Below are 281,422 nucleotides of genomic sequence, written 5' to 3' on the forward strand. Positions count from 1 at the left end.
ACTTGATGTAATTGGAAGGACAAAACAGTCTAATAATTTCTTGGAACACTACTTTGTAGTTCTAGTTTAAGTAACGTTGCCATTTTTAACCTTAATACCACCAAAACTAGGCTTAGAGTGCATTTAAAAAAAAAAAAAAACAACTTTTAATGCAAATTTTATCCAAACTTTGCAAAAGTGAATCAATTTTTACTCGGTTTGTGCTTTGTGTAATATGCATTTGATTTCAGCTTCCCATTATCTTTTGAATGATAAGCAGCCCGCCAAAAGGCATTCAGTCCTGTCACCTGTCCCAAGTGCAATTTTTGGCTACTCAACCCCCTCTGAACCACCCAAACACATGAAAACAAAAACACAAGAGTATTTGAACTCAGACATGTGCGCTTTATTGGACTGATTTCTGCATGGCGTCTACACAAACCTCTGTCCACCTTTTAGACAAGGCAGACACTTTTACACAACACACTGACCAAGTATCCTTAAGGCTGAAAGTACAAAAACAATTCAGATTACATAATTTACATTTTAATAGGCAATACTACAGAGCAGTCGGGCATTAGGACCCAGAGGACAAGACCTTCATAGAGGCAAATAAGATTGTGAACAAAACATCTGGAATGACCGTGAACGACAAGGTTGCTCCCCACGCGGTTTGGGAACGTGTCCGGAGCCCATCGGCCCATGTGTTCTGGGGGCAGGTGGGGCCAGCTGTTCGGGTTCATAGCAGTGTGTGGAGGTGGTTTTTAAAAGGGGGAGACGGGAGTGGATGGGTGAAGGGGTGACAGTCAGTTTAGAAGCATTTCCTGTGCACAATGCTGGGGCCGGATTCATCATATTCCTGCTTGGAGATCCACATTTGCTGGAAGGTGGACAGGGAGGCCAGGATAGAGCCTCCAATCCAGACAGAGTACTTCCTTTCTGGGGGAGCGATGATCTGGAGAGGAGATGAAATATTAGGTTGATGGAGCAGGTGATACCATTTCTTTCAGCAGTAATCAGTTGATTTTAAATTGAATTCATCCCTGGAATTGCCAAATGATTCTAGTAAAAGGTGTAGAATCTACTAAAAAAAAGGTAGACATCACAAGGTGAAACTACATTTTGTGCTTTGGAGATGTAGACGATTAAGGGTTACAGAGAATTTACTTTTAAAATGGTTGTAAATGTACAACCCTGCAGCTGTTTTCATTCACACATGTTTAAGTAAAATTTTACGTTAAACTTCACATCTAGAACACTGTGGGAATTTATGTTGGTCTGTTATGACGATTACCTTGATCTTCATGGTGGTGGGGGCCAGGGCGGTGATCTCCTTCTGCATGCGGTCAGCAATTCCTGGGTACATGGTGGTACCTCCTGACAGTACTGTATTGGCGTACAGGTCTTTACGGATGTCCACGTCGCACTTCATGATGCTGTTGAAGGTGGTCTCGTGAATTCCACAGGATTCCATACCTATAAAGCAGTTCATTAGTCACAATATTTTACACGTGGTATATAGCCTTAATCCTCATGGAGGCAAAAATCATGTGTACATTTTCTTTGCACCATGAAATTTTGAACTCCAACTATTCCAAACATCTTTTATATTGAACAATAAGTCTATAGCAATTATAGCGACAGGCCTAGTCACTGGTAAAAAGTAAAATTTTTGCATTTTTCAATTCAGGAAAGCAATGGCATTTTGAATACCAAATGAAACTACACCAGTTATTCAATTAGTATTCAGAATATGCACTTCCATAATTTTCTCCCAACATTGCTAATGGACAATGATTGACTGTCACTTGCAACCAATTTGAAGACATGAAAAACACAATGTAATGTTTTGCTCTAGTAAATCCTTCAAATGTACTTACCAAGGAAGGAGGGTTGGAACAGGGACTCTGGGCACCTGAACCTCTCGTTGCCGATCGTGATGACCTGGCCATCAGGCAGCTCATAGCTCTTCTCCAGAGAGGAAGAGGAGGCTGCTGTGTTCATCTCCTGCTCAAAGTCCAGAGCCACATAGCACAGCTTCTCCTTAATGTCACGCACAATCTCACGCTCAGCTGGAAAAGATCACAGGTTAGTTTAGCAGATTGCCCTCTTAACTTGCTCTAGGAGAAAATGTTTTACACTTGACAAAGTATCAGCATCCATACATCTAGTGAGTGCTACCCACATCTGGTTATAGATCGTTACATTTAATGGAATAACTAAACAATTTTACTCTTGTCACTTGTAGACAAACTTGTACTTTTACAATGACAGAAGTTTTACATTTGTGTTTCCTGCACTGCTGCTTCAGATCATTTCATTTGTTGATTCTTTAAATAATGCCCAAAATCAGATTCTCTCCCCTCCCCCCTTCAAAGTTCAGCCCAGATATACAATTTGATGTTGCCACCTGAAAGCATTTGGGAAAACACTGCCCAAGATTAACTTTTTGGACCACTATGGCAACCCCTAGTAGAAACAGATACCATCAAAACACCATGTACACAGTTTAGTAGCGTTTAGGTCAGCTTTAAAAGCCACAGCACCACTTCCCCAGCACACCCAGCCCTGTGTACCTGTGGTGGTGAAGCTGTAGCCCCTCTCAGTTAGGATCTTCATGAGGTAGTCTGTGAGGTCCCGGCCTGCCAGGTCCAAACGAAGGATGGCGTGGGGCAGAGCGTAGCCCTCGTAGATGGGCACAGTGTGGGTGACGCCATCCCCGGAGTCCATGACGATGCCCGTGGTGCGACCAGAGGCATACAGTGATAGCACGGCCTGGATGGCAACGTACATCGCTGGGGTGTTGAATGTCTCAAACATGATCTGCAATGGAATATAAGGATTTACTATACAACTTTTCTGGTGAAGGATCTGGCACTTGTATGTAGGCCAATCACAATTACTATATTGGATATATGAAAGCTGGAGCAAACTTTCCATGTACTAGCGGGGAATTTGTTATTGCTAGAATACAAGGTTTGAATAAACAACTTCTACGACACTGGCAGAACAAACACTACATTTTGTGGTTAACCACAAATTTAAAATAATCCTGTGTTAGGTTTATCGTGTCAGTGGCATAAATTAGGTTCATTAGTCAGCATTTATGCAATGCTCTTCAAAATTTGATATTGTGACAGGCCTACCTGCATGTTGGAATGTTTTACTTTATCTGAAATGATCAGGCACCACCCACAAGTGCAAGTTCAAAGGTCAAATTTGTGGAATGGAGTCCATTTACAGTAGGTCCTAGTAAAGTATCAAAAATATAGATACCTGCTCAATTGAGTGTTTTGGAAAACAAACAAAAAAAAACTACAACCAACCTTTCCCCTTGATTGTGGGATTACACTGACAAGACCATGGGGCAATATAAAATACTATGATCTAATGAAAATCACATTTTATTGTCCAAGATTAACATTTGATGCCATACTGTAAAACATTCCATGCAAATCACCTCTTACTCAAGTGACTGACCAACCAACATGCAATGCCACTTAAAACTAAACTTTTGAAAAATTTAGTCAGTCAAGTCAAAGCCAATGGATTTGAGCAAAATTTCCCTTGCCCCAGTACAGACATTGTACAAGTGTCTGAGGTCAAAACAAGTCCACTGTACCATTTGCATTTGATTGCAAAGCATTTCATTGTCCGATAAGTGCGCTGTTGGCATGCTAGTTAGACCAGAGCTGTTTTGCGTCACAGTAAAGTAGAGCACTTTACACAACTCTCATTGTGGTGAATTAAAATGCTAGGAATGCATAAGGCAAGTGAGGAATAACTTTGGACCACTGCAAACTGTTTAAAATGGACTAGTTCAGTTTGGGGCATTAAAGGCGCTGTGCAAGAGTTTTACCATGTTAAAGCTACAAAATGTGCCCCACTAAAGCCTACTGTAAGACGACTCTTTGTTAAAATCTGACACTGTCCTGCACTGCTCCTCATGCAGTTAGAGTAATTAAGTCAGGTTTGACTAGTTCACACAGACCACTCCATGCCAACACGCACACATGAGATCCAGGAACCTGAGAGCGCCCCCAGGAGGTGAAAGATGATCTTAGAAAGAGGAAACCTGGAGGTCAAGGGGCAGGAGGAGAGACAGGCTCAGAAAGGCAGAAAAGACATCACAGCACACCAGGAAAACTGAAAATGGTCTAGTCAGACACAACTTGCATTTCCGATTGAACGACACTGAGAGGCTTTCAACTGCGCTGTGAGAAAATCTGCTTATAGACAGAATGGAGGCAAAGTGAAGTAGATCATAATCATTAGCTATTAAAATAAAACTGGTGCAAATATTAATACTCAATCTGGAATGGCAAAATGACAAACGAGTAGTAATTTCCTAGCCTCCATTGTATTTTAACATACTAGCATTTGTGGTAAAGTTTTGGATGCAATGAAGCCCTCTTACAGGGTCAACATTTCAGCATTGTCAACTTAGAAAGTACAATTTTGTATGCCAACCACCATTAACACAATACTCTAAAAAATCTTTTCTAACCAGGCTCTGATATCGCTTACATCATTTGCAAAAAACACTTTGTTTTCAATTATAAATGATCAAATTGTGAAACCACTTTGTTCCACTTCACTTTTGAAAGCACTTGTTATTCTCAAAAACAGAAAATTGCCAAATCTAGACCCAAGTTTGTAAAGAAATTATGGTCCCTCTGCAGTAAACAAATGTAACAAGCCTGGTTACCTGGGTCATCTTCTCCCTGTTGGCCTTGGGGTTGAGAGGCGCTTCGGTGAGCAGGACTGGGTGCTCTTCAGGGGCCACTCGGAGCTCGTTGTAGAAGGTGTGATGCCAGATCTTTTCCATGTCATCCCAGTTGGTAACAATGCCATGTTCAATGGGGTACTTGAGGGTCAGGATGCCCCTCTTGCTCTGGGCCTCGTCTCCCACATAGCTGTCCTTCTGGCCCATACCCACCATCACACCCTGTGCAGAGGAGGAGTTTTTAAAAGGTTCAACAATGGAAGTATATTCAAAGATGTGACACTGGCCATTATCGGTAGCCTATTCCCTCATAGCCAAAGATTTATCCACAACAGTTTTAATGAGGTTTTTGTACTGCTGGCAAATACAAGTCCAAATAGTAAAATAATTAATTTGGCCAAAGTAAGTCCAATAGTCAGAAAAGAAAGTTCAGCAGATAGCACAATGCACATGTGCACCCTGTACCTGATGCCTGGGGCGCCCCACAATGGAGGGGAACACAGCGCGTGGAGCGTCGTCTCCGGCAAAGCCAGCTTTGCACATTCCAGAGCCATTGTCAACGACGAGGGCGGCGATTTCGTCCTCCATTTTCTAGGAAACAAAAAGTTACAATAAAATCTTTAGTTGATGTGAAACCCTGTCATACATGAGGTCGGACGCTGGATGTCGCAATGGCGCAGTTTCCAGTTACATGCCAGGCCAAGGAGACAAAAGGCTTTTCTGCCTGGCTCTGGCCATGGCCATATAAGGCAAAAGTGAGCAGGGCTGAGGCACCGCGACAGCCCGGTCCGGGAACAGCGCAGCCTCCAATGACAGCGCGCACAGCCACTCCCTTCACCCGAGCATCAGTGCTCCTCCAGCAGCCACAGCAGCACAACGCTAGGCTCACACGTAGCTTCTCCGCTCATAAATGAGTCATCTCCCAGCAGTGTTTCATTACTTCACACCCTGAGCCGTTATCCATGCTTAAGCCGCTCCCGGTGCGGTGCCAAAGCGCGGTTGTAACCTGGAAGGTCAGACTTTTTAACGCAGACGGATTACACTAATGAAGTGATGACACGAGAGCCACTGCCTGGTACACGCCTCATAGAGCATGTCACCGCCACAGCCATTTCAACAAGGACACAGCCTACTTTTAGGTTATAGTAGTAATACGCAACTCGAGATCACATTCAAAGTTACCGAGGAGTGTACATACCATTCAAATAACACAGCAATTCAAATAAACTGTACATCTGCTGACATTTGCAGAACTTTTCATTGACTAAACTGAATGAATGACGCCCTACAAGTGTCCCAGCCTCTCAGAACTAACGCCACAACTCGATTAAAAAACAGCTCATCCTCCACATATCCGAGCGCAAACGCACGCACAATCCCGCTGCGTGTGTGTGCGGTGCCTTACCTCTGTGTGTGGGTTAGGGCTGCAGGAGAGCTGAGGAAGCTTTACTCCGGTGGTGTTTCTGTGTCCGTGCGGGACTGTGATGGGGAGACAACGGGCACACAGGTTTTATACGGCCTCGTCCTGCAGCCCCTCTCCATATAAGGCAAACTTTGGCCAGGGCGCTCACGGATTGGTCCAGACAGCTCCGGTGGGCGTGGCGGATGCAGATAACGGTGAGACAGGCGCAGGGAGTGATGGAGACTGTATGGTTCATATAGGACAAATGAAATAGCAGATGCTTTTTGGAGTTATAATACTAACTCAACTAAGCTATCCACTGTTTTTATGTTTTTATTTTTTTTTTAATTATAAGTCTTTTTGATTTGGCTGAAACCAATTTGCATATGTAGCCTTTAGCCTATGGAGACAACATCCTTATCCAGTTAAATGCTGTGTCTTATATTTATGTAGGCTGCAATTACTCATAATTTAGCTATTTCCAAAAAAAGTATGAAAATATATTGCAATTACAGTTATAGCTGCAAAATTAATAATTTCATAAAGGCTATTTTGAAATGTGTGAATTTTTTACTGAATATTTGTATGATAAAAGTTCTACCAAAAATGTGACCTGTAACTTGGCATAATGCACTTATAAGTAATGACATACTGCGGAACATTCCAGACAAACCAATCACATCTCCATGGAGACAAGAAGATGGCAAAATGCAACAGAAAAATTGTATAGTGCACCTTTAATTTTATTAGGTTTATTAGGTCATTAAACAATCTCTTATATCAATAATGAATAACACTGAGCTCTAAAACAGAATACAAAAAAGTCTGTGTAATTCCTCAGTCATTCAGGTATAATCCATAGTAAAAGAAAAATTCAAATCTGTCCATGAGGTTGAGAATGGATGAGTAGCGAAACGTCTTCACTCCTACAACTTTTTGTCCAGTTGACTAATTGGAAATGTATGTGTGTGTGTTTTTTTTTTTTTTTTTAACTACAATTCAAGATACTACTAAGATATTTTCTTTTTCTTTTTTTTCTTTCTTTTTTTTTTTTTTTTACAGTTTAAACATTGATTGAACAAAATAAAGGTGTTGGCATCTATTTTTATTTGTCCAGTCATAAGTATTGTGCAGTGTAGTCAAGTTTTAGCCCGTGTTAACATTATGGTTTCAAGGTAACAGTTATACCTTTATGTATGTCATATCAGCTGCCCATGTCCAACCAGGAAGTAAATTGATAAACTTCACCAATATTGAAAGACTACAAAAAAATTGACAATATATTTTTTTAGTAATATCTTAAATATAATTATGTTAACTATGTTTTTAGTGAAATGAGTAGTCTAATCTGTCATGTGCCCTTTAATACAATTTTTATCAGTTGTTTTTGCAGCCTCTTTGCAGCCCCTTAAAAAAGGTGATATAATCAATATTATAATGTTACGACAGGCGCATGAACCCAAACGTGTAGTCGACCAGTTATAAAGGAATTTTTGGATTTCATTGTGTTGTTTCATGTTTGGAAAAGTGCTTGGATTTGGAAAAAGTGCTTGAAAATGGTTGAAATGGTTTGAGGCATGTCCAGGCACAATGAGAGCTCTAGGGCGGTGTACTGATTAGGTTGTCACAATACTAACATTTCAAACTCAATTCAATACTACAGAATAGACTCGATTCTCAATACCAATTCTGATACCACAATGATATTAAAACACACACTTTCTTTAGACAATAGAATGTGATTTTCAACATGAAATCATAGTACTTTCTGTTATTTCACGCAGTGTTCTTATATCTGTGCAATCCCTCAGTTGTCCAGGTTGATTGGATATTTTTTCCTTACTGAGGGTCTAAAGTCAGGGGATGTTCTGGGACAGTTATCCATTTGCTTGTTTTCTAATGAATTTGGTTTAATCTGCCTGTCTGTTATTGATCAATGTCTGTTTCACGGTTGGGTTTTCTAAATTTCTATTAGTTAAATAATTTATCCCTTTATCCCCTGAGAGGAAATTGTTGTTGTGATTTTGGGGTTTACAAAAATGAATTGAATAGTAGTACATGGGTGTATATGATTCTATAGCCTAATTTTTTTCACTGGTTCACTTTGTGGTGGATTGGTACAGGCCGCAAGTGACTCAGCTGTCCAAAGTGAACCGTAAAGCCCAGTTTGATTGGACTGAAGCGGATCCTGGAGGTTAGTAACTCCCTGCGGGGTCTGGGGCCGGTAAGCAGATGATTGGACAAGAGAGAACACAGTCAGGTGAAAACAACACAGGAAAAGGCAGACATAAACACAAAATAATAATCTCTCACCAAAAGCATGTCTTCATTATAAAGAAGCTATTTTTATTTGTTTAAAGTTTTTTTTGGATACACCATATTATACCTGTGAGAATATTTGTTTTCTGCATTTGACCCATCCTTCAGTGCCGCTGGGCCACCTGTCAGGCGCAGTGGGACCCATCTCCAGATTTTGAGCTAGTCTTGGTCGGGATTACCTCAGCTGGAGGATTTGACCTATGGTGCCTGTTTTGGGTTGATGAGGGAAACCAGAGGGCCTAAAATAAACTCAGACAAACTTTATTGCTCTTTATTACTCAGTTACATTTACTTGAGTAACTTTTTTAAGAAATTGTACTTTTCAGAGTGCTTTTCTAGTAACATACTTTTACTCCTACTTGAGTACTATTTTTACTGAAGTAACAGTACTCTTACGTGAGTAAAAGTTGCTGACTCTCATTTGTCCTGGAGGAGAGCCCCCTCCTGCTTATTTACATGGAAATGTTGTTCCTTTGACAGAATTTGGGCATATTAATGACACTTACCCTTTACCCCATTGCCCCAGTATAGATAGGCCTATATTGCATAAGGAGCTCTTGAAGTCAAAATAAGTCTGCTGCATGTAGTCTACATCTATAAAATATTTTATTGTGTGAGAATCAGGAAATGGATGCTAATTGTTGTTTGCTTTTCACATTCTTAAGACTCAATCAGATAATAATAATATTGTAGCCACAGATGCAATAGGGCAGACTGATAGAAGCAATCTATCTATCCCTCCGACCACCACCAATCATTCACACACCACTTTTATACTAGGCAATGTGGGTGAAGTGTCTTGTCTAAGGACAACTTTGTCCAAGTGGGAACCAACCCTCTAACCTTTGGTTATGGGACCATTTCTCTAACCATTGAGGCATTGAGGTACAGTGTCTTTAACCTCCTCACCGTTTATGGGACTTGGATGTATGACATTTTACTATAACTGCATCACCATAGGCCCTTATTTATATATATATTTATTTCAGAATGTTTATGTTTTTTTAGTATATAAAACCCATAAAATAGACATTATTCATCTTGCCTTTTATTTCAGTAAATTTCTGCTGTTTTGAATGCTCTGCACAGGGAACTCCATGGACCCATCCCATTCAAATATGATGGAAATAAATTGTGTATAGTGGGACTCCTGTTGGGCAACCAGGGACTTCCTCACGAGGAGTGTCCAGACATGGTGAGCACTGTGTGTGTGAGCAGTTTGCTCATTGTAGATAACTTCAGCACCTCGTTCTGGGCTTGTGGACCAGTGCACACTGGGCAGCCCCTGTTTTATGCGTCAAGTATAATGTATCCTAATCCCTATTGTCACTACGTTGTCCTGTTTCTGTTTTCAAATGTGTAAGGTTTAGTCCAACACACAGAGCTTTCAGTCCCTGATCCCAAACTGTTAATGGAAATCATACACTTGGAAAATGCCTCATGTTCTAATGTTGATGATTTCTTGAACTCTGTGACTTCGATAGTTCTGAATGATGTGGACTCTATTGTCCTGATGAGGAGTTAAAGATAAGCAGCACGTTCCATGGAGGAATGATGACTCGGTCAGGGCACAGAAAAGGGAGTGCCGGAGGGCGAAGTGGGAATGGCGCAAGTCAAAGCTCCAAGTTCATTATGAGATTTACAGAGAAAAGATGCACATGTACAACCACAGTTTATGTAGAAGAAGGGAGAGGTATATTTCTGACATTATTGAAAGTTGGAGTAACAACTCTCATGTTTACAACACTAAACAGGCTAACAAAGCTTTGAAAACTGTGCTTATCAAGCCTCTCTTAAAGAAGAGCAGTCTTGATGCCACGATATTGAACAACTACCGACCCATCTCAAATCTGCCGTTTTTAGACAAAGTCCTTGAAAAAGTTACTTACCAACAGCTTATTAACTTTCTTCAAATGAACAACTACTTTGATGATTTCCAGTCAGGTTTTAGACCCCACCACAGCACTGAGACTGCTCTTATCAGGGTGATAAATGACATCCACCTGAACACTGATGCAGGCAAAGTCTCAGTCTTGATCCTGTTAGATCTGAGTGCTGCTTTTGACACTGTGGATCATGGGATCCTCTTACAGAGACTAGAGGACTGGGTGGGCATCTCTGGTACGGCACTAAAATGGTTCAAGTCCGGCGTAGAAGATAGGGAGTACTTTGTTGAAATTGAAAATTGGAGTGCCCCAGAGGGCAATTTTGAGACTCCAGATGCAGTAATAATGTGTCCTACCACAATGATGCAGATGACACTCAGATCTATGTCTCACTGCAGCAGGGGAATATGGACCAGTGGTTCACTCTGCCACTGCATCCAACAGATCAATGTGTGGATGCAAAACAACTTTCTCCAGCTAAAGTGAGACAAGACTGAGTCTTTGTCCCATATAGTCTTTGTCCCACAGAAACTAAGAAAAAGTGTTAGCAGCCACCTCCAGTCTCTCCCTCTAAAACCTTCAAATCAGGCTAGAAATGTAGATGGACTCAGACTTGAACTTTAACAGCCACCATTGCACCATCTAAAAACATTGCAAAAATCAAAGGTATACTGTCCAAACCAGACTTGGAGAGACTTATCCAGGTATTTGTCTCCAATAGGTTAGACTAGTGTACCAGCCTGCTCACTGGCCTCTCCAAACGAGCATTGAGACAGCTGCAGTACATCCAGAACACTGCTGCTCGGGTCCTGACCAGAACCAGGAATTACTTCACACATGTGTCCTGTGCTCAGGTCTCTGGCTCCTGTGGCTCAGAGAATAGACTTTAAAGCAGCTCTGATTGTGTATAAGTCTCTCCATGGCCTAGCACCAAAGTACATCTCTGACATGCCAGTGCCATATGAACCATCTGAAGATGTGAGACAGGCTTCAACTTTGACAATGTTTAAATCCAGGCTCCAGATGGTTCTGTTGAGCTGTGCAGATGACTGAAAGTTTTATTCTGCACACTTTTTAAATGTTCATTTTATGATGATTATTTGTGATTATTTATATTTTGATTTGTGTGATTTTAATGTCTTTCTTATTCTGTAAATCACTTTAAATTACTTTGTGTATGAATTGTGCTATAAAAATAAACTTGTCTTGCCTTGCCTTTATGTAGAATCGACCACAGCATACTGTCCTCACTATTCCCTAGTGAGGGTTTGTAGCACTCCTTTCCATCACCACTGCGGCTGCACACAGCTCTATGAGCTCATAAACAGGTGTAAACAAGTGTAGAGAGCTCAAAGACAAGGGAACGGGTTTGGTGAAAATCGCACCAAGACTCCTACACCTCTATTTGGCTGTGGACCGGAGCACGGTCAGTGTCCTGACCAGCAGAGTTCAGCTACGTGCAGAAGTGCATAGGGGTCATTCCCGGGGAAATGATGCAACAGTTGTTAATGTTTAACTCCACCGTGTATCCTTATATATGTGGTAATATTGGAAGTGCTCCAATGTGTTTTTAATCCCCACACACCTAAACTAGATTAATTTGGATTTGCCAATCTTCATTGAATTAAAGGTAAAAGGTAGATGCTAACTTGAAAACTACCACTACATGACATCACAAGGTGGAACAGAGCATTTTGAGCTTTGGAGACATTGACAGACTAATAAACTGGGATTGCTCATATGTGAATGAAACAAAAAACAACTCGAAGTATGTTTTTGTTGAAGTAACAATGTTCTAACACGGTTTAAAGCTCACAACAGTCAACTGTGTGTAATGTAGGACTTTTAAACTAGTCAAGACTTTGAAGAGGCTATTTACGTTCTCCTTTTATTCATATTATCCAGAGAAAGTGTGCAGAACCAGACATGACATAACACTAATCAGGTCGTGGTGGTGCGTTCACAGTGCGCCGGTAAATCTCCTTTCTGTCGTCACGGGTGCTGTAGTTTGCATATGGGAGTGCCATTTACCTCTGCTGACCTGATAAGGCGTGAGGTTAGGAAAGCATACCTATATTTGGCAGTGTTTGGAGCACGATGTGAAATTGTAAAGAGGATGAGTAACAAAGAGCAGTGGTTTCTTATCAAAGTTCTATGATTGTGCAATGAGAAGCTCAAGCAAGGGACATCATCATCTCCCAAAATATGTATTATTATTATTGTTGTTGTTGTTGTTGTTGTTGTTGTTGTTGTTGTATTAATAATAATAATAGACACAAACATAGAGCGATGCAAGAAACACAAATGTTCAATCATTTCATATGGTCAACATAAAGCTTTTTAGACTTACTCGAATAGGAGTAAAAGTATACTGCTAGAAAAGTACTCTGAAAAGTACAATTTCTTTAAAATGCTACTCAAGTAAATGTGATTAAATGTAACTGAGTACTATTTTGATTTCAATAAGTAATCTCTTATCGCAGTATTAAGATAGTTATTACTGAAAAAACTAAACAAAAACAAAACAACTTGCAGTGTGGAATGTTTTTTTTGTTTTTGTTTTTTTTTTTAAAACAATTTCAAATTCATTAAAACTGCTTTACTCTTAATGGTCCTAGATCATGCAAAACTGACTCTTTGTGAGCTGTTAAAATGTTTTCACCTTATCAGAAACATACCCCGAGTTGTCTTTTGTTTTATGAGATAGAAAGTTCCAGCTGAAATTATCCAAATGATTCTACTGAAGGTATATGGCATTTGAAAACACAGTGGAGCACTTCCTGTATTACCACATGACATCACAAGGTGGAGTGTTTTCTATACCTGAGTGTAAATTCTTCTGGTTAAGATAGATTCCCTATATATTGCAAATGCTTATAATTGAGACAACTGTCTAAAGGATAAGTATTTTGTTGGAAATAACGGACAGAGAAACTACTGACAGAGACACCAGTTTTATCTATTCAGATACTTTGTTTGCTATGAATCATGGGAACATAAGTCCCTGACACCAGCCCAGACAGTAAATATCGTCATCAAAAGAGCAAGTGAAGCATTAAAACCCACACTGTTTCTGTCATGATGCAGTATCATAGTAGCAGAAAAGGCTAAGTGGGCACAGTTAAAAGTCAAACTAAAACATGACTCACAGTTTAAAATCAGGCACAGGCCTTTAATGTCATACTGTGGAACATTCCAGGTAAAGCAGTAGTGTGTCTAAACCTGTCAAAACAGAGATAAACCTAGATTAAAACATTTATAAACAAGGTTGAAACTAAACTATTTAGAAATAAAACAGACACAAGATAGGAACAAGCAGGCCTAAAACATGTCCACACTAAACCAGGTCTACCCAGGACTGAATGTTTAGCCTAAACTAAGGCCAGGATTAAAAGAAGGTCTTACCTGGCACAAATTTTCAAATCATGCTGATATAAAAATTGAAATACAATCACAACTTAACCTGGGTTGCCAGTGACTTGACCTGTGATGATTGGATAATCCTGTTGGCAACCAAAACACCAAATTATAACAACCACTTTTTCTACATATACTATTAAAGGTTAGGGTTATTTCTCCTGCTGCAGAATAGATGTTAACTAGTCTAAGGCTGACTTGGGTACAATGCATTTAAGTCAATAATAATAATTTAAAGCTGTGTTTCCTGGGTTACTTCCTAACTATTTACCAATCCACCCATCTAACCCTTCACCAACCCACCACCCACCTAACCCTTCACCAACCCAGCACCCACCCAACTCTTCACCAACCCAGCACCCACCTAACTCTTCACCAACCCAGCACCCACCTAACTCTTCACAAACCCACCACCCATTTAACTCTTCACAAACCCACCACCCACCTAACCTACCACTTGGTTTAGTTCTAGTCTAGTTTTGGTTTACAGCTGATTTAGTTTGATGCTTGAAGCCTGGTTTAGTCCTGGTTTAGTTCTAGTTTAGTCTTGGTTTAGAGCTGATTTAGTATCATGTTAGGACTCTGGTTTAGTCTTGTATTAGACCAGGTGGTTTAGTCCTGGTTTACTTTTAGTCTAGTCTTGGATTACAGCTGATTTGGTCTAATGTTAGGACTATTGGAGTTTGGACTTTTGGTTTAGTCCTGGTTTAGTCTTGGTATAGTTTTGTTTCAGTCCTGGTTTAGTCCTGATAAATCTTCAGTTTAGTCTTGGTTTACAGTTGATTAAATCTTATGTTAGGATCCTGGTTTAGTCCTGGTTTAGTCCTAGTTTAGTCCTGTTACATTCCAGCGTAGTCTTTGTTTTCAACTGATGTAGTCTCATGTTAGAACCCTGGTTTAGTTCTAGTTTAGTCTTGGTTTAGAGGTGATTTAGTCATGTTCAGACCCTAGTGTTGGTTTAGTACTAGTTTAGTCCTGGTTTGGTTCTAGTCTAGTCTTGGTTTAAAGCCAAGCATAGCATAGGATCAGATGGGGGGGGGGGGGACATGTTCTGGAGCAGCTTGGGACAGGGGACATGGGACAGTCCCACCTCTGGGCCGGAACAGAGACTAGTCCTGCCTCTGCACAAACATACCAAGTATAGTCCCGGGCTTCCCTTTAACAGCTCCTTTGGATGACGTCCATATAAGGAGACAGAGGAGCAGGTCACATGGGGGGAAGAATGCAGCGGCCGGATCACGTGATCAGACCAGGAAGTGAACGCTCGTCCCTTTTTAAGGCCTGTCTGTGAGAGAGGGAGAGGAGGAGACAGGACTAACTATGTGTACTGAAGTAAAAGTATTAAAAGTCAAACAAAGTCCAAAATTATTCATATCATTTTTTTGTTTTTAAATCTGTTCTGGCTGGGAAAAAAAAAATGGTTTAGTTCTAGTCTAGTCTTTGAATTCAACATTTTTTCCCAAAGTAATAAATCTGTCCTGGCTGAAAAAAAATGAGGCAACAAAGTCAATAAGAACTGTTGGACATTACTATCTAGTGAGAAATTTGTATTTATTTACTTTTTTGTAAAATGATACATTCAATTTTCTCAACAATCTCTGGCACAAACTTTATTTTTGATCAAAAAATAAATTGTTGAAAGTAAAAACATGTGAAATGACTGACACGTTTTTACTTTCATCACTAAAAATTGGGAGTAAACTGGGACTAAACCAGGACTAGGCCAGAACCAAAATAAGTCTCAGTACTGAACATGGCTTAAACCAGAACCAAAGCATTGTGCACCCTAAAAGGCAAATTTATTAAGCTTAGTTTTTAGTAATGTATTTGCTGTAGTACTACCATTGACTACAATTATAGTACTAGTATTTACTGTAATTTTCTCCTTGGTTGTAACGCCCACTACTACTATTACTACTAATTTTACTACTACTACAACAACTACAAATATTTAGAGGGTTGCACATCTTCATTTAATGAAAATATCAGGGCAAATATTCACATAGTTTTTTGACATGATACCTTCCGTAGAGCGTTTAGAAGCCATACCTGCACAATAGACTGTATACAGTAGTTACTTTAAGCCCAATTAAGAGTTTTTACTATTACTACTATTTCCACCAACACTGCAACGGCAAATACTGTCTACAAATTCTAAAATACTACCATAATTTAACTACTAGACTAACTACTAACTACTAATTTCCTGTACACTATTAATAACACCAGTACTCATACCACTGCCACCATAGCCAAATTTGTGCTACTACTTGTACTATGTTCAACCCTAAAGTACATTCTCTTCAAGCAATATTCTGATGCCTCCTACTTTTAGCAGTATATTTAATCTTACTTTACCAGCAGCTATGATAACGTGTTTAAAGTATTCAGAATACTTGGATACCTTACTCAACTCTTGCTAAACCAACTTTGTCATGTTTTACTCAGCAGGTTTGACCCCATGACTAATCTATGTACACACACACACACACACACACACACATGCACGCACTCACATACACACCCCCACGCACCCCCTCATACACACAGACACTCACACACACACCCCCACACACACAGACACTAACACACACACGTACACACACACACACGCAGACACACACTCCCAGTCCAGAGGAAGTCAGGCTTTGGCTCACCATACGACCAAATATGGACAAAGGCAGCAGGTACTCTTGCTTTTGCACTCATCTCTTACCAGCAGAGGAGAGTAGTACTTTTACTTCTAGTTGAGTAATATATTTGAAAGTGTAACTCTTATTTGGGTTAAAGTTTTGGTTACTCCTCCTACTGTGAGTAATTCTACAAGTGAGAAAAGCTTCATGTTGACAATATGAAATGATTTGAGCATTTGTGTTTCCTTCAGATATGATTTAATTTCTTATTGTGTTTTGTCCTTCCAGTTACATTCAATTCAAAGAACTTTATTTTTCCATTAGTGATCTTCATTTGTGTTCTATCTTACCACATCTGCTTATTCACTCCATGCAGTGCTAGACACTAATGTGACAACTGGTTTTCTCCAAATTTATCATCTTTGGCTTATAACAGAAAGAGTCATATTTTAATAACTTATTCTGTAAACAATGGAATTTTACCATATCATATATGCATGATTCATTTATTCATTAGTTTAGTTTTGTTTAGTGTGCAATGTATGTTGTAGTGACCAATATATATTTGCTGGTTATGGTTTTAGCTTTGCTTGTTTTTATGGGACACAACTGAATAAATTTATACTCACTAAGCAGCACATCACATTTGTCCATTTTGTAGGTAAAAACAGAAAAGAAAACCTTTTTTTAAGTTGCGGTACCTAATTTTGATCTTCTAAAACAGTACAATTTGCTTTCCCCCACAGGGCCTGGGAATAGTACAAGGAGAACTCTGTTCTGTATGCATCCATCATGGTTAGAGAGTTATAGAGGTGGGTAGAGTAGCCAAAGATTTTACTCAAATAAGAGTAATGCAACCAAAAAAGTATATGGAAAAACTACTACTCAAGTAAGAGTAACTCAAAAAGTAACCGTTGGGATGTAAAATTAAGTGAATGTAATTAGAAGAAAAAAAACATTAAATGCACAAAATCTGGTATTTTCAAAGGACAGACACAAAAATGAGACAAAGTGAATAATATCTGAAGGAGCAGTGCAAGAAACACAAATGTTCAAAACATTTCATATTGTCAACATAAAGCTTTTGTCACTTGACAAACTTAGCGTAAGGAAAACTTTTACTCAAGACTACTGTCACTTTTATTCATTCATTTATTTCGAGCACATTAATGAACACAAGAAGTAAGTATACATGTACACTTAATGTGTGTTTCACTTTTCTTTTCTTTTTTTCTTATTATGCTGGTCACTGTCAATAAATTAGATGTACAGTGTTACTATAAGTGACTATTAGAAAAACACAGCAACAATGGTAGGAACAAGAATTCCAAAAATGGTAAAGGACAGCACATTGCAACAATGAAGAAACAGTAAGCATTAACTATTAGCAAGCTTATCAACGTATTGGCTTATTGATAGTGCCTATCTTAAGTTTTAAATGTGTAGCACCCATACCTGTTTATGAGTGAATATGTATGTGTTCGTGTAGCACACATACCCAGGCCCATACACATGTAGTGTACGTGTGGCTGTTTATGAGCAGAAGCTTGATCAGTCAATCAGTGAGGCACTTATGATCAAAATTACATAGTAGTCCATTACCCTCCACTCGTACTACTGCTGTACTTTTTATTTGTACCTTTGTTTAAACTGCTGAAGGGAAGTACTACTTTTAATTTCCTCTTTAAGTCTCTTTAAGACTCTCCACACCTGGCTGGGTGACAGGTGCGTCGGAGGAGAAGCACTTGGTCTGAAAGGTTAACAAAACTCCCATACACTGTCTCACTCTTGATTCACTTTTATTCACACAACGTTTCGGTCCGTCTGACCTTCCTCATGCATACCTGATGAAGGTCAGCTCTTCTTTGAGTTTGTGGTATTTCTATAGTTTCTCTAGAGAAAAATTGTATCAATATTGAGTATCATCTCTATTTGCAGACTCACATCTCCCATCACCACTGGTATTCCCCAAGGTTCAGTGCTCATCCACCTTCTCTTCATCCTCTACATGCTTCCCCTCGGCCACATCATCCGTCACCATGGACTCCATTTTCACTGCTACATTGATCATACTCAGGTTTACATCTCTCCCAAATCCATCACCCCAATCATTCTTTCCACCATCACAAACTGTTTGTCTGACATCAAAATAGATGGATCACAATATCTTCAAATTTAACAACAATAAAACAGAACTTCTCATCACTGGAGCTCCCCCTTCATCAGTGGCCACGGCGTTTCCCCCTCCCCCTCCGTATGCAACCTCAGCATCATCGTGGACCCCATACTCTCAGAGCTCAGATCAGCCACATCACCAAAACATAGCAATATATCCAGAACTCCGCCACCCGCCTCCTCACCCACACCTGCTCCAGAAAACACATCACCCATGTCCTCAAACCACTTCACTGGCTCCTCCCACTGGACCCTCCCTATCTCACTGACCTCCTCCATCAGCTCTGTCCCACCTGCCACCTCAAATCAGCCAACACCAACCTCGTCACTCACCTCATCAGGACAAAGTGCTAAACCTTGGGGGACTGAACCTTGGCCCCTGTCGCCCACACCCCATCAAGAACTCGGACTCATTACAGCACAAATCGTCACAAAAAAACTCACCTATTCAATCTCATTATTTTCACGGTCGTTTTCTACTGTTTTCTTATTTTAGATAGTTTGTAAATTATTTTTGAGTGTCCAAAAAGTGTTATATAAGTCCAATGTATTATTCTTTAGTACTGAAATACTTTTAAATTTTAGTATCGTAACAGCACAAACCAAAAGGCAGGTTTTATTTGTTTTAATCATTAGTCATTCCTCTATTATGTGCCATGTTAAAAGCCCTTCTAGGGACAAGTGCATGAATTACCTTGGGCTATGAGCACTGTGATGCATGCACTCGACTGCTGCTGTACAGTTAGTCAATGTTTTTGTATCTGTCCCTATTCAACAGAGGTGGGTAGAGTAGCCAAAAACTGTACTCAAGTAAGAGTAACGTTACGTCAAAATAATATTAGTCAAGTAGAGGTACAAAGTAGTGGTCCAAAAAAATTACTCAAGTGAGAGTAACTTAAAGAGAGGCGTAACATCTGATTTATAATTTGAAGTCAATGTAATTTGAAGGACAAAACACAAAACAAGTGTTCAAATCATTTCATAATGTCAACATCAAGCTTTTGTCACTTAGACTTATTTAGACTTATTTACAGTAGACAGAGTAACCAAAACCTTTACTCAAGAGTGCTGTCAAATATATGAATAACAGAGTGATAGTAATAACAGAAAAGTACTCTAAAAATAGAATTTCTTTATAAAGGTACTCAAAAAAATGTAACAACCTACTTACAGAATCTACTGAACTATAAAATCAGCATTATTGTGAAAAGACACCTTTACAAATGTTTCCTGTCTAGCCAAGACTGTGTGCATTAACTATTTTTTACAGAAATAGTCTGGATGTATTTTATTTTATTTTTTAAGTATATCTTAATTTTGTGCATGCCCTTATTTGTATTTGTATTTATTCAGTGTGTTTTATGTTGCACTTTATCACCGAAGTAAGTTCCTAGTTTGTGAACTGTGTTCACAGATGATGGCAATAAAAGGATTCTGATTCTGATTCTGATTCTGGAACCGGACTAACTCAGAAACACCGTGGATATGTGCAGAATCAACAACCACACACACACACACACATATATATATATATATATATATATATATATATATATATATATATATATATATATATATATATATATATATATATATAAACATTAGAGATTTGGCCTGTAACATGTAGCACAGCATGAATATGCAAGGCTCAGTGTACAAATTGTTTTCCAAATGCCTTAATTAAATTAATAATTAATGTTTTCAATTTCAGTAAAATAAACACAGCAGAAAAACTTTGAAGGTTTACCTTTACCTATTTTAATATAATCTGGTCACATTCAGCGAGCCGGATTAACAAGCCCAAAGGGCCGTGTGTGGCCCCAAGGCCACAGTTTGCCCATGTCTGGTATAATTCAAGGCATCACCCTCCAGATACAAGCCTCAGATAATGGTGATTGGGCTCCCCCTTCCTGCTCTGTGTGGGACAACATGTCCTACACACCTCTTCTCCTTCTTCCCTGACCGCGTTCTCCTTCATGTATTCTATAATGGCAGTGTTCACATGTGGTCACTTCCACGAGTCTGGCACCAAGCCGGACATGCACTATGTCGGAGTGGTCTTTGAGCGACTGCAGCCACGTGTTATACCCCCTACAGTGGTTGAAGAGCAGGGAGAAGTCTCCCGATCAGCCGCCACCACCTTTGTGTGGTGCAGGTGTAGGACTGTTCTGAACGTGGTGGCCATGTTCTTGTTCTGAAGAAAGCTCTCACAGGAGCTCAGGTTAGAGTGTGGTGTACCCATGCTGACCATTGGGCTTCTGGTTAAACACTGATGAGCCCAGAACAGTGTCATTGAGTTACACATGATTATTTTTATAACACAATAACACTACGTCTCATACTATAGAGGTGTCCATTCAGTCTAGATAAACAGGAGCACACAGCAAACACACCTCTGTATCGACCGCCGAGGGACATCTGCAAGTGTAACCAAGAAAAAACAATTTAACAGTAGTATCTAACAAACTTGTGATTCTTAGACAAACTATTTTCACATTCCATAGCCCTGACACCATCCCAGAAGAGAAGCAGGGTTGGGCCTGGATAGTTCTTGGATGAGAGACTGCTGGGAATACCAGGTGACACACTGGGGGTAGCATACGATTTAGTTTAGTGCATACTGTTGTTGTGCCCTCAGGCGAGACACTTCTCCCACACTGCCCAGTATGAATGTGGTGTGTGAGTTTTGATAGTGATTAGAGGGGTCAATGACACAGACTGGCAGCCTCACTTCTATCAGTCTGCCCAAGGGAAGCATCTTTGTGAGTGTGGAGTGAATGAATAATACAATGTAAAGTGTCTTTGCCATATAAATACAATGGATTATTATTTCCAAAACTGGTTGGCTGACGTAGTAATATATATTACGTCACAAGGGGAAGGTCATGACGTTGCAAAGTGATCCAATGAAAAATACTTGTTCAAAGTCAAGTTCTTAACAGCAGCTGGTGCCACAATGCATCTAACGGCTTCTCCATGACTTTGCAGTTTGCAGAGATTTACAACAGGAAGACGTTTTAAATAATAAGAAAACTAAATCACCTAAAACTGATTAAATAGTGATGATCCATCCACAGTCATCCTCTTATCCGGGGCCAAGTTACAGGGGCAGCAGACTAAGCATGGACTCCCAGAATTCCCTCAGTCTAGACACTTGCTCCAGCTTTTACCGGAGGGTCCTGAGTCGTTCCCAGGCCAGTTGAGAGTCGAAGTCCCTCCAGCATGTTCTATGTCTTCCCTAGGGCCTCCTCCCTGTGGGAGACGCCCGCAACACTTCCCCAGGGGGGCCTCTGGAACAGAGGCCCAAGCCACCTCAGCTGGCTCCTCTCAAAGTGTAGGAGCAGCAGCTCTACTCTGAGCTCCTCTCATGTGACTGAGCTCATCACCCTATCTTTAAGGAAGCCTTTTGGTCATTACCCATGACCATGTGTGAGGAACGTAGAACAAAACCAGGACTAAACCAGGGACCATATGTAACTTTAAAAACATGCATTCTTACTGTGAGCAGGCAAGCAGGTGACAGACCATGCACCAGAAGTTTTATAGTACAGCTGTAAGGAGTGCCCTATGTTCTTGTTTTCAGTATGTTTGAAAGTGTGTGAATCTTCTGATAACAGGTTCAGGTCATTTCAAGCTTCACTCCATTATCCAGATGTTGTATTAGTTTGGTCCTTGACCCAACTGGGAAGATAGATAAGTAACAGCTGTAGCAGTTTGTTATGGACTGAACCATGGGCACTGCGGGCAGAGCAATAGAAACCTAGGCCTTTCACATCTCCCTTCACATCTCCCTTCCTTCACATTTCCTCTCTGAAGAGCAGGAAACTGCTCCTGAGTGTAGACTCTACTTTGATTTTCAACCAGTATGCTGCTGGGAAATACTACGGTGCCCTGAGGTATAGCCACATGTGCCTTGGAAAAAACATTTCAGTATAATTTCAGTTATATAGTAATTCACAGATAAGCTAGTTTATTTATATACATGACATATGGTCACAAAGGTGAGAGCCCACTGCTCTCTACTTCGTTCTGTTTTTTCAGTTTCTCTTAAACAGTGTTACATTTAGAATTCAGCAACATCACGTCACAATTTTAGCAGAATTAAAAATAAATCTGCTGCTTACTAGCACAATCTGCTGCTATCCATAAGCGGGCCAGCAGAGTGGAGCACTGCTGTGATTGTACCATAAAGAGGCAGGTAGAAATCAGCACCACAGTTTTCAAATGTCAGTTCCCTTCACTCATGTCATTTTAAAAAGATAATTTTATATATTTTGATATGAAATGTAATTGAGTTTTGATATAACTATGTAGTTTTGGTTTATGGCGTTTATCTGCCCTCAAACCATGGTAGGGGTACACGGATATATAAAAATATAAAACACCTTTTAACACATTAATTTACAGTTTATTAAATGATAACACACTGTACAGAGAAAAGGAGATGCACAGGAGAAGCGCAGGAATAGCAGAGGAGTAGCACAGGTGTAGGAGAGGTTACGCTGTCCAGCTTTTGTTTATTTCCACCAGCTCCATGCCGTCACAGTAGGAGCGCGGCCGTGACACCCTCACCTACACGGGGAGACACCAAAGAATCATGTACAATTAAGTTGCACTTTATTGTCCCTATAGGAACATTTATTTTCTGAATTGGACCCATCCTTCAATGCCACTCCATGGGGTAACCTGTCAGGAGCAGGACCCATCTCCAGATCTTGAGCTACTCTTGGTCAGGACTACCTTAGTTGAGGGATTTGATCTATTGTGCATATTTTGGGTTGATGGGGGAAAGGGGAAACTCACCAAGACACCGAGAGAACATGCAAACTCCACACTTGCTGTGAGTCTGTTAGACCCTCAGCCACGTGCTGCATAAGTGCTCTGAAGTTTATGACAGAGGAGGGAATACTGTCTCCCCCTGGTGGCTGAATAGGGTCACTACATTGAGCAAAAACGATAAAACGCCAACAAAACAAGTCGTTTAACTCTTCCAATCCAAATCACATGGAGCAGACAGAGTTTGGAGCAGAAAGTTGGACTGTTTTTTTGTATTGAATTACACTGATTAAAAAGGCTTTCTGTATTGATTTTTATGAACATTTAATGTTGTTTCTGAAAGGAAAAAAAAAAAATATATTTGAAAATCAATCAATCATTGAGGAAAAACTAAATCTCCCCATATCACCCACTAAATACCTAATCTCATGATAAACATGTCATATTTACACTACCAGTCAAAAGTTTATTGTTTGTTTACTATTGCCCACAGAAGGCATCAAGATGTATGGCAGTCCTGCATTCAACAAATGTGGCCAGTTTAGACAGAAACAGAGTGTGAATCTACAATACAATCAAAACACTTAGAGCAGGGGCGCCAAACTCATTTTCACCGAGGGCCACATCAGCAAAATGGCCACCATCAAGGGCCAGATGTAACTGTAAGGCAGTGTAAATGTCACTAAATGTAACCAGATATCATGTAAAATAAATGTAACTACTTTTCAACTTGTTAAATAACTCTTTCTGTATTTATTACTTATTCAAGTTGCAAATATTACATGTCAGATTATCAGGGGATACACAGTTACACAGACATTTTTAAAAGTGCGTATCGGGGCACACCTGCTCACAGACCTTCAGCACTGCTTCAAAAACAGCCTTTTAATAATGGTAAAGTTTGTTGTTTTTCTTGAAGGCTGACTTTTGCATACTTGGCTCCGTGTTTGGCGTCAAAATTCAGACGTAGATTGTACTCTTTCATAACCGACCCGCCTCATAACACAAAACACATACAGGTTTTTCTCCTTGAAGCACAAACTTGTATTCACCTTCACCTTTCTTGAAACTGCCTTAAATTCCTACAATTTTCCTCTTCCTGAACATTTTGGGATCATTATTTGCAAATATTTCTCATTTCCACTTATTGGGAAAATCTAATTGGTTTATGGTTAATGCACACATTAAAGCAGCATAGATTTATTTTAAAATGATAGTCATGCCTTTTAATTTACCTACATAAAATGACGTGGTGGGCCGCATTTGGCCCCCGGGCCTTGAGTTTGACACACATGACTTAGAGAGTGGAATATGGACCTGTACAACAACCATCTTAGTCATCTTTATCCTCATAATGCTTCCAGGTGTTTTAATCTATTGGTGTGTGCAATTTGTCATTTGTGGTATTACTTGTGGAGAAATAGAGGGGTTGAGTAAAGTTGCCCATTACTTTCCATTCAAGTTTTCCACTTCGTGAATATGGTGACTATTTAGTGTTGCCAAGCAAGTCTGACCGTGAGAATATAATTCAACTAATTACTGTTTATATTTTTAATTCAGATTCCTCACAGTAATAAAAGCCAAAGTTAAATCTGTCAACTTCGGGACAGCTTCTTCAGAACTGAAGAAGTGGCTTGGATGAGCAGCGAAACATCTCCTACAACTTTCTGTCCAGTTAACAGGTTTAACTTTGGCTTTTACTATGGATCAGACCTGGACTACTGAGGGATTACACACTATCCACCCTTTGTTTTATCGACAAAGCTGCAAAACCTTGCCTTTATCTCAGTGAGCTTCATGATGAAGTCTGTAAAAATGATTTTCACTTCTCAGCTGTGCCTTGTCAGGGTCAAGAAATGCCAAGTGTCCAAAGCAGTGATGAAAGCAAATGGTGGCCATTTTTACAAATCTAAAAAAAAGTTTTAAGTTATTTTGAGTTTATTTTTGTTTACTACATTCCATATGTGTCATTCATAGTTTTGATGCCTTCAGTGAGAATCTACAATGTAAATAAAAAACATAAATGAAAAAGCGTGTCGAAACTTTTGACTGGTAATGTATAACATGCAGTATAATAGGGAATCATTTAGCAGACCAGAGCTACACTCACCACTGGGGCCTGCTGCCTGGAGAGCTGCTGCAGCAAGGGGAAAGGGCTCCACTGGATGGGCTCCACGGGCCAGCTGCACACAGACAGGTCACTAGCCTTCCCTGAGTCTACCACACCATCAGCCAGGCTCAGGTCACTGCCCCTCCAACCATACTGGGAACTGCACCAGAGAAGCAGTGTGAGCTTACACCCACTGTACACACTATGTTCTAATTTATGTTATAATGTTGTTTCCTCATCAAAAACATACTCGGAATTGTGTCTTTGTGTCTTGTTTCATTCACACATGTTTAAGACAAATCCTGCATATTTAGACTGAACACAAACAAACAAAACAAACAGAAAACACTCTGTTCTGCCTTATGATGTCTTGTGGCAATACAGTGCACAATAGCACAGTACTCCGCTGTGTTTTTAAACTCCATACACCTTCACTAAAATCATTTGGATAAAAGTAGCTGAAACTACTGCTACATGGTGGCATCACAAAGTGAAGCACAGCATTTTGACCTTTGCAGATTTAAATAAACTAATAATAAAAGGGTTTATCAAACATGTGTGAATGAAACAAAAACATAATTCCAGGTATGTTTTTCATGAAGCAACAACATTCTAACATGGATTTAAGATTAGATTAGATTCTAACATGGATTAGAATCTATTTTGCATAATACAGAGCTTTAATTTATTTATTTTTACATTTATTAAAACAAATTCTTAATCTTAATACACTTGACATTTCAAACCGCATAAAAAGACACCTGGCATCAACATAAACAAATAGCAGTACTTTGTATTTACACTCTGCATCTATCTTATATTTAAATAAGAAATTACAGATGACCATTTCCTCAAGTATATTTCTCTTAAGTTTCAGAATTTAAGTAATGTCCTCCATACAGTTCACAGATTTTACCATTGTTCCAGTGTTGGGGGATACGGTTGGAGCCAGTTAGTGGTGATAACTTTATGTGCAATCAGAACAAGGACTCTGAACATACATTTTGTCCTCAACCACATAGGACCTTTAATACTGGGATTCCGTAAGTTGTTTATAAATTGGTCAATTGTGCCCAGGATGATAAGGATTTATATGTGCCAGAGCCGACAGGAGAAGGCATGGAATGAGTTATTTGGGGATTTGGGAGTGAATTGTGAATGTAATCTGTCTTTTTACAGATAAGGCAGTGAATTAGAAATATAATAATATAATATAATATATAAATATTGTGATTATGTGAACTTCTGTGATTTTGTAATTTTGAAGAATTGTTTGCCATTAATAACAACAACAGCAACAACAACAACTAAAAACAGCCTGGACTATATTGGGCTACCAAAATTAGACTTTGTTGCATATTGTATTATCATAAACTCATAAAAGAGAGACTAAACTGGTCAAAATGACTGGTTAAAGAATATAGGCAATAAGTGACATTTATATTCCACAAATTGAAAGTTTAAATATTCAAATGAAATAATAATATGTGGCACCATAATCTTAACAGCTCTATGACACACTGCTTGAAGTGCACTTTGGGTGTTAAGCAGTTTAAATATGGCTACAAATAGTAGCTGAAAGGTAACTGGGTAAGACATACTTTTATGTTGAAAGCACTTCGAGGGCTGAAATGATCAGATGAGGGTGCATACCTCACTCTTGCCGGCAGAGGGCAATAGTCACCTGATACAATTATTCTCAGTGAAAATAAAAGCCAATGAGCCGAAATGGGGCTTTACAACCCACTCTAAACATGATTGTGCTGCTCATACTAGGTTGTTTGGAAATTTGAAAAATACTATTAAATACACTTTACTATTGAATTAATTATGTTAAGGTAGAATTTTGTCTGTTGTCTGTTAATATATTATAAAATATTTACTCCTCATTTTAAGTTTACTAAGTGTATATTTTCAATGTCCAGTTGCATACAATTGTAGTAATGTATAATCCTCCTGCATAAATGATAAAAGTCCAGTGTTCCTGCTCTAGACAAGGCCTATTGAAATATCCATAGCAACTGAATGAGTCTTAGACAACAAAATAAGCCAAACGCAAGCTAAGCAAGTTTCAAGACAGCCTTTTTGGATTCTGACCTGTGTGGGTAGATAGTACGGATGTGAGTCCCCGGGCTGGGGCAGGTGGAGGGCAGGGACAGGCTGTCGTCATGGTAACAGCAAGGCCTCTCCAGTGCCCTTAAGTGGAGGATCTCGGTGGAGCGGGTGAAGGCGGGGTTATCCAGGGAGTCCGCTGACCCCGCCCGTGAACGCAGCCAGAAGTGCCCGGACAGCTCGTCAAAGTGGTTAAACCTGCGGTAACTTACCAACACACTAATTAATCATCTACACGAACAGTCAAAAGTTTGGACAGAAGACTTTAAATATATGACGTAAGATATATGAAATTATTAGCCACTCTTTGCTTTATCGACAGTACTGCAAACACTTGGCCTTATCCCAATGACCTTCTTGATGAATTCAAATTAAATGGTTTTCACTTCACAGCTGTGCCTTGCCAGGGTCAAGAAACGTTAAAGTGCAAAGCAGTGGTCGAAGCAAAGGCTGGCCACGTATAAAAATGTAGAATCTAAAAGAGGTTTTGAGTTATTTTGAGCCCATCTTTTGTTTACTACATTCCACATGTGTCCATTCATAATTTTGACAACTTTATTGAGAATGTACAATGCCAATAACTATGGAACTAAAAAATAAAAAATAAATTGAAAAGTGTGTACAAACTTTTAACTGGTGTATTTCACTAATCACAACCATGTAATAAACCATTGACTTTATAAAGATGATATGACAGGGGCTTCTGACCTTACCTGCTTCTGGTCTGGTCCACTTTGGCCTGAATGAGGAGAGCTCTGTACCTCCTCACTACCATCCCCACCACCACAGCCACCAGTGCCAGCAGCAGCAGCAGCACACCCAGGCAGGAGAGGGCCAGGCGGGCTCGGGTCATCCGCACCTCACATCTCGGTCCCATGAACCAGAAGTCCTGCCCCGCCACACACCTGACCAGAGACCACGGCACATTTGAATACTGTAATGATCTGATATTTTGTGTTCAGCACCTTTTGTTCTTCTTGTAACTGTTTATGCCAACAAGTTGATGTGAAGGCTGTATTTGTCAGTTAGTCTTTAAACATTTGAAATACTTCTTTGTATTGGGATTTCATGTTTGGTTACTATGGTTTATGCTTGGAAACCTCATGACAAACTATTATACAATACGGGCAATACAGTCTTCAAATATGTCCAGTGAAGGTGTATGGGCTGCGTGATATGGCAAAAATATAATGTATAATGTTTTTTGTGAAATTGAAAGTACTACATAGTTATTCCACAAATTACATTTTCACATTTTTTCTCTTATTGATCAATCATGTCTTTTTTGTATCAAGTTTTTTTTTTAAACTAAAATTTTAGTATTCATTTTCTGAACATGAACATAAAAACTAATGCTACATTTGTGCCATTAAACACAAAAAACAGTCACATTAAACTCTACTCCAAACCATTTTTACTGTCCTGTCGACCAAAATTCCAAGATGATCATTGGAGATTAAAAATAAGAAAAATAAGGGTTATTAATACAATTAGATTTACTTCCAAAACAAGTATATACAATTCCATATGCTTCCATTAAAATATTTTTCTGCTAAATGCTTAAAGTGAGTATTACACATCTATGGGGGATGTATTGTTAACACATCACATATTTAGATAACCATGTATCCTTACAGTTTTGAAAATGCTATATTCACCGAAAACAACGTATTCAAATGTTTGATTTATTTCAGTTTTGTTTTTCGCACATCCCGCTAATGAAACTACTGTACATCGCATCAGGTTTGTGAAGTTGTAGTGTATTATTTTGTGTCATGCTTTTGTATATTTTTAAAATATGGCTCTGTGGGGTTATTGGTTTGCGGACTTGCGGGCTAAGCTTTGGACTGGATCATACAGCTAACCATTTGAATAAGGCCCAGGAGAGATCACTAGATTACTCAAACATGCATGGATAACATAAAACCTTTTCAGGCATGTTTTTGAGGAGGGAACATTATAACATGCTAGAAAGGTCCAAAAATTCAATTTGGCATAATGCTAGTTCATGCAGTACATGAGAGGTGTGTTGCATACCGGCACAGTGGGGGCTGGCCTGGGTGGTGTGTGCACAGGCCGTGGTGCTGGCAGTAGTCGGAGTGGCACAGAGACGTACAGCTGAAGTTGGAGGTGAGAGAATCAAACACACATGTGAATCCTGAGGGACACTGCAGCAGCCAGCCACACACCTCCTGGACACCTGCAGAACACACACAAGACTGCACTGAGCCCATCCATACATTTTCTTCCGCTTATCTGGGGCCGGGTTGTGGGGGCAGCAGTCTAAGCAGGGACTCCCAGACTTACCCTCACCCCAGACACGTCCACCAGCCCCTCTGGTGGGACCCCAAGAAGTTCCCAGTCTAGCCGAGAGATAAAGTCCCTCCAGTGCTGCACTGAGCAAAGTGTTATATTCAGCTAAATAATTAAAAGGCCACTGACAAGACTGAAAATAGCAAGCTGGTTGAGTAAGTACCATAAAGTTTTAGTAATCATTTTAGCGCTATTACTATACTGTAAATTGTTGATTGCCAAACTTGCCTATCGCTGTCCCCAGATATGAGATAGACATGAACTGTTACAAAAAACATTGGACATGATGGCCAAGTCATTTGTTTACATGGCATTTTGCACCTGTAGCCAATCATTAATCAGTGCTAGTGCAGCCTTTGCAGCTGAGTGAATTCTGGAGGTTCTGAGCTTTCACACAAGACATAGCCTGTCCATATACTGAGAAAATCTTGGCCCCACTATCTACAATTTTATTCACTGGCAACCCAGTTTTAAACCAGTAAGAGAGCGCAGACTACAAACTCTACATGACAGATGGAAAGTTTAAAAAGCAGTAAATCAAGCTTTGTCTGAAAGTATTGATATTTTTGTGTGGAAATGAGTAGCAGCACAATGCAGGCTTTTGTTTCAGTTAAATTCAAATGAAGTTATATTGTATTTCTCAAAGTAACTGGGTTAGGCAAGTTAGCAGCTTTAGTGTGGATTGTGGAAGTCCCCTGTACATAAATGAGAGCCATGCTGTGGGTGATTAAAGATAAACTCTGGCCCATCATGTGGAATGTGAGAAAATGTCAACAAAACATGTCTTGCAGAGTTTCTAGGGCTGAGAATAAAACCAAAATTATTCCACAAAACAGAACTTATTCTGCATATTAAAAGGTGCACTATGTTACTTTTCTGGTGGAGCTAGTTATTTGTCTCCAAAAAATTACAACTTTGCTTGGAATGTACCACAGTATGACATTAAAGTAAATCTTTAGCCAATTTCAAGTGTTTTTATTCTTTAAAAATGCATCCTTACTTTGAACAGGCTTGCCTCTTCACAGATCTAACCTGTAAAGCAGTGGTTCAGGCCCTTTTATAAAACACTGACCTCCAAGTGTGATGTTAGCAATTCTAGCGGATCTGAAGCTTCGGCCATCCCTCACAGCCTGCCTCAGCCCGGTTCTGTCCAGCAGAGAGGAGGCTCCTGTTTGGGGCAGCCACTGTAGAGCTCCCCTGGTGTTGAACTCCAGCAGGCACTGCACGGCTGCACCACTGTCACAGCACATAGATCAGCATGGTGTTCATACATGGTCCTCCAAATATACAGAGCTCTACATAGGCCTGTCACCATAAATTAGTCACTTTTTAGCACTTTTGGGACTTACATTGAGACACCATATTTTTACTTCTACTTCAGTAATATTTGACGGAGTAACAGTACTCTTAAGTCACAAAAACTGACAATATAAAATGATTTGAAAATTGCTCCTTCAAATAGGATTTAGTTTTTATCATTATTGTGGTCTAGAATAGCTACAAAAATAGATTTTGTGCATTATTTAATGTTTTGCCTTTCTCATTCCACCAGCTTCAAATTAAATACAGATATGTTTTTTTTTCTCATGGCTGAGGTTGATGTCGATTGTTTAGAATCCAGAAAAATCAATGGCTGATAAAATCTGCCAATATTTTTAGGGCGATATGGAGGGCTGATTTTGTTCAGTGTAGTTATGTTTTGTAACGTTACCTCTTTACACTCATGTGTTCAAATAAAGCTTTATTCTTTAGGCAGCAGGTCAGCCAAAATAAAATATCAACATACACTGGAGATTTTAGTCTGATAGCCTCTAAAAATTCCAACTGATATATTAGCTGTTCTCTAATTATAAATCAGATTATACATCCACAAACTTACAATAAACCTGTTTATATATATTAGCAAAGAGGCCCTTGCTTAACTAAAACCTACATGCTAAAGAGGAGGTATTTTACTTCTATGGGGTATTAACTATAACATATTTAGATCATCATGTTACATTTTTTGAAAATTCTGTATTTGCAGAAACATATTAACTTTTTTTAGCATTAAAAGTTTGTTTTGTTTTAGACAGTCCCCCCTCCCCTTCAACCAGAGTACTATCACAACACAAAGAAGGTAGATTCTGCAATCGCATCAGATTTGTGAAGTTGTAGTGAATTGTTTTGTATCATGCTTTTGTATATTTATAGAAAATAGCAGTGGATGACATAGGCTTGTTGGCTGAGCATTGGACTGAAACCCTCTTTACTGCTGATCGGGAAGAGGGTTTGAACAGTGCTCAGGAGAGATCGCTAGATTACTCAAACATGCATGGATGACATATAAAACCTTTTCAGGCATGTTATTTGATGAGGGAACAACGTTATAACAGGGTAGAGAAAAAAAAAGTCAATTTTGCTTAAATACACCCTTTTTAACAGAAACCTGTTCAAGTTTTCAGTGACCACACATCTCCCAAAGAGGAGAAAAAGGAGGAGAAAATAACTGCACAAGTTACCCACATCTCTATAGAGTCTATATAGATCAGGAGTACAGTATTGACCCTTATGCTAACTGATTCAGAGCTGTAGCTAACCTGCTCCACACTCCAAGCAGCTCCTGGAACCCTGGGGCCCTCTGGAGATATGGCTCCAACTGACAGAAAACAGTAGAACATTACAAATGTTCTTTTCCATATGCCCTATAACCTTTCTTGGATTTACCCAGAGAGTTGTGTCCTCCTCCAAACCTTCAGTTAAATTAGGATGTGATTCTTCTACTGCGATCTGCAATAGCAACTCAATGGACTCCACTAAACAAAACACATTTACAAGGATGAAATACAAGACAAAAGGTGAAAATGACAAGAAAACAAGAAAAACAACAATACACATATAAATACATCAAGAACTGTTTCATTTCATACTCAGTTTAAATTGATGTGAAGTGTCACAATACTTAAATGTCAAATTTTGACAAGATTTCGATACTAAGGAAAGGAATAGACTCAGTGCTCAATACCTATTCCAATACAACAATGACAATAAAAGCACAATTTCTTTAGACAATAGAATGTCATTTGCAAAATACAATAATAGTACTTTCTTTTATATTACAAAAAGTATTACAAAAAGAAAGTATTCAGATCCCCTTAAATTTTTCACTCTTACTTCACTCACTGTTATATTGCAGCCATTTGCTAAAATCATTTAAGCTAATTTTTTCCCTCATTAATGCACACACAGCAACCCATATTGGCAAAGAAACACTAAATTGTTGAAATTTTTTGCAGCATTATTAAAAAAGAAAACTGAAATATCACACGGCCATAAGTATTCAGGCCCTTTTTTCAGTATTTAGTAGAAACACCCTTTTGAGCTAATACAGCCATGAATCTTTTTAAGAATGATGCAACAAGTTTGCTACCTGGATTAGGGGATCCTCGGCCATTCCTCCTTGCAGATCCTCTCCAGTTCTTTCAGGTTGGATGGTGAACGTTGATGGACAGTCATTTTCAGGTCTCTCCAGAGATGCTCAATGGAGTTTAAGTCAGGGCTGAGGCTGGACCATTCAAGAACATTCACAGAGTTATCCTGAAGCCACACCTTCTTTATTTTAGCTGTGTGCTTAGGGTCATTTTCTTGTTGGAAGGTGAACCTTTGGCCCAGTCTAAGGTCCTGAGCACTCTGGAGAAGGTTTTCGTCCAAGATATCCCTGTACATGGCTGCATTCATCTTTCCTTTGATTGCAACCAGTCATCCTGTCCCTGCAGCTGAAAAACACCCCACAGCATGATCCTGCCACCACCATGCTTCACTGTTGGAGATGATGAGCAGTGCCTGTTTTTCTCCACACATACCACTTAGGATTAAGGACAAAAAATTCTATCTTGGTCTCATCAGACCAGAGAATCTTATTGCTCACCAACTTGGAGTCCAGGTGTCTTTCACGTGTCTTGCACTGAGGGGAGGGCCACTCTTCCATAAAGTCCTGACTGGTGGAGGGCTGCAGTGATGGTTGACTTTCTAGAACTTTCTCGCATTTCCCAACTGCATCTCTAGAGCTCAGCCACAGAGGGGTTCTTCTTTACCTCTCGCACCAAGGCTCTTCTCCCCCGATTGCTCAGTTTGCCTGGATGGCCAGCTCTAGGAAGGGTTCTGGTTGTCCCAAACCTCTTCCATTTAAGGATTATGGAGGCCACTGAGCTCTTAGGAAACTCAAGTGCAGCAGAATTGTATTATTATTTTTTTCCCACAATACTTTCTCTGAGTTCTTCAGGTAGTTCCTTTGACCTCATGATTCTCATTTGCTCTGACCTGCACTGTGAGCTGTAAGGTCTTATATAGACAGGTGTGTGGCCTTTCTAATCAAGTCTAATCAGTTTAATCAAACACAGATGGACTCCAATGAAGGTGTAGAACCATCTCAAGGATGATCACAAGAAATGGACAGCACCCGAGTTAAATATATGAGGGTCACAGCAAAGCGTCTGAATACTTCTGGCCATGTGATATTTCAGTTATTCTTTTTATGATAAATCTTCACAAATTTCAACAATTTTGTGTTTCTGTCAATATGGGGTGCTATTTCTACATTAATGAGGAAAAAAATGAACTGAAATGATTTTAGCAAATGGCTGCAACATAACAAAGAGTGAAAAATTTAAGGGGGTCTGAATACTTTCCATACCCACTGTATATTTCTATGCTGTCTTATACACGCTTTGGTACAGCTCAATAGCATCTAAAGTTATTTAGGAAAGGTTCATTTCCGTCCTTTGAATGTGGCTTTTCAAATATCGATCCCTGCTCAAATGAGTATCTACTTTTGATACTTGTTTTAATTCAATTAGTAGCAGATTTTCAATACTTTTGACAACCCTACTTTGAAGTACACAGGTGTATGAATGAACAAATGTGGAATAACTGATAGTTTCATGTATGTTTATCAAATGCACAGTCCCTAACAAATAAAAACTGGACAGACTTTAAAAAACAAACAGCAGTACCTCTTATGATCGCTGGCTCATCTGGGACTATGAAGAACTTGGGTATGTGCTGGACTGTGGAGCTTACGATTCCTGCAGAGCTTAAATAGGTCTGTGTGAAAGCGGCGACACGGTTGACAGGTTCAGGGGTCCAGGAGGTCATATACTGTGGCACTACTGTGGTTGAAGCCCTTTTCTGTTTTTCTTCTTTTTTTCTAGCAAGCGTTGATGTATATGAAATTTGATAGTTACTGGTACTTACTGATAACTTGTGAGGGTTTTGCGTTTCTTGTAATATTGTTGATGCTGTGTCCCTCCTAAGTGTTGTATATCTAGAAGATACCGTTTTTGGTAATATTTCATCATTTATTGCTGTATTTTTGAATGTTTGTTGTACAAATATTGTATTGAGAGGTGGAGTTGACAAGTCTGTAGCTGATCTGACATTGTAATGCATTGTACTGCTGTGCTGATTAGCTAGAGTTCCTGGTGACAGAGTTGACATTGACTCAGTAGACATATGTTTAAGTTCAGTGCTTGTTGTGAGAGGTTGTGGGGAATAAGAATTTGTGGGGAACAGATCATTTCTTTCTGTTGTTTTTGCCTCGTCTTTGCCACTTTCTCCAAATTCTGGATGAGTGGTTGAATTTAAAGAGTTAGTCCAAGATGTTGACGTAGTGTGTTTTTCGATGTCCAAATCTGGCACAAGGCTAGTGGATGACGTTCCTAGAGAGGTCGTTTGTGTTTTTTCAGTGCTTTCAGTACTTTCCTGTGTGGAGTGCAAAGGGTTAAAGTTCATGGATGTACTCAGACCCGTTTCTTGATGGCTAACATGTTGCGTGCTCGGAGTTACGTCTTTAAATTCCGCATCACTTTTTGTTGTAATATGTGTCATCTCAGTTGACCCAATTGCTATTTTTTTTTCCACCGAACTGCTAGTTCTGGCCAAGTATTCAAAATGGCTGTGGCTAGTTTTGATTAGCTCTTTATAATGTGTTCTCAAACTTTTAGCGGCCAGTGTACCAACACTTTGCCAATTTTCAGTCAAATTATGAATTTTATTTTGTGGTAACTCGGTTGACTGTGGTACGATACTTGACGTAGGTAAACTAGTTGTGTAGAATCCAGTGCTTATAGATGTTTCGCTGTTAGTTGTTGCTTCATTTGATCCCGAGAAAGTTTGTAAATTTGCATTTTGAGATGTCATAAAATCCAAACTTCGAACTGAATGTTGTGTGTTAAAATAGTCCAGTGTACCAGGACTATCAGTGCGCCGTGTCGCTCCAGATGTATCCGGTCCATTGTTCCATTCTTCCCCAGGAAATATAGAAGCTTCCCTGCCAGTGCTTCCAGAGATGGAGGGGGAGGTGGTGGTGGGCTGTATCAGCCCAGAGTTGCGGGTTGAATTCCCTGAAAGATCCGCACTCTCAGAAAAAGGACTATGATCAGTGGTGGTGTCTGGAGAAGAGGTGAAGATGTTGGGGTGTGAGTCTGGGTTGGTGTAGGTCTCTGTGGAGCTTTTCTCGTCCTCCTGAACTGGAAAATAAAGAGGAGCAGTGGCAGGGCCAGTGTTAACACCTCTGCCATGAAATCAGACTTTCCAAAAACAGTCATGACACAGACAAATCAAAATGTTGTTTTTCCATTAAGGATAGAGAGTAGCCAACTGACTGTCCAACCTTTTAAGGGCATTTATTTCTCACATAAAAATAAGAAACTTTTGTTTTTAGTTACAAAAATAAATTCAGCAACCAGCCTTCATATGTTTAAAACATGGATTTGATGCAAACAACTCAAAACATTACAACAGGAAACCCATCTCCAGATCTTGAGCTAGTCTTGGTCAGGGACCAGAGTGCCCGGGATAAGCCAACCCAGACACGGAAACAATCATACAAACTCTAAAGTCCCGAAAGGGAACAAATCAGGAGTCTTCTTGCAGTGAAGTGTGAACACTAGCCACTGTGCCTCCTGTCCAAAACATTTTCAATCTATTGTTTCATTATACAACAAGCACAGACAAGTGTGCGCCTCAGGCCTAAAGCAGCTTAGACCGGCTCTGTGCTATGCTGTGTGCAACGTATCAATTATACAATAATATGTAACCAATTAGTTGGAATCAACTTGTAATATTGTTAAAACCTCTCCAAAACAAGGCATGTGTGAGAGTGTTGTTATCACTGGTGCATTATGAAATCGAAGGGGTAAAAATAGAAATTATGATTTAGCTAAAATTAAATGTATCACATTTCTGTTTCATTATAATACCTCTCAAGCAAGTTAGTTATCTGTTGGGATTTTTTTCTTAAAGAGACATGTAAAATTGATAAGCTTTTAACTATGTTATAAATAAATTTCTACTCACTTGTGATTATTCAGAAGATAATTCAAGCTTGTCATACATGTAAGGTAGTCATTTTTCAACAGTAAAAACAAGTAAATGGCTGTCCTTTGCTTGCTACAGTGAAATACCACTATCAGCTCTGCAGTTTTGAACAGGATGTCAGTGGATCCATTTTTATTATTAACCTGTTTTAGATCAATACAAAGAACAAACAAAAACATTATAATGTTGTCACAAAGCAAAAATTTCAAACTTGATTTCGACACTAAAGAAATGACTCAAGACCGATTCCAATACCGCTTTCTTTAGACAACAGAATGCAATTTTCAGCATTAGATTGTAGTAGTTTTTTATATTACCATGTGGTTTTATATCTGTGTAATCCCTCAGTCGTTCAAGGAGGTTCCATGGTGGGCTTATACTAGGCTGGTCTTATACTTGTTTTGATAAAGCTCAAAGTCATTCAGAGCTGTTCAGAAAGGTTCATTTATGTCCTCTGCTCAAATTTAGTGTGTATACTAGTTTTAGTATTGATCAGTATCTGATTTTCAATACTTTGCTGGCTAGACGACTACTAAGAAAATCTCTTCCATTTTGACTAAACACTGATGACGGCTCAGACTTGTGACTGTAAACATGTGCATCTCATAAACCACTAGAGGAGAGGAGAAGTTCCTCACCATTGTAGAAGAGCTGGAAAGCATTTGAGGAATGCCCTGCACCGGTCCAAGTGAGATTGGCTTTGTTTTGGTCACATCCAGAAAGCAGGGCAATGTCCCCCACAGCCAGTGTCCACTCCTTTGTGCCCCAAACGCACAACAGGGACATGTTTGACGCCCTCTCCAGCCACACTAACTTTAGTAGTACTGTATGACGTGCTGGGATCTCCAAAGTCCGAGTGCAAACCACAAGTGTCCTCTTGGTTTGGTCTGTCCCCTGCTTTGGATTGAAAGTCAAATGTCCCATAGGCTTCTGGGACAAGTCCATGTGTCCATTGCATATTTCAGAGAGTAGGACCAGTGATGTATCTGCAAAAGAGAGTTATAATGGCAGAAACATCAAGATGTATTAATAAAACTTGTTTAAAAGCTACAGGTCCACAGTAACACAATTAATCTGCAGTTTTAAATTTAATTTTGCACATTAATATTGTGAGGTTCAAAATGAAAATGTATCTTAAAAATATAAACTTTAAGTCATATGGCTACGTCGGAATATTGTTTTTTAACTTTATAAGAAGACTACAGAATAAATGGTATAAAATAAACAACAATTTTCACATTAATTTTAAAAGATTCATTGAAAGATTGTATATATTTGACCCCTTGTCTTTTTCCTCACTAAAATTAGATTAGAGTAATGCTGTTCTTTTTTTCTGAAGTCATTTTGTTAGAAACCAGGTGTCAAATTTACCCAAACATGGAAAACTCTGATGTAGCCCATCAGGATATGACTACTATTTTGATTTATAATGCAATGGCTATAGTTTAATGCACAATTTTAGGCCTATTGTGTTTTTCTCTCTAAAATGAGACAAGAGTAGTGCCAGTTTTTATTTTTATTTATTTTATCTTAGGCCTAGAAGTAGGTCAACGTCATATTCCCCATAAAACAAACACTTGATGTAGCCAGAATTTGGATTTACAGTGTAGTGGCTATAGTTTAAGGCACAATTTAACTTCTTAAACCCTTCAATTATATAATTATATTTCTGTCTTATTCAGTAACTTACCTGTGAGGAGGAGAAGCAGCAGTAGACAGTCTTTGAGCTGCACCATGTCCAGTCCTGAGACATTTCAGAGACAAACACGGACAAACACTACCAAATCCGCACAGAGGTCACACGGCAGTCTCTCGGTTCACCTGCAGACTGTGGACGGTCCTGGCAGCTCACAAACTTTCTCCTCGCTCTGTCACATCACTTCCTCGGGGCAGACCCTGGAGCAGTGAAGAGCCCAAATGAGATGTGTTTGCCCCCAGTGTCTGCTCCAGCCCCCTGACAGAGGAGGGCTGGAGGCTTGAGGAGCAGAGGACAGTGATATAGAGCCTCCGGGGCCCAGTTAAAAGTCTCTCCAGAGAAGAGAGGAGGAATAACACCACCCAGGTCAGTTTGAATGAATGTTAAATCCACACGGTGGAAGTGAATACATAAGGTAGACATGTTGGCTACTTAGAGCCAGAACCTCCAAATGTAGCCTGTCCATCTCCCAGAATCAGAGCAGAGCAAGTCAATGAGCTACACAAGTGAGCTTAATGTCTTTATTTAGGCTATTGTGTGTCTTTAGTTTTTGTTATAGACTACTATTGATATTTTTGTTTATGATTAAAATAGGAAACCGGGGGTGAAAAGTAACTTGGAGACACAAGCATCAGCCCAAAAAGTCCTCCTCTTTAAGTCACAAGTGAGTGAGCAAGTAAGAAAGAAACATTATGTTTGAAGAGAAACATAAAGTTCCCTGAAGTTATTAGGACACGAAAAATGAAGCATGATGAACCAGTGAGGTCTCACCGACAGTTACAGCACAAAAAAGCCTCAAAATACTGCCATCTACTGGGGATTTTAAGGCATTACAAAGAATGTTTATTTTAAGGTTTTTTATCAGTGTGTACATGAACTTTTGTCAAGTATATCAGTAACAAGGACATTAATAAAATGCACTATGCTGACATATATTCCGTAATTCTTGATTTTTCAGCATTTACAAACCGAGGCCTTGGCCACGTGACTTCCTTGTTACTGAACCACATTTATTTTGAGATTTTGAACATTTGGAACAATCACTTTAGCTGGAGCCACACTTTGAAACTTTGCTTCATTTTTTGCATCACTACCTAAATCTAAGTTTGTGCTGCCTTCAGTGGCCACTGGAATTTCCCATCACAAAACACCTGGCTGCAGGGGTGAAGTTTAAAGTGTGTATACCTGTTAGACCAATGCCATTGTTTGTCATACTCCCGAACCCTCCTCCCCCCTCACTCCCTTTAGTCTTTAGTTATTCTTTTAACTTAAAGCAGTCCGTGTCGCGCCCTACGCACGAGAAAGAACACACCCTGGACTTGGTGCTGTCTTTTGGTCTTGATGTAAACATGATTGAGATTTCCGAAACACACTTTTCTGACCACTTTATTGTACTGTTCTCTGTGGCGTTGTCTCGGTGCGTAGTTAGTCCGTGCGCACCAGCACGTCGGGAGCGTACATTGAACTCCACGATTGCCTCTTTATTTTCTGGCGCTTTCAGTGCATATGGAATTATGAATAGTGACAACCTGGAAGATGTATCGCCGGATCATCTACTCTCCTCTTTCACTGATATTTGTACAGAGGTTTTGGACTCACTGGCTCCATTCAGGCTTAAACGTGTAAAGCCTAAATCACAGCCGTGGTTTAATGATACCACACGTGAACTTAGGTGCACATGCCGACGCGCTGAGAGGAAATGGAAAAAGGATGGACTACAGGTCTCCCAGCAAATACTGAGAGACAGTCTTACAGAATATCAGCGGGCTGTTAAAACTGCTAAATGTAGCTTTATGTCCAACCTTGTGTCGTCCAACTGCCACAGACCGCAAATGCTTTTTAACACTTTGAAATCTCTTGTAAATCCTTGTAACACAAATATTGTAGTGCCATCACCAACGCTTTGTGAACGATTCTTGTCATTTTTCACTGATAAAGTCTCAGTGCTTAGGTCAACACTGACACCTGTTGTGGTTCCTGAAGCTCCAACAGTTTGTAATTCGGTCTTTGAGCATTTTGATCCAGTATTTTTTTGTAATTTGAAGAAAATTGTCCAACAGGTAAAACCTTCCTCTTGTCCTCTAGACACTATTCCAAGTCGTCTTTTCAAAAATGTTTTTGATTCTATTGGACCTTTTATGGTTAATATTGTAAATTCATCTTTGTTGTCAGGTTGTTTCCCAACTTCTCTGAAACATGCTGTTGTCCAGCCTCTCATCAAAAAGTCAAATCTTGACTCAAATGTTCTGTCTAACTTTAGACCGATTTCTAAGTTGCCCTTTATGTCCAAAGTTTTAGAGAAGGTTGTGTATGATCAGCTGCAGGCCTATCTCAGTTCTAATGAAATTGGTGAAAAATTCCAATCTGGTTTTAAATCACAGCACAGTACCGAAACTGCCCTCTTAAGAGTTTTTAATGACCTGCTTTTAACAGTGGACTCAGGACAGTCTGCTGTTCTTTTGCTTTTAGACTTATCGGCAGCCTTTGACACGGTGGACCACAGCATTCTTTTAGCCCGCTTAGAGTCATGTGTGGGCATGAAGGGTACTGTTCTCAGATGGTTCCAATCATATCTGTCTAATAGGAGCTTTTCTGTTAACTTAGGATCGTATTCTTCTTCTGTGTCACCCTTAAATTATGGTGTACCCCAGGGTTCTACATTAGCGCAATATTTTGCTTTATATATGCTTCCCCTGAGTGCTGTTTTTAAAAAAACACTAAGTGTCTTTTCATTGTTTTGCAGATGACATTCAAATTTATCTGCCTATGACGGCGGCCGATAGTCAGACCACAATTAAAACACTGCAGGACTGTCTCAGGGATGTACAAAATTGGATGAGCAGTAACTTTTTAAACTTAAACCAAAGTAAAACTGAGATTGTGGTTTTTGGTCAAACCAAGCTACTCGCTGGACATAACAGTGTGATTGGGCCACTGTCCTCCTTCTGTCGTCCTTCAGTGAGGAATCTAGGAGTGATTGTGGACTCCATGTTCAAGCTCGATAAACATATCAGCTCAGTTATAAGAACTAGCTTTTGTCAGCTCCGGACTCTGGCTAAACTTAAGCCTTATTTGCCTCTGGCTGATTTTGAAAAAGCTATACATGCTTTTATCACATCACGCCTGGATTATTGTAACGCTTTGTATGTAGGTCTGGACCAGGGCTCTATACAACGTCTGCAAACGGTTCAGAATGCTGCAGCTCGGCTTCTGACCAAAACTAAGAGATGGGAGCACATTACGCCTGTTCTGTGCTCTTTACATTGGCTCCCTATTGCTTTTCGGGCGAAATTCAAAGTGTTATTGATTGTTTTTAAATGTCTTAAATTTATGGGCCCAGCCTATCTTAGGGAGCTGCTGCAGCCTTATACTCCTCCCAGAGCTCTGAGGTCAGCTGACCAGCTTCTGCTTGCTGTGCCTAAAGCTCGGCTCAAAACTAGGGGTGACAGGGCCTTTTCTGTGGCAGCGCCAAACTGTGGAACTGTCTCCCTTTGTCTGTCCGATCATCTGAGTCTGTTACTCAATTTAAGTCTCGGCTCAAAACTTATTTTTTCTCCCTGGCTTTTAATACTGTCTAGATAGATAGACCTGTTTATGATGCTTTCTAAACTGGAAAATTTTGAGGCCCTGATAATGGGTGATAAAAGTATTAACTGGCTGGAGAAAGAGTCTGAAACTTTGAAAGACTTATGCAATGGCCTAACTCTTACACAATTAATTTCTAATCCAACTAGACCTGACCCTACAAATTTGAATAAAGGCACACTCATTGATGTAATCTTAACAAACAAACCCCATAATTATGAGGCAAATGGTGTTTTTCCACTTGATTTTAGTGACCATTGTCCAATTGGATGTATCCGAAATACAAAAATGAAAAAGACACATTCATGTGTAAAGGTCAGAAGATCATATAAACATTTCAATGAGCAGGCCTTCATCTCTGACCTATATTACAGTGAGATCGGGTTAACATCAGCATTCCTTGACCCTGATATGGCCTTGAACTTTTTTATTAATACATTTAATGAAATTGTCGACCGGCATGCGCCTAAAAGAAAAATTAGAATGAAAAATTGTAATAATCCCTGGTTCAATTCAGAAACTGCACATTTAATTAGAGAAAGAAATGCTGCCTGGAAAACCGCGCACACAACTAGGTCTGAGTTGGATTGGGCATGTTTTCATCACAAGAGAAATAAATGTCTATCAGCAATTAGAAAGGCAAAAACATTGTACTTCATGTCTGCATTGATAGAGAGCCACGGAAATCCAACTAAGTTCTGGAGGACAATCAGATCCCTCTCTGAACCTAACAATTATACTTTACCAACTGATATTTTATTAGATTCCGGTGTTATAAATTCTAAAGAGGAAATATGTGATGCTTTCAATAGACATTTTATCTCTGCATGTGATATGTTGAACAATGATGGTCCTTCTGATCTTGATTATGTTGAATCTGAACCTCGGACAGATAACCACATTTTTTCTTTAAGACCTTTCAGTTACATGGAGGTCTTAAATGCTCTCCGCTCCATAGACCCAAAGAAGTCCACAGGAGCTGACGATCTCGATCCAAAACTTCTTTTATTAGCTGCCCCATATTTAATTCAACCTCTTTTACACATTTTTAATTTGTCAATTCAAATGGCAATTATACCGGAATTATGGAAAACAGCACATGTTTTGCCTTTACATAAAGGTGGGACAACTAAAAATGTAAATAATTTCCGGCCAATATCTAAATTACCTTGTCTTGCAAAAGTTTTAGAAAAGTTCGTTTCAAATCAAGTTACAGGTTATTTAAATAATTTCTCCATTTTGAAGTCTTATCAATCGGGTTTCAGAAAAGGGCATAGTGCTGTCACAGCAACCACAAAAGTTTTAAATGAGATTTTCTCAGCCCTTGATGATAAACAAGATTGTGTAGCTCTGTTTATTGATTTAACTAAAGCGTTCGATTCAGTGGATCATGGAGTCCTCCTGAACCGTCTGAAGCAGATTGGATTTGACAATGCTACATGTAACTGGTTCCAAAATTATCTTTCAAACAGAACCCAGGCAGTAGTAGCTGATGGTTTTAAATCAGATTTTTTAACTTTAAGTAAAGGAGTGCCCCAAGGCTCAATTTTGGGCCCCCTACTTTTTACTATTTTTATTAATTCTATTGGTCACAATTTAAAAGAAAGCCACATACATTTATATGCAGATGATGCTGTTTTGTATGCAACTGCTCCTTCTGCTGATCAGGCACTTTAAAACTGCAGCAAGATTTTAATGAAATCCAAAACTCCCTCATAAATCTTAAGCTGTTTTTGAATGTAAGTAAAACTAAGTATATGATTTTTTCTAAAAAAACATTTCAGTAACATGCAAGCTACAAACCTTTACACACTAAATGGTACATCCATTGAAAGAGTCAAAACTTATAAATATCTTGGGTTTTGGCTTGATGAAGACTTGTCCTTTAAAAAACATATCTCAGAATTATGTAACAGTTTAAAATGTAAATTATCATTTTATTACAGAAACAAATATTGTATCCCAATGAGTTACAGAAAAGAAATAGTGCAAGCAACCTTCCTATCTGTACTGGATTATGGGGATGTGGTGTATATGCAGACTTCAGCCTCTGCTTTGAAACCACTGGATCCACTATTTCACTCCGCCCTTCGCTTTGTTACAGGTGATGGATTTGAAACTCATCACTGTACGCTCTATGAAAAAGTGGGTTGGCCATCACTGTCTGTTAGAAGAGAACAGCACTGCATTAAGTTTATCTATAAGGGATTACTTCAAAAACTGCCAGAATACCTCACCTGCTTGTTAATTATTGATACCGGAACATTTAACACCAGATCACATGACTGCATAAGGCTAAGGACGAGCCACACCAGAACTGAGATGGGAAAGAGGGCTTTTGGCTGTTTTGGGTCACAGAAATGGAATATGCTCCAAGGAAAAGCAAAACTGGACACGTTGGTGACACAATTGCAATTTAATGAGCTGATAACAAACTTTTATACACACACCTGCACTTGTTATTGATGTTTTTTATGGACTTATTTGTTTTGATTGTTTTTTCAGTTTGTGTTGTATTTTAAACAGGGCACCCATGAAAAAGAGCCCAAGTGCTCTCATTGGGTCCCCCTGTATAAATAAAGATAAATAAATAAATAAATAAATAAATAGAATGTCTTGTATTTTATGCGCTTTTGTATAATGTTATGATACCTCATTGTGTTTTATGCGTTTAGTTATTTTATGTGAAGCGCTTTGGTCAGCTGAGGTTGTTTTTAAATGTGCTATATAATTAAACTTGAATTGAATTGAATTAGTCCACAGGTACTGCCCAGTTTAGCAGCTTTATTTAAAATGTGGTTGTGGGTCTTTAGCCCCACTTTAAATGCTTATGACCCTCACCTTTTTTCAAATTTAAATGTAGTTGGCACCATGTCTACGCTGTTGCCATGTGAACATTTTAAAGTGAAAAAATCTTTGTGTCCGTGGTGCCTCCTAAGTCCTCCAATTATAGCCTCAAGTCTGACTTTTAAATCCACACACTAGTATACATAAAAGTGACATTTTGAAGCTTCTGACCACGTTCTATCTTCAGGTACTTAATGCTGTGTATAAGTCTGCATATTTAACCTGTTCCCCCTCCAAACACCTTCATGTTTCTTACAAGCCCTTCTCCGAAAAGAATAGTAAGTGACATTAAACTGACTTTGTTAATTGGCACAGCGACAGTAGCATTAGCAGACTTGATAACTGGTTTCAAATTATAAGGAGGATGTATGGTGTCAAGTTGCCCAAAAGGATAACAAAAAAAAGAAAAAAACACATTTACATTAGTAATTTTATTTTTATGAATAATCAATCTGCATTTTAGAGCACATGAAGAGGTCCACACACAGCGGTTTGATTTTGATTATAGACGGCACACATCACTACATAAATCATTAGCAAGAGTCAAAGCAACAAAAATCAAGTGTAGTAGCATGAGAGACACAGGGACATTTAGGTCTCAAAGAGGATATTTTGTTGGATAAACTGAAACCTTCTTCTAAAAAAAAAACCCTCTAAAAGATTAAATTATTTTTTCCCCCTTCATTTCATCTAATAGATCACCATAAACTTTCTCAGAATGTTTGATTTGAGCTGGTCAAATTCTAAAGGTGCACTATGTAGCTTTTCTGATGGAGTGTCCACCACTTTCCTTTCTCCATGGAGATGTTTATGTCTGTGGAGAAAAGGAGGTGACGTGATCAGTTCAAGTTACAGGTCATGTCTGTGAAGAGGTGAGCCTGGTCACAGTGAGAATGCATCAAGAGATTTGAAAAGACCTGTAACTGAATAAATGCAGACCCTCTATTAGAAAAGTTACATAGTTTCCATGGAGGCAAGCAGGTGGATGCTCCACAAGGAAAGTTACATAGTGCGCCTTTAATAATCATTACGTCCCTACCAAACATTAAACATTTGATTGCAATGTGATCCCTGTTTATGTGTGTGGAGTGGGTTTGTACTCATTGCAGCGTGACCCAGTCAGATGCTGGTCGCAAGTTAGCGTGTAGTGCACCTCTACCCCTCCCTTCCTGCTGTTGCAGACGATGGGGCGGGTGCCCTGGGTGAGAGGGTGTAGACAGGAAATCAGGCGGTCGTCAGGTCCTAGGTCCTCATCCCACAACTCGATCTTCATGTCCGCGTGAGTGTCCACCTGCACAACACAAGCTTCTGTTAAGACAGACTGTGCAACGCTGCACACGATCAGTCGTGGATATGACAAAAGTTTATCTGAGTGAATATCAGTCTCCAGATTCTGTGTGGTAACCTCTCCGTAATTGTGCAGGTTGGATGAGCGTTGCCAACTGTTCCGTAAAATATAAAATTGTTCCGTAATTAGAAAGCCAAACCGTGTCCGTATTCAAGTGACACGGAACAAGATTTTGAAGTCTAAAAGAATGACATGATCACATTTTTTAGACAGCAAAAACTGTCTATGGTGCCTATAAATGCCAGTTGTTTTATATTTTTGTGTTTGAAAAGTAGGATTCTCTTAAGAGGGCACATTATAAATATATCCAGGAGAACTGGTTGAGACAGACAAGTCAGACTCAGGTCCATGGGCCAAATTGGCCCTCGATATAAATATATTTAGCCCGGAAGATCATATCAAATATGTATTAGAGCTGGCCCGCCGGCAGCTGCACCAGTATAGCGCATGCACTTCTAATAGTACGAATCCCAGAATGCTTTTCAAAGGTGTTGGTGCCGGCCCCCCACCACTTCTGTTGACACTCATTAGCATCTGCTACCTGTCGCCTCACTCAAATTCAATCCACCCATTCTGAAAAACATGCAGATATTTTGTTTGGTCCACTACTTAGTCACAGTTTGTAATTTTGGCCCTTTGTGAATTTGAGTTTGACACCCCTGGGTTGAGGGGAAAACGAGCTACAGGATTACCAAAATATGTCAATAAACAACAAAATATTTACAAAATTTTTACAAGAACATTATTTTACCTAATGATGTTTCATTTTATAACTATGCCAACTCAAATTTCTATTTAATTGTAATATATTAAGCTGCCTCTATACATGAAGACCTTTGATATTACAATATCCCAATGTTACAGATAGGGTTTCCTCCCTAGTACATATACATAAGTGTAGAGATACTCACCATGCCCAGATCGTAGCGTTCATTCCATGCTGGGTTATTGGACTTGATGACTCGAGTCTGGCGGTAGTGCGGTCCATACCACATCTTGACATAACTAGTTCAAGAGAAAGGAGCATGAACTAACAGTGTTTGTTATGAGCTCTTTGAGTTTGTCTTACCTGTCAGTTTTACCAATGAAGTCTCCTTTAAGTCCCCAGGCCCGGACTATAGTCACTGTGAGCAGACCACTCCACGCCCTTTTGGGACAACAGTTCACTCCACACGGTTCCTCGTCTTTTTTACTGATGCCGTTTTCCTTTAAACAGAAGTCAATATAGATTTTTTTTTTAATTTTGTTGATGAATATATCTCTTTCAGGGTGTGTGCTGTAAAAATGTTTGTTACTTTATGTTTAAGAAAGTTTCAGAGCATACAAAAGAAGAGCAAACACTGAGCAAGGTTACATGTACATTCAGCAGATCAATATTTCTCTCTCTCTGTTGTAAGCGGAGGTTGAAAGTCATGATTTCCATTGTTCTGATTTGTCTGATAATTTGTATCTAAAGACCAATTGGGGGCACATCCTTTTTCAGGCTGCAATTTGTAATTGCCTTTTCTTCAACAAGTGTGATCTTAAATGGATTTACATCAGATTTACTTAGACCTTCTGGGGGTATACTAAGAAATAAAGTGAAAAAAGAAAGACCAAATCGAGTGTGTTTGAAGGTCTTTCATAAAGCCTGTTTGGTCTCTATGAAAAACGACATGGTCTCTTCCAATCTCCTGGCCAGAGTTGGTGCAAAAAGCTTATAATCAATGTTAAGAATACTAATATACTGAGCAGCAGTATCCCATAGTATGGTCTCCATGCATGCCTCTTACTCTTTGTTGTATCTAACTTCATCAGTAAATTAAAATATCCTGTGCACATCAAATGTATATATGATATATAGATACATTTGTAACACTGAAATGTTTTCCAATATCTTTTCTGCATCTGTTACATGTAATCTTGTGCCCTCAAACAAACCAAAACCGCAAGGAATTAGATAACATTTGTACTACATGGCCTGAAAAAGTATAAAAGACATAACTAAGACCATTTTGTTTCTATCACAACTCCTACCTTCAGGTAGTCTACAATGGCGGCGTTCACATGTGGTCTCTTCTTTAAGTCTGGCACCAGGTCGGACATGAGTCGGAGCGAGTACTCCATTATGTCGGGGTGGTCTTTGAGCGACTGTAGCCACGCGTTGTACCTCTGCGAGTTGTTGAAGAGCAGGGAGAAGTCTCCGTCCCAGCCCGTGCCCCCCACCACCTCTGTGTGGTGCAGGTGCAGGCCCGTGCTGAACGAGGTGGCCACATCCTTGTTCTGGAACAGGTTCTGGCAGCTCTTGTACTCTGCAGTCCCAATTGCATTGTGCTTGCCCAGGCCCAGGCTCAGGTTTATGCCCAGAGAGAGACAGCTATGTGCCTGTGCAGACCAGAGTGAGGTTTACTGTTATGGTAATATGCTTTAATCATGCCTAACAGGACAGCACAATAAGGAACTGCGCCCTCTGCTGGCAGTGGTGTCAAACATGTTACAGATAGTGTTTATATTTCATTAGCATTGTCAATTTGCTTTTCCAGAGTTAATGTGACATATTATGCATGGTTGACATCTAAAGAACTTGTACTTAAGGATGTTGGTTCATTAAGCCCTCGTAATGGAAATTAATTGTTTGCTATTGACCCATCAGCCACTGACGTGAACGATGTCTGTGCTTTTTTCCTCATCTGGATATGACAGAAGTTTGATTCGCTTCTTCCACTGCTGTGTTTATAGTGCCTCACATCTCAAGATGGTGTGAGCCCAGTTAGGTCAGGACTAACTGAGATGGAGGGTTTTACCAAATGATGCATGTTTTGCATATTAGGGGAGGAAACACACCCAAACAGGAGAGAAACTCTGCACAGAAAATGCTGGGCAGTTCAGAAGTCGAACCCAGAACTTTCTAGTAAAATATGTTCTGTAGCCATTTAGCCAGTGCACTGTAGCTGCAGTTTTCAAAGTCAGTGGAATTGTTTCTTTTTTAAGTCGTTTTTAATCAATATTTTTATAGGTCAAAATGAAAAAATTATAACATAATGATCTATGGGTGTTGTAGATTATAACTACAGCAGACAAAGCATAATATGTCTTCTTGAAAGTTAAAGTGCCCTGTCGTCTGAGCTCTCCACTGCACTCACACGGTGATGAATGGGAATCATGATTGGTTCATGGTTCATGATTTGTCTAAGGCTTTAATTTGTTAACGTTTGAGTGTAGAGATGTATCGACATCAACTCGTGAGCTTCAGAATTGTAATCGAATTGAAACATGAAACACCCATAGGTTTCCACCCCTAATTGCTCTGATACTTTAACAGAATGTAAAAGTACCTCAGAAGAGGAAAAGCCGTTGAGGGAGGACAAACAGGTTCGCACAGCCGTCACACGTCGGAATCGTCCACCCAAATATGCCTGTAAAAATAAAGACTATGAAGTATGACCATGACCAATGAAACTGTGAGAAGCACATCTTCAACATTGTTATGGTAATAGTTCTATGTAGGCAATTGGAATAAAAACTCCCAGTTCTCTGTTTTTAATCCAAATGACTGTAGCTGATCTGGAAGAGAGAGTGTGGACCTTTAGACCACTGGCCTGCTCCTACCCCATGCAGCTTAACCTTCAGAACCGACCTTCTGAAGGCATCAGCACAACAGCACGGGCCCACTTCAACTAGAAACATCCTGCCCCCTCTTGTATGCCCCTAACAAATCCTACAACTATTAACAGGAAATATGAGAGAACAAGTGCCACATTGTGCTTAAATGTTTCAGTAGAGAGCAGTTCACAATCACGCCTCTGGGCAGGAAAAATGTAGTGACCTGTTGGATGTAGTGTGTGCCATAGGTGCTGATAAGGCGTCTGTACTGGGCCTTGGTGAAGGAGTTGAATGAGGAGGGCAGCAGGGACACGTCCTTTCGAAACTCAGAGCTCAGAGGAGGAGTACTGGACACCCGGTATCTGCACACACACATACAAGGAGGGTTTTCATGCTTTTTGGGCACATTACATTGACTTAGATGTAGGTGGGGCCTAGAGGGGGTATCCTACCTGTAGTGCGTACAAGAGGAGCAGTGGATACTAAAAGTAAACTTATCTTCTTTAGCTCTTGTTGATACAAAGTTGTATGCATCAGAGCGTGTCCCTCCCACCTCCAAGTCTCCATAGTCTTCCTGCTTCAGCCCCACCTGTCACAGAGGAGAGCGGTCATGTCAAAGACCATTTTCAGTCTATATGACTCTGAGTCTCACATCTTACCTTCCAGTCACTGCTGTCTTGGTAAGTCATGGTACTGACCACTTTACTGCACACAGATCAAAAAGTTAAATGAACACAGTTACAGAGTTGCCCCTTGGCTCAGCCTCTGGGTACTCCTCCTGACTTTAGGGTTACTGATGGGTTACCTCTCTCATGGTTCGGCTTACTAGTGGGTTACCTCTCTTGAGATTAGAGTTACTGGCGGCTTACCTCTCTCAGGGTTAGAGTTAGTGCTTGGGTAAATTTACATTAGAATTACACTTGTCTTACCTGACTGAAGACTCCATAGTCTGCTTGATAGAGGATTGGCACTGAGTAATAGCTCGGAAATCTACTGCAGCGAGTGGCAGCTGTAAATGAGGAGAACATTTTTAACATCTAAGTGACCTTGGTGAGGGAAGTCTGGGTGTCCCTGCTTAGACTGCTGACCCAGCGACCTGACCCCGGATAAAACAGAAGAAGATGGATGGGGCCCCCTTGTGGATGTGGGGTCCTCTGAATTTGGTCAGTTGTTTATAGAAACGTGTGATTGTATGATAGCGCTGTCGTCCTTTTAGACGGCCAATGGTCATAGTCAACTGAAATGTTTAGTTATGTGATTACAAGTATATATGGACTACAGCAGAAAGGAGAAAACATGGAGTAGTGGGTTAGCTGGAGTTTTGGGAGTGACTGCACAGTGTAATCTGCCTTTTCACTTTATGATGGTGTTTAATAGTTGTTGTTTTTTCTGCATACATATTTGTATTTGCACAATATCCTGATCATTTCATTGTCAGTGTATTGATGCATGGAGCATGTCATCAGTTTTCTTTAGTGTTCTTCAGCTCTAATGCCTGGTCGCCTGCTTTAAAACAGTAAAGGGGACTTTTCTTATAGACCTGTAGTACATTGTACTGTTGTCACAATACTAAAATTTCAAACTCTGTTTCGATACTAAGGCGTTGACTCAATACAGATTCCAATAGTCTTTCTTTAGACAACAGAATGTGATCTTCAACATTAAATCATAGTGCGTTCTTTTATATTACCATGTGACCTTATATCTGTGTAAAGTGCCCTCAGTCGTCCAGGCAAGTTCCATACTGGCCCATGGGTATATTCTAGTCCATGTGGTCTTATACTTATTCTGATCCAGCTCAAGATCATTCTAATGCTGTTCAGGAAACATTTCCATCCTGTGACAGACTTTTATAGTATCATTACTTGTCAATATTATCACTGTCTAGTTTTAGTATTGATTAGTACCTGATTTTTGATACTTTTAAAAAACATAATTTACTGTACATTAGTGACTAGTCCTTCAACCTTGCTATAGTGAGTTATTCACCATTTTAGCTATTTTTTTTATTTGGTCTATAGAATGTTATGGTTTCATATCTGAAACTCTATTTGTTTAATGAGTTGTGGTTGCTTCTCTCACCTTCTGCAGTTGGTTTCCGTGGAGAGGGTTTTTGATCAGATTACAGGTGCCATTTGGGGCCATGTAGGTGGTGATGTCGACCAGGTAAGCCCCTTTCCTCTTCAGGGTGACGATGTCGTAGCCCTCGCCCATCAGATTGTGTCCCGGGACAAAGGGAGCATTCTTGCACACTTCACCTCTGCTGATGTCGTTAGAGCCGTGAGCCAGAGACAGGAGCCCCGCAAGGAGGGAGAGAGCCAGGGGGACATACGCCATGGCCTGGGATGCACACACACACATCTACAGAAAAGTTTTTTGTATGTGTACAAATGTGTGTTCTCTTGCAGCCTCCTGGTGCATGCACTCACCTGTGGTCCTGTGGAGCAGGCTGCTGGACAGAGGGTTAGGAGCCACAGGGTTAGGAGCCACAGGGTTAGGAGCCACAGGGTTAGGAGCCAGAGGTACTGCAGGAGAGCAGTAACAGTGTTTTTATACCAGAGGACAGGACATCAAAAATTCAAGGAGGAAGTACTTCTCGGAAAAAATATTTGAAAAAAATTTGAAATTCAATTTTAAACTGGAGAGACCAGTTTCAGTGTGAACAGACCTTCCAGAAAAAGGGTGGAGGTGGGTGTATGGTTTTTAGAGATCATTTAGTTAATCACAGGTTGTCATTTGGGGTGTTTTCATCTTTTGAAAATCTTTCTTTTAAAATGGAGTTAAACGATCTCCCTCCATACTCCATACTGATGGAGAGGTTTGTATATGACTGAGATGCTTTCAGTCATATGCACAAACTTTGATGGTTTAGTCAGGGGATTTTACAGGTGATTTTGATGTATATGTGGATAATGTGTTTGAGAGAAATGCTAAAGAGGTCAGCTGTCCTTGAAACATTAGGTCAGACTCAGCATCGTTAAAGATGAGTAGAAAGGAGGAATGATGAGACTATCAGGGCACAGAAAAGGGACTGCTGAGCGGGAATGGCCAAATGGCCGGGAAAGTCAAAGCTCCATGTTCGTTATGAGATTTACAGAGAAAAGGTATACATGTACAACCACAGTTTATGTAGAACAAGCACTTCCCAAGAGCTTTCAAAAGCTCTTGGGAAGTGTGGTGAGTAGTCTTGATGTCACAATACTGAACAATTATCAACCCACATCAAATCTGCTGTTTTAACCATGGAAAAGTTATTAACCAACAGCTTATTAATTTTCTCCAAATGCACATTTCCTTTGATGTTTTCCAGTCAGGTTTTAGACCCCACCACAGCACTGAGACTGCTCTTATCAGGGTGACAAATGACATCCACCTGAACACTGATGCAGGCAAAGTCTCAGTCTTGATCCTGTTAGACCTGAGTGCTGCTTTTGACACTGTGGATCATGGGATCCTCTTACAGAGACTAGAGGACTGGGTGGGCATCTCTGGTACAATACTAAACTGGTAAAAAATCTTGTCTAGAAGAGTACTTTGTTGAAACTTGAAAATGTGTCTCAGATAAAATGTCCCTGACCCTTGTTGGTCAATCTGTATATCTGCCATTAGGCCATTTAACACACAGCAATAATGTGTCTCACCACAGTGATGCAGATGACACTCAGATCTATGTCTCACTGCAGCAGGTGACTATGGACCAGTGGATTCACTCTGCCACTGCATCCAACAGATCAGTGTGTGGATGCAAAACAACTTTCTCCAGCTAAACTCAGACAAGACAGAAGTCATAGTCTTTGTCCCACAGAAACAAAGAGAATGTGTCAGCAGTCACCTCCAGTCTCTCGAAAATCTTCAAATCAGGCCAGAAATCTAATTGTAATAATGGACTCAGACTTGAACTTTAACAGCCACATCAAATCACATCTGGAGCTTTTGCGATCTAAAAAATATTGCAAAAATCAAAGGTATACTGTCAAAACCAGACTTAGAGAGACTTATCCATGCATTTGTCTCCAGTAGGTTAGACTACTGTAACGTCCTGCTCACTGGCATCTTCAAACGAGCCTTAAGACAACTGCAGTACATCCAGAACGCTGCTACTCGGGTCCTGACTAGAACCAGGAAGTACGAGCACATAAGTCCTGTGCTCAGGTCCCTGCACAAAAGGCAAATTTTATTTTATTTCCTTGGTTTCTTGATTTAGTCAGTTAAATTTTTATTGTATTGTATTATTAGTATTGTTTGACTAGTAAAGGAAAGCATAGTTTTAATTTAACTAAACATCTTGATTCTAGATGTAAAATATAACACTACAAAACAAAGTTAACAGGTTGGAGAGGAGTTTCACTTGTTTTGGTTTTATTAAAATAATAAGAGTGACCAGTGCTATACAAAATGATCTCCAGCCTCCAGCTGAGCCCTGGTACAAGCGTCTTACCACAGCTTCAAAAAGACTTCAGGAGCCCTGTCGTCATCTCACATCCAAAAGACTTCAGGCCCGTCCTTCTCATCTCACTTCTAGGTCACATCATGCATCAGCTGACGTCTCACATCCTACTTGGGAATGTGCTGTTAACAGAGACAAACTGTCATTTGGATACATATAAGTAATTTCATGGTCCTTATGTCAATTTGTGCCTTAGATTTTATTTTGCAACTGATACGAGTACAATAGTTCAGTTTCCTCACTTGTACTTGTGCATGATTTAATGTGCGACACTTTGCTGTGCAGTATGTGTTTTTAGCATAAGGACTGGGAGCAGTTTGCAGGTCTTTCAGAATGGAAAGTCCTGATGGATGTACAAATGAGAGTTACACTGTATTGGATATTGTTCTGTATTGGATATTGTCTTATGTTCCCATGGAAACTGTCACTGATGGGTGGGTTGACGACATATGTTTGGGGATTTTGTAGTGATTGGAATGTTTATTGTTCATTTTGTGTGTCTGTGTGCCCATGGATTGTTGATAAATTATACATTTCCCCATAAGGAGACAACAAAGGCTAATCAGTCATTTTCAGGGCCCCTGTGCTCTCAGTGTAAATAGTGTGTGTGTTTGTGGAACAAAATGTGAGACAACAGGAAATTAACCCCTGCTGTAGTCCAGCTTCCAGCTTTTTACAATTATCACATTATATACAATGCAAATTTTAAGACATCTTAGGTTTTGACCTTATCCTCAGAAATGATTACAGGTCAATAATAATAATAATAATAATACATTTTATTTGTTAGGCGCCTTTCAAGGCTCTCAAGGTCGCCGTACACATATACACACATACACAATACAAATAAAACAATGTAAAATGATTAAAAATACATTTAAAAACAAATATAGATTAAAAGACAGTGCAGTTATGGTCAGAGTGGTCAGGATGAGAAGGCCTTTCTAAACAGATAAGTTTTGAGTTTAGATTTGAAGTGTGGGAGTGAGTGTGTGTTGCGGAGGTCATGGGGGAGGGAGTTCCAGAGCTGGGGAGCAGAGCAGCTGAAGGCTCTGCTCCCCATAGTGACAAGACGGGCAGGAGGGACAGTGAGGTGCAGGGAAGAGGAGGAGCGGAGGGAGCGGGCGGGTGTGGAGATGTGAATGAGGTCAGACAGGTATGGAGGGGTCAGGTTGTGGAGAGCTTTGTATATGAGGAGTATGATTTTGTAGTGTATGCGGTGCGTGATGGGGAGCCAGTGGAGCTGTTGCAGGACAGGTGTGATGTGGTGATGGGAGGGTGTGTGTGTGATAATGCGGGCAGCTGAGTTTTGGACCAGTTGGAGTTTATGGAGTCATTTCTGTGGGAGTCCGAACAAAAGAGAATTGCAATAATCAATACGAGAAGTGACCAGGCTATGGATGAGGATGGCGGTGGTGTGTGGGGTGAGTGAGGGACGGAGGCGGTGGATGTTTCTGATGTGGAAATAGGCGGACCGGGTGATGTTGTTGATATGGGAGGTGAAGGAAAGTGTGCTGTCGAGGATGACACCCAGACTCTTTACCTGAGGGGAGGGGGAGATAGAGGAGCCATCAATAGATATGGAAAAAGGATTTATTTTGCTAAGGGTGGATTTGGTGCTGACAAGTAAGAGTTCTGTTTTATTGCCGTTAAGTTTGAGGAAGTTTGAGGTGAACCAGGTTTGTATTTCTGTGAGGCAGTCTGTCAGGGAAGAGGGTGGAAGTGTAGAGTTGGGTTTACTGGAAATGTAGAGCTGGGTGTCATCCGCGTAACAGTGAAAGTGAATGTGGTGTTTTCTAAAGATGGAACCAAGGGGGAGAAGATAGATTAGAAAGAGCAGAGGACCAAGGACAGAACCCTGAGGAACACCTGATGTGACAGGGAAGGGGTGTGAGGTGAATGACTTGAGCTGAATAAACTGAGAGCGATCTGAGAGGTAGGAGTGGAACCAGGAGAGGGGAGTACCAGTCAAGTCCTTGTGCCCTCTGCTACCACCCTGTCTCCTTAGACATCTGAACCGATTTACTTAATTTTTTTCCATACAGATGAAACCAGCGCAAAGACGTCAAGAGGTTCACTTTTGTTCTCTACATCAATTTGCAGATTCATACAATGAATGGGCAAACAATAAACGAGTAAATAACAAAGCAAATAAGTACATGCTCCAAGGCCCCTAAAAGCCCTTAGAGGTGAAGGTGTGTTAGTGTGAGGGAGGGTTTTCAGGTAAGTGCTAACGCCTGTTACTGTAAGTGATGTGCTGCTTACGCCCAAATCCAATTATTCATAAATGTCAACACATTTTTAAAAAGTTGCACTATTGCTCCAGTCTGATCTCACTGATTTGCCTGGAATGTTCTATAGTATGGCATTAAATATTTATATCATGAATTTATGCAATTGCAGGTGTTGTGTCCCTTAGATTTCACTTGGAAAAACATGTATTCTTCCTGTGAGTGAGGTCACCTCTCCATAGATCTGACCTGTATTTAGCATCGATACTTGCTCAAATGAGTATCTTGTTTCTAAACTAGTTTTAGTATCTATTAGTACCTGATTTGATGCTTTTGGTAACCCTTATCTAAAGAGGATCAAATTGATGTTGTAGTGAAAAAAATATGTTAATATTTTATCTGTTTATAAGAAAAGTTGTAAAAAAAAAAAAAGTTTATTTGAAGGAAGAGTGTGAGTGACATTAGTTTAAAACAGTTTCAGGACACACGTGTTGCTCAATGGAAAAACATAGAAAGCTAATGCTTTACAAGCCAACAATAACAAGAAATGTACAATATTGTAGTCTTACTAGTTCAGTTGGTGCAGCCTTATTAACGTGTTAAATTATTGTCATTAAACTTTCACCTGTAACAGTGATGATAAATGATGTAATTAAACTGTGACAGGTGTGGCCTGATTACACTGACCACACCTGTCCTGGTTTAGTCCTGGTTTAGTCCTGGTTTAGTCCTGGTTTAGTCCTGGTTTAGTCCTAGTTTAGTCCTGGTTTGTCCTGGTTTGGTCCTGGTTTGGTCCTGGTTTGGTCTTGGTTTGGTCTTGATTTGGTCTTAGTTTGGTCCTGGTTTGGTCCTGGTTTGGTCCTGGTTTGGTCCTGGTTTGGTCCTGGTTTAGTCTTTGTTTTGTCCTTGTTTAGTCCTGGTTTAGTCCTGGTTTGGTCTTGGTTTGGTCTTAGTTTGGTCCCGGTTTAGTCCTGGTTTGGTCCTGGTTTAGTCCTGGTTTAGTCCTGGTTTAGTCCAGGTTCCATACTATATACTAGTCTGTCTGGTCTTATACTTGTTCTGATTCAGCTCAAGATCATTCTGAAAGCTGTTCAGCAATGTTTTTTTTTATGTCCTGTCAATGTGACTTCTTTAGTATCGATACTTGCTCAAATGAGTATCTTGTTTCTAAACTAGTTTTAGTATCTATTAGTACCTGATTTGATGCTTTTGGTAACCCTAATCTAAAGAGGATCAAATTGATGTTGTAGTGAAAAAAATATGTTAATATTTTATCTGTTTACAAGAAAAGTGGTAAAATATATATATATATATATATATATATATATATATATATATATATATATATATATATATATATATATATATATATATATATATATATATATATATATATATATATATATATATATATATATATATATATATATATATATATATATATATATATATATATATATATTTGAAGGAAGAGTGTGAGTGACATTAGTTTAAAACAGTTTCAGGACACACGTGTTGCTCAATGGAAAAACATAGAAAGCTAATGCTTTACACGCCAACAATAACAAGAAATGTACAATATTGTAGTCTTACTAGTTCAGTTGGTGCAGCCTTATTAACGTGTTAATTATGTCGTTAAACTTTCACCTGTAACAATGATGATAAATGATGTAATTAAACTGTGACAGGTGTGGCCTGATTACACTGACCACACCTGTCCTGGTTTAGTCCTGGTTTGGTCCTAGTTTAGTCCTGGTTTGGTCTTGTTTTGTCTCCAATATTACATTTTGTACATAGATGTAAATAGTGTGTGATTTTGTGAGATGATCTATTTATTTATTTTGTTTAACACTGACACTTTATTCTTATTGCACAAATGTTATTCTTATTTAAATGACTTTTATTTTTATTCTTAATTCTATCCTGTGGTTGTGGCATCAGTTAACTAAGAGAATTTCCCTTCGGGGATCAATAAAAGTGATTCTGATTCTGATTTTGGTTTTGGTTTAGTCCTGGTTTAGTCCTGGTTTAGTCCTGGTTTAGTCCAGGTTCCATACTATATACTAGTCTGTCTGGTCTTATACTTGTTCTGATTCAGCTCAAGATCATTCTGAAAGCTGTTCAGCAATGTTTTTTTTATGTCCTGTCAATGCGACTTCTTTAGTATCGATACTTGCTCAAATGAGTATCTTGTTTCTAAACTAGTTTTAGTATCTATTAGTACCTGATTTGATGCTTTTGGTAACCCTAATCTAAAGAGGATCAAATTGATGTTGTAGTGAAAAAAATATGTTAATATTTTATCTGTTTATAAGAAAAGTGGTAAAAAAATATATATATATTTGAAGGAAGAGTGTGAGTGACATTAGTTTAAAACAGTTTCAGGACACACGTGTTGCTCAATGGAAAAACATAGAAAGCTAATGCTTTACAAGCCAACAATAACAAGAAATGTACAATATTGTAGTCTTACTAGTTCAGTTGGTGCAGCCTTATTAACGTGTTAATTATGTCATTAAACTTTCATCTGTAACAGTGATGATAAATGATGTAATTAAACTGTGACATGTGTGGCCTGATTACACTGACCACACCTGTCCTGGTTTAGTCCTGGTTTAGTCCTGGTTTAGTCCTGGTTTGTCCTGGTTTGTCCTGGTTTGGCCCTGGTTTGGTCCTGGTTTGGTCTTGGTTTGGTCTTGATTTGGTCTTAGTTTGGTCCTGGTTTAGTCCTGGTTTGGTCCTGGATTGGTCCTGGTTTGGTCCTGGTTTGGTCCTTGTTTTGTCCTTGTTTAGTCCTGGTTTGGTCTTGGTTTGGTCTTAGTTTGGTCCTGGTTTAGTCCTGGTTTGGTACTGGTTTGGTCCTGGTTTAGTCTTGGTTTGGTCCTGGTTTAGTCCTGGTTTATTCCTGGTTTGATCTTGGTTTAGACCTGGTTTGGGCCTTGTTTAGTCCTGGTTTAGTCCTGGTTTAGTCCTTGTTTGGTCCTGGTTTAGTCCTGATTTAGTCCTGGTTTAGTCCTGGTTTGGTCTTGTTTTGGTCTTGGTTTAGTCCTGGTTTGGTCTTGGTTAGGTCCTGGTTTAGTCCTGGTTTAGTCATGGTTTGGTCCTGGTTTGGTCCTGGTTTTGTCCTGGTTTAGTCCTGGTTTGATCGCGATTTAGTCATGGTTTGGTCCTGGCTTAGTCCTGGCTTAGTCCTCATTTAGTCCTGGTTTTGTGTTGGTTTAGTCCTGGTTTAGTCCTGGTTGGGTCTTGGTTAGGTCCTGGTTTAGTTCTGGTTTGGTCCTGGTTTAGTCCTGATTTAGTCCTGGTTTGGTCCTGGTTTGGTCCTGATTTGGTCCTGGTTTAATCCTGGTTTGGTCCTGGTTTGGTCCTTTGTTTGGTCCTGGTTTGGTCCTGGTTTAGTCATGGTTTAGTCTTGGTTTAGTCATGGTTTAGTCTTGCTTTAGTCCTGGTTTAGTCCTGGTTTAGTCCTGGTTTGGTCTTATTTTGATCCTGGTTTAGTCCTGGTTTAGTCCTAGTTTAGTCCTGTTTTTTTTTCCTGGTTAAGTCCTGGTTTTGTCCTAGTTTAGTCCTGGTTTAGTCCTAGTTTGGTCCTGGTTTGGTCCTGGTTTAGTCCTGGTTTGGTCTTGGTTTGGCCCTGGTTTAGTCCTGGTTTGGTCCTGGTTTAGACCTGGTTTGGTCCTGGTTTAGACCTGGTTTAATCCTGGTTTGGGCCTGGTTTGGTCCTGGTTTGGTCCTGGTTTGGTCCTGGTTTAGTCCTGGTTTAGTCCTGGTTTGGTCTTGGTTTGGTCGTGGTTTAGTCCTGGTTTAGTCCTTGTTTGGTCCTTGTTTGGTCCTGGTTTAGTCCTGGTTTGGTCTTGTTTTGGTCCTGGTTTAGTCCTTGTTTGGTCCTGGTTTAGTCCTGGTTTAGTCCTGGTTTAGTCCTGGTTTAGTCCTGGTTTGGTCCTGGTTTAGTCCTGGTTTGGTCCTGCTTTAGTCCTGCTTTAGTCCTGGTTTAGTCCTGGTTTAGTTCTGATTTAGTCCTGCTTTAGTCCTGGTTTAGTCCTGGTTTGGTCTTGGTTTGGTCTTAGTTTGGTCCTGGTTTAGTCCTGGTTTGGTCCTGGTTTTGTCCTGGTTTAGTCCTGGTTTAATCCTGGTTTGGGCCTGGTTTAGTCCTGGTTTGGTCCTTGTTTGGTCCTGGTTTAGTCCTGGTTTAGTCCTGGTTTAGTCCTGGTTTAGTCCTTGTTTGGTCCTGGTTTAGTGCTGGTTTGGTCTTGGTTTGGTCGTGGTTTAGTCCTGGTTTATTCTTTTTTTGGTCCTTGTTTGGTCCTGGTTTAGTCCTGGTTTGGTCTTGTTTTGGTCCTGGTTTAGTCCTTGTTTGGTCCTGGCTTAGTCCTGGTTTGGTCCTGGTTTAGTCCTGGTTTAGCCCTGGTTTGGTCCTTGTTTGGTCCTGGTTTAGTCCTGGTTTAGTCCTGGTTTGGTCCTGGTTTAGTCCTGGTTTAGTCCTGGTTTGGTCCTTGTTTGGTCCTGGTTTAGTCCTGGTTTAGTCCTGGTTTGGTCCTGCTTTAGTCCTGCTTTAGTCCTGCTTTAGTCCTGGTTTAGTCCTGGTTTAGTTCTGGTTTAGTCCTGGTTTAGTCCTGGTTTAGTCCTTGTTTGGTCTTGGTTTGGTCTTAGTTTCGTCCTGGTTTAGTCCTGGTTTGGTCCTGGTTTAGTCCTGGTTTAGTCATGGTTTGGTCCTGGTTTGGTCCTGGTTTTGTCCTGGTTTAGTCCTGGTTTGGTCGTGGTTTAGTCATGGTTTGGTACTGGCTTAGTCCTCGTTTAGTCCTGGTTTTGTGTTGGTTTAGTCCTGGTTTAGTCCTGGTTTGGTCTTGGTTAGGTCCTGGTTTAGTCCTGGTTTGGTCCTGGTTTAGTCCTGGTTTAGTCCTGGTTTGGTCCTGGTTTGGTCCTGATTTGGTCCTGGTTTAGTCCTGGTTTGGTCCTGGTTTGGTCCTTTGTTTGGTCCTGGTTTGGTCCTGGTTTAGTCATGGTTTAGTCTTGGTTTAGTCATGGTTTAGTCTTGGTTTAGTCCTGGTTTAGTCCTGGTTTAGTCCTGGTTTGGTCTTATTTTGATCCTGGTTTAGTCCTGGTTTAGTCCTAGTTTAGTCCTGTTTTTTTTCCTGGTTAAGTCCTGGTTTTGTCCTAGTTTAGTCCTGGTTTAGTCCTGGTTTGGTCCTGGTTAGGTCCTGGTTTAGTCCTGGTTTAGTCCTGGTTTGGTCTTGGTTTAGTCCTGGTTTAGTCCTGGTTTGGTCCTGGTTAGGTCCTGGTTTAGTCCTGGTTTATTCCTGGTTTGGTCCTGTTTTGGTCCTGGTTTAGTCCTGGATTAGTCCTTGTTTGGTCATGTTTTAGTCATGGGTTGGTCCTGGTTTAGTCCTGGTTTGGTCCTGGTTTATTCCTGGTTTAGGCATGGTTTGGTCCTGGTTTAGTCCTGGTTTTGTCCTGGTTTAGTCCTGGTTTGGTCTTGGTTAGGTCCTGGTTTAGTCCTGGTTTGGTCCTGGTTTAGTCCTGATTTAGTCCTGGTTTAGTCCTGTTTTGGTCCTGGTTTAGTCCTGGTTTAGTCCTTGTTTGGTCGTGTTTTTGTCATGGGTTGGTCCTGGTTTAGTCCTGGTTTGGTCCTGGTTTAGTCCTGGTTTGGTCTTGGTTAGGTCCTGGTTTAGTCCTGGTTTGGTCCTGGTTCAGTCATGGTTTGGTCATGGTTTGGTCCTGGTTTGGTCCTGGTTTAGTCCTGGTTTAGTCCTGGTTTGGTCCTGGTTTAGTCCTGGTTTGGTCCTGGTGTGGTCCTGGTTTAGTCCTGGTTTAGTCCTGGTTTTGTTCTAGTTTAGTCCTGGTTTAGTCCTGGTTTGGTCTTGGTTTGGTCCTGGTTTAGTCCTGGTTTAGTCCTGGTTTAGTCATCGTTTGGTCCTTGTGTGGTCCTGGTTTAGTCCTGGTTTAGTTATGGTTTAGTTCTGGTTTAGTCCTGGTTTGGTCTTGGTTTAGTCCTAATTTGGTCCTAGTTTTGTCTTGGTTTGGTCCTGGTTTAGTCCTGGTTTAGTCCTGGTTTAGTCATGGTTTGGTCCTGGTTTGGTCCTGGTTTTGTCTTGGTTAAGTCCTGGTTTGGTACTGGTTTAGTCCTGGTTTGGTCCTGATTTGGTCCTGGTTAATCCTGGTTTAGTCCTGGTTTGGTCCTGGTTTGGTCTTGGTTTGGTCTCGGTTTGGTCTTAGTTTGGTCCCGGTTTAGTCCTTGTTTTGTCCTTGTTTTGTCCTTGTTTAGTCCTGGTTTGGTCTTGGTTTAGTCCTGGTTTGGTCCTGATTTAGTCCTGGTTTGGTCTTGTTTTGGTCCTGGTTTGGTCTTGGTTTAGTCCTGGTTTAGTCCTGGTTTGGTCCTGGTTTGGTCCTGGTTTAGTCCTGGTTTGGTCCTGGTTTAGTCCTGGTTTGGTCTTGTTTTGTCTCCAATATTACATTTTGTACATAGATGTAAATAGTGTGTGATTTTGTGAGATGATCTATTTATTTATTTTGTTTAACACTGACACTTTATTCTTATTGCACAAATGTTATTCTTATTTAAATGACTTTTATTTTTATTCTTAATTCTATCCTGTGGTTGTGGCATCAGTTAACTAAGAGAATTTCCCTTCGGGGATCAATAAAAGTGATTCTGATTTTGGTTTTGGTTTAGTCCTGGTTTAGTCCTGGTTTAGTCCTGGTTTAGTCCTGGTTTAGTCCAGGTTCCATACTATATACTAGTCTGTCTGGTCTTATACTTGTTCTGATTCAGCTCAAGATCATTCTGAAAGCTGTTCAGCAATGTTTTTTTTATGTCCTGTCAATGTGACTTCTTTAGTATCGATACTTGCTCAAATGAGTATCTTGTTTCTAAACTAGTTTTAGTATCTATTAGTACCTGATTTGATGCTTTTGGTAACCCTAATCTAAAGAGGATCAAATTGATGTTGTAGTGAAAAAAATATGTTAATATTTTATCTGTTTATAAGAAAAGTGGTAAAAAAAATATATATATTTGAAGGAAGAGTGTGAGTGACATTAGTTTAAAACAGTTTCAGGACACACGTGTTGCTCAATGGAAAAACATAGAAAGCTAATGCTTTACAAGCCAACAATAACAAGACATGTACAATATTGTAGTCTTACTAGTTCAGTTGGTGCAGCCTTATTAACGTGTTAATTATGTCATTAAACTTTCATCTGTAACAGTGATGATAAATGATGTAATTAAACTGTGACATGTGTGGCCTGATTACACTGACCACACCTGTCCTGGTTTAGTCCTGGTTTAGTCCTGGTTTGTCCTGGTTTGTCCTGGTTTGGCCCTGGTTTGGTCCTGGTTTGGTCTTGGTTTGGTCTTGATTTGGTCTTAGTTTGGTCCTGGTTTAGTCCTGGTTTGGTCCTGGTTTGGTCCTTGTTTTGTCCTTGTTTAGTCCTGGTTTGGTCTTGGTTTGGTCTTAGTTTGGTCCTGGTTTAGTCCTGGTTTGGTACTGGTTTGGTCCTGGTTTAGTCTTGGTTTGGTCCTGGTTTAGTCCTGGTTTATTCCTGGTTTGATCTTGGTTTAGACCTGGTTTGGGCCTTGTTTAGTCCTGGTTTAGTCCTGGTTTAGTCCTTGTTTGGTCCTGGTTTAGTCCTGATTTAGTCCTGGTTTAGTCCTGGTTTGGTCTTGTTTTGGTCTTGGTTTAGTCCTGGTTTGGTCTTGGTTAGGTCCTGGTTTAGTCCTGGTTTAGTCATGGTTTGGTCCTGGTTTGGTCCTGGTTTTGTCCTGGTTTAGTCCTGGTTTGATCGCGATTTAGTCATGGTTTGGTCCTGGCTTAGTCCTGGCTTAGTCCTCATTTAGTCCTGGTTTTGTGTTGGTTTAGTCCTGGTTTAGTCCTGGTTTGGTCTTGGTTAGGTCCTGGTTTAGTCCTGGTTTGGTCCTGGTTTAGTCCTGATTTAGTCCTGGTTTGGTCCTGGTTTGGTCCTGATTTGGTCCTGGTTTAATCCTGGTTTGGTCCTGGTTTGGTCCTTTGTTTGGTCCTGGTTTGGTCCTGGTTTAGTCATGGTTTAGTCTTGGTTTAGTCATGGTTTAGTCTTGCTTTAGTCCTGGTTTAGTCCTGGTTTAGTCCTGGTTTGGTCTTATTTTGATCCTGGTTTAGTCCTGGTTTAGTCCTAGTTTAGTCCTGTTTTTTTTCCTGGTTAAGTCCTGGTTTTGTCCTAGTTTAGTCCTGGTTTAGTCCTAGTTTGGTCCTGGTTTGGTCCTGGTTTAGTCCTGGTTTGGTCTTGGTTTGGCCCTGGTTTAGTCCTGGTTTGGTCCTGGTTTAGACCTGGTTTGGTCCTGGTTTAGACCTGGTTTAATCCTGGTTTGGGCCTGGTTTGGTCCTGGTTTGGTCCTGGTTTGGTCCTGGTTTAGTCCTGGTTTAGTCCTGGTTTGGTCTTGGTTTGGTCGTGGTTTAGTCCTGGTTTAGTCCTTGTTTGGTCCTTGTTTGGTCCTGGTTTAGTCCTGGTTTGGTCTTGTTTTGGTCCTGGTTTAGTCCTTGTTTGGTCCTGGTTTAGTCCTGGTTTAGTCCTGGTTTAGTCCTGGTTTAGTCCTGGTTTGGTCCTGGTTTAGTCCTGGTTTGGTCCTGCTTTAGTCCTGCTTTAGTCCTGGTTTAGTCCTGGTTTAGTTCTGGTTTAGTCCTGCTTTAGTCCTGGTTTAGTCCTGGTTTGGTCTTGGTTTGGTCTTAGTTTGGTCCTGGTTTAGTCCTGGTTTGGTCCTGGTTTTGTCCTGGTTTAGTCCTGGTTTAATCCTGGTTTGGGCCTGGTTTAGTCCTGGTTTGGTCCTTGTTTGGTCCTGGTTTAGTCCTGGTTTAGTCCTGGTTTAGTCCTGGTTTAGTCCTTGTTTGGTCCTGGTTTAGTGCTGGTTTGGTCTTGGTTTGGTCGTGGTTTAGTCCTGGTTTATTCTTTTTTTGGTCCTTGTTTGGTCCTGGTTTAGTCCTGGTTTGGTCTTGTTTTGGTCCTGGTTTAGTCCTTGTTTGGTCCTGGCTTAGTCCTGGTTTGGTCCTGGTTTAGTCCTGGTTTAGCCCTGGTTTGGTCCTTGTTTGGTCCTGGTTTAGTCCTGGTTTAGTCCTGGTTTGGTCCTGGTTTAGTCCTGGTTTAGTCCTGGTTTGGTCCTTGTTTGGTCCTGGTTTAGTCCTGGTTTAGTCCTGGTTTGGTCCTGCTTTAGTCCTGCTTTAGTCCTGCTTTAGTCCTGGTTTAGTCCTGGTTTAGTTCTGGTTTAGTCCTGGTTTAGTCCTGGTTTAGTCCTTGTTTGGTCTTGGTTTGGTCTTAGTTTCGTCCTGGTTTAGTCCTGGTTTGGTCCTGGTTTAGTCCTGGTTTAGTCATGGTTTGGTCCTGGTTTGGTCCTGGTTTTGTCCTGGTTTAGTCCTGGTTTGGTCGTGGTTTAGTCATGGTTTGGTACTGGCTTAGTCCTCGTTTAGTCCTGGTTTTGTGTTGGTTTAGTCCTGGTTTAGTCCTGGTTTGGTCTTGGTTAGGTCCTGGTTTAGTCCTGGTTTGGTCCTGGTTTAGTCCTGGTTTAGTCCTGGTTTGGTCCTGGTTTGGTCCTGATTTGGTCCTGGTTTAGTCCTGGTTTGGTCCTGGTTTGGTCCTTTGTTTGGTCCTGGTTTGGTCCTGGTTTAGTCATGGTTTAGTCTTGGTTTAGTCATGGTTTAGTCTTGGTTTAGTCCTGGTTTAGTCCTGGTTTAGTCCTGGTTTGGTCTTATTTTGATCCTGGTTTAGTCCTGGTTTAGTCCTAGTTTAGTCCTGTTTTTTTTCCTGGTTAAGTCCTGGTTTTGTCCTAGTTTAGTCCTGGTTTAGCCCTGGTTTGGTCCTGGTTAGGTCCTGGTTTAGTCCTGGTTTAGTCCTGGTTTGGTCTTGGTTTAGTCCTGGTTTAGTCCTGGTTTGGTCCTGGTTAGGTCCTGGTTTAGTCCTGGTTTATTCCTGGTTTGGTCCTGTTTTGGTCCTGGTTTAGTCCTGGATTAGTCCTTGTTTGGTCATGTTTTAGTCATGGGTTGGTCCTGGTTTAGTCCTGGTTTGGTCCTGGTTTATTCCTGGTTTAGGCATGGTTTGGTCCTGGTTTAGTCCTGGTTTTGTCCTGGTTTAGTCCTGGTTTGGTCTTGGTTAGGTCCTGGTTTAGTCCTGGTTTGGTCCTGGTTTAGTCCTGATTTAGTCCTGGTTTAGTCCTGGTTTGGTCCTGGTTTAGTCCTGGTTTAGTCCTTGTTTGGTCGTGTTTTTGTCATGGGTTGGTCCTGGTTTAGTCCTGGTTTGGTCCTGGTTTAGTCCTGGTTTGGTCTTGGTTAGGTCCTGGTTTAGTCCTGGTTTGGTCCTGGTTCAGTCATGGTTTGGTCATGGTTTGGTCCTGGTTTGGTCCTGGTTTAGTCCTGGTTTAGTCCTGGTTTGGTCCTGGTTTAGTCCTGGTTTGGTCCTGGTGTGGTCCTGGTTTAGTCCTGGTTTAGTCCTGGTTTTGTTCTAGTTTAGTCCTGGTTTAGTCCTGGTTTGGTCTTGGTTTGGTCCTGGTTTAGTCCTGGTTTAGTCCTGGTTTAGTCATCGTTTGGTCCTTGTGTGGTCCTGGTTTAGTCCTGGTTTAGTTATGGTTTAGTTCTGGTTTAGTCCTGGTTTGGTCTTGGTTTAGTCCTAATTTGGTCCTAGTTTTGTCTTGGTTTGGTCCTGGTTTAGTCCTGGTTTAGTCCTGGTTTAGTCATGGTTTGGTCCTGGTTTGGTCCTGGTTTTGTCTTGGTTAAGTCCTGGTTTGGTACTGGTTTAGTCCTGGTTTGGTCCTGATTTGGTCCTGGTTAATCCTGGTTTAGTCCTGGTTTGGTCCTGGTTTGGTCTTGGTTTGGTCTCGGTTTGGTCTTAGTTTGGTCCCGGTTTAGTCCTTGTTTTGTCCTTGTTTTGTCCTTGTTTAGTCCTGGTTTGGTCTTGGTTTAGTCCTGGTTTGGTCCTGATTTAGTCCTGGTTTGGTCTTGTTTTGGTCCTGGTTTGGTCTTGGTTTAGTCCTGGTTTAGTCCTGGTTTGGTCCTGGTTTGGTCCTGGTTTAGTCCTGGTTTGGTCCTGGTTTAGTCCTGGTTTGGTCTTGTTTTGTCTCCAATATTACATTTTGTACATAGATGTAAATAGTGTGTGATTTTGTGAGATGATCTATTTATTTATTTTGTTTAACACTGACACTTTATTCTTATTGCACAAATGTTATTCTTATTTAAATGACTTTTATTTTTATTCTTAATTCTATCCTGTGGTTGTGGCATCAGTTAACTAAGAGAATTTCCCTTCGGGGATCAATAAAAGTGATTCTGATTTTGGTTTTGGTTTAGTCCTGGTTTAGTCCTGGTTTAGTCCTGGTTTAGTCCTGGTTTAGTCCAGGTTCCATACTATATACTAGTCTGTCTGGTCTTATACTTGTTCTGATTCAGCTCAAGATCATTCTGAAAGCTGTTCAGCAATGTTTTTTTTATGTCCTGTCAATGTGACTTCTTTAGTATCGATACTTGCTCAAATGAGTATCTTGTTTCTAAACTAGTTTTAGTATCTATTAGTACCTGATTTGATGCTTTTGGTAACCCTAATCTAAAGAGGATCAAATTGATGTTGTAGTGAAAAAAATATGTTAATATTTTATCTGTTTATAAGAAAAGTGGTAAAAAAAATATATATATTTGAAGGAAGAGTGTGAGTGACATTAGTTTAAAACAGTTTCAGGACACACGTGTTGCTCAATGGAAAAACATAGAAAGCTAATGCTTTACAAGCCAACAATAACAAGACATGTACAATATTGTAGTCTTACTAGTTCAGTTGGTGCAGCCTTATTAACGTGTTAATTATGTCATTAAACTTTCATCTGTAACAGTGATGATAAATGATGTAATTAAACTGTGACATGTGTGGCCTGATTACACTGACCACACCTGTCCTGGTTTAGTCCTGGTTTAGTCCTGGTTTGTCCTGGTTTGTCCTGGTTTGGCCCTGGTTTGGTCCTGGTTTGGTCTTGGTTTGGTCTTGATTTGGTCTTAGTTTGGTCCTGGTTTAGTCCTGGTTTGGTCCTGGTTTGGTCCTTGTTTTGTCCTTGTTTAGTCCTGGTTTGGTCTTGGTTTGGTCTTAGTTTGGTCCTGGTTTAGTCCTGGTTTGGTACTGGTTTGGTCCTGGTTTAGTCTTGGTTTGGTCCTGGTTTAGTCCTGGTTTATTCCTGGTTTGATCTTGGTTTAGACCTGGTTTGGGCCTTGTTTAGTCCTGGTTTAGTCCTGGTTTAGTCCTTGTTTGGTCCTGGTTTAGTCCTGATTTAGTCCTGGTTTAGTCCTGGTTTGGTCTTGTTTTGGTCTTGGTTTAGTCCTGGTTTGGTCTTGGTTAGGTCCTGGTTTAGTCCTGGTTTAGTCATGGTTTGGTCCTGGTTTGGTCCTGGTTTTGTCCTGGTTTAGTCCTGGTTTGATCGCGATTTAGTCATGGTTTGGTCCTGGCTTAGTCCTGGCTTAGTCCTCATTTAGTCCTGGTTTTGTGTTGGTTTAGTCCTGGTTTAGTCCTGGTTTGGTCTTGGTTAGGTCCTGGTTTAGTCCTGGTTTGGTCCTGGTTTAGTCCTGATTTAGTCCTGGTTTGGTCCTGGTTTGGTCCTGATTTGGTCCTGGTTTAATCCTGGTTTGGTCCTGGTTTGGTCCTTTGTTTGGTCCTGGTTTGGTCCTGGTTTAGTCATGGTTTAGTCTTGGTTTAGTCATGGTTTAGTCTTGCTTTAGTCCTGGTTTAGTCCTGGTTTAGTCCTGGTTTGGTCTTATTTTGATCCTGGTTTAGTCCTGGTTTAGTCCTAGTTTAGTCCTGTTTTTTTTCCTGGTTAAGTCCTGGTTTTGTCCTAGTTTAGTCCTGGTTTAGTCCTAGTTTGGTCCTGGTTTGGTCCTGGTTTAGTCCTGGTTTGGTCTTGGTTTGGCCCTGGTTTAGTCCTGGTTTGGTCCTGGTTTAGACCTGGTTTGGTCCTGGTTTAGACCTGGTTTAATCCTGGTTTGGGCCTGGTTTGGTCCTGGTTTGGTCCTGGTTTGGTCCTGGTTTAGTCCTGGTTTAGTCCTGGTTTGGTCTTGGTTTGGTCGTGGTTTAGTCCTGGTTTAGTCCTTGTTTGGTCCTTGTTTGGTCCTGGTTTAGTCCTGGTTTGGTCTTGTTTTGGTCCTGGTTTAGTCCTTGTTTGGTCCTGGTTTAGTCCTGGTTTAGTCCTGGTTTAGTCCTGGTTTAGTCCTGGTTTGGTCCTGGTTTAGTCCTGGTTTGGTCCTGCTTTAGTCCTGCTTTAGTCCTGGTTTAGTCCTGGTTTAGTTCTGGTTTAGTCCTGCTTTAGTCCTGGTTTAGTCCTGGTTTGGTCTTGGTTTGGTCTTAGTTTGGTCCTGGTTTAGTCCTGGTTTGGTCCTGGTTTTGTCCTGGTTTAGTCCTGGTTTAATCCTGGTTTGGGCCTGGTTTAGTCCTGGTTTGGTCCTTGTTTGGTCCTGGTTTAGTCCTGGTTTAGTCCTGGTTTAGTCCTGGTTTAGTCCTTGTTTGGTCCTGGTTTAGTCCTGGTTTGGTCTTGGTTTGGTCGTGGTTTAGTCCTGGTTTATTCTTTTTTTGGTCCTTGTTTGGTCCTGGTTTAGTCCTGGTTTGGTCTTGTTTTGGTCCTGGTTTAGTCCTTGTTTGGTCCTGGCTTAGTCCTGGTTTGGTCCTGGTTTAGTCCTGGTTTAGCCCTGGTTTGGTCCTTGTTTGGTCCTGGTTTAGTCCTGGTTTAGTCCTGGTTTGGTCCTGGTTTAGTCCTGGTTTAGTCCTGGTTTGGTCCTTGTTTGGTCCTGGTTTAGTTCTGGTTTAGTCCTGGTTTGGTCCTGCTTTAGTCCTGCTTTAGTCCTGCTTTAGTCCTGGTTTAGTCCTGGTTTAGTTCTGGTTTAGTCCTGGTTTAGTCCTGGTTTAGTCCTTGTTTGGTCTTGGTTTGGTCTTAGTTTCGTCCTGGTTTAGTCCTGGTTTGGTCCTGGTTTAGTCCTGGTTTAGTCATGGTTTGGTCCTGGTTTGGTCCTGGTTTTGTCCTGGTTTAGTCCTGGTTTGGTCGTGGTTTAGTCATGGTTTGGTATTGGCTTAGTCCTCGTTTACTCCTGGTTTTGTGTTGGTTTAGTCCTGGTTTAGTCCTGGTTTAGTCCTGGTTTGGTCTTGGTTAGGTCCTGGTTTAGTCCTGGTTTGGTCCTGGTTTAGTCCTGGTTTTTTCCTGGTTTAGTCCTGGTTTGGTCTTATTTTGATCCTGGTTTAGTCCTGGTTTAGTCCTAGTTTAGTCCTGGTTTAGTCCTGTTTTTTTTCCTGGTTAAGTCCTGGTTTTGTCCTAGTTTAGTCCTGGTTTGGTCTTGGTTTGGTCTTGGTTTGGTCCTGGTTTAGTCCTGGTTTAGTCCTGGTTTAGTCCTGGTTTGGCCTTGTTTTGGTCTTGGTTTAGTCCTGGTTTAGTCCTGGTTTGGTCTTGGTTAGGTCCTGGTTTAGTCCTGGTTTGGTCCTGGTTTGGTCCTGGTTTGGTCATGTTTTGGTCCTGGTTTAGTCCTGGTTTAGTCCTTGTTTGGTCATGTTTTAGTCATGGGTTGGTCCTGGTTTAGTCCTGGTTTGGTCCTGGTTTATTCCTAGTTTAGGCATGGTTTGGTCCTGGTTTAGTCCTGGTTTAGTCCTGGTTTGGTCTTAGTTAAGTCCTGGTTTAGTCCTGGTTTGGTCCTGGTTTAGTCCTGATTTAGTCCTGGTTTGGTCCTGTTTTGGTCCTGGTTTAGTCCTGGTTTGGTCTTGGTTTGGTCCTGGTTTAGTCCTGGTTTAGTCCTGGTTTGGTCTTGTTTTGGTCTTGGTTTAGTCCTGGTTTAGTCCTGGTTTAGTCCTGGTTAGGTCCTGGTTTAGTCCTGATTTGGTCCTGGTTTAGTCCTGGTTTAGTCCTGGTTTGGTCCTGGTTTGGTCCTGATTTGGTCCTGGTTTAGTCCTGGTTTGGTCCTGGTTTGGTCCTTTGTTTGGTCCTGGTTTGGTCCTGGTTTAGTCATGGTTTAGTCTTGGTTTAGTCATGGTTTAGTCTTGGTTTTGTCCTGGTTTAGTCCTGGTTTAGTCCTGGTTTGGTCTTATTTTGATCCTGGTTTAGTCCTGGTTTAGTCCTAGTTTAGTCCTGTTTTTTTTCCTGGTTAAGTCCTGGTTTTGTCCTAGTTTAGTCCTGGTTTAGTCCTGGTTTGGTCCTGGTTAGGTCCTGGTTTAGTCCTGGTTTAGTCCTGGTTTGGTCTTGGTTTAGTCCTGGTTTAGTCCTGGTTTGGTCCTGGTTAGGTCCTGGTTTAGTCCTGGTTTAGTCCTGGTTTGGTCCTGTTTTGGTCCTGGTTTAGTCCTGGATTAGTCCTTGTTTGGTCATGTTTTAGTCATGGGTTGGTCCTGGTTTAGTCCTGGTTTGGTCCTGGTTTATTCCTGGTTTAGGCATGGTTTGGTCCTGGTTTAGTCCTGGTTTTGTCCTGGTTTAGTCCTGGTTTGGTCTTGGTTAGGTCCTGGTTTAGTCCTGGTTTGGTCCTGGTTTAGTCCTGATTTAGTCCTGGTTTAGTCCTGTTTTGGTCCTGGTTTAGTCCTGGTTTAGTCCTTGTTTGGTCGTGTTTTTGTCATGGGTTGGTCCTGGTTTAGTCCTGGTTTGGTCCTGGTTTAGTCCTGGTTTGGTCTTGGTTAGGTCCTGGTTTAGTCCTGGTTTGGTCCTGGTTCAGTCATGGTTTGGTCATGGTTTGGTCCTGGTTTGGTCCTGGTTTAGTCCTGGTTTAGTCCTGGTTTGGTCCTGGTTTAGTCCTGGTTTGGTCCTGGTGTGGTCCTGGTTTAGTCCTGGTTTAGTCCTGGTTTTGTTCTAGTTTAGTCCTGGTTTAGTCCTGGTTTGGTCTTGGTTTGGTCCTGGTTTAGTCCTGGTTTAGTCCTGGTTTAGTCATCGTTTGGTCCTTGTGTGGTCCTGGTTTAGTCCTGGTTTAGTTATGGTTTAGTTCTGGTTTAGTCCTGGTTTGGTCTTGGTTTAGTCCTAATTTGGTCCTAGTTTTGTCTTGGTTTGGTCCTGGTTTAGTCCTGGTTTAGTCCTGGTTTAGTCATGGTTTGGTCCTGGTTTGGTCCTGGTTTTGTCTTGGTTAAGTCCTGGTTTGGTCCTGGTTTAGTCCTGGTTTAGTCCTGGTTTGGTCCTGGTTTAGTCCTGGTTTGGTCCTGGTGTGGTCCTGGTTTAGTCCTGGTTTAGTCCTGGTTTTGTTCTAGTTTAGTCCTGGTTTAGTCCTGGTTTGGTCTTGGTTTGGTCCTGGTTTAGTCCTGGTTTAGTCCTGGTTTAGTCATCGTTTGGTCCTTGTGTGGTCCTGGTTTAGTCCTGGTTTAGTTATGGTTTAGTTCTGGTTTAGTCCTGGTTTGGTCTTGGTTTAGTCCTAATTTGGTCCTAGTTTTGTCTTGGTTTGGTCCTGGTTTAGTCCTGGTTTAGTCCTGGTTTAGTCATGGTTTGGTCCTGGTTTGGTCCTGGTTTTGTCTTGGTTAAGTCCTGGTTTGGTCCTGGTTTAGTCCTGGTTTAGTCATGGTTTGGTCCTGGTTTGGTCCTGGTTTAGTCCTGGTTTGGTCCTGATTTGGTCCTGGTTAATCCTGGTTTAGTCCTGGTTTGGTCCTGGTTTGGTCTTGGTTTGGTCTCGGTTTGGTCTTAGTTTGGTCCCGGTTTAATCCTTGTTTTGTCCTTGTTTTGTCCTTGTTTAGTCCTGGTTTGGTCTTGGTTTAGTCCTGGTTTGGTCCTGATTTAGTCCTGGTTTGGTCTTGTTTTGGTCCTGGTTTGGTCTTGGTTTAGTCCTGGTTTAGTCCTGGTTTGGTCCTGGTTTGGTCCTGGTTTAGTCCTGGTTTGGTCCTGGTTTAGTCCTGGTTTAGTCCTGGTTTGGTCCTGGTTTGGTCTTGGTTTAGTCCTGGTTTGGTCCTGGTTTAGTCCTGGTTTGGTCTTGTTTTGTCTCCAATATTCCATTTTGTACATAGATGTAAATAGTGTGTGATTTTGTGAGATGATCTATTTATTTATTTTGTTTAACACTGACACTTTATTCTTATTGCACAAATGTTATTCTTATTTAAATGACTTTTATTTTTATTCTTAATTCTATCCTGTGGTTGTGGCATCAGTTAACTAAGAGAATTTCCCTTCGGGGATCAATAAAAGTGATTCTGATTCTGATTCTGATTTTGGTTTTGGTTTAGTCCTGGTTTAGTCCTGGTTTAGTCCTGGTTTGGTCTTGGTTTAGTCCTGGTTTGGTCTTGGTTTAGTCCTGGTTTGGTCTTGTTTTGGTCCTGGTTTAGTCCTGGTTTAGTCCTGGTTTAGTCCTGGTTTAGTCCAGGTTCCATACTATATACTAGTCTGTCTGGTCTTATACTTGTTCTGATTCAGCTCAAGATCATTCTGAAAGCTGTTCAGCAATGTTTTTTTTATGTCCTGTCAATGTGACTTCTTTAGTATCGATACTTGCTCAAATGAGTATCTTGTTTCTAAACTAGTTTTAGTATCTATTAGTACCTGATTTGATGCTTTTGGTAACCCTAATCTAAAGAGGATCAAATTGATGTTGTAGTGAAAAAAATATGTTATTATTTTATCTGTTTATAAGGAAAGTGGTAAAAATATATATATATTTGAAGGAAGAGTGTGAGTGACATTAGTTTGAAACAGTTTCAGGACACACGTGTTGCTCAATGGAAAAACATAGAGAGCTAATGCTTTACACGCCAACAATAACAAGAAATGTACAATATTGTAGTCTTACTAGTGTAATGAACAAAACAATTTGTCATTTCAGTAGGTGCAGCCTTATAAATGGGTTAAATTATGGTCCTCAAGAGGCATGCATGCTAAAAAAGCTCAGGGCACACTGCAAATATATATATAAAAAATCATCTACACGAGTTAAAATCACAAACTCACAATATTTATCTTTTTGAGTCATTTAAAGTCATCAGATTTCATTTCTCAATTTAAGTAAGAATATCTCCCTGTGGAGTGAACAGGCTGTTGTAAAGTAGTGGGTTAAGCGTCGCCTGGAAACTGGAGGGTTGCTGGTTCAGTTCCCACTGGAGGACATAACATTTCTGTGCCACTTGGCATTTCACTCCATTGTCCACCCTAATATAAATATCATTTTTTCCCCAAAAATTTTTAGTCCACAAGTTGATAAACAGTTTAAGCTTATTAGGAAAATAGTCAAAATGGTTTATTTTCAAGAGTAATTTATGTCTAATAAGTAAATACACTTAAAAGGTACACCATACAATTTTCAAAGTATGGCATTGCACGTTAGTATCTCTATGGAGACAGGTGATGCAAAGTTTTCCAGCCTCTACACAAATAAGTACATGCTCCAAGGCCCCTAAAAGCCCTTAGAGGTGAAGATGTGTTAGTGTGAGGGAAGGTTTTCAGGTAAGGGCTAACGCCTGGTGTGCTGATTACGCCCATGTGGCACGGTGAATGCGTGCTTTGTATTTTAAAATTTCAGCATGTTTCTGAAGTGACGACATGCATCTCTGAACACATTATTTTTTCATAACAGTTTTGTAACAGTTTAATGACAAAATAATGTCATTAAACTGTGACAGGTGTGGCCTGATTACACCGGCCACATCTGTCCTGATTTAGTCCTGGTTTAGACTTTAAAAAAAAAGTTGCACTATTGCTCCAGTCTGATCTCACTGATTTGCCTGGAATGTTCTATAGTATGGAATTAAATGTTTATATCATGAATTTATTCAATTGCAGGAGTTGTGTCCCTTAGATTTAACTTGGAAAAACATGCATTCTTCCTGTGAGTGAGGTCGCCTCTCCACAGATCTGACCTGTAACTTGTCAGGGTGGTGTTATCTGGTTGTTTCTATGAGCACAGGTTAAATGTCATACTGTGTCTCCACTGTACTGTGACTTTGACTTGAAGATTTCAATTATACCCCTAACAACCCTACAACTATTAACAGGAAATATGAGAGAATAAGTGCCACATTGTGCTTAAATGTTTCAGTAGAGAGCAGTTCACAATCGCGCCTCTGGGCAGGAAAAATGTAGTGACCTGTCGGATGTAGTGTGTGCCATAGGTGCTGATAAGGCGTCTGTACTGGGTCTTGGTGTAGTAGTTGTATGAGGAGGGCAGCAGGGACACGTCCTTTCGAAACTCAGAGCTCAGAGGAGGAGTACTGGACACCCGGTATCTGCACACACACATACAAGGAGGGTTTTCATGCTTTTTGGGCACATTACATTGACTTAGATGTAGGTGGGGCCTAGAGGGGGTATCCTACCTGTAGTGCCTACAAGAGGAGCAGTGGATACTAAAAGTAAACTTGTCTTCTTTAGCTCTTGTTGATACAAAGTTGTATGCATCAGAGCGTGTCCCTCCCACCTCCAGGTCTCCATAGTCTTTCTGCTTCAGCCCCACCTGTCACAGAGGAGAGTGGTCATGTCAAAGACCATTTTCACTCTATACAACTCTGAGTCTCACATCTTACCTTCCAGTCACTGCTGTCTTGGTGAGTCATGGCACTGACCACTTTACTGCACACAGATCAAAAAGTTATACAAACATAGTTACAGAGTTGCCCCTTGGCTTAGCCTCTGGGTACTCCTCCCAGGGTTACTAGGGGTTACCCCTCGGGGTTAGCGTTACAGATGGGTTACCTCTCTCATGGTTCGGGTTAGTGCTTGGTTAAGGTTACATTTGGATTACACTAGTTTTACCTGACAGAAGACTCCACAGACAGAGGAATGACAGTAAGTAAAAGCTCGGGAATCTACTGTAGGGAGTGGTAGCTGTAAATGAGGAGAACATTTTCCACATCCAAGTGTCCAAGGTGAGGGAAGTCTGGGAGTCCCTATTTAAACTGCTGCTCCTGTGACTCAGCCCTGGATGAAGCAGAAGAAGATGGATGGGGCCCCCTTGTGGATGTGGGGCCCTCTGCATTTGCTCATAATAAAGTAAAAAAAGTAAAGTAAGTTGTATGATATGCCTTATCATCACTGGTCACTACTGTATATGTATGGTCACTATGCTTGTCCGTCTTGCATTAAGTAAATACAAAAAAATTAAAAATAAATTATATCTCTCACACACACAAAACGAGGAACATTTAACATTCAAATACTTCAGTTCCAACTTTCTTTTAAGTCTGAAATCATTCCAAGTACTCCCTGACAAGTCCTCGCGTACCCTCAGGGGGTAAACGTCAAATATGCAAAATTATTCAAAATACTATGCAATTAACAAATACAAATCAACAAATACTTTTCAAAAACAACCATATGACACTATCCCAGACAGCTGTTTCTTTGTCATGGTTCAATACCACACAGGCAGAAACTGCAGTTTGAGCCATTAGCAGGGCTAATGGTGCAAACTAAAACATGTTACTGACTCATGGTGCAGAATCAGGTTCAGGCCCTTTTATAAAACACTGACCTCCAAGTGAGACGTTAGCAATTCTAGCAGACCTGAAGCTTCGGCCATCCCTCACAGCCTGCCTCAGCCCGGTTCTGTCCAGCAGAGAGGAGGCTCCTGTTTGGGGCAGCCACTGTAGAGCTCCCCTGGTGTTGAACTCCAGCAGGCACTGCACGGCTGCACCACTGTCACAGCACATAGATCAGCATGGTGTTCATACATGGTCCTCCAAATATACAGAGCTCTACATAGGCCTGTCACCATAAATTAGTCACTTTTTAGCACTTTTGGGACTAACATTGAGACACCATATTTTTACTTCTACTTCAGTAATATTTGACGGAGTAACAGTACTCTTAAGTCACAAAAACTGACAATATAAAATGATTTGAACATTGCTCCTTCAAATAGGATTTAGTTTTTATCATTATTGTGGTCTAGAATAGCTACAAAAATAGATTTTGTGCATTATTTAATGTTTTGCCTTTCTCATTCCACCAGCTTCAAATTAAATACAGATATGTTTTTTTTTCTCATGGCTGAGGTTGATGTCGATTGTTTAGAATCCAGAAAAATCAATGGCTGATAAAATCTGCCAATATTTTTAGGACGATATGGAGGGCTGATTTTGTTCAGTGTAGTTATGTTTTGTGACATTACCTCTTTACACTCATGTGTTGAAATAAAGCTTTATTCTTTAGGCAGCAGGTCAGCCAAAATAAAATATCAACCTGCACTGGAGATTGTAGGTCGATAGCTGATATGCTAAAAAATGCAAACCGATATATTGGCCAATCTCTAATCATAAATCAGATTATATATCCACACACTTAAAATTGCTCTTTACCCAAGTAGTGAGTTCCCAAAGGACAGTATTGACCCTTATGCTAACTGATTCAGAGCTGTAGCTAACCTGCTCCACACTCCAAGCAGCTCCTGGAACCCTGGGGCCCTCTGGAGATATGGCTCCAACTGACACAAACAGTGGAACATTACAAATGTTCTTTTCCATATGCCCTATAACCTTTCTTGGATTTACCCAGAGAGTTGTGTCCTCCTCCAAACCTTCAGTTAAATTAGGATGTGATTCTTCTACTGTGATCTGCAATAGCAACTCAATGGACTCCACTAGACAAAACACATTTACAAGGATGAAATAAAAGGTGAAAATGACAAGAAAACAAGAAAAACAACAATACACATATAAATACATCAAGAACTGTTTCATTTCATACTCAGTTTAAATCTGTGTGAAGTGTCACAATACTTAAATGTCAAATTTTGACAATATTTCGATACTAAGGAAACGAATAAACTCAGTGCTCAATACCTATTCCAATACAACAATGACAATAAAAGCACAATTTCTTTAGACAATAGAATGTCATTTGCAAAATTCAATAATAGTACTTTCTTTTATATTACAATGTGGCCTTATATCTGTGTAAACCCTCAGTCATCTATACTACAGCCTATACTTCTGTGTCGTCTTATACTTGTTCTGGTACAGCTCAATATCATTCTAAAGCTATTTAGGAAAGGTTCATTTCTGTCCTGTGAATGTGACTTTTCTAATATCAATCCCTGCTCGATCCCTGCACTATGACAACCCTACTTTGAAGTACACAGGTGTATGTATGTTTGTAATGAGTGTGTGTAAGAGCAAATGAGGAATAACTGATAATTTCATCTATGTTTATTAAATGCATAGTTCCTAAGAAAAAACAAAACCACTGGACAGACTTTAAAATAACAAAGAGCAGTACCTCTTATGATCGCTGTCTAATCTTGTACTGCTGTGCTGATTAGCTAGAGTTCCTGGTGACAGAGTTGACATTGACTCAGTAGACATATGTTTAAGTTCAGTGCTTGTTGTGAGAGGTTGTGGGGAATAAGAATTTGTGGGGAACAGATCATTTCTTTCTGTTGTTTTTGCCTCGTCTTTGCCACTTTCTCCAAATTCTGCTAGTCCAAGATGTTAGATGTTAAGATGATTACCCAGTTGCCAATTTTTTTCCACTGAACTGCTAGTGCTAGCCAAGTATTCAAAATGGATGCTGCCAGCTTTGATTAGCTCTTTATAATGTGTTCTCAAACTTTTAGTGGCCAGTAGTTGTGTAGAATCCAGTGCTTACAGATGTTTCGCTGTTAGTTGTTGCTTCATTTGATTCTGAGAAAGTTTGTAAATTCGCATTTTGAGATGTCATAAAATCCAAACTTCGAACTGAATGTTGTGTGTTAAAATAGTCCAGTGTACCAGGACTATCAGTGCGCCGTGTCGCTCCAGATGTATCCGGTCCATTGTTCCATTCTTCCCCAGGAAATATAGAAGCTTCCCTGCCAGTGCTTCCAGAGATGGAGGGGGAGGTGGTGGTGGGCTGTATCAGCCCAGAGTTGCGGGTTGAATTCCCTGAAAGATCTGCACTCTCAGAAAAGGGACTATGATCAGTGGTGGTGTCTGGAGAAGAGGTGAAGATGTTGGGGTGTGAGTCTGGGTTGGTGTAGGTCTCTGTGGAGCTTTTCTCGTCCTCCTGAACTGGAAAATAAAGAGGAGCAGTGGCAGGGCCAGTGTTAACACCTCTGCCATGAAATCAAACTTTCCAAAAACATGGCACAGACAAATCAAAATGTTGTTTTTCCATTAAGGATAAAGTGTAGCCAACTGACTGTCCAACCTTTTAAGGGCATTTATTTTCTCACATAAAAAAAAGAAACTTTTGTTTTTAGTTACAAAAATATAGCCTTCATATGTTTAAAACATGGATTTGATGCAAACAACTCAAAACATTACAACAGGAAACCCATCTCCAGATCTTGAGCTAGTCTTGGTCAGGAACCAGAGTGCCCGGGATAAGCCAACCCTGACACGGGAACAATCATACAAACTCTAAACAGAAAGGGAACAAATCAGGAGTCTTCTTGGAGTGAAGTGTGAACACTAGCCACTGTGCCTCCTGTCCAAAACATTTTCAATCTATTGTTTCATTATACAACAAGCACAGACAAGTGTGCGCCTCAGGCCTAAAGCAGCTTAGACCGGCTCTGTGCTATGCTGTGTGCAACGTATCAATTATACAATAATATGTAACCAATTAGTTGGAATCAACTTGTAATATTGTTAAAACCTCTCCAAAACAAGGCATGTGTGAGAGTGTTGTTATCACTGGTGCATTATGAAATCGAAGGGGTAAAAATAGAAATTATGATTTAGCTAAAATTAAATGTATCACATTTCTGTTTCATTATAATACCTCTCAAGCAAGTTAGTTATCTGTTGGGATTTTTTTCTTAAAGAGACATGTAAAATTGATAAGCTTTTAACTATGTTATAAATAAATTTCTACTCACTTGTGATTATTCAGAAGATAATTCAAGCTTGTCATACATGTAAGGTAGTCATTTTTCAACAGTAAAAACAAGTAAATGGCTGTCCTTTGCTTGCTACAGTGAAATACCACTATCAGCTCTGCAGTTTTGAACAGGATGTCAGTGGATCCATTTTTATTATTAACCTGTTTTAGATCAATACAAAGAACAAACAAAAACATTATAATGTTGTCACAAAGCAAAAATTTCAAACTTGATTTCGACACTAAAGAAATGACTCAAGACCGATTCCAATACCGCTTTCTTTAGACAACAGAATGCAATTTTCAGCATTAGATTGTAGTAGTTTTTTATATTACCATGTGGTTTTATATCTGTGTAATCCCTCAGTCGTTCAAGGAGGTTCCATGGTGGGCTTATACTAGGCTGGTCTTATACTTGTTTTGATAAAGCTCAAAGTCATTCAGAGCTGTTCAGAAAGGTTCATTTATGTCCTCTGCTCAAATTTAGTGTGTATACTAGTTTTAGTATTGATCAGTATCTGATTTTCAATACTTTGCTGGCTAGACGACTACTAAGAAAATCTCTTCCATTTTGACTAAACACTGATGACGGCTCAGACTTGTGACTGTAAACATGTGCATCTCATAAACCACTAGAGGAGAGGAGAAGTTCCTCACCATTGTAGAAGAGCTGGAAAGCATTTGAGGAATGCCCTGCACCGGTCCAAGTGAGATTGGCTTTGTTTTGGTCACATCCAGAAAGCAGGGCAATGTCCCCCACAGCCAGTGTCCACTCCTTTGTGCCCCAAACGCACAACAGGGACATGTTTGACGCCCTCTCCAGCCACACTAACTTTAGTAGTACTGTATGACGTGCTGGGATCTCCAAAGTCCGAGTGCAAACCACAAGTGTCCTCTTGGTTTGGTCTGTCCCCTGCTTTGGATTGAAAGTCAAATGTCCCATAGGCTTCTGGGACAAGTCCATGTGTCCATTGCATATTTCAGAGAGTAGGACCAGTGATGTATCTGCAAAAGAGAGTTATAATGGCAGAAACATCAAGATGTATTAATAAAACTTGTTTAAAAGCTACAGGTCCACAGTAACACAATTAATCTGCAGTTTTAAATTTAATTTTGCACATTAATATTGTGAGGTTCAAAATGAAAATGTATCTTAAAAATATAAACTTTAAGTCATATGGCTACGTCGGAATATTGTTTTTTAACTTTATAAGAAGACTACAGAATAAATGGTATAAAATAAACAACAATTTTCACATTAATTTTAAAAGATTCATTGAAAGATTGTATATATTTGACCCCTTGTCTTTTTCCTCACTAAAATTAGATTAGAGTAATGCTGTTCTTTTTTTCTGAAGTCATTTTGTTAGAAACCAGGTGTCAAATTTACCCAAACATGGAAAACTCTGATGTAGCCCATCAGGATATGACTACTATTTTGATTTATAATGCAATGGCTATAGATTAATGCACAATGTTAGGCCTATTGGGTTTTTCTCTCTAAAATGAGACAAGAGTAGTGCCAGTTTTTATTTTTATTTATTTTATCTTAGGCCTAGTAGTAGGTCAACGTCATATTCCCCAAAAAGCAAACACTTGATGTAGTCAGAATATATAGTTTAAGGCACAATTTAACTTCTTAAACCCTTCAATTATATAATTATATTTCTGTCTTATTCAGTAACTTACCTGTGAGGAGGAGAAGCAGCAGTAGACAGTCTTTGAGCTGCACCATGTCCAGTCCTGAGACATTTCAGACACAAACACGGACAAACACTATCAAATCCGCACAGAGGTTACACGGCAGTCTCTCGGTTCACCTGCAGACTGTGGACGGTCCTGGCAGCTCACAAACTCTCTCCTCGCTCTGTCACATCACTTCCTCGGGGCAGACTCTGGAGCAGTGAAGAGCCCAAATGAGATGCACGTGTTTGCCCCCAGTGTCTGCTCCAGCCCCCTGACAGAAGAGGGCTGGAGGCTTGAGGAGCAGAGGACAGTGATATAGAGCCTCCGGGGCCCAGTTAAAAGTCTCTCCAGAGAAGAGAGGAGGAATAACACCACCCAGGTCAGTTTGAATGACTGTTAAATCCACACGGTGGAAGTGAATACATAAGGTAGACATGATGGCTACTTAGAGCCAGAGCCTCCAAATGTAGCCTGTCCATCTCCCAGAATCAGAGCAGAGCAAGTCAATGAGCTACACAAGTGAGCTTAATGTCTTTATTTAGGCTATTGTATGTCTTTAATTTTTGTTATAGACTACTATTGATATTTTTGTTTATGATTAAAATAGGAAACCGGGGGTGAAAAGTAACTTGGAGACATCATCATCAGCCCAAAGGTGAAGTCCTCCTCTTTAAGTCACAAGTGAGTGAGCAAGTAAGAAAGAAACATTATGTTTGAAGAGAAACATAAAGTTCCCTGAAGTTATTAGGACACGAAAAATGAAGCATGATGAACCAATGAGGTCTCACCGACAGTTACAGCACAAAAAAGCCTCAAAATACTGCCATCTACTGGGGATTTTAAGGCATTACAAAGAATGTTTATTTTAAGGTTTTTTATCAGTGTGTACATGAACTTTTGTCAAGTATATCAGTAACAAGGACATTAATAAAATGTACTATGCTGACATATATTCCGCGATTCTTGATTTTTCAGCATTTACAAACCGAGGCCTTGGCCACGTGACTTCCTTGTTACTGAACCACATTTATTTTGAGATTTTGAACATTTGGAACAATCACTTTAGCTGGAGCCACAATTTGAAGCTTTGCTTCATTTTTTGCATCACTACCTAAATCTAAGTTTGTGCTGCCTTCAGTGGCCACTGGAATTTCCAATCACAAAACACCTGGCTGCAGGGGTGAATTAAAGTGTGTATACCTGTTAGACCAATGCCATTGTTTGTCATACTCCCGAACCCTCCTCCCCCCTCACTCCCTTTAGTCTTTAGTTATTCTTTTAACTTAAAGCAGTCCGTGTCGCGCCCTACGCATGAGAAAGAACACACCCTGGACTTGGTGCTGTCTTTTGGTCTTGATGTAAACATGATTGAGATTTCCGAAACACACTTTTCTGACCACTTTATTGTATTGTTCTCTGTGGCGTTGTCTCGGTGCGTAGTTAGTCCGTGCACACCAGCACGTCGGGAGCGTACATTGAACTCCACGATTGCCTCTTTATTTTCTGGCGCTTTCAGTACATATGGAATTATGAATAGTGACAACCTGGAAGATGTATCGCCGGATCATCTACTCTCCTCTTTCACTGATATTTGTACAGAGGTTTTGGACTCAGTGGCTCCATTCAGGCTTAAACGTGTAAAGCCTAAATCACAGCCGTGGTTTAATGATACCACACGTGAACTTAGGCGCACATGCCGACGCACTGAGAGGAAATGGAAAAAGGATGGACTACAGGTCTCCCAGCAAATACTGAGAGACAGTCTTACAGAATATCAGCGGGCTGTTAAAACTGCTAAATGTAGCTTTATGTCCAACCTTGTGTCGTCCAACTGCCACAGACCGCAAATGCTTTTTAACACTTTGAAATCTCTTGTAAATCCTTGTAACACAAATATTGTAGTGCCATCACCAACGCTTTGTGAACGATTCTTGTCATTTTTCACTGATAAAGTCTCAGTGCTTAGGTCAACACTGACACCTGTTGTGGTTCCTGTAGCTCCAACAGTTTGTAATTCGGTCTTTGAGCATTTTGATCCAGTATTTTTTTGTAATTTGAAGAAAATTGTCCAACAGCTAAAACCTTCCTCTTGTCCTCTAGACACTATTCCAAGTCGTCTTTTCAAAAATGTTTTTGATTCTATTGGACCTTTTATGGTTAATATTGTAAATTCATCTTTGTTGTCAGGTTGTTTCCCAACTTCTCTGAAACATGCTGTTGTCCAGCCTCTCATCAAAAAGTCAAATCTTGACTCAAATGTTCTGTCTAACTTTAGACCGATTTCTAAGTTGCCCTTTATGTCCAAAGTTTTAGAGAAGGTTGTGTATGATCAGCTGCAGGCCTATCTCAGTTCTAATGAAATTGGTGAAAAATTCCAATCTGGTTTTAAATCACAGCACAGTACCGAAACTGCCCTCTTAAGAGTTTTTAATGACCTGCTTTTAACAGTGGACTCAGGACAGTCTGCTGTTCTTTTGCTTTTAGACTTATCGGCAGCCTTTGACACGGTGGACCACAGCATTCTTTTAGCCCGCTTAGAGTCATGTGTGGGCATGAAGGGTACTGTTCTCAGATGGTTCCAATCATATCTGTCTAATAGGAGCTTTTCTGTTAACTTAGGATCGTATTCTTCTTCTGTGTCACCCTTAAATTATGGTGTACCCCAGGGTTCTACATTAGCGCCTGCTCTTTTTGCTTTATATATGCTTCCCCTGGGTGCTGTTTTTAAAAAAACACAAAGTGTCTTTTCATTGTTTTGCAGATGACATTCAAATTTATCTGCCTATGACGGCGGCCGATAGTCAGACCACAATTAAAACACTGCAGGACTGTCTCAGGGATGTACAAAATTGGATGAGCAGTAACTTTTTAAACTTAAACCAAAGTAAAACTGAGATTGTGGTTTTTGGTCAAACCAAGCTACTCGCTGGACATGACAGTGTGATTGGGCCACTGTCCTCCTTCTGTCGTCCTTCAGTGAGGAATCTAGGAGTGATTGTGGACTCCATGTTCAAGCTCGATAAACATATCAGCTCAGTTATAAGAACTAGCTTTTGTCAGCTCCGGACTCTGGCTAAACTTAAGCCTTATTTGCCTCTGGCTGATTTTGAAAAAGCTATACATGCTTTTGTCTCATCGCGCCTGGATTATTGTAACGCTTTGTATGTAGGTCTGGACCAGGGCTCTATACAACGTCTGCAGACGGTTCAGAATGCTGCAGCTCGGCTTCTGACCAAAACTAAGAGATGGGAGCACATTACGCCTGTTCTGTGCTCTTTACATTGGCTCCCTATTGCTTTTCGGGCGAAATTCAAAGTGTTATTGATTGTTTTTAAATGTCTTAAATTTATGGGCCCAGCCTATCTTAGGGAGCTGCTGCAGCCTTATACTCCTCCCAGAGCTCTGAGGTCAGCTGACCAGCTTCTGCTTGCTGTGCCTAAAGCTAGGCTCAAAACTAGGGGTGACAGGGCCTTTTCTGTGGCAGCGCCCAAACTGTGGAACTGTCTCCCTTTGTCTGTCCGATCATCTGAGTCTGTTACTCAATTTAAGTCTCGGCTCAAAACTTATTTTTTCTCCCTGGCTTTTAATACTGTCTAGATAGATAGACCTGTTTATGATGCTTTCTAAACTGGAAAATTTTGAGGCCCTGATAATGGGTGATATAAATATTAACTGGCTGGAGAAAGAGTTTGAAACTTTGAAAGACCTATGCAATGGCCTAACTCTTACACAATTAATTTCTAATCCAACTAGACCTGACCCTACAAATTTGAATAAAGGCACACTCATTGATGTAATCTTAACAAACAAACCCCATAATTATGAGGCAAATGGTGTTTTTCCACTTGATTTTAGTGACCATTGTCCAATTGGATGTATCCGAAATACAAAAATGAAAAAGACACATTCATGTGTAAAGGTCAGAAGATCATATAAACATTTCAATGAGCAGGCCTTCATCTCTGACCTATATTACAGTGAGATCGGGTTAACATCAGCATTCCTTGACCCTGATATGGCCTTGAACTTTTTTATTAATACATTTAATGAAATTGTCGACCGGCTTGCGCCTAAAAGAAAAATTAGAATGAAAAATTGTAATAATCCCTGGTTCAATTCAGAAACTGCACATTTAATTAAAGGAAGAAATGCTGCCTGGAAAACCGCGCACACAACTAGGTCTGAGTTGGATTGGGCATGTTTTCGTCACAAGAGAAATAAATGTCTATCAGCAATTAGAAAGGCAAAAACATCCTACTTCATGTCTGCATTGATAGAGAGCCACGGAAATCCAACTAAGTTCTGGAGGACAATCAGATCCCTCTCTGAACCTAACAATTATACTTTACCAACTGATATTTTATTAGATTCTGGTATTATAAAAAGGAAATATGTGATGCTTTCAATAGACATTTTATCTCTGCATGTGATATGTTGAACAATGATGGTCCTTCTGATGTTGATTATGTTGAATCTGAACCTCGGACAGATAACCACATTTTAAGACCTTTCAGTTACATGGAGGTCTTAAATGCTCTCCGCTCCATAGACCCAAAGAAGTCCACACGAGCTGACGATCTCGATCCAAAACTTCTTTTATTAGCTGCCCCATATTTAATTCAACCTCTTTTACACATTTTTAATTTGTCAATTCAAATGGCAATTATACCGGAATTATGGAAAACAGCACATGTTTTGCCTTTACATAAAGGTGGGACAACTAAAAATGTAAATAATTTCCGGCCAATATCTAAATTACCTTGTCTTGCAAAAGTTTTAGAAAAGTTAGTTTGAAATCAAGTTACAGGTTATTTAAATAATTTCTCCATTTTGAAGTCTTATCAATCGGGTTTCAGAAAAGGGCATAGTACTGTCACAGCAACCACAAAAGTTTTAAATGAGATTTTCTCAGCCCTTGATGATAAACAAGATTGTGTAGCTCTGTTTATTGATTTAACTAAAGCGTTCGATTCAGTGGATCATGGAGTCCTCCTGAACCGTCTGAAGCAGATTGGATTTGACAATGCTACATGTAACTGGTTCCAAAATTATCTTTCAAACAGAACCCAGGCAGTAGTAGCTGATGGTTTTAAATCAGATTTTTTAACTTTAAGTAAAGGAGTGCCCCAAGGCTCAATTTTGGGCCCCCTACTTTTTACTATTTTTATTAATTCTATTGGTCACAATTTAAAAGAAAGCCACATACATTTATATGCAGATGATGCTGTTTTGTATGCAACTGCTCCTTCTGCTGATCAGGCACTTTAAAACTGCAGCAAGATTTTAATGAAATCCAAAACTCCCTCATAAATCTTAAGCTGTTTTTGAATGTAAGTAAAACTAAGTATATGATTTTTTCTAAAAAACATTTCAGTAACATGCAAGCTACAAACCTTTACACACTAAATGGTACATCCATTGAAAGAGTCAAAACTTATAAATATCTTGGGTTTTGGCTTGATCAGAATCAGAATCAGAATCAGAATCAGAATCAGAAGACTTTTATTGCCATAGTCTGTGAACACAGTTCACAAACTAGGAACTTGCTTCGGTGAAAAAGTGCAACATAAACACACTGAATAAATACAAATACAAATACAAATACAAATACAAATACAAATAAGGGCATGCACAAAGTTAAAAAGATATGCTTAAAAAAATCAAATGAAATACTTAGAGGGAGAAAATATGTACAATAGCAGCATCAGAACAACAGTGCAAAGTGGCTTATTAAAGTGACCGGTGTTATAAAGTGTCCAGTATAGTGCAGATATTATAAAGTGTTCATGAGACAAACAGCAGAGGGGAAGAAACTGTTCTTATGGCGAGAGGTTCTGGTCCCAATGGACCGTAGCCTCCTGCCAGAGGGAAGTGGCTCAAATAGTCCATGTCCAGGGTGAGAAGTGTCAGCTGCTATACGGCCTGCTCGCCCCCAAGTCCTGGAGACGTACAGGTCCTGTATAGATGGAAGGCTGCAGCCAATCACCTTCTCAGCAGAGCGCACAATGCGCTGCAGTCTCTGTCTGTCCCTGGCAGTGGCCCCAGCGAACCACACAGTGATGGAGGAGGTGAGGATGGACTCAATGATGGAAGTGTAAAACTGCACCATCATCTGGACTGGCAGCTTGCGTTTCCTCAGCTGCCGCAGGTGGAACATCCTCTGCTGGGCTTTCTTGATGAGGGAGCTGATGGTTGGCTCCCACTTGAGATCCTGGGTGATGCAGGTGCCCAGGAAGCGGAAAGAGTCCACAGTGGTGATGGGGGAGTCCGTCAGGGTGAGGGGAGGCAGGGGGGCTGTGACTTTCCTGAAGTCCACGATCATCTCCACTGTCTTCTGGGCGTTGAGCTCCAGGTTGTTGCTGCTGCACCAGGACACCAGCCGGTCCACCTCCCTCCTGTAGGCAGACTCATCGCTGTCCGAGATGAGTCCGATGAGGGTGGTGTCATCCGCAAACTTAACCAGTTTGACGGAGTCGTGGCTGGAGGTGCAGCAGTTGGTGTACAGGGATGAAGACTTGTCCTTTAAAAAACATATCTCAGAATTATGTAACAGTTTAAAATGTAAATTATAATTTTATTACAGAAACAAATATTGTATCCCAATGAGTTACAGAAAAGAAATAGTGCAAGCAACCTTCCTATCTGTACTGGATTATGGGGATGTGGTGTATATGCAGACTTCAGCCTCTGCTTTGAAACCACTGGATCCACTATTTCACTCCGCCCTTCGCTTTGTTACAGGTGATGGATTTGAAACTCATCACTGTATGCTCTATGAAAAAGTGGGTTGGCCATCACTGTCTGTTAGAAGAGAACAGCACTGCATTAAGTTTATCTATAAGGGATTACTTCAAAAACTGCCAGAATACCTCACCTGCTTGTTAATTATTGATACCAGAACATTTAACACCAGATCACATGACTGCATAAGGCTAAGGACGAGCCACACCAGAACTGAGATGGGAAAGAGGGCTTTTGGCTGTTTTGCATCACAGAAATGGAATATGCTCCAAGGAAAAGCAAAACTGGACACGTTGATGACACAATTGCAATTTAATGAGCTGATAACAAACTTTTATACACACACCTGCACTTGTTATTGATGTTTTTTATGGACTTATTTGTTTTGATTGTTTTTTCAGTTTGTGTTGTATTTTAAACAGGGCACCCATGAAAAAGAGAGCCCAAAGTGCTCTCATTGGGTCCCCCTGTATAAATAAAGATAAATAAATAAATAAATAGAATGTCTTGTATTTTATGCTCTTTTGTATAATGTTATGATACCTCATTGTGTTTTATGTGTTTAGTTATTTTATGTGAAGTGCTTTGGTCAGCTGAGGTTGTTTTTAAATGTGCTATATAATTAAACTTGAATTGAATTGAATTAGTCCACAGGTACTGCCCAGTTTAGCAGCTTTATTTAAAATGTGGTTGTGGGTCTTTAGCCCCACTTTAAACGCTTATGACCCTCACCTTTTTTCAAGTTTAAATGTAGTTGGCACCATGTCTACACTGTTGCCATGTGAACATTTTAAAGTAAAAAAATCTTTGTGACCGTGGTGCCTCCTAAGTCCTCCAAATATAGCCTCAAGTCTGACTTTTAAATCCACACACTAGTATACATAAAACTGCCATTTTGAAGCTTCTGACCACGTTCTATCTTCAGGTACTTAATGCTGTGTATAAGTCTGTATATTTAGCCTGTTCCCCCTCCAAACACCTTCATGCTTCTTACAAGCCCTTCTCCTTCTCCGAAAAGAATAGTGAGTGACATTAAACCGACTTTGTTAATTGGCACAGCGACAGTAGCATTAGCAGACTTGATAACTGGTTTCAAATTATAAGGAGAATGTATGGTGTCAAGCTGCCCAAAAGGATAACAAAAAACAAACAAAAAACACATTTACATTAGTAATTTTATTTTTTATGAATAATCAATCTGCATTTTAGAGCACATGAAGAGGTCCACACACAGCGGTTTGATTTTGATTATAGACGGCACACATCACTACATAAATCATTAGCAAGAGTCAAAGCAACAAAAAACAAGTGTAGTAGCGTGAGAGACACAGGGACATTTAGGTCTCAAAGAGGATATTTTGTTGGATAAACAACTGAAACCTTCTTCTAAAAAAAAAAAAAACCCTCTAAAACATTAAATTCTTTTTTTTTTTCTTCATTTCGTCTAATAGATCACCATAAACTTCCTCAGAATGTTTGATTTGAGCTGGTCAAATTCTAAAGGTGCACTATGTAGCTTTTCTGATGGAGTGTCCACCACTTTCCTTTCTCCATGGAGATGTTTATGTCTGTGGAGAAAAGGAAGTGACATGACCAGGACAAGTTACAGGTCATGTCTGTGAAGAGGTGAGCCTGGTCACAGTGAGAATGCATCAAGAGATTTGAAAAGACCTGTAACTGGATAAATGCAGACCCTCTATATGAAAAGTTACATAGTTTCCATGGAGGCAAGCAGGTGGATGCTCCACAAGGAAAGTTACATAGTGCGTCTTTAATAATCATTACATCCCTACCAAACATTAAACGTTTGATTGCAATGTGATCCCTGTTTATTTGTGTGGAGTGGGTTTGTACTTATTACAGCGTGACCCGGTCAGATGCTGGTCGCAGGTTAGCCTGTAGCGCACTTCTACCCATCCCTTCCTGCTGTTGCAGACGATGCGGTGGGTGCCCTGGGTGGGATAGCGCATACAGGAAATCAGGAGGTCATCACGTCGTCGGTCCTTATCCCACAACTCGATCTTCATGTCCGCGTGAGTGTCCACCTGCACAACACAAGCTTCTGTTAAGACAGACTGTGCAACGCTGCACACGATCAGTCGTGGATATGACAAAAGTTTATCTGAGTGAATATCAGTCTCCAGATTCTGTGTGGTAACCTCTCCGTAATTGTGCAGGTTGGATGAGCGTTGCCAACTGTTCCGTAAAATACAAAATTGTTCCGTAATTAGAAAGCCAAACCGTGTCCGTATTCAAGTGACACGGAACAAGATTTTGAAGTCTAAAAGAATGACATGATCACATTTTTTAGACAGCAAAAACTGTCTATGGTGCCTATAAATGCCAATTGTTTTATATTTTTGTGTTTGAAAAGTAGGATTCTCTTAAGAGGGCACATTATAAATATGTCCAGGAGAACTGGTTGAGACAGACAAGTCAGACTCAGGTCCATGGGCCAAATTGGCCCTCGATATAAATATATTTAGCCCGCAAGATCATATCAAATATGTATTAGAGCTGGCCCGCCGGCAGCTGCACCAGTATAGCGCATGCACTTCTAATAGTACGAATCCCAGAATGCTTTGCAAAGGTGTTGATGCCGGCCCCCCACCACTTCTGTTGACACTCATTAGCATCTGCTACCTGTCGCCTCACTCAAATTCAATCCACCCATTCTGAAAAACATGCAGATATTTTGTTTGGTCCACTCCTGGGTTGAGGGGAAAACGAGCAGTACAAAGGAATACCATGCATTTCAGAACATGGAGATCTAAACTACAGGATTACTACAATATGTCAATAAACAACAAAATATTTCAATTTTTACAAGAACATTATTTTACGTAATGATGTTTCATTTGATAACTATGCCAACTCAAATTTCTATTTAATTGTAATATATTAAGCTGCCTCTATACATGAAGACCTTTGATATTACAATATCCCAATGTTACAGATAGGGTTTCCTCCCTAGTACATATACATAAGTGTAGAGATACTCACCCTGCCCAGATTGTAGCGTTCATTCCATCTTGGGTTATTGGACTTGATGACTCGAGTCTGGCGGAAGTGCGGTCCATACCACATCTTGACATAACTAGTTCAAGAGAAAGGAGCATGAACTAACAGTGTTTGTTATGAGCTCTTTGAGTTTGTCTTACCTCTCAGTTTTACCAATGGCATCTCCTTTAAGTCCCCAGGCCCGGACTATAGTCACCGTGAGCAGACCACTCCACGCCCTTTTTAGTCTCTTGAGTTTTCCTCCACTCCACGCCCTTTTTAGTCTCTTGAGTTTTCCTCCACTCCACGCCCTTTTGGGACAACAGTTCACTCCACACGGTTTCTCGTCTTTTTTACTGATGCCGTTTTCCTTTAAACAGAAGTCAATATAGATTTTTTTTTTTTTTTCTAATTTTGTTGATGACTATATCTCTTTCAGGGTGTGTGCTGTAAAAATGTTTGTTACTTTATATTTAAGAAAGTTTCAGAGCATACAAAAGAAGAGCAAACACTGAGCAAGGTTACATGTACATTCAGCAGATCAATATTTCTCTCCCTCTGTTGTAAGCGGAGGTTGAAATTTGTGATTTCCATTGTTCTGATTTGTCTGATAATTTGTATCTAAAGACCAATTGGGGGCACATCCTTTTTCAGGCTGCAATTTGTAATTGCCTTTTCTTCAACAAGTGTGATCTTAAATGGATTTACATCAGATTTACTTAGGCCTTGTGGGGGTAAAAGAAAGACCAAATCGAGTGTGTTTGAAGGTCTTTCATAAAGCCTGTTTGGTCTCTATGAGAAACGACATGGTCTCTTCCAATCTCCTGGCCAGAGTTGGTGCAAAAAGCTTATAATCAATGTTAAGAATACTAATATACTGAGCAGCAGTATCCCATAGTATGGTCTCCATGCATGCCTCTTACTCTTTGTTGTATCTAACTTCATCAGTAAATTAAAATATCCTGTGCACATCAAATGTATATATGATATATAGATACATTTGTAACACTGAAATGTTTTCCAATATCTTTTCTGTATCTGTTACATGTAATCTTGTGCCCTCAAACAAACCAAAACCGCAAGGAATTAGATAACATTTGTACTACATGGCCTGAAAAAGTATAAAAGACATAACTAAGACCATTTTGTTTCTATCAACTCCTACCTTCAGGTAGTCTACAATGGCGGCGTTCACATGTGGTCTCTTCTTTAAGTCTGGCACCAGGTCGGACATGAGTCGGAGCGAGTACTGCACTATGTCGGGGTGGTCTTTGAGCGACTGTAGCCACGTCTTGTACTTCTGTGAGTTGTCGACGGGCAGGGAGAACTTTCCGTCCCAGCCCGTGCCCCCCACCACCTCTGTGTGGTGCAGGTGCAGGCCCGTGCTGGACGAGGTGGCCACATCCTTGTTCTGGAGCAGGTTCTGGCAGCTCTTGTAGTTTCCAGTCCCAGATGCATTGTACTTGCCCAGGCTCAGGTTTATGCCCAGAGAGAGACAGCTATGTGCCTGTGTGGACCAAAGTGAGGTTCACTGTTATGGTAATGTGCTTTAATCATGCCTAACAGGACAGCACAATAAGGAACTGCGCCCTCTGCTGGCAGTGGTGTCAAACATGTTACAGATAGTGTTTATATTTCATTAGCATTGTCAATTTGCTTTTCCAGAGTTAATGTGACATATTATGCATGGTTGACATCTAAAGAACTTGTACTTAAGGATGTTGGTTCATTAAGCCCTCGTAATGGAAATTCATTGTTTGCAATTGACCCATCAGCCACTGACGTGAACGATGTCTGTGCTTTTTTCCTCATCTGGATATGACAGAAGTTTGATTCGCTTCTTCCACTGCTGTGTTTATAGTGCCTCACATCTCATCAAGCTGGTGTGAGCACGGTTAGGTCAGGACTAACTGAGATGGAGGGTTTTACCAAATGATGCATGTTTTGCATATTGGGGAGGATACTCACCCAAACAGGAGAGAAACTCTGCACAGAAAATGCTGGGCAGTCCAGAAGTCGAACCCAGAACTTTCTAGTAAAATATGTTCTGTAGCCATTTAGCCACTGCGCTGTAGCTGCAGTTTTCAAAGTCAGTGGAATTGTGTCTTTTTTTAAGTCATTTTTAATCAATATTTTTATAGGTCAAAATGAAAAAATTATAACATAATGATCTATGGGTGTCGTAGATTATAACTACAGCAGACAAAGCATAATATGTCTTCTTTAAAGTTAAAGTGCCCTGTCGTCTGAGCTCTCCACTGCACTCACACGGTGATGAATGGGAATCATGATTGGTTCATGGTTCATGATTTGTCTAAGGCTTTAATTTGTTAACGTTTGAGTGTAGAGATGTATCGACATCAACTCGTGAGCTTCAGAATTGTAATCGAATTGAAACGTGAAACACCCATAGGTTGCTCTGATACACCCCTAATTGCTCTGATACTTTAACAGAATGTAAAAGTACCTTAGAAGAGGAAAAGCCGTTGAGGGAGGACAAACAGGTTCGCACAGCCGTCACACGTCGGAATCGTCCACCCAAATATGCCTGTAAAAATAAAGACTATGAAGTATTATAGACTGACCAATGAAACTGTGAGAAGCACATCTTCAACATTGTTATGGTAATAGTTCTATGTAGGCAATTGGAATAAAAACTCCCAGTTCTCTCTTCCAAAATTAGTGCGGGTCTTTTGACGTGTTTTTAATCCAAATGACTGTAGCTGATGTGGAAGAGAGAGTGTGGATCTCTAGACCACTGGCCTGCTCCTACCCCATGCAGCTTGACCTTCAGAACCGACCTTCTGAAGGCATCAGCACAACAGCACGGGCCCACTTCAACTAGAAACATCCTGCCCCCTCTTGTATGCCCCTAACAAATCCTACAACTATTAACAGGAAATATGAGAGAATAAGTGCCACATTGTGCTTAAATGTTTCAGTAGAGAGCAGTTCACAATCGCGCCTCTGGGCAGGATAAATGTAGTGACCTGTCGGATGTAGTGTGTGCCATAGGTGCTGATAAGGCGTCTGTACTGGGCCTTGGTGAAGGAGTTGTATGAGGAGGGCAGCAGGGACACGTCCTTTCGAAACTCAGAGCTCAGAGGAGGAGTACTGGACACCCGGTATCTGCACACACACATACAAGGAGGGTTTTCATGCTTTTTGGGCACATTACATTGACTTAGATGTAGGTGGGGCCTAGAGGGGGTATCCTACCTGTAGTGCCTACAAGAGGAGCGGTGGATACTAAAAGTAAACTTGTCTTCTTTAGCTCTTGTTGATACAAAGTTGTATGCATCAGAGCGTGTCCCTCCCACCTCCAGGTCTCCATAGTCTTTCTGCTTCAGCCCCACCTGTCACAGAGGAGAGCGGTCATGTCAAAGACCGTTTTCACTCTATACAACTCTCAGTCTCCACATCTTACCTTCCAGTCACTGCTGTCTTGGTGAGTCATGGCACTGACCACTTTACTGCACACAGATCGAAAAGTTATACAAACACAGTTACAGAGTTACCCCTTGGCCTAGCCTCTGGGTACTCCTCCCAGGGTTACTAGGGGTTACCCCTCTGGGTTTAGGGTTACTGATGGGTTACCTCTCTCATGGTTCAGCTTACTAGTGGGTTACCTCTCTTGAGATTAGAGTTACTGGTGTGTTACCTCTCTCAGGGTTAGGGTTAGTGCTTGGGTAAATTTACATTAGAATTACACTTGTCTTACCTGACTGAAGACTCCATAGTCTGCTTGATAGAGGATTGGCACTGAGTAATAGCTCGGAAATCTACTGCAGCGAGTGGCAGCTGTAAATGAGGAGAACATTTTTAACATCTAAGTGACCTTGGTGAGGGAAGTCTGGGTGTCCCTGCTTAGACTGCTGACCCAGCGACCTGACCCCGGATAAAGCAGAAGATGGATGGGGCCCCGTTGTGGATGTGGGGTCCTCTGCATTTGGTCAGTTGTTTATAGAAACGTGTGATTGTATGATAGGGCTGTCGTCCTTTTAGACGGCCAATGGTCATAGTCAACTGAAATGTTTAGTTATGTGATTACAAGTATATATAGACTACAGCCGAAAGGAGGAAGCATGGAGTAGTGGGTTAGCTGGAGTTTGGGGAGTGACTGCACAGTGTAATCTGCCTTTTCACTTTATGATGGTGTTTAATAGTTTGTTTGTTTTTTTCTGCATACATATTTGTATTTGCACAATATCCTGATCATTTCATTGTCAGTGTATTGATGCATGGAGCATGTCGTCAGTTTTCTTAAGTGTTCTTCAGCTCTAATGCCTGGTCGCCTGCTTTAAAACAGTAAAAGGGACTTTTCTTATAGACCTGTAGTACATTGTAGTGTTGTCACAATACTAAAATTTCAAACTCGCGTTTGAAATACACTCAATACAGATTCCGATAGTCTTTCTTTAGACAACAGAATGTGATCTTCAACATTAAATCATAGTGCGTTCTTTTATATTACCATGTGACCTTATATCTGTGTAAAGTGCCCTCAGTCCTCCAGGCAAGTTCCATACTGGCCCATGGGTATATTCTAGTCCATGTGGTCTTATACTTATTCTGATCCAGCTCAAGATCATTCTAATGCTGTTCAGGAAACATTTCCATCCTGTGACAGACTTTTATAGTATCATTACTTGTCAATATTATCACTGTCTAGTTTTAGTATTGATTAGTACCTGATTTGTGATACTTTTAAGAACCATAATTTAATGTACATTAGTGACTAGTCCTTCAACCTTGCTATAGTGAGTTATTCACCATTTTAGCTTTTTTTTTTTTTTTAAATTTGGTCTATAGCAGTGGTTCTTAACCTTGTTGGAGGTACTGAACCCCACCGGTTTCATATGCACATTCACCGAACCCTTGATTATTTACATCACTGTGTTCAAAGAATAAAACCAATACAATGCATGAACTCACAACACATTACATATATACCTTTTTACAAAGACATGACCTTTTTTAATGCTGAAATTATTAAAATTTTTAACCTTATGTATTTCAATAATGAACTTATTGCATTTGTGCTATTTATTATTTTTAACATTTTAACAGTACCCTTCACCTAATTTCCATCACCCTACAGGGTTGGCAACCTTTAACTCGCAAAGAGCCATTTGGACCCACTTTCCATGGAAAATAAAACACTGGGAGCCGCAAATACTTTTTGACATCTAAAATGAAGATAACATTGTATATAATTATAATAATAATGTAACAGAATAATGTAGTTTTATTTTCACGTATAAGCCTTCGACACGTGGCAGATAAATATGACAAAAATAAGTTAAGTGCATAAAAAATACAACTCACCAAACCGCTGCATCAGAGGGAGCCCTGCACTTGTGTCTTTGGGATGAGGTGGACCCATCGAGGAGATGAGAGACAATGACACCCACAGTGTGATTATGTCTAGTCTGCTCCACAGTTTCTTTCAAAAAACTCTAAAAGCTTATCTTTTAATCCCAGGTGCTTAGTCTCCATGTGCCAAAGCAGTTTTGAAGGTTTCATTGCTTCATTTGCTTTTCCCGCATATTACACAGAGCAGACTCTGCGCGAGACTCACCTGTAGCGACAAATCCAGATTTTATGTAGAACTCCTGGTGTTGTTTGTTAAATTTATCTTCCTTTTTCTTGGAGGTCGTAGGCTCCTCTTCTGGCTCCTCAGTTAGCCTTTCCTCCTTTGTTAAAAAGCTCTCCAAACACTTTTGTTTTGGCTCATTTTCACTCGCTTGTGGCTCTACTTTTGAGCGACATGTCTGATCTGTTATACGTGATATGTCATACGCGGAGGACAAGAGCAGATCTATCACAGATATAATATACTTGTCACTACATCAAATAGATTTATGTGGCGATTTCCTATCATTATACATCTACGGACAAGCTTATTTGCGCGGTCAGGAGGGACGGGCGACAGTTACGTCCTCCTGCTCCTGACCCCTGTGCGCACAGCGTCTAAAAATCAGGGCTGTGTCTTTACGCAGGACTCTGAGCTGTGTCTGTGAGGCGTGAGCAGGGTTTGTTTTTAACATTGTTCCGCAGGTGTGACGCTTATTTTGATCAACGAAAAATATTGTATTTTAATATTTAAAGATCACAATAATCTTCAAATTTAAACTACAATAAAAAATAACTAACACAAATAAAATACACTTCAATTAAATACTTGAAATTAATTTTCCCTAGCCAGAGCCGCAGTATAAGGATGAAAGAGCCGCATGCGGCTCCGGAGCCGCAGGTTGCCGACCCCTGCGCTAATGAATATTTACTGCAAATCAGTGACTTCTGCTGTTGCGTTTGAGAGACCAGGTCAGAAACGCGTGGCTTCACCTTGGCAAGTGCCACTCTCATGTCATTTTCACAGCAAAGTCTGTTCCTTTTCTTCGTGTTTATGTCGTTTTATGTTTTTATGCCGTTTAAATTACTCATTTAAGTTGGGCAGGTACTTCGATAGACACATCAAAGGGTGCATTTGTTGAATTGGGCCAACGTTTGGAGACGCTCGCAGTCCGCTAATCATATGAGTCTGGTGTGTGTCTTGACCTGCGCCGAACCCCTAGGGTTCGATCAAGAACCACTGGTCTATAGAATGTTATGGTGTCATATCTGAAACTCTATTTGTTAAATGAGTTGTGGCTGCCTGTCTCACCTTCTGCAGTTGGTTTCCATGGAGAGGGTTTTTGATCAGCTTGCATTTGCCATTTGGGGTCATGTAGGTGTTGATGTCGACCAGGTAAGCCCCTTTCCTCTTCAGGGTGACGATGTCGTAGCCCTCGCCCATCAGATTGTGTCCCGGGACAAAGGGAGCATTTTTGCACACTTCACCTCTGCTGATGTCGTTAGAGCCGTGAGCCGGAGACAGGAGCCCCGCAAGGAGGGAGAGAGCCAGGGGGACATACGCCATGGCCTGGGATGCACACACACACATCTACAGAAAAGTTTTTTGTATGTGTACAAATGTGTGTTCTCTTGCAGCCTCCTGGTGCATGCACTCACCTGTGGTCCTGTGGAGCAGGCTGCAGAGCAGAGCGTTAGGAGCCAGAGGTACTGCAGGAGAGCAGTAACAGTGTTTTTATACCAGAGGACAGGACATCAAAAATTCAAGGAGGAAGTACTTCTAGAAAAATTTGAAATTCAATTTTAAACTGGAGAGACCAGTTTCAGTGTGAACAGACCTTCCGGAAAAAGGGTGGAGGTGGGTGTATGGTTTTTAGAGATCATTTAAGTTAATCACAGGTTGTCATTTGGGGTGTTTTCATCTTTTGAGTATCTTTCTTTTAAAATGGAGTTAAACAATCCCTCTCCATACTCCATACTGATGGAGAGGTTTGTATATGACTGAGATGCTTTCAGTCATATGCACAAACTTTGATGGTTTAGTCAGGGGATTTTACAGGGGATTTTGATGTATATGTGGATAATGTGTTTGAGAGAAATGCTAAAGAGGTCAGCTGTCCTTGAAACATTAGGTCAGACTCAGCATGGTTAAAGATGAGTAGAAAGGAGGAATGATGAGACTATCAGGGCACAGAAAAGAGACTGCTGAGCGGGAATGGCCAAATGGCCGGGAAAGTCAAAGCTCCATGTTCGTTATGAGATTTACAGAGAAAAGATATACATGTACAACCACAGTTTATGTAGAACAAGCACTTCCCAAGAGCTTTCAAAAGCTCTTGGGAAGTGTGGTGAGCAGTCTTGATGTCACAATACTGAACAATTATCAACCCACATCAAATCTGCTGTTTTAACCATGGAAAAGTTATTTACCAACAGCGTATTAATTTTCTCCAAATGCACATTTCCTTTGATGTTTTCTAGTCAGGTTTTAGACCCCACCACAGCACTGAGACTGCTCTTATCAGGGTGACAAATGGCATCCACCTGAACACTGATGCAGGCAAAGTCTCAGTCTTGATCCTGTTAGACCTGAGTGCTGCTTTTGACACTGTGGATCATGGGATCCTCTTACAGAGACTAGAGGACTGGGTGGGCATCTCTGGTACAATACTAAACTGGTTAAAATCCTGTCTAGAAGAGTACTTTGTTGAAACTTGAAAATGTGTCTCAGATAAAATGTCCCTGACCCTTGTTGGTCAATCTGTATATCTGCCATTAGGCCATTTAACACACAGCAATAATGTGTCTCACCACAGTGATACAGATGACACTCAGATCTATGTCTCACTGCAGCAGGTGAATATGGACCAGTGGATTCACTCTGCCACTGCATCCAACAGATCAGTGTGTGGATGCAAAACAACTTTCTCCAGCTAAACTCAGACAAGACAGAAGTCATAGTCTCTGCCCCACAGAAACAAAGAGAATGTGTCAGCAGGCACCTCCAGTCTCTCGAAAATCTTCAAATCAGGCCAGAAATCTAATTGTAATAATGGACTCAGACTTGAACTTTAACAGCCACATCAAATCAATAACATCTGGAGATTTTTGCGATCTAAAAAATATTGCAAAAATCAAAGGTATACTGTCAAAACCAGACTTAGAGAGACTTATCCATGCATTTGTCTCCAGTAGGTTAGACTACTGTAACGTCCTGCTCACTGGCATCTTCAAACGAGCCTTAAGACAACTGCAGTAGATCCAGAACACCGCTACTCGGGTCCTGACTAGAATCAGGAAGTACGAGCACATAAGTCCTGTGCTCAGGTCTCTGCACAAAAGGCAAATTTTATTTTATTTCCTTGGTTTCTTGATTTAGTCAGTTAAATTTGTATTGTATTGTATTATTAGTATTGTTTGACTAGTATGACTAGTAAAGGGAAGCATAGTTTTAATTTAACTAAACATCTTGATTCTAGATGTAAAATATAACACTACAAAACAAAGTTAACAGGTTGGAGAGGAGTTTCACTTGTTTTGGTTTTATTAAAATAATAAGAGTGACCAGTGCTATACAAAATGATCTCCAGCCTCCAGCTGAGCCCTGGTACAAGCGTCTTACCACAGCATCAGAAAGACTTCAGGAGCCCTGTCGTCATCTCACATCCAAAAGACTTCAGGCCCGTCCTTCTCATCTCACTTCTAGGTCACATCATGCATCAGCTGACGTCTCACATCCTACTTGGGAATGTGCTGTTAACAGAGACAAACTGTCATTTGGATACATATAAGTATTTCATGGTCCTTATGTCAATTTGCGCCTTAGATTTTATTTTGCAACTGATACGAGTACAATAGTTCAGTTTCCTCACTTGTACTTGTGCATGATTTAATGTGCGACACTTTGCTGTGCAGTATGTGTTTTTAGCATAAGGACTGGGAGCAGTTTGCAGGTCCTTTAGAATGGAAAGTACTGATGGATGTGCAAATGAGAGTTACACTGTATTGGATATTGTTCTGTATTGGATATTGTCTTATGTTCCCATGGAAACTGTCACTGATGGGTGGGTTGACGACATATGTTTGGGGATTTTGTAGTGATTGGAATGTTTATTGTTCATTTTGTGTGTCTGTGTGCCCATGGATTGTTGATAAATTATAAATTTCCCCATAAGGAGACAACAAAGGCTAATCAGTCATTTTCAGGACCCCTGTGCTCTCAGTGTAAATAGTGTGTGTGTTTGTGGAACAAAATGTGAGACAACAGGAAATTAGCCCATGGGTACATCTGCTGTAGTCCAGCTTCCAGGTTTTTACAATTATCACATTATATACAATGCAAATTTTAAGACATCTTAGGTTTTGACCTTATCCTCAGAAATGATTACAGGTCAAGTCCTTGTGCCCTCTGCTACCACCCTGTCTCCTTAGACATCTGAACCGATTTACTTAATTTTTTTCCATACAGATGAAACCAGCGCAAAGACGTCAAAAGGTTCACTTTTGTTCTCTACATCAATTTGCAGATTCATACAATGAATGGGCAAACAATAAACGAGTAAATAACAAAGCAAATAAGTACATGCTCCAAGGCCCCTAAAAGCCCTTAGAGGTGAAGGTGTGTTAGTGTGAGGGAGGGTTTTCAGGTAAGTGCTAACGCCTGTTACTGTAAGTGATGTGCTGCTTACGCCCATGTGACTTGGTGAATGCGTCCTTAGTTTTTAGTGTAGTGTCTGATGTGACTACATGCGTCTCTGAACACATTATTCTGTCATTAAACTGTGACAGGTGTGGCCTGTGACAGGCTACACCTGTCCTGGTTTAGTCCTGGTTTAGTCCTGGTTTAGTCCTGGTTTAGTCCTGGTTTAGTCCTGGTTTGGTTCTGGTTTAGTCCTGGTTTGGTTCTGGTTTAGTCCTGGTTTGATCCTGTACAAAAAATCCACTTATTCATAAATGTCAACACATTTTTAAAAGGTTGCACTATTGCTCCAGTCTGATCTCACTGATTTGCCTGGAATGTTCTATAGTATGGCATTAAATATTTATATCATGAATTTATGCAATTGCAGGTGTTGTGTCTCTTAGATTTAACTTGGAAAAACATGTATTCTTGCTGTGAGTGAGGTCGCCTCTCCATAGATCTGACCTGTATTTAGCATCGATACTTGCTCAAATGAGTATCTTGTTTCTAAACTAGTTTTAGTATCTATTAGTACCTGATTTGATGCTTTTGGTAACCCTAATCTAAAGAGGATCAAATTGATGTTGTAGTGAAAAAAATATGTTAATATTTTATCTGTTTATAAGAAAAGTTGTAAAAAAAAAAAAAAAAAAAAATTATTTGAAGGAAGAGTGTGAGTGACATTAGTTTGAAACAGTTTCAGGACACACGTGTTGCTTAATGGAAAAACATAGAGAGCTAATGCTTTACACGCCAACAATAACAAGAAATGTACAATATTGTAGTCTGACTAGTGTAATGAACAAAACAATTTGTCATTTTAGTTGGTGCAGCCTTGGTAACGGGTTAAATTATTGTCATTAAACTTTCACCTGTAACAGTGATGATAAATGATGTAATTAAACTGTGACATGTGTGGCCTGATTACACTGACCACACCTGTCCTGGTTTGGTCCTGGTTTAGTCCTGGTTTGGTCTTAGTTTGGTCTTGGTTTGGTCTTGGTTTGGTCCGGGTTTAGGCCTGGTTTAGGTCTGGTTTGGTCGTGGTTTAGTCCTGGTTCAGTCCTGCTTTGGTCCTGGTTTAGTCCTGGTTTAGTCCTGGTTTAGTCCTGGTTTGGTCCTGGTTTGGTCCTGGTTTGGTCCTGGTTTGGTCTTGGTTTAGTCCTGGTTTAGTCCTGGTTTGGTCGTGGTTTAGTCCTGGTTCAGTCCTGGTTTAGTCCTGGTTTGGTCTTGGTTTGGTCTTGGTTTGGTCCTGGTTCAGTCCTGCTTTAGTCCTGGTTTGGTCCTGGTTTGGTCTTGGTTTAGTCCTGGTTTAGTCCTGGTTTGGTCTTGGTTTGATCCTGGTTTAGTCCTGGTTTGGTCCTAATTTGGTCCTAGTTTAGTCCTGGTTTAGTCCTGGTTTGGTCGTGGTTTAGTCCTGGTTTAGTCCTGGTTTAGTCCTGGTTTAGTCTTGGCTTTGTCCTGTTTAGTCCTGGTTTGGTCCTAGTTTAGTCCTGGTTTGGTCTTGTTTTGGTCTTGGTTTAGTCCTGGTTTAGTCCAGGTTCCATACTATATACTAGTCTGTCTGGTCTTATACTTGTTCTGATTCAGCTCAAGATCATTCTGAAAGCTGTTCAGCAAAGGTTTACTTATGTTTTAGTGTCATATTACTGTCTTGTTGACATTCACAATACCAATAAGGTACAGCGCTATCAGATGCTACCCTCGTGGGTATCATCTGATAGCGACTACACTGTATTTATTCTGATAATTGTTTTTTATGTCCTGCACTTTAATAACTTGTAGTTTGCACTATGTATAGACAATTTTGCACATTTGTATATTATCTTTTGTATTGCACTTTTCATATGTAAATTGTTTTTAATGTTTGTGACAAAGGACTACAGATGGAAATTAGCATTTTGCTAAATCTGGTGCAGCCATCTTTTTAATGCATCTTCACACTGTCCTTCATATAAATAAATAAATACATAAAATAAATAAAATGTCCTGTCAATGTGACTTCTTTAGTATTGATACTTGCTCAAATGAGTATCTTGTTTCTATCTATTAGTACCTGATTTGATGCTTTTGGTAACCCTAATCTAAAGAGGATCAAATTGATGTTGTAGTGAAAAAAAATATGTTAATATTTTATCTGTTTATAAGAAAAGTTGTAAAAAAAAAAAAAAAAAAAAAAAAAAAAGTTTATTTGAAGGAAGAGTGTGAGTGACATTAGTTTGAAACAGTTTCAGGACACACGTGTTGCTTAATGGAAGTATATACAGAGCTATTGCTTTACACGCCAACAATTACAAGAAATGTACAATATTGTAGTCTGACTAGTGTAATGAACAAAACAATTTGTCATTTCAGTTGGTGCAGCCTTGGTAACTGGTTAAATTATTGTCATTAAACTGTCACCTGTAAGAATGATGATAAATGATGTAATTAAACTGTGACATGTGTGGCCTGATTACACTGACCACACCTGTCCTGGTTTGGTCCTGGTTTAGTCCTGGTTTGGTCCTGGTTTAGTCCTGGTTTTGTCCTGGTTTAGTCCTGGTTTAGTGCTGGTTTGTTCCTGGTTTAGTCCTGGTTTGGTCCTGGTTTAGTCCTGGTTTAGTCCTAGTTTAGTCCTGGTTTGGTCTTGGTTTGGTCTTAGTTTGGTCCTGGTTTTGTCGTGGTTTGGTCCTGGTTTAGTCCAGGTTCAGTCCTGGTTCAGTCCTGGTTTAGTCCTGGTTCGCTCCTGGTTTGGTCATTGTTCGGTCTTGGTTTAGTCCTAGTTTGGACCTGGTTTGGTCCTGGTTTGATCCTGGTTTTGTCTAGGTTTAGTCATGGTTTGGTCCTGGTTTGGTCCTGGTTTAGTCCTGGTTTGGTCCTGGTTTGGTCCTGGTTTAGTCCTGGTTTGGTCCTGGTTTAGTCCTGGTTTAGTGCTGGTTTGGTCCTGGTTTAGTCCTGGTTTGGTCCTGGTTTAGTCCTGGTTTAGTCCTAGATTAGTCCTGGTTTGGTCTTGGTTTGGTCTTAGTTTGGTCCTGGTTTTGTCGTGGTTTGGTCCTGGTTTTGTCGTGGTTTGGTCCTGGTTTAGTCCTGGTTTAGTGCAGGTTCAGTCCTGGTTCAGTCCTGGTTTAGTCCTGGTTTGGTCCTGGTTCGGTCCTGGTTCGGTCTTGGTTCAGTCCTGGTTTGGACCTGGTTTTGTCCTGGTTTGGTCCTGGTTTTGTCCAGGTTTAGTGCTGGTTTGGTCCTGGTTTGGTCCTGGTTTAGTCCTAGTTTAGTCTTGGTTTGGTCCTGGTTTGGTCCTGGTTTAGTCCTGGTTTAGTGCTGGTTTGGTCCTGGTTTAGTCCTGGTTTGGTCCTGGTTTAGTCCTGGTTTAGTCCTAGTTTAGGCCTGGTTTGGTACTAGTTTAGTCCTGGGTTAGTCCTGGTTTGGTATTGGTTTTGTCTTGGTTTAGTCCTGGTTTAGTCCTGGTTTACTCCTGGTTTACTCCTGGTTTGGTCCTGGTTTAGTCCTGGTTTGGAACTGTTTTTTTCCAGGTTTGGTCTTGGTTTGGTCTTGGTTTGGTCTTGGTTTAGTCCTGGTTTAGTCCTGGTTTAGTACTGGTTTAGTCCTGATGTGGTGTTGGTTTGGTCCTGGTTTAGTCCTGGTTTAGTCCTGGTTTAGTCCTGGTTTGGTCCTGGTTTAGTCCTGGTTTGGCCTTGGTTTAGTCCTGGTTTGGTCTTGGTTTGGTCTTGGCTTTGTCCTTGTTTAGTCCTGGTTTGGTCTTGGTTTGGTCCTGGTTTGGTCCTTGTTTGGTCCTAGTTTAGTCCTGGTTTAGTTCTGGTTTAGTTCTGCTTTAGTCCTGGTTTAGTCCTAGTTTAGTCCTGGTTTGGTCCTGGTTTGGTCCTGGTTTAGTCCTGGTTTGGTCCTGGTTTGGTCCTGGTTTAGTCCTGGTTTGGTCTTGGTTTGGCCCTGGTTTAGTCCTGGTTTAGTCCTGGTTTAGTCCTGGTTTGGTCCTGGTTTAGACCTGGTTTGGTCCTGGTTTAGACCTGGTTTAATCCTGGTTTGGGCCTGGTTTAGTCCTGGTTTGGTCCTGGTTTGGTCCTGGTTTAGTCCTGGTTTAGTCCTGGTTTGGTTCTGGTTTGGTCCTGGTTTAGTCCTGGTTTGGTCCTTGTTTAGTCCTGGTTTGGTTCTGGTTTGGTCCTGGTTTGGTCCTGGTTTAGTCATGGTTTGGTCCTGGTTTAGTCATGGTTTGGTCCTGGTTTAGTCCTGGTTTTGTCCTGGTTTGGTCCTGGTTTAGTCCTGGTTTGGTCCTGGTTTAGACCTGGTTTAATCCTGGTTTGGGCCTGGTTTAGTGCTGGTTTGGGCCTGGTTTAGTGCTGGTTTGGTCCTGGTTTAGCCCTGGTTTAGTCCTAGTTTAGTCCTGGTTTGGTCTTGGTTTGGTCTTAGTTTGGTCCTGGTTTTGTCGTGGTTTGGTCCTGGTTTAGTCCTGGTTTAGTCCAGGTTTAGTCCTGGTTCAGTCCTGGTTTAGTCCTGGTTTAGTCCTGGTTCGGTCCTGGTTTGATCCTGTACAAAAAATCCACTTATTCATAAATGTCAACACATTTTTAAAAAGTTGCACTATTGCTCCAGTCTGATCTCACTGATTTGCCTGGAATGTTCTATAGTATGGCATTAAATATTTATATCATGAATTTATGCAATTGCAGGTGTTGTGTCTCTTAGATTTAACTTGGAAAAACATGTATTCTTGCTGTGAGTGAGGTCGCCTCTCCATAGATCTGACCTGTATTTAGCATCGATACTTGCTCAAATGAGTATCTTGTTTCTAAACTAGTTTTAGTATCTATTAGTACCTGATTTGATGCTTTTGGTAACCCTAATCTAAAGAGGATCAAATTGATGTTGTAGTGAAAAAAATATGTTAATATTTTATCTGTTTATAAGAAAAGTTGTAAAAAAAAAAAAAAAAAAAAATTATTTGAAGGAAGAGTGTGAGTGACATTAGTTTGAAACAGTTTCAGGACACACGTGTTGCTTAATGGAAAAACATAGAGAGCTAATGCTTTACACGCCAACAATAACAAGAAATGTACAATATTGTAGTCTGACTAGTGTAATGAACAAAACAATTTGTCATTTTAGTTGGTGCAGCCTTGGTAACGGGTTAAATTATTGTCATTAAACTTTCACCTGTAACAGTGATGATAAATGATGTAATTAAACTGTGACATGTGTGGCCTGATTACACTGACCACACCTGTCCTGGTTTGGTCCTGGTTTAGTCCTGGTTTGGTCTTAGTTTGGTCTTGGTTTGGTCTTGGTTTGGTCCGGGTTTAGGCCTGGTTTAGGTCTGGTTTGGTCGTGGTTTAGTCCTGGTTCAGTCCTGCTTTGGTCCTGGTTTAGTCCTGGTTTAGTCCTGGTTTAGTCCTGGTTTGGTCCTGGTTTGGTCCTGGTTTGGTCCTGGTTTGGTCTTGGTTTAGTCCTGGTTTAGTCCTGGTTTGGTCGTGGTTTAGTCCTGGTTCAGTCCTGGTTTAGTCCTGGTTTGGTCTTGGTTTGGTCTTGGTTTGGTCCTGGTTCAGTCCTGCTTTAGTCCTGGTTTGGTCCTGGTTTGGTCTTGGTTTAGTCCTGGTTTAGTCCTGGTTTGGTCTTGGTTTGATCCTGGTTTAGTCCTGGTTTGGTCCTAATTTGGTCCTAGTTTAGTCCTGGTTTAGTCCTGGTTTGGTCGTGGTTTAGTCCTGGTTTAGTCCTGGTTTAGTCCTGGTTTAGTCTTGGCTTTGTCCTGTTTAGTCCTGGTTTGGTCCTAGTTTAGTCCTGGTTTGGTCTTGTTTTGGTCTTGGTTTAGTCCTGGTTTAGTCCAGGTTCCATACTATATACTAGTCTGTCTGGTCTTATACTTGTTCTGATTCAGCTCAAGATCATTCTGAAAGCTGTTCAGCAAAGGTTTACTTATGTTTTAGTGTCATATTACTGTCTTGTTGACATTCACAATACCAATAAGGTACAGCGCTATCAGATGCTACCCTCGTGGGTATCATCTGATAGCGACTACACTGTATTTATTCTGATAATTGTTTTTTATGTCCTGCACTTTAATAACTTGTAGTTTGCACTATGTATAGACAATTTTGCACATTTGTATATTATCTTTTGTATTGCACTTTTCATATGTAAATTGTTTTTAATGTTTGTGACAAAGGACTACAGATGGAAATTAGCATTTTGCTAAATCTGGTGCAGCCATCTTTTTAATGCATCTTCACACTGTCCTTCATATAAATAAATAAATACATAAAATAAATAAAATGTCCTGTCAATGTGACTTCTTTAGTATTGATACTTGCTCAAATGAGTATCTTGTTTCTATCGATTAGTACCTGATTTGATGCTTTTGGTAACCCTAATCTAAAGAGGATCAAATTGATGTTGTAGTGAAAAAAAATATGTTAATATTTTATCTGTTTATAAGAAAATTTTTAAAAAAAAAAAAAAAAAAAAAAAAAAGTTTATTTGAAGGAAGAGTGTGAGTGACATTAGTTTGAAACAGTTTCAGGACACACGTGTTGCTTAATGGAAGTATATACAGAGCTATTGCTTTACACGCCAACAATTACAAGAAATGTACAATATTGTAGTCTGACTAGTGTAATGAACAAAACAATTTGTCATTTCAGTTGGTGCAGCCTTGGTAACTGGTTAAATTATTGTCATTAAACTGTCACCTGTAAGAATGATGATAAATGATGTAATTAAACTGTGACATGTGTGGCCTGATTACACTGACCACACCTGTCCTGGTTTGGTCCTGGTTTAGTCCTGGTTTGGTCCTGGTTTAGTCCTGGTTTTGTCCTGGTTTAGTCCTGGTTTAGTGCTGGTTTGTTCCTGGTTTAGTCCTGGTTTGGTCCTGGTTTAGTCCTGGTTTAGTCCTAGTTTAGTCCTGGTTTGGTCTTGGTTTGGTCTTAGTTTGGTCCTGGTTTTGTCGTGGTTTGGTCCTGGTTTAGTCCAGGTTCAGTCCTGGTTCAGTCCTGGTTTAGTCCTGGTTCGCTCCTGGTTTGGTCATTGTTCGGTCTTGGTTTAGTCCTAGTTTGGACCTGGTTTGGTCCTGGTTTGATCCTGGTTTTGTCTAGGTTTAGTCATGGTTTGGTCCTGGTTTGGTCCTGGTTTAGTCCTGGTTTGGTCCTGGTTTAGTCCTGGTTTAGTCCTGGTTTGGTCCTGGTTTAGTCCTGGTTTAGTGCTGGTTTGGTCCTGGTTTAGTCCTGGTTTGGTCCTGGTTTAGTCCTGGTTTAGTCCTAGATTAGTCCTGGTTTGGTCTTGGTTTGGTCTTAGTTTGGTCCTGGTTTTGTCGTGGTTTGGTCCTGGTTTTGTCGTGGTTTGGTCCTGGTTTAGTCCTGGTTTAGTGCAGGTTCAGTCCTGGTTCAGTCCTGGTTTAGTCCTGGTTTGGTCCTGGTTCGGTCCTGGTTCGGTCTTGGTTCAGTCCTGGTTTGGACCTGGTTTTGTCCTGGTTTGGTCCTGGTTTTGTCCAGGTTTAGTGCTGGTTTGGTCCTGGTTTGGTCCTGGTTTAGTCCTAGTTTAGTCTTGGTTTGGTCCTGGTTTGGTCCTGGTTTAGTCCTGGTTTAGTGCTGGTTTGGTCCTGGTTTAGTCCTGGTTTGGTCCTGGTTTAGTCCTGGTTTAGTCCTAGTTTAGGCCTGGTTTGGTACTAGTTTAGTCCTGGGTTAGTCCTGGTTTGGTATTGGTTTTGTCTTGGTTTAGTCCTGGTTTAGTCCTGGTTTACTCCTGGTTTACTCCTGGTTTGGTCCTGGTTTAGTCCTGGTTTGGAACTGTTTTTTTCCAGGTTTGGTCTTGGTTTGGTCTTGGTTTGGTCTTGGTTTAGTCCTGGTTTAGTCCTGGTTTAGTACTGGTTTAGTCCTGATGTGGTGTTGGTTTGGTCCTGGTTTAGTCCTGGTTTAGTCCTGGTTTAGTCCTGGTTTGGTCCTGGTTTAGTCCTGGTTTGGCCTTGGTTTAGTCCTGGTTTGGTCTTGGTTTGGTCTTGGCTTTGTCCTTGTTTAGTCCTGGTTTGGTCTTGGTTTGGTCCTGGTTTGGTCCTTGTTTGGTCCTAGTTTAGTCCTGGTTTAGTTCTGGTTTAGTTCTGCTTTAGTCCTGGTTTAGTCCTAGTTTAGTCCTGGTTTGGTCCTGGTTTGGTCCTGGTTTAGTCCTGGTTTGGTCCTGGTTTGGTCCTGGTTTAGTCCTGGTTTGGTCTTGGTTTGGCCCTGGTTTAGTCCTGGTTTAGTCCTGGTTTAGTCCTGGTTTGGTCCTGGTTTAGACCTGGTTTGGTCCTGGTTTAGACCTGGTTTAATCCTGGTTTGGGCCTGGTTTAGTCCTGGTTTGGTCCTGGTTTGGTCCTGGTTTAGTCCTGGTTTAGTCCTGGTTTGGTTCTGGTTTGGTCCTGGTTTAGTCCTGGTTTGGTCCTTGTTTAGTCCTGGTTTGGTTCTGGTTTGGTCCTGGTTTGGTCCTGGTTTAGTCATGGTTTGGTCCTGGTTTAGTCATGGTTTGGTCCTGGTTTAGTCCTGGTTTTGTCCTGGTTTGGTCCTGGTTTAGTCCTGGTTTGGTCCTGGTTTAGACCTGGTTTAATCCTGGTTTGGGCCTGGTTTAGTGCTGGTTTGGGCCTGGTTTAGTGCTGGTTTGGTCCTGGTTTAGCCCTGGTTTAGTCCTAGTTTAGTCCTGGTTTGGTCTTGGTTTGGTCTTAGTTTGGTCCTGGTTTTGTCGTGGTTTGGTCCTGGTTTAGTCCTGGTTTAGTCCAGGTTTAGTCCTGGTTCAGTCCTGGTTTAGTCCTGGTTTAGTCCTGGTTCGGTCCTGGTTTGATCCTGTACAAAAAATCCACTTATTCATAAATGTCAACACATTTTTAAAAAGTTGCACTATTGCTCCAGTCTGATCTCACTGATTTGCCTGGAATGTTCTATAGTATGGCATTAAATATTTATATCATGAATTTATGCAATTGCAGGTGTTGTGTCTCTTAGATTTAACTTGGAAAAACATGTATTCTTGCTGTGAGTGAGGTCGCCTCTCCATAGATCTGACCTGTATTTAGCATCGATACTTGCTCAAATGAGTATCTTGTTTCTAAACTAGTTTTAGTATCTATTAGTACCTGATTTGATGCTTTTGGTAACCCTAATCTAAAGAGGATCAAATTGATGTTGTAGTGAAAAAAATATGTTAATATTTTATCTGTTTATAAGAAAAGTTGTTAAAAAAAAAAAAAAAAAAAGTTTATTTGAAGGAAGAGTGTGAGTGACATTAGTTTGAAACAGTTTCAGGACACACGTGTTGCTCAATGGAAAAACATACAGAGCTAATGCTTTACACGCCAACAATTGTAGTCTTACTAGTGTAATGAACAAAACAATTTGTCATTTCAGTTGGTGCAGCCTTGGTAACTGGTTAAATTATTGTCATTAAACTGTCACCTGTAAGAATGATGATAAATGATGTAATTAAACTGTGACATGTGTGGCCTGATTACACTGACCACACCTGTCCTGGTTTGGTCCTGGTTTAGTCCTGGTTTGGTCTTAGTTTGGTCTTGGTTTGGTCTTGGTTTGGTCCGGGTTTAGGCCTGGTTTAGGTCTGGTTTGGTCATGGTTTAGTCCTGGTTCAGTCCTGCTTTGGTCCTGGTTTAGTCCTGGTTTAGTCCTGGTTTAGTCCTGGTTTAGTCCTGGTTTGGTCCTGGTTTGGTCCTGGTTTGGTCCTGGTTTGGTCTTGGTTTAGTCCTGGTTTAGTCCTGGTTTGGTCCTGGTTTAGTCCTGGTTTGGTCCTGGTTTGGTCCTGGTTTGGTCCTGTTTTGGTCCTGGTTAAGTACTGGTTTAGTACTGGTTTGGTCCTGGTTTAGTCCTGGTTTAGTCCTGGTTTAGTCCTGGTGAGACTCTGGTTTGGTCCTGTATAAAAAATCCACTTATTCATAAATGTCAACTAATTTTTAAAAAGTTGCACTATTGCTCCAGTCTGATCTTACTGATTTGCCTGGAATGTTCTTTAGTATGGCATTAAATATTTATATCTTGAATTTATTCAATTGCAGGAGTTGTGTCCCTTAGATTTAACTTGGAAAAACATGTATTCTTCCTGTGAGTGAGGTCGCCTCTCCACTGATCTGACCCGTAACTTGTCGGGGTGGTGTTATCTGGTTGTTTCTATGAGCACAGGTTAAAAGTCATACTGTGTCTCCATGGAGATCATACTTTACCTGTAATGTTGCACGCTGGTGGCTCTGTAAAAGTTGCATAGTGTGTCTGAAGGATAACAGCACTGGTCACATTGTCATAGGCATCCTAATAAAGTCACTATTTACAATTGTTCAAGAAATTGATATGAGATGTTTTCATTCAGATTCACAAAGGTCAAAACAACCATTTGCAAAAATATCTCCACAGGGAAAAGTGTTTTCGTTTTTCTAGGATTAAACCTGATAATTATTTGACCAACTGACTCAGACTGAGGACAAAGAACAACACAGACAACACCTGAGGAGTTAAAACTCCCAGTTCTCTCCAATCTGTGTGCCTGTCGTTTGACGTGTTTTTAATCCAAATGACTATAGCTGATCTGACCGAAAGCTCCCTGTTGTATGCTCACACATCATACATTGACTCAGTTGATTAATTTAAACTCAACACATAACTTTAGACAATTCTCAACAGTTTATCTGATCTTTAATCTTTAGAGCCCAGTCTAGAGCCACATTTATTTGTATATTTCATATATGAATGCTGTCTGTTTAACTTAAACTTGAAAAATATTGTTATGGCTACTATTAGAAAATCCACAAGAATATTCATAAAACACAATTTGCTTTGGTGAATAGTGATGAATGAATTTGCAAACCTTCAGGGAATTGTTTAATTCATTATTAAATAAAACATTAACTTAGATAATTGATTATAATGGATTGAAAATGTTTGACATAAGAAATTGGAAGTTAAAGCAGAAGTTGCGTTGCCTTTGTGAGTCTTTCACTTTGACTTGAAGATTTCAATTATACCCCTAACAACCCTACAACTATTAACAGGAAATATGAGAGAATAAGTGCCACATTGTGCTTAAATGTTTCAGTAGAGAGCAGTTCACAATCGCGCCTCTGGGCAGGATAAATGTAGTGACCTGTCGGATGTAGTGTGTGCCATAGGTGCTGATAAGGCGTCTGTACTGGGCCTTGGTGTAGGAGTTGTATGAGGAGGGCAGCAGGGACACGTCCTTTTCGAAGCTCAGAGCTCAGAGGAGGAGTACTGGACACCCGGTATCTGCACACACACATACAAGGAGGGTTTTCATGCTTTTTGGGCACATTACATTGACTTAGATGTAGGTGGGGCCTAGAGGGGGTATCCTACCTGTAGTGCCTACAAGAGGAGCGGTGGATACTAAAAGTAAACTTGTCTTCTTTAGCTCTTGTTGATACGAAGTTGTATGCATCAGAGCGTGTCCCTCCCACCTCCAGGTCTCCATAGTCTTTCTGCTTCAGCCCCACCTGTCACAGAGGAGAGCGGTCATGTCAAAGACCATTTTCACTCTATACGACTCTGAGTGTCACATCTTACCTTCCAGTCACTGCTGTCTTGGTGAGTCATGGCACTGACCACTTTACTGCACACAGATCAAAAAGTTATACAAACACAGTTACAGAGTTGCCCCTTGGCTTAGCCTCTGGGTACTCCTCCCAGGGTTACTAGGGGGTTACCCCTCTGGGTTTAGGGTTACAGATGGGTTACCTCTCTCATGGTTCGGGTTAGTGCTTGGTTAAGGTTACATTTGGATTACACTAGTTTTACCTGACAGAAGACTCCACAGACAGAGGAATGACAGTAAGTAAAAGCTCGGGAATCTACTGTAGGGAGTAGTAGCTATAAATGAGGAGAACATTTTTCACATCCAAGTGTCCAAGGTGAGGGAAGTCTGGGAGTCCCTATTTAAACTGCTGCTCCTGTGACTCAGCCCTGGATGAAGCAGAAGAAGATGGATGGGGCCCCCTTGTGGATGTGGGGCCCTCTGCATTTGCTCATAATAAAGTAAAAAAAGTAAAGTAAGTTGTATGATATGCCTTATCATCACTGGTCACTACTGTATATGTATGGTCACTATGCTTGTCCGTCTTGCATTAAGTAAATACAAAAAAATTAAAAATAAATTATATCTCTCACACACACAAAACAAGGAACATTTAACATTCAAATACTTCAGTTCCAACTTTCTTTTAAGTCTGAAATCATTCCAAGTACTCCCTGACAAGTCCGCGCGTACCCTCAGCCGGTAAATGTCAAATATTCAAAATTATTCAAAATACTATGCAATTAACAAATACAAATCAACAAATACTTTTCAAAAACAACCATATGACACTATCCCAGACAGTTGTTTCTTTGTCATGGTTCAATACCACACAGGCAGAAACTGCAGTTTGAGCCATTAGCAGGGCTAATGGTGCAAACTAAAACATGTTACTGACTCATGGTGCAGAATCAGGTTCAGGCCCTTTTATAAAACACTGACCTCCAAGTGTGATGTTAATTCTAGCGGACCTGAAGCTTCGGCCATCCCTCACAGCCTGCCTCAGCCCGGTTCTGTCCAGCAGAGAGGAGGCTCCTGTTTGGGGCAGCCACTGTAGAGCTCCCCTGGTGTTGAACTCCAGCAGGCACTGCACGGCTGCACCACTGTCACAGCACATAGATCAGCATGGTGTTCATACATGGTCCTCCAAATATACAGAGCTCTACATAGGCCTGTCACCATAAATTAGTCACTTTTTAGCACTTTTGGGACTAACATTGAGACACCATATTTTTACTTCTACTTCAGTAATATTTGACGGAGTAACAGTACTCTTAAGTCACAAAAACTGACAATATAACATTATTTGAACATTGCTTCTTCAGATAGGATTTAGTTTTTTTTTCATTATTGTGGTCTAGAATATATGGAAGCCCGTTTCCGCCATGAAAAAAAAAATAAAAGCCCCACAGAAAGTCGAAATTACGAGTTTTAAACTCGTAATTATGAGTTTAAAACTCGTAATTATGAGTTTAAAACTCGTAATTATGAGTTTAAAACTCGTAATTATGAGTTTAAAACTCGTAATTACGAGTTTAAAACTCGTAATTTCGACTTTTAAAACTACTAATTATGAGTTTAAAACTCGTAATTAGGACTTTTAAAAGTATGAATTATGAGTTTATAACTCGTAATTTTGGGAATGTAACATTTACAAAAAGTGAACCTTATCAATTTTGATTAAATGAATTTGGTATTTTAATAATTTCCTCAATAAACCAGCGGGGTTGTGACCAGCTGGCACTCTGCTCAGACCAGGAAAACGAGCGCTCACAGACACAGAGCACAGCTCATGAGTGGTCAGAACAGCACTCAGGGCCCACTGATTTGTTCAAGACGCCAGAAACTTTACTGGAGCTTAATTTATTCATTTTTTAAAAGTATGTAGGTGATAAACATAACAGTCCTCCTCCTGTCTCCTCTGCTCTGTACACTCAGTTGCAGTGTGCTACAAGCTCAATTAAGACTTTAAAAGTTCTAATTACGAGTTTTAAACTCATAATTAGTAGTTTTAAAACTCATAATTACGAGTTTTAAACTCATAATTAGTAGTTTTAAAAGTCGAAATTACGAGTTTTAAACTCGTAATTACGAGTTTTAAACTCATAATTACGAGTTTTAAACTCATAATTACGAGTTTTAAACTCATAATTACGAGTTTTAAACTCATAATTACGAGTTTAAAACTCGTAATTTCGACTTTCTGTGGGGCTTTTATTTTTTTTTTCATGGCGGAAACGGGCTTCCATAAGAATAGCTACAAAAAAACATAGATTTTGTGCATTATTTAATGTTTTGCCTTTCTCATTCCACCAGTTTCAAATTAAAAACAGATTGATTCTCTCATGGCTGAGGTTGATGTCGATTGTTTAGAATCCAGAAAAATCAATGGCTGATAAAATCTGCCAATATTTTTAGGACGATATGGAGGGCTGATTTTGTTCAGTGTAGTTATGTTTTGTGACATTACCTCTTTACACTCAAGTGTTCAAATAAAGCTTTATTCTTTAGGCAGCAGGTCAGCCAAAATAAAATATCAACCTGCACTGGAGATTGTAGGTCGATAGCTGATATGTTAAAAAAATGCAAACCGATATATTGGCCAATCTCTAATCATAAATCAGATTATACATCCACACACTTAAAATTGCTCTTTACCCAAGTAGTGAGTAGTGAGTCCCTGTGGAGATATGGCTCCAACTGACAGTGGAAAACAGTGGAACATTACAAATGTTCTTTTCCATATGCCCTATAACCTTTCTTGGATTTACCCAGAGAGTTGTGTCCTCCTCCAAACCTTCAGTTAAATTAGGATGTGATTCTTCTACTGTGATCGCAATAGCAACTCAATGGACTCCACTAAACAAAACACATTTACAAGGATTAAATATAAGACAAAAGGTGAAAATGACAAGAAAACAAGAAAAACAACAATACACATATAAATACATCAAGAACTGTTTCATTTCATACTCAGTTTAAATCTGTGTGAAGTGTCACAATACTTAAATGTCAAATTTTGACAATATTTCGATACTAAGGAAAGGAATAGACTCAGTGCTCAATACCTATTCCAATACAACAATGACAATAAAAGCACAATTTCTTTAGACAATAGAATGTCATTTGCAAAATTCAATAATAGTACTTTCTTTTATATTACAATGTGGCCTTATATCTGTGTAAACCCTCAGTCATCTATACTACAGCCTATACTTCTGTGTCGTCTTATACTTGCTCTGGTACAGCTCAATATCATTCTAAAGCTATTTAGGAAAGGTTCATTTCTGTCCTGTGAATGTGACTTTTCTAATATCAATCCCTGCTCGATCCCTGCACTATGACAACCCTACTTTGAAGTACACAGGTGTATGTATGTTTGTAATGAGTGTGTGTAAGAGCAAATGAGGAATAACTGATAATTTCATCTATGTTTATTAAATGCATAGTTCCTAAGAAAAAACAAAACCACTGGACAGACTTTAAAATAACAAAGAGCAGTACCTCTTATGATCGCTGTCTAATCTTGTACTGCTGTGCTGATTAGCTAGAGTTCCTGGTGACAGAGTTGACATTGACTCAGTAGACATATGTTTAAGTTCAGTGCTTGTTGTGAGAGGTTGTGGGGAATAAGAATTTGTGGGGAACAGATCATTTCTTTCTGTTGTTTTTGCCTCGTCTTTGCCACTTTCTCCAAATTCTGCTAGTCCAAGATGTTAGATGTTAAGATGATTACCCAGTTGCCAATTTTTTTCCACTGAACTGCTAGTGCTAGCCAAGTATTCAAAATGGATGCTGCCAGCTTTGATTAGCTCTTTATAATGTGTTCTCAAACTTTTAGTGGCCAGTAGTTGTGTAGAATCCAGTGCTTATAGATGTTTCGCTGTTAGTTGTCACTTCATTTGATTCTGAGAAAGTTTGTAAATTTGCATTTTGAGATGTCATAAAATCCAAACTTCGAACTGAATGTTGTGTGTTAAAATAGTCCAGTGTACCAGGACTATCAGTGCGCCGTGTCGCTCCAGATGTATCCGGTCCATTGTTCCATTCTTCCCCAGGAAATATAGAAGCTTCCCTGCCAGTGCTTCCAGAGACGGAGGGGGAGGTGGTGGTGGGCTGTATCAGCCCAGAGTTGCGGGTTGAATTCCCTGAAAGATCTGCACTCTCAGAAAAGGGACTATGATCAGTGGTGGTGTCTGGAGAAGAGGTGAAGATGTTGGGGTGTGAGTCTGGGTTGGTGTTGGTCTCTGTGGAGCTTTTCTCGTCCTCCTGAACTGGAAAATAAAGAGGAGCAGTGGCAGGGCCAGTGTTAACACCTCTGCCATGAAATCAGACTTTCCAAAAACAGTCATGACACAGAAAAATCAAAATGTTGTTTTTCCATTAAGGATAAAGTGTAGCCAACTGACTGTCCAACCTTTTAAGGGCATTTATTTCTCACATAAAAATAAGAAACTTTTGTTTTTAGTTACAAAAATATATTCAGCAACCAGCCTTCATATGTTTAAAACATGGATTTGATGCAAACAACTCAAAACATTACAACAGGAAACCCATCTCCAGATCTTGAGCTAGTCTTGGTCAGGGACCAGAGTGCCCGGGATAAGCCAACCCAGACACGGAAACAATCATACAAACTCTAAAGTCCCGAAAGGGAACAAATCAGGAGTCTTCTTGCAGTGAAGTGTGAACACTAGCCACTGTGTCTCCTGTCCAAAACATTTTCAATCTATTATTTCATTATACAACAAGCACAGACAAGTGTGCGCCTCAGGCCTAAAGCAGCTTAGACCGGCTCTGTGCTATGCTGTGTGCAACGTATCAATTATACAATAATATGTAACCAATTAGTTGGAATCAACTTGTAATATTGTTAAAACCTCTCCAAAACAAGGCATGTGTGAGAGTGTTGTTATCACTGGTGCATTATGAAATCGAAGGGGTAAAAATAGAAATTATGATTTAGCTAAAATTAAATGTATTACATTTCTGTTTCATTATAATACCTCTCAAGCAAGTAGTTATCTGCTGGGATTTTTTTCTTAAAGAGACACATGTAAAATTGATAAGCTTTTAACCATGTTTAATTTCTTAGAAAATCTCCACTTCCCCTACCCCCTATCTCCACCTACTCCTCTATACTCACTTGTGACTATTCAGAAGATAATTCAAGCTTGTCATACATGTAAGGTAGTCATTTTTCAACAGTAAAAACAAGTAAATGGCTGTCCTTTGCTTGCTACAGTGAAATACCACTATCAGCTCTGCAGTTTTGAACAGGACGTCAGTGGATCCATTTCTATTATTAACCTGTTTTAGATCAATACAAAGAACAAACAAAAACATTATAATGTTGTCACAAAGTTGAACACAACAAACTTGATTTCGATACTAAAGAATAGACTCAAGACCGATTCCAATACCACTTTGTTTAGACAACAGAATGCAATTTTCAGCATTAGATTGTAGTAGTTTTTTATATTACCATGTGGTTTTATATCTGTGTAATCCCTCAGTCGTTCAAGGAGGTTCCATGGTGGGCTTGTACTAGGCTGGTCTTATACTTGTTTTGATAAAGCTCAAAGTCATTCAGAGCTGTTCAGAAAGGTTCATTTCTGTCTGCTGCTCAAATTTAGTGTGTATACTAGTTTTAGTATTGATCAGTATCTGATTTTCAATACTTTGCTGGCTAGACGACTACTAAGAAAATCTCTTCCATTTTGACTAAACACTGATGACGGCTCAGACTTGTGACTGTAAACATGTGCATCTCATAAACCACTAGAGGAGAGGAGAAGTTCCTCACCATTGTAGAAGAGCTGGAAAGCATTTGAGGAATGCCCTGCTCCGGTCCAAGTGAGATTGGCTTTGTTTTGGTCACATCCAGAAAGCAGGGCAGTGTCCCCCACAGCCAGTGTCCACTCCTTTGTGCCCCAAACGCACAACAGGGACATGTTTGACGCCCTCTCCAGCCACACTAACTTTAGCAGTACAGTATGACGTGCTGGGATCTCCAAAGTCTGAGTGCAAACCACAAGTGTCCTCTTGGTTTGGTCTGTCCCCTGCTTTGGATTGAAAGTCAAACGTCCCATAGGCATCTGGGACAAGTCCATGTGTCCACTGCATATGTCAGAGAGTAGGACCAGTGATGTATCTGCAAAAGAGAGTTATAATGGCAAAAATATCAAGATGTATTAATAGAACTTGTTTAAAAGCTACAGGTCCACAGTAACACAATTAATCTGCAGTTTTAAATTTAATTTTGCACATTAATATTGTGAGGTTCAAAATGAAAATGTATCTTAAAAATATAAACTTTAAGTCATATGGCTACGTCGGAATATTGTTTTTTAACTTTATAAGAAGACTACAGAATAAATGGTATAAAATAAACAACAATTTTTAAATAATTTTACAAGATTCATTGAAAGATTGTATATTTATGACCCCTTGTCTTTTTCCTCTCTAAAATTAGATTAGAGTTAATGCTTTTTTTCTGAAGTCATTTTTGTTAGAAATCAGGTGTCATATTTACCCAAACATGGAAAACTCTGATGTAGCCCATCAGGATATGACTACTATTTTGATTTATAATGCAATGGCTATAGTTTAATGCACAATTTTAGGCCTATTGTGTTTTCTCTCTAAAATTAGATAAGAGTAGTGCCAGTTTTTGTTTTTATTTATTTTATCTTAGGCCTAGTAGTAGGTCAACGTCATATTCCCCAAAAAGCAAACACTTGATGTAGTCAGAATTTAGATTTACAGTGTAGTGGCTATAGTTTAAGGCACAATTTAACTTCTTAAACCCTTCAATTATATAATTATATTTCTGTCTTATTCAGTAACTTACCTGTGAGGAGGAGAAGCAGCAGTAGACAGTCTTTGAGCTGCACCATGTCCAGTCCTGAGACATTTCAGACACAAACACGGACAAACACTATCAAATCCGCACAGAGGTCACACGGCAGTCTCTCGGTTCACCTGCAGACTGTGGACGGTCCTGGCAGCTCACAAACTCTCTCCTCGCTCTGTCACATCACTTCCTCGGGGAAGACTCTGGAGCAGTGAAGAGCCCAAATTAGATGCACGTGTTTGCCCCCAGTGTCTGCTCCAGCCCCCTGACAGAAGATGTTTGTGTTTGACTTTGTATAATGTAGTGAATAAGAGTCAGAGTTGATGAGGGGCAGATATTATAAGCTTTTGCTTCCTTCTGTGCCCTTTCATTCACTTAACAAAATTGTACAAAAGCAGTAATACTGTATGCAGTTATGCGGATTGTTTTGTTTTAATGAATGAAATAAAATATTAAATTGAAAAAAATTGAATTGAGAAGAGGGCTGGAGGCTTGAGGAGCAGAGGACAGTGATATAGAGCCTCCGGGGCCCAGTTAAAAGTCTCTCCAGAGAAGAGAGGAGGAATAACACCACCCAGGTCAGTTTGAATGACTGTTAAATCCACACGGTGGAAGTGAATACATAAGGTAGACATGACGGCTACTTAGAGCCAGAGCCTCCAAATGTAGCCTGTCCATCTCCCAGAATCAGAGCAGAGCAAGTCAATGAGCTACACAAGTGAGCTTAATGTCTTTATTTAGGCTATTGTGTGTCTTTAGTTTTTGTTATAGACTACTATTGATATTTTTGTTTATGATTAAAATAGGAAACATGGGTAGAAAAGCAACTTGGAGACACAAGCATCAGCCCAAAAAGTCCTCCTCTTTAAGTCACAAGTGAGTGAGCAAGTAAGAAAGAAACATTATTTTTGAAGAGAAACTTAAAGTTGCCTGGAGTTACTAGGACATGAAAAATGAAGCCTAATGAACCAATGAGGTCTCACAGACAGTTACAGCACAAATAAGCCTAAAAATACTGCCATCTACTGGGGATTTTAAGGTATTACAAAGAATGTTTATTTTAAGGTTTTCTACCAGTGTGTACATGAACCTTTATCAAGTATATCAGTAACAAGGACATTAATAAAATGTATTATGCTGACATGAGCATTTACAAACCGAGGCCTTGGCCACGTGACTTCCCTGTCACATTTATTTTGAGATTTTGAACATTTGGAACGCTTACTTTAGCTGGAGCCGCACTTTGAAGCTTTGCTTCATTTTGTCCATCACTACCTAAATCTAAGTTTGTGCTGCCTTCAGTGGCCACTGGAATTTCCAATCACGAAACACCTGGCTGCAGGGGTGAAGTTTAAAGGCCGTGTCCCAATTCGCCAAATGCACCTTTTGAAGGTCCCCTTCGAAGTACTCCTCAAACTATAGTTTGAAGGTTCCGGATGAGAATGGCCGTGTCCCAATTCGCCAAAATGGCCTTAGAATCACCATTCGAAGTGTGCGTCGAAGGGCAGTTACGTAATTTCCGGCGCGACAAGGGCTGTCCCATTTCAACCCACCCTACTGAATGCGCCCACAAACCTGCCCTCCCCTTTCCACCATTTCTATACCCGAAGCGTGCATCTGCGCAGAAGGATAGAAGAGAGTCCTGAGACGTGCACAAAATCTTCATGTGTTCCTGTACATTCCATAGGTCTGCACATTTACCTTAGTGTTAGTAAGTCAAGATACTAGCTTGATGTAGCGCTGCACTGCTAGAAAATACTTTACAATAATAAGATGAAAAGAACTGGCGCGGCATAGAAGGGAAACAGCGCCCTCTACTGTTATTAAAGTGGTGTAGCCACTGGCCAAAATATCGAATCGTTAAACTGCAATATCCCACTTTATGTACAACTAATCAGTGTTCTCTGGTTTATAGACTATGAATGTAAAAATTATATTGTTACCTCTGTCTCTGTTATTACGTTTTCACAAGGTATATTTTGTTAAAGTTATGAAGTAGCTACAATTGAGTAAAAAAATCACCTCGAACGTTATATTTGCCTATTGATATTCAATCTAAACAAAAAGAAACGGCTGCGATGACGACATCTTGACTTTTCTTCTATAAAATGATAAATCATTAAAAATAACGTACGTAATGTACGTTCAAAAACAGTGGTGGAAGTGCGGCCTGTGGTTTAGGCCTTTCCCACTTCAGCAAGATGGCAGCTACACTGAGGAGGACACTCTTGACCAGAAGCTTGAAACCACACTTTGAGGAGTACCTCGAAGGGTCCCTTCAAAAGGTGCATTTGGCGAATTGAGACACGGCCCCCGTGTCCTCCTCAGTGTAGCCGCCATCTTGCTGAAGTGGGACAGGCCTAAACCAGGGACCGCACTTCCACCGCTGTTTTTGAACGTACAATACGTACATTACGTACGTTATTTTCCATCCATCCATTTTCTTCCGCTTATCCGGATCCGGGTCGCAGGGGCAGCAGTCTAAGCAGGGACTCCCAAACTTCCCTCACCCCAGACACGTCCTCCAGCTCCTCCGGTGGGACCCCAAGGCGTTCCCAGGCCAGCCGAGAGACATAGTCCCTCCAGCGTGTCCTGGGTCTTCCCCGGGACCTCCTCCCGGTGGGACATGCCCAGAACACCTCCCTAGGGAGGCGTCCAGGAGGCATCCTGAGCAGATGCCCGAGCCACCTCAGCTGGCTCCTCTCAACGTGTAGGAGCAGCGGCTCTACTCCGAGCTCCTCCCGTGTGACTGAGTTCCTCACCCTATCCCTAAGGGTGCGCCCAGCCACTCTGCGGAGGAAGCCCATTTCGGCCGCTTGTATCCGCGATCTTGTCCTTTCGGTCATTACCCAGAGCTCATGACCATAGGTGAGGGTAGGAACGTAGATTGACCGGTAAATCGAGAGCTTCGCCTTCCGGCTCAGCTCCTTCTTCACCACAACGGACCAATACAGCGACCGCATCACTGCAGATGTTGCACCGATCCGCCTGTCAATCTCCCACTCCATCCTTCCCTCACTCGTGAACAAAACCCCGAGATACTTGAACTCCTCCACTTGGGGCAGAGACTCACCACCCACCCGGAGAGAGCAAACCACCTTTTTTCGGTCGAGAACCATGGCCTCGGATTTGGAGGAGCTGATTCTCATCCCAGCCGCTTCACACTCGGCTGCAAACTGCCCCAGTGCCTGCTGCAGGTCCTGGGTCGATGGAGCCATCAGGACAACATCATCCACAATCAGCAGAGATGAAATCCTGTGGTTCCCGAACCAGACCCCCTCCGGCCCCTGGCTGTGCCTAGAAATTCTGTCCATAAATATAATGAACAGAACCGGTGACAAAGGGCAGCCCTGGCGGAATCCAACATGCACCGGGAACAGGTCTGACTTACTGCTGGCAATGCGAACACAGCTCCTGCTCCGGTCATACAGGGACCGGACAGCCCTTAGCAAAGGGCCCCGGACCCCATACTCCCGGAGCACCCCCCAAAGGACACCACGAGGGACACGGTCGAATGCCTTCTCCAAATCCACAAAACACATGTGGACTGGTTGGGCATACTCCCATGAGCCCTCGAGGACCCGATGGAGAGCATAAAGCTGGTCCAGTGTTCCATGACCGGGACGAAAACCACACTGCTCCTCCTGAATCCGAGGTTCGACTATCCCCTCCCTGAACCGCCACCTTAACGTGCGTGGTGGAGGGGTTTGAGTGCCCGAATGATCCTGGGAGCTATGTTGTCGGGGGCTTCATGCCCCTGGTAGGGTCACCCATGGCAAACAGGTCCAGGGGGACGGGTCAGATGAAGAGTGGTTCAGAAGGCCCTTATGAAGAGTGTAAAAACAAGGTAAGCTACGTCGCCCGAACCGGCGTTAACGGGGCCCCACCCTGGAGCCAGGCCTAGGGTGGGTGCTCGACAGCGAGCGCATGGTGGCCAGGCCTTTCCCCATGGGGCCGTGCATTATTGCATTATTGCAATGAGAATAATGTAAGAATGTTTGTTTCTATTGTGTCAAAGACCAAGAGACTGAAACATAAAGTCAGAAGGTTTAATGAGTTCCACACAGGTAATGTGAACAATGAAGCAACGGACTCTCCAGAAAGGACAGAAGAGAGTCCTGAGACGTGCACAAAATCTTCATGAGTTCCGGTACATTCCATAGGTCTGCGCCCCCTGGTGGGCACGTGTCATTTACCTTAGTGTTAGTAAGTCAAGATACTAGTTTGATGTAGCACTGGACTGATATAAAATACCTTGTGATAAGATGAAAAGAACTGGCACGGCATAGAAGGGAAACAGTGCCCTCTACTGTTATTAAAGTGGTGTAGCCACTGACCAAAATACCGAGTCGTTAAACTGCAATATCCCACTTTATGTACAACTAATCAGTGTTCATGTAAAAATGATATTGTTACCTCTGTCTCTGTTATTACGTTTTCACAAGGTATATTTTGTTAAAGTTATGAAGTAGCTACAGTTGAGAAAAAAATCACCTTGAACGTTATATTTGCCTATTGATATTCCATCTAAACAGAAAGAAATGGCTGTGACGACGACATTTTGACTTTTCTTCTATTAAATAATAAATAATTAAAAATAACGTACGTAATGTACGTATCGTACGCTCAAAGACAGAGGTGGAAGTGCGGCCTGTGGTGTGGGCCTGTCCCACTTCAGCAAGATGGCGGCTACACTGAGGAGGACACATTCTCGTCCGGAAGCTTCAAACTACACTTTGAGGAGTACTTCGAAGGGGACCTTCAAAAGGTGCATTTGGCGAATTGGGACATGGCCTTCGGTTACGCCCGACCTCCATGGAAACGGAGGAAAGTGCAGGGCAGGTTTGTCGGGCGCATTCAGTCGGGTGCATTGAAATGGGACAGCCCTTGTTGCGCCGGAAATTACGTAACTGCCCTTCGACGCACACTTGGAATGGTGATTCTAAGGCCATTTTGGCGAATTGGGACACTGCCCAGTTTAGCAGCTTTATTTAAAATGTGGTCTTTAGCCCCACTTTAAATGCTTATGACCCTCACCTTTTTTCAAGTTTAAATGTAGTTGGCACCATGTCTACGCTGTTGCCATGTGAACATTTTAAAGTGAAAAAATCTTTGTGACTGTTATAGCGGTGTCTCCCAAGTCCTCCAAATATAGCCTCAAGTCTGACTTTTAAATCCACACACTAGTATACATAAAAGTGACATTTTGAAGCTTCTGACCACGTTCTATCTTCAGGTACTTAATGCTGTGTATAAGTCTGCATATTTAGCCTGTTCCCCCTCCAAACACCTTCATGCTTCTTACAAGCCCTTCTCCGAAAAGAATAGTGAGTGACATTAAACTGACTTTGTTAATTGGCACAGCGACAGTAGCATTAGCAGACTTGATAACTGGTTTCAAATTATAAGGGGGATGTATGATGTCAAGTTGCCCAAAAGGATAACAAAAAAACAAAAAACACATTTACATTAGTAATTTTATTTTTATGAATAAACAATCTGCATTTTAGAGCACATGAAGAGGTCCACACACAGCGGTTTGATTTTGATTATAGACGGCACACATCACTACATAAATCATTAGCAAGAGTCAAAGCAACAAAAAACAAATGTAGTAGCGTGAGAGACACAGGGACATTTAGGTCTCAAAGAGGATATTTTGTTGGATAAACAACTGAAACCTTCCTTACATAAAAAAACCCTCTAAAACATTATTATTATTTTTTTTTTTTTATTCATTTCATCTAATAGATCACCATAAACTTTCTCAGAATGTTTTATTTGAGCTGGTCAAATTCTAAAGGTGCACTATGTAGCTTTTCTGATGGAGTGTCCACCATTTTCCTTTCTCCATGGAGATGTTTTTACTTTTCCTGGAATATTGTGGAATTATGTCTGTGGAGAAAAGGAGGTGACATGACCAGGAGAAGTTACAGGTCATATCTGTGAAGAGGTGAGCCTGGTCACAGTGAGAATGCATCAAGAGATTTGAGCAGTAAAAACACCTGTAACTGAATAAATGAGGACCCTCTATATGAAAAGTTACATAGTTTTATCCCAACCAAACATTAAACATTTTATTGCAGTGTGATCCTTGTTTATTTGTGTGGAGTGGGTTTGTACTCATTGCAGCGTGACCCGGTCAGATGCTGGTTGCAGGTTAGCGTGTAGCGCACCTCTACCCCTCCCCTCTTGGCGTAGCAGGTGAAGGTGTGGGTGCCCTGGATGGGATCGCGCTTGCAGGAGCCCAAGCGGTCATCCCTCCCCCAGTCCTCATCCCACACCTCGATCTTCAGGACAGCGTCAGTGTCCACCTGCACAACACAAGCTTCTATTAACAAGTGCTTTGAAATGTTAAGGGGGCTGCACCAATTTTTTCAGGTAATAAAGTAAAAATTGTCTTGCCTCAGTAAAGGCATAATATCTTTAGGTGAAAATGAGATTGTACTGTTTGCATCTAGGCCTAATTTAAAACAAAAAAAGTTTTTATTATAAAGTGCACTGTTAGCATTTCCATGACAGCAAAATTTTGCTCTGGCCTCTGAAAGCTGTGAAAAGCACTCATGAATAATTAGGATGGTATGAATGTGTGAAGCACAGTGTCCACGCAAGATCATATCAAATATGTATTAGAGCTGGCCCGCCAGCCGGCCGCTGTGCCAGTATAGTGCATGCACTTCTAATACTACGAATCCCAGAACACTTTGCAAAGGTGTTGGCGCCGGCCCCCACCACTTTTGTTGACACTCATTAGCATCTGCTACCTGTCACCTCACTCAAATTTAACCCACCCCTTCTGAAAAATATGCAGATGTTAAAATTTTTCAAGAAATGTTTTGTTTGGCCCACTACTTAGTCACAGTTTGTAATTTTGGCCCTCTGTGAATTTGAGTTTGACACCCCTGGGTTGAGGGGAAAACGAGCAGTACAAAGGAATACCATGTATTTCAGAACATGGAGATCTAAACTACAGGATTACCAAAATATGTCAATAAACAACAAAATTTCAATTTCAATTTTTACAAGAACATTATTTTACCTAATGATGTCATATTTTATAACTATGCCAACTCAAATTTCAATTTAATTGTAATATATTAAGCTGCCTCTATACATGAAGACCTTTGATATTACAATATCCCAATGTTACAGATAGGGTTTCCTCCCTAGTACATATACATAAGTGTAGAGATACTCACCCTGCCCAGATCGTAGCGTGCATTCCATCTTGGGTCATTGGACTTGATGACTCGGGTCCGGCGGTGGTGCGGTCCATACCACATCTTGACATAACTAGAACAAGAGAAAGGTGCATGAACTAACAGTGTTTGTTATGAGCTCTTTGAGTTTGTCTTACCTCTCAGTTTTACCCAATATGTCTCCCTTAAGTCTCCAGGCCCGGACTATAGTCACCGTGAGCAGACCACTCCACGCCCTTTTGGGACAACAGTTCACTCCACACGGTTTCTCGTCTTTTTTACTGATGCCGTTTTCCTTTAAACAGAAGTCAATATAGATTTTTTTTATTGATGAATATATCTCTTTCAGGGTGTGTGCTGTAAAAATGTTTGTTACTTTATGTTAAAGAAGGTTTCTGGGTATACAAAAGAGCAGCAAACAGAGTATACACACTACGCAAGGTTACATGTACATTCAGCAGGTCAATATTTCTCTCTCTCTGTTGTAAGCGGAGGTTCAAAGTCATGATTTCTATTGTTCTGATTTGTCTGATAATTTGTATCTAAAGACCAATTGCCAGCGCATCCTTTTTCAGCCTGCAATTTGTAATTGCCTTTTTTTCCAACAAGTATGTATCTTAAATGGATTTACATCAGATTTACTTAGACCTTCTGGGGGTATACTAAGAAATAAAGTGAAAAAAGAAAGACTAAATCGAACACTGAATACATTAATCAATCACATTTTCCCCAGTCAGTTATACTTGGACATGACTAGAATATATGAACCTGATCTGCCGTGACTGATCCACACTCTCTCCAGCAGACACACTGAAAAACCACAATCTTTGATTTGTTTATCAGTCCAATAAAAAATGGACCAGGCTCTTCCAACAGAAATCTCTCCAGGTGAGTGAATTCGAAGTATAGCTTTGGGATTTCCAGTGCTCCGACCAGAGCTCCAGAGGATTTCAATTGGCAAATCTTTATCCCATTGATATTTCACATGATGTGCCTCATTATCCATTTTAAAGCAATGTACATTTTGCCAACAATATTTTTATTACAGACTTTTTTATAAATACCTGCTATTATTTAAGTACCTAGAGATGACAATATATGAAACAGTCACGTTTGCTGAATCCAAATTTTCTATCCAATCCATTGTCTTTTTATATGCTTATTGCCTTTTCTGATTTGTAGTGTTTTTGTATATTTTTTCTGTGTCTGTAGCACTCTGAGATTTCTTTGAAATGTAAAGTGCAATACAAATAAAATGTATTATTATTATTATTATTATTATTATTATTATTATTATTATTATTATTATTATTATCCATCTGCCCATTGGAAATAGCACTAATGAATGTTGTAATGACAATGGCAACCACAGATTACCTGTACAAACACAAAAGGTCTCATGGTGCAAAACTACTTTGGCACAGTCCACACTGATTGGATTGGTGGTGAAGTCACAAAGAATTCCTTGCCTTTCAATTGAACCTCACAGACTCATTCAGACTCCTCACACCTAAGTATTAACTGGGCTGCATTGTGGTAATGTCTTGATATGTGGTTTCGTGGATTTCCACACAAACCTACATATACATTTATCCCAATCTCTGAATTGTGTCTGTGGAATCTCCACAGATAATGCCTTGAATAAGTACAGTAATTTAGGTAGAATTACCATTGTAATTGACTTTATCCTGTCACGATGTATAGGGGAAGCAAAGCACAACTGTTCATACACTCACTTTGTAATATTTCCATAGTTTATATTAAAAAGAGATTAAAGGTCTTTTGGTATTTTTGGTAACACCCCAGGATATTCAGTCTGTGACAATTTCCAGTAAAAATCATAATCTCTAATTAATTCCAGACTAGGAGTAAAACTGAACAAGAGGGTGCGGGTTTTATTGACATTAAGACCAAAATATATTAAGAGCACTGTTCCCTCCAAGCTGCGCACGTGCGCAATTGCGCACTGCTGACACGGTCTCCGCGCACAGAAAATCTGTGCTGCGCACAAAAAAATCGAACCAGAATTGAAAATAAAATAAACACACAACAATTCATTCTGCGCTATTTTTCAGTGTGAGTCAGTGAGTGTGACGAGCTGCTCCAGACAATTATGTGATTCACATACGTATTTGCGCAGCTTATCCACATCATTGACAGGCGTCCTCCTGTGGCGCTATCAGTGTTTTAGCCGATGTGGACGACGTGGAGTGAGAACTCGCTAATGATGCTAACCCCTGTTTAACCCCTTAACGTTCCGACGGCCCGCCCTCGGGCGCACTGTTACGAACTGTTTTGTAGCAGTTTTGCGTTTTAAACATGACGAAACGGACAAAACAAAGGAAGTACGCGACCGAGGACACTGTGGATGTTTGTACAAGTTAAACTAGAGCAGTGGTTCTTAACCTTGTTGGAGGTACTGAACCCCACCAGTTTCATATGCACATTCACTGAACCCTTGTTTATTGAAAAATAAAATATTATTTTTTTCAAATTCAAGACATGTTTGTTTTACTGGTGCACAAAATGAACCGTGCATTAACATCACTGTGTTCAAAGAATAAAACCAGTACAATGCATAAACTCACAACAAATTACATACATACCTTTTCACAAAGACATTACCTTGTTTAATTCTACCACACTGAAATAATTTTAAGTTTTAACCTTATGTATTCCAATAATGAACTTATTGTATTTATGCTATTTATTATTTTTAACATTTTAACACACAGCCATCACCTAATTTTCATCAGGCTAGAATAATAATGAATATTTACTGCAAATCAGTGACTTCTGCTGTTGCCTTTGAGAGCTCAGAAACGCGTGGCTTCACCTTGGCAAGTGCCACTCTCATGTCATTTTCACAGCAAAGTCTGTTCCTTTTCTTCGTTTTTATGTCGTTTCATGTTTTTATGCTGTTCGAACGGCTGATTTAAGTTGGGCGGGTACTTCTATAGGCACATCAAAGGTGCATTTGTTGAATTGGGACACGGCCAGAATCTGGAGATGCTCTCAGTCCGCGAATCATATGAGAGTCTTGATCTCTGCCAAACCCCTGAGACTGACCCACCGAACCTATAAGGTTCGATCGAACCCAGGTTAAGAACCACTGAACTAGAGGCATCTCGGACCAGGGCGGTTCATGGAACCGAGTGAAGATCTCATGGTGGACAAATGAGAGGAGGACCTTATGATTTGATGGACTGGATGCTGTTCCTGATCGGTAAGCGTGGTTTATTCTGCTATTGACTTAATTGTGGGTCAAATATATCATATGTAATCATTAGCGTTAGCTAATGCCAATCTGCGCTCCCGCTCCGACCACCAATCATTCACGCACACACCACTTGGGTGAAGTGTCTTGCCTAAGGACACAATGACAGAAGTTGGTCCGAGCGGGACTCGATCCTCCAACCTCTGTCACAGAATGACTGTCATGTACAGTGTATTATTAGTTTCCAGTGTGTGTTGTTTACATTTTGAAGTGTGTGTTTGTTCACTGTTTGCAGTGTGTGGTTTGTAAATATATATTTATTTTGACCCAAACCACTTGTTTTGAATATATTTTATATACAAATATACATTATATATTGTGTTTTGATATGTTACGTAAATGTACAGTAATAGAGCAGCTGTGCAGATACAGATTCCTCTCAGTGTGTATTGGTCATTGACTGTCACTAGTTCATGAGTTGTTAAAATCAAATGATCGTGTCATATACTGAAAAAAGAGTTACCGGACTGTCTCCCAGACACAGTAGGACAATCTCACTCAGTCACAGCAAAAGCTTCACACAATGACTTATACTCATAATACAAGTCAGAGCTTTATCATAAAAATGTTAAGTGTGTTTTCAACATTGGAGTTTACAGTTGTCTTGGTTTGGTTGGAAGCTCATGTTTTTCCATAGTTAAAATGAAATATTTATACTTCCAATAGCATTAACATACGACACAGGTCATGAGCAAGATTTTTGTCATTTTCATTGTATAAGTGGCTAAAGCACTTAATTAAAAGTCTTATAACAGAAATGTAAATGCGGTAATTTGATTCTTTTAATAAACCATTTAACTTGGATGGATGCGATGCAGCATGACCACAGTGCGCACGTCTGATGTCGCTCACAGTGGTCCATGGGACGCTCAGGGAGTTTGTGTGTTTGCTCAGACTCGTGAAAATTTAGAGGGAACATTGATTAAGAGTATTCATAAGTTTAGGTATAATATAACCTGGATTTTGGAGTGTTACCAACACATCATATATCATAAGGAAGTGTATATTCTGCAGTCCCTTTAACTACTTTAATCATCTGGGCTAAGGGCTCAATAAACAGATTTAACATAAATGGATTAAGAGGGCATACTAGTTACTAGTGTTAGACAAGCCACAATTAATTTTAATCATTGCAGTTGGTGATGAATATAATGATCTTATGTACTGTATAAATTGACCTGAGAAGCTAAAGTGGCCTGTTGCTTGACAAAGAAACTGCAAACTAACCAAATCAAAAGCCTTGCACAAGAGTTTGCCTTTGTTATGATATTAATGGTTTGATGTATATTGTTGTGTGTTTGAAGGTCTTTCATAAAGCCTGTTTGGTCTGTATGAGAAACAACCTGGTCTCTTCCAATCTCCTGGCAAGAGTTGGTGCAACAAGCTTATAATCAATGTTAAGAATACTAATAAGATTTACAATCCAATTTGTTTTGCCCCCTTTATGAATAACACATATAAAGACCACCCTCCACGAGCAGCAGTATCCCATAGTATGGTCTCCATGCATGCCTCTTACTCTTCGTTGTATCTAACTTCATCAGTAAATTAAAATCTCCTGTGCATATCAAATGTATATATGATATATAGATACATTTGTAACACTGAAATGTTTTCCAATATCTTTTCTGTATCTGTTACATGTAATCTTGTGCCCTCAAACAAACAAAAAATGCCAAAAAAAACAAAAAAAACAAAAACACTGCTCATAAAAATAAACAAGATTTCCAGCCTTGTATAGGTTGATTATTTGGTTATTTAGTGCAGATACAGAGACATGCAGTCTACTTTTCTCCACCCACTTTTCTGATTGACTGGTGGATTTAGTAATAGAGGAATTAGATAACATTTGTACTACATGGCCTGAAAAAGTATAGAAGACATAACTAAGACCATTTTGTTTCTATCAACTCCTACCTTCAGGTAGTCTACAATGGCGGCGTTCACATGTGGTCTCTTCTTTAAGTCTGGCACCAGGTCGGACATGAGTCGGAGCGAGTACTGCACTATGTCGGGGTGGTCTTTGAGCGACTGTAGCCACGCGTTGTACCTCTGCGAGTTGTTGAAGAGCAGAGAGAAGTCTCCATCCCAGCTCGTGCCCCCCACCACCTCTGTGTGGTGCAGGTGCAGGTCTGTGCTGAACGAGGTGGCCACATCCTTGTTCAGAAGCAGGGTCTTGCAGCTGTTGTAGTGTGCATTCCCAGATACCGGTACATTGTACTTTCCCAGGCCCAGGTTTATGCCGAGAGAGAGACAGCTATGTGCCTGTGCAGACCAGAGTGAGGTTTACTGTTATGGTAATGTGCTTTAATCATGCCTAACAGGACAGCACAATAAGGAACTGCGCCCTCTGCTGGCAGTGGTGTCAAACATGTTACAGATAGTGTTTATATTTCATTAGCATTGTCAGTTTGCTTTTCCAGTGTTAACGTGACATATTATGCATGGTTGACATCTAAAGAACTTGTACTTAAGGATGTTGGTTCATTAAGCCCTCGTAATGGAAATTCATTGTTTGCTATTGACCCATCAGCCACTGACGTGAACGATGTCTGTGCTTTTTTCCTCATCTGGATATGACAGAAGTTTGATTTGCTTCTTCCACTGCTGTGTTTATAGTGCCTCACATCTCATCAAGCTGGCGTGAGCACGGTTAGGTCAGGACTAACTGAGATGGAGGGTTTTACCGAATGATGCATGTTTTGCATATTGGGGAGGAAACTCACCCAAACATGGAGAGAAACTCTGCGCAGAAAATGCTGGGCAGTCCAGAAGTCGAACCCAGAACTTTCTTGTAAAATATGTTCTGTAGCCATTTAGCCACTGCACTGTAGCTGCAGTTTTCAAAGTCAGTGGTCAAAATGAAAAAAATTATAACATAATGATGTGTCATAGATTATAACTACAGCAGACAAAGCATAATATGTTAAAGCAGCAGACAAAGCATTGATGGCATAATAAAGTTAAAGTGCCCTGTCGTCTGAGCTCTCCACTGCACTCACACAGTGACTAATGGGAATCATGATTGGTTCATGGTTTATGATTTGTCTAAGGCTTTATTTTGTTAACATTTGAGTGTAGAGATGTATTGATACATCAACTCATGAGCTGCAGAATCATAATCGAATTGAATCGTGAAACACCCATAGGTTCCCATCCCTAATTGCTCTGTTACTTTAACAGAATGTAAAAGCACCTTAGAAGAGGAAAAGCCGTTGAGGGAGGACAAACAGGTTCGCACAGCCGTCACACGTCGGAATCGTCCACCCAAATATGCCTGTAAAAATAAAGACTATGAAGTATTATAGACTGACCAATGAAACTGTGAGAAGCACCTCTTCAACATTGTTATGGTAATAGCTCTAAGTAGTAGGCAATTGGAATAAAAACTCCCAGTTCTCTCTTCCAAAATTTGTGCGGGTCTTTTGACATGTTTTTAATCCAAATGACTGTAGCTGATGTGGAAGAGAGAGTGTGGATCTCTAGACCACTGGCCTGCTCCTACCCCATGCAGCTTAACCTTCAGAACCGACCTTCTGAAGGCATCAGCACAACAGCACGGGCCCACTTCAACTAGAAACATCCTGCCCCCTCTTGTATGCCCCTAACAAATCCTACAACTATTAACAGGAAATATGAGAGAATAAGTGCCACATTGTGCTTAAATGTTTCAGTAGAGAGCAGTTCACAATCGCGCCTCTGGGCAGGAAAAATGTAGTGACCTGTCGGATGTAGTGTGTGCCATAGGTGCTGATAAGGCGTCTGTACTGGGCCTTGGTGAAGGAGTTGTATGAGGAGGGCAGCAGGGACACGTCCTTTCGAAACTCTGAGCTCAGAGGAGGAGTACTGGACACCCGGTATCTGCACACACACATACAAGGAGGGTTTTCATGCTTTTTGGGCACATTACATTGACTTAGATGTAGGTGGGGCCTAGAGGGGGTATCCTACCTGTAGTGCCTACAAGAGGAGCTGTGGATACTAAAAGTAAAATTGTCTTCTTTAGCTCTTGCTGATGAAAAGTTGTATGCATCAGAGCGTGTCCCTCCCACCTCCAAGCCTCCATAGTCTTCCAAATTCAGCCCCACCTGTCACAGAGGAGAGCGGTCATGTCAAAGACCATTTTCACTCTATACAACTCTCAGTCTCCACATCTTACCTTCCAGTCACTGCTGTCTTGGTAAGTCATGGCACTGACCACTTTACTGCACACAGATCAAAAAGTTAAATGAACACAGTTACAGAGTTACCCCTTGGCTTAGCCTCTGGGTACTCCTCCTGGGTTTTGGGTTACTAGGGGTTACCCCTCTGGGTTAGGGTTACAGATGGGTTACCCCTCTCATGGTTCGGCTTACTAGTGGGTTACCTTGAGAGCCTTGAAAGGCGCCTAACAAATAAAATGTATTATTATTATTGCCTCTCTCGAGATTAGAGTTACTGGCAGCATACCTCTCTCAGGGTTAAGGTCCCAGAAATAGAGTTACTGGTTCGGGTTAGTGCTTGGGTAAGGTTACATTAAAATTACACTTGTCTTACCTGACTGAAGACTCCACAATCTGCTTGATAGAGGATTGGCACTGAGTAAAAGCTCTTAAATCTACTGCAGCGAGTGGCAGCTGTAAATGAGGAGAACATTTTTAACATCTAAGTGACCTTGGTGAGGGAAGTCTGGGTGTCCCTGCTTAGACTGCAGACCCTGCGACTTGACCCCGGATAAAACAGAAGAAGATGGATGGGGCCCACTTGTGGATGTGGGGTCCTCTGCATTTGGTCAGTTGTTTATAGAAACGTGTGATTGTATGATAGGGCTGTTGTCCTTTTAGACGGCCAATGGTCATAGTCAACTGAAATGTTTAGTTATGTGATTACAAGTATATATAGACTACAGCCGAAAGGAGGAAGCATGGAGTAGTGGGTTAGCTGGAGTTTTGGGAGTGACTGCACAGTGTAATCTGCCTTTTCACTTTATGAAGACGTTGTTTAATAGTTTTTTTCTACATATATATTTGTATTTGCACAATATCCTGATCATTCCAATGTCAGTCTATTGATGCACGGAGCATGTCGTCAGTTGACTAAGAATTTCTTTAGTGTTCTTCAGCTCTAATGCCTATTTTAAACAAACAGTAAAAGGGACTTTTCTTATTGACCTGTAGTACATTGTAGTGTTGTCACAATACTAAAATTTCGAACTCTGTTTCGATACTAAGGAGTTGACTCAATACAGATTCCGATAGTCTTTCTTTAGACAACAGAATGTGATCTTCAACATTAAATCATAGTGCGTTCTTTTATATTACCATGTGACCTTATATCTGTGTAAAGTGCCCTCAGTCGTCCAGGCAAGTTCCATACTGGCCCATGGGTATATTCTAGTCCATGTGGTCTTATACTTATTCTGATCCAGCTCAAGATCATTCTAATGCTGTTCAGGAAACATTTCCATCCTGTGACAGACTTTTATAGTATCATTACTTGTCAATATTATCACTGTCTAGTTTTAGTATTGATTAGTACCTGATTTGTGATACTTTTAAGAACCATAATTTACTGTACACTAGTGACTAGTCCTTCAACCTTGCTATAGTGAGTTATTCACCATTTTAGCAATTTTTTATTTTTTTAATTTGGTCTATAGAATGTTATGGTGTCATATCTGAAACTATTTGTTTAATGAGTTGTGGTTGCTTCTCTCACCTTCTGCAGTTGGTTTTCCTGGAGAGGGTTTTCGATCAGTTTACAGGTGCCATTTGGGGTCATGTAGGTGGTGACATCGATCATGTAAGCCCCTTTCCTCTTCAGGGTGACGATGTCGTAGCCCTCACCCATCAGGTTGTGTCCCGGGACAAAGGGGGCGTTCTTGCACACTTCATCTGTGCCGATGTGGTTACAGCAGTGAGCCAGAGACAGCAGCCCCGTGAGGAGGGAGAGAGACAGGGGGACAAACGCCATGGCCTGGGATGCACATGCACACAAACACGCATACGTCTACAGAAAAGTTTTTTGTATGTGTACAAATGTGTGTTCTCTTGCAGCCTCCTGGTGCATGCACTCACCTGTGGTCCTGTAGAGCAGGCTGCTGGGCAGAGGGTTAGGAGCCAGAGGGTTAGGAGCCACAGGGTTAGGAGCCAGAGGTACTGCAGGAGAGCAGGGAAGTAAGAGTGTTTTTATACCAAGGGACAGAACATCAAAAATTCAAGGAGAAGTACTTCTCAAAAAATTTCACTTTCAATTTTAAACTGGAGAGACCGGTTTCTGTGTGAACAGACTGGCAGAACAACTTTTACCTTCTGCAAAAAGGGTGGAGTTGGGTGTATGGTTTTTAGAGATCATTTAGTTAATCACAGGTTGTCATTTGGGGTGTTTTCATCTTTTGAGTATCTTTTCAAATGGAGCTAAACAATCCCCCTCCAAATCATCAGTAAAACTTAGACAGTGATGGAGAGGTTTGTATATGACTGAGATGCTTTCAGTCATATGCACAGACTTTGATGGTTTAGTCCTTACAGGTGATTTTGATGTATATGTGGATAATGTGTTTGACAGAAATGCTAAAGAGGTCAGCTGTCCTTGAAACATTAGGTCAGACTCAGCATGGTTAAAGATGAGTAGAAAGGAAGAATGATGACTCTACCAGGGCACAGAAAAGGGACTGCTGAGCGGGAATGGCGCCATGTTCGTTATGAGATTTACAGAGAAAAGATATACATGTACAACCACAGTTTATGTAGAACAAGCGCTTCCCAAGAGCTTTGAAAACTGTGGTGAGCAGTCTTGATGTCACAATACTGAACAATTATCAACCCACATCAAATCTGCTGTTTTAACCATGGAAAAGTTATTTACCAACAGCATATTAATTTTCTCCTAATGCACAACTCCTTGTTTTCCAGTCAGGTTTTAGACCCCACCACAGCACTCAGACTGCTCTTATCAAGGTGACAAATGACATCCGCCTGAACACTGATGCAGGCAAAGTCTCAGTCTTGATCCTGTAGGACCTGCTGTAAGAGTGCTGCTTTTGACACTGTGGATCATGGGATCCTCTTACAGAGACTAGAGGACTGGGTGGGCATCTCTGGTACAATACTAAACTGGTTAAAATCCTGTCTAGAAGAGTACTTTGTTGAAACTTGAAAATGTGTCTCAGATAAAATGTCCCTGACCCTTGTTGGTCAATCTGTATATCTGCCATTAGGCCATTTAACACACAGCAATAATGTGTCTCACCACAGCTATGCAGATGACACTCAGATCTATGTCTCACTGCAGCAGGTGAATATGGACCAGTGGATTCACTCTGCCACTGCATCCAACAGATCAGTGTGTGGATGCAAAACAACTTTCTCCAGCTAAACTCAGACAAGACAGAAGTCATAGTCTCTGCCCCACAGAAACAAAGAGAATGTGTCAGCAGGCACCTCCAGTCTCTCTCTCTAAAACCTTCAAATCAGGCCAGAAATCTAGGGGTAATAATGGACTCAGACTTGAACTTTAACAGCCACATCAAATCAATAACATCTGGAGCTTTTTACGATCTAAAAAGTTTTGCAAAAATCAAAAGTATACTGTCAAAGCCAGACTTAGAGAGACTTATCCATGCATTTGTCTCCAGTAGGTTAGACTACTGTAACAGCCTGCTCACTGGCATCTTCAAACGAGCCCTAAGACAGCTGCAGTACATCCAGAACACTGCTGCTCGGGTTCTGACTAGAACCAGGAAGTACTTCACACATGTGTCTCTGCACTGGCTCCTGTGGCTCAGAGAATAGACTTTAAAGCAGCTCTGCTTGTGACAAGTCTCTCCATGGACCAGCACCAAAGTACATCTCTGACATGTTAGTGCCACATGAACCATCTCACACTCTGAGGACTTCAGGGACTGGCCTCCTGCTGGTGCCCAGAGTCAGGACTAAACATGGAGAATCAGCATTTCAGTTTTATGCAGCTAAAACCTGGAACAGTCTTCCTGAAGATGTGAGACAGGCCTCTACTTCGACAATGATTAAAACCAGGCTCAAAATGGTTCTGTTTAGCTGTGCATACAACTGAAAGGTTTTTATTCTGCACTCTTCGCTTTTAATGTAAATTTTATAATGATCATTTGTGATTATTTATGTTTTGGATTTTTTTTGTTTTTTTAAATTTATTTATTTAAAAAAGGGACAATGCACATTAATCAACATTACAAAAAAATGTAAATGTGCCCGAGTTAGCTCACTAGAGCTAGTTTTCATCGGTTGTCCCCAGGCCAGATGTAACAAGGCAACCTACAATTAAGAATTGTAGGTTTGATTTGTTTGTGATTTTAATGCCTTTCTTATTCTGTAAAGCACTTTGAATTACTTTGTGTACGAATTGTGCTATACCTCTGGAAAACTGTTTAAAGTGATAAAATTGAATGTATATCATATATTCCTATTAAAGGATCTAGGGCTGCACCATATATTGCAAAAAATACTGATATCACAAAATAATCATTAATTCATTACAACAACACAAAGCTCTCCATTTTAAAAAGATTTTGTTTGCTTTTGGAAAGTGAAAATGCACATAAAGGCAAATTTTCTTTTCTTTTCTTGGTTTCTTGATTTAGTCAGTTAAATTTTTATTGAATTGTATTATTAGTATTGTTTGACTAGTAAAGGAAAGCATAGTTTTAATTTAACTAAACATCTTGATTCTAGATGTAAAATATAACACTACAAAACAAAGTTAACAGGCTGGAGAGGAGTTTCACTTGTTTTGGTTTTATTAAAATAATAAGAGTGACCAGTGCTATACAAAATGATCTCCAGCCTCCAGCTGAGCCCTGGTACAAGCGTCTTACCACAGCATCAGAAAGACTTCAGGAGCCCTGTCGTCATCTCACATCCAAAAGACTTCAGGCCCGTCCTTCTCATCTCACTTCTAGGTCACATCATGCATCAGCTGACGTCTCACATCCTACTTGGGAATGTGCTGTTAACAGAGACAAACTGTCATTTGGATACATATAAGTATTTCATGGTCCTTATGTCAATTTGCGCCTTAGATTTTATTTTGCAACTGATACGAGTACAATAGTTCAGTTTCCTCACTTGTACTTGTGCATGATTTAATGTGCGACACTTTGCTGTGCAGTATGTGTTTTTAGCATAAGGACTGGGAGCAGTTTGCAGGTCTATCAAAATAGAAAGTCCTGATGGATGTACAAATGAGAGTTACACTGTATTGGATATTGTTCTGTATTGGATATTGTCTTATGTTCCCATGGAAACTGTCACTGATGGGTGGGTTGACGACATATGTTTGGGGATTTTGTAGTGATTGGAATGTTTATTGTTCATTTTGTGTGTCTGTGTGCCCATAGATTGTTGATAAATTATAAATTTTCCCATAAGGAGAAAAAAAAGGCTAATCAGTCATTTTCAGGGCCCCTGTGCTCTCAGTGTAAATAGTGTGTGTGTTTGTGGACCAAAATGTGAGACAACAGGAAATTAGCCCATGGGTACATCTGCTGTAGTCCAGCTTTTTACAATTATCACATTATATACAATGCAAATTTGAAGACATCTTAAGTTTTGACCTTATCCTAAGAAGTGATTACAGGTCAAGTCCTCGTGCCCTCTGCTACCACCCTGTCTCCTTAGACATCTGAACCGATTTACTTAATTTTTTTCCATACAGATGAAACCAGCGCAAAGACGTCAAAAGGTTCACTTTTGTTCTCTACATCAATTTGCAGATTCATACATTGAATGGGCAAACAATAAACAAGTAAATAACAAAGCAAATTAAAGCCGCAAACGGCGATGATGACCCTCGCCCCCTGCGCAACCACCCTTCCACGCCACCACCCCCATGCAGTATTCTGCCCGGCCACCCCCCGGATGCTATCTGCCCAGCCACTCCCCCGGCCGCTATCCCCTCCCCTTCACACTGTTTCTATAGTGCTGCGTGGCCATCACATTATAATGGCAGTCTACGGCATTGAACCGGCAACCTTATGTATAATTCAGGTATGGTGTAATAGACTATTTTGCCCCTTTTGAGGTCTACAATTTTCTTCCCAAATTTCATGCCAGTCGGACAAAGTTGTGTCATTTAGCTGTACTGTAGGGGGCGCTATAGAGGTCATTGGCTATGTGCTCATTATAGTTCTCTATTCAGAGTTTTATTCTGCATCAATGATTAGAATTTGAGCTCTTTAGGCTGATCCATGTGTCTGTGAGCAGGAATCAAATAAACAGGAAATGAAGTCATATTTTGATGGCGTGCTGCACATACACCACAAAGAATATCCCCAAAACGTGGATGATTATTGACAATAAACATATGTACATGCTATATGTGGAGTTTGAGATAATTTGGATGAAAAACCTAGGACACCACTTTCACGTATGTGAATTATGGGAATTTCAATCCAATAATGAAGTAATTTTTTGATGGCGAACTAAACAAAACCATAATGAATATTTCCAAAACGTGGATGATTATTGATGAACAACCTCTATAGATGTGGCATGTGGAGTTTGAGCTCATTCAGATGAAAAACCTAGGACTAGATACGTTTCATAGACATGCAAGCCAAAGTGCCGTGGGAATTTCTTTTCAATTCATTGCGTCCCTGGTGGGCAACCATGGAAAATAGCCCATGGCCATAATGTAATTTTTTGGTTCTTCTTATGCCACCAATTGATTCCCCAAATTTCATAGGAATTTGATAATGTTGGCGTTTCACCTTATGGGTAGGGGGCGCTATAGTGTTCATTTTGATAACAATTATTAGAGGCATTCTATTAATGCCCTCATATCACATGTGTGATGGGAATTTCAGCTGTCTAGACCAATGTATGTGTGTGTAAGAAATTTTTTAATGTTTTTTGTTGGAGTCTTTGCGCCCCTGGTGGCCAAGCGTGAAAAATGACCTATGCCCATAATATTATTTTTTGGTCTATGTCATGCACCCAATTGATTCCCTGAATTTCGTAGGAATCTGGTAATGTTGGCGTTTCACCCCTATGGTAGGGGGCGCTATAGTGTTCATTTTGATTAAAATTAATATTGCATTCCATTCATGCCACAATCACGCATATGTGATGTGAATGTGAGCTCTGTAGGGCAATGCCCATGGTCGTGAGAAGATATAAAAAAAATAGGAAACAAAGGCGTATTTCGGCAGCGGCGTACGAATTTGGAGAAAACGTGGATGTTTTATGAAAACCCATGTGTCTAGATGTGGCATGTGAAATCTAAGCTCATTTGGACCAAAAACCTGAGACTAGATACATTTTGAAAAAATGCAGCGAAAAAAGTGGCAATTTTTTGATTCAATATGGCCGACTTCCTGTCTGCCCTAGGGCAGCACTATGATTGGCTTTTTTGCTTGTCTCCATGAGCTCTATCACTGGTGTGAATTTCGTCGAGCTAGGGCGAAAAATGCGTGTCGGCTCCCAATTCATTTGAAAATTTGATTTTTCTAGGTGGCGCTGTCGAGCCAGTGTCACGATGGCAATTTTATGAAATTTTTCGCTGGTTGTTCCTATACCTATATGTGGGACTTTTCGTGCATGTTCAGGGGGTGAAAAAAGCAATCGTTTGGGCGGAAAACAAATAATAATAATAAGAAGAAGAAACCGAGCTAAAACAATGCCCCTCGCCATCACTTCGTGAGTGGCAAGGGCCAATAAACACATGCTCCAGGGCCCTTAAAAGCCCTTAGAGGTGAAGGTGTGTTAGTGTGAGAGTGCAGACGCAAACCTTGCTTGCTCCTGCTGCTTCCTCCTTACTTTGCTTTTTTAATCATTTTACTTCTTCCATTGCTGGGAGATTTGTTTAGTTATGATTTTCTCTTAAGTAAACCAAGACTTTTAAACCATTTTTACATTTTTAACAAAATTTTTACGAGCCAGCAACATGTCCGAAGAAACAAAAGGAATTCTTTCTGCGAACGCTGTCGGAACTATCAACAACAACTTATTGAGCTACAAGCACGGATATTTGTTTTAGAATCTGAAAAAGGACTTCACCGAATGCTCCCTGTGACCTCCAGTGGTAAGCAGCCTACAGTTACTTTCAGAGAAGAGAGTGAAAAAACTGCTACTTTCAACTTAAACCTGAGTGATAAGGTGTCTTTTCCAAAACTTTGTAAAGACAAGAATTTCAAGCAAACGCGACAAGTGATAAGGCGCAATGCTAATATAGTTACATCACCCAAAATACAACTTACAAACAGATTTTTACCACTGTCACAGACTGATGTTGATGTTAATATACAAATGGAAAATGGATTTTTGTCGCAAAACAAGAGCAATGAAGTTGGCAAAAGAGCGGCGGCAGACAGGCGGTCTGTGACAAACATCAAGGTCAGAGACACGCTGCTGCTAGGAGACGGGGCTATCAGAGATGTGACTCACAGAGGAATCCAAACTTGCTCTTACCCCAGTCACACTGTCCCTGAGATTACAAAACTCCTCCCAAAAGTTTTGTCAACATACCAAGGAGCTAATCAGCTGATTGTGCACATGGGTGCACACTGGAATGAATCAGACTGAAATCTCGAAACAGGATTTCACTGAATTATTTGAGGAGCTTGATAAAGTGGAGGTTAAGACTTTCATCAGTGGACCTCTTCCTAGCATAGAGAGAAGGAAGATGAACAAATTTACCCGGCTGCTTCAGCTGAACACATGGCTGTTCAACGAATGTGCGGTCAGAGGACTGCACTACATTGAGAACTTTGATCTATCCTGGAAACGAGAGGACCTGTTCAAGGGAAATGGCCCGCACCTGAGCAGAGGTGGAGTGAGAGTGTTGACGGATAACCTCCTTCACGCTCTGAGAAACCGGCCTGGACAGGGTCCTGGGCCAGTGAGAGAAAAAAGGAATGAGAGAAGCATCCTTGCTGCACCAACCAGAGACTGAGCCAATGTGTCAGCACCACCAGCAGCACCACAAATACAACCACCACCTCCCCCAGTGAAGGACTCACCACCAGCAGCACAACCACCTCCCCCAGTGAAGAATTCAGCAGCACCACCACCTCCCCAAGAGAACAAATCAGCATCACCACCACCTTCAAAAGTGAAGGATGCATCTCCAGCATCACTTCCCCCAGAGCCCACGTCATAGGCCTTGAACCTGTCTGTGACAGCCCCAGCAGAGGTTTCAGTTGCAGCAGCACCCACATCACCTCCCCTGTCCACAGACCAGCCCTAGGTCCCCTTTGCTACATCCACTCCCTCTAGGGACTCATCACTCTCCTTTTCCTCCCCACCTTCACCTATGGCCCTTCCCGACCATCTAGAAAGTCTCATCAGATCTGGAATTAAGATCGCTCCCCTCACACCTAATATAGTGCGATCGAGAGTTCTGTCATCAACTATGCTGAACTCTTCCCCGTACCCACCTATCCCCCCTTGTCTTTCACCCAATCTCCCCCCTGCTCCGCCTCCTTGGCCCTCACCTGGTCCCTTACCCAAATTCCCCCCTGCTCCTCTTTGGCTCTCACCTGGTCCCTCACCCAAACTCCCCCCTGCTCGCTCTGCCCTGCCCCAGAGCTGTTATCAACAAGAGCTAGGACACGCAGGGCCTCTGCTGTCCCAGGACATACAGTCATGATAAAAAATAATATCATGCTGAGGCCCTGTGATGGAGCTATATCTACAGTTACACCACATAGACTGATTAACAGAAGGACAGTTAGACTGTCCAATCAGAGACATTTAGTTCAGGTTCCCTGTAAGACGATAACATCCAGTCCTACTAAAACTAATCTGAAACTTGCTGTGCTCAATGTCAGATCTTTATGTAACAAGTACTTTTTAATTAATGATTTTATTTCTTCTTTAAGTCTTGACTTTATGTTTTTAACCGAAACATGGCTCACGACATGACAAAAACACAGGTAATGCAATTCTAGTGGAATCAACTCCACCCAACTTCAAATTTGAATCTGAAACACGAGTAAACAAAAAGGGTGGAGGTGTGTGTGCATTTTTTAGAGATAATTTAGTTACTCACAGGTTGTCATTTGGGGTGTTTTCATCTTTTGAGTACGTTTCCTTTAAAATGAAGCTAAAACAATCCCCCTCCATACTGTACTTAGTTATATACAAACCTCCCCAACCCTGTCTGAGTTTTATTGATGATTTTACTGAGATACTTTCAGTCGTATGCACTGACTTTGATGGTTTAGTCATTACAGGTGATTTTAATGTACATGTGGATAATGTGTTTGACAGAAACGCAACAGAGGACACACTCTGGACCTGCTCATTACAAAAGGAGTAAATATTTCAAATGTCAATGTGGTGGATGTTGCCCTGTCTGATCATTTCTGTGCCTTCTTTGACCTGTCTGTTATTCCCAAACCAGCGGCTGGTCCTGCAGTTGTTTGAAGGAGACATATAAATGATAAAACAGGTGCACTGTTCATGGAAATGATATACTTTGAAAATGCCTCATGTTCTAATGTTGATGATTTGTTGAACTCTATAACTTCGAGTGTTTTGAATGTTCTGGACACCATGGGCCCGATGAAGGTTAAAATTGTTAAAGATAAGCAGAAAGCACCAAGGAGGAATGATGACTCTGTCAGGGCACAGTAAAGGGAGTGCTGGAGGGCCGAGCGGGAATGGCGCAAATGAAAGCTCCAGGTTCATTGTGAGAATTACAGAGAAATGATGTCCATGTACAACCACAGTTTATGTAGAACAACGCAAAGGTATTTTTCTGACATTATTGGAAGTTGCAGTAACAACCTGTTTGCAATGGTAAACAGATTAACAAACCTCCCAGCTCCACTGCCGTTAGAACTAATTTCCACATCTAAGTGCAATGAGTTTGCAGTGTTCTTTAATGACGAGGTTCAGGGCATTAAAAATGCCATTCATCTACATGCTGCCTTGATGTCTTACCTACTAAATTTTAAAGTCTGTGCTCAACAGTTTGCTATCACCGCTCACTCACATAGTTAATATGTCACTTCAATCTGGAACATTCCCAAGAGCTTTGAAAACTGCAGTTATCAAGCTTCTCCTAAAGAAGAGCAGTCTTGATGCCACAATATTGAACAATTATTGACCGATCTCAAATCTGCCGTTTTTAGGCAAAGTCCTTGAAAAAGTTGTTTACCAATAGCTTATTAACTTCCTCGAAATTAACAACTCCTTTGATGTCTTCCAATCAGGTTTTAGACCCCACCACAGCACTGAGACTGCTCTTATCAAGGTGATAAATGACATCTGCCTGAACACTGATGCAGGCAAAGTCTCAGTCTTGACCCTGTTAGATCTGATCTTTGACCCTGTGGATCATGAGATCCTCTTACAGAGACTAGAGGACTGGGTGAGCATCTCTGGTACGGCACTAAACTGGTTCAAGTCCTATTTAGAAAACAGGGAGTACTTTGTTGAAATTGGAAAATGTATATGTTATGGCATTCTTTAGCATAAATCTTTATTTGTATTATTATGGATCATTTTGACCTAACCTTCATAATACTATCTGTTATGTTGTTATGTCCTTTTGTGTCTGGCGTCAAAGCCACTTCGATTAGACCAAACTGGCAAGATTGTTTTGGTGGTATAAATACTCTGTATTATTTACATTTGTCAGCTGAGGGCGAGACGACACCGTTAGGGACACAGCTCTTTGACAATTGTGCACAATTGATTCAATAAACCAGACCTTTGATTCAAGACAACTTCTCTGTTTATTTTTATATCTTTAAGACTTTTTGACTATTAGAAATTCTACAACAAATTGGCGTTGTCGGCATGCCCTTTCGTCCGGTTCTTTTTCGACGACAGTGATCCAGCGGCTGGCCACCCGGGGAGGGCATCCCCTTCCTGCCTCATCTTTGTCTTTGAGTGAGGGGGCTGCATCACTCTCGCTGGAAAACGCCGGCGCTAAGGCCTCGAATCTGAGCTACTAGAAGTTGTGGTGAGTTGTCTTGTTTCAAGGGGGCTGTCTCGCTTGGGGGAAAAGGAAAAAAAAAAAAAAAAAAAAAAGGGGGAAACTAGGATACTGAAACACTAATACTAACACTTTAAATTGAAAAACCTTGCCATTACTTGCTGTGCCCTGGTGTGACCTCCACTCTGGTATCTAGCTGTTATTGTGAGCGCTCTGGCTGGGATTGAAGGCTCACCGTATTGGTTCAATTCTGTCATTCTGAAGGTAGAAGACGTCGGACGACATTTATTCTAATAAATTTAGTCCTTGATGCGCCTCGCATGAATGAGGACTTGTCAATAGGAGGGTTGAGCAAAGCCTACCGTATTCCTAAATTGTGTGTTCTGGGCTGAAATTGTCGCAGTAATGTGGGTATTTATGAATACGGAGAGGAGACGAAAATAACGTCTAGTAAAAAATTCACCCTACGGACGCGTAGAGGTTGGTATTCAGCGCGCTGACCATTTTAGAGAAAATGGGAAAGAACCAATCCAGGAGCGAGGCTCAGCGGACCCCAGAGTCTGCAGTCACTGCAGCCATGCGCAGCAAGTATGGTCAAGGTTGTCTTGATTATTTGCATATTTGGTCAAAAGAACATGGGTTTCCTGAGAGTGGGTCTTTTAGCTTGAACCAACTGAACAAACTTAAAGCAAGTCTTGAAAAGGAAAGAGAGAAACTAATGCAGGCTAAGAGGGTTCCTACTGCAAAATTACGAATGATAAATGATCAGGAGAAATGTCTGAGTGTGTGGATGAATGAGGCAGAAAGGCGTGATCGTAAGAAAATTTGCAAACAGGCAGCACATGCCAACACTGAGATAAAGAATGAATGTGAGAAAGGGAGTAAATGGGAAGGTCCCAAGTGGGAAAACAAGAATATGTGTGATAGTAGGACGGGGCCGGATGGTCCGTCAATTTATTCACCCAGAAATCCTTTTACTCAAACATATACACCTGCAAACAACACTGGATCCAGCACACTCACACAAGTACACAATGTTAAAGAACGAGTTGCTGCTGTTGATTCTCGTCTCTATCCAGATCTGAGCACCCTTTCTGCTGTGCACATCGACCCTGACCTCGACCTCTGCCCGCCTGTCAGCTAAGCCCAGCAGCCTAAATCAGAAGATGACGAGGAAGACGCACTACCACCACCTAAAGTTAAACCCAGACTGACCAGGACGACACCAGTGGCTTTGCGCAGCACCGCAAAAACAGCCGGCACATCCAGCTCATTTCCTATGGTGGAGGCTGTCGGTCCGGATGGTCCTGTGTTTGTGTATCGACCTTGGGGCACGGACGAGGTGGAAAATAACGCACGTACCCTGCCCGACCCTGTAATGAATGGAACCAGATTTGCAACTGAGTTTCGTGCCTTTTATGAGGAGTTCCGTCCATCGGGACGAGAATGCAGAAAGATACTGTCGAATTTGATGAAAGCAAGCGATATAGCGAAAGTCAGAGACCATTTCCCAGACTCAGACATGCATGCCTCCGAAACGCGCTTCAAGGACAATTACGAGTACATCCAGGCCATGGAGGGCTTGTGCAAGACCATTGAAACTGCTTTTCCTGCCAAAATCAACATGCTTGCTGTGACAGCGTGCAAACAGAAACCAGATGAGGACACTGACCAATTCATACATCGCCTGATTGAGACTTTTACTGTTAACAGTGGCTTCTCCGACGTCGACCCTGTTCAAAAACGTGCATTTAATATCCACATCTGCCATGCCATTCGTAGAGGCCTGATCCCAGAGGTCGCTGCTGCCGTGGACAAAACTTATGTGGGTGGACTTGAGGAACCAGACTTGGATGAGTTGCGTAAGCATGCACGCCACGCTTACCTGACCTACCAAGAGAAGCTACAGGCCAAAGAGGCCAAAAGAGACAAAGACGCTTTCAACGCCACAATGACACTATTCTCACAGGCCCGGGGACAACGTCAATTCTTTCCCCGCCGTGGGCGAGGCCGTGGGAGATCTGGGTTTGACAACAGAGATGGACGTAGACGTCAAACCTGGTACGGTCAAGATGTCTGTTATATCTGTGGCCAGAGTGGACATTTTGCTCGTGACTGCCCGGAGGGGCCACAGTCAGAGGGGCCTGCTGACCGCCGCGATGAGCATGGCCGCTTCGACAGGGCACCACGGGATGACCGATGCCGATCTTCAGACTGACTAGACAGCGCAGAGGCAGGGGATGGACTTGACTGCACCGGAGAAATGGCCTTACCACACCCACCACGAGATGGTAACATGCACCAGACAGCACACACACCTGAGAACACCTCATTTGGAGCACAGGGGACAATTGGCATGTATGCACAACTATCATAGAATCATGATAAATTTCCCGAGTACACTTTAATTGTTAATGGTGATCAAATTAAATTTTTTTATGTCCTTTTGTGTCTGGCGTCAAAGCCACTTCGATTAGACCAAACTGGCAAGATTGTTTTGGTGGTATAAATACTCTGTATTATTTACATTTGGCAGCTGAGGGCGAGACGACACCGTTAGGGACACAGCTCTTTGACAATTGTGCACAATTGATTCAATAAACCAGACCTTTGATTCAAGACAACTTCTCTGTTTATTTTTATATCTTTAAGACTTTTTGACTATTAGAAATTCCACAACATATATCAGATAAAATGTCCCTGACCTGTGGGGTGCCCCAGGGTTCAATCCTGGGACCCCTGCTGTTCAATCTCTACATGCTGCTGTTAGGCCAGTTAATACGCAGCAATAATGTGTCTTACCACAACTCTGTAGATGACACTCAGATTTATGTCTCACTGGCAGCAGGTCAATATGGACCAGTGGATTCACTCTGTCACTGCATCAACAGATCAGTGTGTGGATGCAAAACAACTTTCTTCTGCTAAACTCAGACAAGACTGAAGTCATAGTGCTTGGCCCACAGAAACATAGAGAAAGTATCAGCAGTCACCTCCAGTCTCTCTCTCTAAAACCTTCAAATCAGGCTAGAAATCTAGGGGTAATAATGGACTCAGACTTGAACTGTAACAGCCACATCAAATCAATAACATCTGCAGCTTTTTACCACCTAAAAACATAGCAAAAATCAAAGGTATACTGTCAAAGCCAGACTTAGAGAGACTTATCCATGCATTTGTCTCCAGTAGGTTAGACTACTGTAACAGCCTGCTCATTGGCATCTTCAAATGAGCCTTAACACAGCTGCAGTACATCCAGAATGCTGTACTTCACGAATGCGTCCTGTGCTCAGGTCTCTGCACTGGCTCCTGTGGCTCAAAGAATATACTTTAAAGCAGCTCTGCTTGTGACAAGTCTCTCCATGGACCAGCACCAAAGTACATCTCCGACATGTTAGTGCCATATGAACCATCTCACACTCTGAGGACTTCAGGGACCGGCCTCCCGCTGGTGCCCAGACTCATGACTAAACATGGAAATCAGTGTTTCAGCTTTATGCAGCTAAAACCTGGAACAGTCTTCCTGAAGATGTGAGACAGGCCTCTACTTTGACAATGTTTAAATCCAGGCTCAAAACGGTTCTGTTTAGCTGTGCATATGACTGAAAGGTTTTTATTCTGCACTCTTCTGTTTTAATGTTAATTTAATGATGATTATTTGTGATTATTTATGTTTTGATTTGTGTGATTTTAATGTCTTTCTTATTCTGTAAACACTTTGAATTACCTCGTGTACAAATTGTGCTATACAAATAAACTTGCCTTGCCTTAGTGTGAGGGTGGGTTTTCAGGTAAGAGCTAACGCCTGGTCTGCTGTTTACGCCCATGTGGCACGGTGAATGTGTGCTTTGTATTTTAAAGTTATAGCATGTTCCTGAAGTGACTACATGCGTGTCTGAACACATTATTTTGTCATTAAACTGTCACCTATAACAGTTTAATGACAAAATAATGTCAGGTGTGGACTGATTACACTGGCTACACCTGTCCTGGTTTGGTCCTGTACAAAAAATACACGCATTCATAAATGTCAAAAAAAAAAAAAAAAAGTTGCACTATTGCTCCAGTCTGATCTCACTGATTTGCCTGGAATGTTCTTTAGTATGGCATTAAATGTTTATATCTTGAATTTATTCAATTGCAGGTGTTGTGTCCCTTAGATTTAACTTTGAAAAACATGTATTCTTCCTGTGAGTGAGCTCGCCTCTCCACAGATCTGACCTGTTATCTGGTTGTTTTCATGAACACAGGTTGAATGTCATACTGTGTCTCCATGGAGATCATACTTTACATGTAATGTTGCACGCTGGTGGCTCTGTAAAAGTTGCACAGGGTGTCTTTAACTAGTCTGTAGCCAATATTCAGATACTGCATTTTGGGAAGTGTTCATTGTCCTTACTGTTTACTGTGTGATTAGCTTTTCAAATCAATGACCGAGTCACAACACACAATGTCTTTTTCCATTGATGATTGTAGTAATCATCATGACACTAAAATTTCAAACTCGATTTTCATACTAATGAATAGACTGGATACTCAATACCAATTCTGATACCACGAATAGAATGTGACAGTAGAATAGTACTTTCTTTTACCATGTGGCCTTATATCTGTGTAATCCCTCAGTCGTCCAGGTAGGTTCCATAGTGTCCCTGGGTGTGTACTAGTCTGTCTGGTCTTATACTTGTTCTGATTCAGCTCAAGATCATTCTGAAAGCTGTTCAGAAAAGGTTTACTTATGTCCTGTCAATGTGACTTCTTTAGTATTGATACTTGCTCAAATGAGTATCTTGTTTCTAAACTAGTTTTAGTATCGATTAGTACCTGATTTAATTCTTTTGGTAACCCTAATCTAAAGAGGATAAAATTTATGTTGTAGTGAAAAAAAGTGTGTTAATATTTTATCTGTTTATAAGAAAAGTTGTAAAAAAAAAAAAAAAAAGAAGAAGAGTGTGAGTGACATTAGTTTGAAACAGTTTAAGGACACACATGTTGCTCAATGGAAAAACATACAGAGCTAATGCTTTACACGCCAACAATAACAAGACATGTACAATATTGTAGTCTGACTAGTGTAATGAACAAAACAATTTGTCATTTCAGTTGGTGCAGCCTTATTAACGGGTTAAATTATTGTCGTTAAACTGTCACCTGTAACAGTTTAATGCTAAAACAATATAATTAAACTGTGACAGGTTTGGCCTGATTACACTGGCCACACCTGTCCAGGTTTGGTACTGGTTTAGTCCTGGTTTAGTCCTGGTTTAGTCCCGGTTTAGTCCCGGTTTGGTCCCGGTTTGGTCCCGGTTTAGTACTGTTTTAGTCCTGTTTTAGTCCTGTTTTAGTCCTGTTTTAGTCCTGTTTTAGTCCTGGTTTGGTTCTGGTTTGGTTCTGGTTTGGTTCTGGTTTAGTCCTGGTTTAGTGCTGGTTTAGTGCTGGTTTGGTCCTGGTTCGGTCCTGGTTTAGTCCTGCTTTAGTCCTGGTTTGGTCCTGGTCTAGTACTGTTTCGGTCCTGGCTTGATCCTGGTTCAGTCCTGGTTGGGCCTGGTTTAGTCCTGGTTTGGTCCTGTTTTGGTCCTGGTTAAGTACTGGTTTAGTACTGGTTTAGTCCTCTTTTAGTCCTGGTTTGATCGTGGTTTGGTCCTGGTTTGGTCCTGGTTTAGTCCTGGTTTGGTCCTGTTTTGGTCCTGGTTAAGTACTGGTTTGGTCCTGGTTTAGTCCTGGTTTAGTCCTGGTGAGACTCTGGTTTGGTCCTGTATAAAAAATCCACTTATTCATAAATTTCAACTAATTTTTGAAAAGTTGCACTATTGCTCCAGTCTGATTTCACTGATTTGCCTGGAATGTTCTTTAGTATGGCATTAAATGTTTATATCTTGAATTTATTCAATTGCAGGTGTTGTGTCCCTTAGATTTAACTTGGAAAAACATGTATTCTTCCTGTGAGTGAGGTCGCCTCTCCACTGATCTGACCCGTAACTTGTCGGGGTGGTGTTATCTGGTTGTTTCTATGAGCACAGGTTAAAAGTCATACTGTGTCTCCATGGAGATCATACTTTACCTGTAATGTTGCACGCTGGTGGCTCTGTAAAAGTTGCATAGTGTGTCTGAAGGATAACAGCACTGGTCACATTGTCATAGGCATCCTAATAAAGCCACTATTTACAATTGTTCAAGAAATTGATATGAGATGTTTTCATTCAGATTCACAAAGGTCAAAACAACCATTTGCAAAAATATTTCCACAGGGAAAAGTGTTTTCGTTTTTCTAGGATTAAACCTGATAATTATTTGACCAACTGACTCAGACTGAGGACAAAGAACAAAGACAACACCTGAGGAGTTAAAACTCCCAGTTCTCTCCAATCTGTGTGCCTGTCGTTTGACGTGTTTTTAATCCAAATGACTATAGCTGATCTGACCGAAAGCTCCCTGTTGTATGCTCACACATCATACATTGACTCAGTTGATTAATTTAAACTCAACACATAACTTTAGACAATTCTCAACAGTTTATCTGATCTTTAATCTTTAGACCCCAGTCTAGAGCCACATTTATTTGCGTATTTCATATATGAATGCTGTCTGTTTAACTTAAACTTGAAAAATATTGTTATGGCTACTATTAGAAAATCCACAACAATATTCATAAAACACAATTTGCTTTGGTGAATAGTGATGAATGAATTTGCGAACCTTCAGGGAATTGTTTAATTCATTATTAAATAAATCATTAACTTAGATAATTGATTATAATGGATTGAAAATGTTTGACATAAGAAATTGGAAGTTAAAGCAGAAGTTGCGTTGCCTTTGTGAGTCTTTCACTTTGACTTGAAGATTTCAATTATACCCCTAACAACCCTACAACTATTAACAGGAAATATGAGAGAATAAGTGCCACATTGTGCTTAAATGTTTCAGTAGAGAGCAGTTCACAATCACGCCTCTGGGCAGGATAAATGTAGTGACCTGTCGGATGTAGTGTGTGCCATAGGTGCTGATAAGGCGTCTGTACTGGGCCTTGGTGAAGGAGTTGTATGAGGAGGGCAGCAGGGACACGTCCTTTCGAAACTCTGAGCTCAGAGGAGGAGTACTGGACACCCGGTATCTGCACACACACATACAAGGAGGGTTTTCATGCTTTTTGGGCACATTACATTGACTTAGATGTAGGTGGGGCCTAGAGGGGGTATCCTACCTGTAGTGCCTACAAGAGGAGCGGTGGATACTAAAAGTAAAATTGTCTTCTTTAGCTCTTGTTGATGAAAAGTTGTATGCATCAGAGCGTGTCCCTCCCACCTCCAAGCCTCCATAGTCTTCCAAATTCAGCCCCACCTGTCACAGAGGAGAGCGGTCATGTCAAAGACCATTTTCACTCTATACGATGCTGAGTCTCACATCTTACCTTCCAGTCACTGCTGTCTTGGTAAGTCATGGCACTGACCACTTTACTGCACACAGATCGAAAAGTTAAATGAACACAGTTACAGAGTTACCCCTTGGCTTAGCCTCTGGGTACTCCTCCCAGGGTTACTAGTGGGTTACCCCTCGGGGTTAGGGTTACAGATGGGTTACCTCTCTCATGGTTCGGGTTAGTGCTTGGTTAAGGTTACATTTGGATTACACTAGTTTTACCTGACAGAAGACTCCACAGACAGAGGAATGACAGTAAGTAAAAGCTCGGGAATCTACTGTAGGGAGTAGTAGCTATAAATGAGAACATTTTCCACATCCAAGTGTCCAAGGTGAGGGAAGTCTGGGAGTCCCTACTTAAACTGCTGCTCCTGCGACTCGGCCCGGATGAAGCAGAAGAAGATGGATGGGGCCCCCTTGTGGATGTGGGGCCCTCTGCATTTGCTCATAATAAAGTAAAAAAAGTAAAGTAAGTTGTATGATATGCCTTATCATCACTGGTCACTACTGTATATGTATGGTCACTATGCTTGTCCGTCTTGCATTAAGTAAATACAAAAAAATAAAAAAATAAATTATATCTCTCACACACACAAAACGAGGAACATTTAACATTCAAATACTTCAGTTCCAACTTTCTTTTAAGTCTGAAATCATTCCAAGTACTCCCTGACAAGTCCTCGCGTACCCTCAGGGGGTAAATGTCAAATATGCTAAATTATTCAAAATACTATACAGTTAACAAAGCACTTTGTTGTGCATTAACAAACACTTTTCGGAAACAACCATATGACACTATCCCAGACAGTTGTTTCTTTGTCATGGTTCAATACCACAGAGGCAGAAACTGCAGTTTGAGCCATTAGCAGGGCTAATGGTGCAAACTAAAACATGTTACTGACTCATGGTGCAGAATCAGGTTCAGGCCCTTTTATAAAACACTGACCTCCAAGTGTGATGTTAATTCTAGCGGACCTGAAGCTTCGGCCATCCCTCACAGCCTGCCTCAGCCCGGTTCTGTCCAGCAGAGAGGAGGCTCCTGTTTGGGGCAGCCACTGTAGAGCTCCCCTGGTGTTGAACTCCAGCAGGCACTGCACGGCTGCACCACTGTCACAGCACATAGATCAGCATGGTGTTCATACATGGTCCTCCAAATATACAGAGCTCTACATAGGCCTGTCACCATAAATTAGTCACTTTTTAGCACTTTTGGGACGAACATTGAGACACCATATTTTTACTTCTACTTCAGTAATATTTGACGGAGTAACAGTACTCTTAAGTCACAAAAACTGACAATATAACATTATCTGAACATTGCTTCTTCAGATAGGATTTAGTTTTTTTTCATTATTGTGGTCTAGAATAGCTACAAAAATACATAGATTTTGTGCATTATTTAATGTTTTGCCTTTCTTATTCCACCAACTTCAAATTAAATACTGATTGACCGATATGTTTTTTTTTTCTCATGGCTGAGGTTGATGTCGATTGTTTAGAATCCAGAAAAATCAATGGCTGATAAAATCTGCCAATGTTTTTAGGACGATATGGAGGGCTGATTTTGGGCAGTGTAGTTATGTTTTGTAACGTTACCTCTTTACACTCATGTGTTCAAATAAAGCTTTATTCTTTAGGCAGCAGGTCAGCCAAAATAAAATATCAACCTGCACTGGAGATTGTAGGTCGATAGCTGATATGCTAAAAAATGCAAACCAATATATTGGCCAATCTCTAATCATAAATCAGATTATACATCCACACACTTAAAATTGCTCTTTACCCAAGTAGTGAGTAGTGAGTCCCTGTGGAGATATGGCTCCAACTGACAGAAAACAGTGGAACATTACAAATGTTCTTTTCCATATGCCCTATAACCTTTCTTGGATTTACCCAGAGAGTTGTGTCCTCCTCCAAACCTTCAGTTAAATTAGGATGTGATTCTTCTACTGTGATCTGCAATAGCAACTCAATGGACTCCACTAAACAAAACACATTTACAAGGATTAAATATAAGACAAAAGGTGAAAATGACAAGAAAACAAGAAAAACAACAATACACATATAAATACATCAAGAACTGTTTCATTTCATACTCAGTTTAAATTGAAGTGTCACAATACTTAAATGTCAAATTTTGACAATATTTCGATACTAAGGAAAGGAATAGACTCAGTGCTCAATACCTATTCCAATACAACAATGACAATAAAAGCACAATTTCTTTAGACAATAGAATGTCATTTGCAAAATTCAATAATAGTACTTTCTTTTATATTACAATGTGGCCTTATATCTGTGTAAACCCTCAGTCATCTATACTACAGCCTATACTTCTGTGTCGTCTTATACTTGCTCTGGTACAGCTCAATATCATTCTAAAGCTATTTAGGAAAGGTTCATTTCTGTCCTGTGAATGTGACTTTTCTAATATCAATCCCTGCTCGATCCCTGCACTATGACAACCCTACTTTGAAGTACACAGGTGTATGTATGTTTGTAATGAGTGTGTGTAAGAGCAAATGAGGAATAACTGATAATTTCATCTATGTTTATTAAATGCATAGTTCCTAAGAAAAAACAAAACCACTGGACAGACTTTAAAATAACAAAGAGCAGTACCTCTTATGATCGCTGTCTAATCTTGTACTGCTGTGCTGATTAGCTAGAGTTCCTGGTGACAGAGTTGACATTGACTCAGTAGACATATGTTTAAGTTCAGTGCTTGTTGTGAGAGGTTGTGGGGAATAAGAATTTGTGGGGAACAGATCATTTCTTTCTGTTGTTTTTGCCTCGTCTTTGCCACTTTCTCCAAATTCTGCTAGTCCAAGATGTTAGATGTTAAGATGATTACCCAGTTGCCAATTTTTTTCCACTGAACTGCTAGTGCTAGCCAAGTATTCAAAATGGATGCTGCCAGCTTTGATTAGCTCTTTATAATGTGTTCTCAAACTTTTAGTGGCCAGTAGTTGTGTAGAATCCAGTGCTTATAGATGTTTCGCTGTTAGTTGTTGCTTCATTTGATTCTGAGAAAGTTTGTAAATTCGCATTTTGAGATGTCATAAAATCCAAACTTCGAACTGAAAGTTGTGTGTTAAAATAGTCCAGCGTACCAGGACTATCAGTGTGCCGTGTCGCTCCAGATGTATCCAGATGGTCCATTGTTCCATTCTTCCCCAGGAAATATAGAAGCTTCCCTGCCAGTGCTTCCAGAGACGGAGGGGGAGGTGGTGGTGGGCTGTATCAGCCCAGAGTTGCGGATTGAATTCCCTGAAAGATCCGCACTCTCAGAAAAGGGACTATGATCAGTGGTGGTGTCTGGAGAAGAGGTGAAGATGTTGGGGTGTGAGTCTGGGTTGGTGTTGGTCTCTGTGGAGCTTTTCTCATCCTCCTGAACTGGAAAATAAAGAGGAGCAGTGGCAGGGCCAGTGTTAACACCTCTGCCATGAAATCAGACTTTCCAAAAACAGTCATGACACAGACAAATCAAAATGTTGTTTTTCCATTAAAGATAAAGTGTAGCCAACTGACTGTCCAACCTTTTAAGGGCATTTATTTCTCACATAAAAATAAGAAGTTTTTTAGTTACAAAAATATAGCCTTCATATGTTTAAAACATGGATTTGATGCAAACAACTCAAAACATTACAACAGGAAACCCATCTCCAGATCTTGAGCTAGTCTTGGTCAGGGACCAGAGTGCCCGGGATAAGCCAACCCAGACACGGAAACAATCATACAAACTCTAAAGTCCCGAAAGGGAACAAATCAGGAGTCTTCTTGCAGTGAAGTGTGAACACTAGCCACTGTGCCTCCTGTCCAAAACATTTTCAATCTATTATTTCATTATACAACAAGCACAGACAAGTGTGCGCCTCAGGCCTAAAGCAGCTTAGACCGGCTCTGTGCTATGCCGTGTGCAACGTATCAATTATACAATAATATGTAACCAATTAGTTGGAATCAACTTGTAATATTGTTAAAACCTCTCCAAAACAAGGCATGTGTGAGAGTGTTGTTAACACTAGTGTATTATAAAATCGAAGGGGTAAAAATAGAAATTATGATTTAGCTAAAATTAAATGTTTCATTATAATACCTCTCAAGCAAGTAGTTATCTGTTGGGATTTTTTTCTTAAAGAGACATGTAAAATTGATAAGCTTTTAACCATGTTATAAATAAATTTCTACTCACTTGTGACTATTCAGAAGATAATTCAAGCTTGTCATACATGTAAGGTAGTCATTTTTCAACAGTAAAAACAAGTAAATGGCTGTCCTTTGCTTGCTACAGTGAAATACCACTATCAGCTCTGCAGTTTTGAACAGGACGTCAATGGATCCATTTTTATTATTAACCTGTTTTAGATCAATACAAAGAACAAACAAAAACATTATAATGTTGTCACAAAGTTGAACACAACAAACTTGATTTCGATACTAAAGAATAGACTCAAGACCGATTCCAATACCGCTTTCTTTAGACAACAGAATGCAATTTTCAGCATTAGATTGTAGTAGTTTTTTATATTACCATGTGGTTTTATATCTGTGTAATCCCTCAGTCGTTCAAGGAGGTTCCATGGTGGGCTTATACTAGGCTGGTCTTATACTTGTTTTGATAAAGCTCAAAGTCATTCAGAGCTGTTCAGAAAGGTTCATTTCTGTCTGCTGCTCAAATTTAGTGTGTATACTAGTTTTAGTATTGATCAGTATCTGATTTTCAATACTTTGCTGGCTAGACGACTACTAAGAAAATCTCTTCCATTTTGACTAAACACTGATGACGGCTCAGACTTGTGACTGTAAACATGTGCATCTCATAAACCACTAGAGGAGAGGAGAAGTTCCTCACCATTGTAGAAGACCTGGAAAGCATTTGAGGAATGCCCTGCTCCGGTCCAAGTGAGATTGGCTTTGTCTTGGTCACATCCAGAAAGCAGGGCAGTGTCCCCCACAGCCAGTGTCCACTCCTTTGTGCCCCAAACGCACAACAGGGACATGTTTGACCCCCTCTCCAGCCACACTAACTTTAGCAGTACAGTATGACGTGCTGGGATCTCCAAAGTCCGAGTGCAAACCACAAGTGTCCTCTTGGTTTGGTCTGTCCCCTGCTTTGGATTGAAAGTCAAATGTCCCATAGGCATCTGGGACAAGTCCATGTGTCCACTGCATATGTCAGAGAGTAGGACCAGTGATGTATCTGCAAAAGAGTTATAATGGCAAAAATATCAAGATGTATTAATAGAACTTGTTTAAAAGCTACAGGTCCACAGTAACACAATTAATCTGCAGTTTTAAATTTAATTTTGCACATTAATATTTTGAGGTTCAAAATGAAAATGTATCTTAAAAATATAAACTTTAAGTCATATGGCTACGTCGGAATATTGTTTTTAACATTATAAGAAGCCTACAGAATAAATGGTATAAAATAAACAACAATTTTTAAATAATTTTACAAGATTCATTGAAAGATTGTATATTTATGACCCCTTGTCTTTTTCCTCACTAAAATTAGATTAGAGTTAATGCTTTTTTTCTGAAGTCATTTTTGTCAGAAACCAGGTGTCATATTTACCCAAACATGGAAAACTCTGATGTAGCCCATCAGGATATGACTACTATTTTGATTTATAATGCAATGGCTATAGTTTAATGCACAATTTTAGGCCTATTGTGTTTTTCTCTCTAAAATGAGACAAGAGTAGTGCCAGTTGTTATTTTTATTTATTTTATCTTAGGCCTAGAAGTAGGTCAACGTCATATTCCCCATAAAACAAACACTTGATGTAGCCAGAATTTGGATTTACAGTGTAGTGGCTATAGTTTAAGGCACAATTTAACTTCTTAAACCCTTCAATTATATAATTATATTTCTGTCTTATTCAGTAACTTACCTGTGAGGAGGAGAAGCAGCAGTAGACAGTCTTTGAGCTGCATCATGTCCAGTCCTGAGACATTTCAGACACAAACACGGACAAACACTATCAAATCCGCACAGAGGTTACACGGCAGTCTCTCGGTTCACCTGCAGACTGTGGACGGTCCTGGCAGCTCACAAACTCTCTCCTCGCTCTGTCACATCACTTCCTCGGGGAAGACTCTGGAGCAGTGAAGAGCCCAAATGAGATGCACGTGTTTGCCCCCAGTGTCCGCTCCAACCCCCTGACAGAAGAGGGCTGGAGGCTTGAGGAGCAGAGGACAGTGATATAGAGCCTCCGGGGCCCAGTTAAAAGTCTCTCCAGAGAAGAGAGGAGGAATAACACCACCCAGGTCAGTTTGAATGACTGTTAAATCCACATGGTGGAAGTGAATACATAAGGTAGACATGATGGCTACTTAGAGCCAGAGCCTCCAAATGTAGCCTGTCCATCTCCCAGAATCAGAGCAGAGCAAGTCAGTGAGCTACACAAGTGAGCTTAATGTCTTTATTTAGGCTATTGTGTGTCTTTAGTTTTTGTTATAGACTACTATTGATATTTTTGTTTATGATTAAAATAGGAAACCGGGGGTGAAAAGTAACTTGGAGACACAAGCATCAGCCCAAAAAGTCCTCCTCTTTAAGTCACAAGTGAGTGAGCAAGTAAGAAAGAAACATTATTTTTGAAGAGAAACATAAAGTTGCCTGAAGTTATTAGGACACGAAAAATGAAGCATGATGAACCAGTGAGGTCTCACCGACAGTTACAGCACAAAAAAGCCTCAAAATACTGCCATCTACTGGGGATTTTAAGGCATTACAAAGAATGTTTATTTTACGTTTTTTTTTATCAGTGTGTACATGAACTTTTGTCAAGTGTATCACTAACAAGGACATTAATAAAATGTACTATGCTGACATATATTCCGCGATTCTTGATTTTTCAGCATTTACAAACCGAGGCCTTGGCCACGTGACTTCCTTGTTACTGAACCACATTTATTTTGAGATTCTGAACATTTGGAACACTCACTTTAGCTGGAGTCGCACTTTGAAGCTTTGCTTCATTTTGTCCATCACTACCTAAATCTAAGTTTGTGCTGCCTTCAGTGGCCACTGGAATTTCCAATCACAAAACACCTGGCTGCAGGGGTGAAGTTTAAAGTGTGTATACCTGTTAGACCAATGCCATTGTTTGTTTGTCATACTCCCAAACCCTCCTCCCCCCGCACTCCCTTTAGTCCACAGGTACTGCCCAGTTTAGCAGCTTTATTTAAAATGTGGTCTTTAGCCCCACTTTAAATGCTTATGGCAATCACTTTTTTTCAAGTTTAAATGTAGTTGGCACCATGTCTACGCTGTTGCCATGTGAACATTTTAAAGTGAAAAAATCTTTGTGACCGTGGTGTCTCCTAAGTCCTCCAAATATAGCCTCAAGTCTGACTTTTAAATCCACACACTAGTATACATAAAAGTGACATTTTGAAGCTTCTGACCACGTTCTATCTTCAGGTACTTAATGCTGTGTATAAGTCTGTATATTTAGCCTGTTCCCCCTCCAAACACCTTCATGCTTCTTACAAGCCCTTCTCCGAAAAGAATAGTAAGTGACATTAAACTGACTTTGTTAATTGGCACAGCGACAGTAGCATTAGCAGACTTGATAACTGGTTTCAAATTATAAGGGGGATGTATGATGTCAAGTTGCCCAAAAGGATAACAAAAAACAAACAAAAAACACATTTACATTAGTAATTTTATTTTTTATGAATAATCAATCTGCATTTTAGAGCACATGAAGAGGTCCACACACAGCGGTTTGATTTTGATTATAGACGGCACACATCACTACATAAATCATTAGCAAGAGTCAAAGCAACAAAAATCAAGTGTAGTAGCATGAGAGACACAGGGACATTTAGGTCTCAAAGAGGATATTTTGTTGGATAAACAACTGAAACCTTCTTCTAAAAAAAAAACAAACCTCTAAAACATTACATTCTTTTTTTTTTCTTCATTTCATCTAATAGATCACCATAAACTCTTTCAGAATGTTTGATTTGAGCTGGTCAAATTCTAAAGGTGCACTATGTAGCTTTTCTGATGGAGTGTCCACCACTTTCCTTTCTCCATGGAGATGTTTATGTCTGTGGAGAAAAGGAAGTGACATGACCAGGACAAGTTACAGGTCATGTCTGTGAAGAGGTGATCCTGGTCACAGTGAGAATGCATCAAGAGATTTGAGCAGTAAAAACACCTGTAACTGAATAAATGCAGACCCTCTATTAGAAAAGTTACATAGTTTTCATGGAGGCAAGCAGGTGGATGCTCTACAAGGAAAGTTGCATAGTGCGTCTTTAATAATCATTACATCCCTACCAAACATTAAACGTTTGTTTGCAGTGTGATCCCTGTTTATTTGTGTGGAGTGGGTTTGTACTCATTGCAGCGTGACCCGGTCAGATGCTGGTCGCAAGTTAGCGTGTAGCGCACCTCTACCCCTCCCTTCCTGCTGTTGCAGACGATGGGGCGGGTGCCCTGGGTGAGAGGGTGTAGACAGGAAATCAGGCGGTCGTCATGTCGTCGGTCCTTATCCCACACCTCAATCTTCAAGTCCGCGTGAGTGTCCACCTGCACAACACAAGCTTCTGTTAAGACAGACTGTGCAACGCACAAGTAGGATTCTCTTAAGAGGGCACATTATAAATATGTCCAGGAGAACTGGTTGAGACAGAGATGTCAGACTCAGGTCCGTGGGCCAAATTGGCCCTCGATATAAATACATTTAGCCTGCAAGATCATATCAAATATGTATTAGAGCTGGCCCGCTGGTAGCTGCACCAATATAGCGCATGCACTTCTAATAGTACGAATCCCAGAATGCTTTGCAAAGGTGTTGATGCCGGCCCCCCACCACTTCTGTTGACACTCATTAGCATCTGCTACCTGTCGCCTCACTCAAATTCAATCCACCCATTCTGAAAAACATGCAGATATTTTGTTTGGCCCACTACTTAGTCACAGTTTGTAATTTTGGCCCTCTGTGAATTTCAGTTTGACACCCCTGGGTTGAGGGGAAAACTAGCAGTACAAAGGAATACCATGCATTTCAGAACATGGAGATCTAAACTACAGGATTACCAAAATATGTCAATAAACAACAAAATATTTCAATTTTTACAAGAACATTATTTTACCTAATGATGTTACATTTGATAACTATGCCAACTCAAATTTCTATTTAATTGTAATATATTAAGCTGCCTCTATACATGAAGACCTTTGATATTACAATATCCCAATGTTACAGATAGAGTTTCCTCCCTAGTACATATACATAAGTGTAGAGATACTCACCACGCCCAGATCATAGCGTTCATTCCATCTTGGGTTATTGGACTTGATGACTCGAGTCTGGCGGTCGTGCGGTCCATACCACATCTTGACATAACTAGTTCAAGAGAAAGGAGCATGAACTAACAGTGTTTGTTATGAGCTCTTTGAGTTTGTCTTACCTCTCAGTTTTACCAATGAAGTCTCCTTTAAGTCCCCAGGCCCGGACTATAGTCACTGTGAGCAGACCACTCCACGCCCTTTTGGGACAACAGTTCACTCCACACGGTTTCTCGTCTTTTTTACTGATGCTGTTTTCCTTTAAACAGAAGTCAATATAGATTTTTTTTTTTTTTTTTCTAATTTTGTTGATGAATATATCTCTTTCAGGGTGTGTGCTGTAAAAATGTTTGTTACTTTATGTTTAAGAAAGTTTCAGGGCATACAAAAGAAGAGCAAACACTGAGCAAGGTTACATGTACATTCAGCAGATCAATATTTCTCTCCCTCTGTTGTAAGCGGAGGTTGAAAGTCATGATTTCCATTGTTTTGATTTGTCTGATAATTTGTATCTAAAGACCAATTGGGGGCACATCCTTTTTCAGGCTGCAATTTGTAATTGCCTTTTTTTCAACAAGTGTGATCTTAAATGGATTTACATCAGATTTACTTAGGCCTTGTGGGGGTATACTAAGAAATAAAGTGAAAAAAGAAAGACCAAATCGAGTGTGCTTGAAGGTCTTTCATAAAGCCTGTTTGGTCTCTATGAGAAACGACATGGTCTCTTCCAATCTCCTGGCCAGAGTTGGTGCAAAAAGCTTATAATCAATGTTAAGAATACTAATATACTGAGCAGCAGTATCCCATAGTATGGTCTCCATGCATGCCTCTTACTCTTTGTTGTATCTAACTTCATCAGTAAATTTAAATATCCTGTGCATATCAAATGTATATATGATATATAGATACATTTGTAACACTGAAATGTTTTCCAATATCTTTTCTGTATCTGTTACATGTAATCTTGTGTCCTCAAACAAACCAAAACCGCAAGGAATTAGATAACATTTGTACTACATGGACTGAAAAAGTATAAAAGACATAACTAAGACTATTTTGTTTCTATCAACTCCTACCTTCAGGTAGTCTACAATGGCGGCGTTCACATGTGGTCTCTTCTTTAAGTCTGGCACCAGGTCGGACATGAGTCGGAGCGAGTACTGCATTATGTCGGGGTGGTCTTTGAGCGACTGTAGCCACGTCTTATACTTCTGTGAGTTGTCGACGGGCAGGGAGAACTCTCCGTCCCAGCCCGTGCCCCCCACCACCTCTGTGTGGTGCAGGTGCAGGCCCGTGCTGGACAAGGTGGCCACATCCTTGTTCTGGAGCAGGTTCTGGCAGCTCTTGTAGTTTACAGTCCCAGATGCATCGTACTTGCCCAGGCTCAGGTTTATGCCCAGAGAGAGACAGCTATGTGCCTGTGTGGACCAAAGTGAGGTTCACTGTTATGGTAATGTGCTTTAATCATGCCTAACAGGACAGCACAATAAGGAACTGCACTCTCTGCTGGCAGTGGTGTCAAACATGTTACAGATAGTGTTTATATTTCATTAGCATTGTCAGTTTGCTTTTCCAGAGTTAATGTGACATATTATGCATGGTTGACATCTAAAGAACTTGTACTTAAGGATGTTGGTTCATTAAGCCCTCGTAACGGAAATTAATTGTTTGCTATTGACCCATCAGCCACTGACGTGAACGATGTCTGTGCTTTTTTCCTCATCTGGATATGACAGAAGTTTGATTTGCTTCTTCCACTGCTGTGTTTATAGTGCCTCACATCTCAAGATGGTGTGAGCACGGTTAGGTCAGGACTAACTGAGATGGAGGGTTTTACCAAATGATGCATGTTTTGCATATTAGGGGAGGAAACTCACCCAAACATGGAGAGAAACTCTGCACAGAAAATGCTGGGCAGTCCAGAAGTCGAACCCAGAACTTTCTAGTAAAATATGTTCTGTAGCCATTTAGCCACTGCGCTGTAGCTGCAGTTTTCAAAGTCAGTGGAATTGTGTCTTTTTTTAAGTCGTTTTTAATCAATATTTTATAGGTCAAAATGAAAAAAATTATAACATAATGATCTATGGGTGTCGTAGAGTATAACTACAGCAGACAAAGCATAATATGTCTTCTTGAAAGTTAAAGTGCCCTGTCGTCTGAGCTCTCCACTGCACTCACACGGTGATGAATGGGAATCATGATTGGTTCATGGTTCATGATTTGTCTAAGGCTTTATTTTGTTAACGTTTGAGTGTAGAGATGTATCGACATCAACTCGTGAGCTTCAGAATTGTAATCGAATTGAAACGTGAAACACCCATAAGTTTCCACCCCTAATTGCTCTGATACTTTAACAGAATGTAAAAGTACCTCAGAAGAGGAAAAGCCGTTGAGGGAGGACAAACAGGTTCGCACAGCCGTCACACGTCGGAATCGTCCACCCAAATATGCCTGTAAAAATAAAGACTATGAAGTATGACCATGACCAATGAAACTGTGAGAAGCACCTCTTCAACATTGTTATGGTAATAGTTCTATGTAGGCAATTGGAATAAAAACTCCCAGTTCTCTGTTTTTAATCCAAATGACTGTAGCTGATCTGGAAGAGGGAGTGTGGACCTTTAGACCACTGGCCTGCTCCTACCCCATGCAGCTTAACCTTCAGAACCGACCTTCTGAAGGCATCAGCACAACAGCACGGGCCCACTTCAACTAGAAACATCCTGCTCCCTCTTGTATGCCCCTAACAAATCCTACAACTATTAACAAGAAATATGAGAGAACAAGTGCCACATTGTGCTTAAATGTTTCAGTAGAGAGCAGTTCACAATCGCGCCTCTGGGCAGGAAAAATGTAGTGACCTGTTGGATGTAGTGTGTGCCATAGGTGCTGATAAGGCGTCTGTACTGGGCCTTGGTGTAGGAGTTGTATGAGGAGGGCAGCAGGGACACGTCCTTTCGAAACTCAGAGCTCAGAGGAGGAGTACTGGACACCCGGTATCTGCACACACACATACAAGGAGGGTTTTCATGCTTTTTGGGCACATTACTTTGACTTAGATGTAGGTGGGGCCTAGAGGGGGTATCCTACCTGTAGTGCGTACAAGAGGAGCAGTGGATACTAAAAGTAAACTTATCTTCTTTAGCTCTTGTTGATACAAAGTTGTATGCATCAGAGCGTGTCCCTCCCACCTCCAAGTCTCCATAGTCTTCCTGCTTCAGCCCCACCTGTCACAGAGGAGAGCGGTCATGTCAAAGACCATTTTCACTCTATACGATGCTGAGTCTCACATCTTACCTTCCAGTCACTGCTGTCTTGGTGAGTCATGGCACTGACCACTTTACTGCACACAGATCGAAAAGTTATACAAACACAGTTACAGAGTTGCCCCTTGGCTTAGCCTCCGGGTACTCCCACCGGGTTTCAGGTTACTAGGGGTTACGCCTCTGGGTTAGGGTTACTGATGGGTTACCTCTCTCATGGTTCGGCTTACTAGTGGGTTACCTCTCTTGAGATTAGAGTTACTGGTGGCTTACCTCTCTCAGGGTTAGAGTTAGTGCTTGGGTAAATTTACATTAGAATTACACTTGTCTTACCTGACTGAAGACTCCATAGTCTGCTTCATAGCGGATTGGCACTGAGTAATAGCTCGGAAATCTACTGCAGCGAGTGGCAGCTGTAAATGAGGAGAACATTTTTAACATCTAAGTGACCTTGGTGAGGGAAGTCTGGGTGTCCCTGCTTAGACTGCTGACCCAGCGACCTGACCGAGGATAAAGCAGAAGAAGATGGATGGGGCCCCCTTGTGGATGTGGGGTCCTCTGCATTTGGTCAGTTGTTTATAGAAGCGTGTGATTGTATGATAGCGCTGTCGTCCTTTTAGACGGCCAATGGTCATAGTCAACTGAAATGTTTAGTTATGTGATTACAAGTATATATGGACTACACCAGAAAGGAGAAAGCATGGAGTAGTGGGTTAGCTGGAGTTTTGGGAGTGACTGCACAGTGTAATCTGCCTTTTCACTTTATGATGGTGTTTAATAGTTTTTTTTTTCTGCATACATATTTGTATTTGCACAATATCCTGATCATTTCATTGTCAGTGTATTTATGCGTGGAGCATGTCATCAGTTTTCTTTAGTGTTCTTCAGCTCTAATGCCTGGTCGCCTGCTTTAAAACAGTAAAGGGGACTTTTCTTATAGACCTGTAGTACATTGTACTGTTGTCACAATACTAAAATTTCAAACTCTGTTTCGATACTAAGGCGTTGACTCAATACAGATTCCGATAGTCTTTCTTTAGACAACAGAATGTGATCTTCAACATTAAATCATAGTGCGTTCTTTTATATTACCATGTGACCTTATATCTGTGTAAAGTGCCCTCAGTCGTCCAGGCAAGTTCCATACTGGCCCATGGGTATATTCTAGTCCATGTGGTCTTATACTTATTCTGATCCAGCTCAAGATCATTCTAATGCTGTTCAGGAAACATTTCCATCCTGTGACAGACTTTTATAGTATCATTACTTGTCAGTATTATCACTATCTAGTTTTAGTATTGATTAGTACCTGATTTTTGATACTTTTAAAAACCATAATTTACTGTACATTAGTAACTAGTCCTTCAACCTTGCTATAGTGAGTTATTCACCATTTTAGCTATTTTTATTTTTTTTTATTTGGTCTATAGAATGTTATGGTGTCATATCTGAAACTATTTGTTTAATGAGTTTTGGTTGCTTCTCTCACCTTCTGCAGTTGGTTTTCCTGGAGAGGGTTTTCGATCAGTTTACAGGTGCCATTTGGGGTCATGTAGGTGGTGACATCGATCATGTAAGCCCCTTTCCTCTTCAGGGTGACGATGTCGTAGCCCTCACCCATCAGGTTGTATCCCGGGACAAAGGGGGCGCTCTTGCACACTTCATCTGTGCCGATGTGGTTACAGCAGTGAGCCAGAGACAGCAGCCCCGTGAGGAGGGAGAGAGACAGGGGGACAAACGCCATGGCCTGGGATGCACATGCACACAAACACGCATATGTCTACAGAAAGGTTTTTTGTATGTGTACAAATCTTTGCAGGGCAGAGGGTTAGAAGCCAGAGGTACTGCAGGAGAGCAGGGAAGTAAGAGTGTTTTTATACCAGAGGACAGGATTGAAACTGGACAGACCGCATTCAGTGTGAACAGACTGGCACAACCACTTTTACCTCCCTCAAAAAAGGTGGAGGTGTGTGTACAGTTTTTCGAGATCATTTAGTTAATCAAAGGTTGTCATTTGGGGTGTTTATTTGGGCGACAGTGGCTCAGTGGTTAGAGTGTTGGTCCCCCAACCCGAAGGTCGGAGGATCGAGTCCCGCAAGTTCTGTCGTTGTGTCCTTAGGCAAGACACTTCACCCACATTGCCTAGTATGAAAGTGGTGTGTGCGTGAATGATAGGTGGTGGTCGGAGGGGCTGATGGCGCAGATTGGCAGCCTCGCTTCCGTCAGTCTCCCCAGGGCAGCTGTGGCTACAATAGTAGCTTACCATCACCAAGTGTGGAAATGAATGAATAATGACAATAGTGTAGCGCTTTGAGAGGCTTTGACAAGCCTGTAAAGCACATTACAAGTGTAAGTTGTTATTATTATTATTGTTTTCATCTTTTGAGCATGTTTCTGTCACGATGCCTGTTTTGCCTGTCCTCCTGTGTCCTCTCCCCCTTCCCTACCTGTCTGCCTGGAGCTGGGAGGAGTCCCTGACTCCTGCACGCACCTGGTGCGCATCACCTCAATCACCGTCACCTGCTGCCGAGTATTTGAGGGCTCAGCAGAATACACTCGGAGCCAGATCGTCCGCGTGTAAACGTGAATGCTCCAGTTTAAGTCTTTGTATTTTGTTACCTGCTTGCTTGCCTCTGACTGGATTTTTGCCATTCCTCAGATGCCTGTTCTCCCGCTCGTTCCTGCTCCTGCCTCTGCGCGCCAGCTCCGGTAAAGTTCACCCTTTGTCTTCGCCTCTTGTCCCGTCCTCCACCTTGGCTCTCACCTGTTGGATTATTCCTGCTCGGTCTCTCCTGGTCCTGTTCCTGGTCCCGTCTTGTCCCGGTTCTGGCTATCTCCGCTCCCGCTCCGGTTCTGGTCTGTCCTACCTTGTCCCGTCCTGCGCCCGCCCGCTCTGCCTCCTGCACCTTGCCCCCAGTTGTGACTATTACTATTGACTTTGAATCCCGCACCTTGTAAATAAAACATTGTAAATCTGTCCCAAGATCTGCATCCTTTGGTCCGCACCTACACCCACCGTTACGACAGTTTCCTTAAAATTGAGCTAAATAATCCTCCCTCCTTAATCTATTTAGTAAAATCATCAGTAAAACTTGACATTGATGAAGAGGTTTGTATATGACTGAGATGCTTTCAGTCATATGCACAGACTTTGATGGTTTAGTCATTATGGGTGATTTTGATGTATTCATTCATCTACATGCTGCCCCGATGTGTTACCCCCTAGATTCCTAAAGTCTGTGTTCAACAGTTTACTATCACCACTTAAAGGCACAGTTAACATGTCACTTAAATCTGGAACATTCCCAAGAGCTCTAAAAACTGTGGCTATCAAGTCTCTCCTAATGAAGAGACGTCTTGATGCCACAATTGTGAGCAATTACCAACCCATCTCAAATCTGCTGTTTTTAATCCTCGTTATTTACCACTGGCTTATTAAATTTCTCCAAATGAACAAATCCTTTGATGTTTTCCAATCAGGTTTTAGGCCCCACCACAGTACTGAGACTGCTCTTATCAAGGTGATAAAAAACACCCGCCTGAACACTGAGTCTCAGTCTTGATCCTGTTAGACCTGAGTGCTGCCTTTGACCCTGTGGATCATGGGATCCTCTTACAGAGACTAGAGGACTGGGTGAGCGTGGCAGGATGAGGTAGGGTAGAGGGTTAGAAGCCGGAGGTACTGCAGGAGAGTGTTTTTATACCAGCGGACAGTATTTCAAAAATTCAAGTTTTTGTCGGAAAAATGGAAATTCAATTTTAAACTGGAGAGACCGCATTCAGCGTGAACAAACTGGCTCAACCAGTTTTGCCTGCCTCAAAAAGGGTGGAGGTGTGTGTGCAGTTTTTCCAGATCATTTAGTTAATCACAAGTCATTTGGGATGTTTTCATCTTTTGAGCATATTTCCTTAAAAAATTACCTTAACAACCCCCCTCCATACTCTACTTAGTAAAATCATCAATAAAACTTTGACAGTGATGGAGAGGTTTGTATATGACTGAGATACTTTCAGTCGTATGCGCAGACTTTGATGGTTTAGTCATTACAGGTGATTTTGATGTATATGTATCCATGAGACTCATACATTATAACACTGGTGCACTGATGATGGAAATTATACACTTTGAGAATGCCTCATGTTTTAATGGTAATGATTTGCTGAATTCTGTGACTTTGAGTGTTTTGAATTTCCTGGACACCGTTGCCCCAAAGAAGATTAAAATGGTTAAAGATGAGCAGAAAGCACCTTAGAGGAATGATGACTTGGTCAGGGCACAGAGAAGGGACTGCTGGAGGGCTGAGCGGGAATGGCGCAAGTCAAAACTCCAGGTTCATGCTAAGAGTTATAAAGAAAAAAATGTACATGTAAAACCACAGTTTATGTAGAAGAAGGGAAAGGAATTTTTCGAACATTATTGGAAGCTGCAGTAACAACTCTCTTGTCCTGTTTGCAGCGGTAAACAGATTAACAAACCCTCCAACTCCGCTGATATTAGAACTAATTTCTACATCTAAGTGCAATGAGTTTGCAATATTCTTTAATGACAGGGCACTAAAAATGCCATCAATTCCACAACACAAATAACATCCCTGCAGCCACTGAGACACTTAGAGCTGATTCACTTTGCACCTGTAATTGACAAAACTGTCAAAGATATCGTCAACAGTCTGAATTTAGATTCCACATGCTGCCTCAATGTGTTACCCACTAGATTCCTACAGTCTGTGTTCAACAGTTTACTATCACCACTCACGTGCATAGTTAACATGTCACTTAAATCTGGAACATTCCCAAGAGTTTTGAAAACTGCAGTTATCAAGCCTCTCCTAAAGAGCAGTCTTGATGCCACAATTGTGAGCAATTACTGACCCATCTCAAATCTGCCGTTTTTAGTCCTCGAAAAAGTTGCTTACCAACAGCTTATTAACTTTCTCCAAATGAACAACTCCTTTGATGTTTTCCAATCAGATTTTAGACCCCACCACAGCACCGAGACTGTGCTTACCAAGGTGAGAAATGACATCCGCCTGAACACTGCAATCAAAGTCTCAGTCTTGATATTGTTACATTTGAGTGCTTCCTTTGACACTGTCCATCATGGGATCCTCTTACAGAGACTAGAGGACTGGGTGGGCATGGCAGGCTGAGCAGGTTGGTGGACAGAGGGTTAGGAGCCGGAGGTACTGCAGGGGAGCAGGTAAGTAACAGTGTTTTTATACCAGGGGAAAAGATTTCAAAAATTCAAGGAGGAAGTACTTTGGAAAAGTAAAATTTCTAAACTGGAGAGACTGCATTCGGTGTACAGAGACTGGCTTAACCAGTTTTACCTTCCTCAAAACGGGCAGAGGTGTGTGTGCATTTTTTGAGATCATTTAAGTGAATCACAAGTTGTCACTTGGGGTGTTTTCATCTTTTGAGCACGTTTCCTTAAAAAATTAAGCTAAACAATCCCTCTCCATATTCTACTTAGTAAAATCATCAAAAAGACTTACAGTGATGGAAAGTTTGTATATGACTGAGATGCTTTCAGTCATATGCACAGACTTTGATAGGTTAATTATTACAGGTGATTTTGATGTATATGTGGATAATGCCGGGAGACACAGTCCTTCGACATCCCTCCAGCAGGTCCTGGGTCTTCCCCGGGGCCTCCTCCCGGTGGGACATGCCCAGAATACCTCCGTAGGGAGGCGTCCAGGAGGCATCCTGAGCTGATGCCCGAGCCACCTCAGCTGGCTCCTCTCAACGTGTAGGAGCAGCGGTTCTACTCCGAGCTCCTCTTGTGTGACTGAGCTCCTCACCCTATCTCTAAGGATACACCCAGCCACCCTGCGGAGGAGGGCGGTCGCTTGTATCCACGCTCTTGTCCTTTCGATCATTACCCAGAGCTCATGACCATAGGTGAGGGTAGGAACGCAGATTGACCGGTAAATCATGAGCTTTACCTTGCGGTTCAGCTCCTTCTTTACCACAACGGGCGATACAGCGACCACATCACTGCAGACGCTGCACCGATCCACCTGTCAATCTCATGCTCCACCCTTCCCTCACTCGTGAACAAGACCTTGAGATACTTGAACTCCTCCACTTGAGGCAAAGGCTCTCCAACCACCCGGTGAGGGGAAGCCACCTTTCTCCGATTGAGAACCATGGCCTCGGATTTGGAGGAGCTGATTCTCATCCCAGCTACTTCACACTCGGCTGCAAACCGGCCCAATGCCTGCTGCAGGTCCTGGTTTGATGAAGCCATCAGGCAACATCCTCTGCAAACAGCAGAAATTATATCCTGTGGTTCCCGAACCAGACCATCTCTGGCCCCTGACTGCGCCTAGAAATTCTGTCCATAAATATGATGAACAGAACCAGTGACAAAGGGCAGCCCTGGCAGAGTCCAACATGCACCGGGAACAGGTCTGAACACAGCTTCTGCTCCGGTCATACAGGGATCGGACAACCCTTAGCAAAGGGCCCTGGACCCTATACTCGCAGAGCACCCCCCAAAGGACAACACGAGGCACATGGACGAATGCCTTCTCCAGGTCCGCAAAAACACATGTGGACTGACTGGGCAAACTCCTATGAACCTTCAAGGACCCGATGGAGAGTATAGAGCTGGTCCAGTGTTCAGCAACCAGGACAAAAACCACACTGCTCCTCCTGAATCCAAGGTTCGACTTTCGGTTGGATTCTCCTCTCCAGTACCCTGGAATAGACCTTACCGGGAAGGTTGAGGAGTTTCGATTCCCCTGTAATTGGGAGCACACCCTCCGATCTCCCTTCTTATACAGAGGGACCACCATTCCGGGGTGCCAGTCCAACAGTACTGTCCCCGACCGCCACTCGATGTTGCAGAGACATGTCAGCCAAGACAGCCCCACAACATCCAGAGACTTGAGGTACTCGAGACAGATTTCGTCCACCCCCTAGAGCCTTGCCACCGAGGAGCTTGCCAACCACCTCAGAGACTTCAGCCAGGGTGATGAACAAGTCCACCTCTGGGTCCCCAGTCTCTCCTTCCACCGCGAAACAACATCCTCAGTTGCACTGTAAACAGTGTTGGTGAATCACTGTTTCTTCCTCCTGAGATGTTGGACAGTTTGCCAGAATCTTTTTGAGGCCGTCCAATAGTCCTCCTCCATGGCTTCCCCGAACTCCTTCCAACCCAGAGTTTTTGCCTCTGCGACAGCATGAGCCGCAGCACACTTGGCCCGCCGGTACTCGTCAGCTGCCTCAGGAGTCCCTCGAGCCAACAAGGCTCGACACGACTCCTTCAGCCTGACAGCATCCCTTACTTCCGGTGTCCACCACCGGGTTTGGGGATTGCCTCCGTGACAAGCACCGCAGACATTACGACCACAGCTACGAGCAGCCGCATCAACAATAGAGGTGGAGAGCATGGCCCGCTTGGAGTCCATGTCCCCAGCCTCTCCTGGGATCAGGGTGAAGCTCTCCTGGAGGTGGGAGTTGAAGACCTTCCTGACAGAGGGCTCTGCCAGGTGTTCCCAACAGACCCTTGAATTTGTTAATTATTTGTTTGTTATGAACAAACTGTGACAAGCACAGAAGTCCAATAACAGAACACCGCTTGGGTTCAGATCAGGGAGGGCGTTCTTCCCAATCACGCCCTTCCAAGTGTCAAAGTTGTTACCCACATGGGCATTGAAGACCCCCAGGAGAACAATGGAGTCCCCGGTCAGTGCACTGTCTAGTACCCCTCCCAGGGACTCCAAGAAGGCCGGGTACTCCGCACTGCTGTTTGGCCCGTAGGCCACCACAACAGTGAGAGACCTGTCTCCGACCCGAAGGCGCAGGGATGTGACCCTCTCGTTCACCGGGGTGAACTCCAACACAATGCGGCTGAGCTGTGGGGTAATGAGCAAGCTCTGGCTCCTTCCCCCCCAGTGAGGTGACATTCCATGTCCCCAGAGCCAGTCTCCATGTCTGGAGAGATGGTCGTCGAGGCCCCCACCTTCGACTGCCACCCAGATCTTTCTGCACCGGCCCCTTACAGATCCTCCCGCGGGTGGTGGGTCCATGTGAGGACGGCCCCACATTGCTCCTTCAGGCTTAGCCTGGCTTAGACAGGGATGGTGGTGGACGTTTTGTATATGACTGAGATGCTTTCAGTCATATGCACAGAATTTGATGGTTTAGTCATTATGGGTACTTTTGATGTACATGTGGATAATGTGTTTGACAGTGATAGGTTCACCTTTTTAACCTATATTACAGTTCAAAAGAGAAGAGAAGACAAGAGAGATTATTTTGTCTCAATATTGAGGAGAAAGAGCGGGGAAGCAAAACCTTCAGTTTACAACCACACTCCCTTCTGAAGTTTCCACCGTCTTTCTCCTCCTTTTATTTAGTTAGGGACCCTAGTTACAAATGCGTTCTCAAGGGATGGGGGACATACTTTACATACTTTGCAAGCAGAATAAAAACATATGACGAGATTCACAGAGAAATACATTTTGTTTTCGCATCTCCAAAGGTCATTCCCAAGATGTTTCTGTTTCACACATTCAGAGTGACCTTCTTCCCGTGGGATCCTGCAACTTTCAAAAGATATCTTCTGCAAGACTCAAGAACAAACATTAGTGCAGATTACATAGTTTACATAGTTGAAATGAATATAATGATTATAGTACCTACAGTACCTTTAAAATGAACAGTGAGATAACATAATATAAACTGTGACATCACACACATCACCATGTAATTTCTTCCCCTAGGATTTTTAATTACCGGCTCATTCGTTCTTACACCTAGAGGGTTTCTTGGAATAACTTTGGAAGTGCTCCTTCAGGGTTCTTGTCATCACTGCCCTCCAATAGGTACACCTGCACCCCTTTGTCCTCAGGTGCGGATGAGATGGCAGCGGTTATTAACCTATTGATCAGGGAACGAAGACAAGGAATACAACAGCATCCACACAAGGTTAAAATTGCTACAAACACAGCGATTGATACTAGGACCGATGAGACCAGTGCTCTGTAGCGCCCAAACACCCTTAGCCAGTCATCCCAGAACGGGGTACTCAACCCAGACTGCTCCTTTAAGCGTCTATTCATTGCACGCAGGCTGCCTATAGCTCTAGTCAGGCTTCCGTCTGCAGCGGTATTGTTAGGGATGACCACGCAACAGCTGGCCCCAATAAAAGAACAAACTCCTCCTCGTTCTGCCAGGAGCATGTCAACAGCTATGCGGTTTTGGAAAGCCATAAGTGAGGTTGCGCTAAGTTGCTCGTGCACTGCTTCAAACCCCTCCTGTGTGTAGTTTCCCAATTTTTGTACGTTGTAGTGGATGTAGTTTATTCTGTCTACGTTTTTATTGGGAGTGATTGGAATTATAGGAATTAAAGGAATGTTTTCAAATCCTGTGGCAATTTGATTAACCAATTTATATTCGTCAGGAACCCATCTGGGCACTCCAATTGCATCAATATACATCGGGTCATTTTCTCCCCAACGTCCCTTGTATTCTCTTTTAGGTCTTTTGGTATGGTTTTCAATTTCAATTGGGTTTTGCTTAGTCAATGCTACTAATTGTTCATGTTCTATTGACATTACTTCTATAGGTATTATCAGATTAACTAGAGCGCATACTCCAGTAAATTCATTTGGCATATTTGCTCTAAGTATTTTCCCTCCACAGTACCAGTAGATGTCACTGCGCATTCTGGGTAGTGCTTTATCTGTAGTCAGATTTCTTTCACATAGATTTCCATCAATATTACCTAAAACATTCGTTACCGAATTTGAGCGTTGGATACAGGTGTAATTTCCTTTTGGCAATTTGGCCTCAAATATTGGTTTGTGTTTTTCAGGTTTAGTTAGTGGGTAAACTGCATCCCACTTTGCGCACTCTGCCTCTGGTACTGTTTTAGTTAAGATATCCTCCACACATTGCACTGTTAATTCAGGAGGTGTTGGTACCATTCTCAAAAGCGGTCTGGGTCCCATACAAGCAACACAGTCTTTATTAACGTACTTTGATGCCTGTTCTATCATTGTTAGCCAATTGTTTCCAAAATCAGATACACCAGTTGCCATATTGAACACTTGTTCTTTAGTAAAGGTTATTGTTGCTTTAATTTTTATTCCACTGCCTTGCAGTCTAGAAACCAGAACCGGTTCAGGGGTATCAACATTGCTCATTTCACATATTATTAACTTATAAATGGGGTCTGGTCCTGTTACATGAGCTTTCAACAGAAACATCCAGCATCCTTGACCATTAATAGTTAAGTTCCTTTTCATGTTATTTACTGTTATCAATAGGTTAGATTCGGTTTTGGCTAAGGTTAGAAGCTTTGCCTGCCTACCTGCCCAAGCAGTTTTTGTTTGTGTTGGTGTCCATTTGTTTTCCTGGTCAGCTACTAATGTGTCCCATCCTTGATTTCGAATATCATTAGTTATGTACCAGTAATTTTTAGTATATTCAATTCCTGCTGCCAGACTACGCATAGGAATAGTAATTGTAGTAATAGTTCCAATTGGAATGCAACCTTGAATCCCATATGCGTATGACCTTTCCTTTGAGCACCATCCTTTCCTGCTTGGTTTTGGTGACCCATGTTGTAATTCTCGTTTGAGCCTGGGTTTGAGTCTGGTCAGATTAGAGTTTTGCATCACTTGCATTGGCTGCCCTGGCACTGTAGGGGCAGGTAGTCCCACAGGCCTCCACCCATACCATATTGATAGTGTCAACAATATTGCCGCCATAGTAAGCATAAACATGCATATGACATAAGATATGGTTTTACCCGTCATATTGTATCACCTTTTTACAATGTGACAAATGAATCCAGCTGTCACGCTCAGCTATTTTTAGACTTGAGGTTTGGAAAGGTCCTTCCCACTTGGGTGAGTGCCAATGCTTCTTTTTAACACTTCTGATCAGGACCCAGTCTCCTGGCTTCACCAGCTCAGCTTCCTGCAAAGGGGAGTTTGGGTCTTGGTCGGCATTCATTTGTTGATTCTTGAACATTTTTTGCATATAATCAGCTAGATTATGTTCATTTTCTTCTTTCCATATTTCTTTAAACTGTGGTAACTTATAAACCCGTCCATAAATCATTTCAAATGGTGTGAGCCCTTGTCCACCTAGTACATTAATGTACAATTTTACCAGGTCTAAACACTGTGTCCATGGTCTTTTAGTTTCCTCCATACACTTTTTTAATCTGTTTTTAATAGTACCATTCATTCTTTCTACTAATCCTGCACTTTGGGGGTGATAGGCGCAGTGATTCTTTAAATTAATGCAGAATAATTGGCCTATGTTTGTGATTACTTCATTAACAAAATGTCTTCCATTATCTGATCGTATTATTTCTGGTATTCCATATCTAGTTATGATATCTTTGCACAATGCTTTTGCTACTGTTAGCGCATCTGCTGTTTTAGTTGGAAATAACTCGATCCATTTAGAGAAGGCATCTATTATTACCAAACAATACTGTTTTCCTTCACTTTTATTTAGTTGTATATAGTCCATGTGTATTTCTTGAAATGGATATTTTGGGTTTTGGAAAACTTCCTCTTTTTGGTCTTAAATTTCCTTGTGGATTATGTTTAGCACATATGAGACATGCTCTACAATTTTTTTTTGCATAATTATTAAATCCATATGTTGTATATATTTGACCTATATGCTTTACCATCCCCACTGTTGATACATGGGAGACACCATGTGTCAAAATTGCTGCATATTTAAAAAGATTTTTTGGTAAAATAGGTTTTCCTTCCGGTCATACGTAAATGTCATCATTTAATTTAGCTCCCTTTTTTAACCACATTTGCTGTTCTTGTATGTGACTCTGCTTTGTCTTTTAGCAGTCCTATGTCAAGTTCCTGGTCTATTTTTAGACTAGCCACATGCACTTTATTTTCTGCTGCTTTTTTAGCAGTTTTGTCAGCGAAGGCGTTTCCCCTAGTCACTGAATCTGTACCAGAAGTGTGTGCTGCACATTTACATACAGCCAGCTTTTTAGGAAGTTGTACCGCGGCTATCAGCGCCTTTAATAACTCAGCATGCACTACAGGTTTTCCCGTAGAAGTAACCATTCCACGGTGTTGCCAGTATTTAGCAAATGTGTGCACTGTTGAGTAAGCATAAGTGCTGTCTGTAAATATTGTACATATTTTGTCTTTCATAAGTTTACATGCCTCAGTTAATGCAACTAATTCCGCAGCCTGAGCAGAATAAGTATGGGGCAATGCCTTTGCTTGTAATATTTCTGTGTCTGTGACTACTGCATAACCTGTCTGATTTTGTCCTTGTAATGTCTTTTTGGAGGATCCGTCTACATATAGTATTTGTCCTTCCTGGAAGGGCATATCAGACAAATCTGGTCTACACTTAGTAGTCTCTTCTGCCAATTCAATACAATTATGTGATTCACCATCATCTTCACATGGAATTAATGTGGCAGGATTTAAAGTTGTACATCTCTCTATTGTCAGATGAGGTTGTGATAATAGATTTGTCATGCAAGATAGATGGCGTGCTGGGGACATAAAGGAAAAGTTTGTTTGTAACAGCAGTGCTGACACTGCGTGTGGTACACGGAGTACTAATGTATGGAAAAGTACCACTAGTGAACTAGCTTGTACAGCTAAAGATGCAGCTAGTACAGCTCGAACACAAGGTGGCATGGCACATGCTACACTGTCCAATTTGGAGGAGTAAAATGCTACTGGTTTGAGCTTATCCCCATGTTTTTGTGTTAAAACTGATGTCATAAAATTACCTTTACAGTCTACCATTTGCACAAAAGGTTTGTCATAGTCAGGAAGTGCTAACACAGCACTAGAAACTAAGGCCTGTTTTACTTCTGTAAATGCTTTTTCACTCTCCTCTGTCCATTGTAGTTTGTCATGCATATTTATTGGCACATCATACATCATTTTACTCAATGGATGGGTGATTTCAGCGTAATTAGCTATCCACTGCTTACAGTAATTAGTTAATCCTAGAAATGACATCATTTGTTTTTGTTTGAGGTTTTGGTGCTTTAAGTATAGCCTCTTTACGTCCTGCTACTATTGTACGGCCTCAAGCACTCAAGCTATGTCCTAAATACTTCACTGTATTTTTGCAAAGTTGAAGCTTATTTTTACTCACTTTATGGCCATTTTCTGCTAGGAATTTTAGTAGAGCAATTGAATCAATTTCACATGATTTTCTATCTGGCGAAACCAAAAGTATGTCATCCACATACAGAAGTACTTGGCTTCCTTTAGGTGGGTTAAATTTTGCTAGGTTAGCCGACATTGCCTGTGAATATATTGTTGGACTTTCACAATAACCTTGTCCTAATCGTGATTATGTATATCTGCGTCCCTCAAAAGTAAATGCAAACCAGAATTGACTATCTTTATGTATAGGCACAGAGAAGAAAGCATTACTAATGTCTACAACTGTAAATACCTCAGCATCTGATCTGAGTGAATTCAGTAGTGTGTGTGGATCTGGCACACACGGTGCTCGCTGAATTACTGCATTATTTACAGCTTGTAGGTCCTGTACCATTCTCCATCCTGTAGATGGTGCTTGTTTCTTCACAGGAAATATTGGACTATTACAGGGTGAGTCACACTCCACTATTACCCCTGCTTGTTTTAAGCTTTCTATTTCTGGTTTAATCCCCTCTATAGCATCAGGTTTTAATTTATACTGTTTCACACAAGGTCTGTATTCAGATTTGGGTCTAATTGTTACCGGTATTACCCCTTTAATCAGACCTACATCAGATGGCCCTTTTGACCACAAACACTGTGGTACGTCACTTAATATGGCCTCTTCCTCTTGTGTAAGTTCTAACACATTTCATGGAAACAGTTCTTCCTCATCATCTGGGTGAATAACATAAGTTGTTGGTCTGAACTTCTTGCATTCTTTTTACTTGTATGTTACGTATGTTATCTGGGATTAGGACTAATCCTAAAGCTACCAATGCATCACGACCCAACAAATTTAACGGGCAGTCAGGGAAATACAATACAGCAAGTTTTATTGTCTTTCCCTTTGGATCTTGTATCATGACAGGTTCTGTCAGTGAAACATGTGTAACTTCTCCATTTGCTGCTCTTACAGTCATTGACTCCCCACTGTGTATCATATGTGGGACTTCAGTTTTCATGGTGGTTTTGCACGCACCAGTATCACACAAGAAAGAAATTTGTACCCCATTAACTAGTAGAGTAATTTTTGGCAAGGTGCGTCCGCACCCTAATGCAGCTTGTAAATCAACTAGTATTTTTCCTTCCTGTGGTTTTTCTTGGTCATAAGCCTGTTGATTTGCCATAATTAAGTCATTTTCAGTCATATCCTGGCCCCCTGGGTCAGTAAATAGGTTAGGTATGTTGTCAGTGTCATCTAACCAGAATCCTTCAGGTGGTTGATCTAGTCATGCAATCTGGCCATTTGTACTGTCATATCCTCATCCCTTAGTTTGATAGCCTGGCCACTCTGGACAGTCTCTCTTCCAGTGGCCTGTCTTCCCGCACCACCAACATCTGTCTATCTCGTTGGTATTTTGCATATTAGCGGGATTAGCAGGTGTTCTTTGAAAAGCATTTCTCCCTCGTGCTCTACCAGCTCTACCACGAGCACGTCCTCTCTGTCCCCTACCTCTACCTGTATTGTAGAGTATTTGTGCTCCCTCCAGTGTGAAAATTTGGCTTTTTTCCTTCTTCTGTTTGTTTTTTATCACTTTATCTGCATGCATTGTGTAGCACGCATGTAGCGCATGTGGCTCAGAAAGAGGGTGAATTGATATTTTGGACTTGGATATTGAGTTGGGCGTTGGGCTAGAAGAGTTAAGTATCGGATCACTGGGAGGTGGGAGAGCAGTGCAATAAACCAGACTGGAACAGATTTACTTTGTGGTTGGTACCATGTATTGCAAGTGAAACATAAAACACAATATTTACAAAATCTGCAGGATTTCAGTATCAGTCTCAATATTTTACCCTTAGAGTAAGGCAAAAATAAGTGCACTTTCACAGTTTAGGTCACACAATACAACAACAATGCAGCACTATCAGCATATCATCTCCCAAAAATGGGCATACAATAGAACAAAAAAATGAGGTTGCCACTGATATGGGCTTAATTGTCCATAAAATTTCCCCTTTTGTCCATATGTTAAGGTTGTGAATGCGAATGTTTGAGTCTATGGGAGGGACAGGCTGCAACAGCCTCCTACCAGACCGCAAAGGCTGTAGAGTTGAATGTGATGTTCCAGTTCTTGGTAGGGCTCCTAGCTCGCCATCAAATATTGTGCCCAACCCGAGCACACCTGGCCTGTATTAAACAGAATTACCTTTTAGAAAAAAACTATCACTTTTAGTATTAGCTGTCTTTAGTTTAGTGTACACAAAATCCATGTAAAATACTGTTGGTATAAATACAATTACAATTTAAATTGACTATGTTGACAGTAATGCACCGCGGTATATTAACAGGCACGTGTGTAATGCTAATGCTTTGTAGCACTTGACAACCAAACAGACTCACCAAATCCCCTTGTTCGCGTCAGAACCCGCGGTCTTTACTCAGCGTCCGTGATAATGGTAGTGGCTCCTGTGAGTTTAAAACACCTAACGGTAGGTTTAGATGATGGATGGTGGTTGTTATTGCAAAAAATAGCGGAGACACGGTACCTGTGCAGCTGCCCTGTTGCGCTTCCTCCCAGCTCTGACTGGAGAGAAGCGCAGCTGCATTGTATAAGCGCCATTAGCGTGTGATTGGCTGAGGTGGTCACGTGAGGGGGCTAAGATTATACGGGGCGTTTACTGATATACAGGAAATGGGAATTTGCAGTTACTATAAGTAAGTGGATTTTACACCTGGGTTACAATTGCATGATCTACATATTGGTCTAGTGTCCCTGTAGCAAAATTTATATAATGCTTGTCAATCCAATTACGAATTCCTGTGGTAGAATTAGCGTGCAAAGCATTCTTTAATTGCTGTCTGTATGCACAATTCTCATTGCCAGCTTCATCTTCAAGTCCACTATGTACTTTAAACACTTTTGTAAGTCTGTGTTTAAACTCCTCAAAACCTTCATCCTCTTTTTGTTTAGTTCTGTTTATTTCCATATAATTTGCTCTCCTAGTGAATCTATTTTGGATCCTTGTTTTTAACGCTGTCAACCTAACTTGGAGTTGTTCGTCATCATGGGACAGTATTTCCAAATTATCTTGATTTGTACCCCCCAAATGATCCCAGTCCCCACTAACAGATGCCCAGTGATGTCCCAAAGCCTTTCTGTACACTCTCTCTACTTCCTGTCCATTCAAATTATATGATTTTTTCAATTGTTCCATGGATGCCAAAAACTCTGTTACATCCTCCATGGGTGAAACAATTCCTTTTAATGCATCATCTATGTCACTCTCTGTCCAGGGTCTATGCACTAAAATTGTTTCTGGGTGTCTTCCACCATTTTCATCACCAGGTTGTATTAGTTGTCCTGCTCTGGGATTTGCAACCTGTATCATAGGGAAAAGTTTTGTTGTTCGGTGTTTTGATTTTGTTTTTGGTTTTGTGACCTGTTCCTCTGTACTACTTATCATGGGGGCAGTAGGAATAATGAAGGTTTGTTCCTGCTTGGATGCTTCATTAGGCTGTTCATAAGTAGTAATGACCACAGGGTCAGCTCCCATGATTTTACTAAATTCAATTTTTTCCCCTTTACCTTTTGCCTCACTTCTAGTTTGTGTAGTTCTCATCTGGTGTAACAGCTCTGTTGCCTCTTGATACGGGTGATACGGAGGCGGGGGGCACTTGCTGCTCCCCTCCCGCTACTGCTCCCTCTATCTCGGCTTGACCTTGCTGTACTGGTGTTTCTGGCTGAGCAGCTATTACAGTGGTGAAATCATCTTCCTCCTTTGTATTAAGCATAATTTGTTGCTTACGCTTTGCCTCTGTTTGGCCTTTTTCCCTGGCTTGTGCCAATTCCAACCATCTTTCCAAATGATAGTAGCCTTGTTTACACATATCATATTCTTTATTTTTGCATTTTTCCTGTATTTTATTTTGGAGCTCCGTTATTTTAGAAGATTTTAACTCGCCTTCGAATTTATATTTTGTTACCCACAAATCTAACTGTGTACATTTTTCAGGATATTTTGCGTGCACGGCTTTCCAGTCTTTTACTTTTAGTCTATCTTTTGGTGTCAGTTTTGTAGTTTTATTTCCCATTTTTATTTCCTCAAATTTAGTCCAGCTTTTAACTCCTAGGGAGGTCTCTATCGCTGGAATACAACAACAGGTTGGTACGAGTGATTAGTGTGGTATCTCTCACTTTAGCCTCAGCAGGCGGAGAGATCTTGCCTCTGCATCCACAGAAATACACCGTATTTCCCCAACCTTTTTGGTATGAGATTCGTCACCTAGTGGTTCAGAATCTCCACTCACACGTCTCTCTCTCACACACCCTTGCTTTTTATTTACTTCCCACGGTTTTGTACCGGCCAGTAAAATGTCACTATTTTACTCGGTAACGGGACTCCGTATCCGTCCCTCTTATCACAGTTTTGTACCAGCCAGTAAAATATCACTATTTTACCCGGTAACGGGACTCCGTATCCATCCCTCTTAATACTACTATTACTATTAGTATTAGTAGGTTTTAGTACCCAATTGGAGCCTAGGATAATTAGGGTTTCTTTATGCGCATGACCCCCAGTCATACCGTTTTTTAAAGCAAGACCTACTCACTCGTCTTGTCTCTCTCCCTCGGTATCCCGTCAACCTTTAGACTCCAAAAGATATCGAAGAAAACCAGTCCTGGAAAAGGTCTCGAATGCTGTGCGCACAGTCTCTCCTGGGTCTCCGACACCCGCTGGAGTCCTCCGGTATATTGGGATCCGGCTCGAAGGACCAAGTTGATAGGTTCACCTTTTTAACCTATATTACAGTTCAAAAGAGAAGAGAAGACAAGAGAGATTATTTTGTCTCAATATTGAGGAGAAAGAGCGGGGAAGCAAAACCTTCAGTTTACAACCACACTCCCTTCTGAAGTTTCCACCGTCTTTCTCCTCCTTTTATTTAGTTAGGGACCCTAGTTACAAATGCGTTCTCAAGGGATGGGGGACATACTTTACATACTTTGCAAGCAGAATAAAAACATATGACGAGATTCACAGAGAAATACATTTTGTTTGTCAGCATGTCAGTGAGCCCACCCACAACAGAGGACACACTCTGGACCTGCTCATTACAAAAGGAGTAAATATTTCAAATGTCAATGTGGTGGATGTTGCTCTGTCTGATCATTTCTGTGTATTCTTTGACCTGTCTGTTATTCCCAAACCAGCGGCTGGTCCTGCAGTTGTTCGAAGGCGACACATAAATGATAAAACAGGTGCACTGTTCATGGAAATGATACACTTTGAAAATGCCTCATGTTCTGATGTTGATGATTTGTTGAACTCTGTAACTTCGAGTGTTTTGAATGTTCTGGACACCATTGCCCCGATGAAGGTTAAAATGGTTAAAGATAAGCAGAAAGCGCCATGGAGGAATGATGACTCGGTCAGGGCACAGAAAGGGGAGTGCCGGAGGGCCGAGCGGGAATGGCGCAAGTCAAAGCTCCAGGTTCATTATGAAATTTACAGAGAAAAGATGCACATGTACAACCACAGTTTATGTAGAACAAGGCAAAGGTATTTTTCTGACATTATTGGAAGTTGCAGTAACAACTCTCGTATCCTGTTTGCAACGGTAAACAGATTAACAAACCCCCCAGCTCCACTGCCGTTAGAACTAATTTCCACATCTAAGTGCAATGAGTTTGCAGTGTTCTTTAATGACAAGGTTCAGGGTATTAAAATTGCCATAAATTCCACAACGCAAATAACAACCCTGCACCCACCTAGACACTTAGAGCTGACTCACTTTGCACCTGTAACTGATAAAACTGTCCAAGAGATTGTCACCAGTCTGAGTTCATCTACATGCTGCCTCGATGTGTTACCCACTAAATTTTTAAAGTCTGTGCTCAACAGTTTGCTGTCACCACTCACTCACATAGTTAATATGTCACTTCAATCTGGAACATTCCCAAGTGCTTTGAAAACTGCGGTTATCAAGCCTCTCCTAAAGAAGAGCAGTCTTGATGCCACAATATTGAACAATTATCGACCGATCTCAAATCTGCCGTTCTTAGGCAAAGTCCTTGAAAAAGTTGTTTACCAACAGCTTATTAACTTCCTCGAAATGAACAACTCCTTTGATGTTTTCCAATCAGGTTTTAGACCCCACCACAGCACTGAGACTGCTCTTATCAAGGTGACAAATGACATCCGCCTGAACACTGATGCAGGCAAAGTCTCAGTCTTGATCCTGTTAGATCTGAGTGCTGCTTTTGACACTGTGGATCATGGGATCCTCTTACAGAGACTAGGGGACTGGGTGGGCATCTCTGGTACGGCACTAAACTGGTTCAAGTCCTATTTAGAAAACAGGGAGTACTTTGTTGAAATTGGAAAATGTATATCAGATAAAATGTCCCTGACCTGTGGGGTGCCCCAGGGTTCAATCCTGGGACCCCTGCTGTTCAATCTCTACATGCTGCCGTTAGGCCAGTTAATACACAGCAATAATGTGTCTTACCACAACTATGCAGATGACACTCAGATCTATGTCTCACTAGCAGCAGGTGAATACGGACCAGTGGATTCACTCTGCCACTGCATCCAACAGATCAGTGTGTGGATGCAAAACAACTTTCTCCAGCTAAACTCAGACAAGACTGAAGTCATCATCTTTGGCCCACAGAAACATAGAGAAAGTGTCAGCAGTCACCTCCAGTCTCTCTCTCTAAAACCTTCAAATCAGGCTAGAAATCTAGGGGTAATAATGGACTCAGACTTGAACTTTAACAGCCACATCAAAACAATAACAGCTGCAGCTTTTTACCACCTAAAAAACATTGCAAAAATCAAAGGTATACTGTCAAAGCCAGACTTAGAGAGACTTATCCATGCATTTGTCTCCAGTAGGTTAGACTACTGTAACGGCCTGCTCACTGGTCTCTCCAAACGAGCCCTAACACACCTGCAGTACATCCAGAACGCTGCTGCTCGGGTCCTGACTAGAACCAGGAAGTATGAGCACATAAGTCCTGTGCTCAGGTCTCTGCACTGGCTTCCTGTAGCTCAAAGAATAGACTTTAAAGCAGCTCTGCTTGTGTATAAGTCTCTCCATGGCCTAGGTCCAAAGTATATCTCCGACATGTTAGTGCCATATGAACCATCTCGCAATTTGAGGACTTCAGGGACCGGCCTCCTGCTGGTGCCCAGAGTCAGGACTAAACATGGGGAATCAGCGTTTAAGTTTTATGCAGCTAAAACTTGGAACAGTCTTCCTGAAGATGTGAGACAGGCCTCTACTTTGACAATGTTTAAATCCAGGCTCAAAACAGTTCTGTTTAGCTGTGCATACGACTGAAAGGTTTTTATTCTGCACTCTTCTCTTTTAATGTTGATTTTATGATGATTATTTGTGATTATTTATGTTTTGATTTGTGTGATTTTAATGTCTTTCTTATTCTGTAAAGCACTTTGAATTACCTTGTGTACGAATTGTGCTATACAAATAAACTTGCCTTGCCTTGTTTTCGCATCTCCAAAGGTCATTCCCAAGATGTTTCTGTTTCACACATTCAGAGTGACCTTCTTCCCGTGGGATCCTGCAACTTTCAAAAGATATCTTCTGCAAGACTCAAGAACAAACATTAGTGCAGATTACATAGTTTACATAGTTGAAATGAATATAATGATTATAGTAACTACAGTTACAGTACAGTACCTACAGTACCTTTAAAATGAACAGTGAGATAACATAATATAACTTGAATATATATTTTGAATCCATCAGACAGAAATGCTAAAGAGCTCAGTTCTGTCCTTGAAATGTTTAGTCTGACTCAGCATGTCAGCGAACCCACCCACAACAGAGGACACACTCTCGACATGCTCATTACAAAAGGACTAAATATTTCAAATGTCAGTGTGGTGGATATTGCTCTGTCTGATCATTTCTCTGTCTTCTTTGCCCTGTCTGTCATTTCCAAACCAGTGGCTGGTCCTGCAGTTATTCGAAGGAGCCTCATAAATGATAACGCAGGTGCACTGATGATGGAAATAATACACTTTGAAAATGCCTTATTTTCTAATAGTAATGATTTGCCAAATTCTCTTGAGTGTTTTGAATGTTCTGGACACCATTTCCCCAATGAAGGTTAAAATGGTTAAAGATAAGCAGAAAGCGCCATGGGGGAATGATGACTCAGTCAGGGCACAGAGAAGGGCGTGCCGGAGGGCTGTGCGGGAATGGCGCAAGTCAAAGCTCCAGGTACATTTTTAGAAAAGATGTACATATACAACCACAGTTTATGTAGATTGTGGCATAAAGTCACCCGCCGAGTGTATGTTTTTAGGGGAGGGGTTTAAGGCTCAAGGGTCACAATCAAAGACACAGGTGAGATCCTGAATTAAAAGATGAGAGATGTGAAGAACAATTAGAATGATTTTATTTTAAAAAATACTAATTAAAAATTGTAATATATGGCTAAAACAAAATAAAGCTAAACAAGACAACTAAATTTAGGAAAATATATTATAACATTAAGTTAAAAAGGTAGACTATTTTAATTTTATTGCAAAAAAACAGTTACATTTCCATTTAAAATAGGTCTAGGAGTAAAACAAAAGCGGTTTAAAATGGCCAAAAAATAAAAAAATAAGCCAGCTGGGGCCACCAGTGGTGAGCAGACTATCAAGGGTGTGCCCAGGGGTGCTACCACATACTCACTTCAGTGGACACAGCAAAATGAAAAGTGCATAAAAGTAAACTCGTGATCCCAGTGAACTAAATCACATGCGAAGGTGGGGGGGACCTCACCAATGTGCGTAGCCCAACCACCAGAAGGCACCCAGCATCGCTGAAAAAAAAATAAAAAAATTCAATCCAGCTGGGTCAAACCTGCTGATAATTGCAAACAAAATCAATGCAAAACAAAACAAAAATGGATGCACAACAATATGCAAAACAAATGCAAAACAAAACACCGTGCAAAACAGTTTACAAGAAACTGTGCAAAAACAGTTTGCAAAACAAAACACTGTGCAAAACAGTTTACAAGACACAACAGCAAAAACAGCCACAGGTTTAGCCACCCTTCAAAGTCCAGCAGGAAATAAACCAGCCCACTGTTGCAGATTTACCATGGGTTGGACTCCCCCAAACCAACAGTGCAGAGCAGGACTCGCAATCAACCCAAGTCAAGGCAGCAAAGAGAGTGCCATATTGGGAACAGGTGGCTTAAATAGTTCCTAACTAGGAGGGCAGGGTCAAGGGTGGAGCCCACAGGAGTGCTTTCAAGGACAGCAAGGGAAAACAGATGGCCCACTACAAGAAGAAGAGAGAGGTATTTTTTGGATGTTATTGGAAGTTGCAGTAACAACTCTCATGTCCTGTTTGCAACGGTAAACTGATTAACAAACCCTCCAACTCCGTTGACATTAGAACTAATTTCCATATCTAAGTGCAATGAACTTGCAGTATTCTTCAATGACAAGATTCAGGGCATTAAACATGTCATCAATTCCACAACACAAATAACACTGCTGCAGCCACTTCGACACTTAGAGCTGATTCTGTCGTAATGCAGGCAAATCGGACCAAGAGATGCAAGACTCGGGGAAAGTTTACAGTGTTTATTTACAGGTTGTGAATAAATGTGCAATAACGTGGGTAGATCTGGTGGGGAACAGGGGACAAGGTGCAGGCCAAGATCCAGGGGCGGAGCGGGCGGTGTAGCTGAGCCGCCAGTGCGGGCAGTGCCGGGGTGGGGAGCAGAGTGTGAGCCGGGGTCCGGGAACGTGGAGTGCAACCGGAGCCAGAACAAGGAGCCGGGTGCGGAGCAGATTCCAAAGACGTAGAGTGCAGAGAACAAGACGAGACAAGACTGTACCAGGACTGGGAAGCAGGGTCGGAGCAGAGCCGGGACCGCGGGAGCTGGGATGGTCCAGAGGCCAGGATTTGAAGGGTAGCATGAAAAATTCCAATCAGCAGGAGGCAAGGAGCAAAAAATGCAAAATACAAAGACAAGCCTGATATTCACGTGGAGATCTGGCACCGAGTGTCTGGTCCTGGCTCCTCTTATCCACGGCAGGTGGAGGTGATTGCACTGATGGGCTGCAGGTGCGTGGGGGAGGAGCCAGGAGCTCAGCCCAGCTCCGGCAGGTGGGGGAGGGAAGGAGCAGGATAGGAGACAAAACACGGAGCAGGAGTACTGCGGATCGTTACAGATTCACTTTGCACCTGTAACTGACAAAACTGTCCAAGAGATCATCACCAGTCTGAATTCATCTACATGCTGCCTCGATCCGTTACTCACTAGATTCCAAAAAAGAGTGTTCAAAGTATGTGTTCAACAGTTTGCTATCACCACTCACTTGCATATTTAACATGACATTTAAATCTGGAAAACTGCGCTTTGAAAACTGCAGTTATTAAGCCTCTCTTAAAGAAGAGCAGTCTTGATGCCACAATTGTGGGCGATTACTGACCCATCTCAAGTCTGCCATTTTTAGGCAAAGCCCTCAATAAAGTTATTTACAAACAGCTCATTAACTTTCTCCAAATGAACAACTTCTCTGTTTTCCAATCTGGTTTTAGACCCCACCACAGCACTGACACTGCTCTTATCAAAGTGACAAATGACATCCGCCTGAACACTGATGCAGGCAAAGTCTCAGTCTTCATCCTGTTTGATCTGAGTGCTGCCTTTGACACTGTCGATCATGGGATCCTCTTACAGTTGCTGGAGGACTGGATGGGGATGGCAGGCTGAGCAGGCTGGTTGGCAGAGCGTTAGAAGCCGGAGGTACCACAGGAGAGTGTTTTTGTACCAGGGGACAGGATTTCAAAAATTCAAGGAGGAAGTATTTTTTGGAATATTTGAAAATCAATTTTAAACAGGAGAGACCGCATTCCGTATGAACAAACTGGCTCAACCAGTTTTGCCTGCCTCAAAAAGGTGGAGGTGGAGGTGTGTGTGCAGTTTTTCGAGATCATTTTGTTAATCACATGTTGTCATTTGGGGTGTTTTTATCTTTTGAGTATGTTTTCTTAAAAATGGAGCTAAACAATCCCCCTCCATACTCTATTTAGAAAAATCATCAATAAAACTTAGACAGTGATAGAGAAGTTTGTATATGACCAGTGTTGGACATCTTACTTCAAAAATGTAATTAGTTATAGTTACAAGTTACTTCTCCCAAAAAGTAACTGAGTTAGTAACTCAGTTACTTTTTGGGAGAAGTAACTAGTTACTAGGCAAGGTAACTATGCCGTTACTTATTATGTTAAAACAATAAAAACACAACAGATGTGAATCTTTGACATTTATTTCACTTTAACAGATTCCCACTATATTGTATTTGTTTACAAGTAAATTATAGAATGTATCAAAAATAAAAAATATATATAAAAAAAATGTTATTTGAAGTGCAAATAAATCAACATGTCACGCAATTTCAGACAACTGTACTTCAAATATTTTCTTCATTATAATACTGAAAAATATCATTGCAATGTATTGCAAAACTAAGGCATTCAAATGTAAACCATGTAAAATAAGACAAAACCTTTAAGCTTTTCTGGCCACACACTGTAATTCTCTGCCCAGTATTCAAAAACTCTTTAACATTCATTAAAAGATTCACACAATCCCTCTAACACATATCTATTCCTTTATTTATCTATCTATCCATCCTGTCATAACCCGGCTCCAAGCCATGACGGAAAATACACAAAACCAGATATTCAATTAAATAAGGTGTTTATTAATCCAAACGAATTGCCAAATAAGGTAACGAAAAGGAATTAGGAGACACGCAGGTGACCGGCTGGGAGCAGGGTGAGCCAGCACGAGCTTCTGACGTGCACGAGCTTTTAAAGGTGCAGTGCGTCGGGCCCTTGATGCACGCACCAGGAGTGCATCATCCAGCTCCACCTGCGCAAAGTAAGAAGATAACACACAGTAATTCATCTAAAGATGGGGACAATCCAATCAGCTGTCGATGCACGTGTGGACAGGACATCATTTCCCATCATGCATTAAGCGTTTGTAGTCCATGCAGGCGGCCGCTGGCGGTGGAGAGCTGCTGCACTCTGAATTAAAAGTAACGCGCCACATTTTATAGTCAGTAACGGTAACGGCGTTAGGACGCTGGGAAAAGTAATTAGTTAGATTACTATTAGTGAAAAAGTAACGCAGTTAGTAACGCCGTTATAATGTAACTCCGTTATTCCCAACACTGTATATGACTGAGATGATTACAGTCGTATGCACAGACTTTGATGGTTTAGTCATTATGGGTGATTTTGATGTACATGTGGATAATGTGTTTGACAGAAATGCTAAAGAAGTCAATTCTGTCCTTGAAACATTTGATCTAACTCAGCATGTCAGCGAACCCACCCACAATATAGGGCACACTCTGGACCTGCTTATTACAAAAGGAGTAAATATTTCAAATGTCAATGTGGTGGATAATGCTCTGTCTGATCATTTCTGTGTCTTCTTTGACATGTTTTTCCCAAATCAGTGGCTGGTCCTGCAGTTTTTCAAAAGAGACTCATAAATGATAATGCAGGTGCACTGATGATGGAAATTAAACACTTTGAAAATGATGTTAAATCTGAATAAAGATCTGTACAGGCCGTGTGTTTTATGATTAAAAAGGAGGGAGTTACATGGAATAAAGGAATGTGGAGTTAATGCTAGACAATAAGAAGACATTATTATCATGAGAAATTATTATTGCAATAAGAATAATGTAAGAATGCTCATTTCTATTGTAAGCGTCAAAGACCAAGAGACTGTAACATAAAGTCAGAAGGGTTTAATGAGTTCCATACAGGTAATGTGAACAATGAAGCAACGGACTCTGAGGAAAGGACAGAACAGAGTCCTGAGACGTGCACAAAATCTTCATGAGTTCCGGTACATTCCATAGGTCTGCACTCCCTCATGGGCACGTGTCATTTACCTTCGTGTTAGTAAATCAAGATACTAGTTTGATGTAGCGCTGCACTGCTAGAATATACCTTATAATAATCAGATGAAAAGAACTGGCACGGCATAGAAGGGAAACAGTGCCCTCTACTGTTATTAAAGTGGTGTAGCCACTGGCCAAAATACCGAACCATTAAACTGCAATATCCCACTATATGTACCACTAATCAGTGTTCTCTGGTTTATAGACTATGAATGTAAAAATTATATTGTTACCTCTGTCTCTGTTATTACGTTTTCACAAGGTATATTTTGTTTAAGTTATGAAGTAGCTACAATTGAGAAAAAAATCACCTCAAACGTTATATTTGCCTATTGATATTCTCTAAACAGAAAGAAACGGCTGTGACGACGACATCTTGACTTTTCTTCTATTAAATAATAAATCATTAAAAATAACGTACGTAATGTACATATCGTACGCTCAAAGACAGCGGTGGAAGTGAGGCCCGTGGTGTGGGCCTGTCCCACTTCAGCAAGATGGCAGCTACACTGAGGAGGACACACTCTCGTCTGGAAGCTTCAAACTACACTTTGAAGAGTACTTCGAAGGGGACCTTCAAAAGGTGCATTTGGCGAATTGGGACACAGCCTGTGGCCGTCTGCATGGACTACAAACGCTTAATGCATGATGGGAAATGATGCCCTGTCCACACGTGCATTGACAGCTGATTGGGTCCGAGTTGTGTTTTGATCAGAAACGTGACTGTGTCTTTGGAGAATTTGGAGCATTTTGTTCAGATAAACTTTCAACTGGGGTTTACGCAGGATGAAATACTGTGTCTTTTAGCCCACCATCACCACACTATCATCAGTATAAGTACTTTGAAGGGACACTGCCAGCATTTGAGTTTGTTTAGTCGGAGGAACCAGACAGATTTGGAAGAAATTGCTATATCTGAACAAAATGCTCCAAATTCTTCATAACGCACTGGTCACTCATTCACGCACAGCAGCCTATACTCATAAAAATACGACTCTCGTAATATTACGACTTTTTTTGGCTTCGACGTTATTCTCGTAAAATTACGACTTTAATGTCGAAATGCTACAACTTTATTCTCGTAGCGCCCGCATAATTTTTTTTTATTTAAGTGACCCTTATACTCCGTTGTAGATACGTGTTAGTAGGGATTGTGAGAATCTTTTAATAAATGTTCAAGAGTTGGATAAAGTTCAGTTTATGTTGAAATAAGAGATTAATATTTGAATACTGGACAGAGAATTACAGTGTATGGCCAGAGAAGGCTTAAAGGTTTTGTATTATTTTATTACAGGTTTACATTTGAATGCCTTAGTTTTGCAATATATGGCAATGATTTTTTTCAGTATTATGCTGAAAGCACTTTATTGTTATTGTTTATTTTAACGAAGAAAATACTTGAAGTTCAGTTGTCTGAAATTGTGTGACATGTTGATTTACTTGCACTACAAGTGAAATTTTATATATATATATATATATATATATATATATTTTATTTTTGATACATTCTACAATTTACTTGTAAACAAATGCAATATAATTGCAATCTGTTAAAGTGAAATAAATGTTAAAGGTTCACATCTGTTGTGTTTTTACTGTTTTAACATAGCAAGTAACGGCATAGTTACTTTGCCTGGTAGTTACTTCTCCCAAAAAGTAACTGAGTTGCTAACTCAGTTACTTTTTGGGAGCAATAACTTGCAACTATAACTAATTACATTTTTGAAGTACGATACCCAACACTGACAACAACAACACCCACAGTAATTAACATGCATACCTCTGGATCTCTACTATAGTGCTGGAAGATGCACTGTTGGTGCGGTGCTGAGACTATACATAGTTTTCCAGTAAAGCCCACAAGTTGCTGGCCCATCAATAAGACTGACACACTCTCATGTCAGCCTTTCTACAGCAGCCTGAGCATTGCTTTGAAACTGTCGATCCAAGATGGTGGCCACAGACAGGGAGTTCACCTTTTCCAAGTCATTCAAATTATTTTTTCAAAAGGTTAGCAAGCCCGGCTTTTAGACACGTTCAGCAGAGATTACATGTCTGAGCATTTTGACTACGGTAAATGGTCAGATTTTTATATAGCGCTTTTCCACTTTCAAGGTGGTCAAAGCGCTTTACAACAAGGAACCACTCACCCATTCATACACACATTCACACACACATTCATACACCAGTGTACGCAGACACTGAGGCCAAGGTGGGTTAAGTGTCTTGCCCAACGGCAGCATTCATCTGTATGAGCTAGAATCAACCTGTGGATCAGTAGATCTGACCGCTCAACCGATGTTGTTTATGTCGAGAGCGGGATTTATACCGCCAACCTTCAAATTAGTGGACAAACACTACCAACTGAGCTACTGTCACCCCTAGCTCATGTAGCACATGTGTCAAACTCAAGGCCCAAAAACCAAATGTGGAAATGAAAGCATATGATGGGCTTAAAATGTCATTATATCATGAGATATGCAGTTACAAAGCCATATTTTACATCTAGGCAAAAACAATATTTGTAACTTGAATAACTAATAAATACAGAAACAGTTAATTAACAAGTTACAAAAGTAGTTAGATTTATTTTACATCTGGCCCTTTGAGAGGACGTCTCTGCAACATCTCGTGGTGGTCGGGGATAGAACTGATGGAGCAGGGTGGTGGTCCCTCTGTATAAGAAGGGGGACCGGAGGGTGTGTTCCAATTACAGGGGAATCACACTCCTCAGCCTTCCCGGTAAGGTCTATTCCAGGGTACTGGAGAGGAGAATCCGACCAATAGTCGAACCTCGGATTCAGGAGGAGCAGTGTGGTTTTCGTCCTGGTCGTGGAACACTGGACCAGCTCTATACTCTCCATCGGGTCCTCGAGGGTTCATGGGAGTTTGCCCAACCAGTCCACATGTGTTTTGTGGATCTGGAGAAGGCATTCGACCGTGTCCCTCGTGGTGTCCTTTGGGGGGTGCTCTGGGAGTATGGGGTCCGGGGCTCTTTGCTAAGGGCTGTCCGGTCCCTGTATGACCGGAGCAGGAGCTGTGTTCGCATTGCCGGCAGTAAGTCAGACCTGTTCCCAGTGCATGTTGGACTCCGCCAGGGCTGCCCTTTGTCACCGGTTCTGTTCATTATATTTATGGACAGAATTTCTAGGCGCAGCCAGGGGCCGGAGGGGGCCTGGTTTGGGAACCACAGGATTTCATCTCCGATGAATAGACTACCTATTCCAGAGCCCTCAGTATTTAGTGGAGATCCACTTAAATTTAAGCATTGGAAATCATCTTTCCAGACTCTAATAGAGAGAAAAAACATATCCACTGTAGAAAAGATATTCTTCCTACAAAAGTATGTAGGTGGACCTGTTAAAGAAGCTTTAGATGGTTATTTTCTCCTTGGCTCTGAAAACTCATATGAGGCAGCATGGCATATGCTCAATGAACGTTATGGTGAGCCATTTGTCATTGCAAAGGCATTTAGAGACAAGATGCATTCCTGGCCAAAGATTACCGGCAAAGATAGTACAGATCTAAGAAAGTTTGTAGACTTTTTACAAAGCTGTCAATCTGCAATGGTCCACAATAACAATCTGAACATCCTTGATGATGGACTAGAGAACCAAAGACTCACTGCTAAACTACCTGACTGGTTAAGTAACAGATGGAACAGAAAGGCCACAGAGTACCAACTAGAGCACAAGCAGTTTCCACGCTTCAGCTATTTCGTGACATTCCTATCCATGGAGGCAAGTATTGCATGTAATCCTATTACATCATATCAAGCTATAAGACAGAATAACTTTGATAAACCAAAGACAAAGCCTCCACTCCCAATTAAGAGACAAGACACAGTTAAAATCTTCACAACTAGCACAAATGAGAAAGGCACGCTCTCCTGTTTGTTCTGTAAAAGGGTAGGACACAGCTTACACAAGTGTCGCAAGTTTACCGAGAAACCAGTCACAGAAAGAGTCAAGTTTATTCAAAGTGAAAGACTGTGTTTTGGCTGTTTAAACAGTGGTCATCAATCCAAAGCCTGCAGAAACAGGATGATATGCAGCACATACTCCAAGCCTCATCCCACATGTCTGCATGAAGAAAGACAAAGACAAGACACCAAGAAAGAATCACCTAAAGAACAACAAGTAAGTGAACAAAATTAGACCAAGCCACAAGTAACACAGTCACAAGATACAGTCACTGAGAGCACTTCCAACAGAGTAACTCATGAAAGCAGTAACACACAGACCTCTGCCATAGTGCCCGTGTATGTGTCCACACAAGGTGACGTGCTGGTTTATGCTCTGCTAGATACGCAGAGTGATTCTTCTTTTATTTTGAATGAAGTAGCAGACAATTTGGACACAACAAAAACTCAAGTCAAATTTAAACTATCCACAATGTCATCCAAGAAAACTACGGTGCCATGCACAAGATTGGAAACCCTAAGAATAAGAGGACTGTTTTCTACAAAGAAACTCACTGTGCCAGTAGTTTACACACGTGACTTTATACCTGCAAATCGTAGTCACATTCCTACTCCAGATACTGCAAGGGCATGGCCACACTTGGAGCATCTCGCTGAACATATTGCTCCACCATTGGACTGTGAAATAGGGCTCTTTTTAGGATACAACTGCCCACAAACTTTGATGCCCAGAGAAGTTATTTGTGGTGAAGAAAACCAACCCTTTGCTCAGAAAACAGATTTAGGTTGGAGTATTGTTAGTTACTGTGATTCCAGTGACACAGTCAGTGATGCGATTGGAGTAAGTCACCGCATCATTGTAAAGCAAGTTATACCAGAGACTGAGTTGAATACCAAGGTAAAGAGTGAAGTTCATTACATCTGCAAGACACAAATAAAAGAGGTAACATTCCCAGATGTACTCAAAGCACTTGAAGCAGACTTTATAGAGATTTTGGTAGTGAGATAGGAACTGTTGTTTTTTGTTTGGTTCCGTTCGACCGCTAAAACGCCTGGGTTTTTACCTGAAAAGTGTGGCGTGTTCGCAAGATATATTAAAAGTTACGCAAAGTTAATATAAGTAAAGCTCATTCTACCTCCTAAATTTGGGTCAGCCAGCGAGGTATGTGTTTGTAGTTTCATGTGTTATTTTTATGTTATTATATTTCTAATTGTAATTTATGTAAATGATTTAGTTCGACGGTGGTTCGGTGGTTCGGTGGTTAGACGTTAGACGGCATTGTTATCTACAATCAAGATTGCACTTATATCAATTAAAGATTCATCCAGCCATCAGTAAAAGAACTCTTTATTGACCCGAGGAGGTGGCGTGATAACCTGTGTGGAACTTATTAAACCTTCTGACTTTATGTTTCAGTCTCTTGGTCTTTGACACAATAGAAACAAACATTCTTACATTATTCTCATTGCAATAATAATTTATAATGATAATGTCTTCTTATTGTCTAAAAATAACTTCCATGTAACTCCTCTCCTTTTTAATCATCAAACACATGGCCTGTACAGATCTTTATTTAGATTTAACAGTTTCATGTCGCACTGTTGTAGGTGAGGTAAACCAGTACGAACATCTGAACGTGTATTGTGCAGCGGACTCCATTTTCTTCTCTTTTTTGCATAGTCGCGGTGCATGATGGGATATAGCAGTGCGTGAATTGTGCACGGATGCACGCTTCGGTTACGTCCGATCTCCATGGAAAGGGTGGAAAGGGCAGGGCAGGTTTGTCGGGCGCATTCAGTCGGGTGCATTGAAATGGGACAGCCCTTGTCGCGCCGGAAATTACGTAACTGCCCTTCGACGCACACTTGGAATGGTGATTCTAAGGCCATTTTGGCGAATTGGGACACGGCCAAAGTGTGTATACCTGTTAGACCAATGCCATTGTTTGTCATACTCCCAAACCCTCCTCCCCCCTCACTCCCTTTAGTCCACAGGTACTGCCCAGTTTAGCACCTTTTTTAAAATGTGGTTGTGGGTCTTTAGCCCCACTTTAAATGCTTATGACCCTCACCTTTTTTCAAGTTTAAATGTAGTTGGCACCATGTCTACGCTGTTGCCATGTGAACATTTTAAAGTGAAAAAATCTTTGTGTCCGTGGTGCCTCCTAAGTCCTCCAAATATAGCCTCAAGTCTGACTTTTAAATCCACACACTAGTATACATAAAACTGACATTTTGAAGCTTCTGACCACGTTCTATCTTCAGGTACTTAATGCTGTGTATAAGTCTGCATATTTAGCCTGTTCCCCCTCCAAACACCTTCATGTTTCTTACAAGCCCTTCTCCTTCTCCGAAAAGAATAGTAAGTGACATTAAACTGACTTTGTTAATTGGCACAGCGACAGTAGCATTAGCAGACTTGATAACTGGTTTCAAATTATAAGGAGGATGTATGGTGTCAAGCTGCCCAAAAGGATAACAAAAAAAAAGAAAAAAACACATTTACATTAGTAATTTTATTTTTATGAATAATCAATCTGCATTTTAGAGCACATGAAGAGGTCCACACACAGCGGTTTGATTTTGATTATAGACGGCACACATCACTACATAAATCATTAGCAAGAGTCAAAGCAACAAAAAACAAGTGTAGTAGCGTGAGAGACACAGGGACATTTAGGTCTCAAAGAGGATATTTTGTTGGAAAAACAACTGAAGCCTTTCTGATTTTTCTAACATAAAAACCCCTAAAATATTAAATCCTTTTTTTTCTTTTTTTCTTCATTTCATCTAATAGATCACCATAAACTCTTTCAGAATATTTGATTTGAGCTGGTCAAATTATAAAGGTGCACTATGTAGCTTTTTTGATGGAGAAAAGGAGGTGACGTGATCAGTTCAAGTTACAGGTCATATCTGTGAAGAGGTGATCCTGGTCACAGTGAGAATGCATCAAGAGATTTGAGCAGTAAAAACACCTGTAACTGAATAAATGCAGACCCTCTATTAGAAAAGTTACATAGTTTCCATGGAGACAAGCAAGTGGAGGCTCTACAAGGAAAGTTACATAGTGCATCTTTAATAATCATTATGTCCCTACCAAACATTAAACGTTTGATTGCAATGTGATCCTTGTTTATGTGTGTGGAGTGGGTTTGTACTTATTACAGCGTGACCCGGTCAGATGCTGGTTGCAGGTTAGCGTGTAGCGCACCTCTACCCCTCCCCTCTTGGCGTTGCAGGTGAAGGTGTGGGTGCCCTGGATGGGATAGCGCTTGCAGGAGCCCAAGCGGTCATCCCTCCCCCAGTCCTTATCCCACACCTCGATCTTCAGGACAGCGTGAGTGTCCACCTGCACAACACAAGCTTCTATTAACACGTGCTTTGAAATGTTAAGGGGGCTGCACCAATTTTTTCAGGTAATAAAGTAAAAATTGTTTTGGCTCAGCAGAAAGATGGTATATTGTCAAATTATCTCTTATAATAATCTTATGTGTGAAAATGAGATTGTACTGTATCTAGGCCTAGTAAAAAAAAAAAGGTTTTATGGGACTTCTGGTTTGGCTAATGGTGGAGTAGGTACAACACCGGTAGAGTTCTGCTGAAATCCTTTAAGTACAGGTAAAAAATCTGCTAAAACGCAGTGTGGCCACATTTAAGATAAGATAAGATATGCCTTTATTAGTCCCACAGTAGGGAAATTCCAGTATTGCACCGCACAGTTAAAGAACAGAAGGAAAATGGTACATGCAATAAAACAAGATAATAGATAAATAGTTTAAAATAATTTTAAAAATATATTTAAAAATAAAATAAAAATAGACTAAAAATAAAATAGACTAAAAATAGAGATTTGGAATCTCTCTTAAGATGGGCAAGACAGGCCCAGGCTTCCAGCTCCTCCTACAGCCATAAACATCAAGTCCATGCAGCTGATTCCTTTTCTATGCAAGGCATGAAACCACAGGTCACTCCTGCGATTGGTGGATTGCTCACAAGCCGGCATTTGATTGGATCCTAGTCTGTGTGATACTTGTATCTTTGACTTTGAAACTGAGACATTAGCAAACCTTTCTTTCGTTCAGAGACTGTTTTGTGTTATTGTAATTTCTGTACTTTTGTTTTGCTAACTGTAATTTAGTTCTACATTGAAAATCACTCTGTTAAGGGCCTCTTTTTGTTAGTTTTTACCTGAACATTCCTTTTAAATAGATTATAACTTATGTTTTACAATTTTCCCCTTATTTTGTTACTTCCCCTTTTACTGGCTGATCTGGGTCATAACATAGCCTACTGCTCAAGAACAACTAAAGCAAGAAGTTCCAAACACACTGATTTAACACACATGATTGCGGATATAGATGAGCAATACTCAACCTCCCCATCACTATCTCTTTCCAAGGAAAGACTGAAGTGGCAGGCAGAGTATGACTTATTGTCTACAGACAAGGCTACACAATTAGTACTCAAGGCCCGTCGTAAGAGCTATGAATATGAAACTACTAGCTCACCAAATTCGTCAAAATAATGTTTCTCGTCTCATTACTAAAATACAAGATCATAGCGGGGAAACAATTATTAACCATATCAAAATAAATGACACTTTTTATGCAAAATTATACACTTCTGAAAATCGGTGTGATCTTCCTGAAATTAATTCCTTTTTGGATGAACTGGCTTTTCCTACTGTGTCTTCTGGAAAACTGCCAGCAGTTGATGCTGACATCTATATAATCGAGATCAAGGATGCTATTAAGTCATTAAGGACAAACAAACACCTGGTCCTGATGGGTTTGCTGTTGAATTTTATAAGAAATTTGTGGACGAGTTGTCTCCTCTTGTATAGGCAGTTTTTAATGATTCTCTGTCGGTCAGCTGCCTTCCACCAACATTACAGCAAGCTGCAAATACCGTTCTGCCAAAAAAAAAGACAAAGATCCACGGAAATGTAGTTCATATTGTCCAATCTTGTTGCTCAATGTGGATTATAAAATCATGGCCTCTCGATTGGAGGGAGTTCTGCCACAGGTCATCTCATTGGATCAAACTGGATATATTAAAGGAAGAGATTTCACTTCTAATGTTAGAAGACTTCTTGACATAATGCACACTCCACCCGGTCAAAACACTGAAATTGTTCTATCTCTGGACGCAGACAAAGCCTTTGACTGGGTGGAGTGGGAATTTTTATTTGCTACACTGAAGAGATTCGGCTTTGGAGATGGTTTCATTTCCTGGATAAAACTACTCTATTCTGAACCAGTTGCGTCAGTCATAACTAATGGACAGCAATCTTGATATTTTTCTCTTGGTAGAGGCACACACCAAGGATACCACCTGTCCCCACTTCTGTTTGCATTAGTAATTGAACCATTGGCTATTGCCCTCAGACAAGCTGTACATTTTCAAGGCATAGAACGTGGTGGTGTATTCCATAAATTGTTTCTTTATGCAGACGATTTGTTGCTTTTATGTGTCTGATCCACAGTCCTCAATCCCTTCCATCATTAACTTGCCGGAACAATTTGGGAGACCAGCAGGTTATAAAATCAATTTTAATAAAATTGTATTATTTTTACTAAAACAAGAAGATGCAGTGCCCTCCCTAGGCAGTTTAAAATGGCTAAAACCTCTTTTAAATACCTTGGAGTGGAGGTAACGCACACCTTGCCATCACTTTTCACTAAAAAATTTACTGTCCTATTAGAAAAATGCAAACAAGATCAACATAATTAAAATGGGAATAATGCCAAAATTCATATACCTATTTCAAAATATCCCCATGTTTATTAGAAAATCATTCTTTAAATCATTTGACAAACTTTTGACCTCCTTCATTTGGAAACGTGGATGACACAGAATAAAAAAAGCTGCTCCATCTTGACAACACCAATCAACCTGAATCTTGGGTGTCCTTTGAATATGCCACCAGTCATATCCATCTAGGCTCACTTGTAAGTGCCTCTGCCTCTTCCATTGTATTATCAAACTCAATTGTCAATCAAACCATCAAAATATGGACACAGCATTTTGCTTAAAAATACATCTATTTATGTCCCTATCTCGAGAAATAATTTTCTTCCAGGCTCTTTAGATGCTACTTATCGAATTTGGCACATTAATGGTATCAGATCTATATACTTATTCTCTGATGGCCAGTTCCTTTCCTTCTCTGATCTGAGTGAGGCATTTCAGTTACCAAAATCAAATTTCTTCATATATCTTCAAGTTAAGAACTTTGTACAAAAGAACTTTCCCTTTTTCCCCATTATGCCAAATGATAATCTATTAGACAGCATTCTCTCACTTTCCCCAGCTAAAAAGTCTATTTCCACTTTATGCAATTTAATAAGTGGCATTTGTCCATCCCCACTTGAGGAAATTAAAAGGCGGTGGGAGACTGACTTGGGTCTTACATTGAGTGATGCGGCTTGGTCTTATACAGTTGAAAGTGGTTTTAAGAGCTCACCTTACCAATGTAAGAGTGGCGTACACGTATTCTAACACAGATCCCTCTTGCCCTCGCTGTAGCGGTCAGCCAGCAGATCACATACATATGTTCTGGTCCTGTCATGAACTTGCCCCCTTCTGGTCTGATATTTTTGAAGCATACACAAAGATTTTTGGCAAAGTCCTTTAACCCTTTAAGTGCTATATTTGGGATTGCCTCCATTGATTGCGCTGTATCAACGCACGAGATGTTATGTCTTTTACCTCACTCACTGTAAGAAGAGTCATTTTAACTTAATTGGAAACAACAATCCCCACCTACTTTCGCTAGATGGATAAGAGATGTAATGTATTTTTTGAAATTGGAAAAAATTTGATACACTTTAAAGAGAACTATACAGCAATTTTTAGAGACCTGGGCTCCATTTTTTTATTATTTTGAGGGACTACAAACACCTCTCAATGAAGGGAACACTGACTGATTTTACCTGTACATTTGTTGTGGTTTTTTTGTTTGTTTGTTTTTTCCTGGCTTTTTATTCATTATTATTATTATTATTATTATTATTATTATTATTATTATTATTATTATTATTATTATTATTATTATTATTATTATTAATAATAATAATAATAATAATAATAATAATAATAATAATAATAATAATAATAATAATAATAATGATAATAATAATAATAATTTATTATATTATTGTTTGTTTAATTTATTTATGCATTTATTTTCAGTAGTGTATATTTTATTCTTACTTTGTTTACTTACAATACCATTATTTCTATAACACAATAATAATATCACTGGAAATCTCTTGTTAACTCCTAAACATTATGTTGTATTGAATGTTTGATGTAAAGGTATGTCTTGCTGTTCAGATGTACTTGAACATTGTACTGGAACATTGTTTTGCAGAAAAGAAAAAAAAAAAATTTCTATTATAAAGTGCACTGTTAGCATTTCCATGACAGCAAAAGTTTGCTCTGGCCTCTGAAAACTGTGAAAAGCACTCATGAATAATTAGGATGGTATGAATGTGTGAAGCATAGTGTCCACTGCATGATTTATTTTTTTTTGTCTTATAAGATTATTGAATGCACACTACACAACGTTGGGAATTTAAATCATGCAACAACACACACACGATCAGTCGTGGATATGACAAAAGTTTATCTGAGATAATATCAGTCTCCAGATTCTGTGTGGTAACCTCTCCGTAATTGTGCAGGTTGGATGAGCGTTGCCAACTGTTCCATAAAATACAAAATCATTCCGTAATTAGAAAGCCAAACCGTGTCTGTATTAAAATGATATGAAATGTGTTTTTCAAGTCTAAAAGAATAACATGATAGTCACGCTCGCTTCTTCCCATTTCTGAGTAAAGAAAGCTCTGCTGACCGCTGCTGCCCTGAGTGCAGCTCCAAACATGCTCTGCTTCAACCCCGAGCTGTCAAAGCATGGGCCAGATCCAGTGTCTCTGTTCCCATCTCTCGCTTTCTTGTGTTTACTGTTGGTAAGTTTTGTGTTCTCAATATTGATGCAAAAACAGCAAGAGGAGGGCTCACTGTGCGACTAAGATTCCAAAATATCAGACCCGCTAGCACTCACATCTCGTCTATCATACAGGGCTTCTAAATTTAATCTTTGTCCTGGTCTCACTCTGAGATCTACGACCCAGCTATGTCCCAGCAGACACCCAGCTTTAGGAAAATGGGAAACAACTTAAGCTCACTGCAAAGCATTTCAAATTAATTACTTCAGTTTTTTCACATTTTTTAGACAGTAAAAATTGTGTATGGTGCCTGTAAACACAGATTGGTTTATACTTGTGTGTTTGAAAAGTAGGATTCTCTTAAGAGCAAACATTATAAATATGTCCAGGAAAATTGGCTGCCTTTCAGAACATGTTCGTGGACTACAGGATGACCAAAATATGTAAATAAAAAGTAAAATATTTAGATTTTTACGAGAACATTATTTTAATGTAATGATGTCATATTTTATAACTATACCAACTCAAATTTCGATTTAATTGTAATATATTAAGCTGCCTCTATACATGAAGACCTTTGATATTACAATATCCCAATGTTACAGATAGGGTTTCCTCCCTAGTACATATACATAAGTGTAGAGATACTCACCATGCCCAGATCGTAGCGTGCATTCCATCTTGGGTAATTGGACCTGATGACTCGAGTCCGGCGGTAGTGCGGTCCATACCACATCTTGGCATAACTAGAACAAGAGAAAGGAGCATGAACTAACAGTGTTTGTTATGAGCTCTTTGAGTTTGTCTTACCTCTCAGTTTTACCAATGAAGTCTCCTTTAAGTCCCCAGGCCCGGACTATAGTCACCGTGAGCAGACCACTCCACGCCCTTTTTAGTGTCTTGAGTTTTCCTCCACTCCACGCCCTTTTGGGACAACAGTTCACTCCACACGGTTTCTCGTCTTTTTTACTGATGCCGTTTTCCTTTAAACAGAAGTTAATTTAGAAGTTTTTATTTTATAGATAAATATATCTCTTTCAGGGTGTGTGCTGTAAAAATGTTTGTTACTTTATGTTTCAGAAAGTTTCAGAGCATACAAAAGAAGACATGTACATTCAGCAGGTCAATATTTCTCTCTCTCTGTTGTAAGCGGATGATCCTAAATGGATTTACATCAGATTTACTTAGACCTTCTGGGGGTATACTAAGAAATAAAGTGAAAAAAGAAAGACCAAATTGAACACTGAATACATTAATCCCCAGTCAGTTATACCTGGACATGAGTAGAATATCTGATCTGCCGTGACTGATCCACACTCTCTCCAGCAGACACACTGCAAAACCACAATCTTTGATTTGTTTATCAGTCCAATAAAAAATGGACCAGGCTCTTCCAACAGAAATCTCTCCAGGTGAGTGAATTCGTAGTATAGCTTTGGGATTTCCAGTGCTCCGACCAGAGCTCCAGAGGATTTCAATTGGCAAATCTTTATCCCATTGATATTTCACTTGATGTGCCTCATCCATTGAACTTAAAGCCTTATACATTTTGCCTACAATATGTTACTGGATCCTTTATAAATATCTACTATGATTTAACTAACTAGAGCTGGCGATATCTGAACCAATCATCTTTGCAGAGTCCAAATTTTCTATCCATTAGCCCTTTGGAAATAGCACTACTGAATGTTGTAAGACACAATGGCAATCCACCCAATAATTTGGATTTGTCTTTAGAGCCCATACATCCTTACAGCTTGTTGCCAGATTACCTGCACAAACACAAAATTTCTCATGCTGCAGAACTACTTTGGCACAGTCCACACAACCAAGAACTGATTGGATTGGTGTTTCAGTCACAAAGAATTCCTTGCCTTTCCATTGAACCTCACAGACTCATTTAGACTCCTCACACCTAAGTATTAGTGACCTTAACTGGGCTGCATTGTGGTAGTGTCTTAGACTGAAGGATACAATATTTCATATGTGGTTTTGTGGATTTCCACACAAACCTACATATAAATTTATCCCATTATCTGTTGAATTTCCACAGATAATGCCTTGAATAAGTACAGTAATTTAGGTAGAATTACCATTGTAATCAACCTTATCCTGTCACGATGTATAGGGGAAGCAAAGCACAACTGTTCATACACTCACTTTGTAATATTTCCATAGTTTATGGTAAAAAGAGATATAGTATAGTATAGTAGTTTAGGTATAATATAATTATAATATAAGTCTATATTCTGTAGTCCCTTTTATAATTATACTTTCTAACTTGTCTAATCATCTGGGCTCGATAAACAGATTTAACAAAAATGGACTAAGAGGGCATACTTGTCTAGTCTCTTGAGTTTTATAGTGTCAGACAAGCCACTGTTTATTTTAATCATTGAGGGAGGGGGAGTACAATCCTTTATGATATTATTAAAACATTCTTAAAGCAATGGACGTGAGGATCTCTCATCATTTTGTACCATTCAGCCGTGTATCCATCTGTGCCAGGAGATTTTCTCGTTTTTAAAGCTGAAATGGCTTTGTTAATTTCTACATCAGAAATGTCGGTGATAAGGGATTTATTGTGATTTTTTCAAAGAGAGGTCCAATGAATTTAAGAATGTATCAGTTGTATTATCAGATTCACCAATGTGTGCATACAACAAAATATATTTTTCAGATTTTGTTCTTTTTCTTCTTGTACCTTACACAGTCTCCAAGTAGTAATTTTGCAGCTTTTGACCCAGCCTCAATACTTCTGCTTCATATATCTTATATTCTTCTCTCACAGTAGTTTTGGTCTGTTTCCTGTTTAGTACTTTGCTTCAATGGCAATAATGATGGATCTTTGTTTTGACTGTGCAAATTTGGACTGTGGAAAAACTTTTCCAGTCTACTTTCCAAATCATGCTGTTGTTCATGCTTTAGTTTTTTTCAAGAATGCTGCTTTGGCTAAAAGCTTTTCTCTAAAACAGGATTTAGCAGTATCCTACAGATTTAGCAGTATCCCATAGTATGGTCTCCTATGATTTCGCTAAACATCTGTTAGACCTAAAAGATTGTTTTATTTACCCAGCACTCAGGATACCTCTTGCCATTTGTATCTAACTTCATCAATAAATTAAAATCCCCTGTGCTTATCAAATGCCATACTTTTCAAAGGCTATTCAATCAAAGATCTTTTTGAAAGGTGACTTTATATTCAATAAGCTCACTCGTTTCCCTTCATTTTCCATTTGACAAAGATATGTCTACGTTCTTTATTTATTGTTTCAGAGATTAATTCAAAATAAATAGTTTTTTATTTAATATGATTTTTGTGAAAAGAAAGAAGTATTGCAAAAATCCTGACAGAAGTTTTTCATGTGTTCGTTTTCTCCCTGTCATTTTACTACATTTTATAGGACTTTTAAACTATTCACATTTCATGAAATAAATTTATAACACTGAAATGTTTTCTCTAATATCTTTTCTGTATCTGTTACTTGTAATCTTGCCTCCTCAAACAAACAAAAACTGCAAAAAAAAAATAAAATAATAATAATAATAATAATAATAAAATAAATTAAAAAAACAAAACACTGCTCATAAAAATAAACAAGATTTCCAGCCTTGTATAGGTTGATTATTTGGTTATTTAGTTAAGATACAGAGACATGCAGTCTACTTTTCTCCACCCACTTTTCTGATTGACTGGTGGATTTAGTAATAGAGGAATTAGATAACATTTGTACTACATGGCCTGAAAAAGTATAGAAGACATAACTAAGACCATTTTGTTTCTATCAACTCCTACCTTCAGGTAGTCTACAATGGCGGCGTTCACATGTGGTCTCTTCTTTAAGTCTGGCACCAGGTCGGACATGAGTCGGAGCGAGTACTGCACTATGTCGGGGTGGTCTTTGAGCGACTGTAGCCACGCGTTGTACCTCTGCGAGTTGTTGAAGAGCAGGGAGAAGTCTCCGTCCCAGCCCGTGCCTCCCACCACCTCTGTGTGGTGCAGGTGCAGGCCCGTGCTGGACGAGGTGGCCACATCCTTGTTCTGAAGCAGGTTCTGGCAGCTCTTGTAGTTTACAGTCCCAGATGCATCGTACTTGCCCAGGCCCAGGTTTATGCCCAGAGAGAGACAGCTATGTGCCTGTGTGGACCAAAGTGAGGTTTACTGTTATGGTAATGTGCTTTAATCATGCCTAACAGGACAGCACAATAAGGAACTGCACTCTCTGCTGGCAGTGGTGTCAAACATGTTACAGATAGTGTTTATATTTCATTAGCATTGTCTCTCGGCTGGCCTGGGAACGCCTTGGGGTCCCACCGGAGGAGCTGGAGGACGTGTCCGGGGTGAGGGAAGTCTGGGAGTCCCTGCTTAGACTGCTGCCCCCGCGACCCGGCCCCGGATAACCGGAAGAAAATGGATGGATGGATGGATGGATTTTCTTATTTTAAAAAAATAAAATAAAATCTTGCTGATACAGTTAGGATTCAGTAGTGCTGCATATCAATTTTGGCACAAATGAAGGAATGTGGTTCACTCCTGTGAACTGTACTTAAGGACATTGGTTCATTAAGCCCTCGTAACGGAAATTCATTGTTTGCAATTGAACCATCAGTCACTGATGTGAACGATGTCTGTGCTTTTTTTCTTTATCTGTATATGACAGAAGTTTGATTCGCTTCCACTGTTGTGTTTATAGGAAACTCACCCAAACATGGAGAGAAACTCTGTACAGAAAAGGCTGGGCAGTCCAGAAGTCGAATCCAGAACCTTATTGCTATAAAGTGCCTGCTGTAGCCCCTTAGCCACTGCGCTGTGGTTTAAACTGACTGAAGTAAAGAGGCAGAGTGAAATCAGCACTGCAGTTATCAGTCAGTTGTTTTTGATCAATATTTTATAGGTCAAGATTAAAAAAAATTATAACTTAATGATCCACAGGTGTCGTATATTATAACTATACAGCAGACAAACCATAATATCTCTTCTTTAAAGTTAAAGTATGTGTTTGTAGTGGTTCCCATTAGTTTTGTGCCTAGTTTTTAATGTTTGAATGCTGTGATGTATTGATACAATGAAAAATCATAATCCAGTTGAATCGTGAAACACCCATAGGTTTCCACCCCTAATTGCTCTGTTACTTTAACAGAATGTAAAAGTACCTCAGAAGAGGAAAAGCCGTTGAGGGAGGACAAACAGGTTCGCACAGCCGTCACACGTCGGAATCGTCCACCCAAATATGCCTGTAAAAATAAAGACTATGAAGTATTATAGACTGACCAATGAAACTGTGAGAAGCACCTCTTCAACATTGTTATGGTAATGGCTCTAAGTAGTAGGCAATTGGAATAAAAACTCCCAGTTCTCTCTTCCAAAATTTGTGCTGGTCTTTTGGCGTGTTTTTAATCCAAATGACTGTAGCTGATCTGGAAGAGAGAGTGTGGATCTCTAGACCACTGGCCTGCTCCTACTCCATGCAGCTTGACCTTCAGAACCGACCTTCTGAAGGCATCAGCACAACAGCACAGGCCCACTTCAACTAGAAACATCCTGCTCCCTGTTGGATGCGCACACATCATAGATTGGCTAAATTGATCAATTTTAAATCAACATATACGTACGTAACTTTAGATAATTCTCATCAGACCCCAGTCTAGAGCCACACTTATTTGTGTATTTCATAATTGAATGCTGTCTGTTTAACTTGATCAATAAATATTCATAAAACACAATTTGCTTTGGTGAAAGTTATCTTATTTTCAGATATGGTACATGAATTTACGTACCTTCAGGGCATTGTTTAATTAATTATTAAGTGATTAATTAATTTAGATAATTGTTTATATTGTATTGGTATTGTTTGTGAACTCTTGTTGAAGTCAAACCAAAGACTCACAAAGGCCACGGGAGTTGTGCTTTAACTTCCAATTTGTTATGTCAAATATACCCCTAACCCCCTACAACTATTAACAGGAAATATGAGAGAATAAGTGCCACATTGTGCTTAAATGTTTCAGTAGAGAGCAGTTCACAATCACGCCTCTGGGCAGGAAAAATGTAGTGACCTGTCGGATGTAGTGTGTGCCATAGGTGCTGATAAGGCGTCTGTACTGGGCCTTGGTGAAGGAGTTGTATGAGGAGGGCAGCAGGGACACGTCCTTTCGAAACTCAGAGCTCAGAGGAGGAGTACTGGACACCCGGTATCTGCACACACACATACAAGGAGGGTTTTCATGCTTTTTGGGCACATTACATTGACTTAGATGTAGGTGGGGCCTAGAGGGGGTATCCTACCTGTAGTGCCTACAAGAGGAGCGGTGGATACTAAAAGTAAAATTGTCTTCTTTAGCTCTTGTTGATACAAAGTTGTATGCATCAGAGCGTGTCCCTCCCACCTCCAAGTCTCCATAGTCTTTCTGCTTCAGCCCCACCTGTCACAGAGGAGAGCAGTCATGTCAAAGACCGTTTTCAATTTATAGTAATCTCAAAACACAGTCTCCACATCTTACCTTCCAGTCACTGCTGTCTTGGTAAGCAATGGTACTGACCACTTTACTGCACACAGATCAAAACATTAAATGAACACAGTTACAGAGTTATCCCTTGGCTTAGCCTCTGGGTACTCCTCCTGACTTTAGGGTTACTAATGGGTTACCTCTCTCAGGGTTAGGGTTACTGGTGGATTACTTCTCTCCGGGTTAGGATTAGTACTTGGGTAAAGTTGCATTAGGATTACACTACTCTTACCTGACTGAAGACTCCATAGACTGGTAGACATAGGAATTACAGCGAGTAAAAGCTTGTAAATCTTTTGCAGCGAGTGGCAGCTGTAAGTGAGGAGAATATTTTTAACATCCAAGTGTCCAGGGTGAAGGTGTCCCTGCTTAGACTGCTGCCCTTGTGACCTGGCTCTGAATGAAGCAGAAGAAGATGGATGGGGCCCCCTTGTGGATGTGGGGTCCTCTGCATTTGGTCAGTTGTTTATAGAAACGTGTGATTGTATGATAGGGCTGTCGTCCTTTTAGACGGTCAATGGTCATAGTCAACTGAAATGTTTAGTTATGTGATTACAAGTATATATAGACTACAGCCGAAAGGAGAAAGCATGGAGTAGTGGGTTAGCTGGAGTTTTGGGAGTGACTGCACAGTGTAATCTGCCTTTTCACTTTATGAAGATGTTGTTTAATAGTTGTTGGTTTTTTTTGTTTTTTTTCTGCATATATATTTGTATTTGAACAATATCGTGATCATTTCAGTGTCAGTGTATTGATGCACGGAGCATGTCGTCAGTTGCTTTAGTGTACTTCAGCTCTTGTGATTGGTCAACAGTAGGTCCTACTTTAAACAAACAGTAAAAGCGACTTTTCTTATAGACCTATAGTACATTATAGTGTTGTCACAATACTAACATTTCACACTCTGACTATAGACAATAGACAATAGAATCTTTAACATGAAATCATTGTGGGTTCTTTTATATTAGCATTGGCCTTCTATGTGTGTAATCACTCAGTTGTCCAGGTAGGTTCATAGTGGCCCATTGGCATATACTAGTCTGTGTCTTATACTTGTTCTGATACAGCTCAAGATCATTCTAAAGCTATTCAGTAAAGGTTAATTTCTATCCTGTGATAGACTTTTATAGCATCAATTATTATTCAAATGAGTATCTAGTTTTGATAAAAGTTTTAGTATCGATTACCAACTGATTTTTGATACATTTAACAACCATAATTCATTGTGCATTAGTGACTAGACCTTTAAACTTGCTATAGTGAAACAGTTATTCACCATTTTAGCTATCTTTATCTATTTTAAATTTGGCCTATAGAATGTTACGGTACCATATGTGAAATAATTTGTTTAATGAGTTGTGGTTGCTTCTCTCACCTTCTGCAGTTGGTTTCCGTGGAGAGGGTTTTTGATCAGTTTGCAGGTGCCTTTTGGGGTCATGTAGGTGGTGATGTCAATCAGGTAAGCCCCTTTCCTCTTCAGGGTGACGATGTCATATCCCTTGCCTATCAAGTTGTATCTTGGGATGAAGGGGGCGTTCTTGCACACTTTAGCTGTACCAATCTGGGTAGAGCAGTAAGCCGGAGACAGGAGCCCCGCAAGGAGGGAGAGAGCCAGGGGGACATACGCCATGGCCTGGGATGCACACACACACATCTACAGAAAAGTTTTTTGTATGTGTACAAATGTGTGTTCTCTTGCAGCCTCCTGGTGCATGCACTCACCTGTGGTCCTGTAGAGCAGGCTGCTGGACAGAGGGTTAGGAGCCAGAGGTACTGCAGGAGAGCAGGGAAGTAAGAGTGTTTTTATACCAGAGGACAGGATTGAAACTGGACAGACCGCATTCAGTGTGAACAGACTGGCACAACCACTTTTACCTGCCTCAAAAAAGGTGGAGGTGTGTGTACAGTTTTTCAAAATCATTTAGTTAATCACAGGTTGTCATTTGGGGTGTTTTCATTTTTTGAGCATGTTTCCTTAAAATTGAGCTAAATAATCTTCCCTCCTTAATCTATTTAGTAAAATCATCAGTAAAACTTGACATTGATGGAGAGGTTTGTATATGACTGAGATGCTTTCAGTCATATGCACAGACTTTGATGGTTTAGTCATTATGGGTGATTTTGATGTATTCATTCATCTACATGCTGCCCCGATGTGTTACCCCCTAGATTCCTAAAGTCTGTGTTCAACAGTTTACTATCACCACTTAAAGGCACAGTTAACATGTCACTTAAATCTGGAACATTCCCAAGAGCTTTAAAAACTGCGGTTATCAAGCCTCTCCTAATGAAGAGACGTCTTGATGCCACAATTGTGAGCAATTACCAACCCATCTCAAATCTGCTGTTTTTAATCCTCGTTATTTACCAACGGCTTATTAAATTTCTCCAAATGAACAACTCCTTTGATGTTTTCCAGTCAGATTTTAGACTCCACCACGGCACTGAGACTGCTCTTATCAAGGTGATAAATAACACCCACCTGAACACTGAGTCTCAGTCTTGATCCTGTTAGACCTGAGTGCTGCCTTTGACCCTGTGGATCATGGGATCCTCTTACAGAGACTAGAGGACTGGGTGAGTGTGGCAGGATGAGCAGGCTGCTGGGTAGAGGGTTAGAAGCCGGAGGTACTGCAGGAGAGTGTTTTTATACCAGCGGACAGGATTTCAAAAATTCTATTTTTTCTTGGAAAAATGGAAATTCAATTTTAAACTGGAGAGACCGCATTCAGCGTGAACAAACTGGCTCAACCAGTTTTGCCTGCCTCAAAAAGGGTGGAGGTGTGTGTGCAGTTTTTCCAGATCATTTAGTTAATCACAAGTCATTTGGGATGTTTTCATCTTTTGAGCATATTTCTTTAAAAAATTACCTTAATAACTCCCCTCCATACTCTACTTAGTAAAATCATCAATAAAACTTTGACAGTGATGGAGAGGTTTGTATATGACTGAGATACTTTCAGTCGTATGCACAGACTTTGATGATTTAGTCATTACAGGTGATTTTGATGTATATGTATCCATGAGACTCATACATTATAACACTGGTGCACTGATGATGGAAATTATACACTTTGAGAATGCCTCATGTTTTAATGGTAATGATTTGCTGAATTCTCTGACTTTGAGTGTTTTGAATTTCAAAACACCGTTGCCCCAAAGAAGATTACAATGGTTAAAGATGAGCAGAAAGCACCTTAGAGGAATGATGACTTGATCAGGGCACAGAGAAGGGACTGCTGGAGGGCTGAGCGGGAATGGCGCAAGTCAAAACTCCAGGTTCATGCTAAGAGTTATAAAGAAAAAATGTACATGTAAAACCACAGTTTATGTAGAAGAAGGGAAAGGAATTTTTCGAACATTATTGGAAGCTGCAGTAACAACTCTCTTGTCCTGTTTGCAGCGGTAAACAGATTAACAAACCCTCCAACTCCGCTGATATTAGAACTAATTTCTACATCTAAGTGCAATGAGTTTGCAATATTCTTTAATGACAGGGCACTAAAAATGCCATCAATTCCACAACACAAATAACATCCCTGCAGCCACTGAGACACTTAGAGCTGATTCACTTTGCACCTGTAATTGACAAAACTGTCAAAGATATCGTCAACAGTCTGAATTTAGATTCCACATGCTGCCTCAATGTGTTACCCACTAGATTCCTACAGTCTGTGTTCAACAGTTTACTATCACCACTCACGTGCATAGTTAACATGTCACTTAAATCTGGAACATTCCCAAGAGTTTTGAAAACTGCAGTTATCAAGCCTCTCCTAAAGAAGAGCAGTCTTGATGCCACAATTGTGAGCAATTACTGACCCATCTCAAATCTGCCGTTTTTAGTCCTCGAAAAAGTTGCTTACCAACAGCTTATTAACTTTCTCCAAATGAACAACTCCTTTGATGTTTTCCAATCAGATTTTAGACCCCACCACAGCACCGAGACTGTGCTTACCAAGGTGAGAAATGACATCCGCCTGAACACTGCAATCAAAGTCTCAGTCTTGATATTGTTACATTTGAGTGCTTCCTTTGACACTGTCCATCATGGGATCCTCTAACAGAGACTAGAGGACTGGGTGGGCATGGCAGGCTGAGCAGGTTGGTGGACAGAGGGTTAGGAGCCGGAGGTACTGCAGGAGAGCAGGTAAGTAACAGTGTTTTTATACCAGGGGAAAAGATTTCAAAAATTCAAGGAGGAAGTACTTTGGAAAAGTAAAATGTCGGAAAATTGGAAATTCAATTTTAAACTGGAGAGACTGCATTCAGTGTACAGAGACTGGCTTAACCAGTTTTACCTTCCTCAAAACGGGCGGAGGTGTGTGTGCATTTTTTGAGATCATTTAAGTGAATCACAAGTTGTCACTTGGGGTGTTTTCATCTTTTGAGCATGTTTCCTTAAAAAATTAAGCTAAACAATCCCTCTCCATATTCTACTTAGTAAAATCATTAAAAAGACTTAGACAGTGATGGAAAGTTTGTATATGACTGAGATGCTTTCAGTCATATGCACAGACTTTGATAGGTTAATTATTACAGGTGATTTTGATGTATATGTGGATAATGCCAGGAGACACAGTCCTTCGACATCCCTCCAGCAGGTCCTGGGTCTTCCCCGGGGCCTCCTCCCGGTGGGACATGCCCAGAACACCTCCGTAGGGAGGCGTCCAGGAGGCATCCTGAGCTGATGCCCGAGCCACCCTCTCGCCGTGTAGGAGCAGTGGTTCTACTCTGAGCTCCTCTCGTGTGACTGAGCTCCTCACCCTATCTCTAAGGGTACGCCCAGCCACCCTGCGGAGGAGGGCAGTCGCTTGTATCCACGCTCTTGTCCTTTTGATCATTACCCAGAGCTCATGACCATAGGTTAGGGTAGGAACGCAGATTGACCGGTAAAACGTGAGCTTTACCTTGCGGTTCAGCTCCTTCTTTACCACAACGGGCTATACAGCGACCACATCACTGCAGACGCTGCACCGATCCACCTGTCAATCTCATGCTCCATCCTTCCCTCACTCGTGAACAAGACCCCGAGATACTTGAACTTCTCCACTTGAGGCAAAGGCTCTCCAACCACCCAGTGAGGGGAAGCCACCTTTCTCCGATCGAGAACCATGGCCTCGGATTTGGAGGAGCTGATTCTCATCCCAGCTACTTCACACTCGGCTGCAAACCGGCTCAATGCCTGCTGCAGGTCCTGGTTTGATGAAGCCATCAGGACAACATCCTCTGCAAACCGAACCAGACCATATCTGGCCCCTGACTGCGCCTAGAAATTCTGTCCATAAATATGATGAACAGAACCGGTGAAAAAGGACAGCCCAGGCAGAGTCCAACATGCACTGGGAACAGGTCTGAACACAGCTCCTGCTCCGGTCATACAGGGACCGGACAACCCTTAGCAAAGGGCTCTGGACCCTATACTCGCAGAGCACCCCCCAAAGGACAACACGAGGCACATGGACGAATGCCTTCTCCAGGTCCGCAAAACACATGTGGACTGATTGGGCAAACTCCTATGAACCTTCAAGGACCCAATGGAGAGTATAGAGCTGGTCCAGTGTTCAGCGACCAGGACAAAAACCACACTGCTCCTCCTGAATCGAAGGTTCGATTATCGGTTGAATTCTCCTCTCCAGTACCCTGGAATAGACCTTAGCAGGAAGGTTGAGGAGTTTTGATTCCCCTGTAATTGGAACACACCCTCCGATCTCCCTTCTTATACAGAGGGACCACCATTCCGGGGTGCCAGTCCAACAGTACTGTCCCCCACCGCCACTCGATGTTGCAGAGACATGTCAGCCAAGACAGCCCCACAACATCCAGAGACTTGAGGTACTCGGGACAGATTTCGTCCACCCCCTAGAGCCTTGCCACCGAGGAGCTTGCCAACCACCTCAGAGACTTCAGCCAGGGTGATGAACAAGTCCACCTCCGGGTCCCCAGTCCCTCCTTCCACTGTGAAACAACATCCCCAGTTGCACTGTAAACAGTGTTGGTGAATCATTGCTTCTTCCTCCTGAGATGTTGGACAGTTTGCCGGAATCTTTTTGAGGCCGTCCGATAGTCCTCCTCCATGGCTTCCCCGAACTCCTTCCAACCCAGAGTTTTTGCCTCTGCGACAGCATGAGCCGCAGCACACTTGGCTCGCCGGTACTCGTCAGCTGCCTCAGGAGTACCTCGAGCCAACAAGGCTCGACACGACTCCTTCAGCCTGACAGCATCCCTTACTTCCGGTGTCCACCACCGGGTTTGGGGATTGCCTGCGTGACAAGCACCGCAGACCTTACGACCACAGCTACGAGCAGCCGCATTGACAATAGAGGTGGAGAGCATGGCCCGCTCGGAGTCCATGTCCCCAGCCTCCCCTGGGATCAGGGTGAAGCTCTCCTGGAGGTGTGAGTTGAAGACCTCCCTGACAGAGGGCTCTGCCAGGCATTCCCAACAGACCCTTAAATTTGTTAATTGTTTGTTTGTTATGAACAAACTGTGACAAGCACAGAAGTCCAATAACAGAACACCGGTTGGGTTCAGATCAGGGAGGGTGTTCTTCCCAATCACGCCCTTCCAAGTGTCAAAGTTGTTACCCACATGGGCATTGAAGACCCCCAGGAGAACAACGGAGTCCCCGGTTGGTGCACTGTCTAGTACCCCTCCCAGGGACTCCAAGAAGGCCGGGTACTCCGCACTGCTGTTTGGCCCGTAGGCCACCACAACAGTGAGAGACCTGTCTCCGAGACCCGAAGGCGCAGGGACGTGACCCTCTTGTTCACCGGGGTGAACTCCAACACAATGCGGCTTAGCTGTGGGGTAATGAGCAAGCTCCGGCTCCTTCCCCCCCAGTGAGGTGACATTCCATGTCCCCAGAGCCAGTCTCCATGTCTGGAGAGACGGTTGTCGAGGCCCCCACCTTCGACTGCCACCCAGATCTCTCTGCACCGGCCCCTTACAGATCCTCCCGCGGGTGATGGGTCCATGTGAGGACAGCCCCACGTTGCTCCTTCAGGCTTAGCCTGGCTTAGACAGGGATGGTGGTGGAAGTTTGTATATGACTGAGATGCTTACAGTCGTATGCACAGACTTTGATGGTTTCGTCATTATGGGTACTTTTGATGTACATGTGGATAATGTGTCTGACAGAAATGCTAAAGAGCTCAGTTATGTCCTTGAAATGTTTAGTCTGACTCAGCATGTCAGCGAACCCACCCACAACAGAGGACACACTCTCGACCTGCTCATTACAAAAGGACTAAATATTTCAAATGTCAGTGTGGTGGATATTGCTCTGTCTGATAATTTCTCTGTCTTCTTTGCCCTGTCTGTTATTTCCAAACCAGTGGCTGGTCCTGCAGTTATTCGAAGGAGCCTCATAAATGATAACGCAGGTGCACTGATGATGGAAATAATACACTTTGAAAATGCCTTATTTTCTAATAGTAATGATTTGCCAAATTCTCTGACTTTGAGTGTTTTGAATGTTCTGGACACCATTTCCCCAATGAAGGTTAAAATGGTTAAAGATAAGCAGAAAGCGCCATGGGGGAATGATGACTCAGTCAGGGCACAGAGAAGGGCGTGCCGGAGGGCTGTGCGGGAATGGCGCAAGTCAAAGCTCCAGGTACATTTTTAGAAAAGATGTACATATACAACCACAGTTTATGTAGATTGTGGCATACAGTCACCCGCCGAGTGTATGTTTTTAGGGGAGGGGTTTAAGGCTCAAGGGTCACAATCAAAGACACAGGTGAGATCCTGAATTAAAAGATGAGAGAGATGTGAAGAACAATTAAAATGATTTTATTTTAAAAAATACTAATTAAAATTGTAATATATGGCTAAAACAAAATAAAGCTAAACAAGACAACTAAATTTAGGAAAATATATTATAACATTAAGTTAAAAAGGTAGACTATTTTAATTTTATTGCAAAAAAACAGTTACATTTCCATTTAAAATAGGCCTAGGAGTAAAACAAAAGCGGTTTAAAATGGCCAAAAAAACAAAAAAAAAAGCCAGCTGGGGCCACCAGTGGTGAGCAGACTATCAAGGGTGTGCCCAGGGGTGCTACCACATACTCACCTCAGTGGACACAGCAAACGGCACAGCAAAATGAAAAGTGCATAAAAGTAAACTCGTGATCCCAGTGAACTAAATCACATGCGAAGGTGGGGGGGACCTCACCAATGTGCGTAGCCCAACCACCAGAAGGCACCCAGCATCGCTGAAAAAAAACAAAATAATTATTCAATCCAGCTGGGTCAAACCTGCTGATAATTGCAAACAAAATCAATGCAAAACAAAACAAAAATGGATGCACAACAATATGCAAAACAAATGCAAAACAAAACACCGTGCAAAACAGTTTACAAGAAACTGTGCAAAAACAGTTTGCAAAACAAAACACTGTGCAAAACAGTTTACAAGACACAACAGCAAAAACAGCCACAGGTTTAGCCACCCTTCAAAGTCCAGCAGGAATTAAACCAGCCCACTGTTGCAGATTTACCATGGGTTGGACTCCCCCAAACCAACAGTGCAGAGCAGGACTCGCAATCAACCCAAGTCAAGGCAGCAAAGAGAGTGCCATATTGGGAACAGGTGGCTTAAATAGTTCCTAACTAGGAGGGCAGGGTCAAGGGTGGAGCCCACAGGAGTGCTTTCAAGGACAGCAAGGGAAAACAGATGGCCCACTACAAGAAGAAGAGAGAGGTATTTTTTGGATGTTATTGGAAGTTGCAGTAACAACTCTCGTGTCCTGTTTGCAACGGTAAACTGATTAACAAACCCTCCAACTCCGTTGACATTAGAACTAATTTCCATATCTAAGTGCAATGAGCTTGCAGTATTCTTCAATGACAAGATTCAGGGCATTAAACATGTCATCAATTCCACAACACAAATAACACTGCTGCAGCCACTTCGACACTTGGTCTGATTTGCCTGCATTACGACAGAATCAGCTCTAAGAGATGCAAGACTCGGGGAAAGTTTACAGTGTTTATTTACAGGTTGTGAATAAATGTGCAATAAAGTGGGTAGATCTGGCGGGGAACAGGGGACGAGGTGCAGGCCAAGATCCAGGGGCAGAGTGAGCGGAGCGGGTGGTGTAGCTGAGCCGCCAGTGCAGGCAGTGCCGGGGCGGGGAGCAGAGTGTGAGCCGGGGTCCGGGAACGTGGACTGCAACCAGAGCCAGAACAAGGAGCCGGGTGAAGAGCGGGGTCCAGACACGTAGAGTGCAGAGAACAAGACGAGACAAGACCGTACCAGGACTAGGAAGCAGGGTCGGGGTAGAGCTGGGACCGCGGGAGCTGGGATGTACAGAGGCCAGGATTTGAAGGGTAGCATGAAAAATTCCAATCAGCAGGAGGCAAGGAGCAAAAAATGCAAAATACAAAGACAAGCTAGATATTCACGTGGAGATCTGGCACCAAGTGTCTGGTCCTGGCTCCTTTTATCCACGGCAGGTGGTGGTGATTGCGCTGATCGGCTGCAGGTGCGTGGGGCAGGAGCCAGGAGCTCAGCCCAGCTCCGGCTCCGGCAGGTGGGGGAGGGAAGGAGCAGGATAGGAGACAAAACACGGAGCAGGAGTAGTGCGGATCGTTACAGATTCACTTTGCACCTGTAACTGACAAAACTGTCCAAGAGATCATCACCAGTCTGAATTCATCTACATGCTGCCTCGATCCGTTACTCACTAGATTCCTAAAGTCTGTGTTCAAGTTTGCTATCACCACTCACTTGCATATTTAACATGACATTTAAATCTGGAAAACTGCGCTTTGAAAACTGCAGTTATTAAGCCTCTCTTAAAGAAGAGCAGTCTTGATGCCACAATTGTGAGCGATTACTGACCCATCTCAAGTCTGCCATTTTTAGGCAAAGCCCTCAGTAAAGTTATTTACAAACAGCTCATGAACTTTCTCCAAATGAACAACTTCTCTGTTTTCCAATCTGGTTTTAGACCCCACCACAGCACTGACACTGCTCTTATCAAAGTGACAAATGACATCCGCCTGAACACTGATGTATGCAAAGTCTCAGTCTTCATCCTGTTTGATCTGAGTGCTGCCTTTGACACTGTCGATCATGGGATCCTCTTACAGATGCTGGAGGACTGGATGGGGATGGCAGGCTGAGCAGGCTGGTGGGCAGAGCGTTAGAAGCCGGAGGTACCACAGGAGAGTGTTTTTATACCAGGGGACAGGATTTCAAAAATTCAAGGAGGAAGTATTTTTTGGAATATTTGAAAATCAATTTTAAACAGGAGAGACCGCATTCCGTATGAACAAACTGGCTCAACCAGTTTTGCCTGCCTCAAAAAGGGTGGAGGTGTGTGTGCAGTTTTTCGAGATCATATTGTTAATCATTGTCATTTGGGGTGTTTTTATCTTTTGAGTATGTTTTCTTAAAAATGGAGCTAAACAATCCCCCTCCACACTCTACTTAGAAAAATCATCAATAAAACTTAGACAGTGATAGAGAAGTTTGTATATGACTGAGATGCTTACAGTCGTATGCACAGACTTTGATGGTTTAGTCATTACAGGTGATTTTAATGCACATGTGGATAATGTGTTTGACAGAAATGCTAAAGAAGTCAATTCTGTCCTTGAAACATTTGATCTAACTCAGCATGTCAGCGAACCCACCCACAATATAGGGCACACTCTGGACCTGCTTATTACAAAAGTAGAGAGTAAATATTTCAAATGTCAATGTGGTGGATAATGCTCTGTCTGATCATTTCTGTGTCTTCTTTGACATGTTTTTCCCAAATCAGTGGCTGGTCCTGCAGTTTTTCAAAAGAGACTCATAAATGATAATGCAGGTGCACTGATGATGGAAATTAAACACTTTGAAAATGTAATGATTTGCCTCATTCTCTGACTTTGAGTGTTTTGAATGTTTTGGATACCATTGCCCTGATGGAGATTAAAATGGTTAAAGATAAGTAGAAAGTGCCATGGTGGAATGATGACTCGGCCAAGGCACAGAGAAGGAAGTGCTGGAGGTCCAGGTTCATTATGAGATTTACAAAGAAAAGATGTACATGTACAACCACAGTTTATGTAGAAGACGGAAGAGGTATTTTTCAGACATTATTGGAAGTTGCAGTAAAAACTCTTGTGTCCTGTTTGCAACAGTAGATAAATAAGCCCACCAGCTCTGCTCACATTAGAACTAATTTCCACATCCTGACCTGTCTGTGCAGTGCGTTTGCAGTATTGTTTAATGACCAGGTTCAGGGCATTAAAAATGCTATTCCACTAATATCACCTCTGCAGCCACCTAGACATGCTGATTCACTTTTCACCTGTAACTGACAAAACTGTCCAGTCTGAATTAATTTACAATGCTGCCTTGATGTGTTACCCACTAGATTTCTAAAGTCTGTGCTCAACAATTTGCGATCACAACTCACTTGCATAGTTAACATGTCATTTAAATTTGGAACATTCCCAAGAGCTTTGAAAACTGCGGTTTTCAGCCTTTCTTAAAGAAGAGCAGTCTTGATGCCACACCAGATGACACTTAGATCTGTGTCTCACAGCCAGCAGGTAAATAAGGGCCAGTGAATTCACTCTGCCACTGCATCGAAGAGGTCAGTGTGTGGATGCAAAACAACTTTCTTCAGCTAAAGTGAGATAAGACTGAAGCCATAGAACAGGAGCAAAGTGGTAGTTTCAGTAGTCACCTCCAATCTCTCTAAAACCTTAAAATCAGGCTAGAAATCTAGAATTCACAGGAGCAGAAAAGTTTTTTTGTCTTCACAGGTTTTTATTGAGAAAAACTTGTTTTTATTACTGTTGCAGGCTTCAGTTGGCTCCTCTTCTGGCTGACCAGCTCCTCTGCTTTGGAAAATATCCTTTCTCAGGGAAGAGATGATGCTGGGATGCACAGATACTTGCATGCAAGTTTCCACAGCGTAAGATATAAAGTCTTTCATGTCACCCAGTACAGAGCAGCAGCTCTCCACCGACTGTGGCCGCCTGCATGGACTACAAACGCTTAATGCATGATGGGAAATGATGCCCTGTCCACACGTGCATTGACAGCTGATTGGGTCCGAGTTGTGTTTTGATCAGAAACGTGACTGTGTTCTCTCCAAAGAGGAACAGGCTCAGATCAGAGGTTTGAAAGATTCTGCTTCTAAGATACAACCACTGGTTCTATCGTTAGGATGGATAGATAGATAAATAAAGGAATAGATAGGTACGACGAAGTATAAGGGTCACTTTAATAAAAATAAAAAAATGAGGGCGCTACGAGAAAAAAAACCCTCATAATATTATGAGAATAAAGTCATAATATTACGAGAAAAAGTAGTAATATTACGAGAATAAAGTCGTATTTTTATGAGAGTATAGGCTGCTGTGCGTGAATGAGTGACCAGTGCGTTGTGTGTTATGGAGAATTTGGAGCATTTTGTTCAGATAAACTTTCAACTGGGGTTTACGCAGGATGAAATACTGTGTGTTTTAGCCCACCATCACCACACTATCATCAGTATAAGTACTTTGAAGGGACACTGCCAGCATTTGAGTTTGTTTAGTCGGAGGAACCAGACAGATTTGGAAGAAAATGCTATATCTGAACAAAATGCTCCAAATTCTTCATAACGCACTGGTCACTCATTCACGCACAGCAGCCTATACTCTCATAAAAATATGACTTTATTCTCGTAATATTACGACTTTTTCTGGCTTCGACTTAATTCTCGTAAAATTACGACTTTAATGTCGAAATGCTACAACTTTATTCTTGTAGCGCCCGCATAATTTTTTTTTATTTAAGTGACCCTTATACTCCGTTGTAGATACGTGTTAGTAGGGATTGTGAGAATCTTTTAATAAATGTTCAAGAGTTGGATAAAGTTCAGTTTATGTTGAAATAAGAGTGATTAATATTTGAATACTGGACAGAGAATTACAGTGTATGGCCAGAGAAGGCTTAAAGGTTTTGTATTATTTTATTACAGGTTTACATTTGAATGCCTTAGTTATGCAATATATGGCAATGATTTTTTTCAGTATTATGCTGAAAGCACTTTATTGTTATTGTTTATTTTAATGAAGAAAATACTTGAAGTTCAGTTGTCTGAAATTGTGTGACATGTTGATTTACTTGCACTACAAGTGAAATTATATATATATATATATATATATATATATATATATATATATATAATTTTTGATACATTCTACAATTTACTTGTAAACAAATGCAATATAATTGCAATCTGTTAAAGTGAAATAAATGTTAAAGGTTCACATCTGTTGTGTTTTTACTGTTTTAACATAGCAAGTAACGGCATAGTTACTTTGCCTGGTAGTTACTTCTCCCAAAAAGTAACTGAGTTGCTAACTCAGTTACTTTTTGGGAGCAGTAACTTGTAACTATAACTAATTACATTTTTGAAGTAAGATACCCAACACTGACAACAACAACACCCACAGTAATTAACATGCATACCTCTGGATCTCTACTATAGTGCTGGAAGATGCACTGTTGGTGCGGTGCTGAGACTATACATAGTTTTCCAGTAAAGCCCACAAGTTGCTGGCCCATCAATAAGACTGACACACTCTCATGTCAGCCTTTCTACAGCAGCCTGAGCATTGCTTTGAAACTGTCGATCCAAGATGGTGGCCACAGACAGGGAGTTCACCTTTTCCAAGTCATTCAAATTATTTTTTCAAAAGGTTAGCAAGCCCGGCTTTTAGACACTTTCAGCAGAGATTACATGTCTGAGCATTTTGACTACAGTAAATGGTCAGATTTTTATATAGCGCTTTTCCACTTTCAAGGTGGTCAAAGCGCTTTACAACAAGGAACCACTCACCCATTCATACACACATTCACACACACATTCATACACCAGTGTACGCAGACACTGAGGCCAAGGTGGGTTAAGTGTCTTGCCCAACGGCAGCATTCATCTGTATGAGCTAGAATCAACCTGTGGATCAGTAGATCTGACCGCTCAACCGATGTTGTTTATGTCGAGAGCGGGATTTATACCGCCAACCTTCAAATTAGTGGACAAACACTACCAACTGAGCTACTGTCACCCCTAGCTCATGTAGCACATGTGTCAAACTCAAGGCCCAAAAACCAAATGTGGAAATGAAAGCGTATGATGGGCTTAAAATGTCATTATATCATGAGATATGCAGTTACAAAGCCATATTTTACATCTAGGCAAAAACAATATTTGTAACTTGAATAACTAATAAATACAGAAACAGTTAATTAACAAGTTACAAAAGTAGTTAGATTTATTTTACATCTAGCCCTTTGAGAGGACGTCTCTGCAACATCTCGTGGTGGTCGGGGATAGAACTGCTGGACTGATGGAGCAGGGTGGTGGTCCCTCTGTTTAAGAAGGGGGACCGGAGGGTGTGTTCCAATTACAGGGGAATCACACTTCTCAGCCTTCCTGGTAAGGTCTATTCCAGGTCTATTTGAGAAGAAAATCCAAACAATAGTTGAACCTCGGCTACAGGAGAAGCAGTGCGGTTTTCGTCCTGGTCGTGGAACACTGAACCAGCTCTACACTCTCCATTGGTCCCTCGAGGGTTCATGGGATTTGTCCCAACCACAGATGCTTTGTGAATCTGGCGAAGGCCTTCGACTGTGTCCATCCAGTCAGGACCTACAGCTGCTGTGAATGTGAACTGACTGGGATGGAAATCAGCTCCTCCAAATCCAAGGCCACGGTTCTCGACCGGAAAAAAGGTGGCCTGCCATCTCTGGGTGGGTTTTGAGTCCTTGCCTCAAGTGGAAGAGTTCAAGTATATCGATATCTTGTTCATGAGTGAGGGAAGGATGGAGAATGAAATTGACAGGTGGATCCTCCATCCTCGGTGAATTCTTCATCCTCTGTGTCATGGTGCCCTCGCGCAGTTGTCAGTGTGGTAATAACAAAGATGTGAAATTATATCTTTAATAATTTGGCATATAAGTCGCATAGGAGTATAAATTGCATCCCCAGCCAAACTATGAAAAAAGGGCAATTTATAGTTTGGAAAATACTTGAACTTGGAGGGATTACATGGATATAAAACCACATGGTAATATCAAAGAAAGTAAGATTTAATGTTGAAAATCACATTTTATTGTCTAAAAGTGGTATCATACGACAAAGTATAAGGGTCACTTAAATAAAAATAAAAAAATGACCATGACACCGAGGATGAAGAATTCAATGGATTTAGTGATTTGGAGTGAGATCCAAAGTAAACTTGTTAGCTTGTTTTTTATGCTTTAGTTATCTGATTAACTTCTAATTCTATCTGATTAACTAATATCTAATGTTAACATACCAGACACACATTCAGTTCGTTGTCTATGCTTCATGTAGCTGAATAGATAACAGCATATTGCTTTGCGTCAGGTGCTGTTTTTTTGCTAAGACTAAATTTAAAATCCCTCCTCTCCAATAATTTCAGTGGATGCCATTCCAGATCAACACAGCTAACCTTACTAGCACTGAAATATGTGCATGTGTTCAAAGAGGTGATGTGTTATGTAATGGTTAATTATAAATGTTACAGTTTACTTGTTTGACCACTAGATGGTGTTGTTGTTTGTAATACAACATTGTGGAACAATTGTACTACTACTAATTGAACTATTGTAAATGTTTAGTTTACCATAAGTCTAGTTTATTTATTTATCAAAATAATACATTTAAATTAAATATCAAGCTAAAACATTCAAATTAAATAAATGTCAAAATAATACATTAAAATTAAATATCAAGCTAAAACATTCAAATTAAATAAATGTCAAAATAATACATTAAAATCAAATAAAATCAATAAACTTTTAAATTAAATGAAATTGTGTTTGTTTTTTGTGAGTTTTGCCAAATGCCATTTGAGAGAATAAATAAAGTTACTTAAAATAAAGTTTACAGTTTTTGTCCTTTGTGTTCAATGCACTTTGTTCAGTGGAATATTTCTTGTGAAATATATAGAAAAGTTACAAACTACATTAACTTCCATTACCTGGTTTTCCTGATTAAGAATCACTGTTGTATCATTTGTGTACACTGCACATAGGGCCTTTATGTGTGGAGTTTGCATGTTTCTCCTTGTGTCTTGGTGGGTTTCAATGAGCAACACACTAAACTTTGAGGTGAGTTTTCCTTGTGTTCAAAATGATAAGTGACCAATGACCAACTTTGTTTCACGTGTCACTGAAATAAACAAATCGGATTGCAAAGTAGCCTACTGTCTGGCTCGAAGCATGATGAGGGAGTGGTGCCCAGACCGATATCCTGTTTAAAAATACAGAGGTGTATATTGTGGATTTGCCAGGTGACTAGTTAATAGTAATTCCATAGTTTGCACAACACCCTTGAGGTCATCACTCACTACTCTGGCATGTGTCCTCTTTTGTTAGAGGTGGTTAATTTACCAAGGATACACATGTTACATTATCCATAATGCACCAAAATAATTTAGAAGAAAAAAGAGGCATATATATTGCCATTGAATATATTTAAGTTTGATTAAATAGGCTAAAACCTAAAACAAGGTGAGGTAAATAGGAAAAAAAAATCTTAAATTTTGTTATATCAATTTGAAACTTTTTCTTGTTTACTTAACCTACATAATTACAAGCTTTTCATCAGTTAATATTTTCCCATAAAATACATAGGCTACATAAATAATCCCAATAATCTTAAATAAAAAATAAAAAAGCTCCTGATAGGAATATATCCCTTTATTTTGTCGACATAGGCCTATTAGGAATGCACAAATGTGCCCTGTGTTTCCATGGAGATTGGCATGAACGAAGTGTGCATCCAAGCACACTTTGCGCACTGCTATATCCCATCATGCACCGCACATGACTTCTTCTATGGGAGAAACAAGGTATATTTTCTTGAAGTTATGTAATACTAGCTACAATTGGGAAGAAATCACCTATAACATCATATTTGCCAATTGATATTCAAAAGGAAAGATTAATTCCTTACGTCATTCAATTTAAACAGAAATAAACGCCTGTGACTGTGAATGAAACACGTGAAAAATGTTTACAAAAAGATAAAAAGATAAAAGAATAATTGGTAAGCAGCACACCAGATGAAATAAGATCAGGTTTATTCTTAACAAAGAATGCTCCTTACCTGTTTGTTGTTTGGGTCTTTGCATTGTATACCTCTAAATATATTTTTAGAGGTTTTATTTCTTTGAAGTGCCATGAAAAGATGCATCCTTCAGTCATTCAGCGACCAAAATCCTAGTCGTTTTCCACTGTGAAAACCATGTCGGGTGCTGGTACGGAGAACATCCAAGCCATCAATGCCTCCGTGCCAGCGCCGTGCCAGGCAGAGACAAGAGGTCAAATGGAGGGCCCGGCAAGTCCCACTACAGCGAGAAGTGGCATTAGGATGAAACATATCAAGATCAGGCAGAGTTACACTGGATGACTGAACGATGCGCTGGGATCATGTGTTCTTAAATCAAAGACAGCAAAGCGCTCTACTGTTATTTTGTTCATCTGTTTTGCTCTAAAAGAAGGATTTAACTTATTTGCTGGGATAGTAATGGAAAATTGTAAACTTATGGATGGGAGGTGGGTATCAAGTCTTAATATAATGCATTCAGCAGTTTTATTTTATTTTATTTTTTTAAGAATATCTTTTTTGTGTTGGCTGCCTATCAGTTAAGTATAGTTCAGGGCACCGCTTAAACCACAAACAGGATCTGTCTGCACAGTGTCTCTCACCACAGCAAATAATAATAATAATAATAATAATAATAATAATAATAATAATAAGTATAGTATTATAAAATGAAATCAATGTTTAGGCTATTTTCAAGAATATTGCCCCCCCCCCCCCCCCCCCCCCCACTCACTAGGCTTTAAACGTACCTTATATAAACTAAGTCCCAGTAATGTCTGTTACCTGTGTATCTCTCAACTCTTTTTACTCATCATTCACCCCTCCTTCAAACCTATAACTGGCCCAGTATCTTATTTTCCTTTGCCTAATCACACAGGCGCTACAAGTGGGTTATGAGTAATCAAACATGTGACCACTAATTAGACAGTTTACATTGTCTTGACCTTGCACTAGTAGAAGCACTAATATAAGTGTGTGTATACATTGACTGTGAGTTTAATGAACTAGATGCACCAAAGCACTTTAAGATTAGGATTAAGTCAATTTACTTTTCTGCGATGTATGTACCATGTCTTATAAACGACTCTTTAAATTGATGGAGAAAAAGAGATAATCTTGTGAACAATTCTTTAAAGTGCACAGATCCTGAAGATTTGGATCCTTTAAAAGAGACATTTTTCATACATCACTAGCTACACATGTGCTTTAAAACTACAAACTACAATACAGGCTGCTATATTATTGATTCTATGTGTTCTATGTCTGGACTGGAACTCAGCTTGAACACAACCCGAACTTGAATTAATTGTATTCAAGTTGTTTGGGATTTTTTGCACTTGCACTAAAATCACTCAAGAATACTGTGACTGCCATTAACACAGTGAGAACTACCTGGGTGTGTTATATTGTTACTTTTTATATTATCTTATAGCTTTCTTTTTTACAGTTATCATATATGTTTTAAGGCTGTAAAACCCCTCACCACACAGTTTATATACTTTTTTATACACATTAACATTTTCTCACATTTCTCTCTTGTTTAAACACTCTCAAGTAAGTAAATCAGAGTAACAGTAAATCAGATGTTGCCTCCAAACAGGTCATTTAGTAGCCTAGTATTTCTGTCAATTGCTTTTTGCTCTTTCTTTCTAGAACTATTTAATTAATTTAGTTTTAATGTAAAAGTGCTTGGTCTACTCAGTAGATGAATTCATTTGTTGGGTTAATTCATTCTCCTCAGTTTAGCAACTATAACCTACCCCAGAATGACTGCATACAAACCTTCTGTATCCTGATCATATTTATTCCATTCTAGGACATGTATCTGTGCAGGTGGCCACAGCACTACAGGACATCAGAGCAGGTGTCTGCACAGCTGTCAGCTGGGCCTACTGGAGCAAAGTACAATCCATCAGTAGGCTATTTACAGGGATCTTAGTTAGATTGAAAAAAAGGATAAACAGGTCTATTAGAAATCTGACACATGTATCAATTTTGGCCTGGATATTTTAGACTAGTGGACTTTGAACATAGAGGGACATTCAGCAAATTGTCAAAGAGAGTCTGCTGTCCCGACATTGAGACAGGTCGGCCTACGATGCATGTAAAAGGAGCTATAGATCATATTTGACAGGCTGTAGGTTATATACACTGGTGGAACTTAACAAAGTAAACATAGTAAAGTATTGTACTTTTAGGTATCTGTACTTTACTTAAGAAAAGTTTAAAGTAGATACTTTTTACTTTTACTTCACTTCATTTGAGAGCAGTATCTGTACTTTCTACTCCATTACATTTTTTAACTGGACTGAAAAGTAAAAGTATTCTTATTATTGTTTGAGCCCTGCTGAAAAGGCTGAGGGTTTATTTTTAACAGGTTCATAGTTTGAGCAAACAAAGATATACAAATAAAAACAACTAGATTCAGTAGTTTCTATTGAGCAAAATTCAGCACAAATCGTTATCAAAGTCAATACATTTGAAACCTTACAGGACCTCAAAATATGAGCAAACTTACTTCTTACTCTTTAAGTACATCTGAAACAGGTACTTTCTTTGCTCCTGTATGTGAACTTTTACTTAAGGTCGTAAAAACTACTTCCTGTTTTCCGGTTCAGCCTTTTATGCTAATATGAAGTCTTACCCGACAGAGCACTATTTAAGAAACATTTGAGAAGTAAAATATAAAGTTTTTGGTTCACGGTTTGTTTACTAGCAGGCTAAAGTGTAAGTATATTTTCCATGCGTTCATATGGAGTTTTGTGAGCCAGAGCGTATGTTATATTTGATGTGTTCGTTAGTTTCTACAGTGTAAACTGTGATGAAGTAGTAAGACCACAGTAAACATGAGTGAAATGAACGCTCCTGTCTCGTGTTTGTGGACATATGTTACGTTAGCATAGTTATCTGATTAACTGTTAATATCTTACATAAACAGTTATGTTAGCATGCTGTACTGCTATTCAGGCTGTTGTCCTCTATTTTATTGTTATTATAATAACTTCTCTTTGAAGATAAAATGTCTGTTCTTAGTCTCTGAGTTTGTAAAGTAAATTTTTCCCAAAAATGCGACTTCAATTTTTACAAATTTTTTTCGCTGGTGCGAATGTATATGTGGCAATCGAGGGGTTAATAATGTGAGATAGTACTAATAAATATAAGTGTTGCAACAACCACTCCGAATCTAGTTTGGGGACTAAACCTTAAATATAAGGCACACAGGTAAGCATATCAAGATGAAAGAGCCAGGCTCCATTTCATTTACATCATGTTTATTTTAGATATTTAATTAACAATGACTACAATATATATAAAATCCAGTTTCACTGTACATTCAATTCATTAAAAGTTTACCGAGCCCAAACCCACCGCCTGCCAGACCATGTACAGGGCGAAATACCGCTCGATGCACAGAGCTCAGGTGCACCAGCCCGAGCCCAGAACAGAACCACTAAAGGCGATCTCCCAGTGGGCCAACTTAAACTGTAAGTTGAGCAAGGCAAAACAAAAGACAAAGTAAAACGAAAGGCAGACAAGGCGAAAGACAAAACAGAACGACAACGCAAAGGTGGGGCAAGGCGAAAGCAAAGCAGAAAGTCAAAGCAGCAGAGGCGGCGTGCCCTGTGCCACTGCTGACCACTGACTCCTAAAATGAATGGGGAGCTAACATTAGTTCTACAACTCAATGTAACTGAACTCAGCTGAGGAGGGACACATACCGCTGGTTGAGTAAAGTGAGCACACGATCCCAGGGTTGATGGCTGGGAGTCCGCTTTACGCAGCTCACTTTCTGGAGTTTGAAATGAGACGAGATGTCTCGTGTCGTCCTTGGCACAATGCCAACTACACAACCAAACTAATAGAGGATGCATGCATTTAGTTGAAATTACATTTGGGATTGATGAAAACGCACACCTCTGTGCGTAATGGACCTGGTACAGCGAGTACAGCCAAGCAGTGGGACTACAAAGGACAGATGCGTAAGAATTTGGGGATTTTATGAATGAAGAGGTCACTGCACATGCATTCTTATACTTGTTCTGATACAGCTCAGAATTATACAGAGCTATTCAGAAAAGTTAATTTCTGTCTTCTGCTCAAATCTAATTTCGATACTAGTTTTAGTAGTCATCCGTATCTGATTTCAGTGCTTTTGACAACTGTAACAGATTAAAGATTTTGGCTTTCAAAACTATAATTGCTGGCTAGTTGTCTACTAAAATAATTTTGACTAAACACTGATGACGGCTCAGACTTGTGACTGTAAACATGTGCATCTCATAAACCACTAGAGGAGAGGAGAAGTTCCTCACCATTGTAGAAGAGCTGGAAAGCATTTGAGGAATTCCCTGCTCCGGTCCAAGTGAGACTGGCTTTGTTTTGGTCACATCCAGAAAGCAGGGCAGTGTCCCCCACAGCCAGTGTCCACTCCTTTGTGCCTCAAATGCACAACAGGGACATCTTTGACCCCCTCTCCAGCCACACTAACTTTAGCAGTACCGTATGACGTGCTGGGATCTCCAGAGGACAGTTAAAAGTCTCTCCAGAGAAGAGAGGAGGAATAACATGACCCAGGTCAGTTTGAATGACTGTTAAATCCACACAGTGGAAGTGAATACATAAGGTAGACATGATGGCTACTTAGAGCCAGAGCCTCCAAATGTAGCCTGTCCATCTCCCAGAATCAGAGCAGAGCAAGTCAATGAGCTACACAAGTGAGCTTAATGTCTTTATTTAGGCTATTGTGTGTCTTTAGTTTTTGTTATAGGCTACTATTGATATTTGTATGATTAAAATAGGAAACCGGGGGTGAAAAGCATCTTGGAGACACAAGCATCAGCCCAAAGGTGAAGTCCTCCTCTTTAAGTCACAAGTGAGTGAGCAAGTAAGGAAGAAACATTATTTTTGAAGAGAAACATAAAGTTGCCTGAAGTTACTAGGACACGAAAAGTGTGTGTATGTTGTTTCAACTGTATTATCTAACTTTCCTAGACATTGTTGCAACTTTAGTACAAATTAAAGCCGCAAGCGGCGATGATGGCCCTCACCCCCCGCGCGACCGCCCCCCCCATGCGACCGCCCGGGGCCGGCCACCGCCCCCACGCACCATTTTCCCCGCCTGCCCACCCCACGGCTGCAATCTACCCCCCTTCACACAGTTTCTATATAAATATGTGTGACCAACACATTATGATGGAGGTCCACGGCGTTGAACCGGCAACCTCGTGCACAATACAGGTATGGTGTAATGGACTTTTTTGCCTCTTTTGAGGTCCACAATGATATCACCAACTTTCATGCCAATCGGACAAAGTTGAGTTTTTTACCTGTACAGTAGGGGGCGCTATGGAGGTCACTGGCCACATGTTTATAATGGTTCTCTATTCACAGTTTTAATCCGCATCAGTGATTAGAATTTGAGCTTTTTAGTCTGATCCACGTGTCTGTGAGAGGGAATCAAATATGCAGGAAAGCAGTCATGTTTTGACAGTGTGCTGTGCATAAACCAGAAAGAATATCCCCAAAACGTGGATGATTATTGACAATAATCATGTGTACATGCTGTATGTGGAGTTTGAGGAAATTTGGATGAAAAACCTAGGACTAGATAGGTTTCATTTGCACTTAAGGAAAAGTCGTGTAGGAATTTAAATCCAATGACGAAGTCATATTTTGAGGGCATCCTACTCATGAACCATAAAGAATATCCCCAAAACGTGGATGATTATTGACAATCGACATATGTACATGCTGTATGTGGAGTTTGATGTAATTCGGATGAAAAACCTAGGAGTAGATATGATTCATAGACATGCAAGTCAAAGTGCCAAGTGCCAATTTCTTTTCAATTCATTGCGCCCCTGGTGGCCAACAGTGGAAAATAACCCATGGCCATAATGTAATTTTTTGTTTCTTCTGATGCCACTGATTTATTCCCTGAATTTCGAAGGAATCCGATAATGTTGGCGATTCACCCCTATGGTAGGGGGCGCTATAGTGTTCATTTTTATTACAATTAATAATCCATTTTATTAATACCCTCATATCACATGTGTGATGTGAATTTGAGCTGTGTAGACCAATGCATGTGCGTGTCAGGCATTTTTAAATGATTTTTTTTTGGAGTCTTTGCGCCCCTGGTGGCCAAGTGTGAAAAATGACCTATGCCCGTAATATTATTTTTTGGTCCACGTCATGCCCCCAATTTATTTCCCGAATTTCGTAGGAATCCGATAATGTTTGCGTTTCACCCCTATGGTAGGGGGCGCTATAGTGTTCATTTTGATTAAAATTAATATTGCATTCCACTCATGCCACAATCTCGCATATGTGATGTGAATGTGAGCTCTGTAGGGCAATGCCTGTGGTCGTGAGAGGACATCGAAAAAACAGGAAACGAAGGCATATTTCGGTGGCGGCGTACGGGCGAACCGTGTGGAATTTGGAGAAAACGTGGATAACTTTTGAAAACCCATGTGTCTGGATGTGGCATGTGAAATCTGAGCTCATTTGGACCAAAAACCTGAGACTAGTAGCGTTTTGAAAACACGCTGCGAATGAAGTGGCGAATTTTTGATCCAAAATGGCCGACTTCCTGTCTGTCATAGAGCAGTGCTTCAATTCATTTTTATGCTTGTCCCCCCATTCTCTATCACTGTTCTGCTTTTTGTGTGTGTTTTCCAAAATAAACCAGGCTCCTCTCCCATAGGGGTGAATTTTTAGGTGGCGCCCTCGAGTCAGGGGGCATGGGACATTTTCCCGACACCAATTTTATGAAATTTTTTGCCGAGCCGGTCGATTCTATACCCCCATGTGAGACTTTTCGTGAATGTTCAGGGGGTGAAAAATGCGATTGTTTTGGCGGAAAAACGAAGAACAATGTTAATATGCAGTGTGGCCCTGGGCTGTGTGGCCCTGACTCTATATGAGGGGGTCTGTGGCTTTGCACCGGCAACCGTGTACATAATACAGGTATGGTGTAATGGACTTTTTTGACCCTTTTAATGCCCCCAATTATCTCCCCAAGTTTCATGCCAATCGGACAAAGTTGTGTATTTTACCAATACTGTAGGGGGCGCTATAGTGTTCATTTACATAACAATTAATATTGCATTCTATTAATACCCTGATATCACATGTGTGATGAGAATTTCAGCTGTCTAGAACAATGCATGTGCGTGTCAGAAATTTTTTTATGATTTTTTTTTTAGTATTTGCGCCCCTGGTGGCCAACTGTGGAAAATGACTCATGGCCATAATGTAATTTTTTGTTTCTTGTGATGCCACTGATTTACTCCCCGAATTTCGTAGGAATCCGATAATGTTGGCGTTTCACCCCTATGGTAGGGGGCGCTATAGTGTTCATTTTGATTAAAATTAATATTGCATTCCACTCATGCCACAATCTCGCATATGTGATGTGAATGTAAGCTCTGTAGGGCAATGCCTGTGGTAGTGAGAGGACATAGAAAAAACAGGAAACGAAGGCGTATTTCGGTGGCGGCGTACGGGCGAACCGTGTGGAATTTGGAGAAAACGTGGATAACTTCTGAAAACCCATGTGTCTGGATGTGGCATGTGAAATCTGAGCTCATTTGGATCAAAAACCTGAGACTAGTAGCGTTTTGAAAACACGCTGCGAATGAAGCGGAGAATTTTTGATCCAAAATGGCCGACTTCCTGTCTGTCATAGAGCAGTGCTTCAATTCATATTTATGCTTGTCCCCCCATTCTCTATCACTGTTCTGATTTTTGTGTGTGTTTTCCAAAATAAACTAGACTCCTCTCCCATAGAGGTGAAATTTTAGGTGGCGCCGTCGAGTCAGGGGGCATGGGACATTTTGCCGACATCAATTTTATGAAATTTTTCGCAGAGCCGGTCGATTCTATACCCCCATGTGAGACTTTTCGTGAATGTTCAGGGGGTGAAAAATGCGATTGTTTTGGCGGAAAAACGAAGAACAATGTTAATATGCAGTGTGGCCCTGGGCTGTGTGGCCCTGACTCTATATGAGAGGGGTCTGTGGCTTTGCACCGGCAACCACGTACATAATACAGGTATAGTGTAATTGACTTTTTTGACCCTTTTAATGCCCACAATTATCTCCCCAAGTTTCATGCCAATCGGACAAAGTTGTGTATTTTACCAATACTGTAGGGGGCGCTATAGTGTTCATTTACATAACAATTAATAGTGCATTCTATTAATACCCGGATATCACATGTGTGATGTGAATTTCAGCTGTCTAGAACAATGCATGTGCGTGTCAGAAATTTTTTTATGATTTTTTTTTTAGTATTTGCGGCCCTGGTGGCCAAGTGTGAAAAATTACCTATGCCTGTAATATTATTTTTTGGTCCACATCATGCCCCCAATTTATTCCCCTAATTTCGTAGGAATCCGATAATGTTTGCGTTTCACCCCTATGGTAGGGGGCGCTATAGTGTTCATTTTGATTAAAATTAATATTGCATTCCATTCATGCCCCAATCTCACATATGTGATGTGAATGTAAGCTCTGTAGGGCAATGCCTGTGGTCGTGAGAGGACATCGAAAAAACAGGAAACGAAGGCGTATTTCGGTGGCGGCGTACGGGCGAACCGTGTGGAATTTGGAGAAAACGTGGATAACTTTTGAAAACCCATGTGTCTGGATGTGGCATGTGAAATCTGAGCTCATTTGGACCAAAAACCTGAGACTAGTAGCGTTTTGAAAACACGCAGCGAAAAATTTGGCGAATTTTCGATTCAATATAGCCGACTTCCTGTCCGTCCTAGGGCCGCACTATGATTGGCTTTTTTGCTTGTCTCCATGAGCTCTATCACTGGTGTGAATTTCGTCAAGCTAGGGCGAAAAATGCGTGTCGGCTCCCAATTCATTTTAAAATTTTGAATTTTCTAGGTGGCGCTGTCGAGCTGGTGTGCTTCGGACATTGTCGCGATGCCAATTTTATGAAATTTTTCGCAGAGCCGGTCGATTCTATACCCCCATGTGAGACTTTTCGTGAATGTTCAGGGGGTGAAAAATGTGATTGTTTTGGCGGAAAAACGAAGAACAATGTTAATATGCAGTGTGGCCCTGGGCTGTGTGGCCCTGACTCTATATGAGAGGGGTCTGTGGCTTTGCACCGGCAACCACGTACATAATACAGGTATGGTGTAATTAACTTTTTTGACCCTTTTAATGCCCCCAATTATCTCCCCAAGTTTCATGCCAATCGGACAAAGTTGTGTATTTTACCAATACTGTAGGGGGCGCTATAGTGTTCATTTACATAACAATTAATAGTGCATTCTATTAATACCCTCACATCACACGTGTGATGTGAATTTGAGCTGTGTAGACCAATGCATGTGCGTGTCAGAATTTTTTTTATGATTTTGTTTTTAGTATTTGCGCCCCTGGTGGCCAACCGTGGAAAATTACTCATAGCCATAATGTAATTTTTTGTTTCATCTGATGCCACCGATTTATTATCCGAATTTGGAAGGAATCCGATAATGTTTGTGTTTCACCCCTATCATAGGGGGCGCTATAGTGTTCATTTTTATTACAATTAATAATCCATTTTATTAATACCCTCATATCACACATGTGATGTGAATTTGAGCTGTGTAGACCAATGCATGTGCGTGTCAGACATTTTTAAATGATTTTTTTTGGAGTCTTTGCGCCCCTGGTGGCCAAGTGTGAAAAATGACCTATGCCTGTAATATTATTTTTTGGTCCACGTCATGCCCCCAATTTATTCCCCGAATTTCGTAGGAATCCAATAATGTTTGCATTTCACCCCTATGGTAGGGGGCGCTATAGTGTTCATTTTGATTAAAATTAATATTGCATTCCATTCATGCCCCCATCTCGCATATGTGATGTGAATGTGAGCTCTGTAGGGCAATTCCTGTGGTCGTGAGAGGACATCGAAAAAACAGGAAACGAAGGCATATTTCGGTGGCGGCGTACGGGCGAACCGTGTGGAATTTGGAGAAAACGTGGATAACTTTTGAAAACCCATGTGTCTGGATGTGGCATGTGAAATCTGAGCTCATTTGGACCAAAAACCTGAGACTAGTAGCGTTTTGAAAACACGCAGCGAAAAATTTGGCGAATTTTCGATTCAATATAGCCGACTTCCTGTCCGTCCTAGGGCCGCACTATGATTGGCTTTTTTGCTTGTCTCCATGAGCTCTATCACTGGTGTGAATTTCGTTAAGCTAGGGCGAAAAATGCGTGTCGGCTCCCAATTCATTTTAAAATTTTGAATTTTCTAGGTGGCGCTGCCGAGCCAGTGTGTGTGGGTCATTTTCGTGATGCATATTTTCTTGAATTTTTTGCCAAGCCGGTCGATTTGATACCCCCATGTGAGACTTTTCGTTGACGTTCAGGGGGTGAAAATTGCGATCCCAGGGGGGGGAAAAAAAATAATAATAAGAAGAAGAAACCCAGGAAGAACAATGCCCCTCGCCATCACTTCGTGAGTGGCGAGGGCCAACTAGTTGCAGCTTTCTGGTCTAAACCTCCTAAATGTAGTGACATGAAAAATGAAGCCTTATGAACCAGTGAGGTCTCACAACTATAGCACAAAAAAGCCTAACATACTGCCACCTACTAGGGATTTTCAGACATTACAAAGAATGTTTATTTTACGTTTTTTTATCAGTGTGTACATGAACTTTTGTCAAGTATATCAGTAACAAGGACATTAATAAAATGTACTATGCTGACATATATTCCGTAATTCTTGATTTTTCAGCATTTACAAACCGAGGCCTTGGCCACGTGACTTCCTTGTTACTGAACCACATTTATTTTGAGATTTTGAACATTTGGAACACTCACTTTAGCTGGAGCCACACTTTGAAGCTTTACTTCATTTTTTGCATCACTACCTAAATCTAAGTTTGTGCTGCCTTCAGTGGCCACTGGAATTTCCCATCACGAAACACCTGGCTGCACACACATGCACACACATTAAGCACAGCGACAGTAGCATTAGCAGACTTGATAACTGGTTTCAAATTATAAGGAGAATGTATGCTGTCAAGTTGCCCAAAATGATAAGAAAAAAACAAAAAAAACACATTTACATTAGTAATTTTATTTTTATGAATAAACAATCTGCATTTTAGAGCACATGAAGAGGTCCACACACAGCAGTTTGATTTTGATTATAGACGGCACACATCACTACATAAATCATAAAAACGAGCCTGAAATAGTGTAGTAGCGTGAGAGACACAGGGACATTTAGGTCTCAAAGACCTATTGTTGGATACACAACTGAAGCCTTTCTGATTTTTCCAACATAAAAACCCCTAAATTAAATCCTTATTTTTTTTCTTCATTTCGTCTAATAGATCACCATAAACTCTTTCAGAACGTCTGCATCATTTGTCACCTTGATAAAAGCAGTCTCAGTGCTGTCGTGGGGTTTAAAATCTGACTGGAAAACATCAAAGAAGTTGTTCATTTGGAGAAAATTAATAAGCAGTTGGTAAACAACTTTGTCAAGGACTGCCTGAAAACAGCAGATTTGAGATTGGTTGGTAATTGTTCAATATCAAGACTGCTCTTCTTTCGGAGAGGCATTGTGGAATTGATGTTTTTAAGGAATACTGCAAACTCATTGCAGTTAGATGTGGAAATTAGTTCCAATGGCAGTGGAGCTGGAGGGTTTGTTAATCTGACATGGTGTGTCTTTAATAATCATTACGTCCCTACCAAACATTTAAACGTTTGATTGCAATGTGATCCTTGTTTATGTGTGGAGTGGGTTTGTACTTATTACAGCGTGACCCGGTCAGATGCTGGTCGCAGGTTAGCGTGTAGCGCACCTCTACCCCTCCCTTCCTAGCGTAGCAGGTGAAGGTGTGTGTGCCCTGGATGGGATAGCGCGTGCAGGAGCCCAGGCGATCGTCACTCCCCCAGTCCTCATCCCACACCTCGATCTTCAGGACAGCGTGAGTGTCCACCTGCACAACACAAGCTTCTATTAACAAGTGCTTTGAAATGTTAAGGGGGCTGACCCATTTCGACCCATCTTGCCTCAGCAGAGAGATAGTATATTATAAAATTATCTGTTTGGGTGAAAATGAGATTGTACTGCATGCATCTAGGCCTAATAAAAAAAAAAAAAAAGTTTACATTATAAAGTGCACTGTTAACATTTCCATCACAGCAAAAGTTTGCTCTGGCCTCTGAAAACTGTGAAAAGCACTCATGAATAATTAGGATGGTAGGAATGTGTGAAGCACGGTGTCCACTGCATGATTTTTTTCGTCTTATAAGATTGTTGAATGGCACACTACACAACGTTGGGAAACGTGCAACAACACACACACGATCAGTCGTGGATATGACAAAAGTTTATCTGAGTGAATATCAGACTAGGGGTGGGCAAACCTTTTGACACACGGGCCACAATGGGTTCAAATATTTGACAGAGGGGCCAGGCCAGCATATATATTACATTAGAGATTTGGCCTGTAACATGTTGCAAAACATGAATATGCAAGGCTCATTGAACAAACTGTTTTCCAAATACATTAATTAAATTAATAATGAATGTATTAAATTTCAGTTAAATAAACAGCAGAAAAACTCATATTCAGTTTTATCAAGTCCCAAAAGATCAACTTCTTCAAAAGGTAAACTGAAAAAGGTTTACCCTCACCTATTTTAATATAATTCGGTTACGTTCGGTGAGCCAGATTAATAAACCCAAAGGGCCGTGTGTAATCGTGCAGGTTGGATGAGCGTTGCCAACTGTTCTGTAAAATACAAAATTGTTCCGTAATTAGAAAGCCAAACCGTGTCTGTATTAAAATGATATGAAATGTGTTTTTCAAGTCTAAAAGAATAACATGATAGTCACGCTCGCTTCTTCCCATTTCTGAGTAAAGAAAGCTCTGCTGACCGCTGCTGCCCTGAGTGCAGCTCCAAACATGCTCTGCTTCAACCCCGAGCTGTCAAAGCATGGGCCAGATCCAGTGTCTCTGTTCCCATCTCTCGCTTTCTTGTGTTTACTGTTGGTAAGTTTTGTGTTCTCAATATTGATGCAAAAACAGCAAGAGGAGGGCTCACTGTGCGACTAAGATTCCAAAATATCAGACCCGCTAGCACTCACATCTCGTCTATCATACAGGGCTTCTAAATTTAATCTTTGTCCTGGTCTCACTCAGATCTACAGCTCAAAATTTTCCCCACATTCATTTTGTTGCAAAATCATGCAGCGGACACCCAGCTTTATCAAAATGGGGAATAACTTAAGCTCACTGCAAAGCATATCAACTTAACTACTTCACTTTTTTCAAATTTTTTAGACAGCAAAAACTGTGTATGGTGCCTGTAAACGCAGATTGGTTTATACTTTTCTGTTTGAAAAGTAGGATTCTCTTAAGAGGGCACATTATAAATATGTCCAGGAAAATTGTTTTAGGGGAAAAGTAGCAGTACACAAGGATACCATGCATTTCAGAACATGTTTGTGACAATCTGAATTACAGGATTACCAATATATGTCAAACAAATATTTTGATTTTTAAAAGAACAATTACCCAATGATGTCATATTTGATAACTATGCCAACTCAAATTTCAATTTAATTGTAATATATTAAGCTGCCTCTAGGCATGAAGACCTTTGATATTACAATATCCCAATGTTACAGATAGGGTTTCCTCCCTAGTACATATACATAAGTTTAGAGATACTCACCCTGCCCAGATCGTAGCGTGCATTCCATCTTGGGTAATTGGACCTGATGACTCGAGTCCGGCGGTGGTGCGGTCCATACCACATCTTGGCATAACTAGAACAAGAGAAAGGTGCATGAACTAACAGTGTTTGTTATGAGCTCTTTGAGTTTGTCTTACCTCTCAGTTTTACCCCAGTAGTCTCCCTTAAGTCTCCAGGCCCGGACTATAGTCACCGTGAGCAGACCACTCCACGCCCTTTTGGGACAACAGTTCACTCCACACGGTTTCTCGTCTTTTTTACTGATGCCGTTTTCCTTTAAACAGAAGTCAATATAGATTTCTTTTTTATTATTTTGTTGATGACTATATTTCTTTCAGGGTGTGTGCTGTAAAAAATATTTGTTACTTTATGTTTCAGAAAGTTTCAGAGCATACAAAAGAAGAGCAAACACTGAGCAAGGTTACATGTACATTCAGCAGGTCAATATTTCTCTCTCTCTGTTGTAAGCGGAGGTTCAAAGTCATGTTTTCTATTGTTCTGATTTGTCTGATAATTTGTATCTAAAGACCAATTGCTGGTGCATCCTTTTTCAGCCTGCAATTTGTAATTGCCTTTTTTTCAACAAGAATGATCTTAAATGGATTTACATCAGATTTACTTAGACCTTCTGGGGGTATACTAAGAAATAAAGTGAAAAAAGAAAGACTAAATCGAACACTGAATACATTAATCAATCACATTTTCCCCAGTCAGTTATACCTGGACATGACTAGAATATATGAACCTGATCTGCCGTGACTGATCCACACTCTCTCCAGCAGACACACTGAAAAACCACAATCTTTGATTTGTTTATCAGTCCAATAAAAAAAAATGGACCAGGCTCTTCCAACAGAAATCTCTCCAGGTGAGTGAATTCGTAGTATAGCTTTGGGATTTCCATTCCTCCGACCAGAGGATTTCAATTGGCAAATCTTTATCCCATTGATATTTCACTTGATGTGTCTCATCCATTGAACTTAAAGCCTTATACATTTTGCCTACAATATGTTACTGGATCCTTTATAAATATCTACTATGATTTAACTAACTAGAGCTGGCGATATAAGAAACAGTCATGTTTGCCAAGTCCACGTGTTCTATCCATTAGCCCTTTGGAAATAGCACTACTGAATGTTGTAAGACACAATGGCAATCCACCCAATAATTTGGATTTGTCTTTAGAGCCCATACATCCTTACAGCTTGTTGCCAGATTACCTGCACAAACACAAAATTTCTCATGCTGCAGAACTACTTTGGCACAGTCCACACAACCAAGAACTGATTGGATTGGTGTTTCAGTCACAAAGAATTCCTTGCCTTTCCATTGAACCTCACAGACTCATTTAGACTCCTCACACCTAAGTATTAGTGACCTTAACTGGGCTGCATTGTGGTAGTGTCTTAGACTGAAGGATACAATATTTGATATGTGGTTTTGTGGATTTCCACACAAACCTACATATAAATTTATCCCATTATCTGTTGAATTTCCACAGATAATGCCTTGAATAAGTACAGTAATTTAGGTAGAATTACCATTGTAATCAACCTTATCCTGTCACGATGTATAGGGGAAGCAAAGCACAACTGTTCATACACTCACTTTGTAATATTTCCATAGTTTATGGTAAAAAGAGATATAAGGTCTTTTAGTATTTTTGGTAACACCCCAGGATATTCAGTCTGTGAAAATTTACAGTGAAAATCATAATCTCTGATTCCAGACTAGGAGTACATTTGAACAAGGGGGTGTGAGTTTTATTGACATTAAGAGAATATATATATATATATATATATATATATATATATATATATATATAGGTATTAGGTCCCTTTTATAATTATACTTTCTAACTTGTCTAATCATCTGGGCTCGATAAAGAGATTTAACAAAAATGGACTAAGGGCATACTTGTCTAGTCACTTGAGTTTTATAGTGTCAGACAAGCCACTGTTTATTTTAATCATTGGAGTTGGTGATGAATATAATGATCTTATGCACTGTATAAATTGACCTGAGATGCCAAAGCGCCCCATTGATTGACAAATAAACTGCAAACTAACAAATCAAAAGCCTTGCACAGGAGTTTGCCTTTGTTATATGAATGATTTGACGTACATTGATGTGTGTTTGCAGGTCTTTAACAAAGATTTTTTGGTCTACATCTATGAAAAACAGCATGCTCTCTTTCAATGTTAAGAACACTGATAAGATTTATAATCCAATTTGTTTTTGCCCTCTTTATGAATAACTCATATAAAGGCCTCCACAAGGGAGGGGGAGTACAGTCCTTCATGATATTATTAAAACATTCTTTAAGCAATGGACGTGAGGATCTCTCATCATTTTGTACCATTCAGCCGTGTATCCATCTGTGCCAGGAGACTTACCCGTCTTTAAAGCTAAAATGGCTTTTCTCTAATATCTTTTCTGTATCTGTTACATGTAATCTTGCATCTTCAAACAAACAAAAACTGCAAAAAATAATTATTAAAATAAATAAAACAAAACCTGCTCATAAAAATAAACAAGATTTCCAGCCTTGTATAGGTTGATTATTTGGTTATTTAGTTCAGATACAGAGACATGCAGTCTACTTTTCTCCACCCACTTTTCTGATTGACTGGTGGATTTAGTAATAGAGGAATTAGATAACATTTGTACTACATGGCCTGAAAAAGTATAGAAGACATAACTAAGACCATTTTGTTTCTATCAACTCCTACCTTCAGGTAGTCTACAATGGCGGCGTTCACATGTGGTCTCTTCTTTAAGTCTGGCACCAGGTCGGACATGAGTCGGAGCGAGTACTGCACTATGTCGGGACGGTCTTTGAGCGACTGTAGCCACGCGTTGTACCTCTGCGAGTTGTTTAAGAGCAGGGAGAAGTCTCCGTCCCAGCCCGTGCCCCCCACCACCTCTGTGTGGTGCAGGTGCAGGCCCGTGCTGAACGAGGTGGCCACATCCTTGTTCTGGAGCAGGTTCTGGCAGCTCTTGTAGTTTCCAGTCCCAGATGCATCATACTTGCCCAGGCCCAGGTTTATGCCCAGAGAGAGACAGCTATGTGCCTGTGCAGACCAGAGTGAGGTTCACTGTCATGCCTAACAGGACAGCACAATAAGGAACTGCACCCTCTGCTGGCAGTGGTGTTAAACATGTTACAGATAGTGTTTATATTTCCTTAGCATTGTCAATTTGTGTTTCCATAGTTAACGTGTTAAACCATGTATGTATGCAGTGTTCTGTTAAAGCGTTCACACTGACCATTACCAGCTGGATGATAGGGTGTGGTCCGTGACTTCACAACCCCATACAAACAGCATAACTGTTAGATCAGTGCACTCTCGAAGTTGCAGCCTTGATCCGAGTGGATGTGAACCGGAACACCAAGCTTTGTAAACCATTCTGAAACTAAGACCTGTGCCACTATAGAGGCACGTTTGGTCCTTGGTGGGGACGACCAGCGTGTATTTGCTAAAGACATCCGTCATCACCAGGACATTCTCCAGACCTGTAGGGGTGGGTTCAAGCAGAGTGAAGTCGATTGCCACGACTTCATTTGGCCTCGATGCCAATAGGTGCCCCATGTAGCTGTGAGCAGCTGGTTGGCTGTTCTTGGCGAACTGGTAACGCTCACAGGCTTGACACCATTGGGCCACGTCACGAGACATCCCTGGCCAGTAGCAGCGAGAGCGCAAGAGAGCTAGGGTCCGTTCAATCCCTTGATGTCCATGGTCTTGGTGGACCTATGTGAGGACATCCGTAACCAAGGCCCTGGGCAAAAGGAGCTGGTATACTGCACGTCACCATCTGCGCAAAATATTTGCTGGTATAAAAGACCATCCAATCAAGCGATCCCACTGCCCAAGGAGAGCTAGGTTGGGACAGCCCGTGTTGCTCCCTCTGGCTGGGCTTTGGCCTCCAAAACGCTGCAACTTCCTGGATAACAGGATTCTCCTGTTGGAGAACATTGAGATCAGTTGGCGCATAGTGGGAAACACTGCTACCACAGATTGAGATGCCTGTGTCTCTTGGTCCTGCAAAGCTTGTTGTAATGCTGCAGGCAAGGGAGTACCTGGGACAGAGGGTGTCAGCGTCTGCAAAGACCAAGGTTTCCGGGACAGGGCATCAGCGTTCTTGTTGCTCTTCCCTGACCGATACTTGAGTTCAAAGTCAAAGGAGGCAACGCTGTTCCACGGCACCCAGTTTTGCAGACGAAAGATGGCTAAATGGATTGTTGTCTGTATAGACAACACACTTATGTCCCAATAAGTAGTCTCTAAACTTCTCTGTGAGTGCCCATTTCAAACCCAAGAGCTCCAATTTCATTGAGCTATAATTGGACATGTTCCGCTCAGTGGGTCAGAGCCCACGACTGGCATAAGAAATGGGCCTTACCACACGCTCTTGCTCCCGTGACTGCATAGCACCTAAGCCACTGTGGCTGGCGTCTATCTCTAGAATGAAGGGACGGGAGAAGTCTGCATAGGCCAGGACTGTGGTCGCGGTGAACTTGGGCTTTAGGGCATCAAAGCTCTGTTGGCACTCCTCTGTCTATGGCCAGACAGTACTGAGAGCTGCCTTTCTCTTGGACGTACCTGTGAGCTCAGCCACTCTGCGATGCAGGGGGGCAGCCAGCTTCGCAAAGCCCTCCACAAAGTGACGGTAGTAGCTAGCAAATCCCAAAAAAGACCAACTCCATGGCCGTGGTGCGTGTTGGCCAGTTAGCTACTACCTCGACTTTGATTGGGTCAATGGCTGGTCAGAGATGTAACCAAGGTAGTTCAATTCGGTCTGGAAAAAGCTACACTTACTCGGCTTAGCCTTCAGACCCTCCTTCTGCAGCCGACCCAGCACCACAGCCAGCCTCTCCAAGTGTTGCTTGACCGTGGATGAAAACACCACGATGTCGTCATTTTCATACGTAAATTTTTTTGACCATCAAAATAATACATTTTTCACCAACCTTGAATTTTGGGTGCAATAAAATTCACTTTTCGTTAACGTTCAGGGGGTCAAAAGTGGCTTCCACCAAAATAATAATAAGAAGAAGAATGGATTTTTTTTCCCCACCCATTATTTTTCTCCTAAACCATAACAGCTACAGTCATGTGACTTTCTCACATTGTGCCCCATCACAAATAAGGCTCCTGTGAATTTTTTCACAAATCCATGACAAATCGATTGTCTTCTACAAATTTTTGACAATGAAATTTGAAGAGGGCGCTAGAGAGCCATTTTGTGAGAGAGTGCCTTGATTTGCATATCATTCATTTCAGCTCACAAATGTGAGTGTTGTTGTGTCCCAACAAAAAATGTGTGAAAGAGAAATATTTTTTTGAAATTTTCCAAAAATTGCGATTTTGTTGAAAATTCACCCTGACCACACCCAAAGTCATAATCAAAATGTAATTGATAATCTTTAATCACACATGTGTTTAGTGGGATTTGGCCAAATTTGAAGCGTGATGAAAATTTGATGTGTGATGAAAACTGTGCGAGGAGATGTCCTGAATGTGAGGGTGTGCACTTGTGTCGTTCCCAGGTTTGATCCAATATGGCCGACTTCCTGTACATTTTAGGGCGGGGCCATAATATCGTTTTTGTCATGTCCCAACATGTTTTATTTTTTTATATGAGTTTCGGATTTTTACGTTGACTTTTTTCCGAGTCGGGCTCCCATTGGCCCCATGAAAATCAAAGTTTGAGGGGGCGCTACCGAGTCGTCTTTCGTTATTTTTTTCTCAGGGTCTTTTGTGACAATTAGAGCTCGTCGAGTTCTAATTTTTGACACCACTCACTGCCATGTCGGGGCATGTTTACTACTTGATTTTTGCCATTTTCCATGCTCCGGACGCGGTTTTAATGAGTCCCTCGCCGGGATGTTGTCCCAGGCTCAGGCCTAATTATAATAATAATAATAATAATAATAATAATAATAATAATAATGCATTTTATTTAAAAGCGCCTTTCAAAACACCCAAGGACACTGAACAAGATAAAAATTTGATAAAAACATACAAATACAATAAAACATGACAAAAAAAAAAGATTAATAAAAGATGTGTGATTGGTTACAAGAGATAGGACAGTCTGAGTTTTGAGTCTGGATTTGAAGAGTGGAAGAGAGTCTAAGGTGCGGAGATCAGGAGGGAGAGAGTTCCAGAGCTGGGGGGCAGAGCAGCTGAAAGCCCTGTTCCCTATGGTCACAAGTCGGGCAGAGGGCCCAGTGAGCTGGAGAGAGGAGGAGGAGCGGAGAGTGCGGGCAGGAGCAGGTCAGATATGTATGAAGGGGCGAGGTTGTGTATTGCTTTGAAGGTGGTAATTAGTATTTTGAAGTTAATTCTCTGTTTTATGGGGAGCCAGTGGAGTTGTTGTAGGACGGGGGTGATGTGGTGGATAGTGGGGGTCCATGTTATGACCCGGGCTGCAGAGTTCTGAAGGAGCTGCAGTTTCTGGAGGGATTTATTGGGGAGACCAAAGAGAAGAGAGTTACAGTAATCAATGCGGGAGGTTACAAGGCTGTGGACTAGAATGGCAGTGGTGTGAGGAGTGAGGGAGGGGCGAAGATGAGAGATATTGCGTAAGTGGAAATATGCAGACCGGGTGACATTATTGATGTGTGAGTGAAAGTGTACTGTCGAGAATGACACCCAGACTCTTGACCTGAGGGGAAGGAGGGACAGTTGAGTTGTTGATGTTGATTGAGAAGCTGTTAGATTTGGAGAGTGTGGATGGGGAGCCTACTAGGAGGACTTCTGTTTTGGAACTGTTTAGCATGAGAAAGTTAGAGGAGAACCATGTGTTGATTTCCTGTAGGCAGAGAATAAGGCAGGATGGTGGGAGTGATGATGAGGGCCTGGAGGAAAGGTAGAGCTGGGTGTCATCCACGTAACAGTGAAAGTTAATAAAAAATTATAACTTAATGATCCATGGGTGTCGTAGATTATACCTATACAGCAGACAAAGCATATTATGTTTTCTTTAAAGTTAAACTATATGTTTGAAGTGGTTCCCAATATTACATAACCGGTCCTTGGTTAAGAGAAACTAAACACAACTCCAGGTTATTAACGACCATAACTTTATGGGACCTAGAAGCAGAGTGTGGCCTTTAGTGGTGGGAAAAATAATATATATATTTTTAAATGCATTGTTGATTCTAATAAAGCGAATCGATGCAGACACACCAGACAATAATCAGAATTTTAAGTTTAATTAAAGCCACCACTCTGCCTGTTTGTTTAACCATGCCCCTCGCTCTGAGTTGTGCCCCCTCCTCTCACTCAGAGCAGCACTGTAGCTGCCCTGTCGTCTGAGCTCTCCAATGTCTAAGGCGTTTTTTTTTTTTTATTAATGTTTGAATGCTGCGGTGCATTGATACATTGAATTATGAGTTTTCAATGTAAACATACCTTAGAAGAGGAAAAGCCGTTGAGGGAGGACAAACAGGTTCGCACAGCCGTCACACGTCGGAATCGTCCACCCAAATATGCCTGTAAATATAAAGACTATGAAGTATTATAGACTGACCAATGAAACTGTGAGAAGCACCTCTTCAACATTGTTATGGTAATGGATTTAAGTAGTAGGCAATTGGATTAAAAACTCCCAGTTCTCTCTTCCAAAATTTGTGCTGGTCTTTTGACGTGTTTTTAATCCAAATGACTGTAGCTGATCTGGAAGAGAGAGTGTGGATCTCTAGACCACTGGCCTGCTCCTACCCCATGCAGCTTGACCTTCAGAACCGACCTTCTGAAGGCATCAGCACAACAGCACGGGCCCACTTCAACTAGAAACATCCTGCTCCCTGTTGGATGCGCACACATCATAGATTGGCTAAATTGATCAATTTTAAATCAACATATACGTACGTAACTTTAGATAATTCTCATCAGACCCCAGTCTAGAGCCACACTTATTTGCATATTTCATAATTGAATGCTGCCCGGTCGGGCCCAGCCCGAAGAAACGACGTGGGGCCGTCCTCCCGTGGACCCACCACCTGCGGGAGGAGCCATGAGGGGCGGGTGCGGAGAGATCCGGGTAGCAGTCGAAGGCGGGGACCTCGACGACCGGATCTCCGGACATGGAGACTAGCTCTGGGGACGTGGAATGTCACCTCGCTGGGGGGGAAGGAGCCTGAGCTTGTGCGGGAGGTTGAGCGTTACCGGCTGGATATAGTCGGCCTCACCTCCACGCACAGCTTGGGCTCTGGAACCCAACTTCTTGAGAGGGGTTGGACTCTCCATTTCTCTGGCGTTGCCCGCGGGGAGCGGCGGCGAGCTGGTGTGGGCTTGCTCATTGCCCCACAGCTCAGCCGCTGCGTGTTGGGGTTCACTCCGGTGAACGAGAGGGTCGCGTCCCTGCGCCTTCGGGTCGGGGACAGGTCTCTCACTGTTGTGTCGGCCTACGGGCCAAACAGCAGTGCAGAGTACCCGGCCTTCTTGGAGTCCCTGGGAGGGGTACTAGACAGTGCACCAACCGGGGACTCCGTTGTTCTCCTGGGGGACTTCAACGCCCATGTGGGTAACGACAGTGACACTTGGAGGGGCGTGATTGGGAGGAACGGCCTCCCCGATCTGAACCCGAGTGGTGTTTTGTTATTGGACTTCTGTGCTAGTCACAGCTTGTCCATAACAAACACCATGTTCGAGCACAAGGGTGTCCATCAGTGCACATGGCACCAGGACAGTCTAGGTCGGAGGTCGATGATCGACTTTGTTGTCGTGTCATCTGACCTCCGACCGCGTGTCTTGGACACTCGGGTGAAGAGAGGGGCTGAGCTGTCAACTGATCACCACCTGGTGGTGAGTTGGATCCGCTGGCGGAGGAGGAAGCCGGACAGACCTGGCAGGCCCAAGCGTATTGTGAGGGTCTGCTGGGAACGTCTGGCGGAGCCCTCTGTCAGGGGGGTCTTCAACTCCCACCTCCGGGAGAGCTTCTCCCTGATCCCGGGGGAGGTTGGAGACATGGACTCCGAGTGGGCCATGTTCTCCACCTCTATTGTTGATGCGGCTGCTCGTAGCTGTGGTCGTAAGGTCTGTGGTGCTTGTCGCGGCGGCAATCCCCGAACCCGGTGGTGGACACCGGAAGTAAGGGATGCCGTCAAGTTGAAGAAGGAGTCCTATCGAGCCTTGTTGGCTCGTGGGACTCGTGAGGCAGCTGATGAGTACCGGCAGGCCAAGCGTGCCGCGGCTCGGGCAGTCACAGAGGCAAAAACTCGGGGTTGGGAGGAGTTCGGGGAGGCCATGGAGGAGGACTATCGGACGGCCTCAAAGAGATTCTGGCAAACCGTCCGACGCCTCAGGAGGGGAAAGCAGTGCTTCACCAACACTGTTTACAGTGCGGGTGGAGAGCTGCTGACCTCGACTGGGGATGTTGTCGGGCGGTGGAAGGAATACTTTGAGGATCTCCTCAATCCCACTGTCACGTCTTCCGAGGAGGAAGCAGAAACTGGGGACCCAGGGGCGGACTCGTCCATCACCCTGGCTGAAGTCACTGAGGTGGTTGGCAAGCTCCTCGGTGGCAAGGCTCCGGGGGTGGATGAGATCCATCCTGAGTACCTCAAGTCTCTGGATGTTGTGGGACTGTCTTGGCTGACACGTCTCTGCAACATCGCGTGGCGGTCGGGGACAGTACCTGTGGAATGGCAGACCGGGGTGGTGGTCCCTCTGTATAAGAAGGGGGACCGGAGGGTGTGTTCCAATTACAGGGGAATCACACTCCTCAGCCTTCCCGGTAAGGTCTATTCCAGGGTGCTGGAGAGGAGAATCCGACCGATAGTCGAACCTCGGATTCAGGAGGAGCAGTGTGGTTTTTGCCCTGGTCGTGGAACACTGGACCAGCTCTATACTCTCCATCGGGTCCTCGAGGGCTCATGGGAGTATGCCCAACCAGTCCACATGTGTTTTGTGGATCTGGAGAAGGCATTCGACCGTGTCCCTCGTGGTGTCCTTTGGGGGGTGCTCTGGGAGTATGGGGTCCGGGGCTCTTTGCTAAGGGCTGTCCGGTCCCTGTATGACCGGAGCAGGAGCTGTGTTCGCATTGCCGGCAGTAAGTCAGACCTGTTCCCAGTGCATGTTGGACTCCGCCAGGGCTGCTCTTTGTCACCGGTTCTGTTCATTATATTTATGGACAGAATTTCTAGGCGCAGCCAGGGGCCGGAGGGGGCCTGGTTTGGGAACCACAGGATTTCATCTCTGCTGTTTGCAGATGATGTTGTCCTGATGGCTTCTTCGAGCCAGGACCTGCAGCAGGCACTGGGGCGGTTTGCAGCCGAGTGTGAAGCGGCTGGGATGAGAATCAGCTCCTCCAAATCCGAGGCCATGGTTCTCGACCGGAAAAAGGTGGTTTGCTCTCTCCGGGTGGGTGGTGAGTCTCTGCCCCAAGTGGAGGAGTTCAAGTATCTCGGGGTCTTGTTCACGAGTGAGGGAAGGATGGAGCGTGAGATTGACAGGCGGATCGGTGCAGCGTCTGCAGTGATGCGGTCGCTGTATCGGTCCGTTGTGGTAAAGAAGGAGCTGAGCCGGAAGGCGAAGCTCTCGATTTACCGGTCAATCTACGTTCCTACCCTCACCTATGGTCATGAGCTTTGGGTAATGACCGAAAGGACAAGATCGCGGATACAAGTGGCTGAAATGGGCTTCCTCCGCAGAGTGGCCGGGCGCACCCTTAGGGATAGGGTGAGGAGCTCGGTCACACGGGAGGAGCTCGGAGTAGAGCCGCTGCTCCTACACGTTGAGAGGAACCAGCTGAGGTGGCTCGGGCATCTGCTCAGGATGCCTCCTGGACGCCTCCCTAGGGAGGTGTTCTGGGCATGTCCCACCGGGAGGAGGCCCCGGGGAAGACCCAGGACACGCTGGAGGGACTATGTCTCTCGGCTGGCCTGGGAACGCCTTGGGGTCCCACCGGAGGAGCTGGAGGACGTGTCCGGGGTGAGGGAAGTCTGGGAGTCCCTGCTTAGACTGCTGCCCCCGCGACCCGGCCCCGGATAAGCGGAAGAAAATGGATGGATGGATGGATGAATGCTGTCTGTTTAACTTGATCAATAAATATTCATAAAACACAATTTGCTTTGGTGAAAGTTATCTTATTTTCAGATATGGTACATGAATTTACGTACCTTCAGGGCATTGTTTAATTAATTATTAAGTGATTAATTAATTTAGATAATTGTTTATATTGTATTGGTATTGTTTGTGAACTCTTGTTGAAGTCAAAGCCAAAGACTCACAAAGGCCACGGGAGTTGTGCTTTAACTTCCAATTTGTTATGTCAATTATACCCCTAACAACCCTACAACTATTAACAGGAAATATGAGAGAATAAGTGCCACATTGTGCTTAAATGTTTCAGTAGAGAGCAGTTCACAATCGCGCCTCTGGGCAGGATAAATGTAGTGACCTGTCGGATGTAGTGTGTGCCATAGGTGCTGATAAGGCGTCTGTACTGGGCCTTGGTGTAGGAGTTGTATGAGGAGGGCAGCAGGGACACGTCCTTTCGAAACTCAGAGCTCAGAGGAGGAGTACTGGACACCCGGTATCTGCACACACACATACAAGGAGGGTTTTCATGCTTTTTGGGCACATTACATTGACTTAGATGTAGGTGGGGCCTAGAGGGGGTATCCTACCTGTAGTGCCTACAAGAGGAGCGGTGGATACTAAAAGTAAACTTGTCTTCTTTAGCTCTTGTTGATACAAAGTTGTATGCATCAGAGCGTGTCCCTCCCACCTCCAGGTCTCCATAGTCTTTCTGCTTCAGCCCCACCTGTCACAGAGGAGAGTGGTCATGTCAAAGACCGTTTTCACTCTATACGACTCTGAGTCTCACATCTTACCTTCCAGTCACTGCTGTCTTGGTAAGTCATGGTACTGACCACTTTACTGCACACAGATCAAAAAGTTATACAAACACAGTTACAGAGTTACCCCTTGGCTTAGCCTCTGGGTACTCCTCCCAGGGATTAGGGTTATTAGGGGTTACCCCTCTGGGTTAGTGTTAGAGCTTGGGTAAATTTACATTAGGATTACACTACTCTTACCTGACTGAAGACTCCACAGACTGGTAGACATAGGAATGGCACTGAGTAAAAGCTCGTAAATCTACTGCAGCAAGTGGCAGCTGTAAATGAGGAGAACATTTTTAACATCTAAGTGACCTTGGTGAGGGAAGTCTGGGTGTCCCTGCTTAGACTGCTGACCCTGCGACTTGGCCCCAGATAAAGCAGAAGAAGATGGATGGGGCCCCCTTGTGGATGTGGGGTCCTCTGCATTTGGTCAGTTGTTTATAGAAACGTGTGATTGTATGATAGGGCTGTCGTCCTTTTAGACGGCCAATGGTCATAGTCAACTGAAATGTTTAGTTATGTGATTACAAGTATATATAGACTACAGCCGAAAGGAGAAAGCATGGAGTAGTGGGTTAGCTGGAGTTTTGGGACTGCACAGTGTAATCTGCCTTTTCACTTTATGAAGACGTTGTTTAATAGTTTTTTTTTCAACATATATATTTGTATTTGCACAATATCCTGATCATTCCAATGTCAGTCTATTGATGCACGGAGCATGTCGTCAGTTGACTAAGAATTTCTTTAGTGTTCTTCAGCTCTAATGCCTACTTTAAACAAACAGTAAAAGGGACTTTTCTTATTGACCTGTAGTACATTGTAGTGTTGTCACAATAGTAAAATTTCACATTCTGATGATAGACAATAGACAATAGAATCTTTAACATTACATCATAGTGCGTTTTTTTACATTAGCATTTTTATATTGGCCTTCTATGTGTGTAATCACTCAGTCGTCCAGGTAGGTTCATAGTGGCCCATTGGCATATACTAGTCTGTGTCTTATACTTGTTCTCATGCTATTTTAGCTATCTTTATTTTAAATTTGGTCTATAGAATGTTATGGTGTCATATCTGAAACTCTATTTGTTGAATGAGTTGTGGCTGCCTGTCTCACCTTTTGCAGTTCATTTCCGTGGAGAGGGTTTTCAATCATTTTGCAGGTGCCATTTGGGGTCATGTAGGTGGTGATGTCAACCAGGTAAGCCCCTTTCCTCTTCATGGTGACGATGTCGTAGCCCTCGCCCATCAGATTGTGTCCCGGGACAAAGGGAGCATTTTTGCACACTTCACCTGTGGCTATGTGGTTACAGCTGTGAGCCAGAGACAGCAGCCCCGCAAGGAGGGAGAGAGACAGTGGGACAAACGCCATGGCCTAGGATGCACACACACACACACATCTACAGAAAAGTTTTTTGTATGTGTACAAATGTGTGTTCTCTTGCAGCCTCCTGGTGCATGCACTCACCTGTGGTCCTGTGGAGCAGGCTGCAGAGCAGAGGGTTAGGAGCCAGAGGTACTGCAGGAGAGCAGGGAAGTAAGAGTGTTTTTATACCAGAGGACAGAATTTCAAAAATTCAAGGAGGAAGTGGGTCTGGGAAAATTATAAATTCAGTTTTAAACTGGAGAGACTACATGCTTTTGTGTTAAAATATTTTCCTCTGAAGTTCAGTGTGAACAGACGAGGTCAACCAGTTTTACCTTCCTCTGGAAAACTGTCTGAAATAATAAAGATTGAATGTATATAATATTTTTTTTATTAAAGGAACTAAGACTGCGCAATATATCACAAAAATATTGATATCACAAATAACAAAAATTGATTCATCACAATAACACAAAGTTCTCCATTTTACAGAAGTTATTTTTTGTTCAGGCCCGTCCTTCTCATCTCACATCTAGGTCACATCATGCATCAGCTGACGTCTCACATCCTACTTGAGAATGTGCTGTTAACAGAGACAAACTGTCATTTGGATACATATAAGTATTTCATGGTCCTTATGTCAATTTGTGCCTTAGATTTTATTTTGCAACTGATACGAGTACAATAGTTCAGTTCCCTCACTTGTACTTGTGCATGATTTAATGTGCGACACTTTGTCTATTAGACATGTGCTGTGCAGTATGTGTTTTTAGCATAAGGACTAGGAGCAGTTTGCAGGTCTTTCAGAATGGAAAGTCCTGATGGATGTACAAATGAGAGTTACACTGTATTGGATATTGTCTTATGTTCCCATGGAAACTGATGGGTGGGTTGACGACATATATTTGGGGGTTGTGTAGTGACTGGGTTGTTTATTGTTCTTTTTGTCAGAGACCCAGTGTAAACTGTGTGTGTGTGTGGGTGTGTGTGTGTGTGTGTGTGTGTGTGTGTGTGTGTGTGTGTGTGTGTGTGTGTGTGTTTGCGGACGAAAATGTGAAACAACAGGAAATTAACCCATGTTGTAGTCCAGCTTCCAGCTTTGTACAATTATCACATTATCTACAATGCAAATTTTAAGACATCTTAAGTTTTGAGCTTATCCTCAGTCATCCGAGAAATTATTTGCAGATTACAGGTCAAGTCCTTGTGCCCTCTGCTACCACCCTGTCTCCTTAGACATCTGAGCTGATTTACTTTAACTTTTTTCCATACAGATGAAACCAGTGCAAAGACGTCAAGAGGTTCACTTTTGTTCTCTACATCAATTTGCAGCTTCATACATTGAATGGGCAAACAATAAACGAGTAAATAACAAAGCAAAAAAGCACATGTGTGTGTTAGTGTGAGGGAGGGTTTTCAGGTAAGTGCTAACGCCTGTTACTGTAAGTGATGTGCTGTTTATGTACAGGTGACATGAGACCTACTTCTCTCATGTGACACAGTGAATGCATGCTTTGCATTTTAGGTCTCAGTGTGTTTCTGAAGTGATGACATACATGTGTCTCTGAACACATTATTGGTATTGGTTTAGTCCTGGTTTAGACCTGGTTTGGTCCTGGTTTGGTCCTGGTTTAGTCCTGGTGAGACCCTGGTTTGGTCCTGTACAAAAAAATCCACTTATTCATAAATGTCAACAAATTTTTAAAAAGTTGCACTATTGCTCCAGTCTGATCTCACTGATTTGCCTGGAATGTTCTATAGTATGGCATTAAATGTTTATATCTTGAATTTATTCAATTGCAGGAGTTGTGTCCCTTAGATTTAACTTGGAAAAACATGCATTCTTCCTGTGAGTGAGGTCGCCTCTCCACAGATCTGACCTGTTATCTGGTTGTTTCCATGAACACAGGTTGAATGTCATACTGTGTCTCCATGGAGATCATACTTTACATGTAATGTTGCACGCTGGTGGCTCTGTAAAAGTTGCATAGTGTGTCTTTAACTAGTCTGTAGCCAATATTCAGATACTGCATTTTGGGAAGTGTTCATTGTCCTTACTGTTTACTGTGTGATTAGCTTTTCAAATCAATGACCGAGTCACAACACACAATGTCTTTTTCCATTGATGATTGTAGTAATCATCATGACGCTAAAATTTCAAACTCGATTTTCATACTAATAAATAGACTGGATACTCAATACCAATTCTGATACCACGAATAGAATGTGACAGTAGAATAGTACTTTCTTTTACCATGTGGCCTTATATCTGTGTAATCCCTCAGTCGTCCAGGTATGTTCCATAGTGTCCCTGGGTGTGTACTAGTCTGTCTGGTCTTATACTTGTTCTGATTCAGCTCAAGATCATTCTGAAAGCTGTTCAGAAAAGGTTTACTTATGTCCTGTCAATGTGACTTCTTTAGTATTGATACTTGCTATACACAAAGATAAGTTGTTAAAAAAAAAAAGAAGTTTATTTGAAGGAAGGGTGTGAGTGACATTTCAGGACACACATGTTGCTCAATGGACGTACATACAGAGCTGATGCTTTACACGCAAATGTACAATATTGTAGTCTTACTAGTGTAATGAACAAAACAATTTGTCATTTCAGTAGGTGCAGCCTTATAAATGGGTTAAATTAATAATAATAATAATAATAATAATAATAATAATAATAATACATTTTATTTGTTAGGCGCCTTTCAAGGCTCTCAAGGTCGCCGTACATACATACATACACAATACAAATTGAACAATGTAAAATGATTAAAAATACATTTAAAAACAAATATAGATTAAAAGACAGTGCAGTTATGGTCAGAGTGGTCAGGGTGAGAAGGCCTTTCTAAACAGATGAGTTTTGAGTTTAGATTTGAAGTGTGGGAGTGAGTGTGTGTTGCGGAGGTCATGGGGGAGGGAGTTCCAGAGCTGGGGAGCAGCTGAAGGCTCTGCTCCCCATAGTGACAAGACGGGCAGGAGGGACAGTGAGGTGCAGGGAAGAGGAGGAGCGGAGGGAGCGGGCAGGTGTGGAGATGTGAATGAGGTCAGGTATGGAGGGGTCAGGTTGTGGAGAGCTTTGTATATGAGGAGTATGATTTTGTAGTGTATGCGGTGCGTGATGGGGAGCCAGTGGAGCTGTTGCAGGACAGGTGTGATGTGGTGATGGGAGGGTGTGTGTGTGACAATGCGGGCAGCTGAGTTTTGGACCAGTTGGAGTTTATGGAGTCATTTCTGTGGGAGTCCGAACAGAAGAGAATTGCAATAGTCAATACGGGAAGTGACCAGGCTATGGATGAGGATGGCGGTGGTGTGTGGGGTGAGTGAGGGACGGAGGCGGTGGATGTTTCTGAGGTGGAAGTAGGCGGACCGGGTGATGTTCTTGATATGGGAGGTGAAGGAAAGTGTGCTGTCGAGGATGACACCCAGACTCTTTACCTGAGGGGAGGGGGAGATAGAGGAGCCATCAATAGATATGGAAAAAGGATTTATTTTGCTTAGGGTAGATTTGGTGGTCCTCAAGAGGCATGCATGCTAAAAAAGCTCAGGGCACACTGCAAATATATATATAAAAAAATCATCTACACGAGTTAAAATCACAAACTCACAATATTTATCTTTTTGAGTAGTTTGAAGTCATCAGATTTCATTTTTGTTATATCTCCCTGTGGAGTGAATAGGCTGCTGTGAAGTAGTGGACTAAGCATTGCCTGGAACCTGGAAGGTTGCTGGTTAAACTTCCACTGGAGCGGATAACATTGCTGTGCCACTAGGCATTTCACTCCATTGCTCACCGTAATATACGTATGATTTTTTTTTTGGTCCACAGGTTGATAGACACTTTTAGAAAATAGTCAAAATGTTTTATTTTCAAGAGTAATTTATGTCTAATAAGTAAATATATTTAAAAGGTGCACTATACAATTTTCACAGTATGGCATTACATGTAAACATCTCCATGGAGACAGGTGATGTACAGTTAGACGTCAGATTTGTTAAGATACCAGCCAACTCAAAGTGAGATTTAAAAAAATATATATATACTTCAGTATACTATACTGAGCTGATTTACTTTAATTTTTTTCCATACAGATGAAACCAGTGCAAAGACGTCAAGAGGTTCACTTTTGTTCTCTACATCAATTTGCAGATTCATACATTGAATGGGCAAACAATAAATGAGTAAATAACAAAGCAAAAAAGCACATGCTCCAGGGCCCCTAAAAGCCCTTAGAGGTGAAGGTGTGTTAGTGTGAGGGAGGGTTTTCAGGTAAGTGCTAACGCCTGTTACTGTAAGTGATGTGCTGTTTATGTACAGGTGACATGAGACCTACTTCTCTCATGTGACACAGTGAATGCATGCTTTGCATTTGAGGTCTCAGTGTGTTTCTGAAGTGACGACATACATGTGTCTCTGAACACATTATTGGTATTGGTTTAGTCCTAGTTTAGACCTGGTTTAGTCCTAGTTTAGACCTGGTTTAGTCCTGGTTTGGTCCTGGTTTAGTCCTGGTGAGACTCTGGTTTGATCCTGTATAAAAAATCCACTTATTCATAAATTTCAACTAATTTTTAAAAAGTTGCCCTATTGTTCCAGTCTGATCTCACTGATTTGCCTGGAATGTTCTATAGTATGGCATTAAATGTTTATATCTTGAATTTATTCAATTGCAGGAGTTGTGTCCCTTAGATTTAACTTGGAAAAACATGCATTCTTCCCGTGAGTGAGCTCGCCTCTCCACAGATCTGACCTGTTATCTGGTTGTTTCCATAAACACAGGTTGAATGTCATACTGTGTCTCCATGGAGATCATACTTTACATGTAATGTTGCACGCTGGTGGCTCTGTAAAAGTTGCATAGTGTGTCTTTAACTAGTCTGTAGCCAATATTCAGATACTGCATTTTGGGAAGTGTTCATTGTCCTTACTGTTTACTGTGTGATTAGCTTTTCAAATCAATGACCGAGTCACAACACACAATGTCTTTTTCCATTGATGATTGTAGTAATCATCATGACACTAAAATTTCAAACTCGATTTTCATACTAATGAATAGACTGGATACTCAATACCAATTCTGATACCACGAATAGAATGTGACAGTAGAATAGTACTTTCTTTTACCATGTGGCCTTATATCTGTGTAATCCCTCAGTCGTCCAGGTATGTTCCATAGTGTCCCTGGGTGTGTACTAGTCTGTCTGGTCTTATACTTGTTCTGATTCAGCTCAAGATCATTCTGAAAGCTGTTCAGCAAAGGTTTACTTATGTCCTGTCAATGTGACATCTGTAGTATTGATACTTGCTATACACAAAGATAAGTTGTTAAAAAAAAAAAAAAAAAAAAGTTTATTTGAAGGAAGGGTGTGAGTGACATTTCAGGACACACATGTTGCTCAATGGACGTACATACAGAGCTGATGCTTTACACGCAAATGTACAATATTGTAGTCTTACTAGTGTAATGAACAAAACAATTTGTCATTTCAGTAGGTGCAGCCTTATAAATGGGTTAAATTATGGTCCTCAAGAGGCATGCATGCTAAAAAAGCTCAGGGCACACTGCAAATATATATATAAAAAATCATCTACACGAGTTAAAATCACAAACTCACAATATTTATCTTTTTGAGTAGTTTGAAGTCATCAGATTTCATTTTTGTTATATCTCCCTGTGGAGTGAATAGGCTGCTGTGAAGTAGTGGACTAAGCATTGCCTGGAACCTGGAAGGTTGCTGGTTAAACTTCCACTGGAGCGGATAACATTGCTGTGCCACTAGGCATTTCACTCCATTGCTCACCGTAATATACGTATGATTTTTTTTTTGGTCCACAGGTTGATAGACACTTTTAGAAAATAGTCAAAATGTTTTATTTTCAAGAGTAATTTATGTCTAATAAGTAAATATATTTAAAAGGTGCACTATACAATTTTCACAGTATGGCATTACATGTAAACATCTCCATGGAGACAGGTGATGTACAGTTAGACGTCAGATTTGTTAAGGTACCAGCCAACTCAAAGTGAGATTTAAGAAAAATATATACTTTCTACTCTAGTATTTGTGTAAATGCAGATTAAGATGGTTTCATGCCATACTGGAAAACATTCCAAGAAAAGCAATTCCTAGTGGAGGCAGACCCTCCACCAGGAAAGTTACATAGTGCATCTTTAAAATAACACATTTTTATCATTAGTCAGAATTATCTTGGTAAAAGGTCTATTTTAGAATGGAGGATCTAATGAGTAAATCAATTCAACTAGTCCAGTAATGATTAATATTATTAATTTAAGTCATTTTAACTCATGAAGATTTTGCTTTAATTGCGATCCAAAAAGACTTCCCATCACCCTTATCCTCCACAGGTCCATCGCAGCTATAGATTTGGGGCTTATACGGGGACGTCAGTTTGCAGTGGCGTTTCCATAGCAATAATAACAGCTGTGGCTTGGTGGTTTGGGGCTGTTTGGGGGTTCTTTCCTGGTTCTACCCCGTGCGCAGGATGATATGAACCCCAGAGTCAGTGAACACGGGGCCGCTCATGTCCCCCACTTTGAGTGCGAATGAGGCGTCTTCGAAAGGCTTCTGCATCTGACCTGTACACACAGATTATTGAGACGTGAATGTGTGCACCACAAATAAGAGCACATTTTCCAAAATTTAAGTTAGATTTTTTGTTTGGAATTTTATTTTTTATTCAGTTTCTTAATGTAGCCACATGTGCAAAAAAATGTAAACTCATCATTCACATTCAATACAAGCCTCCTGTGCTTTTCTCTGGCATTCTGAAGTTGAGGAACTACAGGACTACTGTACACAAGTCTCCTACCAATGCAGAAGCTGGGTTCTAGCTGCGAACAGATTACAAAGTGGGAGTGGCCAGGTGCCCAGTCGGGTACTAAACCATTGGATCCTTTGATGGCGAACCAGCCCAGAACCTCAAGAACCTGAACTCATTCACTGTCAGTGCTCATCCTTATAGGTCCGGTAGGAGGCTTGTTGCAGCCAGTCACTCCCCACTTTTCCACTCACTACTTGCATTTACACCAACCGTTTCATGTGCTTATGGACAATTCAAGAATTCTCTAGTTAAAATTTTGGACACTTACAGGTCACAGCAATGAATGATAGTTTGGCAAGTTAGTGTTTTCTGCCGTCATAGTATTTGGAGGGTCTCCTTTAACTCTTCTGGAGAGAGTACAATCTACGTACATGCTACACATTGGTGCCTAAATGTATTTTCATAAACCTGCCCTGAACAGAGAGGACACAATTATTTGTAAGTTGATAATTGGTCATAATATAATTTTAAGTAAACAATAGTAATTGTTAGAAGTTATTTAAATTCAGACAGCACTCCAAAAGAGACACTCAAATGGATGGTGCTATTTATCAGCTAGTTCATGACACATTTACTTTACTTAAGTCTGATTTCATGAAGCTGGTCTAGAGCAATGGTAATATATTAGATGGGAATAAGGATTTCACTTGTAAATAACAAAATTAGATTAAAATCCAATGTTTCATTGTGACATCCTTCGTCCTGAATACATATTTCATCTTTTAAGTTTCTGTGTTCATGCATAAGGTGAGGGGGTCATAATAAGGCTAAAAAAAGCATCTGTAAACAAGGTAGCTGAGGGTAGGTTATGATTAATAAAATATGTTGCAGGTGATTGGTCTTATAAACAGAGGAGCACTTCTGGTTAAAGGAACAGTATGTAGCCTGCACTCTTAGTTTTAAAAAGTATTACAATATTATTATTATTATTATTATTATTATACAACTTGGCCATCATGTTCAATGTTTGTTTGCATTCACAACTGGGACCATGCATCCCATCCATTTTCTTCCGCTTATCTGGGTCCGGGTCGCGGGGGCAGCAGTCCAAGCAGGGACTCCCAGACTTCCCTCACCCCGGACACATCCTCCAGCTCCTCCAGTGGGACCCCAAGGCGTTCCCAGGCCAGCCGAGAGACATAGTCCCTCCAGCATGTCCTGAGTCTTCCCCGGGGCCTCCTCCCGGTGAGACATGCCCGGAACACCTCCCTAGGGAGGCGTCCAGGAGGCATCCTGAGCAGATGCCTGAGCCAGATGCGTCATCATCTGGGTCCATACCTTTGGAATATTAATCCTGTGGCCTTTGTGATTGGCTTTTAATACATTGAAAAACATTTTTCTGGAGATTAATTTAAACATCATGTTCTTGTTTCATGTGGATAGGCCCAGTAATTACAGAGGTATTAACCATAAACCAGGTCAACAAATCTGCAATCTGACAGTAAACAGTGAATTCTACCATACAATCCTGACCTGTCCTCCAGCTTAAGGTGCATATGACATGGTTTTCATGTTAGTGGGATAGTACCTATAGTAAATATTTATCATAGTTTTACCCCAGTTGAGTGGCAGTTTGAAAATTACAGTTATAGAGTTGTAAAAACAAATCCCTCTATCTGATCAGCACAAAAATTCCAACCAAAATTAATAAACATTGTACACACAAGGAATACGTTTTTCCTATGTTTAATTTCAAAGAACTCAGCCCATAGACTTTTCTCTAAATGCCATACCTCTGCCAAACAGCCCCAGGTCTCCTTCGTTCTTGGCTGAGCTGCAGTCGCTGAACTGAGAGGCCAGGGATTCAAACGTCTCCTCTCCAGACTTGATCTGTTCTATGTACTCTGCACATGGGACAGAAGTACTGCAGTTAGGACAGAGTTGTACATGTGTAATAGTGACAGTGTGTATCTGCAGCACACAAGACTAAAGTACTGCGATTAGGAAAGAGTAGTACATGTGTAGTGTGTACTGTAATTAAGATTGAGTTGTATTGCGTGAAGTAGGGTGACCACATGTCCCTTTGTAGGTTGTCCTGAACAGCCATTTTGTTCCACTTTTTCATGAATTATTAAAAAGTGACATTTAAATAAATGATAATGTATTTTTTCTCACATGGCAAATCAAGTCTTTTTGTCCACGATGTTTCTGCAAGTAAACTTTCCATTCATTTTTCTCACAGACTTTTCAAAAAATTAAAAAGTTCAAAAGCGCAAGCAAACCAGTTCTGTGGTAATTATAGGTCTTGTGGTCATTACTTACCACATCGGTGATTAACCCTGAGCAAACTTTCAAAGACAAGACATCTATAGGAAAAAATGTATGGGAAATTTACTTTCTGAACCAGGGGTGGGCGGTCACTGTTGAGCTCCAATTTCTTTGTGCACTACGATGGATTAAAAAAAATTAAAATCACATCGCAGTTATCTATAAGCTTAAATTTCCTGAGTCTGTTCCTCCATGTCTCAACACTGAGGTGGTTGGCCTGTGTAGTAGTGGCAGCAGAACAAAAGTAGTGCAGTTAGGGCAGTAGTACTATGTAGTAGTGAGAGTGTACTGTGTCGTGTCATACTCTGAATAAGCTCCACGGCCTCGTCTTTAGAACGTGTGATGATCTGTTCTCTCCAGGAAGATGGCCGCCGCGACTGGTTGTGTTTGACCAGGAGGTGAGAGCAGCGCACCTGAAGGATAACAGCATGGGTCACATTGTCATAGGCATCCTAGCAAAGTCACTATTTACAATTGTTCAAGAAATTGATATGAGATGTTCTCATTCAGATTCACAAAGGTCAAAACAACCATTTGCAAAAATATCTACCGGGATTTTATTTTCTAGAATTGAAGCTGATAATTATTTGGCCAACATTTGCATCTCAAATGTTAACATATATGACACATGATACTAGAACTAACTACTAAAGTATTCAATGTTATTTTTCGTGCCATTTATTGCTTGATGCATTTTTACAATATGATTCACAAAAAGGTTAACTTGGATTAATCTGCTTTAGGATTAAAATGTTAGTGGGAACAGAAGCTCAGTTAGTAGAGTGTTTGTCCCCTCTTGACATAAACATTGGTAGAGCAGTGGCCGTGCAATTCTAGCATAAAAAATGAAAGCTGTAGTTTTGTCCTTGGACAAGACACTTAACCCACCTTGCCTCCAGTGTTTGCATACACTGGTGTGACCATTTGTCATTACTGATAAAAAGTAGTTTATTATTGCTATCTTACCAGTATTATATTATACTCTAAAATGTGTTATCATGACAAGCGCATATTGAACAAATCAGAACATCTTCATACATTGTTGCAACTCAGTTTAATCTACATGACCAGTCAAAAGTTTAGACACATTTTCATCTATGTATTTATTTTATTTTCATGACTCTTTACATTGTGGTTTCTAACTGAAAAAAACTATGAATGGACACATATGGAATGTAGTAAACAAAACATACACTCAAAATAACTCAACTTGTTTTAGATTTAAAAAAATAGCCACTGTTTGCTTTGGTCACTGCTTTGCAATTGTGGCATTTCTTAACCCTGACAAGACACACCTGTGAAGTGAAAAGCATTTTAGGAGACTTAATCAAGAAGCTCAATGAGAGAAAATTTTATATATATATATATATATATATATATATAATGTTTCCTATATGTATATAAAATCTAGAAAGGAGTAAAAAATTGAATAAACCCCAAACCAAAAAAAAAAAAAAAAAAACACTGAATGAGAAGGTGTGCCCAAACTTTTGACAGGTAGCGTATTTATTTATCATTTCGTTTTTATACATGTTATGGTTACCTTATCTGGCTCACCGGATCCGTCTCCAGAGGGCCGCTCCCACTGGCTGGCGTTAGTGATGTGGTTGAAGTAGTATACTCTGCCTAAAGAGCAAAGAGACTTCAGTGAACATTTTATTTAACCAGTGAAAATGAAAGAACCACGTTTCAATTTCTGCTGTGTGCACGCCCTCTAGTGGTACAAAGTGAATATTGATCTATTTCTCATCTATATTTTACATTATTCAAGGTCTATGAACTATTTGCACACAATGGTACTGCTAGTGTGTCACCATACTAAAATTTCAAACTCTATTTCAATACTAAGGAATAGACTCGATACTCAATACTGATTCCAATACCATGATGATACTAAAACACACTCTTTAGAAAACAGAATGTGATTTTCAACATTAAATCGTAGGACTTTATTTTATACTGCTATGTGGCCTTATATCTGTGTAATCCAGAATGGTTCATACTGGGTGTATACTAGTCTATGTGGTCTTCTTCTGATACAGCTCAAGATCATTCTAAAGATATTCAGGAAAGGTAAATTTTTTTCCTGTGAATGTGATTTTTTTTTTAAAATATCAATACCTTCTCAAATAAGTATTTTGTTAAAAAAATTGTTTTAGTATCAATTAGTACCTGATTTTCGATACTTTTGACATCCCTAGTACTGTCTAATGTCTAAAGCAATGTCTATGTCCACTGAATATATTTATAGAGGAGTAGTACTTTTAAATTTACACACTTTACTCAGTACAGTACTTTTCTAGTTTGTATCAGTTTTGTGTTATATCTTTTGAAAATACCTTTGCATTATTTAATGTTCTATCCTTCCTACTACATTAACTTCAAATTATAAAATCAGATGTTACATCCTGACAGTTACTTGAGTAGTAGCTTTCCCAAATACTTTTTTACTTGCATAATTTCTTGGACCACTATTTTGTACTTCTACTTAATATTATGTTTAAGTAACTTGACTTCTCTACCAACCTCTGAATGTATTCAGACAGCATCTACTTCAAACTTCACTGTAATTGGTTAAACGCACCTGTCACTCACTCAGAGCCTGACGGCAACCAATAGGAGAAGTGGGTGTGAAAATGTTTGCGTTTGAGCATAGCTGCGGAGGAGTAATGAATCACCAAAACAGTAGGTCACGATTCAAACCATATTACTATTGTGTGTCAAAAATAGTTAAAAATCCTGAACGATGCATGATATTTCGCATCTGAAGCCTGTCATACTTTATATTCTTCTAGCTCGTGCATGGAGGTGCAGGTTGGATGCAGCGCTGCGGCACGTGCACGCCCTCCTGCACCTGACGTCATCGGGCCCTGCAGCAGATTGAACGGCGCCAACAGCCCGCACAAAAGCACAAGTACAGCACCCTACAACCCCTAAGAGGCTGCACGATCACACGTTTACATCTAGCACACCTGGACCCGTGAATCCTAGGAGCCCTCCACACTAATACAAGCCCATCTGTCCACGATGCACCGCGGCTAGGCTAGGCTAAAACTACACAACTAAATCCGGATTTTCCCCTTTCTTTGCGCGATTGTACCTGAGCTGCGGCTCATTCTCTTCTCCCAGCCCTGCGGTAGGTTCTCCTCGTCGGCCATGGCTTGTCGTGCAAATGCCGGTCTAAACTTTAGCTGTTTGTCTGAGTGGATCCTGCGTTTACAGATTCAGCAGCAGCTCCTCGGATTGCGACAGTGGTGACAGTCTTGTTTACGGCAGAAGTTGTTTTCCGACCGAGCCCCGCCCCGGTTTGTTTTTTCCAGTTGTTCATTGGCGGAGGGAGCTGCCAGTTTTAAATGCTTGCATCTGATTGGCGGGCAGCAAAAACACATGGTAAATCAGCTTTACGATAAGCAGAGGGGAGAACGGTTCTCGAAAACAGCCACGATATTGATCATTTTCAACTTTTCGGCCACATTTTATAGGTAAACATAAAATTATTATATAACAAAGATGATAAAGTCTTTAAATAGTATGCGGGCTTTTAAACAACGCGAATAGCAACACGGTGAATGAGATGCTGCTGATTTAGCTAATGTTTGCTACTTTAAAGCTAACAACCCAAAAGAAAATCAACCACTAAATCGATCAACTGTGCGATGACTGAATTAGTAGCTAACCTAGCGTATATTCAGTCACTTTAAAATTCAGATGATTCTTTAGGCTTTGTGGTTAGCTTGTGTCTTAGCCTGTGTGCTAATGTTTACTTCTCTCTTGCACAGGTCACAGTATGATCGAGGTGGTGTGTAACGATCGTCTGGGTAAGAAAGTCCGGGTTAAGTGCAAGTATCCTTTGACAATGCCGTGGGTTATGTTGTCTGTCCTAAATCAGATTTTACCACACACACCCTGACATAATCGCTACGCTAAGCTACTTGCATGCTAGCACTGTTCTGTTATACAATTTTAGATGTAGATTCTCCTGTCATATGCATTATTTTTACAGTTAGTAGTTAGTAATAGTATGTTTTCAATCAATGAATGAATCAATCAATTTATTATGTTATTATGCAGTGGATGGTCACAGTTTTGGGTATTTTAAATGCGATTGAGTAGCACTCTCTCCTCACAACAAAAGGGTCCTGGCTTGGACTCCTGGCTTGCCCTTTCTGTGTGGAGTTTGCATGTTTTCCCTGTGTCAGGATGGGTTTCCTCTGGGCACCCCAGTTTCCCCCATCAACCCAAAGCATACGCAACAGGTCAAATGCTCCAACTAATGTAGTTCTGACCAAACCTAGCTCAAGATTTGGTAATGGATGCTCCTGGTAGGTTGCCCCAGTGACTTTAAAGGCAGAGGTGTCATGTGTAAGTTTAACTTACCTTAACATCACTACAACTTGAGTCAGGGACAAAAATGTTTTTATTCTAAATAATAGTAGTGAGTATATGTTAGGGATGCACACGTCAGTGCTGATACTGAAAAAAAATGCTGTATCGCATATCTGCTTCCTGATATCAGTTAAGTCGATATCCTGTTTGGACATATAAATTCATGTAATAAGAATTTTTACTGGCAGTAGTTGTCACAGAAAGTCTCCTGATGTTTGAACTTTTATTTTTACAAGGTTGTTACTTAAAACAAGAATAAACTCAGACAAAGTCAATGCAAATGTGTTACGTAGCTGTTATTTATCGGAAATAAATGCAGTCTCTGCACTGGTAAGGGGATGATATCAGTATCGACAGATACTTAAAGTAGTATTGAAATCAGTATTGAAATTGGTTTGGTGCATGCCTAGTATATGCATTTCCAACAAAAAATATTGGTTTATCATTTTTAATCACAGAATTATAAACATGGTGAACAATTTTTATGTCTCACAGCCACCTCTTGAGGATTTTATTCTGGTTTGTGTGAAGTTATACATTAAAAAGCATTGTAGAAGACCTTGGTGCAGGTTAAAATCTGTTAAAATCCCTTTAGTGAATGATGCTAGAATTCCAGACACGGAAGCAGCTAAAGTCTCAGTAATGACTACATCATTTAACAGCCCCATTGACACATTAATAATAGTATCAGAGACTGATCTCACTGTACAGTAAATCGTGTTGAACAGTCCGCTGCTTGGTCCTCTTCCTTAACTGTGTTTCAGCCCAGACGACACCATTGGAGACCTGAAGAAACTCATTGCAGCTCAGACCGGGACACGATATGACAAAATAGTATTAAAGAAATGGTACGGTTGAGGATGCATATAAAGTTTGTTATATATCAACTCATCATTTGTATGTGACTTTTGTGTCTTCAGGTACACCATATTCAAGGACCACGTGTCTCTGGATGACTGTATCCTTTTGACTATTTTTCATATTTTTACTGTTCAGTTGTACCTACCTGGCTGTAGGTTTGCAGCAACATAATTATTTTATATTGCAGATAAATATATATTTTTTTGCAAAATGTGAATTTTACAACAAATGCATGGGCTGTGCAATAGATTTTAAAATTGTAACATTTTTTTGTCTACTCCAGTATCAACCACAGCAATTCAAATATCTGATATTGGAAATAAAACATCCAGGTCTTTGTTTAGTCCAAAATGTGTTGTAAGTTATTAGGAAACTGGAACACTTGTTAGACATGATCAGATCTTTAAATAATTTTATTCTGTAGTGAAGGTGCAGTATATCACTTTCTGGGGGAGACTCAGTTGACAGTTTCCATGGAGATGTCAATGGTTTGCCTGGAATATTCCTCAGTATAGCATTAAGTCGAATGTTAAAAATCAGTTTATCTCGTCTTATTTTCATAATTTTTAGTACTGTTCCTGTTCTCTTGACTGTGGTAAATTCATAAATTCAAATTATCATCTCTTCATCGCATAAACTGAATGCAGCATTAGATAGAAGGTACAAGTGAGTATATGTATTTTAAATTCTGATTTTAAATTCACAAAAAGTTCAAGCTTAACTACTTTGTTCAGATGAAATCCATGATGGGATGAACTTGGAGTTGTATTACCAGTAAATTTCTGGAGTTTCTGGACAGAGATGCACATCGGGGCTGCATGATGGAAGAAAAATGTAATATTTGATAAGCATGTTGAATTTTCATATCATATTTTGTGTAATCTTAGTCAAATTCAAAATTAGCCTTATTTACTGGTCAGTCTTTATGAAATTCTACACTTAAAAGACTAAACCAGGACCAAAATATTAATTAAAACTAAATATATTGCGTTTTGTTTTAGCATTTGTTGTTACATTCTGAATATAGCTTTTGCCAGTTTAGCAATAATTTGTCCATAAGTCATGCAGCCCTCCACACAACACATCCACTTCTATCCATTTTCCTGTCATTAGGCAATACACAAATACATGATGTCTGAATTGTGTCATTTTTGTTTTGATATTTTTAAATTAAAGTTGATATTTACCTAAATGTGTTGTTTCTATTTGTCATAAGAATAGGATATGTTACAATTTTGATGTTTGTAATGTTAAGCTCGAGATGAGGTAACAGAAAGTCAAACATTTCAATGGGAATGGAAATTGTGGACCTTTATTTAAATTAAAGCTATGTAACTTTTCTGGTGGAAGTCTGTGTAAACCCTCAGTCGTCCAAGTCTGATTCATAGCAAAAGACATCCTCTTATGGAGTAACTGTTTAGTTTCTCCACTGTAACACTCACTGCACTCTTCACTACACTGAATGGAGTAGATTACATTACTTTGTTTATGGCTCGGGGTTCTGTCCTTTGGGTGAACCAATTTTACAGGAATCTCATACTGCCTGAAAATTCTCTGAAGTTTTTCAGACAAACACCCATTGTGTAAGGAATGGTGACAGCTTTCCTTCTAGGTTTAGATTCCCTGTTGTCCTGTCCTGATCCTCTTAGATCAGTGGTTCTTAATCTGGGTTCGATCGAACCCTAGGGGTTTGGTGAGTCAGTCTCAGGGGTTTGGCGGAGGTCAAGACACACACCAGACTCATATGATTTGTGGACTGCGAGCGTCTCCAGATGTTGGCCATGTCCCAATTTAACAAATGCACCCTTTGCTGTGCCTATCGAAGTATCCGATAAAAACATAAAACGACATAAAAACGAAGAAAAGGAACAGACTTTGCTGTGAAAATGACATGAGAGTGGCACTTGCCAAGGTGAAGCCATGCATTTCTGAGCTGGTCTCTCAAAGGCAACAGAAATTAGGTGGTGGCTGTGTGTTAAAATGTAAAAAAAGAAATAGCATAAATACAATAAGTTAATTATTGGAATACATAAGGTAAAAAATTAAAATCATTTCATTGTGGTGGTATTAAAAAGGTCATGTCTTTGTTAAAAGGTATGTATGTAATTTGTTGTGAGTTCATGCATTGTATTGGTTTTATTCTTTGAACACAGTGATGTTAATGCACAGTTCATTTTGTGCACCAGTAAAACAAACATATGTCTTGAATTTGAAAAAAATGATATTTTATTTTTCAATACAGAAGGGTTCAGTGAATGTTCATATGGAACTGGTGGGGTTCAGTACCTCCAACAAGGTTAAGAACCACTGTCTTAGATCCATGTGTTGCTCCTCCTTCACTTTTCCCTCTGTGTTTGTGGGCACCACTTGAGCTCTGTTGTAGAGTACATATAACTCCGAGTTTGTGCTGCAGTGGATGGTGTGAATCAAACAGCAGGTATTGGTCAGTGTGTGTGGGTGTACCAAACAGCCCAGCCTATGTTACAGTGTAAAGTGTGCAAAGTGTAAACTTCTACCTGGAGTCGCCGGTCCTCTCCTATTGTTACTGCACAATCTAAAAAGGCCAGTTTGTTCTCCTTGGCTTCTTCCCGTGTGAACTTGATGTTAGGATACACAGCATTAATATGAGCAGTAAAAGGCTCCAGATCTTGAATTTTGATTTCAGTCCTGTTGTCATCCACATATCGATACAATGTGTGGGTGGAGTACCTGTAAATGAGGGCAGTGCCTCCTGTTCAAATTGTTACACGTATAAGAACACTTGTCAGACTGTGAGCTTACCCAGTCAGAGAGAAAGGACTTCTTGGTAACATCCAACCAGATCCCCACAGACTACATTACAGCCATTACAAACAATAAGCTTACAGAGGGAAAGCTGGTGACCTGAAACTGAAAGTAACAGCTGCACTGAGCAGCGCCAAACCTCCTCCCTCCAACATAACATCAGAGGAACGAAAGGCTCTCACTGCTCTAGAAAAGGACCACAGCATCAACATTTTGCCAGCTGACAAAGGGAGATGCACAGTGATCCTGAACTTAACTGATTACGAGGCTAAAGTGAACACCGCCACCTATGAACTGCTGAAACGAGACCCCACCAGTGGGTACAAGAAGAAAACCACAGACTGCTTACAGAAGCTGGAGAAGGAGAAAGTCATTGATAGACAGCTGTATTACAGACTCTATCCTGGTGATTCTATTCCTTGTATCTATGGCCTCCCAAAGATCCACAAAAGAAGGAGTACCCCTCAGACCCATTGTATGTAGTGTTGAGTCTATCACATACAATGTGGCCAACTGCAGGATACTAAGCGAAAAGACAACAAAACTGACACCGGGCCAAATCTACAAACTGCTGGAAATTTGTCTTAATACCACATATTTCCAGTTTAGAAGAAACTTCTACAGGCAAATCCACGGCTGTGCCATGGGCTCATCTGTCTCTCCTATTATGGCTAACTTATACATGGAACAATTTGAACAGGAGGCAATGAGTAGCCCGTACTCTACAACAGAGCTCAAATGGTGCCCACAAACACAGAGGAAACGTAAAGGAGGAGCAACATGTGGAGAAAGCCCTCTCTACTTGTGGATATCCAAAATGGGCCTTCAATAGATCTAAGAGCTAAAAAAGGACAACAGGGAATCTGAACCTAGAAGGAGAGGTGTCACCATCCCTTACACTGTGGGGGTGTCTGAAAAACTGAGAATTTTCAGACAGTATGAGATTCCTGTCTTTTTCAAACCCACAAACACTTTAAGACAGAAACTGGTTCACCCAAAGAACAAAACCCCGAGCTATAAACAAAGTAATGTAGTCTACTCCATTCAGTGTAGTGAAGACTGCAGTGAGCGTTATATAGCAGAAACTAAACAGCTACTCCATAATAGGATGTACCAACACCGGCGGGAGAGTTCCTCTGGACCCCACTCCGCCGTACATCACCATCTCAAAGCCAGTAACCACTCATTTGAAGACAGTGAAGTTCAGATCTTAGCCAGAGAAAAGAAATGGTTTGAGAGGGGAGTTAAAGATGCTATTTTTGTTAGGAAAGAGAATCCTTCCTTGAACAGAAATGAGGGTCTGAGACACAATCTCTCCCCGCCATCCTCAGACCCAGAACAATGAGAACAATAGCAGGGTCATTAAGGGCTGAACAGGGTAGTGTCATCTGAAACTGGAGACATTAGCTGTTACGGTTTACCCTCCCTTCAGATAGATATAAGGCAGTGTCCACCAGCAATCTGACCAGAACTGAAGAAGCGGCTTGGATGAGCATTGAAACGTCTTCACTCTAACAACGATTTGTCCAGTTGACAAATTTAAACTTTGTCTTTTTCTGGTGGAAGGTCTGCCTGCCACCTGTTTGTCTCCATGGACATGATATTGCTGTGCCTGGAATGTTCCACAGTATGGCAATAATAATCTATCCTGCGTGTATTCAATCAATGGCACTTATATTGTTAAAGAAATGCCTTGAAAACGTGCTTTGTTACTGAAATGGAGTCACCTCTCCACAGATCTGACCTGTTACTTGGCCTTGTATAAATATAAATTTTCTCTTGACCACAGTGGGACAGTTTTTATAGTTATATTGCTTTATAGTTTATAGGGCTGCTGAGAATCCCCCCAACCCTCCTCCTTTGTCACCCAGGCAATAGTGGAGTATAGATTAGCACTCACATCTGAAATCCTACTAACAGACCAGACCAGAACCATTCAATGATAACACAATTATAATCACATGACTACACAGAGGTCGGTGGTTCATATATTTTAATGCAGTGCATCTATAAAGGCTGGTGTCATCAGCAGTAGTCTGAATAGTCTTCATCCACATAGTTGGCAGGGAACAGTCCAATCTGCCAAGCACAGACACATGATTAGATCTGCAGTATTTAAAGTATTTGTAGTAAATAGAGTTGAGCGATATGAAGCGGTATTGAGTCATCTGTTAAAAAAAGTTTAAGTTTATATTTAACTGCATCAAATAAATGACTACATTAAATAATATTCTCAGCTGACAGCTATTCATCCTGTTTTGTTGTTTAAATAGCTTTCTTTTCATTTCAGTAAATAACTAGCCGACAAATGCTAAAAATGCATAGCTAAGCACTGCTGTTTCCTTGCCTGAAGTCATCACGCCGGTAGTGCGTGCCTCCTTCTGCCTGCCAAAAGAACTCTTGGAGCTCAAACAGCGCTGTCTAAAAGGTAGAATGACTTTCTAACACGGGGACTAAATGATGTGCAGCACGTGTGGAGCGATGTGGACCACGTGGAGCTGGACTAGACATGTACAGATTCTGATTTTAAGAACTTGTACATCATGGATATACATGCTTTGAATGTACTGTTGTAATGTTATTTTCTTCATGTATGGGAAGGACAGAACGGAGTCCCTTGGACAGGACAGACAGGTGAGTGAACCTACTTCATAAACTGCACAAATAGAGAAGTACACAAAGAAGTGTAAGGCTTTCCTTAGCTTTAACACATTTTATATCCACACGCCGAGACACGTGTGTGCGCATTAACAGCAGGTCATTAATAAAATGTACCTCTATTTTTCTATTATAATGGGATCATACAGTCAGGGGGGCGCAGCAACATGCCCACATTGTGTTTGATTTAATGTATATATGTGTATTCACTGTCATTAGAGGTTTATGGTTGAAAATGCTTTTTCAGAAGTCCAAATTCGGGTTCTATTTAAATTCGTGTGTGGGTCGCTCTTTGGTTTAGCTCAAACATATGAATTTAAATCCAATTTATTAGCTGCACGGATGAAAACCGTTACAGTTGAAATTGTTACAGTGCATCTGCACATACGTAATTTCTTTTGCTTGTGAATGAAAACAGTGTGAAGCAGGGTTTCCATATGACTAAGTATGGAATATTTGATGTCTTAAATATGAAGCCAAACAGCCCTGTTAATATTACTCTAGTTCTTTTGCATTTATAATCCAGCCGTGCTTTAAAACTAAAGTACACTGTTAGCTTGGTTGTCTGTGCGTGTGTCATGGCAACTCAGACAAGGCAGAGTTTTGTGCGGCCCTCGAAAGAGGAGAAGAGGAGAGGAGGAGAAGCTGCTTCATCAATGCATATTTGTGCTTTGCGTTTCACAATAAAACCTCCAATGTTCTTTATTGTCACAATGTCACACATTTACTTGCGATTCGTAATTGAAAATGGTAAAAAAAAACAAAAAACAGAAAGGCAGCAGTGGGCAAAAGCAGACAGGTGCGTGTGAGCAGAGTGGAAAGAGAGGCGAGACTTGCTGGTCAATTAATTTGTGTCATTTTATCTATTTTACACACCCTGTGCTATTTAAGGAAATATCTAAATTTTAATTTAAAATTAAAAAAAAAAAAAAAAATGATATCACCCAACTCTAGCAGTTAAGTCTACAGTGAGGTGTGATCAGCAGTATTGGGGTGTGTGGTGCTTGCTCACCCGCCCGTACACCTCTCCCTTCCACCAGCCGCTGTGGCCCTTCTTAGACAGAATCTTGATGGTGTCTCCTTCTCGCAGGTTCAGCTCATTGCGGTCCCGGGCTGAGTAGTCATACCGGGCTCTGGCTACGCCCATGTTCCTCATGTTGCCACCTTCAAAATGACAGTACACTTAGCACAATGTTCATCCAGACAAATGGTGTTCTGTTATTGACAAACAAAAGCAGAACTGGAGTAACAAGTACAACTTGTCCTTCTGATGAATGTTTTGCTTATGTGCTGTTCAGTGGCTGATCCATGATTATATGCAATGGGTGGCATCAGCAGGTTCTCTGATCCTTTGTTTAATCATGGAGAATATGCACCCTTTTATCCATAGACATGTTGTTGCTTTGCCTGAACTGCTCCAGAATATAACATTAAACTATTTATTTCCATGAAGACAAGCAGAACCATGGCAAGACAAGCCCTCTCACAGGGCAATCCATATCGCAAGGTATTTATTGCTATAAAAACACCTGTATTTCAATGAATTCAAGATAGACAAGATTAATGACATACCGTAGAACAGGAGGGAAGCAGCAGACCTAATCCTAACCCTCCACCACAGAAGTGACATATTGCGCCTTTAATGCAGCTTTATGCTCAAACACGCATTTCTCTATCCACTCCTTCTATAGAGTTTGGGATCGTGTCATGACATCTCAGAGAATTTTTAGAAGTTAAATCAATGAATTAGCATCTCAGAGGTCCATAGCTACCACCTAATCTAAAGACTAATGTGTAAACCAAATGTGGCAGAAGATCTTCCAAAGTAAATGCACAGAGGGAATAGCCCGTCTCATCACCAACCGAATCAACCAAGCGGATTGAGGTTTGTGCTGATCTCTATGACACAGTTTTTTAATGCAACACTTTGATTTTTTGCCACGTCCACAGCCAAAGTTGGTCTACAGTAGCCTACTACTGGAATACTAATACAGCTTCCTGCCCACAGTAGTTAGGCTGCTAAATCAGAGGCTGATTGGAGCTATACTTCTTTTATTATATCTACTGTTGCACTGAATTGTGGTGGTTGTGTGAAACACAGTTTTGTTTTTTTGTAACATAAGAATGGCAAATAAACTAATCTAATCAAATCTGAAGATAGTATACTAAACCAAGTGTTCATGCAAAAGTATTCTTTTAGAAGCAGCTTATGGTTTTAGTTTCCTCTAAAAGGCAAATATAGTGTAGTAAATAATCCCATCCCTAGTGTAAACCAAGACAAGCCAAGCCCCTGCCAAAATGCATAACTAAAGCACAATAAAACAATATTAAAGGTCATTAAGGCACTATCCTGAGTAGCACCCCTTTGTGGAGGATATGCAACTTGCTTTTTGCACCCCTTCTGGTGGGAGGCAGTACCTGGAATATCGTTGGGCGGGCTGGCTGAGAAGCTCTGCTCCGGCTGCATAAATGGCGTCCTCAGTGTGGTGTCCACCTCTTTGAAATACTCCTTCAGCGAGTTGTGCTGGTAGTAGTCAATGAGCTCCTGAAAGTCCACAGGAATAAGTATGAGTTCACAGATAGAAGTACTTGTACTACTGTAAACTCACGTACAGTTAACCCCTTGAAGGCCTTCTTGTCGTTGATGCGGAACAGGCCGTCAGATGATGTGATCTTTATGTGTCGGATGTCCATGTTGAATCTGGCCACAAGTAAAGAATGTGTGTTATAATATTGGTACCTCCTCAAAAACAGACCTGGAGTTGTGTTTTGTTTCATTCACACATGTTTGAGTAACACTTTATTATTAGTCTGTCTACATCTCCAAAGCTCAAAATGCTCTGTTCCACCTTGTGATGTCACGAAAAATCAAATATCAAATATCAAATTAACAGCTACCTTTTACCTTTTGTTCAGTAGAGAATGGCAATTCTAAGGCTGAAATTATCCAAATGATTCTAGTGAAGGTGTGGGGAGTTTAAAAACTCTTTGGAGCACATGTTTACCACATGACATCACAAGTTGGAACAGAGTATTTTCTGTTTGAGAGAAGAATGTGTTAACATATATGAATAAAACAAAACAAATCTCCAGGCATGTTTCTGATGAGAAAACAACATTATAACAGATTAGAAAATAGTGTAATATGGGCCCTTTAAAATGAAAATGTGTTCTTCAAATAGTTTATTCGCTAGACATGATATGCCGTTGGTTAAGTTTGGAGTTTAAATTTGACTAGTAACCATTTTACTTTTATTCATTAATTTACCTAACCAAGTCATTTACAAGCTTGTTTTTATATCAACTGAACTTCAGTCAGAAATAAAATGCAGTTATCACAATACTAAACCTAGACCAAATATACTCTGTTGTTACTTGTAAATGAATGAGATATTTCACAAACCCCCAATGCACAATATTTTAATTACTTATTAATTTTACTAGAAGACAAAATGATGGCAAATAGTTGGACCAAGTTGTAAAGTGTGATAAAATATGTTCCATTTTAAAGCCCTGTGACTCACTTGATACTGATAGCAAACTCTCCTCCATCTTTCTGCCTAACAAGGAAGGTTCCATCTGAGCGGGGCAGCAGCAGGTTTTTAGCCGCAACCCTGTCCATGTTCCCTGCAAACCTTTAGGGACAATCAGGCTTAGATCATGTCTCATTATTACATGCACATATTCACATATGCACAGTGACCACACTTACCAGTTGAAAGTGGACAGATCTGGCGTTGGACTCTGGGGAGAACAGAAACTCTTGTAAGCGTTGGGTACCACAGCGGCTTGAATTTGTCTGTGCTATAGGCCGATACTCACCGAGCGGTACGGTTGCACTTTACTGTTGGGGAACCAGCCAATCAGCCCAGACGTCAGATTTCTGCCCTGGAAACACACACAGACAGACAGGGACAGAGGAGAAGGTGAGCTGGTTGTTGATGCTTTTTAATATTTTCAACTTGGAAAATACTCAAATTGAAAATCCCAGAGTATGCAATCAATCAATTAAAAAAAATATTTAAAATCCCATGGATATACCACTAGACATGGATGTAAAAAGTGTTTTCTGATTCCAACAGAGCAATGAAGTGTATGTATGTGTGCAAATGTTGTATTTTTCTATTACAAATATATGCAGTATGCAATTTTATGTGTTATAAATCTTTATGTAATATTTAATGAAATGTGTTATATCTATGTATGTCATCTGTCTCATGGATGATTGTTACTGAATGTTTCATTTGTCCAGATGGACCACAGGGCACCAGAAAATAAAAAAAAGACCATATCTCTATAAACACGGCTGGATCTATGCAGCATGAAACAAAAAGCATAGCATAACAGCCTCATCTTTTGACCAAAGGATCATTTCTGCCTCATTTTACTCTCCAGACCCTGCTGCAACTATAGGCGTCATTGGCTCCATCCTCTGCTTTTACAGTAAAAAAAAAAAAGGCCGCAGTCATCATGATGACAAAGGCGATCTCAATTTATTTCTGTATTCTCCTGAAAACCTTTATTGCACTTTTTTGGTCCATGTTATAATGTTGTTTCATCATCAAAAACATACCTGGAGTTGTGCTTTGTTTCATTTGCACATGTTTAACACACAAATCCTGCAAATTTGGACTGTGTTCTTCTCTCAAACAGAAGACCACCTTGTGGTGTCATCAAGTGGTAATACAGAAAATGCTCCACTGTGTTTTTAAACTCCACACATATTCACTAGAATCATTTTGATAATTTCAGCCATGGATTTGTCCAACTTTGAAGTTGCAGCTATTGTTTTAGCCTCAGTGAAACTGCTGCACTCTTTGGTGCACCAGCAGATTTTCTATTGGCAATCTCAACTATACAAAAGGTAAAAGCTAAACAAAATTATCATATTAAACAGTCATAACTTAAGGTTAGAATATTGACAATTAAAGCAGTGCAAAACAAAAAATGACTTTAAAACTACTACTAAATGACATCACAAGGTGGAACAGAGCATTTTGAGCTTTGGAGATGTAAACAGACTGTGTGTGAATGAAACAGAGCCCAACTCCACGTAGGCCTGTCACAATAAGAAATTTTGAAGCACAATATATCGCTACAGAGAAATACCACGATAAATGATAATATTGGAATTACTTAATACCACTGACACAAAGCAGGATAATCCCACTTAACAAGTTCTTATATATAATGTATCATCAAAAGGCCTGAGCTGCAACAAATAAATAGCAATAATTAGTCATAGAAGTTATACATACCCTCTACAGCTCAGAACTTTCATTATGACATAAAAATGTAAAAAATCTCATCATTATTGCAAAGAAATTGTATACACAATAAATACTGAGCCCCAGAATATATTGTTGGAGCGTTCATCTATTGAATAATAAGTTAATATAGTAATTATCATGGCAAGCCTAATTTCAGGTGTGTCTTTGAGGTGGGAACAGCATTATAACATGGTAAAAGTTAGTTTTGTATAATATAGGAACTTTAAAAAATGACACTCATGCTATGAGGCTAACTGTATAGGGACAGCCTTGTACCTCCCACCACTGCATGCTGGCCTCTGCTTTGGTCAGCTCCACCAAGTCTCCTCTGGACAGAGGCAGGGGAGAACCGAAGCCCACAGGGGGAGGTGGCAGGCCGAAGTAGTCCTGGGATGTCTCCATCTTGGGAAAACCTGCAGGTGAGACGAGCAAGAAAACAAAGTGAGCACGTGGACCAGAGGCGGGTAGAGTAGGTAAAAACTGTACTCAAATAAGAGTGATGTTACTTCAAAATAATATTACTCAAGTAGAAGTCCAAAGTACAAAAAAATGACTCAAGAGTTAAAAAGTATTTGGGAAAACTACTACTCAAGTAAAAGTAACTTAACCTACTAGGACCTGAGCTCTTGCATGGCATGCTTTATTAATTTCTCTTTGTTATTTGGGCTGATTGGAGAGTGTAAAAACAAAGAATTATCTTTTCACATTATGAGAAAAATTATGTCCACATATGAGGACATTTGTTCTATGTTTTAATCATTTTGATAGAACAAAATAAAAACTGAATAGTGATTTGCAAAAACTGTTAAGTCCCTCAACACAGCAACATTTTTCCAGAGTGTAAAAACAAAATGAGAAACAACATTTGTGCCTCTTGGAACAACT

At 40.8% G+C, this 281,422-nt stretch overlaps 14 protein-coding genes and 2 long non-coding RNA genes across 20 annotated transcripts in view; 1 reads left to right on the forward strand and 15 right to left on the reverse strand.

Annotated features, from left to right (window-relative positions):
- Nucleotides 1-363: 363 nt before the first annotated feature.
- On the reverse strand, nt 364-6,195 carry actb1 (actin, beta 1). The gene is made up of 7 exons (XM_033971988.2): nt 6,111-6,195; nt 5,171-5,296; nt 4,688-4,927; nt 2,556-2,802; nt 1,860-2,051; nt 1,274-1,455; nt 364-934 (listed from the first exon to the last, which is right to left on the reverse strand). The coding sequence occupies exons 2-7, from the start codon at nt 5,291-5,293 to the stop codon at nt 791-793; spliced, it is 1,128 nt and encodes a 375-aa protein (XP_033827879.1). The 5' UTR covers nt 5,294-5,296; nt 6,111-6,195; the 3' UTR covers nt 364-790.
- A 16,787-nt stretch (nt 6,196-22,982) lies between these two features.
- On the reverse strand, nt 22,983-39,040 carry si:ch211-14k19.8 (uncharacterized). 2 transcript variants are annotated; one of them, XM_055221959.1, is made up of 11 exons: nt 38,895-39,040; nt 37,843-38,190; nt 34,840-36,354; nt 32,555-32,643; nt 32,428-32,486; nt 30,921-31,084; nt 29,573-29,735; nt 28,249-28,440; nt 27,521-27,742; nt 25,424-25,583; nt 22,983-23,109 (listed from the first exon to the last, which is right to left on the reverse strand). In XM_055221959.1, exons 1-11 carry the CDS (start codon nt 38,938-38,940, stop codon nt 23,035-23,037), a joined length of 3,033 nt encoding a protein of 1,010 aa, XP_055077934.1. In that variant the 5' UTR covers nt 38,941-39,040; the 3' UTR covers nt 22,983-23,034. The 2 variants fall into 2 exon arrangements, with proteins under 2 accessions (XP_055077934.1, XP_033824841.2); XM_033968950.2 differs by having other exon boundaries at nt 34,840-36,343; nt 37,835-38,190; nt 38,895-39,003.
- A 7,208-nt stretch (nt 39,041-46,248) lies between these two features.
- On the reverse strand, nt 46,249-52,759 carry LOC117369860 (perforin-1-like). Its single transcript, XM_055221628.1, has 11 exons — nt 52,692-52,759; nt 52,345-52,602; nt 51,192-51,271; nt 50,922-50,967; nt 50,715-50,851; nt 50,486-50,624; nt 49,995-50,075; nt 48,697-49,044; nt 47,750-47,886; nt 47,592-47,685; nt 46,249-46,623 (listed from the first exon to the last, which is right to left on the reverse strand). Exons 2-11 carry the CDS (start codon nt 52,597-52,599, stop codon nt 46,408-46,410), a joined length of 1,533 nt encoding a protein of 510 aa, XP_055077603.1. The 5' UTR covers nt 52,600-52,602; nt 52,692-52,759; the 3' UTR covers nt 46,249-46,407.
- Nucleotides 52,760-77,352: 24,593 nt separating this feature from the next.
- Nucleotides 77,353-78,463, reverse strand: LOC117374573 (uncharacterized). The gene is made up of 3 exons (XR_004541648.2): nt 78,346-78,463; nt 78,220-78,278; nt 77,353-77,491 (listed from the first exon to the last, which is right to left on the reverse strand). It is a non-coding gene; the product is annotated as an uncharacterized LOC117374573 (long non-coding RNA).
- A 942-nt stretch (nt 78,464-79,405) lies between these two features.
- On the reverse strand, nt 79,406-82,469 carry LOC117369871 (uncharacterized). The gene is made up of 3 exons (XM_033965219.2): nt 82,346-82,469; nt 81,314-81,661; nt 79,406-79,842 (listed from the first exon to the last, which is right to left on the reverse strand). The coding sequence occupies exons 1-3, from the start codon at nt 82,389-82,391 to the stop codon at nt 79,406-79,408; spliced, it is 831 nt and encodes a 276-aa protein (XP_033821110.2). The 5' UTR covers nt 82,392-82,469.
- Nucleotides 82,470-90,247: 7,778 nt separating this feature from the next.
- Nucleotides 90,248-137,072, reverse strand: LOC117369883 (perforin-1-like). 3 transcript variants are annotated; one of them, XM_033965230.2, is made up of 11 exons: nt 99,098-99,152; nt 98,751-99,008; nt 95,805-95,884; nt 95,511-95,556; nt 95,303-95,439; nt 95,074-95,212; nt 94,551-94,631; nt 93,249-93,590; nt 92,245-92,453; nt 92,087-92,180; nt 90,248-91,128 (listed from the first exon to the last, which is right to left on the reverse strand). In XM_033965230.2, the coding sequence occupies exons 2-11, from the start codon at nt 99,003-99,005 to the stop codon at nt 90,913-90,915; spliced, it is 1,599 nt and encodes a 532-aa protein (XP_033821121.1). In that variant the 5' UTR covers nt 99,006-99,008; nt 99,098-99,152; the 3' UTR covers nt 90,248-90,912. The 3 variants fall into 3 exon arrangements, with proteins under 3 accessions (XP_033821121.1, XP_055080784.1, XP_055080786.1); XM_055224809.1 differs by lacking the exons at nt 98,751-99,008; nt 99,098-99,152 and adding exons at nt 136,687-136,944; nt 137,046-137,072 and having other exon boundaries at nt 90,734-91,128; XM_055224811.1 differs by lacking the exons at nt 95,805-95,884; nt 99,098-99,152 and having other exon boundaries at nt 90,734-91,128; nt 98,751-98,807.
- On the reverse strand, nt 117,198-120,628 carry LOC129456585 (uncharacterized). 2 transcript variants are annotated; one of them, XM_055224826.1, is made up of 3 exons: nt 120,511-120,628; nt 119,464-119,811; nt 117,198-117,926 (listed from the first exon to the last, which is right to left on the reverse strand). In XM_055224826.1, the coding sequence occupies exons 1-3, from the start codon at nt 120,554-120,556 to the stop codon at nt 117,841-117,843; spliced, it is 480 nt and encodes a 159-aa protein (XP_055080801.1). In that variant the 5' UTR covers nt 120,557-120,628; the 3' UTR covers nt 117,198-117,840. The 2 variants fall into 2 exon arrangements, with proteins under 2 accessions (XP_055080801.1, XP_055080797.1); XM_055224822.1 differs by having other exon boundaries at nt 117,198-117,931.
- Nucleotides 137,073-153,666: 16,594 nt separating the features above from the next.
- On the reverse strand, nt 153,667-155,426 carry LOC129456234 (perforin-1-like). Its single transcript, XM_055221652.1, has 4 exons — nt 155,281-155,426; nt 154,298-154,343; nt 154,091-154,227; nt 153,667-154,000 (listed from the first exon to the last, which is right to left on the reverse strand). The coding sequence occupies exons 1-4, from the start codon at nt 155,424-155,426 to the stop codon at nt 153,763-153,765; spliced, it is 567 nt and encodes a 188-aa protein (XP_055077627.1). The 3' UTR covers nt 153,667-153,762.
- Nucleotides 155,427-156,963: 1,537 nt separating this feature from the next.
- Nucleotides 156,964-160,248, reverse strand: LOC129456371 (uncharacterized). Its single transcript, XM_055222862.1, has 3 exons — nt 160,206-160,248; nt 159,161-159,508; nt 156,964-157,701 (listed from the first exon to the last, which is right to left on the reverse strand). Exons 1-3 carry the CDS (start codon nt 160,246-160,248, stop codon nt 157,427-157,429), a joined length of 666 nt encoding a protein of 221 aa, XP_055078837.1. The 3' UTR covers nt 156,964-157,426.
- Nucleotides 160,249-162,413: 2,165 nt separating this feature from the next.
- Nucleotides 162,414-168,628, reverse strand: LOC117369914 (perforin-1-like). The gene is made up of 10 exons (XM_033965261.2): nt 168,374-168,628; nt 167,218-167,297; nt 166,919-166,964; nt 166,712-166,848; nt 166,483-166,621; nt 165,992-166,072; nt 164,698-165,039; nt 163,744-163,880; nt 163,586-163,679; nt 162,414-162,859 (listed from the first exon to the last, which is right to left on the reverse strand). The coding sequence occupies exons 1-10, from the start codon at nt 168,626-168,628 to the stop codon at nt 162,644-162,646; spliced, it is 1,527 nt and encodes a 508-aa protein (XP_033821152.2). The 3' UTR covers nt 162,414-162,643.
- Nucleotides 168,629-181,998: 13,370 nt separating this feature from the next.
- On the reverse strand, nt 181,999-182,584 carry LOC129456372 (uncharacterized). Its single transcript, XR_008648728.1, has 3 exons — nt 182,559-182,584; nt 182,413-182,478; nt 181,999-182,199 (listed from the first exon to the last, which is right to left on the reverse strand). It is a non-coding gene; the product is annotated as an uncharacterized LOC129456372 (long non-coding RNA).
- A 17,451-nt stretch (nt 182,585-200,035) lies between these two features.
- LOC117369925 (perforin-1-like) lies at nt 200,036-212,991 on the reverse strand. The gene is made up of 10 exons (XM_055221654.1): nt 212,737-212,991; nt 211,594-211,673; nt 211,356-211,401; nt 211,133-211,258; nt 210,912-211,061; nt 210,009-210,089; nt 208,651-208,992; nt 205,665-205,837; nt 205,507-205,600; nt 200,036-200,251 (listed from the first exon to the last, which is right to left on the reverse strand). Exons 1-10 carry the CDS (start codon nt 212,989-212,991, stop codon nt 200,036-200,038), a joined length of 1,563 nt encoding a protein of 520 aa, XP_055077629.1.
- Nucleotides 212,992-240,223: 27,232 nt separating this feature from the next.
- On the reverse strand, nt 240,224-255,656 carry LOC117369936 (perforin-1-like). Its single transcript, XM_055221657.1, has 11 exons — nt 255,569-255,656; nt 255,218-255,475; nt 254,296-254,390; nt 254,092-254,137; nt 253,885-254,021; nt 253,656-253,794; nt 249,665-249,745; nt 244,976-245,317; nt 242,381-242,517; nt 242,223-242,316; nt 240,224-240,478 (listed from the first exon to the last, which is right to left on the reverse strand). Exons 2-11 carry the CDS (start codon nt 255,470-255,472, stop codon nt 240,224-240,226), a joined length of 1,581 nt encoding a protein of 526 aa, XP_055077632.1. The 5' UTR covers nt 255,473-255,475; nt 255,569-255,656.
- Nucleotides 255,657-258,986: 3,330 nt separating this feature from the next.
- On the reverse strand, nt 258,987-267,833 carry pin1 (peptidylprolyl cis/trans isomerase, NIMA-interacting 1). Its single transcript, XM_033974261.2, has 5 exons — nt 267,679-267,833; nt 266,122-266,204; nt 264,883-264,991; nt 264,044-264,154; nt 258,987-262,065 (listed from the first exon to the last, which is right to left on the reverse strand). Exons 1-5 carry the CDS (start codon nt 267,734-267,736, stop codon nt 261,956-261,958), a joined length of 471 nt encoding a protein of 156 aa, XP_033830152.1. The 5' UTR covers nt 267,737-267,833; the 3' UTR covers nt 258,987-261,955.
- A 204-nt stretch (nt 267,834-268,037) lies between these two features.
- Nucleotides 268,038-270,662, forward strand: ubl5 (ubiquitin like 5). Its single transcript, XM_033974271.2, has 5 exons — nt 268,038-268,060; nt 268,358-268,421; nt 269,729-269,812; nt 269,885-269,922; nt 270,560-270,662. Exons 2-5 carry the CDS (start codon nt 268,366-268,368, stop codon nt 270,601-270,603), a joined length of 222 nt encoding a protein of 73 aa, XP_033830162.1. The 5' UTR covers nt 268,038-268,060; nt 268,358-268,365; the 3' UTR covers nt 270,604-270,662.
- A 3,930-nt stretch (nt 270,663-274,592) lies between these two features.
- Nucleotides 274,593-281,422, reverse strand: part of LOC117376026 (proto-oncogene vav-like) — a 32,037-nt gene continuing 25,207 nt past the window's right edge. Inside the window, exons 22-29 of the mRNA XM_055224829.1 lie at nt 280,814-280,950; nt 279,090-279,155; nt 278,980-279,011; nt 278,792-278,902; nt 277,881-277,968; nt 277,686-277,812; nt 276,280-276,431; nt 274,593-274,688 (exon numbers count right to left, since the gene is read on the reverse strand). Of these exons, the coding sequence (XP_055080804.1) occupies nt 274,635-274,688; nt 276,280-276,431; nt 277,686-277,812; nt 277,881-277,968; nt 278,792-278,902; nt 278,980-279,011; nt 279,090-279,155; nt 280,814-280,950 (767 nt within the window). The 3' untranslated portion in view covers nt 274,593-274,634. The remainder of the gene's footprint in view (nt 274,689-276,279; nt 276,432-277,685; nt 277,813-277,880; nt 277,969-278,791; nt 278,903-278,979; nt 279,012-279,089; nt 279,156-280,813; nt 280,951-281,422) is intronic.

This window comes from Periophthalmus magnuspinnatus, chromosome 1 (assembly GCF_009829125.3).
Source record: "Periophthalmus magnuspinnatus isolate fPerMag1 chromosome 1, fPerMag1.2.pri, whole genome shotgun sequence".
NCBI classification, from domain to species: domain Eukaryota; kingdom Metazoa; phylum Chordata; class Actinopteri; order Gobiiformes; family Gobiidae; genus Periophthalmus; species Periophthalmus magnuspinnatus.

Excerpts from the sequence above, each read along its gene's own strand:
- LOC117369925 (XM_055221654.1), bottom strand. The coding sequence starts at position 212,991 with ATGGCGTATGTCCCCCTGGCTCTCTCCCTCCTTGCGGGGCTCCTGTCT. Across the intron at positions 211,402-211,593 it reads TCTATGGAGTCTTCAGTCAG|TAAAGTGGTCAGTACCATTG; the intron begins GTAAGAGTAGTG and ends ATCTGTGTGCAG. Across the intron at positions 211,062-211,132 it reads TAGGCACTACAGGTAGGATA|TGTGTGTGCAGATACCGGGT; the intron begins CCCCCTCTAGGC and ends CCTCCTTGTATG.
- ubl5 (XM_033974271.2), top strand. The coding sequence starts at position 268,366 with ATGATCGAGGTGGTGTGTAACGATCGTCTGGGTAAGAAAGTCCGGGTT. Across the intron at positions 269,813-269,884 it reads AAAATAGTATTAAAGAAATG|GTACACCATATTCAAGGACC; the intron begins GTACGGTTGAGG and ends TTGTGTCTTCAG. Across the intron at positions 269,923-270,559 it reads CCACGTGTCTCTGGATGACT|ATGAAATCCATGATGGGATG; the intron begins GTATCCTTTTGA and ends TACTTTGTTCAG.
- LOC129456234 (XM_055221652.1), bottom strand. The coding sequence starts at position 155,426 with ATGTGCTGTGACAGTGGTGCAGCCGTGCAGTGCCTGCTGGAGTTCAAC. Across the intron at positions 154,228-154,297 it reads AAGACAGCAGTGACTGGAAG|GTGGGGCTGAATTTGGAAGA; the intron begins GTAAGATGTGAG and ends CCTCTGTGACAG. Across the intron at positions 154,001-154,090 it reads TCCTCTTGTAGGCACTACAG|ATACCGGGTGTCCAGTACTC; the intron begins GTAGGATACCCC and ends GTGTGTGTGCAG.
- LOC129456371 (XM_055222862.1), bottom strand. The coding sequence starts at position 160,248 with ATGCAGCTCAAAGACTGTCTACTGCTGCTTCTCCTCCTCACAG. Across the intron at positions 159,509-160,205 it reads GCTGCTTCTCCTCCTCACAG|ATACATCACTGGTCCTACTC; the intron begins GTAAGTTACTGA and ends ACTCTTTTGCAG. Across the intron at positions 157,702-159,160 it reads TTTCCAGGTCTTCTACAATG|TTCAGGAGGATGAGAAAAGC; the intron begins GTGAGGAACTTC and ends TTTATTTTCCAG.
- si:ch211-14k19.8 (XM_055221959.1), bottom strand. The coding sequence starts at position 38,940 with ATGGTGCAGCTCAAAGACTGTCTACTGCTGCTTCTCCTCCTCACAG. Across the intron at positions 27,743-28,248 it reads GTGGACCAGACCAGAAGCAG|TTACCGCAGGTTTAACCACT; the intron begins GTAAGGTCAGAA and ends TGTGTTGGTAAG. Across the intron at positions 25,584-27,520 it reads CGTACTATCTACCCACACAG|TTCCCAGTATGGTTGGAGGG; the intron begins GTCAGAATCCAA and ends TCTCTGGTGCAG.
- LOC117369871 (XM_033965219.2), bottom strand. The coding sequence starts at position 82,391 with ATGGTGCAGCTCAAAGACTGTCTACTGCTGCTTCTCCTCCTCACAG. Across the intron at positions 81,662-82,345 it reads GCTGCTTCTCCTCCTCACAG|ATACATCACTGGTCCTACTC; the intron begins GTAAGTTACTGA and ends TCTCTTTTGCAG. Across the intron at positions 79,843-81,313 it reads TTTCCAGCTCTTCTACAATG|TTCAGGAGGACGAGAAAAGC; the intron begins GTGAGGAACTTC and ends TTTATTTTCCAG.
- LOC117369936 (XM_055221657.1), bottom strand. The coding sequence starts at position 255,472 with ATGGCGTTTGTCCCACTGTCTCTCTCCCTCCTTGCGGGGCTGCTGTCT. Across the intron at positions 254,022-254,091 it reads AAGACAGCAGTGACTGGAAG|GTGGGGCTGAAGCAGAAAGA; the intron begins GTAAGATGTGAG and ends CCTCTGTGACAG. Across the intron at positions 242,317-242,380 it reads TACTGGGGTAAAACTGAGAG|TTATGCCAAGATGTGGTATG; the intron begins GTAAGACAAACT and ends CTCTTGTTCTAG.
- LOC117369860 (XM_055221628.1), bottom strand. The coding sequence starts at position 52,599 with ATGGCGTATGTCCCCCTGGCTCTCTCCCTCCTTGCGGGGCTCCTGTCT. Across the intron at positions 47,887-48,696 it reads CCATTGTAGACTACCTGAAG|GAAAACGGCATCAGTAAAAA; the intron begins GTAGGAGTTGTG and ends TTCTGTTTAAAG. Across the intron at positions 46,624-47,591 it reads AACGCTACGATCTGGGCATG|GTGGACACTCACGCGGACAT; the intron begins GTGAGTATCTCT and ends TGTGTTGTGCAG.
- LOC129456585 (XM_055224822.1), bottom strand. The coding sequence starts at position 120,556 with ATGGTGCAGCTCAAAGACTGTCTACTGCTGCTTCTCCTCCTCACAG. Across the intron at positions 119,812-120,510 it reads GCTGCTTCTCCTCCTCACAG|ATACATCACTGGTCCTACTC; the intron begins GTAAGTTACTGA and ends TCTCTTTTGCAG. Across the intron at positions 117,932-119,463 it reads TTTCCAGCTCTTCTACAATG|TTCAGGAGGACGAGAAAAGC; the intron begins GTGAGGAACTTC and ends TTTATTTTCCAG.
- actb1 (XM_033971988.2), bottom strand. The coding sequence starts at position 5,293 with ATGGAGGACGAAATCGCCGCCCTCGTCGTTGACAATGGCTCTGGAATG. Across the intron at positions 4,928-5,170 it reads TGGGGCGCCCCAGGCATCAG|GGTGTGATGGTGGGTATGGG; the intron begins GTACAGGGTGCA and ends TCCTCTGCACAG. Across the intron at positions 1,456-1,859 it reads GTTCCAACCCTCCTTCCTTG|GTATGGAATCCTGTGGAATT; the intron begins GTAAGTACATTT and ends ACTGCTTTATAG.
- LOC117369883 (XM_033965230.2), bottom strand. The coding sequence starts at position 99,005 with ATGGCGTATGTCCCCCTGGCTCTCTCCCTCCTTGCGGGGCTCCTGTCT. Across the intron at positions 95,885-98,750 it reads ATGGAAACCAACTGCAGAAG|CTGCCACTCGCTGCAGTAGA; the intron begins GTGAGACAGGCA and ends CCTCATTTACAG. Across the intron at positions 94,632-95,073 it reads GCACACACTACATCCGACAG|GCATATTTGGGTGGACGATT; the intron begins GTCACTACATTT and ends TTATTTTTACAG.
- LOC117369914 (XM_033965261.2), bottom strand. The coding sequence starts at position 168,628 with ATGGCGTTTGTCCCCCTGTCTCTCTCCCTCCTCACGGGGCTGCTGTCT. Across the intron at positions 166,622-166,711 it reads TCCTCTTGTACGCACTACAG|ATACCGGGTGTCCAGTACTC; the intron begins GTAGGATACCCC and ends GTGTGTGTGCAG. Across the intron at positions 162,860-163,585 it reads AACGCTATGATCTGGGCGTG|GTGGACACTCACGCGGACTT; the intron begins GTGAGTATCTCT and ends TGTGTTGTGCAG.
- pin1 (XM_033974261.2), bottom strand. The coding sequence starts at position 267,736 with ATGGCCGACGAGGAGAACCTACCGCAGGGCTGGGAGAAGAGAATGAGC. Across the intron at positions 264,992-266,121 it reads GATCCGGTGAGCCAGATAAG|GTGCGCTGCTCTCACCTCCT; the intron begins GTAACCATAACA and ends GTTATCCTTCAG. Across the intron at positions 264,155-264,882 it reads GGCCGTGGAGCTTATTCAGA|AGTACATAGAACAGATCAAG; the intron begins GTATGACACGAC and ends TCCCATGTGCAG.